We start from the raw sequence: 256,512 nt of genomic DNA on the forward strand, positions 1-256,512 counted from the left end.
ACCAAAAGACATAGACTGGCTGAATGGATACAAAAACAAAGACCCGTACATATGCTGTCTACAAGAGACACACTTCAGACCTAGGGACACATACAGACTGAAAGTGAGGGGATGGAAAAAGATATTCCATGCAAATGGAAATCAAAAGAAAGCTAGAGTAGCAATTCTCATATCAAATAAATTAGACTTTAAAATAAAAACTATTACAAGAGACAAAGAAGGACACTACATAATGATCAAGGGATCAACCTAAGAAGAAGATATAACAATTGTAAATATTTATGCACCCAACAGAGGAGCACCTCAATACATAAGGCAAATGCTAACAGTCATAAAAGGGGAAATCGACAGTAACACAATAATAGTAAGGGACAAATCGACAGTAACACAATAATAGTAGGGGACTTCAACACCCCACATTCACCAATGGACAGATCATCCAAAATGAAAATAAATAAGGAAACACAAGCTTTAAATGACACATTAAAGAAGATGGACTTAATTGATATTTATAGGACATTCCATCCAAAACCACAGAATACACTTTCAAGTTCTCATGGAACATTCTCCAGGAGAGACCATATATTGGGTCACAAATCAAGCCTTGGCAAATTTAAGGAAACTGAAATCATATCAAGTATCTTTTCCAACCACAATGCTATCAGACTAGACATCAATTACAGGAAAAAAAACTGTAAAAAAATACAAACACATGGAGGCTAAACAATATGCTACTAAATAACCAAGAGATCATTGAAGAAATCAAAGAGGAAATAAAAAAATACCTAGAAACAAATGACAATGAAAACACAATGACCCAAAACCTATGGGATGCAGCAAAAGCAGTTCTAAGAAGGAATTTTATAGCAATCCAATCCTACCTCAAGAAACAAGAAAAATCTCAAATAAACAACCTAACCTTACACCTAAAGCAATTAGAGAAAGAAGAACAAAAATGACCCAAAGTTAGCAGAAGGAAGTAAATCATAAAGATCAGATCAGAAATAAATGAAAAAGAAATGAAGGAAGTAACAGCAAAGATCAATAAAACTAAAAGCTGGGATCTTTGGGAAGATAAACAAAATTGATAAACCATTAGCCAGACTCATCAAGATAAAAAGGGAGAAGACTCAAATCAATAGAATTAGAAATGAAAAAGGAGAAGTAACAACTGACACTGTAGAAATACAAAGGACCATGAGAGATTACTACAAGCAACTATATGCTGATAAAATGGACAACCTGGAAGAAATGGACAAATTCTTAGAAAAGCAAAACCTCCGAGACTGAACCAGGAAGAAATAGGAAATATAAACAAACCAATCACAAGCACTGAAATTGAGACTGTGATTAAAAATCTTCCAACAGGCTTCCCTGGTGGCGCAGTGTTTAAGAGTCCACCTGCCGATGCAGAGGATGCGGGTTCGTGCCCCGGTCCGGGAGGATCCCACATGCTGCGGAGCGGCTGGGCCCGTGAGGCATGGCCGCTGAGCCTGCGCGTCCAGAGCCTGTGCTCCGCAACGGGAAAGGCCACAACAGTGAGAGGCCCGCGTACGGCAGAAAAAAAAAAAAAGAGGTACTCAGCATTTAGGGCTTCCCTGGTGGCACAGTGGTTGAGAGTCTGCCTGCCAATACAGGGGACACGGGTTCGTTCCCCGGTCCAGGAAGATCCCACATGCTGCGGAGTGGCTGGGCCCGTGAGCCATGGCCACTAAGCCTACGCGTCTGGAGGCTGTGCTCTGCAACGGGAGACGCCACAACAGTGAGAGGCCCACGTACCACGGAAAAAAAAAAAATCTTCCAACAAACAACAGCCCAGGACCGGATGGCTTCACAGGCGAATTTTATCAAACATTTAGAGAAGAGCTAACACCTATCCTTCTCAAACTCTTCCAAAATATAGCAGAGAGAGGAACACTCCCAAACTCATTCTACGAAGCCACCATCACCCTGATACCAAAAGCAGACAAAAATGTCACAAAAAAAGAAAACTACAGGCCAATATCTCCGATGAACATAGATGCAAAAAACCTCAACAAAATACTAGCAAACAGAATCCATCAGCACGTTAAAAGGATCATACACCATGATCAATTGGGGTTTATCCCAGGGATGCAAAGATTCTTCAATATACGCAAATCAATGTGATACACCATATTAACAAACTGAAGGATAAAAACCATATGATCATCTCAATAGATTCAGAAAAAGCTTTTGACAAAATTCAAGACCTATTTATGATAAAAACTCTCCAGAAAGTAGGCATAGAGGGAACTTACCTCAACATAATAAAGGCCATATATGACAAACCCACAGCCAACATCATTCTCAATGATGAAAAACTGAAACCATTTCCTCTAAGATCAGCAACAAGACAAGGTTGCCCAGTCTCACCATTATTATTCAACATAGTTTTGGAAGTTTTAGCCACAGCTATCAGAGAAGAAAAAGAAATAAAAGGAATCCAAATCAGAAAAGAAGTAAAACTGTCACTGTTTGCAGATGACATGATACTATACATAGAGAATCCTAAAGATGCTACCAGAAAACTACTAGAGCTAATCAATTAATTTGGTAGAGTAGCAGGATACAAAATTAATGCACAGAAATCTCTGGCATTCCTATACACTAATGATGAAAAATCTGAAAGAGAAATTAAGGAAACACTCCCATTTACCACTGAAACAATAAGAATAAAATACATAGGAATAAACTTATCTAAGGAGACAAAAGACCTGTATGCAGAAAACTATAAGACACTGATGAAAGAAATTAAAGATGATACAAACAGATGGAGAGATATACCATGTTCTTGGATTGGAAGAATCAACACTGTGAAAATGACTATACTACCCAAAGCAATATACAGATTCAATGCAATCCTTATCAAACTACCAATGGCATCTTTCACAGAACTAGAACAAAAAATTTCACAATTTGTATGGAAACACAAAAGACCCCGAATAGCCAAAGGAATCCTGAGAAAGAAAAATGGAGCTGGAGGAATCAGGCTCCCTGACCTCAGACTATACTACAAAGCTACAGTAATCAAGACAGTATGGTACTGGCATAAAAACAGAAATATAGATCAATGGAACAGGATAGAAAGCCCAGAGATAAATCCATGCACATATGGTCACCTTATCTTTGGTAAAGGTGGCAGGAGTATACAATGGAGGAAAGACAGCCTCTTCAATAAGTGGTGCTGGGAAAACTGGACAGCTACATGTAAAAGAATGAAATTAGAACACTCCTTAACACCATACACAAAAATAAACTCAAAATGGATTAAAGACCTAAATATAAGGCCAGACACTATAAAACTCTTAGAGGAAAACATAGGCAGAACACTCTATGACATAAATCACAGCAAGATCCTTTTTGACCCACCTTCTAGAGAAATGGAAATAAAAACAAAAATAAACAAATGGGACCTAATGAAACTTAAAAGCTTTGGCACAGCAAAGGAAACTATACACAAGACGAAAAGACAACCCTCAGAATGAGAGAAAATACTTGCAAATGAAGCAATTGACAAAGGATTAATCTCCAAAATATACAAGCAGCTCATGCAGCTCAATATCAGAAAAACAAACAACCCAATACAAAAATGGGCAGAAGTCCTAAATAGACATTTCTCCAAAGAAGACATACAGATTGGCAACAAACACATGAAAGAATGCTCAACATCACTAATCTTTAGAGAAATGCAAATCAAAACTACAATGAGGTACCACCTCACACCAGTCAGAATGGCCATCATCAGAAAATCTACAAACCATAAGTGCTAGAGAGGGTGTGGAGAAAAGGGAACCCTCTTGCACTGTTGGTGGAAATGTAAATTGATACAGCCACTATGGAGAACAGTATGGAGGTTCCCTAAAAAACTAAAAATAGAACTACCATAGGACCCAGCAATCCCACTACTGGGCATATACACTGAGAAAACCATAATTCAAAAAGAGTCATGTACCACAATGTTCATTGCAGCACTATTTACAATAGTCAAGACATGGAAGCAACCTAAGTGTCCATCGACAAATGAATGGATAAAGAAGATGTGGCATATATATACAATGGAATATTACTCAGCCATAAAAAGAAATGAAATTGAGTTATTTGTAGTGAGGTGGAGGGACCTAGAGTCTGTCATACAGAGTGAAGTAAGTCAGAAAGAGAAAAAAAATACCGTATGCTAACACATATATATGGAATCTAAAAAAGAAAAAAGAATGGTTTTGAAGAACCTAGGGGCAGGAAAGGAATAAAGATGCAGACATAGAGAATGGACTTGAGGACACGGGTAGGGGGAAGGGTAAGCTGGGACAAAGTGAGAAAGTGGCATCGACATATATGCACTACTAAATGTAAAATAGATAGCTAGTGGGAAGCAGCCGCACAGCACAGGAGATCAGCTCGGTGCTTTGTGTCCACCTACAGGGTTGGGATAGGGAGGGTGGGAGGGAGATGCAAGAGGGAGGAGAAATGGGGATATACGTATATGCATAGCTGATTCACTGTGTTATACAGCAGAAACTAACACACCGTTGTAAAGCAATTATACTCCAATAAAGATGTTAAAAAAAGAAAACTACAGACCAATATCCCTGATGAATACAGATGCACAAATCCTCAATAAAGTACTAACAAATTGAATTCAACAGCACGTTAAAAGGATCAAGTGGGGGAATTCCCTGGCCGTCCAGTGGTTAGGACCCTGTGGTTTCACTGCTGAGGATGTGGGTTCAATCCCTGGTTAGGGAACTAAGTACGATCCCACAAGCCAAGAGGCATGACCAAAAAGAAAAAAAAAAAAAAGTCAAGTGGGATGCACCCCTGGGATGAAAAGATGGTTTGTCATATGCAAATCAATAAATGTGATACTCCATATAAAATGAATGAAAGACAATGTGATCATCTCAATAGATGCAAAAATTTTCTGAAAAAATTCAATATATTGGGCTTCCCTGGTGGTGCAGTGGTTGAGAGTCCGCCTGCCGATGCAGGGGACACAGGTTCGTGCCCTGGTCCAGGAAGATCCCACATGCCGCGGAGCGGCTGGGCCCGTGAGCCATGGCAGCTGAGCCTGCGCGTCCGGAGCCTGTGCTCCGCAACGGGAGAGGCCACAGCAGTGAGAGGCGCATACCGCAAAAAAAAAAAAACTAACATACAGACCAATGGAACAGAATTAAGAACCCAGAAGTATACCACACTTACATGGTCAGCTAATTTTTGACAAGGAATGACGAATACTCAATGGGGAAAGGATAGTATCTTCAATAAATGGTGCTGGGAAAACTGGATATTCACGCGCAAAAAAATGAAATTAGACGCCTTTCTTACACTTTTCACATATATTAACTCAAAGTAGACCAAGAGATTAAATGTAAGCAATGAAACCATTAAACTCTGAGAAGAAAACATAGGGTAAAAACTCCTTGACATAGATCTTGGCAATGATTTTTTGGATATCACACCAAAAGCACAAACAAGAGCAAAAATCAACAAGTGGGACTACATCAAACTAAAAAGCTTCTGCACAGCAAGAAAAACAATGAACAAAATGAAACGGCAGCCTACAGCATGGGAGAAAATGTTTGGAAACCATACATCTGATAAGGAGTGAATATCCAAAATAGGTAAGTGGCTCATACAACTCATTAAAATAAAAAAATTAAAAATGGGCAGATACCTTGAATAGACATTTTTCCACAGAAGATATACAAATGGCCAACATGTACATGAAAACATGCTTAACATCACTAATCATCAGGGAAATGCAAATTAAAGCCATAATGAGATATCACCTCATATCTGTTACAATAGCTATTATAAAAAAAAAACAGGAAACAAATACTGGTGAGGATATGAAGAAAAGGGAACTTTGGGGCACTACTGGTTGGAATGTAAACTGGTGCAGCCACTATGGAAAACAGTATGGAGGTTCCTCAAAAAATTAAAAACAGAACTACCATATGACCCAGCAATTCCATTCCTGGGTATTTATCAAAAATAAAAAAACCCTACCAATTCAAAAAGATATATGCACCCCTATGTTCACTGCAGCATTATTTACAATAGCCAAGATATGGAAGCAACCTATAAGCCCATTGATAGATGGACAAAAAGATGTGGTTTTATATATATATATATATATATATATATATGCAAAGGAATATTACTAAGCCATAAAAAGAATGAAATCTTGCCATTTGTGACAATATGGATGGATTTAGAGGGTACTATGCTAAGTGAAACAAGTCAGACAGAGAAAGATAAATACCTATGATTTCATTTATAAGTGGAATCTAAAAAGCAAAACAAATGAACAAACACAGCAAAACAGAAACAGAGTCATAGATACAGAGAACAAACAGGTGGTTGCCAGAAGGGAGTGGGGCAGGGGCATGTGGGAAATAGGTTAGTGAGATTAAGAGGTACAAACTTCTAGTTACAAAATGAATGAGTCACGGGTATGAAATGTTTAGTGTGGGGAATATAGTCAATAATAATATAATATCTTTGTATAATGACAGATGGTAACTAGACTTATGGTGGTGGTGATCATTTTGTAATGTACAGAAATGTTGAATCACTATGTTGTGCGCCAGGAAATAAAAGTGTTGTAGGTCAATTATACTTCAAAAGCAAACAAAACTCATAGAAAAAGAGGTCAGGTTTGTAGTTACCAGAGGCAGGGGTGGAGTGAGGGGAACTGGATGAAGGTAGTCAAAAGCACAAACTTCCAGTTATAAGACAAAAAAGTACTAGGGATGTAATGTACAACATGTTAAATATAATTAATACTGCTTTATGTTATACATAAAAGTTGCCCAGAGAGTAAATCCTAATAGTTCTCATCACAAGGAAAAAAAATTTTCCGTTTTCTTTTATTTTTGTATATATATGAGATGTAGAAGTTCACTAAACTTATTGTGGTAATCATTTCATGATGTACATAGGTCAAATCATTATGCTGTACACCTTAACCTTATACAGTGCTCTATGTCCACTGTATCTCAATAAAACTGGAAGGAAAAAAATGTTTAAGGAAAAAATGACCTGGCTTCCAGGTTCCTGCAGAATGCCAGCGACCTAAATTTGAATCTCTCCACCCATCCTAAAAATAAACAAATGAACAAAAAGGAAAGCTAGGGAATTCCCTGGCGGTCCAGTGGTTAGAACTCGGTGCTTTCACTGCCAGGGGCCGGGTTCAATCCCTGGTTGGGGAACTAAGGTATCCAGTAAGCCATTTGGTGCAGCAAAAAAAACCCAAACAAACAATAAAACCACCTATGACTGCAACATAATTTGGAGGCAGAGAATATTATAAACTTCATTTTATATATAAACTGGTAACTATACAACCCAAATCAGCAGATCCAGTTACAAAGCCATGCTACTGAAGAGAGGCCAAGATGGTAAAGAAGATCAGAGAGCAGCAGAATCCTACCAATGGTGGAAGACAGATAAAGTCACCACCAGAAAAAGAGTCCCAGCTTGAGTGGAGAAACGCTGACAATAGGTCTCAGACCTGGTGGATGAGAGGAACTGAGGACTCTAAAAGAAATTCTTGAAAATGAGACCGGAAATGGAAATCTTTGAAAGGCATCTTGTCCAGAGGAAAGAGATGATTTGAAGGGCAGGTATCCCTTGAGGGCTTGATGGTGAAGAGAAAGAAGGAAACAAGGAGTGAAAATGAAGACTACCAGGGAAATGAAAGAGAGTCACAAAATCAGAAGACACATCAACCTGGGCTCCACTCGCAAAAAAGTGCCTTCTATTTGGAAAAAATGCACTACATTCTACCAACAGAAGAGGGCACTCTCAAACTAAGAAACCTGATAAAACACCCAACTGCCTGCCTCATTTGCAATTGCTGAAACTGGATAGTAGACATTTCAAAATGAACAGAAAATAGTAGGTATAATATTATATAAAGACAACAAGAAAAGAGAATAATTTTTTTTTCAAAACTAACCATGAGACAAGAAAACTCCAACCTGATTTAAATAACCTTAAACAGTCATTTGGTGCTACGAAAAAATACTGTGAATCAGAAAAATAACTCAGAACAAAAATGGACAAAAACAAAAAGATATAAGACAAGGCTTAGTCAAAATCAAAAGAAGCTGATCAAAAAGAAAAATCATCTCAGGAAAAAAAAAGACTAAATTATAAGATGTCCAAGGGGAAGAGATTTTACTTAAAATATAATAACTGGTTTTGACAGAAGGAATTAAAACAGCCAAGAAAATAAAAATAAAATTAAGAAATCAGTAAGAAGGATCAGAGAGAAAGTGCTAGATAGAGAGGCAATTAGAAGATCCAGTATATATTACAGTCCCTGTAGAAGAAAAACAAAATAATGAAACCGATGTTAATATTCAAGAAAACTTCCTGGAAATAAAACTTCAATCTACACATCGAAAGGGTCTCCCAAGGACCAAAGAAAATTGATATGGAATGGTCAACTGTGAGGTATCTTAGAAAATCAATTAGATTTGAAAGAAAAAAATCCTCTGGGCCTCAGGCAAAACGACCAAATCATTTAGGAAGGAAAAGAAAAGAAGTGAGAACCAAGATTTTATATCCAGCCAATCTGTCCTTTAAGTACCAAGGCTATAAAAAATCAGTATTAAATATGCAAGAACTCAGAATACTGTACTCAGGAGCCTCGTTTGAGGAATCTACTATAGAATGAGTTTCATCCAACTAATACTCATCATGATGGTGAGTATTAAATATACTAATGAGTTGTAGATCTGCAAGTAAAATAAAGGTGGTGACAAGGGTGGGAAAAGAGTGTATGCAAATTGTTTTCTAAAAACAATATGACTCAAACTGGAAGGGAGGAAAGGGAAAAATGGAATAAAATAATTGATATTTATATAAGTAATAGGAGGGAGTCAAGATAGAGCTGACAAACGAAATAATACAGCCCACCTATGGAAAAGTTATTTGAGGACTTAGAAAAAATACAAGTATAACTGATAATTATTGGAACAAAAACACAAACATTACTTAACGTCAGAAGTAATTTTAAAAGTAAGTGGGTTTTTCATTTTCTTTTTTTTTTTTTGGCGGGGGTGGGGGGTAAGTTGTTTTTTAGCACTTCCTTACTTCCTGGAACTACTAGGTGAATCCAAGATGCTCTAGGCTCATCTCTGTATTTCCTGCCCCAGTCCTAGCACCAGCCATTTCTCCAACGAACCCTGGTTCCTAGTCGAATGGGAGCTGAACACCTGCTGGAAACCTGGTCGCTTTGGTGCTCTCGTCAGAGGAGGAGTCTCAAAATGCTTTCTCGAAGCGGGATCACTGGGAAAATGAAGAAAGCTGGTATAGCAAAAGGGATTAATGGGAAAATGAAGAGGCTGGGACAGGGGCAAAAGGGCTGGTGAGCGCCCGCGGGTCTCGAACCACTCTCGGAAGGGTGGTTGAATCACAACGCACTCGAAGGAACCGCTGAGCTATAGCCAGCCCGACTTCGGACTCTGGATTATATCCCCTTGGCTGTTGAGAAACAGGTGCGTCACAACAAACCAACCAAAGCACATACGATCCAGGCTGATTTAGCGTGCTCCCCCACCCCCAGTCCAGACACTCTGAGAGTGCCCATCTGCCGACACACAACAGTGAGAAGGACCCAGGTCTCCCCTACCTCTTAGTGAGCTCTTCCGCAGTTGCTTCCGGGCTTATTCCCTCCTACCACGCGGCAGTCACCAGGTCCACCAGTCTCTGGACTTCTGGTCCAGCCTCTACGCTCTCCCGACAACCACACAGGGCCGCTCACTCTGTGGTCTAAACAACTTTCATATTGCCTTGAGTCAGGAGAGTGGAATCTTTACAAGCTGCTAATTGTTACTTCAGGCCTTATCTTGGAACTTTGCGGCTAAACCCCACAGCTCCTCTCCCAGGTGTTATACAGTTCCCAGGTGTCATATAGTGTCATTCCTTCTGTTACTATTTTTAAAAAATTATTCTAAACTGCACAAAAACACCCTATTCCTTTCATGTACACTGTAAACAGCCACAATTCCTACTTTTCTCCAGTTAACCATGACTATGATTTCAGTGTGTACTCCTCCAGTTTTTTCCCTCAATCTACGTATTTAACTGTACACACAACAGAGTTTTGACTGGCAGGGTGAAGGGTGGGCTTATTGGGGATTGGGTTGTTGGGTATTGTTCTGTTACACTTAACAGAATGTCTTGGAGATCTTGTCAGTACATACACTAGGTCTAATTCATATATATTGTAATGGCTGCATTATACTCAAGTATAAATGTACCGGTTTTATTTTAAATGTTTCACTGTTATAAACATAGCTGCAATAAACATCCTTGTATGCATATGTACACATAAGCAAGTCTGTTTTTAGGATACTTATATGAGTAGAATTGCTGAATTAAAGACTTCACATTTAAATTTCTGGAGGTTATGGGAGAGATGTGAGAGGCCCTGGGACGCCTGAAGTCACAAAATCTGAAGCCATACAGATCTTTTGTTCCCTAAATACTTTAACTGGCAATTCCACCAGAATGTAAATTCCATGACACTTGGGACCTTGTTGCCTTGTCCCAGAAGATACTACCAGGGCCTAGAACATGTTCAGCATCTCAGCACTCACCAAACGAACTCATGTAGGCCGGTCACAGGCATATGACTCAACCAGAATGCAAAATTTCCTTGGATTTTTAGAAAGACCGCAAACATCAATAAAGCTTCTCTTCCAGAGTTTGGAGTTCTCTAGGATTGCTCTGGGGTCCTAAATTTCCATCCCATCTCCTTCCTCCCCCCGCTTTTTTTAATTCACCAGCTTGAACCCCTCCAAATATCCATGACCTAGACAGACCCCTTGGAAACTCAAACCACTTGCCAGTCCCAAGAGAATTTAGAGAAAATGGACTTCAGAATTGCTTTTTAGTAGAGATGACCACAAGTCAGATTCCACCGGTACCAGAGGGAAATCGCTTGAAGCCAAGTTGAATTAGCTACCTGAAGAATGAACACTGAACCACGGAAGGAACTCAGCTCATTGTTACATTCTCTAGCCTGCCTTGACAGGTGGAACAAAAGGACCCAGTTGACTAGGGTAGATTCTTACCCAAGGACCTGTAGAACACATAATCCTGCCAAGGAAAGCACCAACTAATATGTCCGCAACTGGCCAACGAATATTGTATGAGAAATTTTGAGCCAGTCGATAAAGACACATTCAGTGTTTCCATTTGCAAGATTCAGCATCAGAAATAAAATTAGGCAGGGAATTCCTGGTGGTCCAGTGGTTAGGACTCCGCTTTCACTGCTGAGGGCTCAGGTTTGATCCCTAGTCAGGGAACTAAGATCCCACAAGCCGCGCAGCACGCTGCCCCTCACCCCCGCCCCCAAAAAAAGAAAAGTCAGCAAAAGAGATGCCTAACAGCAAGGGAATTTTGCACAAAAGTCCAAAGGAAAGAGTATGGTGCTTTGGGGGACCCACAAGTGGTTCAGATGCTACATAAAGGTGTCCAAAGGGCTAGATAAGGCAGAAAATGTCAACAAGCCATATGGTAGCAGCCTTGTTAGCCCAAGCAGAGCCCACTTTTCAAGGAACAGAAGCAACTAAAGTTGTTACACAATTCACCTGTTTGAAGCTTGTGTAACTACCATTTGTTTTTTTACTTTAAGGAACTGACTTTTTTTTTCCATCTGCATCCCTAGGGCCTGGCACAGTACCTGATGTAGGGAACATCAAAGTTGTTTTTGCTTTAGTTAGCCAGTCTGTACCATCTAATTCTCAAGTTAGACCCAACTTGAGGCAAGGCAGCTTCTCAATAGTTCTCAGTGGGGCTAGCGGGGAGGAATTATGCCCCGCCCCCCTCCAGGAACACAGACATCTTTCATTGTCATAACTTGGGGAGAAGGTGCTATTGGCAACTAGTGAGTAGAGGCTAGAGATTCTCTAGACACCCTACAATGCACAAGGGAGCCTCCACAACAAAGAATTACCCAGCCCAAAATGTCAACAGTGCAAACACCGAGTAACCCTGTGCCTAGCCTAACTGCAGAGAGTTAGGAAAACACTAAGTTTTCAACCCTGAGCTCTGCTGTTCCAGAAACAGAAGATCAAAGGAGGCTAAAATTACAGGAAAAGTTATATTCAAACTCCTCCAGACACAGATCACATCAGAGTAAAGTATAATTCGTGTTGAAGGCACCTAGAAAAAAAGTGACAGGGCTCAAATGAAGAGAGAAGAATAAGTATGGGGAAGAAAAAACAATACACAGGGAAGAATATGGGATGTTCCCACCAAATGTGAAATAGGCCCAGTCAATGCTATTTATTATACATGTTGAACAGCCTCTGAGACCCAAGGGCTCCCATATGAGGTTTTCTCCTTTTTCTTTTTTGCATCAAACAGGTTCTTCCAAGAGCCTGCTTACAAGGAAGACAAAAACAGAGTAATCCTCAATAAAATGAAACAAATAGGAAAAGCTGAACAGTTTACATATGAAGAACAAAGGTTAAAAAACTCACCAGACAAAAACCACACCAAACACTCATCCCATTTAATTTCCTGTTACATGCTCTGAGGAAGCTGGGAACACCAGGCCCCAAGGCAGCAATGCTCCTGAGGCTCTAGCTTAGGCTCCCTCTATGTGACAGTTTCATGCACACGCACCCGCACATACCAATGACCCAGGCAGAAGTACACATGCATGCACAGGTGGCCGGAGAACCACGGGGCGGGACTGGGGGAGAATGGCAAAAGGAGGGGCCAGGCAAGGATATGCTATCAACTGGAAACTGGGGACCCAGAGAACCCTTCTGCTGTAGGCTAAGCAAGAGTAAAAATTAAAACAAAGGCAGAACACAGGGTAAATGTAGGATGCTCAGATGAGATGGACAGATGAAGAGGGAAAGATGCAAGGGGAGTTTCCGGAAAGCAGCCTCAGAAGAGGTGGTTTTTCTTTATTGGGAACTCAGATGATCAGACGTCCTCTGTCTCCAGTGAAATACTGAGGCTGAAGGAACATGCCACAGCACATTCCTTTGCATCCTGTGCTCTCTCCCAAGGTAGAGGGAAACCACAAACACCCACCCTCTAGCCCTCCCCACTGCCACTCTTAAGGACTTTCCCCAGTACCTCCCAAAAGATGACGCCCACACACACAAAGTTAGGCCTGGCAAAAAGCCAAGCATAGAAAGCCTCAGTAACTCTTCTTGGTGGAACCAAAGCCAGAGAAGCCCATCACAGCTGCCATCTCATCATCCTCCTCAAATGTCAAGTCCTCCTCAGCCCTCCTTTTCTTCTCCTTCTGTTTCTCTTTCTTGTAGGCTTTGGCCTTTTCCTCCTAGAAGGGAAATCACTCAGAATCAGTTCAGACTCGTGAGCCAAATGTTGAAAGAGATAGGTGAGCTTCCTTTCTATCTTTAGAATAAAATAATTAAAGACAAGTAAAATTTCAAGAGCAGAGGAAAAGCCACAGTAAAGATCATAAGGGACAAGAAAGAGAAGTTTTAGCCTGTGGAAAGCATTTCTCAATCCTACATCCCAGTTCATCTCTAGTTCTTAACAAGGTGATGGGAGTAAAGCCACATAATAGGAAGTAACATTCTGGGGCATAGAGTACAAGCCAGGAACTGGTCTAAGTGCTTTATGTGTATTATATACTAAGATCTTGAATATGAGGAAACAGAGGCACAAAGAGGTTATATAACTTATCCAAGATTCACAGCCAGTATGTGAAGGAAACAGAACTCTGACCCAGTCAGCCTGGTTCCACGGGCCTGCTGGGGACTAGGTGCATTTAATTAATCACTCCTGTAGTTTAAAAAAAAAAAAAAAAAAAAAGTATGGCCCAGAGAGTCCAGGAAAAAAGGATAGGTTTAGAGCCATTTCCTTCAGATTATGAGAGTCCCAAACAAGGGCAATAAATGTCCCCCTTAATGTACAGAAATTCAGGAGATACAACTCTCCTCTGGGGATGGAAGTGGAATGAGGAAGAGAGCCTACCTCTTCTCTGAGTTCCTTCATCCTTTCCTCAAAATCATAATCCTTCTGCTTCTCTTCCATCTTCTTCTTGTTGACTTCAAAACGTTTCTTCACCTGATCCAAAGTGGAACGTTCCACACGCATAGACATGCCCAGGTTTCGCTGATCTGGGTAGGGTCAACAGTGAAGAAGGTAAGGTTGTTAAGACATCCTAAGTCCCTCAAAAAGTCTTTTCCTGACATTAAAAAAAAAACAAAAAACAGACTCATAAAACACACAGTAAAAATAATTAGGGCTAAAAAAAATTTCCCTGGCAGCAGCCCCAGATAACAAGATATACGCAGCTTTCAATTACCCTTACTGAGCAGATGCACACCAGTAGGGACAGCTGGGCCCTGGAGAAGACCATGGTCTGGGCTTGTTGACAGCTTAGAACAGATACTCACCTCATGGACCCCAGAAACATTAAATAATGAAGTAAAGAAAGACCTATGCTGAAGCAACTAGAGAATTCCCCAGACACTGAAAAAGAGGCCCAATAGTAACTACCCTTTCCCGCACCCCACCTCCAAAACTCAAATCCAGCCCCAATCACAAACTACCTCCAAGTCTTACGTTTCTTTCCATTAATGTGATCCAGGAAGTTGATGGAGTCTTTCACCACACAGTCACAGACATTGCAATAGTATCTAGAAAACAGAAAGAAATAGCACTATGGTCACATCTGGTTGTAAGGATTTTATCGTTTTCAACCAAAAAACTCATTATTTTTAGGTAAAATTTCTTTTTAGAAGCAGCATTCTCATTTCCACAAAGCCTTGGCTCTTGGAAGAGTGTGGCTGCCAACTTCCAAGATGGCCCCCACAATGATCCCACACTCCTGGTATTCCTACCCTATATAGGCCCTTCCCAATTTGCACAAGCGTTAGTCTGTGTGATCAATAGAATGTATCAAAGGTGATTCTATGTCACTTCCAAGATTAGGTTATAAAAAAACATGGATTCTGTCTTAGTCTGTTCACGAGGATCACGTGCCCTGGGGAAGTCACTTGCTTTGTTGTGAGCAGCACTATGGAGCGGCCCATGGAGCATAGAACTGAGGCCTCCAAACCACAGCCACGTGACAGAGCTTGGAAGCAGATCCTCCAGCCCCACTTATACCTCAGATGAATGCAGACGCAGCAGACACCTTGATGACAGCTTTGTGAGAGACACTGAGCCAGAACCACCTAGGTAAACCTTTCCCAGGTTACTTCCCCACAGATACTGTGAGCTATCCATTGTTTTATGCTGCTAAATACTGGGTTAATGTATTAATTTAAATAGCAATAGATAACTAACACAAAGAGGAAGGACAACAGTGGATTTACTCAGAGAAGCAGCTCAGAAAAGTGTCACTCATTGTTATCTGTGTTATGCTCCTGCTGGAAAACCTAACTGGACAGAGAGGTAGTGGTGAGCAAAAAGATGAAGAGTTCTTGTGGACCCTTCTTCCTAAAGCTTATAGCCTTGGTCTAGGAGGAAGGTGCACAACCAGGAAATCCATAACAGTTACAACCTTTGCAGCCAGTCTGGAACCTCAACCCCCTTTATTCACCATCAACAGCTCCTGGGATCCATTCTAGCTTCACCTAATTTCTCCCCTAGAAATCTCCTCAGCAGTCCTTTTGTTCATTTCTTCCTCTGGCAGGAAAACAAATAATCCCTTTTAAGATATTAAGAAGTAGTTACAGTGCTAATATGAAGACGCCTACAGAGTGACCCCTCTTAGAGACACTATTATGTTAACTTGAGACCTTGGAGGACAATGGATGGAATTACAGGAAACAAGGTTGTTATTCTAAGGCCAGGTACCCTGCTCAACACTTCCTAAAACCAACGCAGTTTATTAGACTTACTCCTGGCTGCAGAGAAAGATGAAAAGCCACTCACCCTCCCATCTCAGACTGTGGGGTGGTCTTGGTAATGACGATTGTCTTCCCAAGTTTGGATTCCAGGTCCACCTTGTAGTCCCTATGCCGGAGAAGCTCTCGTTTGACTGGCTGCACTGGTTTTCCTGAAATATAATGGGGAAGGAAGTCCCTTCATTATTAGAGTTCCTTAACCAGAAAGGAAAAGAAACGCGTGAAATCCAAAATCCTGAGGTTTACTTTCATGTCTTTTTGAAACCTGAAGCAAGGGACACAACAGTCACTTCTAGCAGCAGCTAAGGAGAAGCTCAACACAGAAAAAATGACAAGCAATCCCTAACTCTCTACATCTTTCCTCCACTTCAAATCCAACGAGTCTAAAAGCAATGTGTTTTTTGTTGTTGTTTTTGCGACATGCGGGCCTGTCACTGTTGTGGCCTCTCCCGTTGCGGAGCACAAGGTCCGGACGCGCAGGCTCAGCGGCCATGGCTCACGGGCCCAGTCGCTCCGCGGCATGTGGGATCCTCCCAGACCGGGGCACGAACCCGTGTCCCCTGCATTGGCAGGCGGACTCTCAACCACTGCGCCACCAGGGAAGCCCCTAAAAGCAATATTTTTTATTCATTAATTAACTGAATTGAAGGGAGAAGCTCTGAATTTTCACAAAAAGCAACCTTTTAAAAGAAGAGTAAGACCACTCAATAGTGCTTTCAAACAGATATCCCAAGCATAAAACAGAAAGGAATCTTCTGAGAGCTGGGAAAACTTTTAAAGGGGACCAACATTTAGGAAATATCTGTTATATGTCAAGTACTATTGTACAAGTTACATAAAAACCAAAAGTTAGATTATGCAACGTGGTGTAGAAGTAAAGCAGAAGAAAAATGTACAGTTTGAAAACAGATGAGAAAATAAGACGTTTCTTTTTATACAGTGTAATCTCTAGGAGAGAAGCACCAACTCCCTGACATAGTATAACGCACAGAGAACAGCACTAAGCGCTAGGTTAAACAATACCATGTTCCCTGCTGCTCTTCAAAAGCAATAATACAAAGCAGCAAAATACTCCTTCTCCTGTCACTAGTAAGGATCCCACTCTCTTCTCTGTACTTGAGGAAAGCACGAAATGAGCCAAACAAAGGTAAGGCAAGGAAGCAGAATCACAGAGCTGGAAAGCACCTCAAAAGCACTTCAGTCCATCTCCTCGCTCTCATACCTGAAGAAACTGAGGACCAGGGAGGCAATGCTCTGCCAAAGGTTACACAAGAAATGAGGACAGCGCATTTCAACTCCCAACCCACTCTCCAACCATTGCATCGCCTCTATAATACACTTAGCACTTGATGGAGAAGGCACCCACCATCCTTCTTTTCTCTCTCTTCCGTGAGCCTCTTCTCGGCGAGCTTCTCATATTCATCTTTGTCCCACTTTCGGCGAAAGTCCAAGTTTTTTGTCTGGGGGGAGGAAAAAGCGCTTGAGATTCGTCGCTAATCGTGTCCGACTCCTGGAAAAACGGAAGCGCGTCCTCGCTGCCAAGGCGGCCCCGGGACCTGGGGAAAGCGAAGCCTCTCCGGACAGCACCAGGAGGCTGAGGTTGCCTCAGGACCCCAACCAGAGCCCTCCCCGATTCCGCTGACCCTGTGCCAGGGCCTTACGAAGAAGCTCTTGAACTGGGGCCATTAGATTGCGAGGAGGTGTCGGGAAGTCAATCGGGTGCAGAATACTCGGCGCCGAGAAGCCACCCCCGACCCCCCACCCCAAGCCTCCTCACACACAACACCTACCCCACTGCCCGACGCCATCTTCACTTCGAAGTGAATGGGAAGCCGGAAAATGCCGTAAAAAGCGGCCTTGAGCCGTAAAGCAAGCTTGCCTCCAATAAGCTTAGACTCTCGTGTTCTAAACGAGCTAAGCACTGGAGGGCTTCTAAAACAGGATTGTCGGCCCCGCCCCCCGCGCCAAAGAAATAGCGCATGCGCAAGGAAAGTTTGAAGCAACACGGAAGTAAGGGCGCCTGGAAACGTTTTTGCCGTGGCTTTCAAAACAAGCGTAGATTCAACTTGTCTTTTTAACCAAAGAGGAAAATGAGATTCGGATCAGTGCTCTCTGATCTAATCTAATCAACCTGCGTGCACTGCCAAGAATTTCCAAACCTTCTTTAAGGCTGAAGCGCCGTTATAGGGGCTCTAGATGCACTAAAAATATGGCCCCAAGAGCGCTGAGCTGTTTGTAAAGGCTGCAGCCTTTCCAACGCACATATGCAAAGCGCTTTTTGCGGCTTGTCTCTTTATCTTGAAGCAATGCTATCAAACTTTGGTTAACTCATTTTTCCTTCAGCTGAGAAACAGTCATTCAATCTACAGTGCACAGTTTAATCAACATGATGGGACTTGGGAAGGTGTCGGTCATCAACAACACTCTAGGGTGAAGAACTCTAGCAGATATCTCACTATACATTGATTTAGTGACGTGACTGTATCTCCAAGTTGGGGGGAAGGGGAACTGTGGCTGCTCCCTTCACTGAATACAGAAACATCACCCCAGGGAGGTTACTCCTAGCTCACAGAATCCTCCAGTGTACACTCAAGCGTTTTCCATGGCCTATGCAAACCAATCCCTTGGTAACAAATTATCCAAACTACTACATTTAATATTTTATTTAATATATTATACAACCACTTCTAGAACAGGCACCTCCATGGCAGGACATGGAAGTCAGAGCAGTGATTCTGGCACAGGTAATGGTCTCCAAAATCTCAAAAGATCAGATCTCAATCTTGTCAGGTCACTTATTAAGTTCAACATTCAAGATTATTAAACAGACAGCCTCACCCTGCTATTATTAACAATGGATGGGCTAGAGAGATGCCACATCAATATGGGCGCTGCTATGCCCTTGGGATAGCATCTCTGTCCTCAAACAAAACAGAAGACAGTCATTGCCCAACTCTTTGCTGTCTCCCAAAAACTACCTGGACAGGCCAAGGGCAGGTTATGGACAAACTTCCCAGAAACTGGCTCAGAAGCCAGAGCAGAAGGCTAAGTATTTGACTTTTGATCTCAATGGTCAGAATCCTCTCAACCTGAGGTGACTTTCCCAGAGATTTGCTCATAGCAACCATCTCAGCACCTGTTGGCAGCACTCAGTGGCATTTCAAACCTGCCATCTGCCTCGGATGTTAGAGCATGTCTCTGTCACGTACCAGCCATCTGCGCCCATGCAGAATAGCTGCTCACACTAGCCCAGGAGTCCTCAGGGCCTTCTACAGTTCTGCACCCAGGAAGGATGAAGGATGCAGAGGCACTTGTCACCCATCCTGGCCAGCAGTTATGAAGTCCCTCAGGAAGTCAGTCCTAGATGAAACCTTTTCTACAAAGAGCAGCAGATGGCATTCAGGCAAGGATCAAGACTCAGACAGTCGCTTCTGAATTTCAGCCACAAGATTTTCCCGTGTAATGGCCACCTGAAACATAACAGAACTCTCATGTGACAAACTAGAGAGTGATACTAGTTCCTTAGCCACTACTTTTCTGGATTCATTTAACTGTGCAACTGCTCCCACTACTTATGCAACCAGTAGGGAGGAGTATGTGCTTCAACCTGACCTGGAGAATGTATGCCCTCAAGACTAAAGGGATTCAAACACCTGATCTATGTCTATTTTGTTGATGAGTCTTGAAATACCCATAGAGATTTCATTTGTCCTTTTGCCCACCCAACCAATCATCGGCTATAACGGTTGCCTAGGGTGGGTGCTCATTCATCTCTATCACGATTAACCCTGGAGATATTTTCTCAGCCAAAAGATATATATTTCTTAAAGGATCTAAGAAAAGTAGAAACACTTGGTCCCTCCTATTTCTGCCTGCCCCCACTCACCTCCTCCCTGCTGGCCACTGAACGGAGCTTGATGACCCCTTCCTTCAGTTCTTGCTCACCAATAATGACCACCAGTGGGATGCCCGTGTTCTCACAGTAGTGCAGTTGAGTTAGTAGTTTAGGGTTGTTCTTATACATCAGCTCTGCCTGAAAAGGGTGAAGAAAGAATAGGGGACTTAGGGACTTCTCTGGTGGCACAGTGGTTAAGAATCCGCCTGCCAATGCAGGGGACATGGGTTCGAGCCCTGGTCCAGAAAGATCCCACATGCCGCGGAGCAACTAAGCTCATGCGCCACAACTACTGATCCTGCACTCTAGAGCACGTGAGCCACAACTACTGAGCCCATGTACCACAACTACTTACTGAAGCCCGCACGCCTAGAGCCTGTGCTCCGCAACAAGAGAAGCCACCACAATGAGAAGCCCACGCACCACAAAGTAGCCCCCACTCGCCGCAACTAGAGAAAGCCTGCGCGCAGCAACGAAGACCCAATGCAGCCAAAAAATAATTAATTAATTTTCAAAAAAAGAATAGGGGACTTAGAAGTGACCATACCGAAGCAACCTAAGTGTCCATCAACGGATGAATGGATAAAGAAGATGTGACATATATACAATGGAATATTAGCCATAAAAAGAAACGAAATTGAGTTATTTGTGGTGAGGTGGATGGACCTAGAGATTGTCATACAGAGTGAAGTAAGTCAGAAAGAGAAAAATAAATACCGTATGCTAACACATATATATGGAATCTAAAAAAGAAAAAAGAATGGTTTTGAAGAACCTAGGGGCAGGAAAGGAATAAAGATGCAGACATAGAGAATGGACTTGAGGACACGGGTAGGGGGAAGGGTAAGCTGGGACAAAGTGAGAGAGTGGCATGGACTTACATATACTACCAAAAGTAAAATAGATAGCTAGTGGGAAGCAGCCACATAGCACAGGGAGATCAGCTCGGTGCTTTGCGTCCACCTAGAGGGGTGGGATAGGGAGGGTGGGAAGGAGACGCAAGAGGGAGGACATATGGGGATATATGTATATGTATAGCTGGTTCATTTTGTTATAAAGCAGAAACTAACACACCATTGTAAAGCAATTATACTCCAATAAAGATGTTAAAAAAAAAAAAAGAAGTGACCATACCACTCAAACCCCAGGAGCAGGCATATCCAAATAAGTAAGTAGCTCACCCTCATACCCTATGAAGACACACTAGTGAAGACTAGAAAGATCTTGAGTTCCACCTTAGGCATAAGGTAGAAGTGGGCCTGGTGCATGAATTCCACATATAGCTAGATGTTTTGGATATTAGCTCCATTATACCTTGATCCCAGCATCCCAAAGCTCTGCAATTAGCTTCAGCCGTTCTTGGAGAAAGTTCTTCTGTGGTGTGGCCACAAACACTTGGGTCTCTGTGGTCCGTATCTTCTCACCAAAAGTCTAGTAAAAGAGAGAGAGAAGGTAAAACTAATAAAAACTTCCTTTGCACCAATAATTCAAAACAAAACAATCATCAGAAAAACAGTCCAACTGCACTTCCAGAAACATGAGAGTTTTTAAGGTCTGCAGCCCTACTCTAACCCTACCGAGGACCTACCTTCATCCTCCGCTCCACAATGGAGAAGATCCGCTCCACCCCAATGCTGAGCCCCACACATGGCACGTTGTGGCCTTTGGGGTCAAACATGCCCACCAGCCCATCATAGCGCCCACCAGCAGCCACACTGCCCACATTCAGTGGCTCCTCCTCAGCATGAGCTGGGGTCTGTAGCAGCACTGCTTCATAGATCACTCCTGTATAGTAGTCCAGGCCCCGAGCCAGGCTCAGGTCAAAGGAGATCTGTGGGAACAAGGTTATAGTCAGTCTTAGACAAGACTCAGGACCCTGAGAGCCCTAGACACAGCAGGAGGTGCACTGCCTACCCAGCTTACCTTTTCAGCAATTCCAAATAAAGTCAGATATTCAAATAGCAGCTTCAGGTCTCCCAAGCCCTCTAGGGCCTGCTTGTTCTGGGATAGTCTGGGATCCTGGAACATTTGTTTCACCAAGGACACCCCTCCTGGGGAGACATGTGGGGAGAAATAATGTCTGTGTTATACACCCAGATGTGTTTCATCCAAATTTATCCCTAATATGCTCCAGCTAGTCCTCCTCATTTTCTTTAAAAAAAAGATCCTGATCACATATGACCAGATTCTCCTCTTCTGCCTCCATCTTTGACACCTAAAGACATAACTGGTTACAGTAAGTAAAAAGGTTATTAAATTAAAACCAGGCTCTGGAACTTAGCACATTTATGAAAAGGAGCTGTTTCAGACGTAGAAGTTATACACTTATCACCCTCACTCTGGTTCTATCATGTACCTCTGAAAACACTGATTCTTACCATGACATTGGACGTAATCCCAAATTCGATCAGCTACTTCAGCAGCCAGGCCTTTCTTTGCCACCATCTCATGTCTCACATCTTTCCAAGACATCTGCACAAACACCCAAACATTAGCCTAGCCCCAAGATCCTTCTTTCTCTTAATGGAAAAGGACATCTCATTTCATTCATTATGTATGTCACGAGTAGCTAACACTCTACTCAGCAAAGTCAGAGGCAGCTTAGGAAATCCAGCCATAATCTCCACTGCACAGCAAAACTCAGGTCTCATTTCAGAATGTCTCCTTACCTTCCTCCCAGAAATAGCTCACTTCCAGCCACCATCTCCTTATTTTCCTCTAAAGGTATATATAGATTTGAAGGCAGGGCAGAAACTCTGATAGGATCTACTGAAGCATGTCTTCTTTGTTACCTTGTCTAGTTTGTCTACCGAGGAGCAGATGGCATGGAACTTGCTTTCAGGAACACCACAGACGGCAAATATCCCATCCAAAATCCGCCGGTCATTGACCTGTGAACTCAATGGAAGTGACCCAAGTGGTTTATGAATGACCTCTCCCTCAAAACAATGGCAGTCCCTACTTGCCTGACTCATAAAAGGGATAGTAAGGAAATTCCACAGGGTGACTATATAGATATAGATATAAAATGCAACACCTGTACTAAGAAAGTCCTAGAGCTACAGGCTTAATGGCTGGGGTCACCTATGTTTTCAAACAGCATTAGGCCAAATCCAGACTTCTCCCCTCAGTCCTCAGCTCTGGCCTCACCTTAATGAGAAAATCCCCCAGCTGCAACCCACTAAGGATTTCACACATGATCTTCAAACACTCTGCATCAGGGATCATAGGGTCAAACTGACCAGCAATGTCAAAGTCCTACAGCAAAGAAAAAGATGGGCGAAAAAAAATTAGTGAGCAGCCAGTTCCTAGGTTGTGGTCCCCAGAACTATCAAACCACGCTGCCTCCATCAGGTCACTTACACACTGGCAGAACTCCCTGTAGCGGCCTTGGGCTATGGTTGGGCTCTCCCGACGCCACACCTTTCCAATATGATAGCGTTTCATCTTCTTCACTTTATTCATGGCCAGATAACGAGCAAAAGGGACCTCACATAAATAGGTTAAGGAGGAAGAATACTACATCCAGAGCTTAGCCCCAGTGGAAAGACATTAGGGAGGACTGGGCCTCTATCAACTGGATCTCATCCACTAGGATTAGAACAAGGACTTTCTCTGCCTCCTTTCCCACTATCACCAAGGCACAGCAATCAATAAACACTGAATAGTGTCAAACGAAGGAATCCCTGCAAGTCTGGTAGAAAGCAGGGGAAGCAGAGATAGAAATGATCCAAGAACTTCAAGTCTGGGCCATTCCCTCCCATTCAGATCAAGTCTCAACTGTCTCAGAAGAGTCAAGCTTCAGAACCTGGATTTGCCTACAACTTCTATATCAATGTTTCTTCAAGTGTTCAAGGACCACTTGCATCTTAATTATCCAGGTATCTATTTAAAATGCAGATTTCTGAACACCACTCCAGCTACAGAATTAAGAAAATCTGGGGCTAGAGGTCAAGAATCAGTATTTTTGCAAGCTTCCTCAAGGGAGTCTGACACACTATAAACTTAAATGACAGAGCTCCAGGCCAGGCTCTGCTGGCAGAATTGCCTTCTGGAAGAAACTTGAAGTAAAGGCTGCTGCCAATGAACCTATAGGGTCCCAGAGTCACTCCTGTCCCGTTATCAGAGAATGACCTCTGGGTTTGGAAAGAGGTAAGTCAGGCTGCCGTACTTAGAAGGATACAGTAAGGTCATAGCGCAAGGACAATAGCTCTCCACCCTGATCCTTCAGATCATAGATGAGCCCAGAGTCCTCTCCATACTTCTCAGTAAGCATTTCCTGCAGGGGTCAAACAGAAAGTGCCACGGTTAAAAGGAGGACTCCAGAACATAGGCTAGAAGCCCTTTGGGAAAGAAATGGGGTTCCTGCATTTTTTTTCTCCTCTTACCTTTAGCTCAAATGCCGGGGTATCCAACCCCTTTGCTCCATGACGTTTAAAGCAGCTAACAACCATATCAAGAATTTTCTCCCTCACGACCATCTGCTCAGGACTAAGATCTCTGGTGCCCTAGAAACCAAAAGGAGCCAGAGTGAAAACAAAGACAAAGACAAGTCCATTTAAGACAAAGAGTTAAACTATATCTATAATCTAAGGTCTGGAGTTGAAATCTCTTTGAGTTCAGACGACTATGAGCCCCACCCAGTATCTCAAGAATAGTGAAGAATTAGTGAAATAGTGAAAAATTAAAAATAGGGAATACCCCGGGGGTCCTGTGGTTAGGACTCTGCGCTTTTACTGCCAAGGGCTTGGGTTCAACCCCTGGTCGGGGAACTAAGATCCCGCAAGCCATGCGGCACAGCCAAAACAAACAAACAAACAAAAACAAAAACATTAAAAGTGGTCAGGAAGAGAAGCACAGGGCAGAACTCCAAGGCACTCTAACAGACAGGGTGGGGAAAAGGGCATTACCTTTGGGGTCTTGATAATAAAATTTGATTTCTCTTGATGTGGTTTCAGTTGGGTTGCTAATGCTGCCTCCGCAACCTGGCAGAAGAAATGTGAGATATGGCTCCTCTCAATACTGGCCAAACGTGTGGTATCTCTGGCCCTGTGTACCACCAACCTGAAAATATTTTTGGCCCTGAGCAACAGGAAGTCTGAACACTATCTAATCTATCCCAATCTCAGCCCACTTCCAAAAACCCAGTTGTATCTGCAACATATATGTAATACATATGGGATCAGATGTTTACCATACAAGCTTCCTCACTATAATTGGAGTTTTTAAAAGTATGAAAAACTTTAACCAGCAAAAAACAAGGAAGGCACAAAGCAACCCAAGACTACCACCACTAACCATATAGGAGTAGGGATTAGTAGGATCTCCAGTTCTCAGTTCCTACTCAAAGAGCAAAAACTAAGAATTGTTAATAAGGTAGTAATGGTCATTAGGTTTGGAGATAGGGAAAAAGTAACTGGGGGCTTCCCTGGTGGCGCAGTGGTTGAGAGTCCGCCTGCCGATGCAGGGGACGTGGGTTCGTGCCCCGGTCTGGGAAGATCCCACATGCCGTGGAGCGGCTGGGCCCGTGAGCCATGGCCGTTGAGCCTGCGCGTCCGGAGCCTGTGCTCCGCAACGGGAGAGGCCACAACAGTGAGAGGCCTGCGTACTGCAAAAAAAAAAAAAAAAAAAAAAACCCAAAAAAAAAAAAAAAAAAAAAGTAACTGGAAGACAGAAGAGAAACAGCCCAAGGACACAGAACATGCCTGTGGAATGAAAAGGAATGGATTTCCTGATTGGAAAAAAAAAAAAAAGCCGGCTGGTAGGATGCTGTGACTGCAAATAACAAAAGATCTGAGCTCTGTTGTTCATGATAGCACAAAGCATCTACTAGGAACACAAAAGTGTCATTCCCAAGGTAAAACCGAATCTGTGATTTTGATTATCCCCAGCAGGCTGTATGCCCTTCCAGAAATATAGAGCGTGTAGTAGTTCATACTTTGGCAGATTCTGTGCTCCAAAGGACAGCAGTTGAAGCCCACAACCCCTCCTAAGAATCCATAATCTCTGAAAACTAAAAATTTTGAGGTAAATTCTAATGTGAACTCACTCTACTTATGGCCGTTAGTCATCTCACTTAGTGGGAATATTCATATATTTTGCTTAAAAAAATTTAAATGTGTTTGATCCCAAAAGGTTCAGATAAGGGACTGTGGACCTATATTAAAATGCTCCCTTACTATGTAGCCATAGATAAGTCATTTAACCTTAGAGCCTCCGTTTCTTCAACTGTAAAACGGAAATAATAACCCCAACATCTCAAGATTGCTATGATGATTAAATGACAAAGCATCCTAAAAGGCCTTAGCTCTGTGTCGGTACATGGTGGGCACTCAATAAAAAACCGACTGTTAATACTGCGGGAGTACAGGCCGCGAGTCTATGCTTTCAGACCTGGAGATCCTGCCCCGACAGACCAGAGCTATCTCAGTCTGGCTCACCTGGCTATGAGAATGGACTGCCCTGATGCATACAGCACCGGGCGGTCGCCGGAGCTGGCCAAACAGCACAGCCCAGGCCCTCCCATGTAGGAGTCCAAGCTGGGGCATCGTGCAGCAGGAGGCAGGATTTCCGGAACACGAGGCAAAGGACCTAGGAAAGAGGCAGATAGGACCCCAGGAAGGGTATAGGGCGCTGTAGAGGCGAAGCCGGAGCACCATAGAAGAGGTGAGCGTTTCTACACCTCCTGAATTCCGGAGGGTTGCTCCAGCCCTCTCAGGCTCCCGCCCAGTTCCCGCACTTCCGGTAGGAGCCGGAAGTGATTATTGTACTGAGTGGTGGCTTTCTAGGCGTGCGGGCCCTCGACTCGATAGCCGGAAGTCATCCAAGCTGAAGCTGTGGCCCACACAACCTATCTAGACAGTAGTCAGCTCCAGTTGGTAACAAGTATGGCTGATCGTGCGACGCTGGAGGATCTGGTGCGACTTCAGGGAGAGCGCGTGCGGGCCCTTAAGCAGCAGAAGGCCAGCGCTGAGCAGGTACGACCCAGGACGCAGGAGAGGGGACAAAGGAAGGCCTGGGAGAACAGAGCGGGGAGTGGTCTGCACAGAGGATGGGGATGTGGAAGAAAGGACTGGACTTGTAGGTAGGAGGACGGGCTGGGTGGGGAGGTAGCTGCGGTAGGACCCGAGAGAAGCAAAGCTAGGCTTGGGAGAGAGATATGCCCCACATCCTGCTGAGGGAGGGATACTGAATGAATGACGGAAGAGGGAGGGGGTGGCAGATGTGGTAGCCCAGCGCCTACTTTCCCTCCACAGATCGAGGAGGAGGTGGCAAAACTACTGAAACTGAAGGCACAACTGGGCCCTGATGAAGGGAAACAGAAGTTTGTGCTCAAAACCCCCAAGGTAAATATTCCTTTAGGGAGCCTCTGAGAGGGTCCCTAATTCCACTCACAAGGACGCATATATGCCTGCTTCTCTGAATCAGGTCATTGAGGAGGATCTGAAATCCTGCAGAGGAAACAACAGTTGGTTGTAGGCACCAGGCTGGATTGGACTCTGAGTCATTCTGGGATGGCAAAGTGATGGCAGAAGCTAGGCCAGCTGGGTGCTTAGGGGAGTCTACCTGCTACTGCTACTCCTTCTTTCATTCAGTAAATATTTACTGAGTGCTTACTGTGTGCCTAGCACTGTACAAAGCAGTGAGTGTACCATGGTGAACAATATAGCCTGCCCTCAGGGAGCTTACATTCTACTGAAGGAAACAGACTTAGGAGAAATAATCCCACACATGGATATGTAACTACAAATTGTGTTAAGTGATGTAAAGAAGTAAAAAGGATGCTCTGAGAAAAATAAGGGAGAACTGGGAAGTCTGAAGAAGTGATAGACTAGCTGACCTAATAGATGAGTGGAAGACAGCCGGGTGAAGAGTGTGAGGAAGATAAGTCCAGGTAGGGTATGGAAATCCTGAAGTGAGAAAGAACCTTGGTAGTTTCCAGGAACTATAAAAAGACCTTTATGACTAGAACCAAATAGAGAAGGAGAGTACAATGGAATGAAGTTGGAGATTCCTAGCTCAACCACCATGATTTCAGTTCAGATGCCCCTTTCTGTAAGTTCTATAAACTGAACTATTTACCTATCATCTGGGTTCCCTTGGCACTTCATAAGTATCTCTGTTATTGCATTTATTGCTGACTTTTCATTATTCACATGGTTTATTTAACCTGAGAGTCTGGGACTAAATAGGTATTCAATGAATGTATGTGAAATTTAATTCCAAAGTAGAGGGGAGATGATCTGTCTTCCTTATGTTGAGATGTCGCCGTTTAAGAGTAATTCTTTGGGCTCCTAAAATCATTGAGCTATTCCTTTCTACATATAACTCATTTCAAAGGTTAAAGAGGGGCTTCCCTGGTGGCTCAGTGGTTGAGAGTCCGCCTGCCAATGCAGGGGACATGGGTTCATGCCCTGGTCCGGGAAGATCCCACATGCCGCGGAGTGGCTGGGCCCGTGAGCCATGGCCGCTGAGCCTGCGTGTCCGGAGCCTGTGCTCCACAACGGGAGAGGCCACAACAGTGAGAGGCCCGCGTACTGCAAAAAAAAAAAAAAAAAGTTAAAGAGATGGTGTAAAACCCCAAGGCAGTGACCATCAATAGTTATTCAAACTATTGGGTGAAAAGATTAATGGGGATTTATGATAGATCAGGCTGACCTCAGCTAAACCCAATGATCAATCTTAGCTTCACTAAAAGTAGGACAACCAGACATTATATTCCTCTTGATGTGATGCAATAAGAAGTACACAGCACCACCTATGAAGTATTCTTGCCAAGAAGAATTGCACCTGAATCTAATCAGTCTTCAGACTTAACTACCAGTTTACCTAACTACCAGTTTACTGGAAATATGGGAAATGGAGGAACATGTTAAATGACCACATTGAATATACAGTTAACCAAATCTAGAATGAGAAAAATTCTTTCAGAAAAATGACTCAGTTTCCTCAACAAATAAAGGACATTTTTTTTTTAAAAAAAAAAGGAAAGGAAACTGTTGCAGATTAAATAGACATGAGACATATCAACCAAGTACTTGGGCACTAGGTAAAGGGCTGCTGTTAAGTTGTATTGGTTGTAAGGAAGGTATTGTAGTGTTTTGTTTTTTAATCCTTGTATGTTAGACAATTATACTGAAATATTTATGGATGAAAGTATATGATATCTGGGATTACCTTAAAATACTGCAGGAAAAAAAAATATTGGGGCTTAGATAAAATAAGAATAGCAGATGTTGATAGTTGTTGAAGGTAGGTAATAAACACAGGGTGGGGTGGTCCAGTGTTCTATTCTCTATAATGTGTGTTGGAAAATTTCCATAATTTAATGTTAAAAGAAAATGAGATACAGCAGAAACTAACACAACACTGTAAAGCAATTATACTCCAATAAAGATGTTTTTAAAAAAACAAGAAAATGAGAATATACTGGAGAGTTAATATCCACTTAGTTTGTTGAAATACATTTCTTGATATGTGATTCATAATTAACAGAAAACTCAGTATTATGGGGAAAGGACTTTTTCAAGGGACCTTCCTGGTCAAAATTATTTTCATAGTGTTATTTGCCTTTCACTTCGTTTGCGATGAAGGTGCAAAAGCACTGGTGTGTAGAACTGCTCGTGTCTTAGCACAAATTAAGATGTTGGCACTGAGCTGTACTAATAACCATTATGTTCTTTACTTTCGTGAACTCACAGTAAAAAAAAAAGATTCAGTTTCACTTAAGAATGTCCTTGATAAAACAGTAAAAATTATTAATTTTATTGAATATCGACCCTTGAGTACACTGTTTTTTAATACTCTGTATGATGAAATGGAAAGCACAGATAAAGCACTTCTGCTGCATTCCAAAGTAGGAAAAATGCTGTGCCATGTGTGAACTGTAGGCTGAACTAGCTACTTTTTTCATGGAAAACCTTTTTTATTTGAAAGAAAAACTGAAAGATAAACTATTGTGTTAAAGATTTGGATATTTGGCAGACATTTTCACAAAACTGAACAAAGTGAGCCTTGTCACCTCAAGGAAAACATTCAACAGTATTTGTTGCCAGCGATAAAATTCAAGTGTTCAAGTCAATGTTAGAACTTGTATTTTCCACCATGAGCTTGACAGGTTCTCAATACTTGAAGACTTTCCTGATGAGATCTATGGTGACATGAACAAATACGGTTTTTTGATATTGTATACTGAGGCATATCAACATTTGGAAGATCTGTGTAACTGTTATCAAAGAACAAATATTTTCTAAATGACCAATGCATGATGTTATAAAATTGTGCCTGCGTAGAATATCCAAAGTACAAGATAGAGTAACAGATATTTTTTAAATTGTACTAAAATATACATAACATAAAATTTGCCATTTCAACCATTTTTAGGTGTACAGTTCAGTGGCATTAAGTACATTCATATTGCTGTGCAACCATAACCACTATTCATCCCCCATAACTTTTTCATCATACCAAACTGAAATTCTTTACCCATTAAACAGCAACACCCCATTCTACCCTCCCTTCAGCCCCTGGTAACCATCGTTCTACTTTCTGTCTCTGTGAATTCTGGGTACCTTATAATAGATTTTAATGTAACAATGTGAAAAGTTCATTGATGTACTTTCAGATTCCACATTGCAAACCAATCCTTAAGAAGCTCTCCCTCTGGATTTTGGTGTAGTTTAAGAAGAATATCTACAATTAGCTGAAAAGTTTATTTAAAATATTCCTCCTGGGCTTCCCTGGTGGCGCAGTGGTTGGGAGTCCGCCTGCCGATGCAGGGGACACGGGTTCGTGCCCCGGTCCGGGAAGATCCCACATGCCGCGGAGCGGCTGGGCCCGTGAGCCATGGCCGCTGAGCCTGCGCGTCCGGAGCCTGTGCTCCGCCACGGGAGAGGCCGCAACAGTGAGAGGCCCACGTACCACAAAAAAAAAAAAAAAAAAAAAAATATTCCTCCTTTTACAATTACACATCTCTGTAAGGCTAGATTTTCTTTATATATTCAACCAGAACAACATATCACAAAAAGCATATATGAAAATTCAGCTGTCTTCTATTAACCCAGGCATTAAAGATTTGCAAAAATGTAAATCAGTGCCACTCTTCTCACCAGATGTTTTTGTTTTGGAAAGTAGTTACATTTTTCCTAAAATGTTATTTATGTTAACATGTAATGGATTTTCTTTTTGTTAAGTGAATTAATATTTTTAAATGTTTGCAGTTTTAATTTATAATACGATAAATATTGATAGGTATAATCCACTTTGGGGTCCTTAGTAAATAGTAAGAGTGTAAAGGGGTCCTGAGACCAAAGAGGTCGTACTTGTGAGTAGCATATAAAAGCCCATACTAGAAGCTCTGACCTGGAAGAACAGAGTTCTAGTACCGACTGCCAGGAACCAGCTGAATGGCCTTAAGTAATGACTTAACTTCTCAACACATTCAAATTCCTTAACTTAGCCCTTGTCATAGGGCTATCAGAAAAAAATTAAAGAAAAAAATAGTGGAGACTTCCCTGGTGGCGCAGTGGTTAAGAATCCGCCTGCCAAAGCAGGGGACACGGGTTTGAGCCCTGGTCTAGGAAGATCCTACATGCTGCGGAGCAACTAAGCCTGCATGCCACAACTACTGAGTCTATGCTCTAGAGCCCGCGAGCCACAACTACTGAGCCCGCGTGCTACAACTACTGAAGCCCACGCACCTAGAGCCCGTGCTGTACAACAAGAGAAGCCACCACAATGAGAAGCCGGCGCACCGCAACGAAGAGTAGCCCCTGCTCGCCACAACTAGAGAAAGCCCGCGTGCAGCAAAGAAGACCCAATGCAGCCAAAAACAAATAAATTTTTTTTAAAAAAAAGAGGGCTTCCCTGGTGGCGCAGTGGTTGAGAGTCCGCCTGCCGATGCAGGGGACACGGGTTCGTGCCCCGGTCCGGGAAGATCCCACATGCTGCGGAGTGGCTGGGCCCGTGAGCCATGGCCGCTGAACCTGCACATCTGGAGCCTGTGCTCCGCAACGGGAGAGGCCACGACAGTGACAGGCCCGCGTACCGCAAAAAAAAAAAAAAAAAAAAGAAAGAAAAAATAGTATTTATTAGGATTTCCTTTTAAGGTATGTTGGGAGAGAACGTTACTTGTAAAATTTGGAATTCAATTCATTAAGCCAGTTTGAGTTGGTTATATGCCTGTCATCAGGTAGATGTTTTCTATTAGGCAGGGGAATGTTCTGTTTCCCAGAAAATGAGTTTAGGAAAATTTCTCAGAGAACAGAGTTCCAAGAATTCTAGAAGATAGAACCAAGCTAAAACGGGGTTGGAATTTAGAAGGGTGAGAGCAATGGGTGTGGTAATTAATAGGGAATTGTTTGTACTTGTTTTACAACTCAGTGACCTGTAGGAAAACCTAAGTTTGGGGCAGGGTTTTCATTCGCCATCATTGAAGTCATGCTTTTATATTTCTAGACCTTACTGTTCTTTGTTTTTAAACCCCATCCCTGGTTCTCTGGCTGATTTTGACTCCAAGGGCACAAGAGACTACAGTCCCCGGCAGATGGCAGTTCGGGAGAAGGTGTTTGATGTAATCATCAGCTGTTTCAAGCGCCACGGTGCAGAAGTAATTGATACACCTGTGTTTGAACTAAAGGTGAGGGGTGGATGAGGAGAAATTGCCTGGTGGAATAATGGGTATACAAACAACAAAGAGGATGGCAAGAGAGTGAGGCCCAAAGGTCTCTCTCTTGTTGCAGACAAAGATTGGCATTTTCTCCATGAGAAGGGGGACAGGACTGTCATAGAGAAAGAGGCCCTGCTTTTTATTTACCTTGGTTGTGGCCGGCAGCATCCAAAAGAGAGCCCTTCTCAGGGGTGGAAGTTGTTATGGCTCCTGGCTACATTGAATTCCATGGCACCTGTACTTGAGATGTTTCCTAGATATATGTAAATCGAACATATAAAGGATAAATATGCAACCAGTCTCCTATTGATGGACCCTGAGGTTGTTTCTAGTTCTTTGCTATTAAAAAACAGTTCTTTGCATCCCTCCCTGCTTAAAACTCAGTAACTCCCAATGCATTTATAATAAAATCCAAACTCTTTACTCAGGCTTACAAGGCCCTACATGATGTGGCAACTGCCTACATTTCCCACCTCATCTCATGCGCTTCTTCCCCTTGCCCGCTGTGCTACCATGGTCTTTTTCTATTCCTGGAACATACTAAATATGTTTCTATCTTCGAGCCTTTGTTCTTGCTCTTCCCTCTTGCTGAACTTCCTTTTTCTCTAGCTCTCTGCATGACTTTAATTCCAGAGTAAATTAGACATAACAGATTTTGATTTCAGATTTCAACTAAAATGCCATTCCTCAAATACTCCTCTCCAACTGCCTTGTCTAAAGCAGCCCTTGTCTATCACATTGACCTATTTTATTTCCGTTAAAGAAGCTATCACTATCAAAAGTTATGTTAATTTGTTCCCTTGCATTAATGTACTGCCTGTCTCTTTTCATTACTATAGAAGATCCATGAGGGCATGGACTGCCTTTGTTCACTGATGTATACACAGGGCTTAGAAATGTCTGGTACTAGTGGGCATTTATCTGCAGGGTAAATTCACAGAAGTAGAATTTCTGGGTCAAATGGTTGTACTCATTCCTATTTCTACCAACTATATTAGTTTGCTAGTGTTCCCATATCAAAATACCATAGACTGGGTGTCTTAAAGAACAGAAATTTATTGTCTGGAGGCTAGAAGTCCAAGATACGCTGTCAGCAGGGTTGGTTTCTTCTGAGGGTCATGAGGGAAGGATCTGCTTATGGCCTCTCTCACTGGCTTTTAGATGGTGTCTTTTCCCTATGTCTTCACATCATCTTCCCTCCTCTGTGTCCAAATTTCCTCTTTTTATAAGGACATGAGTTATATTGGATTAAGACTCATCCTAATGACCTCGTTTTACCTTAATTACTTCTTTAAAGACCCTGTCTCCGAATAGAGTCACAATCTGAGGTTACGGGGGCCAGGTGGGTGCAGGGAATAGGGCTTCAATATATGAATTTCGAGGGGACACAATTCAGGCCATAATACCAACCACTGTATTCTCTGGCCATAACACCAACCATTGTATGAGTATTTCTATTTTCTACACACTGGGAATTTTCAGGTTTTTTGAATTTTGCCAGTCTGGTAGTGAAATATGTTATCTTGTTGAAGACATCACAGGGCAAGGACTCTCAGTTTTGGCTTTTGACAGTGTTCAAATCTCAGGCCGTCATAAAAACATTTACCTTTGTTGATCTAATGACCCACTCCTAGGCATTTATACTCCAAAAAAATATTCAAAACAAAAAACTGTGTACCCAAATATATTTATTGAAATGCTATGGAATTTTTTTTCAATAGGAATAACCTAAACATCTATCAGTGTAACACTAGGAAGGAAGGAAATAGCTTCTTCTCACTAGAATATTATGCAGCTTTTTTTTTTTTTTGGCCATGCCACACAGCTTGCAGGATCATAGTTCCCCAACCGGGGATTGAACCCAGGCCCTCGGCAGTGAGTGCACAGTCCTAACCACTAGACCGCCAGGGAACTCCCAATGCAGCTTTTAAAAATAATACTTCAGCTCTGTCACAAAATGGAAATGTGATAAGCAGAAAACCAAATTGGTATCTCCTTGATTATAACTACATCAAATAAGGAAACATTGGGAGAGAGAACAGAGGAAATGTAGATAAGTTGAAATCAGTCATAGTTAGAATGGTGGGTTTTTGTTTTTAAAAATTCCTTTCAATTGTTATATTTATCATTATGGTCACATTTCTTTATGTTTTCTCCAGGAAACACTGACTGGAAAGTATGGGGAAGACTCTAAGCTTATCTATGACCTGAAGGACCAAGGTGGGGAGCTGCTGTCTCTTCGCTATGACCTCACTGTATCTTTTTAAACTTTGGATGTATTGGCCCTTACTGGGCTGGGGCTTTTTCTAGCCTCAGGTTTGGGGGCAGCTAGACATAGGTGGGATCAAATATAATGCATCTTGCAGTCAGGGAAGTTATTTCTCTAAACCAGGAGCTGGGCTTTGGCTAAACAGAGCATAGCTAGCCTTTGAAGGCTTCTGAATCCTGAGTGAGACCTCAGCTTTATGTCAGGGTCCAGTTCTGACTCTGCCAACAATCCCCTGGATTCAGAATATGTCTCCCTTGCCCTGGCTGGTGGACAGAGTTCTCCCTAATTGACCAACAGCACGTTTCCTTTATCTCCAAGCTATGTCAGAGAATTATCTGCTTAGAGATCCCTACTTGGGGCCCTTTTTCTGCTCCCTGGCCAATCTGCCCACCCCCATGCTGTGCTCAGCATGGCCCAAAAACAAAAGAGCCTTAATATTTTATGAGACTTCAGCTGCCCTGTATGGTAACAAAGTTGATTCTTGCTGATGTTCAGAAATGCTGTTAATCTTACAGATGGTGGTTTTACCCACACAGGGTGCGGTTAGACCCCAGCTTCTGTTGGTGATGATAATCAACTTCCAGACTCTGAAAGGTGGGGCTTTCCCCTTAACTCTTTGTCATCAGGTTCCTTTTGCTCGGTATTTGGCAATGAATAAACTGACCAACATTAAACGCTACCACATAGCAAAAGTGTATCGGCGGGATAACCCAGCCATGACCCGAGGCCGATATCGGGAATTCTACCAGTGTGTGAGTATGGGGGCAGGATGGGTAAGGAGGCCCTCCCTTGAGCCAGTAGAATCTATTGAGTACTTACGGTGTCCTGAAAAATCTAGATGCCCCAGATAATGCTAACCCTAAGATTTCTTTAGTATTTTCATATACAGGACAGGGATTATGCTCCTCATTTTATCTGAGGAAACTTGAGGCTCAGCAAGATGAAGAGATCATAGGGATAAGAAAGGCAAAGTTAGGACTAGAACTCTTGGTCCAGGGCTTTTTATATTAAACCACAGTGATAGGATCAGAGCAAAGGATGAGGAAACTGGATTTGAGGTACTGTCGCACAGACTGGTGGCACAGCTTCTGAATGAATAAAGGACTAAGGCCGTATAATTGCTCCCACAACAGTGGAAGGAAATAAGGAAAAATAGATGAGTGAGATAATGAAGGAATAGCCCTGTGGATGGGAAGAAAACCAGGACTGGTAAGAGACCCAGGAATACTGGGGTTTTGCTCTGGGCTGACAGTCAGACGGAGAATGAAGAATGTGGTCTGCGCATGAGTGCAAAGAGGCCTCCTTCATAGAAAGCAGAGCTCCCAGGAGTCCTCCCTCAAGGTTAAACCCCTGAGGACCTCTAGCTAGCCCTCTCCCTACAGGATTTTGACATTGCTGGGCAATTTGACCCCATGATTCCTGATGCAGAGTGCCTGAAGATAATGTGTGAGATCCTGAGTTCACTCCAGATAGGCGACTTCCTGGTCAAGGTCAGAGCTGAATGGGGCTGGGAGGGCAAAGCTGGGCCTGGCCTCTCACAGGAGAAGGTCCTTGTGCAGAGGAACCAGTAGCCTAAGTGTCCAAGGCTATCGAGGGTCATGTAGGGAGATCCTCTTCTCACTATGCCTTGGGTCGCTGCAGGTGAATGATCGGCGCATCCTAGATGGGACGTTTGCCGTCTGTGGTGTTCCTGACAGCAAGTTCCGCACCATCTGCTCCTCAGTGGACAAGCTGGACAAGGTAATGACCCAAACACCTGACTCTTCTTTTCCCAGATCCCACCCTGCCCTGAGAAATGGAAAAGATTAGGAGAGAGAGGGCCCTGCTTCTATGCCCACAGAGGAAGATTAGCCCCAGGATATAGGTTGACGGGCAGCTTCTGCTTAAGACCACACCCTGAGAAGGGCTCACACTTGCTCTGCACTGGGGAAGCTGCCCAGGGTTCCCTGACTGGTATCTGTCTGCTCAGGTGTCCTGGGAGGAAGTAAAGAGTGAGATGGTGGGAGAGAAGGGCCTGGCACCTGAGGTGGCTGACCGCATTGGGGACTACGTCCAGCAGCATGGTGAGAAACAAACCCTGCCTCCCCGGCAGCCATCCCACTGCCCTCAAGCGAAAGCCAAACTCCTCCGTGTGTGTGCGCGTGCGCACGCGCACTGGAGACAGAGGGAAAGGGAATGCATGTGTGTGTATGCACACATGCATACATGTGTAATCCAGAGGAAAAGGTAAAGCCCTTATCTTTTTCTTCTTGTCAGTCTGGCTCACAAATCTGTCTCCCCAGGTGGGGTATCCCTGGTGGAACAGCTGCTCCAGGATCCTAAATTGTCCCAAAACAAGCAGGCCTTGGAGGGCCTGGGAGACCTGAAGCTGCTCTTTGAGTATCTGACCTTGTTTGGCATTGCTGACAAGGTGAGTCAGGTTGGGATGGGAGCCTTATTAGCTGAGCTCCGGGGCTGGAGGCCTTTGATCCTCATCTGCTGCTGACCATGTTCTTATCCCTCCAGATCTCCTTCGACCTGAGCCTAGCTCGAGGGCTGGACTACTACACCGGGGTGATCTTTGAGGCGGTGCTGCTACAGCCCCCAGCCCAGGCAGGGGAAGAGCCCCTGGGTGTGGGCAGTGTGGCAGCTGGAGGGCGCTATGATGGGCTGGTGGGCATGTTTGATCCCAAAGGGCGCAAGGTGCCATGCGTGGGGCTCAGCATTGGGGTAGAGCGGATCTTCTCCATTGTGGAGCAGAGGCTGGAGGTATGTCTTGGGGCTGGGTGGAAGACATTCTGGGCAGATGGTGGCACCTGAGCTATCTTCTTTGATCTCTAAGGGGGCAATTAGTACTGCATTGGGCAAGTTGCATCTTTGCAAAGAAATGGAGAGAAGACTGTTGCTGTCCTTCAGACTCCCACCCCATTATAGGCCAGCTTGATGGATCTTTGATCATTCTTTCTTCACAAAATCCTTTGCTCCCTACTTCCTTCAGAGCTGTCAGGAATCTAGGCCAGTATATCCAAAGACCTAGATCTTCCTCATAATACAGAACACTTAATACTTTACTACTCTGTGCTAGGCACTGTGCTTAGTGCTTTTCACGCATTGTCTAATAAAACTCTTAAACAGCCCTCTGAGGGTAGCTACTTTCATTATTTACATTTCTCAGGCAAGGGAACTGAAGATTATAGATAAAATAATTTGCCCGAGGTTTAAGTGGCAGAGTCAGAATTCGGATGCAGGCAGTCCAACTCCAAAGTCTTGCTCCCAACCACTCTGCGATATTGTCTCTAAGTGGGAAGCGTGTATCTGAGGCTGTGGGATCCCTCAGACGGTTATCCTGACTCTCTAGCACCTAGAGTAATATGAAGGAAGCCCTTCTTGGCCTCAAGCCCACCTTTGTTGCTACTGCTCTTAAGTGGCTGGTTGCCTTTCATCCCTCGGGTAATGCTCTGGCAGTAACCTTCCCACTGCTCCCACCCTTTTCTCTAGAGTGGAACCCACTGGTGTTTTCCAATTGAGGTCACAGTTCCAGTAGGCATCTTATGTTTTAAGAACAATGGGAATAGTTTTCCAGAAAAAGAGACAGCAGCAGCATTCTTTCTCCCCTCCATCCACACCCCCACCCAAGTCGTGCCCTATGGCTGACGCATAAGAGACACAGTCTCCTTGTGGGAACTAGGACTGCCAGGGGTGATTGGATTGCCTGGGTGAGCTCAGAATATCACTTATGATGCATAAGGTTCTAGATGGAGATAAGCTTGAAGTTACTGTACATAAGCTACCTTTGCCCTCCATTATTAATTCTGGCAAGTCATATGTACAAGCCAGTCAGTTCATTTCTTATTCTTCTAAGAGCTACTTTTTGCCCAATTGCTAGATGAGAAGACTAGCCTGCCCTGGTGGAGTTGGGCCTGGTCTCAGACTCCTGACAAGAGCCTGCTCTGTTTGCTCTTTGAAGGTGTTGTAAAGGGTAGCCCAGTTCTTTCTTAACTGCTTCTTCCCTAGGCCGTGAAGGAGAAGGTACGGACCACAGAAACACAGGTGCTTGTGGCATCTGCACAGAAGAAGCTGCTGGAGGAGAGACTGAAGCTCATCTCAGAGTTATGGGATGCTGGGATCAAGGTAGAGGAGGCAAGCCCCAGGGTGGCAGCAAATTTGGGAGTGCTGGACACAAACGAAATAAAAGCTTATCCATAGTGGCCCTGCCATTACTGTGGCTTCTTGGGGTGAAGGTCAGAGAAAGGTGCCAACTTGGGCCCCAAGGAGATTGTCCCAGAGGACTGCAGAAGACAGCCTTCATCTCCTTCCCTGGTCCCCTGCAGGCAGAGCTGCTCTACAAGAAGAACCCCAAGTTACTGAACCAGCTGCAGTACTGTGAGGAGGCAGGCATCCCACTGGTGGCCATCATTGGTGAGCAAGAGCTCAAGGACGGGGTCATCAAGCTCCGCTCGGTGGCCAGCAGGGAAGAGGTAAGTAGGTGGACAGGAAGGCTGAGGGATGGGGAATGTATGCCATTTCGGCAGACCAAGGCCGAAAGTTACTGTACATAAGCTAGACCAAGGCCAAGGCGCATTCAAGACCTAAGCAAAAGCCTGGCATTCATATTAACGCCCAGTCCTAAAGGACTTAAGGGGGTAATATGTTACTATGGTCATGGTAGGGTAAAATCTCCATCCCCACACATACCCTGTGTCTCTCCACCTCCCCCAAGAAGCGCTGTCTCCCCTGAGGTGTTTGATTGGGTTCCTGCGCCCAGCTGAGCCAGGCCTGATGACTAGAGGAAGGCATGGGTGCTCAGAGAGCAGTGGAACACAAGATGCTCATACCACCTTGTTCCTCCATCCTGGCCAGGTGGACGTCCGAAGAGAAGACCTCGTGGAGGAAATCAGAAGGAAAACAAGCCAGCCCCTTTGCATCTGCTGAGTTGAACTATCAGAGGAAAGTGGGACTGGCACTATTTAAGGCTAAGACAAAACTCTGCATATGTACTTCAGCAGCTTTGCACGTTTCCTTCCCAACAGGAAGACCTGAAGAGTGGTCATAACAGAGACTTTTTTATTTTTATTTTATTTTTTTTTTGCGGCACGCGGGCCTCTCACTATTGTGGCCTCTCCCGTTGCGGTGGAGCACAGGCTCCGGACGCGCAGGCTCAACGGCCATGGCTCACGGGCCCAGCCCCTCCGCGGCATGTGGGATCTTCCCGGACCAGGGCACAAACCCGTGTCCCCTGCATCGGCAGGCGGACTCTCAACCACTGCGCCACCAGGGAAGCCCACTTTTTTATTTTTATTATGATTATTTTATTGGTAATCACTGGCAAAAATGGCCACCCAAAAATGGGTGGGCCACGGGGAACGGGCCCAAGATGGTTTCCTCGGCAGGGCCCTACAACCAGGTGGAGGGAACGCTTCCCACAACCAGCCGCCGCGGAAGGTCCAATAAAATGCCTCAACCACTGGAGCCTGCCTGTGTCACTACTGCCTAGCCCTGCCTTCCCTGTTAGAGCCTGGGCCTCCCACTGCGACCACTTCCGCGGTGGAAAATGGGGAGAGACACTTACAGTAGCTCCCACGGGCTATTCCGCACGGGAAGGGCGCCCCTGACGTTCTCGCCTCCAGCCTCCATCCTGCAGGTTTGCGAGCCGTGTTTTAGGAGGTGGGGCTGCCCGCAGACCCACCCACTCGGGTCTCTAGCTTTCACCTGAGGGTCTGAGGTTCCCGCGGCGCACGTGCGGCGGATACCCCACCCCCTTGGTGGGCGGGGTCGTGCTCAGAGCCAATGAGAGCTTTGGGGGTGGAGGAGTAGGGAAGCTTCCAGAGGGGCAGATTGGGAGGAGGTTATAAAGGGGGTACGAGCGAGCTAGTGGGAGAGCAATGCAGTCCAAGCGGGAGTGTGAGGTATGTGTTTGCCTATCAGGGGGTCGGTGAGCCCTGGACATTAACAGGCGAGGTGGGGGTGGACGCGGCGATAAGGCATTCCAACCTGCCCTTTTCCCCCTCAGCTGTGGTGTGAGAGGGTGAATCCAGAGAACAAGGCGGCGCTGGAGGCGTGGGTCAGGGAGACGGGCATCCGCCTGGTGCAGGTGAACGGGCAGAGGAAGTATGGCGGGCCACCCCCAGGTACGGTAGTCCCAGCCCTACGCCTACGGGAGGGCTAAGGCAGCCTCGACGGCCACGAGCCGCCGCGTTCGGGGGAGGGAGGGGCCTACGCCGAGGCTCCACGGTCAGAAACTTAAAACTACCCCGTTACCCGCCCCCCCAGCTGATGAAACTCATTGTCTGTGGCTTCCCGCCCACCCGCCCCCTCGAGGAAGGGAGCGAGTCTTTAGGTGCCAGCCCCGTTGGTAGCTCAGTCACCCAGTTACGCCAACGACCCGGGGCGTACGGGTGTTGTAACCATTTCACAGACGTTTGCACACATACTCCCTCCTGCGCTCGGTTCCTGGACCTCGACGCCGGAACCGTCCGGGTGGTTGACGGTGCCCCTCCCCACCCCCTTCCCCCAGGATGGGTGGGCAGCCCGCCGCCGGCCGGGTCAGAAGTGTTTATCGGGCGGCTGCCCCAGGATGTGTACGAGCACCAGCTGATCCCACTGTTCCAGCGCGTGGGCCGCCTCTACGAGTTCCGCCTGATGATGACCTTCAGCGGCCTGAACCGCGGCTTCGCTTACGCCCGCTACAGCTCGCGACGCGGCGCCCAGGCCGCCATCGCCACGCTGCACAACCACCCGCTGCGGCCGTCCTGCCCGCTGCTCGTGTGCCGCAGCACCGAGAAGTGCGAGCTGAGTGTGGACGGCTTGCCGCCGGGCCTGAGCCGCCAAGCGCTGCTGCTCGCGCTGCAGCCGCTGGGGCCCGGCCTGCAGGAGGCGCTGCTGCTGCCCAGCCCCGGGCCGGCGCCCGCGCAGATCGCACTGCTCAAGTTCAGCTCGCACCGCGCTGCGGCCATGGCCAAAAAGGCCCTGGTGGAAGGTAGGGGTGGAGACTGCGGGGGGCCGCTGGTTGGGGCTAAACGCGTTCTACCCGGCACTTTATTTCAACACGTCAGCGTAGATCAGCATAGCGGGTTAAAGTCGCGAGACCTTAGGGTCAAACACACTTGAGTTTGAGACAGACTATCTGACCTCACGTTTTTAAATTTCCACCGGTGCTACCAGCTACCACTCACCTAAACTTCACACTTCACATGCACTATCTCCTGACTTAATCCTCCACATTGCAGTGAAACATAGAACATTGTCCCTCTTTAGATAGGAGACTGTTTTAAGAAAAATTTACTTGCCCAAGGCAATCCAACTGAGCCTACCTTTTATCCACTGTAGAACCTGCTTCCTGAAGCTGAGAATTAAGCAGCATTTAGCACATTCTGTAGTTTTTGGCAAGTATTCATGGTAAAGGTTAGCTATTCTGATGGTTATGAGGTAGACAAAGCCTGCAATCAGCCAGTACTCCAAGGAAACTTAGAAGGTAGCAGTTATTGCACTCCCTTTGTAAGTAAACACAAAGAAGCCTAGAGAAGTTACTTAACTTGCCTGGTGTCACACCAGGAAATGGGGAGGCTACAAATTAAACAGGCTTGTGTGACTCCAGAGGACTCCGGTGCTTGGGCCCAGGGCTTAGACCCCGCCCTGTCTCTGCCTTTTTCCTGCAGGGCAGTCACGCCTCTGTGGAGAACAGGTGGCCGTGGAGTGGCTTAAGCCAGACCTGAAGCAGCGACTCCGCCAGCAGCTCAAGTGTCCGTCTCTACAGTGCCTACAGCCAGAGGGCAGCCAAGTAGCCCTGGCCAGGGACAAGGGGCTGGAGTCCCAGGGGGCTCGGGCTGCCCTGCAGCTGCTATGCCAACGGATGAAGTTGGGCAGCCCACTGTTCCTCACCAAGTGTTTGGGCACAAGTTCTGGCTGGCACCGATTCTGGTACCAGGTGGTGATCCCTGGGCATCCAGTGCCCTTCAGTGGCCTCATTTGGGTTGTGCTGGCCCCCAGTGGGCAGGATGGGCATGAGGTGGCCAAGGATGCTGTGTCTGCAAGGCTGCTGGAGGCACTGAGTCTGGGGCCAGCCTCCAGCGGTCTGCTGCGGCTGAGGCAGGAGGTACCATGGTTCAGCAGTGACCTAATCCTCTCCCCAGGCAGCCTGAATGAGTAGGCAGAGCCTGTGTCAGTCCCTGGCCCAGCAGGCCTGGGCAGCTGCTATCTGATCCCAAGAAGGGGAGGAGCATGGGCCCTGCCCTAGGCCTGACACAGCCTCCCAGCTGAGGCAGGGCCCACAGCACCTCGGGGCAGCTCAAGTTTGGCTAAGTTGTGGTGAGGGAGCTTCCCTTCTCCCTCCCAGCCTGGGGTTTAACCTGACCCCAGGGTTGTTCTCTGACACACAGTCGCACACACACCCCTCTCTCCTCCCACAGCTTAGCATGAATCTTTGCTTCTTATTTTCTTGATTTGTCTTTGTTGATGTTTTTATTTGGGGGCTGGCTGAGCCAAAGGGTCAGAAATCTGCCTTTGCCCCAACCACTTGGCATTCTGGTTTTGGTGTATGCGTAGTTTTGAGTTTTTCTATGCTGGTTGTATTTATATTAAACCCCTGGTTGGTTTACACCTGTGTCTGTGCTGTCTTGCGCCAGCTGTGGGCTTGTCTTACAGCGGTGGAGTGAGCAGCTGCTACAGGGCAAGTACTTCCCCACATCAGTGTGCCGATCCTGAGCATCTTCTTGTGCACAACAGGATATTTTAAATTCCCAGCCTCTCTAGGGATCCAGCCCAGAAAGCAAGACTCTTGTCCGCTGAGAACCCATCCTGAGATTCAGCTCATTCCCTCAGTCACTGTCATCCTCAGTCTCCTCCTCCTCCTGAGCTGTGGCGTTCTCTCCCTCCTCCCTCAGTCCTGCAAAGAAGTCATCCGTGCTCCAGGCCTTGCTGCTCAGCGCCCGTAGTGGCCCTCCCTTTTTCTTGCGCCGGCGGTAGTCATCCACCACCAAAGCCCGCAGCTGGGCCATGTCCCAAAACTTGAGGCGCTGGTCATGGCCACTGCTGGCCAGGAAGCGGCCACAGTGGGAGAGGGCTAGCTTCTCCACAGGTTCCCCGGCGTGTTGGCCCACACTGCCCACCACTCGGTTTGGCAGGATGTTGACAGCCCTGGAGAGAAAGAAAAGTGTTGGTATGGGCCAGTTAGGTCTGCCCTTCCTATGACTGGAGGGCCATCCGGCTTCTCTCACCTGATGACTCCATCAGTGGAGCCGGTACACAGCAGACTCTCAGTGACTGGAACCATGCAGTCAATGGACTCAGCTCTCAGGGCAAAGCGGTCACTTGTGGCCCCAAAGCCATCCCAGTTGAAGAGGTAGATGGTACCTTCACTGGAGCCACAGGCCACCTTCTTCCCACACTGCAGGGAAACAGGGCAAACCATGTTTGTGGAGCCACATCAAACCAAGTCCCTATCGCACACCCCCATCCCGCCCCACCCAGCTGTACTTTCATAAGTGTGACAGAGGTCAGGTCTCCAGACTGAGGCTCGGAGAGCAACTCGAACCGGCGTCGTCTGATGTTGAAGACACCAAGGCAGCCATCTCCGCTGTAGAGAGAGCAAAGCAGCAGGCTTGGCTGGAGGTACCCACCAAGGGAAACATTTAACACAGGGAAGGGAGGGGATGCAGCTTTGAGGCTGTACCTGGCTGTCAGCAGCAGCTTCTTGGCTGGGTCCAGAGCCATGTCAGCAATGTACTCCTCATGCTGCCGCATATCCATTAAGGGGCCCTCCTTCCGCTGGTCCCAGAGGCGGATGCCACCTGTGTCATCCCCAGTTGCCAGAACATTCTCATCCACCAGCAGCAGGCTGTTGATGGGGGCACTAGAGACACAGATACAGAACTTCGAGCACCTTTGTCCCAGTAGGGATGTACCAATCAATCCTTACCCTTTGGCTCAACACACAGTTGGCTTCCCCTTACCTGTGAGCCTTGGAAATGCGTCTTTGCAGTCGTCCCAGCTCCACATCTAGAAAATGGATGGCTTTGTCCTTGGACACAGTAACAAGTTCTGTGGGGAGGGAGGGGGAAATGCCCAGGTCATGGTGCTGTTCATTGCTCCCTTCCCACCACGACACTGCTGGCTGCCTTTCCTAATACTCACTCTGCCCATCTTCAGAGAAGACAACGGCTCGGCAGGACTTGAGGTGGTGACCTGAGGACCAGTGCTCCTTGGTTTCTCCCTCTTGGCAGGAGTAGGAAAAGCTGGGGAGAATGGAAGAAGAGTGAATGACTCCAGACCTCACCTGGGAGTATAGAGACCAACTAGCCAAACTTCCACCTACCTAGGAGTTCCTGCTTGTACACCTCCAAGCCCAAGGAGCTTACCATCCCATTTTCTTTTTTTTTAAATGAATAGGTATTTATATTACTATTTTCTTTAATATTTATTTATTTATTTTGTCTGTGCTGGGTCTTAGTTGCGGCACGCAGGATCTTCGTTGCGGCATGCATGCGGAATCTGGTTCCCCGACTAGGGACTGAACCTGGCCCCCTGCATTGGGAGCGTGGAGTCTTACCCACTGGACCACGAGGGAAGTCCTCCATTTTCCCATCTTCAGTGAGCTTCAAATGTGAGGTCTTTTTTTCATTCAATGTACATTTTTGTGACCTCACCCCACCCCTCTTCATCATCTTTGAAAGCCATAACCTGGGGAAAGATTAGGTCTGAATCACTCTGGAGGTCCAAAAATAGTTGATGACAGAACAGCCCAGAAGCTGGAAATGTAAAGATGAGTAAGACAGGGATATTACACTCCAGGTCTACAGGAGCTAAAGAAAGCCACAATTAATTACGGCACATTGGGCTTCCCTGGTGGCGCAGTGGTTAAGGATCTGCCTGCCAATGCAGGGGACACGGGTTCGAGCCCTGGTCTGGGAAGATCCCACATGCTGCAGAACAACTAAGCCCGTGCACCACAGCTACTAAGCCTGCGAGCCACAACTACTGAAGCCCACGCGCCTAGAGCCCATGCTCCCAACAAGAAAAGCCACCGCAATGAGAAGCCTGCACACCATAACGAAGAGTAGCCCCTGCTCGCCGCAACCAGAGAAAAGCCCGTGTGCAGCAACGATGACCCAACGCAGCCAAAAAAAAAAAAAATTACGGCACATTGTGAACACGTGTGGCGGAAGGATGACAAGGGAGGTAGAGCAGAGAGGCACCAGCCTGTAAGCTCAGCTTTGAGGCAAGTACCTGTCAGAGATTATCCCTAGTGTCTGCCTCAGCAGATCTTCAAAAAGGGCTGAATGAATAAGTGCTTACTTGCTAGTTGAGTTCCAGGCAGGCAGAACTGGGTCTACTTATTGTTTGTTCTGTCCCAGTGCCTAGCATGAAAAAGCTGCTTAATAAACACAGATTGAATGAATACTTTGCAAGGGAAGAGAGCCCTGGAAAGCTAACTAAGGTGATGACATGTGAGTTGGATCATGAAGAATAAGTAGTTCACCTGGCAGAGAACAAAGGGCAGATACTGGAGGCAGATGCTGATGTCTCTCCCACGAGGAATGAGGAGAGTTCAAGTGGGAAGAGAGAGGTATAGCTGAATCTAGTAAGATGGGCTGGACTAGGCTTGAGACAACCATGTAGGCCAGGCAGAAGTCTGAATTGAATCCTTTGGGAAAAAGGAACCTCTCTGGAATGGTCATGGGAGAAGTTTGAGGCCTCCAGAAGGCAGTGGCTGAAGGTAGAGAAGAGGAGACAAACAGAAGCCAGGGGTGTGTGTGAAGAAAAGTCCAGGGTGACTCCCAAGTGTCTGGCACTGTAAACATGGATAAAAGTAGTAAACCTCTCTGCAAGGTATGTATTATGGTTCCCATTTTCTTTTATCCTTCCTTCCCGCCTTGCCTTCCCTGCCTGTCTACCTGCCTTTCTCTCTCTCTCTCCCTCCCTCCCTCTCTTTTTTTTTAAATATAAATTTATTTATTTTATTTATCTTTGGCTGCGTTGGGTCTTTGTTGCTGTGCGCGGCTTTCTCTAGCTGCGGCAAGCAGGGGCTATTCTTCGGTGCGGTGCGCGGGCTTCTCATTGCAGTGGCTTCTATTGTTGGGGAGCACGGGCTCTAGGCATGTGGGCTTCAGTAGTTGTGGCTCGCGGGCTCTAGAGCGCAGGCTCAGTAGTTGTGGTGCATGGGCTTAGTTGCTCCATGGCATGTGGGATCTTCCTGGGCCAGGGCTCGAACCCATGTCCCCTGCATTGGTAGGCAGACTCTTAACCACTGTGCCACCAGGGAAGCCCCCCTCTCCCTCTCCCTCTCTTTCTCTTTTTCTCTCTCTCTCCCTTTCTCCCTCCCTCCCTCCCTTCCTTCTTTCCTCCCTCCTTCTTTCCCTCCATCCCTCCCTCCTTCCTCAGAGCCACAGGGCTTGCGGGATCTTAGTTCCTGGGGCCCTGACAGTGAAAGCGGGGCCCTGGCAGTGAAAGCGTGGAGTCCTAACCATGGGACCACCAGAGAATTCTCTACTGTTCCCATTTTCAAAGATGAAAATCAGAAATTAACTTGCCCAAGGCCATTGCAGCTAATGAGGGGTTTGGGGTTTAAATTCATTAAGTAAATCTGATAGCACAACTCTCCTGGTTAAGGCCTTCAATGGCTTTTCACTGCTTCTAGCCTACATCTTTTATTCAAAATCAAACGTGTATTGAGCACTAACCCTGGGCTAGAAGCAGGAGATAAAATGGAGAACTAAAGAGACTACAGATTACACTCCAGAACATTGTTTTTCAGACTCTAGTCATGACCCATTACTGAGCTGCAATCAGCATTTTCTGTGTGTGCCCGCAATAACAACAGAATAAAATAAACCAGAAAATATTAAGAGTGCATCACACATAATATAAAAGCTATTTTTACTGTGGGGCGAGGTCAAAAAAGTTTAAAAAACATTTTTTTAGTGGAGGAGACAGTGTTCAAATAATTATGCAAACGGATGTATGATTACACACCATTATGTAGTTTATGAGGAAAAGGTATCTGGTGCCAGGGCAGCATTTAACACGTAATCTAATTTAGTCTGAGGCATGTTTGAAGAGTGAAGAGATGCTGGGGACTCTGGGACAATAGGTGCAAGTGAGGGAAATTCCAGGAAGAAGGAATAACATGTGCAAAGGAGCTGAGGCTTCAAGGTACATTAAAAAGGTAACGATGAATAAGCACAGAAAACAGAAAATAAAGTGAGCAAGGGCCAGATGGTCAAAGCCCTGAAAGCCGGATTAAGGGATCTCAATTTAATTCTAAAAGCAAAGGTAAACTATTGAAGGGTTTTAATCAAGGAAGTGAGGTGGTTGGATCTGTGTTTTTGAAAGATCAATTAAAATGGGCAAGAAGCGAAAGCAGGGGGCCCAGTTGGTTCTGTTTCAGGATCAATACAGTATTTCGGTGGGAAATAACAGTGTCCTGAACGCCTGCCTGTCCGGGCTCCGTCACGACTTTCCAGCCACTTTGTCTCTCAGTTCTTTCAATAGATTTGTGTGGTAACTTGCTTAAAGGCGAATGTTATTAAACGAATTGGACAAGACTGAGCCTTGTAAACTTAGTCTCCCTGTAACCTTCTCTCCTCATCCCAGCTCCATCGCTGCAGAGCTTCCAGACCGAGCAGCCCCACACCCACCACGCCGCCATCTCTGCCCCGCACTTACACGAACACGTCCCCGTCCACGTCCCCAGCCGCCAGGAGATCGCGGGCCGGATGGAACGCCAGTCCACTGGCCGGAGCGTCCAGCACGATATCTTCCGGAGTGTCCCGGATCCGGGCTGGGGCTTCCGTGGAGTCGGGGTCCTCCTCGTCTCTCCCATCCTCTGCGGGCCTCTCCTCACATGTGCGGTCCATGAACCAGAGGATCCGAGCCGCGCAGTAATTGGTAGGTAAACCCAAGAACCAGTCACTCGGCGGGAGGAGTGGCCCAGGGCACCGCTTCCGGGGTAGGGGGCCAGGCAGGAAGTGGCGTCAAGGCGTTCTCCGTAACCCGGAAAAGGCGGGGCCTGACTCAGCTGGTGGGAGGCACCGACCCGAGGAGCCCGGCCTCCTAATCCAGCGACTTCCCAGTGTTGCAGCGGAGGAGGTTCCTGTGTCAGATAGACGGCGCATCCATCAGTCCCCCCCCTTGGTCACTTCACGTAAAGTCGAGAACTGCGTTTAAGTTCTTTCCCCTTTTCCTGAGCGGTGCTGACAGTTTGGTAGTGTCTCCCGCAATCAGTAAAGGATGACTGCCTGCCTGCCTGCCTTCGGGAGAGAAGAGCGGGACGCCAGTCGTTCATGGTTTGGTGAAAGACCAAGACAAGCGACAGCCAGTTTGGTCAGTAAGCGACAAAAGCCCACGCCGCGAGAATTTGACCTGCGGGGGTCGTAGACAGCAGGCAGTACGCGCACACACTTATTAAGCTGCAGCCCTCCATGCTGAACATCCTCGTGGCCAAAGCAACAGCGCCCCACCCGTTCCTACCGTTTGGCTACAGACCCTCAGCGGGACTGGGCCAGCAGTGCTCAGAGCTGGCAAGGAGTTGCTGAAAAGGAAAAATGGGCACAACAGTTGACGTTCTGGACATCCCGGTTACCAAAGGTTCCGCAAAGATGAGAGCACTGTGTATGGTGGGGCAGATAAGGAGGAGCATGTGCTCCTGTCTGGATCTTGGTTACTTCCACAAGGCTTGGTGGTTCTTGCAGAAACTTATTTTAAACTGGCAGTCAACCCCCAGAAGGTCTCGATCTTAATGACCCTCTAGGTACCTTCATCTGAGCCAGGTGGGTCTCTGTGACCTTTTTCCTAATTGTGACTGCTGCCTACAGCCATGACATCAGGGTGTCACTTACTGAAATTAGCCATTCTAGGTGCTATTGCAGACAGTGCCCAATTTCAGCCTCCTAGGCGCCGTTCATAAAGCTGGCTTCCTCAAAAAGCTCTTGCCCTGTCAAGGTGAAGGTAACCAAAGGCAATGGCTAAAGTAGCCATCTAGCTCTTCTTGGATCTTGTAAGCCCACAGGTCTTAGCTCAGGGCAGGCAGTGGCAGCTATGGATCCAGCCAGAAAGAACTGGTGACCTTTCCTGATGAGTACCAGACCAAAGTGCTGGCAATGAGCCAAGAGGAAGAAAAGGGTGGGGATGGAGTGATTTAGAGGCCAGCGATCCCACCCTGGGCCTTGGCAAACTTTCAGTGTGTTGAAGGGCACTAAACTCTTCTGGTCTAGGACAGGGATTCTCCAAGGCACTTCCCCTTCAACCAGGTAAGCAGTGATTTGTGCTTGGAATTACTAAAGATCCCAGAAGGGCATAAATTTGTGAAGGGTTTTTGTTCCCAGCAGTGTTTCTCATCAGGTGCCTTTACCTAGAGCCCAGTCCTGCACAACCTTGGGATCAGACTGGCAGCCCACTGGGCTGACCCTAATTCCCAGGGAACCTCTGCCCTAAGACTAGGTCCTCGGATGGGCCCAGATGAGTCTAATATTTAAGACCAATCATCCTTAAGTTTCTCTATCCACCTCTTGCCTGACAGTGAGGGTCATTCTTCCCTCCTCCATTGGGCACCCTGGCTAGTATATGTCCTGCTTAGGAATCTAGAGCCACAGCTCAGGAAAGGACTGAGCTGACTTTCTCCATGTGATTTTTATACAATCACATGTATATGGAATTAGTAGCCCTCTTGGTGCATCTGGGCCCTCAACATAGAGAAGATAAGAGAGCAGGTTAACCAATTTTAATGGAACCAAAAGATTATACAATGAAATTTTATATACATTCACAAAAAAAAAAACATCGTGCAACTTTTTTTGGAATTGTAGAAAGTGAGCAGTGGAGAGCACATCCTTGTGGAGATTATTCTTGGGGTTGGAACCAGAGATTAGTATTTTGGTCTTTTCACTTCAACCCTGCAATAGAAAGAGAAATGAGCATAAGATCAATACACTAAGCAGTTCTCACCAGTCTCACAGAGGAAGAATGCTGCTGCTCACCCATCGGCTTCCATCTTCTTCCTCTTCTCAATGATCTGCAAAAAGAAGTTATAGTTGATGGTTATGCTGCCAGTCTAAGCTCACCTGAGACCCAAGGCTGACCTCTCTCCTACTTCCATGGCTCTCTGACCCACTGCCTGTTCCTGAATCTGTGGGCCAGTATCTCCTCCCAGCTGAAGCTCTCCCACCCAGAACCAGTCCCACTTACCGCACTAATCTTTTTCCATTGGCGATCAAGCTCTGCTTTGTCATTGGTTTCCTTAAAGCGCCTGGTTTTACGCCCTTCAGACATCTTGATGCCATACTGAAATGCAGCCCTGAGGGAAAAAAAGGGCAGTTGAGGGAAGAAGGCATCCGAGGTTGAATAGCAGTAGCTAGGTGTTCCCAGGAGACCCGGTGAGCAGAGAACCGATTTCAGAATGTTTCAGCCAGACTACACCCTCTAATCTGCTGTGGGCTAGTCCACCCCCACCACCATCCCTCTCCTCACTCTTAGCTGTATTTAGTACCAAGACTCACTTGGGCAAAGCCTCCTTGTTGTTCATATACTCGCTGTATTCCTCCTGGGTATCAAAGTCCCAGCGGCCTAAAGGGCCTTTCTTGTTACCCTGTTGCAGGACAGAATGGGGGGCAGGAAAGGAAAAGATGTCAGTGGAAATGAGATTTTAGCCCTTGATTAAAGCCAGGCTCTCCCATAATCCCAGGTTTTATCATTCATAAATCCTACCCTAATAAACAATAATAAATGTTAACTGTGTACTTACTATGTGCCAGGCATCATTCTGAACACTAAACATGTATCTTACTTAATTCTCTCAAAAACTCTATTAAGAGAGAACTATAGTTCTCTCCATTTTTCTAATGAGGAAACTGAGGAAAAAGCAGTAAAATAAGTTGGCTTGGTCACAAAACCAATACCTGGCAGAGCCAGGGTTAAGCAAGGCTCCAAGATAGAATTAAACCATGCTATTAAGCACTGAAGTACAGAGAAAACAAGGAAAAGTATATGACACTTCTTCACCCTTAATGGTGTTAGTGTTTGTTGGTGTTTTTGTTCGTTTGTTTTTGTTTTAAGGCTTAGAGGAAAATGTCAATCCTGGCTAGAATAAAACTCAGTTTGTTTGTTTGTTTTCCAGTTATTTTCTAAAAACTGAAATTCCTTCTTCCCTTTCTACATGTGCACTAAAGGCCTGCTTACTCCCTAGGATGGAAATCAAAGCCTGGCACTTTACAGAAAATAAAAAGTAATATATTTATGGCCCTATCTCATTTTTTGACTTTGTACAGATGCTTTAAAACAGTCAAGCTGCCCAGGACCCCAGAATGCTGCTGTTCCTATTGCTGCAGCTGAAGGAAGATGAGGCCCAGGAAATGAAACAGATCATTTGGGAGGAGGGAAGGGGATATGCGCTAAAGAGTAACTGTCCCCACCCATCCTTCCAGCTCCACACCTGGTCCATTTTGCTATAATCCACCTCCTCGTCACTGTCCACAGCCATGTCATCCATCCTAAAGAGAAGCAACAGTTAAAGAGATGGTGCAGACCCAGACTCCTATGGTTCATGCAGAAACCTACCACTAAGAGGCTATATGCCTAGGAACAACCACCCCTCCTAGGCCTCCCACTCAGAGCCTAACAATACTTTACCCAGTAAGAAGTACCCCTGGGTCCCAACAAATCAAATTTACACCTCACTCCCCCCCTCCCACCTTGTTCTGCAATCATCTCAGCCTCCTTCTTTGTAACAGAGTCTCACGTACGTGGCTGGGTAGCATTCAGCATAGCTATTGGACATGCCAAAGAAATCTCCCAGCTGCTTCTTGTCTTCTGGCTTCTTCAGCATATGTTATGTTAAAGAAAATAATTCTCCCAATAGCAGAAAAACTTCAAGCAGGAAGGGCCAAGGGCTAGAAGCCCCAACATGAAAATTCTAAGGAGAGGGCTGTGAACATGAATGAGTCCTCTGAGAAAGGGGAAAGTCATGACTTCATCCTTGTCAAAATTCAGCACAAAAGGGAAAGAGCAAGATGGGGGCGGGGAGGTTGTGGGGAAGCAGGGAGGCAGGTGGAGTTGGAATGAACACGCTGAAATAAAGGATATGATTCAGTGCCTTCCCAGCCAGCAGATCCAGCAAACTTTTCATTGATCGACTTGATCAGCTCCTTGGCGGATCCGGGTCCTGGGCGAAAGAGAACTCTGTTCAGACTTTGAAATAAGGAGCTTACAACCTCTTCCCCACAACACACTTCCCACCTGTGCCTTTCATAACAACATTTTTTAAGCAACAGAACCCTTTAGCTAACAAAGTTTTAATCAAATTCCAATTCAAAATGAGCTACTCTGCTTGAGATGCACTAGTGTGCCCAGAATACTGTCCACTCAACCTGCCCCATGTCTTCAGAACCCCACAGCTGGGAGAATTATATCAAACAGAGCAAATATGCCCTGCCCTTGCCCAGGAAGACAGACAGAACTCCTGACTCATCTTCTGTCTATTCCATAAAGCAAGACACGGATCTTCCGAGAACCCAGAACTAGGAAGTCCCCCAGTCCCCGCCTTGGCAACTCTGAGTTCTGGGTCAGACTCTCAGCCCAGAGGAAAGCAGCACTGCCAGAGCCAATGCAAGATGCCATGGCTAAAACTCACCTTTGTCAACATCCATGGGCTGGAAAGAAAACAGAAACTGAAGTGAGTGTCACCAGGAGGGATGCCCACTCATCTCTCCCTCAAGTTTGAATCAATTCCCTACCCTACCCCCTGCCCCCATTTCCAGGATGGTTCCTACCCTGGATTAACTGACCCAGTTGCTGCTGTGAAACCGTGAGCCACCTACATAACAGAGGGGTTCTGTACCTGGTTGGGCAGCCACAGAGATGGGCAGCTCCGCCACCTAGTGCCCGGGACTACATCTCACCTCATCGTCCACTTTTGGCTTCTCAAAGTAGCTGTGCCTCTTCTTCTCTTCTTCTCTCTCTCGGTCCCGCTCCCGCTCTCGATCGCGTTCTCGCTCTCTGTCACGGTCTCTGTCTCTCTCCCGATCACGCTCCCGTTCCCGGTATCTCTCCCGCTCCTTGTCTCGAGGTGTCTTGGTTGTGGAGGGCACATAATCCCCAATGTCTTCAAATATACTAGGAAAACAGAGATCCCCAGCTGACAAGGTCACACAAACTTCCATTTCCCCTGGCCATTTCTCCAGATTCTCACACCAAGGCCTCCCCCAAATGCCAAAGACAGGAAACCCAGAGGCCCTTCCTCCCTCAGATCAGGGGTCAAGGGCTACGATACATACTTCATGTCAGCCTCAGGGGGTTTCTTCTCTTCCATTTTCCCTGTAACATAAAGAGAGGAGTGAGGAAGACACTCCTGAGTTATTTCCCACTCAGCCTCACCATGCTTTTCAGTTCTCAATGCCCTTTTAAACAACTTCTGTTTAAAAGATGGGACAACAAAAGCTACCCCATACTCCCCCTCCTCAAGCCTCAAAACTGACCACTGCTTCCTGGGTGGGTCAAGCAGACAGAACCTGGATGTAACCATCCCTTGCTAATGCTCCACTGCTCCCATTTTTCTCTGGTCCCCAGGAGCCTCCCAGTGTTCTGGAAGCTCCAGGAGACCTTGGTTCCATCTCAGATGCCCCTCCAGGGGTAAGGTTTCTCTCCCTAACTCTCCAGATTACCTTTATCTTTCTTTTTGAGCTTCTTGTTGCGGGTACCCTGCCTCAGGTAGGAAAGGATCTGGGTGAGCTTGCTGATGACAATGTCATTTGTGGTCAGTGTGGTCTGGGCCTGAAAACCCCCAAGGAGCAAGAATGTTATCCCACTGAACAGGACTCTCTTCATTTACTCATTCATTTACTTAACAAATTAACAAATTAAAGGATAAGTGAGAATTAAGTAGGTGAAGACAGGGAAAGGAGATGTTGTAAAAGGATATTCCAGACAGATGAAACAGCATACAACGGCCTGGGTCATAAGTAAATCTAGTACATTCAAGAAAGCCAGGATGACTGGAGAATAAACTGGGAAGCATGGTAGAAAGAGGCTGGAGAGGCCAGGAGTTACAGAGCCTCACAAGCCATGATACAGACTTTGGCCTTGGGATTCCCTGGTGGCGCAGTGGTTAATAATCTGCCTGCACGGGTTTGAGCCCTGGTCAGGGAAGATCCCACATGCCAGGGAGCAACAAAGCCCGTGCACCGCAACTACTGAGCTTGCGCTCTGGAGCCCGCAAGCCACAACTACTGAAGCCCGCGCGCCTACAGCCCGTGCTCCCCAACAATAGAAGCCACTGCAACGCGAAGCCCGGGCACCACAATGAAGAGGGGCCCCCGCTCACCGCAACTAGAGAAAGCCTGCACACAGCAACAAAGACCCAATGCAGCCAAATATAAATTAATTAATTAAAAAAAAAAAAGATTTTGGTCTTTATCCTAACACTAAAAAACCATCAAGGGGCTTCCCTGGCAGTCCAGTGGTTAAGAATCCACCTTCCAATGCAGGGAACACGGGTTCTATCCCTGGTTGGAGAAGTAAGATCCCACATGCTATGGAAAAACTAAGCCCCTGCGCCACAACTACTGAGCACGTGAACCACAACTATAGAGCCCGTGTACTGCAACAAAGATCCTGCAAAACTAAGACCCGATGCAGCCAAAAATAAAATAAATAAATAAATATTTTTTAAAAATAAAGAAACCATCAAATCTTCTAAACCGGGGGCAGGGCACATATGGGAAATCTCTGTACCTTCCTCTCAATTTTGCTGTGAACTTTTTTTAAAAATTAATTAATTAATTAATTAATTTCTGGCTACACTGGGTCTTTGTTGCTGTGCGCGGGCTTTCTCTAGTTGCAGCGAGCGGGGGCTACTCTTCATTGCGGTGCGCGGGCTTCTCATTGCAGTGGCTTCTCTTATTGCGGAGCATGGGCTCTAGGCACGCAGGCTTCAGTAGTTGTGGCTCGTGGGGTCGAGAGTGCAGGCTCAGTAGTTGTGGCACACGGGCTTAGCTGCTCCGCGGTATGTGGGATCTTCCTGGACCAGGGCTCGAACCCGTGTCCCCTGCATTGGCAGGCAGATTCTTAACCACTGCACCACCAGGGAAGCTCTGCTGTGAACTTTAAACTGCTCTAAAAAATTATCTTAAAAAAAAAAAAATGACAGTAGTGAAGGCAGAAAAAAAAAAACCTTCTAAACCATGATGAGAAAAAGTCATGCTGTTAAATGATCACTCTGGCCATGTGTAAAAATGATAATGGAAAAGGGGACGGAAAGATGTGGGGAGTGGTAACGGCTAAAGAGTACAGGGTTTCTTTTTGGAATGATGAAAATGTTTTAAAATTGATTCTGATGCCGGTTGTACAATTCTATGAAAATACTAAAAGCCACTGAATTGTACACTTTAAAGGGGTGAACTGTTTGGTATGTGACTTACATCTCAACAATACTAAAAATAAATAGAATATTGGAAGGGAACCACAGTGGAAGTGGGGAAACCAACTAGGAGCCCCTTTTAATAGTTCCAACAAGAGATGATGACTTTTTTTTTTGGCCATGCTGCACAGGATGTGGGATCTTATTTCCCCAACCAGGAATCGAACCCATGCTCCCTGCATTGGAAGTACAGAGTCTTAACCACTGGATCACTAGGGAAGTCCCAAGAGATGATGGCTTAGACTGGAATGTTATTGTGTTGTTGGTGGAGATAGAAAAAAGTGAATGGATTCAACTGAGATTTAGGAGGTTAAAAGGTGGGCAGGACTTGGTTAAATGTGGTAGATGAGGCTCAGGGCAGAAGTGAAGCTGATTCCCAGGTTTGAGGCTCACATAGCAGGCTCTCGGGACTTGGGTCACTCACCTCCATGGTGGGGCAATCAGCTTTGCTGCGGATGAGAGTAGTGGGGATGTCAGTGTCAGCATACTCATCATCCAGGTCTACCACATAGGCCATGCGGCCTGGAAGAAACAGCTCATTCCGCTCATATGCTTTGCTCTTGAAGAGCATGCGGTAAACATTTCGGCCTACAAAAAAGAGAAAGAGCAGCAAGTAGCCAGTGAGAAACTTCTACAATAACAGCTACTGTTTACTAAGTGGTTACTGTGTGCCAGCCACCATGCCAAGTGTTATGCTTGCTTTGCTTCATTCAGTCTTCACAACAGCCCTGTGAGGTGGTCATTATTATCTCCTTTTAGCTGATAAGAATACTAAGGCTGAGAAGTAAGGGTTTTACTACCACTTAAGTCATATGACTATTGCAAGTCCTATAGCTACTAAGCGACAGAACAAAGAATGGGACCCCGGCCATTTAACTCCAAAGCCTGAGCTCTTATCCACTCTTCCTACATTGCCTTCTCAAGGGCACTATGTGCCTAGCATTGTATTAGGCCCTGTGAGGAAGAAGGATGAAGTTTAAGGTAATACTGATGAAGATGGGAAAAAATAGCTCTACTATATGCTCAGTGTGATAGGCATGTTGCCATGTATTATTTCTCTTCGTCCCAGTAATCCCATGAGGTGAACGTTAACCCCATTTTTGCAAGTGGACAAACAGAAACTGAGAAGTTAAGTTGGTTGCACCCAAAATCACATGCTTAGTGTGATTTCATTACAGGATTCAAATGCAGGTTTCTGAATTCTGAGTTTTTAATCATCAACCATGCTACCTCCCATATGGATAAGCCCAAATCTGAAAGAGCTTCCAACCTAACTGAGGGGACATTAGTAATATATATGAAATAACTAAGTCTACATCTGAGTTCTATTAGAGTATTTTGTGCGAAGTAGCTGGTTTGGGGACAAAAAAGAGATAAAAGTAGATTGAGGGAAAGGGGAAGCATATTCCATCCAGAGCACTAAATTCCTTACAATTCCCCTGGAATGCAGAGCCACTAGTGTAGAAATTCTGTACTCACCCAAACGTGTTTTAAATTCTATTTTATTTTCAGGATCCTCATCTTTCCTGAAAAGACAAAAAGAACATTTTTGCTAAATGTGTTCCTACTTTTGGCCCCTCCTTTCTAAACTCTCAAGCTCTCCCTGATGTTTATTTACTTGGTTTCCTTCTGGGGCTTTTCCATCAGTTCTTCCTCCTCTTTCTCTTTGCTGGCAATTTCAGCTCGTACCTAACAGGAAAGCAAGTAAGGTTTAGACATTTATTCACTTTACATATCCTTACTGAACACCATTATACCACACTGTGCCAGGAACTAAGAACTCAATACTGAACAAAACAATATAGTCCTTGCCTAATGGAGCTTATAAAAAGAGAGACAGACAAATTAAACGATTAAACAACAAAGTGTGAAAACTGCTGTAAGTAAAACAGAAGAGCTATGCAAGGGTGCAGGTAGTGGGAGGTGAGGAGTGGGGAGACTTAACAATACACAGGTGATCAGGGAAGGTTTGTTTACCCAAGAAGATAAAACTGAGGCTGAGACTTGAAGGATGAATAGCAATTAGTCCTACAGAGGGGACACCGTTAGTTCTTCTACATGGTCTGAACTAACAGCAGTCTCCCTCCTCACCCCAAAAGGTGAGCATTCAGCATGCTAGTATTACTCTCCATCTACCAACAAAGCTCACCTTCTGAAGCAGAGCAAAATCCAAGCCTTTCACCAAATGGGTGTGTTCCATGTCACCACCCAAAAATTTGGACTCCTGGATCAACTGTCTTCTCTTCTCTGCAGCTGATTTGTCCCTGTAGAATGAAAGAGGCCACATAAGAACCATCCTTTGTGGGTGGCAGGTGCCTCTTGAAATGGCTTGGCATGGGGAAATGGCTTTCCAGAGCAAGGAAAATGTGAGGAAGAATTCATACTGCCATTGTATGACTTTGCAATGCTGAGGGAACCATGCCCTGGCCCACTCGGTACTCACGCCTCAGCAGTGGGGCCCACAGCCCTGTAGTTAGCTGTGGTGCTGATCAGCTCAGTTTCCTCATAATCTTTGTTCACTCCATCCCGCCGTTCCTTGGCACGGTCCCGGTACTTCTCTGCTAGTTCTCTTTCTCTCTCAATTTCTTGTTGGCGAAGTTTGGCATAATAACTGTGACCAGGGAAAGGCAAATGTGTAAGGCTCAGCAGAACTGTTCCTGCCTGTTTCCCTATACCTTCACCCAACTCTCTATGCTGAAAGCTCATATATATCCTCATAGAACTGCTGGCCACCTCTTGATATTCCTCAAAAGCAGAACTACAGCATCTCCCAGCTCACAGATACACTGTTCTAATGCCACCATAGTATACTCCATCTGTCACTTCAGAATCCTTTGATGTCACCTAACTCTACATCACCGAGTCTCTACAAGTATGAGACTTTACCATACGGCAACCAGGAAGTCTGAGTTTTTATCACGTTCCAAATATCACCTGAAATTTATCATTCCTTGCCAGTCCTCCTCAAGAAAAGAGAAAAAAGCAAAGTACCAGGTCTAGGAAGCTTAGTATCATATAAATAATAGCAATGACAATGATAACTGACGGCAGCCAAAATTAACTGGGTGGTTACTATATGCCAGGCACTGGTACTAAGTGTTTACATGGACTATCACAGTTGATCCTCGTGACAACCTGATAACAGTTATTATCACTATCTTGATTCCACCCATGAAAATACTGAGGATTAGAGAGGTTAAACAAAATGCCCATGGCATCCAGCTAGAAACTGGTAAAGATGAGATTAAAACACAAGCTGACTCCAAAGCCCTAAACAGCCATTCTAAATATCATTCCTCTCCACTATGAAAGCAGAGACTCTCAAGACAAGAAAGGAAAACCTCAGTCTCTTGCCTCATAACTAGCCCCTACTCCTTTTCCCCGAACAGTATCCATCATAAAACCCAACACTCTTCCATCCTTCCTTTACCTTTTCTTTTTTCTCCTTCGTGCAGCTGGATCTTCATCCTCATTGTACTCCCTTGGCATCCTAGAAAAGAAAGAAATTCACTGATTGCGAAATATTGCCACAGCCCCAGAAACCCCAAGAAGTGGCTTTGAGGACTGAAGAAAGGCTTAGAATACTGACCACAGCAATAGCTGAACAGTTTCAATCAGGCAGAGATCCATGTCAATATTTGTAGGTGAGTGGTTCTCAAGCTTTAGAAAGCATCACAACCACCTGAAGGACTATTAAAATTATATATTCCCAAATATCTGCCCTAGAATTTGAGTCCGTGGGGCTAGAATGGACCCAGAAATCTACTTATTTAAGCACCAGCAGCAACTCTAGTACAAATGGTCCATGGAACATACTCTGAGAAAAAATGAGATCCCCATGGGACTTCCCTGGTAGGCCAGTGGCTAAGACTCCATGCTCCCAATGCAGGGGGCCCAGGTTCAATCCCTGGTCAAGGAACTAGATCCCACATGCCGCAACTAAGAGTTCACACGCCACAACTAAAAATTCTGCATGCAGCAACTAAAAGATCCCGTGTGCCACAACTAAGACTCGGCACAGCCAAATAAATAAGTAAATATTTTTTAAAAAATGAGATCCATACAGCATCCCAGTCTTTCCTGGAGCTTCAATCTCAAAAGGCAGGGAATCAGAACCATGGACCTCAAAAGAGAACTAGCTTTCCAGTTCCTAAGATAACTAGCTTTCCATAGGAAGGAGATGGGAAACAGATTGGATCACCCCAGAACTTACTCATGGTGACGTGACTTAGAGGGTGGTGCAGAAGCAGGTGCAGCCCTTGGGGTCATGAGAAGTTTCCTGAAGTCTTCATTGGTGAGTTTTGATCTAGAGGGCGAAAATTTTAAAAATTAGTACCCAATAAGAATTGGAAAAGGAATATGTAAAAAATATGGTTCACTTTACTAGAAATCAGAGAAAAACAAATTAAAACAAAGAACATGCCACTTTTAATGCATCAGACTGTTAACGATTAAAAAGTTTGATAAATTGGACTTCTCTGGTGGCACAGTGGTTAAGAATCCACCTGCCAAAAAAAAAAGGTTTTCCCTGGTGGCGCAGTGGTTGAGAGTCCGCCTGCCAATGCAGGGGACACGGGTTCGTGCCCCGGTCCGGGAAGATCCCACATGCCACGGAGCAACTAAGCCTGTGTGCCACAACTACTGAGCCTATGCTCTACAGCCCGCGAGCCACAACTACTGAAGCCCGCGTACCTAGAGCCCGTCCTCCGCAACAAGAGAAGCCACCGCAATGAGAATCCTGCACACTGCAACAAAGAGTAGCCACTGCTCGCGGCTACTAAAAAAAAAAGTTTTATAAATCAAGAATGAGTGAGAGGATGGGACTTCCCTGGTGGCACAGTGCTTAAGAATCCGCCTGCCAACGCAGGGGACACTGGTTCGAGCCCTGGTCCGGGAAGATCCCACGTGCCACTGAGCAACTAAGGCCGTGCGCCACAACTACTGAGCCTGCGCTCTAGAGCCTGCAAGCCACAACTACTGACCCCGCGTGCCTAGAGCCCGTGCTCCGCAACAAGAGAAGCCACCACAATGAGAAGCCCGCGCACTGCAACGAAGAGGAGCCCCCGCTTGCTGCAACTAGAGAAAGCCCTTGGGCAGCAACAAAGACCCAATGCAGCCAAAAATAAATAAATTACTAAAAAAAAACCCAACACAGGTGGCAAAGTTGATATATAGACAATATATCACCGATTAATTTTAATATTTTAATCCACAAAGCAATGATGTATTTTACTCAGATATGTATGTGGGTACACAATGTACACAAATGCATTTAAAAAGAGTAAGACAAAAAGATAAGTGTAAAAAAGGTAATGGTGGTTACCTCTAAGAAAGGGGATGGAATTGGGGATGTTATCAAAGACAACATTACCCTTATTCTGATGTTTTAATTTCCTACAAAAATTAATTCCTATATAACGTGTAATTAAACATCGATTTTAAAAACCAGCACTCTCCCTGCCATAATTTCCCCTCTAATACTCTTAAGCAGTTGGCCTGATCCAGTTAAAAGTTCACAAAGATAAAGAGCAAGCGGTATGATTTTTTGGTCATCCTTGCTGACAAGACATTCAGAATTCTTTCACCACCACCACCACCACTTTACTCATTACCCAGCTCATTCCCATGGTTCTACATCAAAACACTCACTGGTGGAAGGAGTGAGGATCATCCACATCATGGCCATCTGGGGCCAAAGGGTTGGAGAACGGCTCGCCTAAGAAAAGGAATTGATGTTAATTTAATCAATCTCTTTAGAGTCAGGTCTTGTGCAAAGGTTGGGGATCTACAGACGTCTTTTCCTGTAGTTGAGTTGCTCACAATCTAGTGAGGAAGAAAGGCAAGAACATCGACACTGACAATACAGGGTAACAAGTGCTGAAGTAGGAAAATTCAAGGAGCTATGGGAGCTCAGAGGAGGGGGCCCCTAAACCAGCGCTGGAGGATCAGCAAAAACTTCTTGAAGAGGACACCTAAGATACTACACGAAAGATAAATTTACGGAACCAAAAATTAAGTGACGGGGTCTGGGGGTGGTTCACAGATAAATCTCATCTGTCGTGGGCTGGGGCAAGGACAAGATTGAGGGACAGTCTGGAGCTGCCCGGCCTCGCTCGGGGCCCAACTGCTTCGCCAGGCTACAAGCGCCACATCCCGGGCCGCCTCCACCCTCGCGCACACAGCCGGCTTAAATTCTGAGGCCAAAATAACGCGCCAAGTGTCCCGAGTCCCGCGGGGAAGAAAGGGCAGATGACCCGAGCCTTACTATCTCGCTCCGGCATTTCGTCCGCGGTATTTCAACCCAGCAACGACCGAGGACCCTACAACAACACGGCAACGACAGGCGACTGCCCACAATGCACCTCAAGAGTCCACCCACAGTGCCTTTCGTGCCCCAGCTTTTCCATCGCAACAGAGGGCGGAGAAATCCGAGTAAGAGTTGACCTACAATGCTTTTATGGCATTGGCTAAACTTGGCCCCGCCCCTTACGCCAGCCAACCTATCCCGGGGCTGGAGCGTCCGCGGCTGGTCTGATAGGATCACTTGGCCGGAAGGTCTAGGGCGGATGATTTGGTATTAGCCGAGATGGCGGCTGCTGCAGCGAGTAGGGGGATCCGTGCCAAATCGGGCCTCCGTGAGATTCGTATCCACTTATGCCAGCGCTCGCCCGGAAGCCTGGGAGTCAGGTGAGGCGCGGCCCGGTGAGGCGGCGGGCTTCGGGACGCCGGGGTCACGACCTCGACCTCCCGGGTGTTTGAGGAGGCCCGCGCCCACACCGCACGCACGGTGCTCTTTTCGGCCTTGCAGGGACTTCATCGAGAAACGCTATGTGGAGCTGAAGAAGGCGAACCCCGACCTGCCCATCCTAATCCGCGAGTGCTCCGATGTGCAGCCCAAGCTTTGGGCCCGCTACGGTGAGCAGAGGACGCCGGGGACCTGAGACCCCGGTGGAGGAACAAGGGTTCGAGAAAAGAAAGGGCCGCCCAAGGTCACACAGAAACCTGTTCAGGAACTGAATTCGGACTTGCTGTTGACCTCGTTGCAGATAAGGAAATATACATTCGCAGGGTTACAGGATGCTTTGTGTCCCAATAACATCTATGTGGAGGCGGGCCCCGTCCTGCATAGGGATCAGGAGCTGTCGTCTTTGTAATTCAGAACAGGCTTCAGATAGGGGAGAAGGGATGCTGGTCCAGTCCATCAGTGTAGGTCCTTCCAAATTGTGTGGTCAGTGCCGGTCCAGACAGAGTGTGAGAATCTCAATAGTAAAAATCTAAAATGACTGTGTCGAGCACTTACTGCTAGGCCCTGTGCTGAGTGCTTTCCTGCCTAAATCTCATTTAACCTTAATTAATATGAGGGGTGGATTCTTTGGTTATTCAGCTAGTATGTATAACAGGGTTGAGCTTCTACCTCTGTTCCCCCTTCCTAGACTGCACTTCTGCCAGACTTCCATGGCTGGCTCTTTGTTATAATTCAGATTCCTCAAAAAGGCATTCCCTGGCCAATTATGTAACATTGCCCCTTTACCCTATACAATTTTACCACATACTTTTTAATATATTACCTATGTGTCATTTTACCACAATTTGAAAATTACTGTCATGTTGTCTGACACATAGGGACACACAATAAGTATTTATACTTACTGAATAATAGTATTTTTAATCACGGCTTTTAACTAAACCTCACCCTAGCAATGTCTGGAGGACGGCAGGGAGTCACACCCAAGGCAGATCCATTATAACAGTGGACAACTGCAGTATGCCATGCACTAAACATTGTTTGGAGGAGGAACAAAGGTTTTCCTCCCAAAAGCCAGTAGACTAGAGAAGGAGGTGGACACAAATAATTTTAGTTTAGATGAACAATGGGAGCCACTGAATGGGTACCATTAAAAGGCAGGCTCATGTAATACACTGCTCACAATGGTTAATAATAAATGCCTACCATGCCCCTTAAAACGTTCCTGAAACACTTTCCTTCCCATTATGACCGCCCAGAATCAGCCGAAATTCTACTACCCTTCCTATCCTACCAAGACTGTAAGTTGAAGACAGAGACCTTTTATTATACTTTGGTAGCCCGTACAGTGCAGAGCGGATACTTAATCACCTCCCTCTCTCTTCAGCATTTGGCCAAGAGAAGAATGTCTCTTTGAACAACTTCAGTGCTGATCAGGTAACCAGAGCCCTGGAGAATGTGCTACGTGGCAAAGCCTGAAGCCTCCACTGAGGATTAAGAGCAAGAGCCCCAGAGCCTGAGCTCTGCTGGACTGAGTACAATGTGGAGAAATGTGTTCTGTTCTTTATAAAGCTTGTGCTGAAAATGCTGTCTCAGGATGTTCTGTTTCTCATTCCACCGACTACCCCTTATTGTGCAATCAAATGAGGCAAAGCAGCTGAATATAAAAATAAAACTTATTTTATTCCATCCCATGAAAAGCCACCAGCTGCTGAAGAAAAAAAAAAAGAAAGAACAAGAAAAAAGGAGATTCTATGGACCCAGCTTAAGTAGGCCACCTGGGTTCCCTCTGGTCCTCCCGCCTGGACATTGCTGGGTAAAACAGGAGGAGCTGGGATCCAGAGATCTTGACTTAGGCTTAGGTGTGGGAGCAGAGGGCATGATGTCATTATGGTTCTAAACCTCCCAAAGGGGCTCTGTGGGCCAGGAAGCTGGGGAGTGGGGGAGATGGGGAGTGGAGTACATGACTTTGAGAAGTCAAGTCACCCATGAAGAGCTGTCTGCTGGAGAGCATGCACACGATCCTGGAGCTGTGCTACCTCCTCATGCCTTTGTAGGGCCTGCAGCCCTGACTGCTGCAAGAAGGCCTGGGCAGCCTGAGAGCAGGGAAGAAAAGGATTCAACACTGGGTCCCTCAGTGCTAACACGCAATTACCACAGCCTTATGGGTTAGCCCACCTCTTCTTGGAAGAATGCATTCCCAACAAGAGTATGGAAGTTCGGACCTGGAGCCCACATAGGCTAGCCAGGCCCAGAGCAATGACTAAAGTTACTGGAAGGAAAGGGGCCATGTTGAGACCAGAGGCTTCAGAACAGAAGGATTGGGGACTAAGGCCAGAAACCCACCCCTGGCTGATAGAGGAACAGCAGTTGCAGCAGCTCCAAACTCTGGCCTACTACTTCAGTGTCAGAGAAGGCCAACGTGTCCAGCAAGGAGGAGAGCAGGGGCCCTGGCCATAGACGCTGACAGTAAGCAGGACCTTTCTCTGCAACGTTGCACAGAACCGTGAGCACCTGCAGACAGATATATGTACACAGTCCCCACAAACGATGAAAACCAAAGATTTTAACGATAGCTTCTGTGGAATGCTGACCACATGCCCAGGCACTGTGCCAAGCAGTTTTATATGCATATTCTGTAATCCCCTCAGCCACCCTCAGGTAGGATTACTATTCCCAATTATAAATGAGGAAACTGAAGCCTAAGGTGGTTAGTTGATTTGCCCAAGGTTAGTTACTAGTAAATTACAGTTCAGGGACTCACACCTAGACTGTCTGGTCTATGACTGATGGTCTGGCCCTGAAGCCATCCATACCACACCACCTGCCAGCTCTCAGCTAAGGGTACTTCTGAGGGCTCAGGGCTGCTCCCACCGTTTACACTTTGGTCACCAGACCTTGGACTCAAGTGACCCCAATACCTACCAACACGCTCACCACATTAGATACAGACAACAGGTGCAAGAGGGGCTCAATCAGATCCAGGGAGAGCAAGGAGGTGCAGAAACTGGGACTGTTTGCTGGAAGGGAAAATGTCAGGGTGAAGTTCCTCCAACTGGGGCATGAAACCAACCCACTCCCAATCCTACCCTTGTCAGCCCAGGCCATGAGGAATTATTCCCAGTATCTAAAGGCCCAGGCCTAGGCAGATTATGGTGCTTACCAGTGAGGTTGTTAAGGAGCCAGAGGCCCTCAGGAAGCAGGCTGGGCTGTTTCTGGAGGAGGAACTGCAGGAGGATAAATAAGGCTGCCACAACACGCTCATCTCGGAGCTGCAGTTGCCCTCCCACAGCCTCTGCTGCTGCCTCTGTTAGCAAGTTGCTTAGACACCGAAGCACAGGGCATGCCAGCTGCAAAGACGAGTTAGGGTTCAGGTTTAAGGAGGAAGGGGCAATCTGCACACTGGAGCAGGAGCTGAGTAAAAAGAAAGGTCACCCAGAGGTTGACCTGTCCTCTTCACCTACCAGCTCCAGTCCTGCATCCTCAGTTCTCTGGACAGCCCCAGCCAAGTCCAACAGCAGCAGCCCCAGGGTGGACAGAGCACCCTGGGTGATGAGCAGGGCATTGTTGACCTGGCTGGGCAATAGGAAGCAAGTAGTCACTACTCAGTCAATCCTACCTTTAAGGTGGCAAATGGCCTAGGTCTGTGGGTTTCCTGAGCTCCAAGAAGAGAGGACCATAAAACAAGGAAAACTCACCACAACAATTCCAGAAACCAAAGTTCAAAAACCTGAGTGTCATGGAAGGAAGCCCCAGGGGAGGTTTGTGGCACTTCCCCAATTCGCCTATTACCTGCAGATGATGTAGTGAAGGCACCAGGCAAACTCCACAGCTACTCCGAGGTTCAGCTTTGGGCCAGGTTGCAACAGTTGCAGCATATGTTGTGGGAGAGTGGAGCCCAGGACAGAGCTGTCAGTAGAAGCAGAGCTGTGAGTAGGAACCACAGAAGGCAAGATGCCAGTCACTCTTCCCAAACCCTGAGAGCAGGTGGGAAAGCATCCAAACCCAAAGCTCTTCCCAGTCAGGCACATGGGGTTGAAATGTGCAACAGCTTTGGAAACAAGATTCGATCAGGCATCAGGGGCTACACTACCAAGTAGGTCACACCTGCCTACACATCTGGAGACTCAATTTTACTTACGGGATGATCTTCTCTGGAGCTTCCTTAGCCTGCAGAAGCTGGGACAAGGCATATCCAAGAGCTTCCAGCACAGTCAGATGGGGAGACTAGAAGCAGACAGAGTAGGGATCTGACTCTGGAACCTAGGCCATAAGATTTCCTGAGACTTTCAACCCCTTAGCACAGGGCAGAGGCTGGAGCTGCCTACCCAAAGCAGGTGGGGCATGTGGAGAGACATGAGGGGAGGGGTGCCCAGAGAGGAAGCAAGGAGGTGGATACTTACCTGGATGCAGGCAGCCAAGGCCGGAACAATGCCCTGTGGCAGGAGCTGCCTTCTCACAGCCTCACTCTCCACAATCAGGTTACCCAGTGTATACAGACAGAGCTCCTGAGAGCAGGACAACAAAAGCACTGGGCTTGGCCTGTCTCAGGCCAGGGTGGGGTAGGGGTGGGAGTGGGGAAGCTGGAGCATACCTGTCCTTGAGGATCGGGGCACAGGGGAATGGGAGATGATGGGTGTGTGTATGGCTGGGGGCATCAGGAGAAACAGGTTTTCCTCTTTTGCCTACCTGCCAGCTCAAACTGGACCCAAAAGCACAATTTTTAAATCCAAACCAAGAACAAGGTAGGAAGGGGCAGGGCTTACTATAAAGTCTGAGCTGTGACCGGAGAGGTAGGTGAGAAGGTAGGAAGTGGCTGGCAGGCAGGCCTCAACTACTGCAGACTGCTCAGAGTGAGAGAGCTCATGAAGGCACCGAGCCGCCTCAAGCTGCAGCAGGGCCTGGTTGCTGGTCAGGAGCCCGACTAGGGTCCGAATGCTGCCCTCCAGCCTACATGAGTGAGCACCAGAGCCCTGCTCAGCCAGTGGCCCATCCCCCCCACACTCCTGTCCACCCCTCAGAGACCCAGCCACACACTCACACCACCCGCACTGACCTGATGAAGGTCTGTTGCGTCTCAGGGCGCTGCAAGCCTCGCCGAAGGCTGACCAGAGCCCCCTCTCTCTCCTTTTCCTCTGTCCCCCGCTGGGCTAACTGCAGGAACTGCTGGATCTGGAGCCCAGGGCAGGGAGAAGAGAGATGGCAACATATAGTTGCCAGAAAGCAAGGCATGAGTTCTGCTCTGCCCACTTCAGCTGTGAGCCCTTCAATATGGCACTATTCCTAGAACTCATCATTCACAGTAATATGGCCAATAAGTGTCAACCTTGCAGTAGAGTGGACAGAAGAGGGAATCAGAACTGGGTTTAATACAAGCCCTGCCACTTACGCTACAGGGGACTAAACCCCAGTTTCTCACCTGAGAAAAGAGCATAACATCTACTCTGCCTTTTTACTGTGTTATTTCAAGGATAACATTTAAACCTCTCAGCCTGACACAACCTATCCCTCTAGCGACTCTCCCCATGCAACCGACACTGCAACAACACTGCGCATCACATGACGTGTTTTTTAATGCTTCCAAGCTTTCGCATAATCTATTCTTTCTGCCTGGAATACCCTCCCCAGGTCCTCCACTTCCTTTAGATTTCTGCTCTCACTGCCTCTGGGAAGTTAGCTCTTTCTGGCTCCCTTTGGAAGACTCAGGGGTTTCTATTGTGCCTCATGTTTCCTTCATGACAGGTAGGAGCACATCTGTTTCCTTCAATGGGTTGTGAACACGTCAAAGAAAGGGACTCTCTCTTCATCTTTCTGTACCTCAGTACCCAGCATAGGTGCCTTGGTATAAAGTAAGCACACAATGAATAAATGGTATAACCTAGGTGTAAGTACTTTGTAAACTATATATGTAAACATAATATAAACAGGGGATACCCAATGCTTGCTGAATGAATAAATGAGCTGAAAGAAATTCTTTCGTTCACTTATTCCATAAATACTGAGCATCTACTATATGCCAGATACTGTATAGGCATCTGAGTTTTCAATGATGACAAATAAGATAAGGTCCAGTTTCCTTTTAGTCTAGTTGGAGAAACGGTAACAAGCAAACAATTAGTATGATTAATACTCTGCAGACCCACTTTAGATGCAGCAAATGCAAAGGCCTTGAGACAGGAAAGAGCCTGGTATATTGTTCCAAGAACTGAAAAGAGGACAATTTGTCTGAAATGAGTGAACTGATAAGGTTGGAAGTAGCAGAGGTTAGACCATGCTGGACTGTGTAGATCACAGGAAGGATTTTGGTCTCTGTGTTTTTAAAAGACGCATCTGACTGATGTATAGAGAATTAACTTGAGGAGGCAAAATTTCTGCAGATGACCTGTTAGGAGGCTGCTGTTAAGTATTCAGAGAAGAGGGTGGTGGCGATCGTGATGGCAACGCCATTTAAAAGACTCCACAGCTCTTTAGGAGGTTAAAAAAAAAGTGGGGGGTGGAGCTAGGACTTGATGATGTATTGATGTGGGGATGAAGGATAGAGTTGTCGAGGATGATTCCCTGGTTTCCGGCTTGGCCCACTAGACGGAAGGAGGTATTGAAGGGACCAAGTTCAGGTTTGGGGGCGGACCTCGAGTACAAGAGAAGGTATTTGCCGCTACCTGGTGTGGATCTCACCAAGCACCCTGCCCCCTCACCTCGGCTTCCCCGAAGATCATGGCCACACATCCCTCCTCGGCTTCCTCCAAGGCTTCGTCTCTCAGCAGCCTCTTGCTGACCAGCTGCTGCTCTCTCCGTGCCTTCCGCAGTGCTGGGAGCAAAGGAGCCGCTTGATCATGGGAGGGGCACCCAGGACCCAGAACCCATCTCCAACCCTGGAAGCCTCCTCACCCCTACTCCGACCGCCATACCCTCATCCTCCCGTGTTCCCTCGCCCGCCCGCACCTGCCTCCCGCTCCCGCCGGCGGCACCGTAGCTCCTCCACCCCGCAGCATAACGGCTTAAGGCGGCCCCGCTGTCGGCTCCACATGCTGGAACTGGAGTAAACCTGCACCAGAGAGAACGCAACAGAGCCCAGGAGTCTAGAAGATGGTACGGACTGCGCAGCCGCAGCGTAGAGCGGAAGGGGAGGCCCAGTGGGCGGGGCATGACGTGAAGTGAAGGAGGGGCGGGACGGGGCGGGGCGGAGCGAAGGTTTAGAGGAGGAGTGGGATCTCTAGACGAACGAATTCCAGATAGCTGCCCCTTCCCTTGGCCTCCGGCTTCTCGGCTTCCGATCTAGTAAAGGAAGTAACCCAACCTCGACCCGGACAGCCCCAGGCCCCTAGCGTCACCTTCCACTCAGCAGACACAACCTACCCACCCCTAACAGATTCTAAACGAACATTCAAAACTACCCCGAGTTCTAGGAGGATGTCGAACGCCATTTCACTAATAACACGGCTCTCAGTGATGAAAGCTGGCTAACCCCTGGAAGTGCATTAACTTATTGAATGTTCGCCATGACAATTATCCTCATTTATCAGGTGAGAGAAAGGAAACAAATTCAATTATGTGTCACTGTTCTGGGTAAAAGTGAACCGCAAGGGCGTCCGTGGTGGCGCAGTGGTTAAGAATTTGGCTGCCAATGCAGGGGACACGGGTTCGAGCACTGGGCCAGGAAGATCCCACATGCCAGGGAGCAACAAAGCCCGTGCGCCACAACTACTGAGCCTGCGCTCTTGAGGCAGAGAGGCACAACTACTGAGCCCACGTGCCACAGCTGCTGAAGCCTGCGCACCTAGAGCTCGTACTCCGCAACAAGAGAAGCCACTGCAATCAGAAGCCCGCGCACCGCAACAAAGAGTAGCCCCTGCTCGCTGCAACTAGAAAAAGCCCGTGCACAGCAACGAAGACCCAACGCAGCCAAAAATAAATAAATTTATTAAATAAATAAAAATTTAAAAAATACTTTAAAAAAGTGAATGGCATTATTTTCAGGATAAAGTAGTTCTTTCATCAAATTTTGAGCGCCACTAATCTAGTAGGTATTGGGGAAACTGGTGAATTAAAAACTGTGCTCCCGGGGCTTCCCTGGTGGCTCAGTGATTGAGAGTCCGCCTGCCGATGCAGGGAACACGGGTTCGTGCCCCGGTCCAGGAAGATCCCACCTGCCGCGCAGCGGCTGGGCCCGTGAGCCATGGCCGCTGGGCCTGCGCGTCCGGAGCCTGTGCTCCACAACGGGAGAGGCCACAACAGTGAGAGGCCCGCGAACCGCAAAAAAAACCCCACAAAACCAACAACAACTGTGCTCCAGGGAATTCCCTGGCGTCTAGTGCTTAGGACTCGGTACTTTCACTGCCATGGCTCCAGGTTCAATACGTGGTCGGAGAACTAGATCCCGCAAGCCAAACAAACAAAAACTGTGTTCCATACCCTCAAAATCTGAATTGTGGCCAACTAAGCCCTACATGGTCTAATCCCTGTATACCTCTCCAGCCTTACCTTACTCATCCCTCCTAGGATCTTTGTTCCCTAAATAAGCCCTGCACTTTTTCTCTTCTGGGCTTTTGCACAGGCTGTTCCACTGCCTAGAGCCCTGTCTCTGCCACCCCACCCTCACTACAACCAGCACTCTTCCCTTAATTAACACTGTCCTCGAGATCTCCAGTGTCCCCTACTCAGAACTACTGGACCACTGCCCCCGTTATGAGAACATATAGCACCGTACGCTTCTCCTTCATAACTCTTTTCACAGCTGACATTAAGTTACAGTGTAAGTGTTTAACGTTGTCTCCTCCCAAACCGCCTTCACAGCTCCAAGAGAGTAGAGTCCTGGTAGCACTTAAGGACTTTTATTGAGGGAATTCCCTGGTGGTCCAGGGGTTAGGACTCCACGCTTTTAGTGCCAAGGGCCTGCGTTCAATCCCTCGTGGGGGAATAAAGATCCTTCAAGCTGTGAGGCCAGGAAAAAAAAAAAAAGTTAAAAAGAATTCTCACTGAGGCCTCTAATCTTTAGAAAGCTACTACTTAGGGCTTCCCTGGTGGCGCAGTGATTGACAGTCCGCCTGCTAATGCAGGGGACATGGGTTCGTGCCCCAGTCCGGGAAGATCCCACATGCCGCGGAGCAGCTGGGCCCGTGACCATGGCCGCTGAGCCTGCTCTTCCGGAGCCTGTGCTCCGCAACGGGAGAGGCCACAACAGTGAGAGGCCCGCGTACCGCAAAAAAAAAAAAAAAAAAAAAAAGAAAGCTACTACTTAGACAAATGTGCAAGTAAGAACAAATCCAGGAATGGGAACTGTTCTTCAAACCCATTTCCTTCCCTTTAATTTAATTCCACCTCTTGGAGTCAATTGATGAAGTCTTTGATTTCTTCCACAAAACTTCTAGTTAAATATCTGCAGACCATCATCCTGTTCTCCATATCTTCTCTTCAGGTCCAGCATCCATCCAGCCTCTGGACAGCCACTTATTGAGCACCATTTATTCATTTAACTTTATTATTATTATTTTTTTATTTTGGCCGTGCAGCTTGAGGAATCTTAGTTCCCCCACCAGGGATCGAACCCGTGCCCCTTGCAGTGGAAGTGCAGAGCCCTAACCACTGGACCACCAAGGAATTCCCTGAGCACCATTTATTAATGCACCATGCTCTGGCTGGGGATAGGATCTGGGTCTTGTCCCCTTCCTCATGGGGCATGCTGGCTTCTAACACCTACATCTTTCTCCTGGTTGGGAAGATAAGGCAAGTTCCCAGGAAAAATCTGTGCTCTGCCCAGTGTCTGCTCAAATAGTTACAGCTGCCCAAGCTGTTTTTTATTTGGGGTTTTTGTTTGTTTGTTTGTTTTTGTTTTTTGCACTTATCTGCCTGGCGATTCTGTTAATCCTGTAAGAAACAGCCCCATGTTCTCTCTACTACAAAGCTAGCTGTTCCTTTCTCTAGAGCTCCCCCAAGTCCTTGTCTCCTCTGTAAGAGTCCTCTTTCACTATGGACTGTAGTTCTGCATCTGCATTTGCCTCCCGCACCTACTAGAGTACTTGAGGAACCATGTGATGGTCACATCAGCATCCCAGGGCTTGGCATTTAGCACTGGCACTTGGTTTAGACAAACGATAGATATTTTTTGAATCAAGATGTTAGTTGGGGACCTTTGCAGAAACATTATTGCCCCTCTTAGCTTGGACCCCTCATGCAGAGTGTCTCCCCTAAGGTGATGGAATTTTTTAACCATTTTTAAAAAATTGAAGTATAGTTAACTTACAATGTTGTGTAATATATATATTGGGTTGGCCAAAAGGTTCGTTCGTTTTTTTCCGTAAGATGACTCTAGTAGCACTTAGTTGTCTTTAACTTCATTCAAAATGATTTTGTTAGATTGTATGTGACAGCTGTCATATCAGCATGCATTTTAAAAAAGAGTTATCGAAATTGGTGAATTTTTGTGTAGCCATTTTAATATTGAAGATGGAAGGAAAAAAGCAACATTTTTGGCATATTATGCTTTATTATTTTAGGAAAGGTAAAAACGCAACCGAAACGCAAAACAAGATTTGAGCAGTGTATGGAGAAGGTGCTGTGACTGATCGAACACGTCAAAAGTGGTGTGCGAAGTTTCATGCTGGAGATTTCTCACTGGACAATGCTCCACAGTCGGGTAAACCAGTTGAAGTTGATAGCGATCAAATCGAGACATTAATTAAAAACAATCAACTTTATACCACGCGGGAGATAGCCGACATACTCAAAATACCCAACTCAAGTGTTGAAAATCATTTGCACCAGCTTGGTTACGTTAATCACTTTGATGTTTGGGTTCCACATAAGTTAAGCGGAGGGAAAAGAAACTTCTTGACCACATTTCCGCATGCAATTCTCTACTTAAACGTAATGAAAACGTTCCGTTTTTAAAACAAATTGTGATGGGCGATGAAAAGTGGATACTGTTAGGTGAGCCGACATGGGTTGTGAAAGAATTCACAGAAATATTAACAACGGAAGAAAAGAAAGTTTTTATTCCTCCACTTTCCAAGGGAGGAAAGGGGCCAGACACATAGGGTGGCATTGGCCCCAAAGGGTGGGGTTTGAATCTTTTATTAGGCTTCAAAGGGCAAGGTGCAGCAAAAGGAGGTGGGTTCATGTATATTCTGGTCCACAGCAGTACCGGGGCTGGCTGTGTGTCTATAGGATGTGGTTTTTCAGAGAATAGACTTGCAGTCTTCAGTAATTTTCCAGGTCTCGGGTGTCTGAAAGAGACTTAATAGGTGCCCTTGACAGGTATTACTCCATTTTGAATCATGTTAGGTGGGTTTACAGATACTGTACAATAACGTGGAATGGAAGAGATCGTGGGTCAAGCGAAATGAACACCACCAACCACACCAAAGGACAGTCTTCATCCAAAGAAGGTGATGTTGTGTATATGGTGGGATTGGAAGGGAGTCCTCTATTATGAGCTCCTTCCGGGAAACCAAACGATTAATTCCAACAAGTACTGCTCCCAATTAGACCAACTGAAAGCAGCACTCGACAAAAAGCATCCGGAACTAGTCAACAGAAAACGCATAATCTTCCATGAGGATAACGCAAGACCGCATATTTCTTTGATGACCAGACAAAAACTGTTACAGTTTGGCTGGGAAGTTCTGATTCATCCTCCATATTCACCACACATTCACCTTCGGATTTCCATTTATTTCGGTCTTTACAAAATTCTCTCAATGGAAAAAATTTCAGTTCCCTGGAGGAATGTAAAAGGCACCTGGAACAGTTCTTTGCTCAAAAGATAAAAAGTTTTGGGAAGACAGAATTATGAAGTTGCCTTAAAAACGGCAGAAGGTAATGGAACAAAAGGGTGAATATGTTGTTCAATAAAGTTCTTGGTGAAAATGAAAAAATGTGTCTTTTATTTTTACTTAAAAACCGAAGGCACTTTTTGGCCAACCTGGTAGATATATATATTCTTTTTCAGATTCTTTTCCATTATAGGTTATTATAAGATACTGAATATAGTTCGTGTGCTATACAGTAGGTTCTTGTTGTTAGGGTGATGGAATTTCCTGAGGAGCCAGGCTTCAGTGGCCTGAGTCTTCTGAATGCAGAGACTCTGATGAAGAAAATAACAATGAAGGGCTATTGTTACAACCTTAGCCGTAGAGCTGGGATTCCAAGCCTTTTTGTCTGACTGCAGAGTCAGTGTATTTCACACTGAACTATACTCGTATCTTGGTCCTCAGGGATGTCCCAGTGACATGGTCTGGCCTTTAGGCATGGCTTAGGGTATTAGAACATGCCCAACAGGACACACAGGGAGCAGTGTGGTCCAATGGGGCTTCCTTGTTTGGATTGTGGACAGATGTAGCTACTTCTGGAAAAAGGGAAGTGAGAATTCAAATGTTTTTCATGTAGCTCTTTGCCCAGAAATCCAGAAGTTCAGACTTGTGAGGGCTGTTTTTTTTTTTTGTGAGGGCTGTTTTAAAAGCATAGCCCTTCTAAAATTGAGGGCAGTCATCAATTAGATCCCTTGAACTGTAACTTGCTTAATAAATAATATCGTGTAACCTGCCTTCACCTATCAAGCTTGCCTTAATTGTTCCTGCAAATTACATACCCTCATGTAGCTTACACAATATGTCACAAGACTCCTTTAACTGCCCCTCTGTGGATAACACCTCTGACATATGGGTTGCTATAGTAACGGTTCCTTAAGTTGATTTTCAGGAACTTAGAGTCAGCTCTTGCCAGGTTGTGTTCCAGCTGATTAAGACTGCTTGGAACCACTGACCCTCCAACTGGGCCTGTGCGAGTGTTGGATGGATGGCCTTTTGACATCAGAAGGCCAAAACTTCACCCTCAGATCATGCTAATGCCACCACTTTCTGAACATGCATCCCATGAAGAAGGATGTAACTCAGATACACCTGAGCAGAATACTGATTACCTCACCTTTTTCCTGTCCCCAATCACCTTCCCCTGTACCTCCAACCACCCTATACCCTTCACCCATAAATATCCCAAGCCCCTTGCCTTCAGGGAGGTGAATCTGAGACTTGTTCTCCCTGCTCCTCACTTAGATGCCTTGTGAATAAACTCTTTCTCTGCTACAAACCAAAGCATCTCGTCTCAGTGTTTGGCTTACTGCCTGTTGGGCAAACAAACCTGGTTTGGTAACAATTCCCACCCTCTGGGACACTTGCTTTTTTTTCTTGACAAAGCAGTTGAGTTACTAATTAATCCTCTTTCAACATAGGTCCAGCTTTTCATTCCTAGGGCATAGGAATTGTCCTGGGGAAAGGGCAGGAGATAGCTAGGTACAAGTGGGAAAATTATATTTAGGAATATCTCATTTCTCAAATTTCAGGGTGGGGAAGTGGAAACTAAGAGAGCGAGGGACTTGGCCAATGTGTCTCTGTTAAACACATAGACTTCTCTACTTTTAAGAAAGCTATCACTTTAAAAAATTGTGAGGGGACTTCCCTGGCGGTCCAGCGGTTAAGACTCTGCTCTTCCAATGCAGGGGGCACGGGTTTGATCCCTGGTCGGGGAACTAAGATGCCACATGTCATGCGGCCAAAAAAAAAAAAAGCTATTATTTCTTAATAAACAAATTTAAAGAACAAGTCAGCAAAAAAAAGGAGGGCGGGGGAGCTATTCCTCAGACCAACTTCCTTCTCTTGAACCTAATTCTAGCCCTTGGAGTCAATAGATGAAGTTTGTAATCTCTTCCACAAAATATCCAGTTAAATACCTTAGGATATTCAGGGAGTTGGACTTGGATGACAGGAGGTTAACAGTAATTACCAAGACTAGGGAAAATTAAGGAACTACCGGGGTTGAGTCACTGGGCTATAGGCAGGGGACGTGAGAGTCCTGGCCTGAGGCAGTGAGGACCTTCCTTTCCCCATCCCAGACAAGGCTGGGGGCGCCTGAGTCATCAGGGCACTGCCTGAGGCAGAGTGCCCTAGACACCTTGCAAGATACTTCCTGTTATGGCTCCTCTCCTGGCAAAATCATTCACTGCAAAATTTCCTAGGACAGCGGATGGGGTGGTTGGGAGGAAGAAATGTGGGGAGTGGCAGGGTTCAAAGAGGAGGGAACGGAGTGACATCCCAGGGTTACATAAACTTTCAGAGGCTGCCAGAGGGTAAGGACAGATAAGTTTGTGGAGCCTGGAAGCCGACGAGAGCCGCTGTAAAGGAAAGAAGCCAGGCGGGGAGCCAGAGGTTCTGAGGACCTATCGACCATGGTGAGTGTATGCTCTTGGGGCCGAAGGAGGGCTACTCGGGGAACCTTAGGGACCGGCAGGATCCGCCCTGACCTCCGCTGTCTTCGCAGGTGTGCGTGCCCTGTCTGCTGCTGCTCCTGCTGCCAGTGCTACGTGTGTCTGCGGCCACACCAGAGCCCTGCGAGCTGGACGAAGATGATTTCCGCTGCGTCTGCAACTTCACGGATCCGAAGCCTGACTGGTCTAGCGCCATGCAGTGTATGGTTGCTGTCGAGGTGGAGATCCGTGGCGGCGGCCACAACCTGGAACAGTTTCTAAAGAGCGCCGACGTCGACTCGAAGCAGTACGCTGACACGATCAGGGCTCTGCGCTGGCGGCGGCTCACGTTGGGCGCTGCCCAGGTTCCTGCTCTGCTTCTGGTCGCCCTTCTGCGTGCTCTCGGTTACTCCCGGCTCAAGGAACTGACGTTTGAGGACCTGGAGGTAACCGGCCCGATGCCGCCGCCGCCTCTGGAAGCCACTGGACCTGCGCTCTCCACCCTCAGTCTCCGTAACGTGTCGTGGGCAACAGGAGGTGCCTGGCTCGGCGAACTGCAGCAGTGGCTCAAGCCTGGTCTCAGGGTACTGAACATCGCGCAAGCACACTCGCTTGCCTTTGCCTGCGCACAGCTCCCCACCTTCCAGGCCCTCACCAGCCTAGACCTGTCTGACAATCCTGGACTCGGCGAGCGCGGGCTGATTGCGGCTCTCTGTCCGCACAAGTTCCCGGCCCTCCAAGGTCTAGCGCTACGCAACGCGGGGATGGAGACGCTCAGCAGCGTGTGCGCTGCGCTGGCGGCGGCGAGTGTGCAACCCCACCGACTAGACCTCAGCCACAACTCGCTGCGCGCCACCGCCCCGGGCGCTACCTCGTGTGCCTGGCCCAGCGCACTGAGCTCTCTCAACTTGTCGTTCGCGGGGCTGGAGCAAGTGCCTAAAGGACTGCCGCCCAAGCTCAGCGTGCTTGATCTCAGCTGCAACAGGTTAAGCAGGGCGCCGCGGCCAGACGAGCTGCCCGAGGTAAATAACCTGACACTGGACGGGAATCCCTTTCTGGACCCTGGAGCCCTCGAGTACCAAGAAGATCTGAAGAGCTCCGGTGTGGTCCCAGTCTGTGCACGTTCCGCCTTGACCATGGGGGTGTCAGGAGCCCTGGCACTGCTTCAGGGAGCCGGGGACTTTGCCTAAGGCCCAGTGGAGAAGGGGGAGAGGAATTAATTGGCTCAGATTGTCCTGGCTCTGGGAGAGCCTCGTCAGGACATCTCAACCAACCAACCCTCTGCCCCATCTTCATTAAAATCTTAAACAGCGGGTCCATGACATTCACTCAACAGACATTTACTGGGCACACTGCTGGATAGCGAATCCATTATATTTAAACTTTCTTCATCCTAACTCCCTAGAAACCATACCTGCCCTTACTTAGAAAAGAACTACAGGGGCAAAAGGGCAGGGAAAAGTCGCCTGTCTAGGGCTGTGTGGCAGAACCAAGGGTTTCTGCCCAATGTGGGCCTTCTGAACAGATTACTGGCACCTGTTAAAGGATGTTTGAATGGTAAACATGCCTAGGAGGATACAGAATGTTTCCTCTCTGGTGCATTTTCCAAGAGTCAGCTTCTCCCTTTCCAAGGTAATAAAACCCAGAGCCATTTGCTTATTTTCACTCTCTTTTTTTCCTCCAACCCCCAGTGAGGAGAGACAGCTATGCCACTTGTTCTACATAAGCTCTGAGTTTTATAATTTCAGGGTTCCTCTCCTGTAGCGTACAGCCCCTCTGCACACACAGGTACACTGGCTTTCGCTGTGTCATGTAATGGGGAGTTTGGGGTTGGGGAACTGATACAAGATGCTGTCATTTAACAGCCTGGCTCTGAACCAGAGATCTTGTGACTATGTTAGTATATGTGTGTATATTCGTTCTTTGATTTGCAAACAGGATAACACCTTAGACCCTTCACAGCTTCTCAGACCCCTGCACAGGGCAATTAATAGTATACGTCCTCTGAACCACATTATCTCAGTGACCCAGGACATCAGCCAAGCAGCCAAGAGGTACTGTTCCTTCTAAGGGTCCCTTCTTCATTACATCAAGGAGGCAGCCACACCCAGCAGAGATCTAGGTATCTGCCTCCAGGGGGACCTCAAGAGGAGTGGGAGGAGGCATGTAAACATAGCCCTCCAGCCTGCCTCCCTCCAGTGTCCAGAACCACACAGATAGGAATGGAGAATGCAAATTAACATTGATGGGAGAGTTACACAGGTTATCAGACCATGGGCTCAAAGAGTCATAGGGGCAGCTAAATAAACTGCCAATCTATGTGGCTGAACCACACTGACTCCATTTTGTCACCTCCATCTTAGGCCCACAGTCTTGCCCCTCCCCTTTCTGCACAACTGAGCTTTAGTCTACTCACAAGGAGTGCACCCAAGCCAGATTACTTTCCTAACAACTTTTACTCTTGCCTTCATGTGATATGAAAACTGGAAGAATGCCTTTTTTGACACAGATGGTTAATGGTCATGAGACGCCCCCAGGAGGAAAAAGCCCCGGTTCCCTTGGATGCAGATGTGCATCTTACTTGGTAGTCAAATTCTGTTTTTCGCTTTGGCCCCTTTAAATCCAAGGTATCCCCTTCGCAGAGCGCCGCTGTGAATGCCTCTGGATCCTAGCTGTATGTAAGTTCACAATACGCATTATGTAATATGGCTGTATGTCAGTACGCACAATAAACTTCAAAATTGCACTTTATGGAGTTGCCTGCTTTGTTTTTTGGTCTCAAGGTTCTTTCTCAGTTCGGTAGATATTATTCAATATCTCTGCCTCCCAACACTTTTGCATGTGGATAGACAGTTTTCCCAATACCATTTTTTGAAAAGACATTAAATGGTCTTGGCATCCTTGTCGAAAATCATTTGACCATATATGTGAGGTTTTATTTCTGGGCTGTCTATTCAATTCTATTGGTCCATATATCTGGGTTTTTTTTGTTTTGTTTTGTTTTGTTTTTTTTTGCGGTACGCGGGCCTCTCTCACTGCTGTGGCCTCTTCCGTTGCGGAGCACAGGCTCCGGACGCGCAGGCTCAGCGGCCATGGCTCACGGGCCCAGCCGCTCCGCGACACGTGGGATGTTCCCGGACCGGGGCACGAACCCGCGTCCTCTGCATCAGCAGGCGGACTCTCAACCACTGCGCCACCAGGGAAGCCCCATATATCTGTTTTTATGCCAGTACCACACTGTTGTGGTTACCGTAGGTTTGTAATAGGTTATGAAATCACGAAGTGTGAGATCTCCAATTTTATTCTTTTTTTCAAGATTGTTTTGGCTCTTTGGGGTCCCTTGAGATTCCATATGAATCTTAGGATGGATTTTTCTATTTCTGCAAAAAATGCCATTAGATTTTGACAGGGATTTAATTAAATCTGTAGCTTGCCTTGGGGAGTGTTGATATCCTAATAATATTGTCTTCCGATCCATGAATATGGGATGATTTTCCATTTACTTGTGTCTTCTTTAATTCTTTCAGCAATTTTTGTAGTTTTCATTGTAAGTCTTTCATCTCTTCAGTTAATTTCTAAGTACTTTATTTTATTTTTTGATGCTATTGTAAATGGAATTGTTTTTCTTAATTTCCTTTCCAGACTGTTCATTGTTAGTGTATAGAAACTGCTGAACTGAAACAAATAGACTGCCAGATAGTTCTCCTGCAAAGACAGGTTTCTTTGGAATCAGCAGAGAATTGCAATTCAGGGGTCTGCAACCACGGCGAGCTATCAATACATGCAAGTTTCTGTATGGCAAAGGTAGGAGAACACTTTTATACAGAGGAAAAGGAAGGTGGGAGGGCTCCTTGCCAGTAAAAAAGGAGTCTTTCTTCTTCCTGTTGGGCTCTGCTAAGGTCTCAGGGCATGAAGCAGTCCCTTCTGGTCTCCAACTCTATTTAATTGAGGTTTCTGTTTATATTTTTACAAAACTCACTGGATTTTGTTTGTTGGTTTTGTATGCTTCAACTTTGCTGAATTTGTTTATCAGTTCTAACAGGTTTTTTTGTGTGGAATCTTCAGGATTTTCTACATATAAGATCATGTCATCTGTGAACAAAGACAATTTTACTTCTTCCTTTCCAGTTTGGATGTCTTTTGTTTCTTTTTCCTGCCTAACTTCTTTGGCTAGGATCTCCAGTACTATGTTAAATAGAAGTGACAAATGTGGGCATCCCTGTCTTGTTCCTGATCTTAGAAAGTTTTGTCTTTCGCCATGGAGTATGATTGATGTTATGTTCATAAGATAATCTTCATTAAGATGAGGGAAACAGCATGATTGTATGCAGATAGGAATAAGATATATATTTTTTCTCTTTATTCTGGTAAAAAAATATATATATATAGTAAAGTTTGCCATTTTAACCATTCTTAAGTGTAAGGTACAGTGGTATTAATTACATTCACAGTATTGTGCAACCATCACCACAATTTCCAGAATTTTTTTGTCACCCAAGAGAAACTCTGTACCCGTTAAACAAATACTCTCCATTTCCCTTCCCCTAGAGCCTGGGAACATCTAATCTACTTTCTGTCTCTATGAATTTGCCTATTCTAGATATTTAATATAAGTGGGATCATACAGTATTCGTGTCTGGTTTATTTAACTTAGTATAATGTTTTCAAGGTTCATCTATGTTGTAGCATGTGTCAGTACTTCATTGCTTTTTATGGCTGTATGATACGCCATTGTATTATAAACTACATTTTGTTTATTAATTCATCTATCGATGGACAGATTTGGCTATTGTGAATGATGCTACTATGAACATTTTAGTACACAAATCTGTTTACGTACCCCTTTTCAGTTCTTTTGCATATATACCTAGGAGAAGTATTGCTGGATCATATGGTAATTATATGTTTAATGTTTTGAAGAACCTCCAAACTCTTTTCCACAGCGGCTGCACCATATTACATTCCCATCAGCAATGGATGAGGGTTTGGACTTCCCTGGTGGTGCAGTGGTTAAGAATCTGCCTGCCAGTGCAGTGGACACGGGTTCGAGCCCTGGTCTGGGAAGATCCCACATGCCGCGGAGCAACTAAGCCTGTGCGCCACAACTGCTAACCCTGCCCTCTACAGCCCGCAAGCCACAACTACTGAGCCCCCGTGCCACAATTACTGAAGCTCACGTGCCTAGAGCCCGTGCTCCGCAACAAGAGAAGCCACTGCAATGAGAAGCCCATGCTCCACAATTAAGAGTAGCCCCGGTTCGCCACAACTAGAGAAAGCCAGAGCGCAGCAATGAAGACCCAACACAGCCAAAAATACATTAATTAATTTTAAAAAATGTATGAGCGTTCTTATTTATCCACTTTCTCACCAACGGTTTTCTTTTTAATTACGTTACCTCTTTTTATTTTACAATACATTTCAAAAATGCCATTAAAGTTGCCTTAACTGCTCTATAAGACCTGGAATCAAAGAACACTGAGAATTAGAACACACAAACATCAAGCTGTAATACCTACTTGTGCTGAACGATTACTACCAAAAGGATGTCATTTTTTTAAATAAGCAGATGTGTGTCAATGCAAAATACAATACAAACTTGTTAAAACAGAACAGTAAACTTTGTTTCAATGGCTATAGAAAGGAGGTGGTTTTGTTTTTTTCAATGCATCTGGTCTGGCAGCATTATGCATTTAAAGCAATACGTGCCCTGGGGCTTCCCTGGTGGCTCAGTGGTTAAGAATCCGCCTGCCAATGCAAGGGACATGGGTTTGAGCCCTGGCCCGGGAAGATCCCACATGCCACGGAACAACTAAGCCCGGGCACCACAACTACAGAACCTGAGGTCTAGAGCCCATAAGCCACAACTACTGAGCCCACGTGCCACAACTACTGAAGCCTGTGTACCTAGAGCCCATTCTCTGCAACAAGAGAAGCCACTACAATGAGAAGCCTGCCCACCACAAGGAAGAGTAGCCCCCGCTCGCCGCAACTAGAGAAAGCCTGTGCACAGCAACGATGACCCAACATAGCCAAAAATAAAAACAAACAAATAAATAAATGTATATTAAAAAAAGCAATACTTGCCCTGAAAGTTTATATTTTCAGTTGTGTGTATCAACTGAATCAGAGCCCATTTTTTTCTTTTTATTAGAGCCATACTAGTGAGTAAGAAGTGGTACCTCATTATGTTTTTGATTTGCATTTCTTTAATGACCAAGGATTTTGAGCATCTTTTCACATGCTTGTTGGCCATTTGTATAGCTTCTTTGGAGAACTATCTATTCAAATTTTTTTTCCTAGTTATTAATTGTTGTTTGTCTTTTTGCATTTCACTAATGTATAATGACGTTGAGCATCTTTTTATGCACTGTGTATATGTTCTTTGGAGAAATGGCTATTCAAGTCTTTCCCTCATTTTTTACTTGAGTTGTTTGTCTTTTTGTTGCTGAGTTGTAGGAGCTCTCTATATATCCTGGATAGTAGATCATCATCAGGTATATAATTTGCAAATATTATCTCCCATTTTGTAGGCTGTCTTTTCATATTTTTGATAATGTCTTTTGATGCACAAAAGTTTTTAACTTTGATGAAATTCAGTTTATCATGTTTTCTTCTGTTGTGCTTGCTTTTGGTGTCATATCTAAGAACTCATTGCCAGATTAAAGGCCATGAGGATTAATTTCTGTATTTTCTTCTATGAGTTTTATAGTTTTAGCTCTTAAGTTTGGGAAATTGATCGATTTGAGTTAATTTTTGTATATGGTCTGAGGTAAGGGTCCAACTCCATTCATCAGTATCTGGATGTCCAGGTGTCCCAGTGCCATTAGTTAAAAAGATTAATCTTTCCTCATTGAATGTTCTTGATGTCCTTGTCAAATCAGCTGTCCATAGAAACATGAGTTTATTTCTGGACCCTTACTGCTCTGCTCTCTCACAGATCTCTATGTTTGTTCTTATGCCAGTACCACAGTGTCTTGGTTACTATAGCTTCACAATAAGTTTTGAAATCAGGAAGTGTGAGTCCTCCAACTTTGTTCTTCTTTTATAAGATTGTTCTGACTATTCAGCATCTGTTGAAATCCGTATGAACTTTAGAAGGAGGAACAGAAGCTGAGAGTGAAGGAACGAATAAATAGGTTATGCAATGAAGGAAATCCAATATTACACAAATGCTTCAAAAGAGGCTCAGAGAAAAAGATGGTATGTCCCTTAGTTCAGTTATACCAGATGTCTCAGGGTGAAACCAGCTAATCCTGAGACCACTTTTGCTTTGGAACCTGATGAGATATAGGAGAAGACTGCAAACCTGGGTGGCCTTGCCGTGGGAGACGTTTTGATCGTAAATTATAATGATGGACTGAACTAATTACTCTTATTTTTCATGTAACAGCTACACAACGAGATATAACACTGGCATTGTTGGTAAGACTACAGTATTAATATTGATAGTCAAATGTATGGGAAAATACAAGCCTCCTATGCCTACCCCACACTGATTCCTCCAGATGTTAGGCATATTCATCTTGTTACTATTGCTCTACCTGTTATATAGACGTACACCAAATGTAGATGATCAGACAGGTATGGTTCTTTTGGCTATAAGGGATCCTTGGTGAAAAACCAGAGAGTGGCTTGTGATATAACAAAGAACTTATCTGGTCTTTGTCTTCGGTACTGGCACAAAGCTTCAAAAACCTTTGGAATTTCCGGAGCAATAGGAGTCTCTCTGTTATGCTAATGAGGTGACTTCTGGCAGGGCTCCTAGATCGCTCTAGGATGGAAGAGGTTACTCACTAGAAATAAACAACCATGCAGGGACTTCCCTGGTGGTCCGGTCGTTACGACTCTGTGCTTCCACTGCAGAGGGCACAGTTTTGATCCCTGGCCATGGAACTAAGATCTTGCATGCCACGCAGCACGGTCAAAAAAAGAAAAACCATGCAGATTGAAGGGCTGGAGTTGAATTCAATCACATAGCCTATGATTTAATTAATCATGCCTACATAATGAAATCTCATCGAAAAATGCTGGACAATGAGGCTCAGGGAGCTTCCTGGTTGGTGAACACACTGATGTACTGGGAAGGCATACCCTCACTCCACAGGAACAGGAGCTCCTGCCACTCAGGACCCTTCCAGACCTTGCCCTACATAACTCTTCTGTTGGAAGCCATCCTGGAGTCCCTGTGCCGTGACAAAGTCATGATGCAATCAAAGGCAGGACTGCAAAGCAGCACTGTGCCAGGACGGCGGACTACATCTCTATTGATTTGTTTGGTTGTGTTAAGCTTATATATGGAAACAGTACTAGGGGGATTTGCGCCCAGGGTTAGGAAAATGAGAAAAACTACTACCCCCTGCTACTAGTATTACCACAAAATGGAAAGTACCTATTCCGGCCCCAGGAAACTGGGAACACAATACACAATCTGGAAATATAGGGATGTTCCTATGGAAAACACCCCCAATTGAACAACTGTGGCCCTACGAAGGGGTTGTTGATGATTTTGGTTTTATCTGGGTCCAATATAAAGAAAGGTTAATACTCTGGCAACAATTGCCGGATGATAAACAGGAGCGTAGGAGGTATTGTGAGTGCTACTAGCGGAGTCAGCAACACAGGAACTGTAGGATATATTGTAAATATTTTCAAGGCACTATTCAAAACACTTGCCCATGCAGAAAGAACACGAAGACTGCACTTCTGTGATAAAGACTTACATAATAGCTTGGCTTAACTACTAGAAAATAACCTGCAACTAATGAGAACTTGGGGAAATATCTTGATAGCACATCTAGAAACTACAGACAATTCTAAGGTAATCTTTTGAGGAAATCTTGTGGTCAAGGGTTTGAGGCCTAAGGCTAGACTATATTATGATAATTATGTTTTGATTATGTAAACCAAAAATATATAAGCTTGCTGAATAACAATAAAGTATGCTACTATCTGCCTGACTCCAGAGACAGTGTCAGTCTTGTTCTTTCTCCGTCGCTGACGCTGTTCCTCACTCAGGTACTCCTGGACTCGTTGGAGCTGGACTCCAGCACTCTTCATCTGATTGTTCACTTGCATGCTTTATAATTAAAAAAAGGTAATCATAAATAGAGCACTTTCCCGAGTTCTGTGAGTCATTCTAGTGAATTATTGAACCTGAGGGTTGGTTGTGGGAACCCAGGAATCTGTAGCCAAGTCAGGCAGTACTACAAGTAACCTGGGGATCCCACTTGTGGCTGGAACCTGAAATAAGGGGTCTTATTGAGAACCTTGCATTTTAACTTGTGGGATCTGGCGCTAACTCCAAGTAGTTAGTGTCACCTACAAATTGGCGCTTGCCATCTACCTCTACAAGGATCAAATTATGAGCTGCTGCAACTGCTGACCTTCAACACCCCCTGAAAGGAGTTCAGGGTGGAGATGAGGAATGAGGCGCTCTGTGCTCTAGGAAAAACTGGCAAAACAGGTCTTCAGATACATATTTTCAGGAGACAATTTTATGAGTCCAACTGTTGCATCTCCTTGTACCTAGAAAAGCACTAAAATCATCCCTCATGGTGACACCTGCTCCTGATGACTAGCAGTAACCTTCACGAGACTAGCAGAAACCTCCTGCAAAGAAATATGTGCTTCATTGCACGTACTCCCCCTGCACCAAAATCACATATATACTGAACTTCCCCCGCTACCTCTTTGGAGCAGCTTCTCAGAGCAATCTGAAATGCTGTCTACTGGACTATAGTCCTAATTTTACCCCAAATAAAACTTAACTCACAATTCACAGGTTGTGCTTTCTTTTTCAGTCGACATTAGTATCAGAATTGGATTGAAATGTAGGACACCCAGTCAGTGTTAGAGAATTGGTGTCAGATACAGTTAACTATTAGTTAACTTTTTTGGGTTCTGTAAGTCATTCCAGCAAATTATGGAAGCTGCAGGAGTAGCGGGTATACCTGGGAGTGTAGATAGCTAGTCAAAGTGAGGACCCCTGAGCTTGACACTAGCGTCTGAATTTAGGGCAGTCTTATTGCAACTGTGCTCTTACCTGTGAAGTCTGGCCAAACTCTGGGTAGTTGGTGACAGAAGTAATTTCATCCTACATGGAACATTATTCAGCCACAGAAACGAAAGAAGTACTGATACATGCTACATCATGGATGAACCTTGGAAAACAAGAAAAAAGCCAGTCACAGAAAGAACACATATTATGTGAGTCCACTTATATGAAATGTCCAGAACAGGCAAATCTATAGAGGCAGAGAGTAGATGAGTGGTTGTTTAAGGGTCAGGATAGGGTGGGGGTTAGGGAGGTTATAGTAAAGGAAAGCAAGTTTCTTTATAAAGTGATGGAAACGTTCTAAAATTAACCGTAGTAAGAGTTACACATATCTGCAAACGTACTAAAAACGTACTAATTGAATAATACACTTTAAGTGGGTGAATTGTATGGTATATGAATTATATCTCAACAAAGCTGTCATTTTTTAAAAAGGTAGTTATCTTTTATAAATACATACTGAAATAGCTATATGTGAAATATAAGGTGTGTGGGATTTGCTTCAAAAGAATCCACTGGGGGCTTCCCTGGTGGCGCAGTCGTTGAGACTCCGCCTGCCGATGCAGGGGACGCGGGTTCATGCCCCGGTCCGGGAAGATCCCACATGCCACAGAGCGGCTGGGCCCGTGAGCCATGGCCGCTGAGCTTGCACGTCCGGAGCCTGTGCTCCGCAACGGGAGAGGCCACAACAGTGAGAGGCCCGCGTACCGCAAAAAAAAAAAAAAAAAAAAGAATCCACTGGGGTGGAAGGGGGAACAGAAGGAATAAGACCAGCCATAAGTTGATAACTGCTGAAGCTGAGTGCCTGGAAGCTCATTAAACTCTTCTCTCCACAGTTATATATGTCTGAAATTTTTCATAAGAGGAAAAAAAAAAAATTCCATGCAACAGTCTGGCTCACTCAGAAAAGAGAGGTCTGTCACCTCCTATGGTAAGTTATTGTTTAGAGGCCCCACCCAGAGCCCTCAGATCAGGGAGATGAATTATTGAGGGGAATCTGAGAGGCACAGAAGCCATGGAGTGCGGAGAGGCGATGAGCACAGGGGCTACTTTGGGCCGGGGCAGCTCAGCCCCTTCAGTCCTCACTGACAACCCACAGACCAGGCTGGCCGTGGTGGTGGAAGTAGAGCGAAGGAGAAGATGTGGTAAGAAGCCTCCACACATTCATCTCAGAGGTAACACAGCCTGGGAGAGCCTCTTGGGAGAGGGGGAGGGCGAGGCCATCTCACATTAGGAAACTCAGGCAAAGGTTGAGGGCAGGACTTAGGAGTCCTGAGAGTTCAGTTTCCCCCATGAGAGTTGATATGAAGCCCACCTGTCTCAGGCCCCGAGGAGACCTGTTGCCCCACGCTCCTCCTGGAGGGGCCCAAGAGCATCCGCCTGTGTCAGCGTGGGATTCTGGAGAGTCAGGTAGAGATGGGATGGGCTGGGATGGGGTGTGGGTAAGTCCAGGGAAGATGGGAGTGACACTGTTGACTCCAGTTCTGCTCATAGGAACAATGCATCACCTTTGACAGAGTCCTGGCTTCTGATGCTCCTCAGGTAGGGGGGTCTGGTAGGGCGATGAGAGGAGGGTCAGAGCACTCAGGACCCTTGATCCTGGAGTGCTGAGTGCTTCCCAAGCTCTCTGGTCAGGGCAGGCTGGGCAGGCACCTGAGTCGGAGATGTGCCTGTGTCTCCCTGCAGGAGGCGGAGCAGGAGTTGCTAGCAAGAGTCCAGTGCATGCTGGGCTCGGTGGGCCGAGGGTACAGTGTGGCCCTGCTGCTTCGGGGTCGAGAAACAGAGGTACCCCGGCTTGTGCCTCAGGTGAGTCCCAGAGGATGCACCAGTCATAGTTGTTATGAGACTCAAGTGTTGGCTCCTCAAGGAGACCTTCGAGAACTTTCCCCTCCCCACCCTAGCTGGACTAGGTGCCCCTCCTTGGGGTTCCTATAGCACCCCGTGGTCCATACAGGATGTTTTTCCAGCATCAATCACGAAGCTATTGAGAGGTTAGGGAAGGTGGGAGGCTGGGGTCCATGAGGTGAGGGTCAAGGAGGGGTGGTGTGCAAAGATCAAATACTCAGGGAAGTCTACTTTTCACTGTTCTTAGTAATACTAATAATGATAATAAACATTTTGTTTTTAGGCTTCAGCAAAGTGCCCCCAAACTAAAATAGTTGCCTCAAAACCTTGTCATGAGCCCCTACCCTAGCAAACAGGAGGTCCCACTGAAAATGTCTGCTCACTTGTCTGGCTCGCTGTGAACCACAAGGCCAGGGGCTATTTTCGTCCTGGCCACCAAGTCCAGAGCACCTAGCACAGGGCCAGGCATAAAAATAATTTCCTTGCCCTCAGGAAGTGTTGAAAAACAGGTTAATCCTTTCTCAATCCTCACTCACCCTTCTCCTCTTTAGCTGCTGCAGATGCTGTTTGAAGAAGCTCTGCCCCTCAGGGGCTCTGATGCCGTGCTTAGTACACTTAGCCTGGTGCAGGTGAGGCCCTGAGGGGAGGGGAGACCTGGGGAGCCAAGGCCATGTTGATGCTGCAAAAGAGCCCAAGGCTCAGGGACTGCCTGAAGAGTTTGGATCTTTTGCCCGTCCAAACACCTACAGCTAGTCTCTCATTGGTTCCCCCTCTTCCCGTTCATCCTCCACACCACTGTCGGCTTGCCTTGCTGGGGTCTCCTTTTTCCTGCCTGAGATGGCTGAATTTTGGTGCCCTGCTTGGTTCACAGGGCCCCAGCGGGAGGATCACATGAGCCAAAGGCTGGGGAAAGGTTCGGTTTGTAACAGATGTTGTGCTTGTGTGATCGCAGCTCAGCACCAGTGGGAGGAGTTGGGACCTGCTTGCTCCAGGGTCAGAGAACCTGTCAGTGCTGGATGTGTCCCCTCTGGGCTTGTGAGTGTCCAGAGCCCAACGGGGTCTGAGGGAGCTTGTCTTAAGTCAGGGCTGACACCCCAAACCAAGCCGTTGGAGGCTTCTCCCCACTGCCACTCCAGGGAAGGGAAGTTATGAACTTGGGGTCATGCTTACAGGTTTTGCATTTGCCCCCAGGACTCCCTCTCACCGTCTTCCCTTCATCCCGTATCTCCATAACCTCTCGCTCTTCTCACCACCCCATCCACTTACACCTCTTCAACTCAGTCATTACCATCCCGGGTGATCTGAGCATCTCACCGAGCTGAACTTCAGTTTCTCCATCTATAAAATGGGAGCAATCCCAACTATCCTGTTTCCCTCACTGGGCAGATGATAGGAGAAAAAATAAGATCATGAAGATGAGAGGTTTTTAGGGGATATATTGAGCTTGGAGTCTTGGGGATGACTCTTATAGGCTCTTGGGCCCCCATGGGCTCCCCATGCAGAGATTCTGGGGGGCTGGACAGAACCCTTGTGCTTAGGAGCTGAGATCAGCCTTCCCTTCCTCCAGGGTGGTAGAAAATGCCAGTGAAGTGGAGGTGTCTGACTCAAGAGCTGCCTCAGAGCTGTACTTGCAGGCTGCAGGTGGTGAAGACAGGTGAGGACAGGCGGGTGCCTTCACCCACCCCCATCCCCTAGCCATTTGGCCTGATCCTTTGATCTCCTCCACAGTGCCTGCTCTCTGCTCACTGTCACCATGTCCTGCCCACGGCCTGACCCTCCTGAGGGACCTGGGACCCAGGGCATGTGGCGAGGAGCCTTGCGGATCCTGCAGCTTCCAGGAACCCTGTAAGTTTGATGGAGCCTTTTAACAGCTTTGGGGAAGGCTTGGGTAGGTGGCTGAAATATGGATGTAGAGGCCCAGGGCAGCATCAGAGTCTCCTCCTTTCCTCATCTCTGACATGCTGAAGGATTTGCTCCCTTTAGTATTTCTTGTAAGGCAGGTCTACTAGCAATGAACTCCCTCAATTTTTGTTTATCTGGGCATATCTTACTTTCTCTTACATTTCTGAACGATAGTCTTGCCAGATACAGAAATCTTAGTTGACAGGTTTGGTTTTTTGTTTTTTTTTCTTTCAACACTTTAACTGTGTTATCTCACTGCCTTCTGGCCTCCATAGTTTCTGATGAAAAATTGGTTTTTAATCTTACTGAAGATCCCTTGTGCATAATAAGCTGCTTCTCTCTTGTTTTCAAGATTCTTTCTTTGACTTTGGATTTTGACAGTTTGATTATAATCTGTCCTGGTGTAGATCTCTTTGAGTATACCCTCCTTGGAATTTGTTGAGCTTCTTGGATGTGTAGATTCATGTCTTTCATAAGTTTGGGGGACTTTTTGAGCATTATTTCTTCAAATATTCTTTCTGTCATTTTCTCTTTCTCTTCTCCCTCTGGGACTCCCATTATGCATATGTTTGTACACTTGATGGCAGCCCACAGGTCTCTTAGGCTCATTTTCCTTCATTCTTTTTTCTTTCTGCTCCTCAGACTGGATAATTTTATTTGACCTATATTCAGGTTTGTTGAGATTCTTGTGCCTGCTCAAATCTACCCTCTAGTGAATTTTTAATTTCAGTTATTGTACTTTTCAGCTCCCATATTTCTACTTGGTTCCTTTTTATAATTTCTATTGTTCTATTGATAGTCACTGAGACATCATTTTCTTTTTTTTTTTTTTTTCTTTATCTTTATTCCCCTTCTCCCACCACAAAATTTTTAGGAAAATTCCCAAGATAGCAGTGAAGCTAGAAGTTGGGTGGGAAAGAGGGAACTGGGAGTTGACAGAGGAGCCAGCCTTGGTGAGACATCATTTTCTTGATTTAGTTTTCTGAAAATATCTAAGACAGTTGATTTAAAGTCTTTGTCTACTGAATCCAGTGTCTGGTTTCCTCAGGGACAGTTTTTATTAATTTCTTTTTCTTTTTTCCTGTGAGTGAGCTATACTTTCTTTTTTTTTTAATTAAAAAAAATTTATTTATTTATCTGGCTGTGCCAGGTCTTAGTTGAGGCATGTGGGATCTAGTTCCCTGACCAGGGATCGAACCAAGGCCCCCTGCATTGAGAGTACAGAGTCTTAGCCATTGGACCACCAGGGAAGTCCTGAGCCATACTTTCTTATTTGCATGCCTAATAATTTTTTGTTGGAAACTGGCCAATTTGAGTACTTTTTGTAAAGACTATATTCTTTATTGTGTTGGTCTCTTAAGTCTCCATTCTTTTTCCTTAGTGCTCTGACACTCTGGATATGATAATCTGATAACTCTGAAAGCTGGATTCTCCCTCCTCTCCAGGGTTTGCCTTGTTGCTTGTTGTGAGCATTAGCCATCCATTTGCTTACTTTTCCAAACAATTTTTGCAAAGACTGTATTCCTTGCAGTCACTGAAGTCTTCATTCTATTATCTCAGTGATTAGCCAATGACCTGACATAGAATTCCCTAACCTCCGAGAATGCGCGCCCCCCCAGAAAAAAAAAAAAAAAAAAAGAAAGGAAAAGGAGAAAAAGGAGGAGGAGGACAGGTAGGGGAAAGGGAATGAGGAGAGAGGAAGGAGAAGAAGGAGGAGGCAGGGAGGAGGAAAAGGGAAAAAAAGGGAGAAAGGAAGAAAAAAATTCTCCAGGTTTCTACAGACTGGCTCTGTGTTGGGTCACTCCTTAAATGCTTAGCAAGACCATTTACAGCTCTGCCTTAGCCTCACCTGATGCTTGCACTGAGCCCTAATTCAGCCAGAGGTGAAAGCCTTTGGTCTTCTCAGGTCTCTTCTGACCACACATACTGCCCAGGACATATGTGTGGCTTTCTAGGTACCCTAGTACACATGGGACCTTTTCAAAATCCTTATTCCTCCAAAATTTCACTCCCCACCTTTTCTCCCAGTCTTTCCATGTGTCTATTGTTTGCCCCAACTGTTATTTTTGCTTGTTCTTTCATCTCTCAATGCTTTGGGGGACTGTCCTCTGGCATAGCTCCTCTGCTCCAAGAGAATTCCAAGATAAGTGAGACAAAGGGAGGCAGCTTTCGTCAGTCCTTTGTGGGAAACCCCAGACAATCAAAACAGACAAACACAGTTCCCTGGGAACAAGATCTACTCTGCTCCTTTCAGAACCAGGTACCCCCACCAGAAATGTGGGCTGTGCTGGGGAGAAGGTTGGGGCTAGGGTAAGTTAAAAACACCACAAAGATCTCTTACCATATTTAAGCTGCCTTTCTCCTGGTTAAACATTCACTTGATTGCTGTCAAACTTTGACTATCTCCCAGAGTTCCAGTAAGGTTGATTCTGACCATTTTTTTTTGCCAGATGTTTCTGGGAAGGGACAGACTCCCAGAGTTTCCTACTCTGCCATTTTTGTTGATGTCACCTTGCTTTGCCATTTTACAATTGGGCTGTATTTTTATTATTGAGGTGTAGGAGCTCTTTATATATTCTGGATACAAGTCCCTTGTCAGATATAAAATTAAATTGTTTTTACTATGAGAATGTATTATTTGTGTAATTTTTAAAAGTAATCAAATATAAAATAAAATAAAGATCTATACAAGGTTGCAAATCTGTCTGGTGGTACACAAAAGTGACTGGAAACAGTCAATCTTTCCATCAGAGTGTGATTTGGGCCAGTTTCTTTCTGCATCTACCGGTGGACATCTCTTTTCTTCCTCCATCCCTCCCTCTGGCAGAGACTGTCCCTTGCTGCAGGTGTTGGCTGGTAAGGTTGTTGGTGAGGAGGTGGAGGGCTCTCTGCCCTGGATTGTCTCATGTCTCCTGGAAGGAAACAACTACAGTGGCCTTCTTCTTCGCCTGGACCCTCAAGGTGGCCTGGGGGAGGACGTGGGTTTCTTTGGGAAGCTCTAGGATCTGGCCTTAGGCCTGGCCCCCGTCTCACCCAACCAGCGGCAGCCCCAACCCTAGCGAGCCGAGAGAGAGCCTGAGCCTCTGGGAAGCCAGGATTCAGAAAGGTCCCAGAATTGCCAGGCTCTCACCGTCTGGAAAGGTAAGGCCAATAGTAAAAGCAACCCCTCACCCTTTCAGAGGCCTTCAACAGTTTACCAAGCATTTTTACACTGACTAAAACCTTTGATTCTTACCACAATGCCATGAGGCAGATCGAATCTACGGGCGAGGGAAGGCAGGCAGGTTTAATTTATAGACGAGGAAAGGGAGGATCAGAGAAGGGAAGGTACTTTCCTATTTTCACACACTCATTAAAGATCAGGCCTCTGTGAAACGATATGTCAGAAATTTGGGGGAGGTCAAGTGGAGGGTATAGATCAAACAAGAATGACCATGAGTTGATATTTGTTGAAGCTGATAAGGTGATAAGTAGATGAAATTCCTAGACTTTGTATATGTTTGAAGTTTTCCACTAATAAAAGAGTAAAAAAAAAAAGTCTGTGGGGCTTCCCTGGTGGCACAGTGGTTAAGAATCCGCCTGCCAATGCAGGAGACATGGGTTCAAGCCCTGGTCCGGGAAGATCCCACATGCTGCGGAGCAAGTAAGCCCGTGTGCCACAACTACTGAGCCTGCGCTCTAGAGCCCGTGAGCCACAGCTACTGAAGCCCGCACGCCCAGAGCCTGTGCTCCGCAACAAGAGAAACCACCGCAATGAGAAGCCCGCACACCACAACAAAGAGTAGCCCCTGCTCGCCGCAACTAGAGAAAGACCACATGCAGCAACAAAGACCCAACGTAGCCAAAAAAAAAAAAAAAAGAAAAGTAAAAGTCTGGCCCTCTGTCTTCAGAATCAACAAACACATTCATTTGGCCAACATATTCCCAGACCACAGCCTACATCAGGCCCTGTGGAATGAGGAAGATAAGTTGGGGCATTTCACACTCTCAAGGACAAAGCAGGGAGGGAAGGACGTGTGTTTACGTATAGGCCAGTTTGGGATCGTGACTAAGGACACAGGCTTTAGTGTCAGACAGACCTGGGCTTGAGTTTCAGTTCTGCCACTCACCAGGAAGTTGCTTGACCTCTCTGAGTTTCAGTTGCCTCATCTGGAAAATGTGGAGGGAGACAGGGTAAATTAGGGTTGCTGCCTCACTGGAGTATTGTGTAGCTAAAAAGAGACAATCCATGAAAAGCCTTAGCACGGTACCGTCAAACACATGGAAAATGCCGGATAGGTGTTAGCTATTTTTTTTTTAAATTAATTTTTGGCTGAGTTGGGTCTTTGTTGCTGCGCGCGGGCTTTCTGTAGTTGCGGCGAGCGGGGCCCACCCAGAATCCCCTCTCCACAGGTGGTAAAAGCCTGGAGCCAGCGCTCAGGATGCTCGAAACAGTCAAAACTGAGGCTATGGGGCTCCCAGAACCACAGGTACGTCTTCCCATCCAAACTCTTGGGAGGCCTATTGATGTCTGCCTCCTTTTTCTCTGTTTACAGAGCACTGTGAGGGGGCTCTTCCTTCCTTCATTAATGTATTGATTCCCAAACATTTATTGACCACTATGTGCCTTTTTATAATCCTCTGGAAAGAAACAATTAACACCATGATCAGTGCTCTGAAGAGCTTATCCAAAGGGCTCTATGTGGGCATCTAAGTTAGTCTTGGCGAGAGAGGGAAGGAAGACTTCATGGAGGAAGTTGAAACCTGAAGGAGATGGCTAGCAAAGATGAATGAAGAACATTCCAGGCAGAAAAAATAACAGAAGTGTCAGAGGTAAGCGAGTCCTTGATCTCTTTGGGAGACTGCAAGCAGCTCAATTTGCTGGAGGATAGAGTTTGAGGAAGAAAGTCCAGAGAGAAGGATTGGAGACTGAAGTAGGGGCCTGGTCATGCAGGTCTTTGTAAATCAATTGAGATGTTTGGAGTTTGTCTGGAAGGTCAAGGGGAAGCCACAATTTATTTTAAACACGGAAGACAACATTGCTCCCAGCATTGCTTCAGCAAACTGAAGCTCCGAGAAGTGATGTGAGTATCCCAGGGTCACTAGGATAATCAAAGGCAGCAGAGGTGCAGAGACATCCAAGTCCTTAGACTCAGTACGGCACTCTTCCATCCCCTTAGGATGCATGTCCTCCCTTATGCAGAAGGGGCGCTGTCTTCCATGATTTGTCACAGGGTGGCTGGAAGGTCGCCCCTGTCCAGCTTCTCCTGGTGCTTTCATTTTCTTAATTACTTATAACTTGCTTTTACAGCCCTGGGCCTTGGGAATTAGGCCTGTAAACTCCAAGTTATTGAACAGGGCTGGCCACTGCTAAGTGCTTTGGGTGCCTTATCTCATTTCATGCTCTCTACAACTTTTATCAGCTCCATTTTATGGATGAGAAAATGGAGACTCAGAAGACTATCCACCTGCCTGAGGTCAAACTGCTAAGAAAATGAGGGGCTGGGACCCTGATCTGACTTCAAAACCAACACTGTCCTGGGAAAAAAGGTAATAGAATTCTCATTCGTAATATATTCTCAGCAGGTCACAGGTTCAACAGCAAGCCCCAGCCCAGGCCTCCAGGAAGAGCCTCAAGGTGAGGCTGGTGCTTGGGGTGGAGCTGGAGGTCTTCTCCACCTTTGGTGTGCTTAACTGCATTTTCCTCCAGTGGCAGGAAGAACAGCATCTATAGGACCTGATCTCCACCAAATGCACCCTCTCAGGGACTCTGAGGAACAGGTAACACCTCATGTACCCCAGAACAACTGGAAGCTGTTGGGGAGTAGAGTCGCAGAGTCCTGATAATATGTGTCCTGCTTACCTTGCCCTAACATCAGGGAGAAATATGGAGCTTTTGGCAAATAAAGGGCCTGAAGGGTTACTGTATCCCTCAGGAAGGGGCATGGGAAGGGGCTGTTTTCCTACTGGGTTCGTTTAGGGGCATGGGGTCCCTAGGGCCTCCATGGCACCTACTGGCAGAATCAATACCTCTCCTCTTCCCTCACCGCCTCTGAGTCTCTGTCCAGGCCACAGGCTCTTTCAGGCCAGCTAGTCTCCTGGATGTAATTCTAGGAGCTGCCCTGGTAATGGCGGTCTGTTGGAAAAGTTGGGCCCTGTGTCCCAAGGCTGTGTATACACATGGGCTTCTGGCTGAGCCTAGAATGATGCCACCTAGGCCCAGCAGGCCCCGGATGTGGCCCTGCAGTTCTTCCTGGCTCAGGCCCAGAGGCAGAGACTGCGAGAACAGCACCAAATTTGGATCCAAGAGGAACTGAAGCATTTGCAACAGGAGGAAGAAGTGGTGGCAGGGGTCCACATCAAAGGCCTGGTGGCTGAAGAGGTGAGGAAGGTCAAGTAGGGGACTTGAGGCTCCTACTTTTTTTTTTTTTTTTTTTTTGGCTGAGTCAGGTCTTAGTTGTGGCACGGGGGATCTCCGTTGAGGCATGTGGGATCTTTCGTTGTGGCACTTGGGCTTCTCTCTAGTTGTGGTGTGTGAGTTTTTCTCTTCTCTATTTGTGGCGTGGGGGCTCCAGGGCACGTGGGCTCTGTAGTTTGCGGCACGCAGCTCTCTCGTTGAGGCACATGAGCTCAGTAGTTGTGGCACGTGGGCTTAATTGTGCCACAGCATGTAGGATCTTAGTTCCTAGACCAGGGATCAAACCTGCATCCCCTGCATTGCAAGGCGGATTCTTTACCACTGGACCAGCAGGGAAGTCCCTTGAGGCTCCTTTTAACCTGGCCAGGTACTGTGCTGGGATCTAGCATCAATCACAGCAGACTGGACCACAACCTCTCTCATGGCCCTCACAGCTTTGTGGGGGATAGACGATGCAATTCTCAGTGCTAAGTGCTGTAAATGAGGGAGCTAGTGACTGTGGGAACAAACAGGTGTACCTGGCCCAGGCTGGAGTGGAGCAGAGAAGATGACATCTAACCTGAGACTTTAAGGACAAACAAATTAGCCAGAGAAATTCACTAGACTCAGATCCACAGGGCAGTTTGTGCTCATCACATGGAGGCACTAAGTAAACAGATCTTGTTTAAACAAGAAACAAAACTTGTGTGCACGGAGGTCGGATCAGGGGAAGGTGGGAGACATGCTCTTAGGAGAGAATCCTGTATGAGCAAAAGTCCAGATGGAAGCAATGGCAAAGTAGGTTCTGGGTGTTGCAAACTGTCCATCTGGCTGAAGCCTGGCAGGTACATGGTCAGAGTCAAGGCTAAAGAGACCGTGTGCCACGCCTCTGGATTTGGACTTTACCCCAAGGATGACGGCGAACTACTGAAATGCATGTGTCATCTCAGTTCTGTCCCTCACTAGCCATGTGAATTTGGTCAAGTTAGGTCACTTCTCTGACCCACTGTTTCCAAATCTGTAAAATAGCAATTACCTCAAAGGTTATCATTAGATAAAACGAAATAATAATATAAAGTAGAGCAGAGCCTGGCACACAGGTTGCGCTCAACAAACGGTACGTATTATCACTGAAGGTTTCCGAGGAGAGGCAGAGATGGCACCGGGAGTGGACAGGGCTGAGACTCCAGCTGGAGGCCCTTCAGGCAGAACGGGACACTGCGGAGCAGGACCTGACAGCCCTCTATGACCTGCACGTGCAGGCTGCCCGGGCTTGGACGTGCCAAGTGCTGCAGGTCAGTGAGGACAGAGGGCAGGCCTTGAATTGGTTCCAAGGCTGGCTGACTGATGGGGATCTCTGAATCTGCGCACAGGTATTCCGAGCCTGGCGGGGGCTGTGGGAGGAACAGGCCATGGCCACAGAGCATCACTATCGCAGCCTGCTGGCTGGCATCCTGCAAGACACCATCAACCTGGCCACGCAGAACCAGGAGCTCCAAGCCCAGAGCCAGCGACTTCAGCAGACTAGGCTGGGCGCAGGCATGCTGGATCCCCGCCCTGAGGAGAAATGTGGGGATCAGGAATCCTTCAGGGGCAGTCTCCTCTCTCCTCATTCGTAAAGGTCCTAGAAGGGAGAGGAGTTGGGACACAACAGCCAAGCTAACCTTCATTATGGATAGTTAATAACACCACTAACTAGGTCTTGTGCCAGTACCTGCTGAGCACACTAACATCCCTTATTTGATTTAGTCATTTCCAGTCCCCTTTATAGTAGTAGGTATCATCTGACACCCCCCCCTCCCCGCAATTTCAGAGATAAGCCAACTAAAGCTAAGAGAGGTTAAGTAATTGTTCAAGGACAGTCAGCCAATAGGTGACAGAGCCAGAATTAAAACTCAAGCCTGGTTGGCTATAGTTCTACACTGCCAGAAATAGTAGTTCACAAGTTGCAGTGTGCATCAGAATCACCTAGGAAGCTTACTGAAAAGAAAAAAAAAAAAAAAAAGAATAAAGAAAAAAAATTCCCAAACCTCACTCCCTAAGATTCTGCTTCAGCAGGACTGGGATTTCTCTTTTTTTTTTCCCCACAAGCTTACCAGGTATTCTACCACGGGAGCAGGGCCTGAGATTCCTCTGGTTATGAGAAGAGACGACAGGCAGGAATATCAGTGAGGGATCCAGAGGAGACGAGAAACGAGACCACCTTGAGTCCTAAGAGCTCTCTAGCCTACAGTCTACAGTTTGCCTTGCTGGGCCCAACACTTTCTATTCCCAAGACTCCTTCCAAATTCTCCAGGGCCCAAGTTTTATGCTTCAGAGAAACTTCCAAAGCTCCGTGACAGAAAATAGTCTCGGCTCCATGGAATTCTCAAAGGAAACAATGCTGTTAGCAACAGCTGGGAGAAAACAGCCTCTTCTCTTAGTCAATAAGTCACCCCAGGATTAAGATACTCAGGGCACCAGAGGAATGAAATTATGTTTGAGAGGAGCTATGTAACACAGAAGACACAGGACAATTATGGCCAACTGTAGAAACCACCTATACCCCAGAGCACTTTATTAAGACCTTATTGCTTATACAGACACTGATTGAGCTATACAAGTTTCCCTGTGCCTGGTCCCAGGTCACTCTGTGTAGTTTCCCTAGGCTGTTGGGAGCTGGGACACTGCTAGGAAAGGGCAGGACTCAGAGTGGGAAAGATGGTACCTCCTAGAAGCTATAGAGGGGGCAGTGGGCTATGAGAGAGCCCTTAGAGTGAGCAGAGAGGTCAGGAGTGTAGGCTTAAGCCAGGGCCCAGGGACAACATCCCTGAGATGAGTCAAGCCCCAGTCCTCTCTGAGGTTTCCAGAACAAAGGCGGGATAAGGAGAGAGTGGGGGCATTATTTCCAGGTGCTGCTGCAGCTAGGGGAGCATGGCAGAGGCCTGGGTGATGGATGTAGAATCTGCAGCAACTGGGCTTTCCTACATGACAGTGGGGGGTGAGCATGTTATGGGGGAGTCATGCACCATGGCTGGGCTGGAGCAGCAAGCACCAGGCCTGGGGGCAGTGGGTCTGCTGGGGTGACCACAGTAGGCAAGGAAAGCCAACTGCTGTCCACACCCCACTTTAAGAAACTGCATTCACGCAGGTTGAGGCAGGGCACCTCCTCCCATCAGGCACGGTATCACTTCTCAGGCCCATGAACTGATGCTCCCCTAATTCCTTAGTCAGGAAGAACTTCTGGGGGTGTAAGAGTTTCCTTAACCAAACCCAGGCTTCAACCCTCCATCCACCTACCTCCAGAGACTGACATGGCTGCTCGCACTTCCCCAGCTTTTCTCGCAAGGCACTTGTTACAGGGCTGCTGAGGGGAGGGGTCAGCACTGGGAGGTGGCTCCGATGGTGGTGCCCAATCTACAGATCAGGAATCAGGGTGGAGGTGGTGAGGGGCTAGCGACTGCCATAGTACAGGCGCACAGCCAGGCCAATGAGCAGCGTGGCCAGGAAGAAGGCAGCTGTGAGCTGAAGCTGCAGCAGGGCTGCTGAGAGCACAGCGTTGACCACTAGCGAGCAGGACACAACGAAGAGGCGTGTGATGCTGCTGCCGTGCTTCATGACAGCTGACATGAGCAGCCCATTTAGTGCCTGGCTCAGCACTACAAGTGCTGCCCATCCTGAGAAACCCTCCAGGAGGCCTGGGCCGGGGCCGCCACCTGCATGCAGACCTAGGTTCAGGAGCACACCGAAAGTGTAGAGGAAGAGGTTCTGAAGTGCCAGGGGCAGCCGCTGTCGCTTCATGAGCAGCTCTGTGTACACGGAAGACAAGCCTGAGATGAGGCAGTACAGGATGAGAAGCAGCAGTCCCAGTGGACTGATATGCAGGGGCATGGGGCCTACAGCAGCTGCGGAAGGGGGCCCAGGAAGGGTGTTCCCAGGGTCCTGCAGGCCACCAGCTGCATAGCAGGCTCCTGCTGCCATGAGCAGCAGCAGTGCTAAGCCCTGGCGTGCAGAGAGGCGGTGTCGGAGGCAGAGGCAGTAGAACAGGGCTGTGCTTCCAATCTTGAGATTGCTCAGCACCTGGTAGGTGCTGGGGTCCATGTAACGTTGAAGGTAGATCACCAGGTTGTTGCTGGCGCCGTAGAGCAGGGCTGATAGTGCAAACGGAGCGGCCTGGCGCCAGGGTGGGGTCTGCTGGGGCCATGCTTGCCAGCCCACCAGGAGGGAAAAGGCGCACAGCAGCAGCTTGGTCAGTTCAGTCAGCAATACAGCCGAAGACGGTCGGAAGGGCACACGGCCATCCACGTGGCACAGTGCCAGCAATGGTGCATGGGCTCCGTACATGGCAGTGGACAGGAGTAGCATCAGGGTCCAGCGGGCCTGCCTGGGATGGCCCAGGCCTGGCACGCCCCCGTCCTCTACACTCATGCCCAAACTAGACCCTGGGTGGCCTGTGTAGCTAGCAAGGGGGCGTCAGTGGGGATTGTGACACGTTCGGGGAAAATTAAGTTATGGAGCTGGCTCCGAGGGGAGAGGCGCCTTGGTACATCGCCAGAGAGAATACTGAGAATCAAGAGTCAGCTGCAAACTCCACAGTAAGGGCTAGAAGAGGAAGGGGCTGGTAGTTCAAGAAGCCACTGTCTTGGGGCCAATGCCATGGGGTTATGGAGGCGAGGAGTCCAGGGTGCTGGCTGATGAGCCACTGTCCAGCCTCTGCAGGAAGGCGGCAGGAAAGCTGGAGACAGCAAATGGGTGAAAGCCGGGGAGGCCAGATATGGCATCTGTGGTTGAAAGGCCTCCACCTGCAGGCCCCAGCTGCTCATCCTGCCTCCCCCATGGGATCCAGAGCTAGTCGGGCCCCTTGCGCAGTGATTGAAGATAGTCCCTCAATGTCTTCTCCACATTGGGCACAGCATACGCCTGAGCTGCATATATGCCAGTGCAGGTGCCCACGGCAAAGCCTAATACTGCTGACGCCCTCAGTTTGGCCACCACATAGCCAGCCAGGAAGCCCTTGAGGAATGGAGAGGACAAGAGCGAGCCATCCTGTGGAGGAAAATGCAGGAGAAAATTCAGCCAGGCTCTCCCCTTCTCTGCCCAGGAGCTACTCAAGCTGGGCTTAGCATGTTCCACTACCTGCTCCTCCTTACTCTGGAAAACCATAGTATGCTCACCAAAGATTTTTTCAAGGTCCTGGGCAGAAAAAGAACCTAGGAGTCATGATCACACAATGTCAGAACCCTGAGGTTAGAAGGCTCTAACCACAGAATCCCACTGAGAGAGATGTCCCTGAGGAATCTGACCCCTGCTTGCTTCTCCAGTCTCATATCCTAGCATGCTCCCCCACTACTGCAGCCAAACTGAACTGTTTTCACCTCGCATGTTCATCATGCTACCTCCGACCACAAGGGCTTTGCCTCTGCTGTTCCATCTGCCGGGAATGTTCCCTCCTCCCCCCTTCACCCAGTTAACCCCTACTTAAGATCCCAGTTCAAAGGCCATTTTCTCAGGGAAACTTTCCTTGGTGACACAGAGAATAGGCCCTCAATAACTAACCATTTGCTGAATAAATCTCTACCACCCACTCAAAAGCATATTGGCCAATGAAGCCTAAGCGGGAGGCAGGGGGCAGGTGCACCTTTACCTGGTCTACACCACTGTTGACTTCGTCTTCCACACGTTGCTGCAGGCGCTCCAGCTGGTTCTTGAGAAATGCCAGGTCCTTAAGCTTGGGCAGAGAATCCTAGGACAAAAGAGAGGTTGGCTCCAGAAGGCTGACCCAGCCCCATCCCCTGCTCAAGTCTATCAGAGGCTGGGGGCAGGAGGCAGTGAGCCTAAGAAACCCCTTCCTGAGATGATAGTGGTAAAGGAAGAAAGGCATTGAAAAGTAAAGAATTCACACGGGGGCCTGGGAGGGGGTGACCGATGGGACCTGCATCGGTAACTTACAGCAACTCTCACAGGAATTTTATACAGTAAGCGGTGTATAGAGAAGACAAGAGGGGCAGCTAGGGGACCTAGGTTTATCCGGCAAGCGCTAGTGAGTAGGAAGCTACCTGAAAGTCTATCTTGTCGTCTGTGTCCCGAGGCCTAACACAGGGACTCCAAGTACTTAGTAAATGTGTGGTTGGTGCTGAACTTCCAGACTAACGGTGAGGCAGTTCCTTGGACAATTTGGGGGCAAACCTGATTTCTGCCTAGTCTTCTCCCTCTTCCTCCCCAAACCCATCCCAAACTGAATGTGTGACTGGATGAGCTGGGGTTTGGTGCGCGGGGAGGGAACGTGGCTGTTTGCAAGGGTGTGGGTAAATGAATTCAGGATTTTGGTCGCACATAACGACGAAATTAGTGTGCCCAAGGAATGTGTTCGAATGCGGGTGTGTCTGTGTTGTTGGAAACCTCCTGTCTCTGGAAGGGAAATTTCGGTGGCTAGAGAACACAGAAGAGCGAGGACTGTCTGCAAGTAACTAAGGATCATCATGGTCCGGGGTTGGGGGTTGGGGTGACGCCTGGGGGATTCCCGGTTCCGCTTGCCTTGCGCAATGCTCCGCCACTCCACTTCCCATTATTGAGGCAGTCGACAGGAGTAAAAGTCCGCTCCCAGGAGAAGCAAGGGGCACCCCCCACCCAGGAGCCCCCCCATCTGTCGCCTCTCCCCAGGACTAAAAAGGTGTGAAGCCCACCCCGGACAGCAGACAACGTTACTCTTCGCTCACCTTGTCATCCGCCATCTTCCCTGCCGAGTTTGTTGCGCAGGCGCAGCACCGCCTCCCTCCTGGCAAATGCTACTGCCATCTTTACTGAGGGCGCAGGCACTTCCGGGGCATTTCTGGAACGGGTGGAGACGCTTTCCTGAAGGTCTTCTTTTCGCAGATACTCCCACACGTGACCTCTCCCTTTGAGACCCAGGCTGCGTGTGCGCGCGTGTAGACTACCTAAACGCCATGATCTCACTTGTGCGCGTGTGCGCTCCGCGCAAGTTCGCCTGGCGGATCTTCCGCCGCTTGATGAGCTCACAATTGAGCTATGATGTCAGCGTGCGCGCCGCGGACCTTGCTCCTCCTCCAGACCTTCGCACGCCAACGCGCAGCAACTGGGTGATCAGGACGGCTGTTTTCACGCGCCACCTTTCGACAGGAGGCGCTGCTCAGGCGGGTCCTTTCCCGCCCCAGGACCCGGCCCCTGCCCCGCCCCGTATTTGTGCGGCGCCAGCTGGCCAGGCCGATTCCAGCGCAGAGGCTGGACTTGTAGGCGCAGCAGCTCCGGAGGCGAGCTGGGGACGCGACCAGGGCTATGCTGGGCAAGGATTACATGCTGGCCATCATTCTGGTCAACTGCGATGGTGTGCACAGAGGGTCCCGATGGGAGGATCGGGAGCTGAGGGGGGACGAGGGAGCGCGAAAGGCTACCTCAGCCTCAAAGACAGGGAGGGGCGTACGTCTCGGAGTGAGGACCAGGGAACAAATGAACCCCGATTTTTGCACTGCAGTATCCAAGGTTGGAAGCCTGGACCCTCAGGCTGAACCTTCAGCGCTAAGTTGTGCCTTTTGGGTTGGAGGAAGGGTTATGACAAAGTGTTATTCTGAGCGCACATATATGCCTTCCTTCTCCAATCTCACGTTCCTGTAGATGACTTGTGGGGGGACCAGAGTCTGGAGGGGGAGCCAGGTTTGCCCCCTGGCTGGAGGAAGATCCGCGATGCTGCAGGTACTTATTATTGGCATGTACCCAGCGGTAGCACCCAGTGGCAGCGCCCAACCTGGGAGTCAGGAGATGCAGAGGACCCAGGCACGGTAGGTGGCGTGTGAAGAGGGGGCCTGAGCTCATGTGTGGATCTAAGCCTACTGCCACACTGACCTAGCCCCCTCTCTACAGAAGACGGAGGGAATTTGGGGACTTCGGCCCCCCAAGGGGAGATCCTTCTCCAGCCTGGAGAGCTCACTGGACCGGAGGTAACAGGGATAGGCCAGGCAAAAATGAAAGGCTTGGGGTTCCATGGCACTCAAAGATGCAGCTGGACCCACAGTCCGCTTTCCAGCACAGGTTCTGGACTGTGTCCCATGTTTAGGGTTTTGTTATGTGTTCTTGGTTCTGTCCCATATTGTTGACTCTCCCAGTGTTTTGAGTTTTGTTCCTTGTTCCGAGCTGTTTTTTGTTACATGTTGTTTTATGTATTCTGGGTCCTGACCTCTCATGTTCTAGGCCTTGGTCACTACCCTAGGTTCTGTCCACGGAGGTTCCTATCCTGTGTTCTAGGGTCTTCTTGTCCTGATTTGGGGCGCTGGTCCAGATTTTGGACCCTGTTCCATGTTTGTTTTATTCTGTGTCCTGTGTGTTGAATTTTCCCTCAAATTCTAAGCCATGCTTTATGTTACATTTATGTAATATGTCCTGGGCCTTGTCTCACTCTGACTTTATATTTGGGACACTATATTCTGGGTCTTATCCCACATCTTGTGCCCATCGAGTAGTCTGGTCCTCACCATTGTCCCTTCTGTAGGAATTGTGGTCCTCTTACGAGCTCTGCTCTATTCCAGTAATTCTCTGTCCTGGTATGGTGAAGAATCCTACATCCAGAGAATGGAGCCAGGGGCTAAGGTAGTGATTTGGGCCTGAGGGCCAGTCCAGGGCATTGGGGAGGGTCCCAAGGGAAAGGTCAGGGGTGAGACTGGGCTGAGCAGAGGTAATCAAGGCTGAAGGGAGGTCTCAGAGGGTTTATATATGTGGAGCCTGTGGCACCTTCCACCCTACTTCACCTCTACTTACTCAGGGTCCTCGTGTCCTTTTCCTCAACCCGTCAGTGCTTCGCAGTCCGCTCTCTGGGCTGGGTAGAAGTACCTGAAGAGGACCTGGTACCAGGGAAGAGCAGTATTGCAGTCAATAACTGCATCCAGCAGCTGGCCCAGACTCGTAGCCAGAGCCAGCCCCCGGATGGTACCTGGGGCGAGGTAAGCTGGCTGGCCCTTTAAGGGTTTCAGCCCAGCATCCAGCAGAGGTGGTTGTCCCTGAATTGCCTGTTCCTCATGGCAACCACCTTCATCTGAGCTCCGAGCTGACCTCTTCTTGGCAGGGCCAGAACATGCTGATGATCCTGAAGAAGGATGTGATGAGCCTGGTGAATCCCCTGGACCACAGTCTGATCCACCGCCAGCCTCTGGTGCACATTCGTGTATGGGGTGTGGGCAGCTCCAAGGGCCGGTGAGGACCCCTACATCCCTCGAAGTGAGAGTTGCTCCTCCCTCCCCCCGGTAGGCTGTGATCCCCGCTGATGCTGACCCCCTGTACTTGAACCCCTGGACACAGGTCCTCTGACATGTACCCAAGCTCTGCCTCCCCTGCCTGGTCCAGCCCTGGTTGGGGAGGGTGGGCCCAGCTCAGCAGGGATGGATGGGGGAGAGCCTGAGAGGCTGGGCTGATTCTCTCCTGTGCTCCCACATGCTTCTGGAACAGTGACAGGTGAGTGACAGCCAGGTGCCTAGAGCCCCAGCCCTGATCTCCTTGTTCCATCCCTGCCATAACCCTGACTTTCCAGCCTCCTGCAGGCACTACAGGCCCCTGTCCCTACCTAGCCTCTACCCCAGCTCCATCCCTGGCCCTGCCCTAGCCCCATCTCTGACCCTGCCAGGGACTTCGCTTTTGTGGCGGGTGACAAAGACAGCTGTATGCTCAAGTGCCATGTGTTTCGCTGTGACGTCCCTGCCAAGGCCATTGCCAGTGCCCTACACGGGCTCTGTGCCCAGGTAAGGGCCAGAGTGGGGCAGGGAATGTGGGTATGGAGCTGGGTCTGAAGCTGCTAAGGTGGTTGGGTTAGGGTGGTATTGGCTCCCTTACCTCACTTCCCCCTCCCTACACCTCATGCTGGCTGCATTATGTTTCAGATCTTGTCAGAGCGAGTAGGGGTCAGTGGTGATTCCCCTTGCTGCTCACTAGACCCCATCTCCCCTGAAGACCTGCCTCGACAAGGTATGGGGAGAGAAGGGCTGCACTGCACCAACAGGCTACTTTGGTGAAAGATGGGAAGGGGGTTCTGGTTATTTAGTACTTCTCTGGAGATAGAGAACTTCTGAGGTATCCTTGTCCCAGGGATCCCAAACTCTAAATTGGAGGAACATCCATGGCCTTTTTCCTGCTAGTTCCAGTTCCCTTAGAAGCGTGGAGAAAGGGGTCACTGAGAGAGTACCCAGGCCAACTTGGTGTATATATTTCAGTGGAGCTACTGGATGCGGTGAGCCAGGCTGCTCAGAAGTACGAGGCACTGTACATGGGGACCCTGCCAGTCACCAAAGCCATGGGTGAGGACTGAGTGGGCTGGAGGGGGTGGGCTCCATAAGAGAAGAGGAAGGTGGGAAAGGAAGGAGCTATCACATTTCTAAGAGTGCTCCCATGGCCCTCTATAGCCTGGGATGTACCACCCTTCTCAACTCAGGAGTCTAAACCTGGCTGCAGCTATTCTGTTCCCATCTCTCTGAATCCTAAGTCAGTGAGAGGGGCCTAGACACTCCCTGCAGATCCTTCTTTACGCCTGGGAGACACCATGGTGGGCTTGTCCCCCCCCAGGCATGGACGTGATGAACGCAGCCATTGGTACCCTCACCACCCATGGGGACCGGGACGCCTGGGTCCCTGCCATGCTCAGCATATCTGACTCTCTCATGACTGCACATCCCATTCAGGTACCAGCCAGAAGAAGGTGAAGTTGGGGGTGTGGAGGGGTGGGTGGGGATGCCAAGGGGTTATTGCTTGCTACTGGAAGTGCTCAGTGGGTCCAGCTAGTACCTGGCCCCCTAGTGACTAGGCCTGATTTGGGCAGGCAGAGGCTGGTGCAGAGGAGGAGCCACTGTGGCAGTGCCCTGTGCGCCTCGTGACCTTTATTGGTGTTGGTCGTGACCCACACACCTTTGGCCTCATTGCCGACCTGGGCCGTCAGAGCTTCCAGTGTGCGGCCTTCTGGTGCCAGCCCCATGCAGGGGGACTCTCCGAAGCTGTGCAGGCTGCTTGCATGGTGAGTTAGGGGTGGGAATGGGTGGGTGGGATTGCCCTGCAGCTGCTCTGTACGGGTGACTGGGGTTCAGGATCGGCAGCCTCTCCAGAGATCACAAACCAGCCATGCCAGGGCTGACTGTGGTTCAGCAGTATTTCATTTGACCCTCATGCTGTTTTTAATAGGCTTTAATTAGTTGCCAATATTTAAAGGCCAGGACATTTCACATAATAATTGCCATTTGTGTTTTTTGTAAAATATCAGAAGCTCTGGCACTTGGGTCCACACGTATACATTTCAGCATTTAGCTGGAATTGTGTAAGGGCTGTGCCTTGAAGGGTGAGCATTGTCTTTCCTGTTTTCTCTCATTTAAATTGTTTTTTGGTTATCTGTGGGCATTTGAGTATGGGACACTTGCACTCAGTTCAGTTCACTTATTCACTCAAATACGAGTGCTTGCCGGAACTCAACCATACTGGACCCTGGGAATTCAGTGGTTTAGAGGGCATAGCCTTTGCCCTCACAGAACACTTAGGTTAGAGCAGAGACAGGCCAGAAAGAAGTTGTACACCACAGGATGATGGAGGATATGGCCCCTTTGGAGGTTCAAGAAGCCTACCTGAAAGAGGTGATAGAAAACTGAGAGTTGAAGGTCCAAGGAGGGAAGTTATCCAGGTGAAGGGGAATGGGACAGGACATGTGCCAAGTACAGGGAACCCCAGCTGTGAAGGTGAGAGGGATGTCAGTGGATTAGAGTATGTGTAAGAATCTAGTGTATCTGGAGTGCAGGGGGAGATGGAGTGAGAGATAGGGGCAGAAAGAATGGCAGAATCCAGGTCATGGACTTACAGGGTAGGGTGATGAATTTGTTTTATCTTGAGGCACTTTGAGCCATTGAAAGGTTTTGAGCAGGACAGTGAATCAAGTTTGTGAATTTTGAAGATCACTAAAGCTATGGTATGGGTAGAAGATTTGGAAGACACAAGAGAAGTGAGAAGACCATTTAGAACCCTGTTGAGTTCAAATGAGAGAGGAGCAGAGCAGTTGCATTGGGACTGGGTTGTAGAACATCCCTTTGACTAGGGAGTCCACTTTGCCAGGGTCCAGTCCACTGCAATGAGAGATGGAGGAGAGTTAGCATAGTGGTAGGTATGGATAAGAGCACAGGCCGTGCAATCAGAACTAGTTTTGAATTCCAATTCTATCAATTTCTGATTATGTGACCTTGGGCAAGTCATGTATTCTCTCTGAATCTCACTTCCTCATTTGCAAAATGGTGATTATAACACCCGATAAATAACTAGATCGATTAGATTATATATATAAAGAATTTAACACAGTGTCAAGCTCTCCTTAAATGCTCAGTGAATGTGAAGTTTTAGGCTTTTGTTATTGAGCTACCTGTGAATGCTGTAGGGGCTCCAAATGTGGCAGACTACCAGCTTCATTTCCTACTGAAGCCTTGGCCGCCGGGTCCCTGTCCTGCAGAAGCTTTCAGGGGGTCCGGGGCAGAAAGGAAGTGGATCCTCACATTCCCCTTCTCCCTAGGTTCAGTACCAGAAGTGTCTTGTGGCCTCTGCGGCTCGAGGCAAGGCCTGGGGTGCCCAGGCCCGTGCCCGCCTGCGGCTCAAGTGGACCAGCTCTGTGGACTCCCCTGGAGGTCCCCTGCCCCTCCCCCTGCTCAAAGGAGGGGTTGGGGGTGCAGGGGCAGCCCCTCGAAAGCGGGGCATCTTCTCTTTTCTTGATGCCTTCCGGCTGAAACCCTCTCTGCTCCACATGCCCTAAATTAATCGGGGAGGACTGGGGAAGGAGGTTCTGGGTCCATGCCCGACTCTGTACCCCTTCATTCCCCAGGGACCTGCAGCCTCTCGCCCCCTGGAGCCTTCTCTGCTTTCCCCACTGACCCTTGCCCACCCTCTATTTATTGCCCAATTTATTGTTTATATGGATGATTGAGAGGCCCTGTACCACAGCCTAGGCCCCGTGCTCTCCTCTCCCTGGGTCCCTGTGTTCCTTGCCCCTGTCCAGCCCTGGACAGTTGGCTCTACCTCAGCAACACTTTATAGCAAAATCGGTACAAATAAAAATCCCTCAGTGACCTCACCGGATGTGAGTATATTGGGCCTGGGACTGGGTTGGGAGTTAACAACCTGTATGAGATGAGTGTCTGCATCTGTGCTTGGTGTCGGTGGCTGCAGGTAGTCACATAAGGGCATGGGAGTGTTGGAAAAATGACTTCATTTAAGAAATATATTTTTATGAATATATAGGCACTAGGCACTAAGGTCGGCACTGGAGGTATAATAAAATAGGAGTTCCACCTTCTGAGACTGTCAAACAAGAGTCAAATAAACAGCACTGAAGATAATATATAGTACAACTAGGAAATCTCAGAAGGTTGTGGGAGCTCAGGTGAGACACCTGAAGTACCTGGTCTGAGGTACTTTAAGTGTGCTAGGCTTCCTAATAAATACATTCCAGCCGAGAGAGTGTAAACGTTCAGGGAAGTGGACAGAGGTTCTGGAAGTCCACCTGGCTAGATCACAGTGGGGGCATGTGTGGGGCATGAGCTTCTGGTGGTTTAAACTTGCTCCTGAGAGCAACTGTGAGATTTGGAGAGAGGGAACCCACTTGGGCTCCTAGAGCGCCACCTCCTGGAAAACAGCCCCACTTGGTACCATGTAGTTAGGACCCCGTGCGTTATTAGCTGGAATAGATTTAGAGCTCCTTAGGGAGTTGGAGCAGGGCCTCGACGGCGATTCCCAGCGTTTCTGAACTGTCCAACCTGGAGGGCTCCAGGCAACCGGCCCTGCCGGGGGCGTGCCCCAGCAGGCTCGGGTGCGGCCGCCCCGGAAGTGACGTGATGCCCCGCTGGCCGTGCGGAAGTGGAGATGGCGGGGCTGTACGTGAAACCGGGTGAGCGCGGCGGGTGGGCTGGGGCGCTGGGTCTACCGCCGGTCCAGGCTGGGGGCGGTTACCGCGCGGGGTGCGGACCCTCTGTCGCCCCCAGGCTCGCTTCACACGTCCTCTCACCTTCGCAGGCAACAAGGAGCGCGGCTGGAACGATCCGCCGCAATTCTCATACGGGCTGCAGACCCAGGCTGGCGGACCCAAGCGCACGCCGCTCACCAAGAGGGTCGCCGCTCCCCAGGATGGATCCCCCAGAGGTGCGTGGGGGCCCTGTGCGCCGTGACCCGCCGAGAATGGGCGGTGCCAGGAATAAGCTTGTACCATGGGCCTTTTTTGCTCTCTGAGGACTTCCTGAGGAGAGAGGTTGGAGCCCCAGAAAGGGGCCCAGTTCTGGCCCTTTTTCGAGCCTCTTACCTGTTGCCCAGGTAAATAATTGGTACGTTGGTCTCAAAAGAATCTCTCTGGGCTTTCGCCCTAGGTGATCTCATCCAGACCTACGGTTTTTAATATAGTTTTTAATTCCCAAATTATTTTCAAATCCTATTTCCAACCTGGATCTTTTCTCAGAACCCCATCGTGGTATACCCATTTGTCTGTTCTTCCTCGTCACTTGACTGTATGATAAGCATCTCAGACTTAACGTGTTATTCATTTAATCAGTATCATCTACTGAGCATCTACTGTGTTTGAAGGCAAACTAAACAGCAGTGAACAAGACAAAAAGTTTTGTTTTCTTGGAGTCCACACTATCGCTTTGGAGATAGATGAAATGGTGGTAAGGGCTTTGCAGAGAAATAAAACAGGGTGATGTGAGAGTGACTGGGTAACTAAGGTATCCGAGGGGCTGACACTTAAGCTGAAATCTGAATGATTAAAAGCTAGCCACACAAAGATCAGGTGCAAGAGTATTCAGGGCATTGGAAACAGCTACTGCAGGAGCCCTGAGATAAGTTTGGCAAATTCAGAGACTGAAGGAATATCTGATGACTAGAGCACAGTGGGCTAGGGATAGAGATTAAGATCTGAGAAGTAGGCAGGGGGCCAGATCATAGTGGGTTTTTGTAAACCAGGATAAGGAGTTTGTATTTTAATCTACGTAAAGCGGAAGCCATTGAAAAATTTAAAGTAGAGGAGGGCATCCTTTCCCCCTGAGCATTTCCCGTGCCAATAGGTGGATCTGTGGCCCTGAAAAGGGAGCTCAGATTCAGCTCTTTTCACTCCTCTCTTATCCACACCCGTAACGTTGCAGAGTTATAATATAAATCAGTTTCTTAACCTTAGCACTAATGGCATTTTGGGCCAGATAATTCTTTTTTGTGAGAGACTGTCCCATACATTGTAAGATGTCTGCAGCATCCCTGGCCTCTACTCACTAGATGTCAGTAGCACCCACCCAGTTGTGATAGCCAAAAGTGTCTCCAGACACTTGTCCTGGGGGCAAAATCTCCCCAGGTTGAGAAACACTGACTTATATCTTTAAAAAGATTACTGTGTCTACTGTGTGGAAAATAGATTTTAGGGAAGAAGTGGAAAGACAAATTCAGAGGCTATTTTGCTAACGTAGATAAGATGTAATGATGATTTGGACAAGGGTGGGAGTACTAGAGGTGGTAGGAATTGGATGGATATAGCATATGTTATGGAGAAAGTCAGGAATGAGTAGGTATAGTAGGTGAGGTGAAGGAAGAAGCAATGTAACACACATTTTTTCACTTGAGGAACTGGATGGTGTTGTTCATTGATATGGGATAACTGGGTTTTGGTGGGTGAGGAAAAAAGCAAGCTTTCTGTCTTGGCCATGTTAAATTTGGGCTGCTACTCTGGGGAGAGGTCTAGGCCAGAATTACAGAAATGTGTCACTGTCACATGGATGGTATTTGATGTCATGGGCTTGAATAAAGAGTGTGTGTGGATAGAGGCCTAAAGAGGATCCAAGACAGAGCCCTAAGGTGCTCTAGCATTTCAAGGTTGAACAGGGAAGGAATTAGCAAATGAGACTGAGAAAGAGTAAAAGAAGTAAGAAGAAAAGTAAAATTTACTCTGGGAGAGATTAAAATCTTGATTCAACCCTGATGAATGCTGCTGAGAGGTTAAATAAAATGAAGAAAAGGCACTACTTGATTTGACAAACATAGCAATCACTACTGACCCTAACAAAAGCAGTCAGGAGTGATGAGAGCAGAAACCCAGCAGGAATGGGCTGAGGAGAGAATGTGAAAAGTAGAGAGAAACTGTAGTCAGCTCACTGAAGAAATTCTCCTGTAAAGCAGAGATGAGAAGTAGGCCAGTGCCTGAGGATGCAGCGTGAGGTAAGGGATGGTTCTGTATGCTGATGGGATGTTTTAGTAGAGAGGGAGAACTGATGGCACAGGAGAAAAGGGATAACTGCAGGAGGGAAGCCTAGAGAAGGCAAGAGAGGAGGTGATGCAGAGTATAGCTGGAGAGATGGCCTCTGATAGGAACAGGAACCTTTCATCTATTAGAGGAGGAAGGAAAGCAGCCACAGATAAAAGTGGGTTAGTAGAACTGGTGGTGAGAAGATGAGAGTGTTCCTGTTCAATGACCTTTATTTTCTCAGTGAAATATGAGGTAGGGTCAGAAGTACAGAGACAGCAGGGAAAGGAAAATAAGAAGGTAGAAAAGTTTAGAGGAGATAAAATGTGAAAATAGTTGTTCTGAAGAGTGGAAAAATGAGGCAAAGTATATGATTTCCAGGCAATGTTGGATGCCTTTTAAAATCCGTAGCTATGAATTTAAAGGGAGTGAGTTTAACGCACCTCAAAAATCTGAGTAGCTGAGCTGGAAGGGTATGAGGGGTGGTCATTGTTGCTGAGAACAAGGCAGAGGGGGATGGGAGGCTGAGGTAGGGTAGAAAAAATGGTTATTGGAGGTGAGAAGGTCAAATTGACACACCAAATTAGATGAATTTTCATCCATGCGGATGTTGATACCTAAAAGTAATTTTTGAATTTTCTCCTCCAGTTTTCTCATTTTCCATAGTGATTCCACCATCCCATCATTAAAGTCAGAAACCAAGAGTCATCCTTGGCTTCTCTCTCCTTTACCCCCTGTTCCATCAAGATCTGTTCTACCTCCTCCTAAATATATCTCAGACCACTCCATTTCCCCTCATCTACTCTTTCACTCTAGTCCATGCCAGCATTCTCTTTCCTGGACTATTGTTAACCTGCCCTCCTCTACCTATTCTCATCAACTTTTCACAGACCATACAGAGTGAACATCATAGAAAACAAGTTTAGTGATATCAGTCCCTGCTTTTATAAACCTGCAGTGGCTTCCTGTTACCACTAATGGAGTAATGGCTCAAGATTAAACTCCTCCAAAGCCCTGCAGGGTCTGGACCCCTGCTTACCTCTCCAGTGAAAGCTCATACTACTTTCTTCAGTGTTAATCATTTCCAGCCACATAGGCCTTGTTTCTGTTCCTTGAACAAGTCAGGACTTTTTCCACCTCTTGGCTCCTTCCCTTACCTCTGCCCTAGTACATAGTTCCTTCAACTCTTTATGGCTGCATCTATCTCATCCAGGTTCTTAACTTTGTGAGCACTTTTTGCTACACACTAATGTAGCAGCTGTACCTATATTCTTACTTAATCATCATTGCAACCCTGTGAAATAAGTACTATTCCTATAATATCCCCATTTTACAGAAGAGGAACCCAAGCTCAGAGGTTAAAGGTAATTTGCCATATGTCACATAGTGTGTGAGCTGGGATAAACTTAGATATCACCTTATAAGGCCTTCCTTGAACACTGAAGTTAGGTAGGTCCCTCTACTATTCCTCTTTATCACATCATCCATTTTATTTCTTTGTACCTATTTAAGCCATGTTTGCTTGATCTTGCTTTACCTTTTCAGTCCCCACCTCAGAGACATCTCCTGGGGCCCCCCCAATGGGGCCTCCACCTCTGTCAAGTAAGGCTTCCAGACCCCCATTTGTGGGGAGTTGTCCTCCCTCCAGCATGGAGCCCACAAACTTCCCAGTCGTTGAGTCTGAGATTCTGCTGGAAGATGTACTGAGACCTTTGGAACGGGCATTGGAGGATTGCCGTGGCCACACAAAGGTAAGTGAAAGCTCCCATCAACAGCCAGATGCAGGTATGACTCTCAAAGGTAGACGCTCTGACCCTATAAGCAATGGCTCTTAATCCTTTCTGAGTTATGAACCCCTTCAGAATTTGCTAAGGACTTCCTAGAAAAATGAACACAGGATTTAGGAGGGTTCACAAGCCTCAGAAGAGGCTTATAGGAACAAGAATTGAATTCAACTCCCATTAGTGACAATAATAACCTGATCTACATACCTCTAGGCCATTGAGAATAGACCCTGCTGATATTATGCTTAGGGAGGGGAAAAAAACCCCAACAACAACAACCCCTTTTTTTATTGATAATGTTTCCTAAGTTCTCTGGAGGCAAGGGATCTGAGGAGTCTTAAAGGAAAGTAGCAGAGGGGCTTCCCTGATGACACAGTGGTTAAGAATCCGCCTGCCAATGCAGGGGACATGGGTTCAAGCCCTGGTCCGGGAAGATCCCACATGCTGCAGAGCAACTAAGCCTGTGCACCACAACTACTGAGCCTGCGCTCTAGAGCCCGTGCTCTGCAACAAGAGAAGCCACCACAATGAGAAGCCCATGCACAGCAACGAAGACCCAATGCAGCCAAAAATAAATAAATAAGTTTATAAAAAAAAAAGTAGCAGAGTGATCTTCACCTCTTTGGTCCTTAGTTTCCTTATTTGTAAAGCAGCACTATAGAATTAATTTCTGAGCATATGAGAAACTCCAGAAATTTAAAAATTCTAGCCATAATGCATTTTTCTTGAGAGGAGATCCATAGATTTCATCAGATTCTTAGTGGGGCCTCTAATCTTTGCGTAAAGAACCATAACTCTAAGATTAGAGTGTAAAGTTCCTGGGCCAGACAAAGCAGGTGCTTCCTATGTGGTGCTCCTTTCCCTGCCCCTGTTGGGCTGGCAGCACTGACTTGGAGGGGGCTTCTGTCTCTCAGAAGCAGGTATGTGATGACATCAGCCGACGCCTGGCTCTGCTGCAGGAACAGTGGGCTGGAGGGAAGCTGTCAATGCCTGTAAAGAAGAGGATGGCTCTGCTGGTGCAAGGTGTGGCTGGGTCCCTTGGTATAGCCCAAGTCCCTCATCCTGCCATGGTTGTCCAAGTTGGACTAGGTGCTGAGATTTTGACTGGTTGGGAGGGGAGGAGTTGCAGCTATGTTTTTTGCTCCAGGTTTCTTGCTCAGCCCCTCTCTCTCCTCAGAGCTTTCAAGCCACCAGTGGGATGCAGCAGATGACATCCACCGCTCACTCATGGTTGACCATGTGACTGAGGTCAGTCAGTGGATGGTGGGAGTTAAAAGATTAATTGCGGAAAAGAGGAGTCTGTCTTCAGAGGAGGAGGCCAATGAAGAGAAATCTGTAGCCACAGCTGAGCAGAACCAGACCATGCCAGGCATCCAACATGATCCTTAATCCTATGGGTTCCCCAGCCTCACCTCGCACCATCTCTTATGCCTTGGCATGGGAGGCCTTCCCTAACTTGGCTCCCTTTTACCACTTGGGAGACTGTCTGCCCCGTTGGGGTGTTTGGCCTGACCCATCTCTGGGGGAAGAGGTCCCTCCTGGACCACAGGGAGGCCACTTGTTACCCATATCATATGCATTTCAATAAAACATCTCAATGTGGTGGGACCTGGGTAGGAGAGATGAACCCTTCCTATGCCAGACTGGTTCCCTCTGGTGTTCTTAACTGCCTTGCTCGCTGTGCACACCTCTGTTCTTCCTCTGTTCATCATGAATGGCCTTGCTAGGCGTGAGCAGATTACTGCCTGCCACTTTCACCCAAATTAGACAGAAACATACATCCCTTGCTGGGCTGAGTAACTCTGTGTTTGGATGATGTGTTTCAGTATGGGAACAGAGGCTCAAATAGCATGGGAAGATTTTTTTCCCTCAAAAAAAGGAGACTGACCTATTTGCACTGCATCACCCTTGAGGTGTGCAAGTGCTACAGAGATTAGAACCTAGCTGTATAAATTGAAGGTGAAAAAGACCAGATTGCTGACATATGGGATCATGATTTTTTTTTTTCAGGGGATGGGGAGAGTAGGATTATGACTCTTTATCTGACTCACCAAATAAGCTTCTGCCTCTGTTTGGGTCCTAAGGTCTTCTAATGCTTTGAGGACAACAGAACCAGGTGGAAGGGGCCAGGAGGCTCATATCATGCTGTGAAAAGGGAGAGTACAGGTTTCCAGTGTTGGAATATGGTTGGTACTTACAGGTGGGAGGCAGAAAAGGTATGGGGAGAGACAAAAGAAGGCTATAGGCTGGGGCAGTGCCTCTTTTCTCCTGCTTTGGAAAAGCTAAGGAGGGACTGGTAGAGAGGCCTGATTCCAGGAAGCTGCTTCCTGGAAAGGCTGGAACAGCCCTTGGCAGGGGTCAGGCTATTGCTGTTTATGGTTTGACAGCTCCTATGGCCTGCCCCCAAAGCCTGCCTCAGGCTCTAAGTGCTGCTGGAAGTGGGCCCAGTGGGAGCTGGGAAGGAACCTGGGACCTCTGATCCTAACCAGGTTTGCTGGGACCCTTAGCTTTATGGCTGAGATGGGAAGATCAGCATTGAGGAGAACACTGGAGCCAAGGCATTTCTTTGAATGTTTACTAAGCAGTCAGACAGTGACATTCTCCATCCCCCAGCCCCAGCCTCAGCCTGAGCCAAGGGCCAGGGGTTGGGAGGAGTGCCTACAGACCAAAGAGTAGTAGAACTAAGGGCTTGGCAAGTTGCCCATTCCTATCCCCGGTCTAGCTGCCTCAGAGCTAAGGGAGGCCCAGAACCACCATGTCACCCCCTTCTGGATTAGATGAGGCCAGCTGGCCTTTGGATACCCCAGAAAAAGGAGGTAGCAGCAGCAGCGTGAGGGATTCCTCTTACTCCACACACAGGGTCACCTTCACTGGATTAGATGTCCATTTCAAACTGTGCGTCATCTGGAGAGAGAAAAGGCAGGAGGACTGGTTGCTGGGCTGGGGTCTGCAGGTTCAGCGTCAGTGAAGGAGCCCCTCTCAGAATCGAACCCCCGCTCTACTTAACTGGGGCATTTGGGCTCAAAGCCATTTTTTAATTTTAGGGTCTGCTTTCCTTACCAGGTATCTCTTCCTCTGTCTCCTTCTGCTTCTTCCGCTCCTCGAGCCTGGAGGGTGGGGCTGTTGGAGGAGTTGTGACCCCTGGAATCTGAGGGAGGCAGCGGGGGGGCGTCTGGGCAATGGGTGAGTTCTTGCACTCCAGCAGGAACTTTCGGTCGTAGATGATCCTGGTGCCTGTCAAGGGGTAGGGGCTAGGTAAGAGGCAGGAGCTTGGGTACAGAGCTGTGTGGGACCCCAGACACAGGCCTTTTAGGGACCAAGGGGTCACATCTTCCCATTTTTTAAAGGGCTACTGCTCTGCAGCCCGGCCAGGATCTCAGCTGACTAGCTTTCACAGCACTTAAAAGTCTCCTGGGCCTACCCAAGATGTGTCTAAGCACCATAGAGCAAGTGGGGCATCCCAGCTGGTTTAGGCAGGGGCTTTTAGTTTAGGAGAGCTTCAGGTCTTGGCTGTAGGAGGAGCACCAAACTTGGAGCTCAAGTACTTCAGGAGGCTCCTGTCCTGCTCTGCTGGCTCTGGAACTTCATTGCTTTGGTTCACAAGGGAGGGCCTAGCCCTCCAGCCTCAGTTGGATGAGGAAGCCAAGAGCAGATAAGAAGGCTGGTGTTGCCACCTGGGCTCTGATATCCTGCAGGGAGGAGCGGTGTTCCTCCAGTGAAATACAGGGACACACTGTTCTTATCCTGACCCCTCCCAAGTCCTGTCAGGCTCAGCTCAGCCTAGAGGAACTTGGCCCCGATCATGTCCTCCAAAGGCCCTACCCTGTTCTCACCCCTCCCCTTTGCCTCCGTGGCAGGAACCCCTGAGCAGGCATGATCCCAGGCTGCTACACCAGTCAGCCAGTAGTCAAGCCAGCCAGCGCAGAGACCCGAAGCTCCTGTCCCCAACTGCCAGAGTCCTGCATTTGCAGCTTTGCAAGACCCGGTTGCTTCCTGCTGAAGCCACACACAGTTGGGGCCTCGGCTCCTGCTCCCAGGCGGCAAAGTCAGGAGGGCCGGGTGAGCAAGGAGCCCAGAACCCAGGCCATAGTGATGATTTCAGCCCAGTCACTCGGAAACTAGGCACAAGGCCGTGTTGCATCACTTTGAGAATTTAGGGAACTGGGCTTCGGCTCCAAGCACTCACCCCCGTCAAAGCTACAACCTGCAGAGGGGCCTGCAGGCAAGTCCAGGCTCGCACCTCCCCACCCACGTCCCGCGACACGCACACGTTTGCCTGGCCGCTGACCTCCGGGGGTAGTGGTGTATAGTGTGCCCCCCAGCATGGTGCTGTAGCAGTCAAGGCAGCCAGTCCCTGCCCCCAGGAATCGGGCAGCTGGTGGGTGTGGACATAGCGCGGGCGGGACAAGCAGGAAGGCAAGCGGCTGGTGCTAGTGTTGAGGACACGGGGCGCAGCCGAGTCTGAGTCGGACTCAGTTGACCACGTGCGGCCGCAGCAACACCAGGACAACGTCAAGCCGGGGGCGGGCCGGCCGTCAATCAACCGGATGATCCCGCCCTACTCTCGCAGGAGGAAGCACCAGACTCAGCGAAAGTTGGAAGGAGTTCCAGGAGCTGCACCGGCCTCCAGTTCCTCCTGGCCCAAAATTGGCCAGCCTTCCTATGCCTATAAGCGAGGCAGCTACTCAGTTATTTACTATTTACTGTTTATAGCGGGCACTGGGAACAGGTGAGGTATGGCAGACGTTATTGCCATATATTAATTCATCCATTCCTCTCAACAGTTTTGGACAGTAAAGCACTGTTATTAGCCACATTTTACAGGTGAGGATACCAAAGTCCAGAAAGGTTAAGTCATGGTTCAAAGTCACGGATTTTGTAGGAGGGGGAGCTGGGATTCATACCTGAGTGTGTCTGATTCGAGCATGTGCCCCTAGGCACAGCTGTGTAATGCCTCCCATTAACCAATTTCAGTACAGGGTGAAAAGTGCCTTGACCGGCCTGGTGCACAGCCATCAGGGTAGGTCAGGGAGGGAGAGTGGGCTCTCTGGAAGAAGTGATACCTGGACTGATTAAAGGATGAATAAAGGTTGGAAGATAGGAGAGTCCAGTCCTTTGATCTCTCTGTCACAGCTAACCTCAGGAAACTAAGGAAGGACTGGGGGCTGGTAAGGAGGGCTTGGTCTTTAGCCTTCTGGAAAGTAAGATCAGAGAGTCTGGCCTTTAAAGAGAAGATTTTTTGATGTAGGCACAGTGATATGAAAGGAGGCAGGAGAGAGGTGGTGGGAGAGTAAGTACTAAGTCTAGTCCTGTATACACAAAAAATCTCGAGTTGACCCAGTTGTCTGCTGTTTGGCTTCCTAAGAATCACTATACCCTCAGCAATGCCACCCCACCACCAATTAATTGTAGACCACCTGACTTCATGCATTTATCAGTATTACTTCAGCACTGGCTTCATCAGATTTCCCCTCAGCTCTGATTTCTTGACTCATTTAAAAAAAGACTACAAGTCATTGCTTCTCAGACTTTAATGTGCACATAAAGCACCTGGAGATTTTGTTAAAATGAGGATTCGGATACAGTAGTGGGACTTGAAATTCTGGGTTTTTAATAAAATCCCAGGTGATGCAGACCCTTAGGTCTGCATGTCCTCAGAATCACACTTCAGGTAGCAAGGATATGTATACTTTATTGTTCCAAAAAGGTTTTTGAGCCTCTTACAAAGTGGTGTGTGCCTAAATAAAGTGTCTTAACAATGAAGTGCTGGAGGGTAAGGCTTGGGATCAGATTGTGGAGGAACCATCTATGACAACTCAGCTTTTAAGCAAGGTAAGTAGTCTAGTGAGGGGAATGGGAGATGGGGTGGAGGACAGTGAGACTGGAGGTGAAGACTCCAGCCTAGTGAAATAGGGTAGGCAAAAAGGCAGTTGCTGCGAGGATGGAGAGGAGTGGAGGGGATACAGATACACAGAGGAGGAAGGGTAAGTGACTGATTTAAGGGTGGGGTGGGAGAGGAGATAAGCCAGGATAATTCCCAATCTTCTGACTTGAGAGTCTTGGTAGCTAGTAGTACCACCTAATATAATAGGGAAAACAAGGGGAGGAGCATATCTTATATTGGGGAATATATAATGTGTGTGGAATGTTCAGATGGAGAAGCACAGTAAGAAGCCAGATATACAGGTCTGAAGCTACAGAGGGAGAACTCTGGGCAAGTGATTCAGATTTGCGTGGAGTAAAATCCAAGAATGTGGGATGAGATTACCTGGGGAGAAGATACACCAAAAGAAGAGACCTGAGCATATCAACATTTATTTAAGGGGTAGTGGAGGAAGAGGATTTCACCGAAGGAGACTGAGAAAGACCAGTGAGAGTAGAACTAGAAGTGTCAAAGGTTTTCAAGAAGGATCAGTGTGGAAGTGATCCTTCTATTAATCTTTATTATAAAACAACAGCAGCAGTTACAGACTTATAGCAGTCTTACTACTGTAAGAGTACTACTAGAAGCTTACTTTTTTTGAGACACTGTGTGCTATAAGGGCTGGGGAACTAGAGAATAGGCAGTTGGTTTTAGAGAGAAAACCAGATTCATCATCCATTCAACCAGGATGAAGGACGAAGAGTTTAAATCAGAGGTTTTTCAACACTGATTGCCCATTAGAGTATAGAAGCTTCCAAAAAAGAAAAAAAAACTTATGCTCAGGTCCCAACCCCAGAGATCTGATTAAACCTGTAGGGGAATACCAGGTCTCTGCCACCAGGCAAATTACTTTGAACTCACATCAGTACCATTAAGATAAAACAGGAAGAGGTGAAAAGTAGTCACAAAATAGGTTTGCAATCTGAGCATTAGATTCACAATCTTGTTTTCCAAATTAGGTCTTCAAGCCCAAGCTCCTGCCCTTTTTTGGAGGTGGTCTTAACACACTCAAGTTTCTCTCACCCATTTCCTACAGGAGAGAGTGAAGGTAAAGTAACCTGTCAAATAACACTGACACATGGTGACAAATCTTTGAGGAATAGAAAATGCAGCATTATCAGAGTCCCTCACCCCAGGACAGGGTCCACTGGGAAGACGTCACAACCATCCACAATTCTTAGTAGACGAGCTCTAGGGCTATTTAGAGAACAAGATGTTCAGAAGCTGTTTTCCTACAGTTTGTTTGCCTCTTCCTGGGTTTACAATGTGGTACAAAGGTCTTAAACAGTTGGACAGAACCATGTATACTACTTGTACTCCTCTATTCGGCTTGAAACTCTAATATGACCAGCCTTTCCCCTTCTAAAAGCTACCTCAAACTAAGGATGGTACCCTCCTGTACTAACTTTGACATTGGAAAGAGGACTTGGCCAGAATCTGTAAGATGGAAACTACAGTTCCAAGTCCTGAGATTTCTTACCTCTGGTTAGGAGAGGCCACCATTGGCTGTCCAACTCTCTTCTTCGGTCTCGTTAGTTGAGGTGATGAGATTTCCCCTTTGAGAGCAGGGACTGAAGGAAGCAGACTGGCCTATAAAAGGGCAAGTCAGCACACTGTAGCCACAATAGGTTTAAAGGGTCTTAAAAACATCAAGAATTTTATTGGTGGTGGTATTTCATTACATTGAACACTACTTGAAATAAGTGGGTCCAGAAACCTTGATGATACAGTTTTGTTCCTTGAATGAGCTGTTATTCTCATAGGGCTTGATCTATGCCTCAGCAGGATGTTTCTTTTCTTTTCCTTTTTTTTTTTTCAGCAGGATGTTTCTTAATGACTTGAGGGCTCACTATGGGTATGCAAGGTTTTCTTCTGCCTCCACTAAATTCCCAAAATCAATAATGGCTCTCACAACAGCAGATTTTTGATTCCATGTAAGAACAAATGGTAGGGGCCCTCAAGTCTCAGCAATGTACTGGCTTCTAGTAGTCCCATACCATACATTCTCATTCACAAGACAAGAGAATCTGTTAGAACTAGGAGACCCTTTTGAGTTCATTTACATTGTTTCATTTACAGATGATGAATGTGAAGCCCAGAGATGAGAAATGATTTGCCTATGGTCATATAGCTTAAAGTGGCAGAAATGAAAACAGAATTTAGGTTTCTGACTCTTGTTCCACTCTACCCGTTCTGCCTCCCCACAAATCCCTTGTATATTCTGAAAGTAATTAAGTTCTTACCTGAGCTAGGTTTAATCCAAGGTTCAGGTTGGTAAAATAGCAGTAAAGTAATGCCAGGAAGAGGCAAGACAGAGGAAGAGATTAGCAGGCAAAATGGAGTGGGGAGTAGGTTACTGGGATTCAAATAGAAAGAAAAGAAGGCAGTGGTGGTAAGAGGGCAGGAAGTAGAGTATCCTAAATAACTGCTACAAACTGCACAGCTCCTGTTTTTTCCTAATCCTTCTAGGGGTTTCTCATAATTGCGTCCTCTTCTTATGGGTTCTAGTTCCTGATCTGAGATAAAATTTCTCATTCTGTTGTCCTCAAGGTGTAGAAGATATTGGAAGAGCTCTTCCAATAATTCAAGTGTACTTTAAATAGTTAAGATAGAACAAAACTCACTTTTTGTCCCACTGAATAATTTACTTAATATTATCTCTCTCTAGTATATGTTTCATCAAGAGTAGTTTCATTCATTTCACTAATATTAGGTGATTTTTTTGGTTATTAGTGGTAAGTGGAAACAGCAAGATATGTAGGTGATCCCAGGGGTCCTTTCGTCCCCTCTTGAGACTACTTGATGTGGTTATTAAGCATTACAAAGGCAGCAGCTTCAATACCAGTGATAATTTCCAAATCCATTCAAAACAGAAAATAAGAAATGAGCTTACAGAAGCACTCTCATATGTAAAATGATATGGAAGACAAACCAACCAGGTATGTCTAACACAGAACAAACATGGTATGTCTCATCTAGTGGCAGCTCTAGGAGCAAGGGAGAGAAGATTAAGAACTTCTGTTGGTAGGAGAATAGAAAAGTGCTTCTGGTATGGTTCTGCCCCTAGTTATTATCTTTCTGTGCATCCTTCTTTGCCTTAATGTGGGTTTTGGCTCCTCTATCACCTCAAACATTTTCTTGTTTTCTTTTTTAGCTCGCTTTTATCTAAGACCAGGTAATTCAACCATATTAAAACGTGAACAGTCAAGTTGATGACTGTTCTTTTCATTGGGCTAGTTTTTTCTTCTCTACTGCATCAGATTCTTGGCATAGCCTATAGTTTGGCCAAAGCACTCCATTCCAGTGTTCATGAGTTTAGCCTGTTGACCATATTGGCTCTTCATGGAACTAAGCCCAGAATTAGTCACATATTTATAGACATTATTCAGCTGATTCAACAATACAACAAAATTAAAGGAGTCACCCCCACCCCCTCCTATGTCCCAACCCAAATAAAACTTAAACACCTATAACCAATATAATCTTTAGATTAAAAAGTCAGGAAGCACAAAAGGAATCTGAAGGATGATTTGGGTGTCCCTAAGTTTTTTCAGTGTCATCTGACTGAAATCCTGTTGTTCTTATTGACATACTCATGATCCACAAAGAGCTAAATCTTTTAATGGCCTATCTGCTAAAGTCAGATAAGACACATTGCAGGGGCTTGAAACATTCTCACTTTTAAAATGATACAGAAGAGAACAAAAGAACAAGGAATGTTTAACACAGAATAAGTATACAACTAGTCTTAAAAGTGCTTTTTCAAGGCAGGCTAAGAATGGACTCTAAAGTGTAAAATGTGAGAAGCCTATCACAAATATGGTATTAACAACCTGGTTCAGTATGATTGTGGATTGGGTAGTACCTGCATGACCACTGAAAGGATCACACCCCACTTCTAAACACTGTTCATCTTTTTATTGAATATTCTGGTAAATATTTCACATTAATACAGGCCACATTAAGTAGAGCCACTATATGACAAGAAATTTACTCAACCTTTTCATTTTAAGTATGTAAACAATTGTACATGTATTTACCACCCTAAAAGGTTGAAACATGTAATCATCTAATTCTCTTCTGCATACAAATCGCATTCAGTATGTTTAGCCCAAAGCACTAATTTCAAAATGGCTAAACTAACCAGAGAACATAATCAGATGGATAGGAAATCACTTTGTTCATATACAATGGGCAATCAAATTTCCATTGCTAAAGCCTCAGAGAATATTTCTTAGGCACATTAAAAAAAATCCCCAGGGTTCTTCCAAGGTCAAAAGTTTCTCAAACAAGGCTAAAGAGTAAGACCTTCTAACTTAGTTGACATATTTGAGATGCATGTTTCCAATATGAGGTGCCCACGTGCCAGGCCAAATCTGAAAAGGGGGAGGAAAAATTGGAATTTCTAATTAGGAATCTTTAGACATTTACAAAATGAATATATAAATGCAATGGTAATTCACTGTTTCTGCCTAGGAAGAATACACATACATGAGATAAAATGTTAAGTAGCATCATCTTGATATTGAAAAACTTAATTCAGTTCAAGGTAGTCAGATGTCATGATTTTTGATATTCAGAACTTGCACTACCCAAAGAATTAAAAGAATGACATCATAAATCTGAAAAATAAAAGAGCATTAAGTCCATTTTACCTGCTGGGCATCAGTGCATTCAGTTGAATTTTGAATAACTTTTATCATAGGGTTCCAAGCAGGATCTGGGTTGTGAAGTCCATTAAACAGAGGGCCTCCTGGAACATCAGCAAGCTGAGGATGGGAGGGTATTATGGTGCCTCCATACATGGAAATTGGTAGACCCTAAAACAGCAGAAAGGTGTAATCATGAAGTGATTGTAAATGATGATTCCACAATACCAGCATAGATCTTATTTCCCTTCATTCAAAGAACTCCAGAGTATCCTGTAAGTATAGCAACACTGTACAGTCTTGGGAAACCAAAAGTGGTTATTTGTGTCAGCAACATTTTTCAATGAGAACAGAAAAACAAAACAACTAAATCCAATATCAAATCATCAGGAAATTCCCAATACTTGATGGACACATATAATACCCTCAACTTTCCATATTTAGGATTTACTAATAAGCTTCTGCCAAGAAAAGGGGAATTCTACATGATTGCTTGCAGCCACAATCTGGCTTTATGGCAGCCTGGAAGCTCTCAGAGGAGACAAGAGGGCAATGGGGAGCGCACAGCCAGCTTTTTAGAGAGGAAGAGGCTTCTCTCTAAGCTATGGCAGCCAAATGCAAAGCAGCAAAACCCAAATCTCTCAGGTTTTGGAGGGAAGACGGGGGCTTCTTCAGGATAGTTTGAGGACAAACTAATGTAAACAACATAATCCACTTTTGAAACTGGATAAAAGATCTGGCAAAGTCATAGAAACAAACTAGTTATACCAAAAGGGAGAATTATTTCAGTACAAATTCCTCCTTAACATGTGACTACATTAGCTGGCAATGTGTTAAACAAGTTACAATGATGTTTGTCAGCTCACTTTAGAAAAATCCACAAAACTGCTTACCATAGGCTGATGAAAAATGTTAGAGGGGGCTACCATTCCAGAATCATCTCTCTCCATTGGTTGATGCTGAGAGAATGTGCTTGGGTCTGATAATTGTTGATGCATTGGATGGTTCCCTATCACAGACTGTGACCAACCTGATAAGCCTTCTAGAAAGAAGAAATGAGATCAAGGTTAGATATTTATTTGGAATAAAATAAAACATTACCACTGGATTTTTTCATACTAAATTTAATCAAAAGCATTCCTTTGAGAAGCTCAGGACACATTCATGAAAATCTTTGCAAACCAAAATACAAGTTCCTGGAAAACTGGGTGGAGTACTCTGAATACCCCAAACACTCTACCTGTCCTGCAAAAGATTAAGTGCTCTCTGAAAGAAATCAAATGATTGTCCTATTCTATAATGAAAAGCTTAAGAAGGAAAGGAAGTAGGCTTTGAATCTTTTACTTCTAATCAAGTCTGTATTTATTATTTTATCTATATTACTATCATACATATTACATCTATTATTATGTATACTCCAAACTAACATTCCAGACTTTGAGACTGGACTGAACTCCTCAAAGGTTTAAACAACCTTACTGGTTAAGTGCAGGAACTAAGTTTAAATGGCAAAATCCCACAACTTACTCAAGATATCCCTCCAGACAGAGGACGCTGTAACTGTACCTGACACGGCATTGACGCCAAATGACCAGATTCCACTGTGTCCAACAGGAGCAACAAAACTGGTCCCCACAGGGGCTTGTGCAACAGACCCTCCTTGCCGAATCCGGGCTAGTCTCTCTGTTCCAATGGGGGGAGGTATCTTTCGATCCTGACTGGCACTGCCTCCTTTCGGTTGGCCCAATGTTGGTGGGGCAGAAGTGGCTGAAAGAGGTGAAGATGATCCCGAAGAAACAGATGGAATAGGAGAGTCACCTGGTGGCAAAATATTTCTCTATTGTTTTATTACATATAAAAACTAATTATAAGAATATGAGAAACCTTGTTGGAAAGATCTGTTCCACAACATAGGTTCTGGAAAAAAATTTTCATTTTACAAGATGATTCAAATGAAAATATACAGGGACTTCCCTGGTGGAGCAGTGGTTAAGACTCCATGCTCCCAATGCAGGGGGCCCAGGTTCGATTCCTGCTCAGGGAACTAGATCCCACATGCATGCCATACCTAAGAGTTTGCATGCCACAACTAAGGAGCCCACCTCCTGCAACTAAGACCTGGTACAACCAAATATATAAGTAAATTAAAAAAAAAAGAAAATATACAAGTTCTATAAATATTATCCTATACTACTTCTGCCTGTAGTAAGTATAAACAAATAGTCTAAAAATATAGTAAGTACAGACTAGTCTAAAGAATTTTTTCAAATTGAACTGAACAAGGCTAGAAAGGAAGAAGGTTGTATTTATTCTTATTGTAGTTCTGCTGGCTTGTGTGATCTTAGTTTCCCCACCAGGGTTTGAACGCGGGCCCTCGGCAGTGAAAGCGCAGAGTCCTAACCACTGGACCACCAGGGAATTCCCCTTACTGTAGTTCTAAAAAATCTTCTCAAAACATATACTGTCACATTTTAAATTAACTTAAATGTGGCTATGTTTGCACGGTAACTATCATACTATCTGGAAAATAGCTGCTGGTCCTCTGTAATTATTAGCTGTTTTCTTTTTTCTCTTTCTACAGCCCCTTATTTTTCCCCATAAGGAAGGAAGGTTAAATGTTAGTGAAGCATTGTAGGATTCAATTCACAACTTTGTTTCTTAATGGGACTCTCAGGTAATATGGGTAGTTTTCCTTGTCAAAGGGCCAATACTCACTGACTTTCTCATGATGCTCATTTAAAAAAAATCAAATCCTGTTCAAATCCTTTTAGAACTTCATCTGTTCTAAATATTGAAATAAGTCAGAACAGAGGAATATTTTCACTTATAAATGGCAATCATACAGTTTCCTCAAATGTAAAAATAAATGAGGAATCATACCAAACTGACCAGATACTTAAATTCAACTTCTTTTCAGACCTAAGAAATTATTTCACAATACTGTCCCCAAAGGGTCTTATAAAACTACTTGTAGTGCCTCTTCTTTTTTTTTTTTTTTTGCTGTACACGAGCCTCTCACTGTTGTGGCCTCTCCCATTGCGGAGCACAGGCTCTGGACGCGCAGGCTCAGCAGCCATGGCTCACGGGCCAGCCGCTCCGCGGCATGTGGGATCTTCCCGGACCGGGGCACGAACTCGTGTCCCCTGCATCAGCAGGCGGACTCTCAACCACTGCGCCACCAGGGAAGCCCAGTGCCTCTTTTCTTGATCCAAGTCTCAGTGTAATCTCAATTCTGGCTTGGAAGAATAGCCTGACCCTTCTCAAGTTTTCTATCCTATAAATGACTAATAATTTTTGACATGACTGCAATACAAACCTTGGGTGTTCGGATACAATTTAGATTACTAAAGTTACAATATAGCGTTCCCTGAAACAAATGGTTTAATAACTTATTCAAGACTGTTTGGGAAGAGTTCCTCCAGGATTCCTACATGAGTTTGAGGCGCTTGTCCAAGGGTGGGGAGAAAAATGTTGTCTGTTGAAACTGGGAGTCCCAACGGGAGCTGGCCCTTGCAGGAAAACCCGAGTTCCTGGTATGCCGGAAAAACTTGTCAGAGGAGCAGAAGAGGAAGATTGGGAGCTGCCTGATGGGTCAATGGATGGTAACCCTGAAATAAAAACAGGTCCAAGACATCAAATTAGCCAAGGCTTTAAAAATGAATGTCCAAAGCTTACCTAATTCCTCTTTAAAAAAGAAGAAAGAATGCAGTTTATTTTGTGGATCACAGCAATAAGAATCCATTTATATCATACTGTATGTCCCCAAACTATTTTTTTCTTACAGTCCAGAAGAATATCACCAAGCAGGACTAAATATAGAAATGTGAGCCCAATGTTTAGGAACGGCAGTCACCTGGAGTATGTTCTAGATAAATCTCAAAGCTTTCATTGGAGGGGACATGAAATAAGAGCATGTTGTGTTACCCATCACTTAGAAATATAGCTGTTCATCTATATAACTATAGTCATTTCCTGTGCAAGATGAGTAACAAAACCTACCAATGTTTGCTTCCTAACATGGAAGGAAAGCATACTATTCAACTAAAGATAATTTCAGTATTCCATCTGATTAAAAAAAAAAATCAACAGCTGCAAACTACATCAAAGTTTCTATCTAGTTTGCATGAGTCTGAATTTAGCAGTATTCTCAAATTCCATTGCTTTCTCTGGAGAACATTTTAGGGAAAGAGGTCAAGGATCTGGAAAAGGATTATAGGTACTCATTTCAGAAAAAAGTAGTTAATATCAACATAAAAAATTCAAAACTTTTCAAGCAGGTCTTATTCATCTATAAAGTATATAATTCAAAGGCTTTTAGTATATTCACAGGGTTGTACAACCATCACCACAATCAATTTTAGAACATTTCTGTCTACCCTAAAAGAATCTCTGTATGCAGTATCTGTCACTCTCCATCCTCCTTTACCCCATATCTGAACCTCTAAGCAACCACTAATATATTTTCTGTCTCTCTAGATTTGCCTATTCTGGAAATTTTATATAAAAAGAATTATATAATATGTGGTCTTTTGTGACTGGCTTCTTTCACTCAGCAAAATGTTTTCAGTTTACCCATGTTGTAGCACAAATGAGTACTTTATTTCTTTCATTGTATCTCATAATATAGAATATACATTATACTAAGAATAATATCTTATACAGATATACCACATTTTGTTTTTCCATTCATCAGCTGATGGACATTGGACTGTTTCCACATTTTGGCTCTTAGGAATTGTGTTGCTATGAACATTTATGTACCAGTCTTTGTGTAGACACATGTTTTCTCTTGGATATACCTAGGAACAGAATTACTGGATCATATGGTAACTCTTTTTAACTTTTTGAGGAACTGTTGAACTGTTTTTCCAAATGATGTACCATTTTAAGTTTCTACCAGCAGTGTTTGAAGCTTCCAGTTTCTCCACATGCTTTCCCGTCTTTTTAAGTATCACTATTTCTTACCTGCAAACCAGGAAAACTAAACTATATCCATGAAAGAAGAGCATCAACAAAAGAAACCACCCAGGCAGTTAAGAAATGAAGCCAAGCTTAATCAATTCTGGACCCCGGAAGGAAGGTCAAGGATTAATGCTTGCTTTTTTAAAAAATTATTTTTTAACTAGTAATAAATAATTTTGATGTTATAGATCTGAATAATTCAGGTTCCCAAACCTGTTTGCTACCAAACTAGATGGATGATTTCCTTGACTTTCTTTTCTCCAGCCATTCATAATCTGCACATCTTCTGGGATATAGAATGTGGAGTGCAAAGAGCTCAAACACTGGAATATGAGAGATCTGAAGTCCCACTCTAGCTAAGGCACTCTAAATTCACGTATTAGTTAGTGCCAATCAAGTCAAGGATTAATTAAAAAATTAATTTTTACCACAGTCTGAGCACTGGCAATGAGCTCTTCTTTCATTCTGGGGCCTCTGAAAACCTTTTTATTAGTCTGCCAAAATGAAAAGTTAAAATAGATACCTATTTATAGAAAAGAAGAAAAAAAATCCAAGAGAATATTTTGGACCACAGACTGTCTTATGCAAGCTTTATTTCTATTCAAAAGATGATGTAACAGCTATGTTTTCCTGAAAAGATAAGTAAATGGAAACATATCTGATAGAAAAGCTAAGGCTATGCCATATCCATAAACTCACAAATTTTAAACAACCTAGATCAGTTTATAATCAGCAAAAAGGAAAGATGGGCTATGGAACAGTTTTTCAACTGGAAGAAAAATGCTAAGTGGCACTAGTTCTTATTACCCCCATTCTAGGTCAGCCACAATTTCTAATTTGTTTTTCAGAATAGAGCAAAGAGATTGGACTAAAATTTGGCCCTTAGACTCTGGAAAATAGATTCTGGTTTTCCAAATATCTCCAAGCCACCACTAGCCTCTTATCTTTCTAAATCTTTCTTATACTGCCTCAGCAGCTAATTTCTAATTTCAAAGAACAAACAGCTGATTCAAAATGTTTTTTTTTTTTTGGTTAAATATGAGCCTATACATGACTGGATCTCTTCAAATAGCTCCATCTAATATAAATAATATAGAGTTATGACATCATTTAATATTCATTCTGAGCACCCAAGACTGAAAACAAAGAATGTAGATTATGGACTGTAACCTGAACACCTTCGTAACCCAAACTTTTTAATCTCAGAAATGCAGGCAATCACTATGATTTAAAAAATGTCTGTAAATTTGGAATGCTTGAAGCATCCTATGAGTCCTTTTTTATTAATATCATCTTATACCAATTCTCAGAAAATGGACTGACACAAGGTATAACTTCCTTGAAATAAGGTGCAGAGAGATCATAAAAGACAATATAAAGCAGCTCATATGTGAGTGACTTACCTACATTTTGGCCACTCAATCAGCAGTCATTAAGGGGTCTTTACTATTTATGACACACCTTCATTTCTTTAAAAGATCATGCAATATTATGTACAAAATAAATGCTTTATTACTTTGGAAGGTTAGATTATGTTGTTAAAGCCCCAAACTGTGAGGTAATGATAGTTATAATAACTTACCAACTGGACTAGTAGAAACTCGCTGGGAAGGTGATCTGAAGCCAGGTGCCTTGGAGTTGTCAGGGTGCACGTTTTCCAAGTGTCCAAGTACAGAGTTACCCAGGAACGCTGACTGAACAGTGAAAGAGGCATCTGCAGTAACTCGTGAGGACAGTGGACCATCTCCCCAACCCTGGTTAGCTGGCACCTGACTGCTGTCAAAAAGACTACTGAAGTGATTGAAAAGTGTGGCTGGGCCAAACGTAGGTGGCAAAGATTTATTTGCTGGGTTAATGTGCATCTGAGAACCATTCATAATGTTCATGGCTGAAGAAAGCTGCACTGCAGCTGGTGGGCCTTGAGGTGGTGTTAAAGGAACTGGATTTGTCACAAAAATAGACTGGGGATCCTGGTGTATAGTTGCATTTGGTACCACCGAGTAAAAAGAACTTCTGGGTTGCATTCGATGAGAAACTCGAGGTGCTGGTACAGCTAACTGAGGTAAATTACTGGTATCCTGATTATCAGCAGCAACCAATCTAGGTGATGCCAAAGTCAATGGAGCAGGTTCTGAATTAGATGCAAAAGGCATTGACATAGGACTTAAATCAGACACACTGGATGGCTGTGTTTCCTCCTGTGTGTTATTGGAGGGAGGAGTGGGACTACCAGATGGGTGAGTTTCTGGAGCTCCTGGGGTGTTGCTGGCAGAGCTACTGCAGCTGTTGGCAGTTGAAGAGGGGGTACACATGTTTGCCATGGACTGGTCCTGTGTGGACACTTTCTCTTTGGGGGCTGGCATGGCAGAGAAAGACTCCGTCTTTTGTGAAGAAAGCTGTGCTTGAGGAGTACTTGCAGGCAGAAATGTGGTGGGAACTTGCCCACTAGTGATAGGTGCAGAGGAGACAGAAGGCAGGGAACTACAAGTGCTTGTCACAGAGGAAATCACTGCTGCTGGAGGACTTGTCTTAGGCACACAGGCAAACAACTGCTTTCTGACTGATGAAGGAGTCCGGGTATTAGTCACACACAGTTGCTGACTGGCAGCAACTACAGAAGAGACAGTGATAGGACAACTGGCAGTAGCTAGTCCAGCAGACTCTGAGGGTAAAACAGTCCCGTTCTGGTTAGGTAGACGGCCTGTATTATTATGCTTTGGAGAGCTATTTGTGTTGCCAGGATTCACAGGTCTCACTGGGAATGGTCCCCAAGTGTTAGGAGAAGGTGAAAATGTTCCTCCAAACTGGGCCATGGGTAAACGAGGATGCCGAATCTGTTGCATAGTTTGAGCAGCCAGCAGGGCAAAATGAGGGTGAGGATAAGCTAAGGGTAGAGAAACTGGGAAAGAAGAACGTACATTTGCTGGAACGTTCTTATTAAGTTTATTAGTGGGCTGGAACGTAGATAATGTTGTTGCCTGTGAAGTTACAAGACTTGGAGCACCCAAGGGAAATGCATTTTTACTGGAAGCTGCTGTGGTGCCTACTCCAGATGAGAAGTTTGCATGGATGGCTTTGGTGCTGGCAGGTGTTCTGATATGGTTTTTAGGAATCAAGTCTTCCAGTTCCTTAGCAGGATCTTGAATAAGTGCATTGATAAGTTGAACTGCATATCTTGTTGATTCTGTACCACCCCTGGGGAGAAAACAAACAAAAAACAGAACAAGATCAAAAATATACAAAACTAGGTAATCTTTATCATGAAACAGAATTCTTGATTGTACCATACCTAACAAAAATGTACTTCTAATAAAATTTAATTTCCTCATAGAACTAACGATATGTATATCTCACAATTACCTTATTGTGATCATTCTCTCGCCATTCTTATCTTTTTGTTTATCCACATCAATATGGGCACCAGTAACGTCTTGTATTGCAGTGATGTTGCATCCTCCTCTTCCCATTATCCTGGAAACCACTGAGGCTGGAACAGACAATTTCTTTGACCTACAAAATGAAGACCACACATAAGCTTATGAAATCAAAAGGTCTATTAAAAAAGATGTCTCGGGCTTTCCTGGTGGCGCAGTGGTTGGGAATCCGCCTGCCAATGCAGGGGATATGGGTTCAATCCCTGGCCTGGGAGGATCCCACATGCCACGGAGCAACTAAGCCTGCGTGCCACAACTACTGAAGCCCACGCGCCTAGAGCCCGTGCTCGGCAGCACAAGAAGCCACCGCAGTGAGAAGCCCATGCACCACAGGGAGGAGTGGCCCCTGCTTGCCGCAACTAGAGAGAGCCCGCGCACAGCAACAAAGACCCAACGCAGCCAAAAATAAATTAATTAATTAAAAAAAAAAAAGATGTCTCAGTAAGTATGTTCATGAACATTTGTAGAATAGTATTTCTCAAACCTTAAAGAGGAAATTACTAGAAGTTTTTATTTTAGAAACTGACCTCTTATTATATTGAATTTAATTTAGTGAAGGTAAAAAACACACTGCCATTTAAAAAAATTATATTTAAGTCACTCATGATCTCAGCATTCAAATCTGCATAAACTATCACATGTTAACTAAACTGCAATGATCATATATTGATACTTTCAAAATTAAAATAATGCATACCACATTGTTAAACTCCATACTGAAAATGAATAAAGGCAGCTTATCAGTGTCAACAACTTTACTTAGCAATAAAAAATAAAGCCTCAGATTTGTACATAAAAAGCAATCCACAAGTGGAGCCTGGGACTTCCACTTGTGTGAGAAAACACCAGAGGCTGATTTTGGGATCTGACAAGATGGCCTGGGTGTCCTGCAGGATTATCACAGAAACCCAGTGTTTGCTGGCAGAACCAAATGAGAGCAACACCCATTATTTTCATGTGGTCACTGCTGACTGTCAGGATTCCCTCCTAGGGAGGGACCCTCAAACTTTGAACTATACCTTCCAGAAGAATACCCAATTGTAGACTCTAAAATACATTTCATGATCAAAATTTAATATCCTAATGTAGACAAACTGGGAAGAAAATATGTAGCTATTTTGAAAGCTAGAGCATAGACTAGGCCATGAATAATACTTAAATCAATCTGATCATCAAGTGTGCATCACTTCTGTTCTGCCAAGACTTCTTCCTTTTTTGTTTGCTTTTAATGGACACAAAGTCTTAGAAAAATTACAGAATAAAAACTCAGACATCTTAGTCCTTTGGTGATTAAGTGCACATTAGCAAACCTATGTCTTATTCTGATTCCCTGTTGTAAAGCATGAGCAGAGGCTAGAAATACCTTCTGGATTGTGTGAAACATTTAAAAGCAATGGCTCCTGTCTGCTTTTATTCATTTCCCCCATCATGGTTTACGTATAAAGCAGTGTGAATGAAGGGAGTTGTCAAAGTTAGCTGCAGGGGTGTTGGTACTTGTATTTATTTATTTTTTTTGAGGGAGAAGGTAGTTTTAATTTTATGGGCTCCCCCCCACTCTTTATGGTGATCTAACTGCATTGGTTAAAAGCAAATATAGATTCTCTAGCGAAGTCTAACTTTATTTAAATGCTGTAGATGGACAAACTTGTCTGAATCAAAATGAGACCATTAAACAAACATCATAGCCTTCACAAATAGCATTATGACTTTGCTGTCAATTGAATCTTCCCCTTAAGAAGCCTGTGACCTTTTTGTATGGTTTGTCTGTAAACTGTATGTCTTATGTTTTAATAAAATATTTTTTGTTATTCTAAAGCCAACATTTCTTGTATCATATAAAATATGCATACAAAATTTACATACTGTTTCTAATTTTGCTTTAGCCTACTCTGGATGTAGTATGGCATTGCAATTGAATATAATAACCACATTCAAATTATTCATTAATTAACTGGATAACCATCTCACAAGAGGAGAAAAGTTAAAAAGACGAGACTAATACTACTTACCTTCGAACAACTTCTTTCCACCCTTCCTCTCTTTTTTGCCCCCTTTTAGGGCTAGTCAGATTCAGCTTTATGTTTGAAGAGCTTAATGGCAACGACACTGACTTGTACGTTGTTGATAAGGAATTAGGATTCACTTCACCTTCAAGTCTGAGAAGAGAAATATCAAGGCCAATAAATGATAAATTTTAAGATAGAAACTCAAGAGATTTGCTGAAGTATCTGAATTAAAATTTGGCACACCAGGGCTTCCCTGGTGGCGCAGTGGTTAAGAATCCACCTGCCAATGCAGGGACATGGGTTCGAGCCCTGGGCCGGGAAGATCCCACATGCCGTGGAGCAACTAAGCCTGCTCACCACAACTACTGAGCCTGCGCTCTAGAGCCCGCGAGCCACAACTACTGAGCCCACGTGTCTAGAGCCCGTGCCCTGCAACAGGAGAAGCCACTGCAATGAGAAGCCCGCGCACCGCAACGAAGAGTAGCCCCCGCTCGCCACAGCTAGAGAAAGCCCGCGTGCAGCAACCAAAACCCAATGCAGCCAAAATTAAATAAATAAATTTATATAAAAAAACCCAAAAACCTTGTTAAAAAAAAATTTGGCATATCAAATTATTAACAATTCAGAAAAATAGAAATAGGGCAAAGAGTCCATTATTTATTTTAGTATTAAAATGGATTCAGAAGCCAAAAGAACTATATATAATCAATAAAAATGACATAGTTAAAATCAAGGAACGCTAATATTTTCAGCTTCAAAGTTGAATGTTAAAAGTTCTAACAATCTCACTGCATAACTAGCACATGATAAGGAGGACACTGGTGAATTTCAGTTTTAAATGCTGAAGACAGGTAATGTGGTAGACTTCAATTGTTCAACACAACTTATGTTACTTCAAGTTCTTGTGCCAGGCATGAAAAAGGAAAGGTAGGTGCAGAGTTAACAAGTCAGAAAATTTTACCGTGTCTGAGTTTTGGAAGCAGCAGTACTTGTCTTTTCTTCTTGGGAATGGAGTAGCAGTGAGGGGTATCTCCTATCACTAGAGGAATTCACATCCATAGTGAAATTTAACTCTTGGCTTTTACCACCACTACTACTCTCACTGTTGCAATCTGTGCTGTCCAAGTTATCTGAATCACTATTCCCACCTGCACCGCCACCTCTGGGTTCTCCATTTATTTTATTCTTATCTGCCTTTTGCTGTGCTAAGGATATATGTTGTTCTGGTAATATTAAATGTGCAGTGGGAGGGGTCTCTTTTGTTTTGTTCTTCTTATTTTTCCGATTGGTGCTGGGAGTTGTCACAACATTGGCCCTTTTTTTCCCAAACACATTTGTGAATGTTGCAGATGTTGCAGAGATTCCGATTGTGGTGGTGGTGGTCGCACTAGGAGGTTCTATGGGAACTTCTTGCTCCACTGAAATTATGAAAAAGGATAAAAATCACACTGAGAGCCACAGATCTCAAAACAAATTGTGACAGAATATACCTAATAATTCATAATAATTCAGACCCTTAGGTCATATTTTCCTTTTACCAGTATTCACTAGTAAATAAAGAAATCTTTACTGTTGTGAGAATATACTATATCATATTTTGATGTCTAACTTGGTATAAAACATTAACATTCTTAAGATCTGAAATGCTAGTCCCATAAACTAAACAAAAATCACAATATAGTTTGAATTTAAGAAATTTTTCAAATAGCATTTTAGAATTAGAAGTCAAATAGAGCAAAATTATTTGCCTACTACAACCACTGCCAGACTGTACAATAAACAACTCTGAGAGTAATGGACCTCAACCCTATAGAGCTTCAAGACTGAACCTTAGTTAAAAATTTATTGAGGAAATGAACCTCTTCCCAGTTTCCAACTGGGGAAGGAGAGGGTAGAGAAGAACCTGAAGAAAAGCTGGCAAACCTCTTACTGTATCACTTTTAGGACATACATAATGTTTTTACAGGGAAACTTAAGTTACAACTGAATGTCTTCAAATTATGTGCTTGCCTTCCCCCTTCAGTTTCTCTGTGTCACTTTACAATGTAAAATATTTAGAAGTATTTACTATGGAAGTCAACTGTCTATTTCAGCTTAAAGTAACTGAATATTTAACTAGAATTAGCTTTGAGAGTTTTGAGAGCAAAGAGCACTCAAAATGAAGTTGATAAACACAGAAGAATTTTATCACTAATTCAGATGGTTCATTTCTCACCATCTTCATCATTCTCCTCTTCATCTTCATCCTCTGGTAGTTCTGAATTCTCCTTAGGTTTGTTTTCCTCATCTTCTTCCTGCTTCCTTTTCTGCTCCTCTTTTTTCTTTTTTCTCTTTTCTTTTCTTTTCTCTCTTTTAGCTGCAAGAGCCTGCTTTCTGCTCTCCTCTCTTGACTGCAAATAAAGTAGGTATCTCATTTTATCAATAAGGCAGTAATTTAAAATAAATAATGGAATGATATTTTTGTTTATGATACATGGGGTTTCCCATAGATGTCAGTCTTAACACACATTTATAATAGCAACAAAAGAAGAAATAGATAAGCTGGACATAATCAAAATTAAAAGTTTTTGTGCTTCAAAGGGATCATCAATAAAGTGAAAAGACAACCCATAAAATGGTGAAAAATTTTTGCTTATCTGGTAAGGGCTTGTATCAAGAATTTATAAAGAACTCGTTAACTCAATAATGAAAAGACAAATAACTCAATTAAAAAATGGGCAAAGGATCTGAACAGACGTTTCTCCAAACATATACAAATGGCCAATAAACACATGAAGAGAGATGCTCAATATCACAAGCCATCAGGGAAAAGCAAATCAAATCAAAATGATACCCACTTCACTGTCACTAGGATGCCTATAATCAACAAAAAGACAGATAAAACAAATCATGGTGAGGATATGAAGAAATCGAAGCCTTCATATACTGCTGATAGGATCATAAAATGGTGCCGCTACCTTGGAAAACAATCTAGAAGTTTCTCAAATGGTTAAACACAGAACTGCCATATGATCTAGCAATTCCATTCCTAGATATATACCCAATGAAAACATATTCATACAAAAACTTGTACACCATGCTTGCTTCAGCACCATATATACTAAAAAAATTGAAATAACACAGAGAAGATTAGCAGGGCTCCTGCATAAGGATGAAACACAAATTCATGAAGCATTCCAAGTTAAAACAAACAAAAAACTTGTATACCTATGAAATAGAAACAACCTAAATGTCCATCAACTAATAAATGGGTAAACAAAATGTGGTATATCTATATAATGGGATATTATGCAGCAGTAAAAAAATAAATAAATGAAGTACTGATACATGCTACAACATGGATGAACCTTGAAAACACTATGAATTGCAAGAAGCCAGTCACAGAGGACCAAATACTGTCTGATTCCATTTATATGAAATGTCCAGAATAAGCAAAACCATAGATTTATGTGGCATTTGTTTGACTGAAATGCAGCTATTGCTGGAAAGGGTGTGGAGAAAAGGGAACCCTCTCGCACTGCTGGTGGAAATGTAAATTGATATAGCCACTATGGAGAACAGTATGGAGGTTCCTTAAAAAACTAAAAATAGAACTACCATAAGACCCAGCAATCTCACTACGGGGCATATACCCTGAGAAAACCATAATTCAAAAAGGGTCATGTACCACAATGTTCATTGTGGCTCTATTTACAATAGCCAGGACATGGAATCAACCTAAATGCCCATTGACAGATGAATGGATAAAGAAGATGTGGCACATATATACAATGGAATATTACTCAGTCATAAAAAGAAATGAAATTGAGTTACTTGTAGTGAGGTGGATGGACCTAGAGACTGTAATACAGAGTGAAGGAAGTCAGAAAGAGAAAAACAAATACCGTATGCTAACACATATATATGGAATCTAAAAAAAAAAAAGGTTCTGAAGAACCTAGGGGCAGGACAGGAATAAAGACTTAGACACAGAGAATGGACATGAGGATGGGGGAGGGGGAAGGGTAAACTGGGACAAGTGAGAGAGTGGCATGGACATATATACACTACCAAATGTAAAACAGATAGCTAGTGGGAAGCAGCCACATAGCACAGGGAGATCAGCTCGATGCTTTGTGTCCACCTAGATGGGTGGGATAGGGAGGGTGGGAGGGAGAAGCAAGAGGGAGGAGATATGGGGATATATGTATATATCACTTTGTTATACAGCAGAAACTAACACACCACTATAAAGCAATTATACTCCAATAAAGATGTTAAAAAAATAAAATAAAATGCAGCTATTATGCTTTTATAAGGTATTAACAAATTTCACTATGAAAATATCCACAGGAGGCCATTATAGAAATTACTTTCGCCTTACTTTATAGTTTTGCTTTGCTTAGTACTAGAAAATGTATTTTTTTCAGACAGGGGAACATGGTAATGGTCACCTCACATCATAATGAAAACTCAAAACAAACAGAAAACACATCAAATTACTCATATTTGTGTGGAAATTATCTAAAAAAGGTTCACCATAAGAATCTGTCAATGAAGTCCAGTTGTCCTGGTAATTAAGTAAAGCATTTTCCTCAAAACTATAATTTACCATTCTGAGTCATAAGTTACTCTTTGACATTTTTACTTATCTAATCAGGCATCAGCAAACTATGGCCTGAATGTTAAGACTTTTACATTTTAAATGGTTGAAAAAATAAAAAGAAGAATATTTTGTGACATGAAAATATTATGAAATTAAAATTTTGATGTCCATAAAGAAAGTTCTATTGGAACACATTCATTTAGGCATTGTCTATGGGTGCTTTCGTGCTATAACAGCAGAGTCAAGGAGTTATGACAGAGATCGTATGGGCCTACAAAGCCTAAAATATTTACTCTTCAGCATTTCATAGAAAAAGTCTGTTGGGAATTCCCTGGTGGTCCAGTGGTTAGGACTCTGCGCTCTCACTGCCAAGGGCCTGGGTTCAGTCCCTGGTCGGGGAACTAAGATCCCACAACCACGAGGCGAAACCAAAAAAATTTAAAAATTAAAATTAAAAAAATAAAGAATAAAAAAATAAAAAGTTGGGTTTCCCTGGCGGTACAGTGGTTGAGAGTCCGCCTGCCAATGCAGGGGACGCGGGTTCGTGCCCTGGTCCGGGAAGATCCCACATGCCGCGGAGCGGCTAGGACCGTGAGCCATGGCCACTGAGCCTGCGCGTCCAGAGCCTGTGCTCCACAACGGGAGAGGCCACAGCAGTGAGAGGCCCGCGTACCGCAAAAAAAATAAAAAAGTCTGTCAACCCCCTATGTAAATGAGAAAGGGGCTGAGCATTAAGAGAAAAAATAATTGTTAACTGAATATGCAGTTTCATCACTCGGTTGGCATAAGAGCAAAACGGCTGTTTAAGGAATTGCTGACCATATCCCTGGGTAGTTACACAAAAATAAAAATTATAGAACACAGGAGGGACCTTAGTAGTCATCAAACTTCAAACTTCATTTTAAAATGAATATTAGTTTCCCCCTTCTGATTTTAACTGTAATCAAGTTTATCATGGAGGTATTAAATTTATTTAATTTCCTAATGATAAAACTTTAAGGTTTATACCCTTCCCCCTGTTATAAGCAATTTAACAGTGAATGTCCTTTTGTATGTTCACATCTTTGAGCATTTATCAAAGTATTTACCTTAGGCTAAATTTCTAGAAGAGGAGTGACTGGAGTAGGTATGCACCCTTTTTAATTTAATGCATTTGTCAAATCATCTCCATTAATACTTATACTAATTTATACCATACATCAAAAATCATACTAGAAGGCTAATTTCTGCATACCCTAGCCATCAATATCTATTACCAAACCTTTAAATTTTAAGTTTTCCTAATCTGGTAAAAGAAATTTAAATCACTCTTTCACTGTGCATTTCTTTGTTTATTCATGAAGTTGAGCATTCTCCATGTATTTATTGAACATTTATATTTCTTCTGTGAATTGCCCATTTGTGTGATCATTTTTCATTCTGGGCAAGTTATCTTTTTCTCATTGTTTTTTTTTTTTTTTTGATGTGACCATTTTTAAAGTCTTTATTGAATTTGTACAATATCGTTTCTGTTTTATATTTTGGTTTTTTGGCCCCGAGGCATGTGGGATTAGAGGCAAAGTCTTAACCTCTAGACCACCAGGGAAATCCCTTTCTCGTTGATTTGTAAGCAATTTTTTCTTCTGTTTTTAACTTACAAGTTTTGATTTTCTTTAAAATTAAAAATTGATGTCAAAATTTTAGCATCTCTCAAAATGATCTTTTTCCTTCCTTTTATCATCAACAAAATATCTTAATATTAAGCTATCTCCTGCATTTCTATAATAACTCTACTTGATTATGCTATTTATTCTTTTAATATAATTTCTGGGTTCATAACAACACCCTCCTTTTCCAGATAAGCACACTAAGCCTCAGAAAAGCGACCTTTTTTTTTTTTAACTTTTTCAATTATACTACCACACATCCTAGGAAACTTAGATACTTACTCTTTAATTAAAGATCTAATAAACCACTTATAGCCCATATCTTATAATAAATGAAAGATTTCCAATGTTTAAAAAAATTTCTTCCCAGACTAATATTAAAACCACTTAGGCAGTAATGTTATTTGGAAAATTGTGATCTGCTCAGAAACTAATTCCTCACTTATATGGTTAAAAGTATTTTTTATGTATAGGTCAGAATCAAAAAATTGATGGTAGTTTGATAATCTATTAATCATTTTTTAAAAAGAGATTTTGTTAAGATTATGGTCATATCAGTGGCAAATTTATTCTACTAGATTTTCAACCATTTCTAATAAAGAAAATTATTTTTCCCACTCACCTTTTCCAGATCAAGTTCCTTTAGAAGAATACTTGCATTCTTATTTGCTTCTGCAGCCTGCTGGTCTTTAGCCTTCACAATTGTCTCAACACACTGGTGACATTTTTTCAACAGTTCCTATAGTGGAAAATGGAATTATATAAATATAGGAACACATAAACAGGCCAATAAAACTTGAGCTGATAAGTATACCAAAGTTCAGGGCTTAAAGCCTCAAATTACTGAATATTCACTAAACCAAATTAAGCTATCCTTTGAGTCTAGTCTTTGACTGAAAAATCAAAATAAGGTACCATTTTCTAAAAAGTTTGTGTTCTTAGAAAATTTTCTAATCAGGCTAATAGTCTAGTAATAAACTTTAGCTGCAGTCACTGTAATTATGGTCCATAATAGGAAGGAAATCTCAAAATAATTTATAAAAAATATACTCATTCTTCATTTGCAAATGGGGAAACTAAAGCATAGAAAAATCAGATGATCAGTCTCATAGAGGATGAAAAGAACGGGCTGCTAACATATACTCTGGCATATAATTCAACAAAGAACAAAAATGTGCTTCAACAGCATATTAAACCTACCTTATCTGTGATTGTTGCTATGTATCTCATGCATTCTATATCAGAAGGGAACTGATTGACCTCTTTCACCAAATACTGAACAACTTTTACATGACCCTGTAAGAAGTATAACAAAAAATACACAAAAGAATACTTTGAAAATTGGCCCATATGCTTAAAAACTTAAGGGTAAAAGGTACAGTAACACTTGAGAGTTTACTAAACTTAAAATTGAAATTATGAAAATAGAAACAGTGTTGAGTTTATAAACAGAAAGCGGTAAGCACAACATGCTGGGAAATATATGGTGGACCAAACGACATTTCTCCTGAATTTAATCTGCCCACATCCCATTGAAAATAGACAAACTTTAAAAAATATATATCTCCTAGAATAAATCGATTAGTAAAATAAAAATTGGTGATGTGAAATGAATCTCAATATAAAAGGGAAATTAGTCCGAAAACAAAGAGGATGTTCTAGATTTCAAAGCATTATTTTGGCTCTATCTTACGAAACTAAACGAGGTAGGTTGTCATATTTATCTTGAGTTCTATGACTTGAATCTAGGTAAAACACTTTCTAAATGCCATTATCAGGGGCTGGATGATCTGTAATCAATTATAAGTACATCTATTTTAACATAACCAAACTTGCATTGTTTCCCCTCCTACTAAAGCTCGTTTAATCTTCAAGAATTAGTCTGATGGGGGGACTTCCCTGGCAGTCCAGTGGTTAAGACTCCACACTTCCACTGCAAGGGGCACGGTTCGATCCCTGGTTGGGGAATTAAGATCCCGTACGCCGCACGGTGTGGCAAAAAAAAAAAAAATTAGTCTGATGGTGACAAAAATCAGAAAAGTGGCTTCTTCTGGGGCAGGGAATTAACTGAGGATGGGCATGATGAAACTTTCTAGGATTATGGAAGTATTTTATATCTTTATGGAGTGTGGGTTACATAGGTATATGCATTTATCAAAATTCATGTACCTTAGATTTGTGTTTTTACTATATATAAATTATACCTCAATTAAAAGGAAAGAAAAAAATTGAAAAAAAGTAAATATTTAAGATTTTTTTTAAGACTCATAACTTACACTGCTCTCATTCAATAGCTATTTACTGACCATCTAGTATGTGTCAGGCACTGAGCTGAACAACTGGGCACAAACACTGGTGAAAAAGACAGTCATGAATCTTAGCTTTCACAGATCTTGTAGTCTAACTGGGGAGATGGGCATTAAAAAAGTAATGCATGTTTGAATGTATAATTACAAAATGAGATAAGGAAAATAACAGTGAACTATAAAAGAGAACAAGAGAACCTTTTCAGATTGGGAGTTAGAAAAGGACTTTCTGAGAAGTGATATTTAAGGATGAGTAGATATTAAAGGATGAAGAGAAGTGAGCCAGGTGAAGAGCAAGGGAAAGAACATTTCAGGAAAAGAAAACCAGTGAGCAAAGGCCCTCAGGAATTTAAAAATTTAGTGCATTCTAGGCCAGTGGCTGAAGTGTAGTGACCAAAGGGGAAGGGGAATAGAAATGATTGGTCTGAGGCTGGCATGAGCCATTCATGCAGGGCTTTGTGAGCCACATTAAGTAGTTTACATGTTATCACAATTGCAATGGGAAAGCTTTGTAAAATAGAGCAGATAAGTAAGCCTTAATATATACAGGAGGTATAATAAATTTTTATGAGAGTCCACTTGTTTTTGTTCTTTAGGTAGAGAAAACATTCATCTACATATAATATCTGTCCTTAAATCTCACGTTTTATGTACAAAAACGTAACAAAACTAGTCAAGACACCAAGTGATTTAACAACCAAGTTGCTTATAGGGAACTACCATATAGCTCTTAGATTTGGCCACAAAGAAAGTGGAAAGACAGCAAAGGTTTGTATATAGAAACAGAGTCGATTCCTCAAGACCAATTTATCTTTCTCACGATTTCAACTTAAAATTTAGTAGTTTTAAACAAATTCTATCCTTTTTCCCCCACATCAAGTTACCTTGCGAAATGCTGACATAAGAGGTGTGATTTTCCGGTTATCTGCTGCATCCACATCAGCACCTGCTTGCACTAGCAATTGCACCACATCAAAATGACCACCATTGGATGCCAACCAAAGTGGTGTGTTTCCCTTCTTGTTACGAACATCAATATGGGCTCCCCTATAAAAATCAAATAATGTTAATATAGTTTGTTTCCTATGAGAAGAGGCTGACTTTTTCTATTTTTCTCTAATTTGTCTTTCATCTTTTATAAAATAGCAAACAAATAATCTGTTCTTTAAAATGTCAATAAAGTAAAACAATTTTATTAACTGTAAAGGCTCTGACAAGTGAAAGGGATCATAGAAATTCTATAAATAAATATAAAATTTACCCACCTATTAATCAGGAGCTCACAAAATTTGTAGTGACCTTTGTCCGCTGCTATTGTTAAAGCAGTATCTCTTGAGGAAGGCACAGGGGGGGCATTGACATCTGCTCCTTTATCTAGGAGAACTCTTCCAACCTCTGCATATCCTCCAGAAGCAGCTTCCATCAAAGGGGTAAGACCAGTCTGTTTAAACCAAAAAATTATGTGAGTAAATTATATTAATTTCTTTAAGGGACTGAAACAATTGACTTATAAGTGTATTCTATTTCTGATTTTCTCTCACAAGAGAGCTAAAGCAACATTCACTCTTAAGCTTTACTAAACAGCAAGTGAAAATTGTTAGGTTCAGTTAGACATGCTAGAATGATTTCTCTTACTAAAAAATAAAAAAAAATATGCTAAAAAAATACACAATTTCATGCTAAAAAATAAATAATTTCATAACTTCTCTACTGTTATAAATTTACATGAGACAATACCTGCTCTGCACAACAAACAGAAATATTAAAACGAATAAAAAGAAAATTAAATATGGCACAATGTTCAATGGGAAAACTTTGTTTAGAATATACTCTATCTTGTTTAGAATATAGTCTATCTGAAAAGGCAGTTTGCTAAATAACCCAGGATAAACTCCTTAAATGCTACTCAAACTTGGGTAAAATAGATTAAAATATCATTTTATAAATTTTATGCATGTGTCTTTGCTCATTAGTCTCCAACATTTCACCAGAAGACTTTTCCTACTGGTATCATTACCAAAATAATATGGCTTTCTTTAGGACTTCTAATAGATAAATGGGTCACACTGAATACTTGTAATACAAAAAGTAATCTGTCGTGGTCAGATTAGATTTTAGTTGTCTTAATTGTATAATCTATGCAGCAATTTATTTTTAATAGTCATGCTTTTATTTATTTATTTATGGCTGCACTGGGTCTTTTTTTTTTTTAAACAAATTTATTTATTTATTTTTGGCTGTGTTGGGTCTTCGTTGCTGCACACGGGCTTTCTCTAGTTGCGGCCAGCGGGGGCTACTGTGGTGTGCAGGCTTCTCATCGCGGTGGCTTCTCTTGTTGCGGAGCACGGACTCTAGGCGCGTGGGCTTCAGTAGTTGTGGCACACAGTCTCGGTAGTTGTGGCTTGTGAGCTCTAGAGCACAGGCTCAGTAGTGTGGTGCACATGTGGGATCTTCCCAGACCAGGGCTTGAACCCGTGTTCCCTGCATTGGCAGGTGGATTCTTAACCACTGTGTCACCAGGGAAGTCCCTGCATTGGGTCTTTGTTGCTGTGCAGGCTTTCTCTAGTTGTGGCGAGTGGGGGCTACTCTTTGTTGCGGTGTACAGGCTTCTTATTGTGGTGGCTTCTCTTGTTGCGGAGAACAGGCTCTAGGCACGTGGGCTTCAGTAGTTGTGGCGCACAGCCTCGGTAGTTGTGGTGCGTGGGCTCAGTAGTTGTGGTGCACAGGCTTAGTTGCTCTGCGGCATGTGGGATCTTCCTGGACCAGGGATCCAACCCATGTCCCCTGCATTGGCAGGTGGATTCTTAACCACTGCGCCACCAGGGAAGTCCCTGCAGCAATTTTTTTGATTGGGGTTTTTACCAATGGTAAGCACATGCCTCATTAAAGGAGTTCTTCAAGCCACTCAAGGCTGAAGTTGGAAAAAAGTACTGATTCTATTTTTCTTCACTGCCTTTAATAAAAGTCATGAATGGTGATAGTGTGCCACTGACCAATGGCCAGTGACACACTGTATAGCACTATTCTCCAGTCCTGCATTGGGGCATCAGTTTTAACTTATGACAATTTAAAATAGTACATTCAATGTAAGTTGCTCTTTCTATTAAAAATATATCTGAAGTAGAGGACAAGTTATAAAATGCTTACCTTTGCCCTATGTTCAACATTGGCTTTTCGGTCCAGAAGCAAACTCACTACTTCTGCTCGTCCTTGGAAACAGGCCAAGGTGAGAGCTGTGTTCCGATTGGTCTCTATTTGGGCATTAATGTCTGAACCCATATCAAGCAGCAGTTTCACTGCAGGAACATGTCCATTCATTGCAGCCAACATCAGGGGAGAAATACCTAGTTTACTCCCAGTCCTAAGGGGGGGAAAATGTGCTTAGAAAATTAAAATAATATGTTGCCTATTGTTTTCTTAAAAAGCATAGAGAACATAAAAAATGAAAAAGCTTCAGTAAGAAGAAAGGTTTCTAACTCCAATGAATAGATTTTATTTGTTTAGACTAATAATTAGAAGTAGGAAAATCTCACAATTTAAAACATAATCCCTATGCAGAGGCCATAAATTTCCAACTATATATAACAGTGTTTTCTGAAAAGAAACCTCTTTAAAAACAGCAACGTTAGCTGAAATAAGCTTTGATTACTTATAAGCACATTATAGGCATAACTGTTGGCCTTGCAACTTTAGTACTATCTTAATTAAAAATGGTATCTGTCCAAATATTTAGGGGAAAACACTTAATTCCAAGGTAATAGTTTACTAATCATGAGTAATAAAATAAACAGGTGATAGATACCTTGAATTAATTTCTGCCCCGGCATTAAGCAGAATCTTAATGATATTCACATATCCTCCAGATGCAGCTAGACTCAGTGGTGTATAATCAGACACATTCCTATGTTCTTTATTTGCACCCCGAGCCAGCAGCAAGTCTACTACCTACAAAGTAAAATATGAACAGAGAAATCTAGTTTACACCAAGGGTCTATCTTATAATGAAGGAAGCACAAAGAAATGGGACTTATAACTTCCTTGTCTAAATACCTAACATTTTAATTAAACCCTAAATATTCAAATATCAGCACTACAGAAATGAATTCAATTTCATATCAAGGAATTCAGAGCTATGAAATTCCAATCATACTGAAATAACAAGTTGTTACTGTTTCTATTCCTCAATTATTGAGTGATAAATTTGCATTTCATGTGTTAGGACTATGCTCTATTGAATCCCAATATACGTAAGGATGATGAGAATTTTTATTTTGCCTGAAAGGCAAGAAACAGATTCTTTAAAAGGGCATTTACTATTCTCATTAAATTTAATATATAGAACATGTCAAAACACATGCAAATTTTATTCATGTAGCTAAATTACTAAGCATATGCATATTTAAAATACAAGTGTTTACAAAATGAACATTAACATACTTCCTGACGTCCACCAGAACATGCCAATGAAAGCGGAGTATCCTTAGTTCGTTCAGATTGTGCTTCTATGTCTCCACCTTTATCCAAAAGGATTTCAACAACTCCAACATGTCCTGCTGTTGCTGCCAGGATCAGTGGTGTGAAACCTAAATCAGAAAATAAAAATCTTGGTCAAATTTGTGTTTTTTAACATATTAAGGCACTGTTTTTAATTCTCTATTATTTTAGTAGGAAAAGGTCTTTAGGGCAGATACTTATAATCATTTAACATAAAACTGTTTTAAACCCTAATTTGTTAGTGACAAAACCCCATAAACACCTGATAAAAAGAAAATGCTAAGTCAAACGAAACTATTAAAGTTTATACTCATAATAAACTTTGATACCTCTGCATGCTCTACTTTTAGATTAAGGAAAAAGCTAAACACAGCTTGCTTCCTTGATGATCTACAGTCTAATTTTTGAAGAATAATTTGGCTCTGTAGATTAACAAATCCAGATATTCTTAATCGAAATATGCAAACCCATTCTTTCACTGAATAGTCTAGGAACCACTTATTGATAGTAAAAAATGAATTGTTTTCTGATATAATTACTCTCCAACTTTATTTCTCACTAACATTTCTTACCTTTTTTGTCTCTGTGTTCAATTTTAGCATCTCGCGCTATGAGTACAGATACAAGTTCTTCATGACCACCTGCACAAGCTAGCGTTAATGCTGTGTCATGGTTGCTCTCAGTCTAGGAAAAGGAAAAAAACCTTAAGAGTCCATGGGCCACAACTAAGAGAGCCCACATGCCACAACTACTGAGCCTGGGCACTCTGGAGCCCACGCACCACAACTAGAGAAGCCCACGCGCCACAATGAAAGATCCCGCATGCCACAGCGAAGACCCCGTATGCTGCAACTAAGACCCGACACAGCCAAAAAAATAAATTACCTAAATAAATAAATAAAGCAGTCTACTCACATGTGCATCGATGTCAACTGAAGGATACACAGGAGGCACAGACTGGGAAGCCACATTGCTTGGAGACTGCGAACAGGGCTCAGGTGTAAGACATTCTGCCGTCTGAGAGGAACTGTTTGAACCAGTGGGCACTCTGCTACTCACAGCTGAAAAACAATATTCATATTGCTGAATTCTACTTAAAAGAGTAATGTCATTTGTGTACAGAAAAACACAGAAAACAGAAAATTCTATAGCAGTAATATAATGTAGTAATTAAATCACAAGCTTGAGTCAGATGGACATATGTTTGAATCCCAGTTCTACCAATGACTTTCTGATCTTGGGCAAGTAACTTAACGTCTCTGAACCTCAATTTCCTTATGTGTAAAATGGGATGATAATTACAGTACCTCCATTGTAAGGTTGTTGGGAAAACCCCTTGAGATAATGAAGTAAAATATTGAGCATCGTACCTGATATTTAGTGCATATACAACAAATGGTAGCCTTTTATATTGTCAATAGGGAGAAAATAGTTTCCAATAAAAAAAAAAGGAATCTTATATCTTAGTTTGTAAAAGGCAATTAGATAAAAACATCCTGAGGACAATGCATTAAAAAAAAAAAAGAAGGAAAAAAGAAGCAGAAGAAGCAGAAAAAAAGGGAAGAACAAGTTAGAATATTTCTCACATAAATAGCAGAGAGTATGTGTTTTTAAAATTCAATATTTACTCTGAAAATTTGCTAAAATGAATCAATGTCTGAAAATCAAACTATTTTAAAAATGAACATTGGAACTTTTATTTGGGACCTCAAAATCTGATGTCTGAAACTGAATTAAATGAAATTATATCTTTCTCTCTCTGCATATTTCTTTTCTTTCATGAGATGGAGTTTGCCCCATGAAGAGGGAAATAGGACCTATCTCAGAGGGATGCTGTGAATTATCCATGAGAAATGTGCAAAAAGTATTTAACACAGTGTTTGGTAAGTGCCTAATATATGTAATTATCAGGTATTTTATAGGATTTTCAGTACTATTAATCACTGCATTGAAAAATAAAAACGTTACAATTCACTGAAGAAAGAAAAAACTCAGAAAAAACATATAATCATTAATAATACAGAAAAAGACAACAAAGTTTCAATGATGGCAATAACTTCCTCTTACCCACACTAAAAGTCAATCAAAAACACACAGGTCTTAAAGAAAAATGTAAGCATTTCAAGATTGGAGAATGCTTTCTCTCTAGAATTTTGATATGACTGGATCCCAATCAAGGATACTGATCACAAGTATGAAAGATAAGTGTAGTATGCTAATAGTACTACACTATTATTATAGTACTATACTATATTTAATAGTATGCTTTAAATAATAGCAAATTTTAAGATGTTCAGATATGTTTCTACATGAGCTGTCCCTCCCCGCTCGTAACAAATATATATAAAATCACATCTTGATAATATGAATTTCTACAGCTTCTGTCACCACATAAATATACATAATTTAACTATATGGTTACAAAATAAAAATGATTATTATAAATATTTCTTTTGCCTGTAAGAACACGCACAATGAAAACAAAGCTTTAAAAATTTTTGTCATTGAATGAATTAAAAGCAGATAGTATTTTGTTATGCCTCCTCAAAACAGCTGATATGTTTGGAAACAGTTCCAGAAACAAGACACTAAACATTGATATATGGCACCTTTGTAATAGTAAGATTTTAACAGTAGTCATATAATTATCAACATATATCTTACTAAAGAATTACTTTTCTATCATTAAATTTGTTTATTCATGTTATCTTTTTGTTATTATGAACAACAGATATTCAAAAAATTTTAAATAGTTGACTAGAGTGCTATGCCAGAATATGATGTTATAAAAGACTTTTTTACAGAGTTGGTTTTTAAAAAATACTTTTGTACATTTAACAGCTCTGTTACCAAATATGTATTGTTACACTGATTGTACATTTTTGTACAACAGTATCCTCAAGACATTTTTTCCTCCCTGTAATAATGACAATCAGAAACATTCCACAGAAGTGACTCTAATAGGATTAATTACATATGAAAAGTTCTAAAGAAAAAACTAGAAAGTAGCAAAGATTTTAAAAGTACATGTGGAATAAAGGTTTTATGAAGATAAAATTATACCAGGACTGTGAAATTTTTTTCATAAATCCTAAAATGTTTTCTATTTCTGAACAAAATGTCTCTGAAAATGACCAAAACAGATCACTATCACAAAAGTCACTACATAATTCAAATTAAATTTATGCACTATCCTAAAATGGGGTGATAGAAGAACTAAATAAGTGCAATATTTTACTTAATTCTTTATGAAATTTAAGATAGTTTTGTAGGCAATATGGAAGACAGTAATAAACTTTATTACATAAACATCTCAGATACTAGGTATATGTAAACTATGTTGCAAGGCCTTAAGAAATTAAATCACTGTAATCTGTTTTAGATAATAGTAACTTTATTAAATAGTTCCATATAAATAACAATCTATAAATAAAATATTAACATCTATTAGAAGAAATTATTACTTAAAGATATTTTACTGTAAATTCCCTCAAAGATAATTTCCTAATTACTTTTTTATTCTTAAGCCTAAAATGACTACCACAGGATTACTTAAAGCAAGATACTATGGGGCTTCCCTGGTGGCGCAGTGGTTGAGAGTCTGCCTGCCGATGCAGGGGATACGGGTTCGTGCCCCGGTCTGGAAAGATCCCACATACCGCGGAGCGGCTAGGCCCGTGAGCCATGGCCGCTAAGCCTGCGCGTCCAGAGCCTGTGCCCCACAATGGGAGAGGCCACAACAGTGAGAGGCCCCCGTACCGCAAAAAAAAAAAAAAAAAAAAAAGATACTATGGAATTGGAATTTGTTTGAAGAGAGCCTATTAAGATGTCAACAACAGTAACAATGTTCTCAAGTCACAAAACTATATTAAACCTTACATGCACATCAAATCTTAATATAAAAATAATAAGGGAAATTGTTATTTAGTAGAATTTAGAAGTCTAAGGAAATAATATCTTTAATATAAACTCAACTTCAAGTTGAATCAGATGCATGCATATTACTTCTAAGGTTCTTAAACTGGCTGAACTGAGTTTGAATCTTAACACTTACTAGCAACTTAATTTCCATTAGCCTCAGTTTTCAACAGAAAAACAGAGATGGGATATGGACTTATTTTATAGTATTACTATAAAGAGCCCATGAGATAATGTATATAAGAGCATTTAGCACTGAGCTTGGTGCATGGTAAGCGCTCAATAAATGTAAATAAAGTGATACTAGTTGATTTTTTAACCAAGCTTCTTTATATATTAAGCCTGAAAATTTTACTAGATGTTTCTAGAACTGCTCAATGGTCAAAGCTATTTTGAATTTCTTTAAATTGCTTTTTATTTTCAGACCTTAATTCTAGACATCTGAACTGAGAATCATTTGCTATTATGATAACTTCTAAAAGCCTGACACTTAATTTCAGAAGAAATGAACCTGAACAACCATGCTTCCAATCAAGAGTATACATATATTCTGGCTGAGACTATATCAAGTATGATACGTTTAAGACTATATAGTTATGGCTGTCAGTCAGCTAGTCAAGTTATGACATTCATAAATTATGTATCTAACCAACTCATTATCATGACAAATATTTTGAGAGTAGAACAGCAATAAAGAAAAATACTCTTGGGCTTCCCTGGTGGCGCAGTGGTTGAGAGTCCACCTGCTGATGCAGGGGACACAGGTTCGTGCCCCGGTCCGGGAAGATCCCACATGCCACGGAGCGGCTGAGCCCGTGAGCCATGGCCACTGAGCCTGCGTGTCCGGAGCCTGTGCTCCACAACGGGAGAGGCCACAACAGTGAGAGGCTCGCGTACCGCAAAAAAATAAAAGAAAAGAAAAGAAGAAAGAAAAATACTCTTATATTTAAAGAGTGAAACTTATTGCTATTATATATGAATATTATCTAAAGTAAAATTGTAAGATGTACAGTATCCTCTCTTCCTCTCTTTTATTAACTATGAGGCATGATAACTAGATTTAATTTAGGTAAAATTAATTATATCTTTGGTCTGATCTATAATTCTACTGGTATATTAACATATCATAAAATCAAAGCATTAGGTATTTACCTAATTCATTCTTATTTATTTCATCTTCAATTAAGAAATTAAGAGAAACTTAGACTTAATAAAGTTTTAAATTTTGAGGTAAGTCATCATTTTGAACAAAGAAAATCTAATTATTGCTATATATTTTAAAATGTAAGCTTCAGCAAAATGAAAAAAATTTTAAATGAAGATAATTTTCAGGGAATTCCCTGGAGGTTCAGTGGTTAGGACTAGGCACTGTCACTGCTGGGCACCTGAGTTTGATCCCTGGTCGGGGAACTAGATCCCACAAGCCAAGCAGCCAAAAAAAAAAGAGAGAAAAAAATGTGTAATTTTTAATGTATTGACGGATTTATACTTTAAAGTATATTAATAAAAGAATATTGTACAATATGGTGGGGCAACTGTCACTAGACATTAATGTCTAAGAGAAATTAAATTTTATTCATATTAATGTTAAATATAATTAAAAGATGTTTTCTAAACCAATTTTTTGAAGTTTCATGTGAACTTTGTAAAAGGTCATTTTAATTTAACAAAGACTTCAGTGAAATAACCAGAATTTGACCTCCTCTACAAGAAACAGCAGTAAATACTACCATAAAGTTAACACCTACAAGTTCCCTTTAGAGCTGTTTCTCCTTTAAAAAAAAAAAAAAAAAGGACAGGTCCTAAGTTCCAACAAACTAAACTGATCAATAATGTGGGTTTCATAACTGCAAACTGAGTACTTAATTAGGAACATTATAATGATATTTATAGAATCCTAAGTCTTAAAAATGTTACTCTCAGGTCACCAGTTTCATCCTTATTATTTATAATCATACTTCACACTCCAATATCTGCTTTTACCAGATTAGAAATCAGAACCATAAATGAACTATAAGAGTTTATTCAAAATTTATAACAACTTGCAATGCTAATGACACAAAGTCAATTTGAGTTAAGTGGCTATGGGTTGAAGATATAAAAAACAAAAGTAAAGAATAAAGAATCTAACTCCTTAAAACATTTCCCAGCATTTTTATTTCCTTTATGAAAACTAAGACATTCCTCCTCTGCACAGCAATACCTATTACATATCAGAGGAGCCTCAAAGGCACTATTATAATTCTATAACCACTCGAAGTCATACACATGCCCAATAAAATTCCTGAATTAAGTAATCTTACTCCACATTTTAAAAGATTCAGTAAAGATTAGGAAGACTAAAGGCTCACAAAAGAAGAAAGAAAACTGGGATAGCATAACTGGGATGGGAGGAGGGGAGGAGAATACGACAAGAAGAAACAGACAACAGTAAAGAAAAAAAATGTTGCAATCAAGAGACAGAGGACTGGCCTGCCTTTGAATATCACTCCAGCTACATCTTAGTTCTTGGTCTTCATCCACTGTCAACAGCCATTCTGGCTGCATTTCTGAACTGGGCTCTCATGGAGGTGATACATTCACCAGCCATCTTTAGGAAGGTAAATGATTAATTGCACTGTTTTCCCACTGCTGCAAGGACAATGAAACGGAAAGTAAACTTGTGCACCTCATTTCATATCTAGTTGTAATTTTCCACACAACAATAAACAGAAACATATACTGTAAGTTTATAAGGCTGGTTTCTTTTTTGCTTTGCTGTGTGTGTGTGTGTGTGTGTGTGTGTGTGTGGTTTCTGTGTGCTTTCATCAAGACAGTTAATACAAAAATCCCAATCGTTATCAAGTTGACAATGATCTTCTAACCACAAATATTTTAAAAACATGGAATGCTATAGTTTTTTTCTGAACATTCCTTTTAATTAGAAATATTTAAATTAATCTAATAAAATTATAAATAAAGAAAAAGCAATGCGATTTAGAATTCTGATTTCCAAATATGAAAATCACCAGCAGGAAAATTAAATGTCTAACCTTATATGATTATCTCTAAAGCCTACAAAGAAATTCTATTTTGAGATCTCCTACCCAAGATACAACACAGGGTGATTTTGATACCAAAGGGCTAAAATAAAGGATCATGGCAACTTTATTTCTTTGCTTTTGCAAATAACAAAAAAGAAGAGGGAAAACACACTTTTGTGTGTTAGTGTTGTTGAGTTTAGTTAAATTCACTTCCAAAACACCTCAAGAAATGAGTAATTTTATAAAGATAGTTCTAAAATGGAAAAGTACCAAGTTGGTGTTTTGGGAAAGTCATGTAAAGAAGTTGAGCACAAAGATTAAAGAGAAATTATTACAGGTATATTTCTTAACCCACCTGCTATCAGGTCATCAAGAGTGTCGGTAAGCGTCTGGGCTGGAGTTGCAACCATTAGTCCATCTGGTTCTTGCACTAACAGCCCCTGATCGTGTCCAGTAATAGCAATCTGAGGCTGTCCTATAATCTGATGATTACCTGATACTTTCTGAAGTTCAAGAGAATTTGTCCCATTAGAACCTAATTCACTGGAAAAGTTACACTGTGGAGATGATAAAGGCTGGACTGGGACAAAATCAATTTGTTCTGCCGATGGTGGAGACTGTTGCTCATCATCAACATCATTATCTTTAAATAAGATTGTGTCAACCTGAGGTAACTCTGAAAAGTGATCCTCTGGGAGACTACCATCTCCTTCCCCTTCTGGGAAGACTCCTCTATGAGAGCACTGCTGGTGTGGAGATACTGTGTCTTTCTGACCTTTGGTTTCCAAGTATTCTTTGGTAAATTGCTGCTGTGTTTTCATCTGCAACTGCCTTTCCACTTTCTGCAGTTCTTTCAGTATTTTCTTCTTCTTCTGGACTTGCTCTTCTCTGTTCTTTTTAAGTTCTTCTATCTTATCTTTGTTCAGAGGTTCACCTTGAATTAACTCCAATGATTTAAGCTGTGCTTTTTCAATAGCACTAATTCTTTGTCCCAGTTCATTCAGTTTTCCTTCAGTCTCCTCTACTATGCACTCCAAAGGCTGGTATGGGTGAAAAGGTGGCAGTACGTCCTGATCTGCTACCTGCAGGGAACTGGACTTCTGCTTGGATGTACCTAAGCACATGAAAAATGTTTGAAAATGTGCCATGCTAAAAAAAAAAAAAAAAAAAAAAAAAAAAAAAAAAAAAAAAAGCCCAGCCCTCCCTCCGCCCCCCACCACATACTTCCCTCCCAAAACCCATATAACTAATGCTATAGAATGAATGTTCAGATTCATACCAGTTGTAGGTAGATTAAAGACCAGACTCATCTATTTTACATAGCACAAACAAGGATGTTGCCAATTCAAAAAATGTGACTTTTTCAATTAAAAAAATCTAATATTTATAGGATTGGATGATTTTGGAAAACACAGGATTAGGGAGAAAAGGAAATCAAAGAGGAAAGAACCTCAAAATTCTGCTTATTTAATTGGACTTTTTAAAGAACATCAAATCTAAAGCAGTATCAAAATAATGTTGAGGGTATCATTAATATTGGCTTGACTGCCCAATTGTTCTTTTTACAATATTAGTACAGGTTACTGCAAGAAACTGTAACTTGTAGATCAAAGTAGGGAAAAGTGTCTTTCAAACTGCCAAAATGTTTCTTTATTATATTAAAATATAATTTGAAATCAATTTTTAAGATATAACCTTCGAAAATTTTTCATTAATTAAGTCTTAAACACTTCTGTACCTGAACACTGTATTAAACTTTCACAAAGGACAATTATTCTGAGTTTAAATAAACTCTTCACATAAAAGTCTATGAGAGAAACAATGAATAATACCTAGGAGAAAATCAGACTTCCCATATAGGATTACTCATATTGACAGTGTATGTTAAAAATGAAGTAACTGTATATTAATTTAAGGTTTTCGATCACACTTAAATTAATTTACTCCCCTCATGGCAAAATAATTATCAATATTAACAATCTTAACATCTGGGCATAAAGTGGAGGAAACATATAATAACTACTTAGAGGCAAATTCAAGGCTTAATCTTGTTTAGGAAGAACTGAGACTATTCAGCAATAAAAAGGAACTACTGATATAGCCTACAACGTGGATGAACCTTGAAAACATTATGCTAAGTGAAAGAACCCAGACACAAAAGACCACATATCGTACAATTCCATTTATAACAGATCTACAGAGAAAAGGCAAATCTATAGAGACAGAAAGGAAAATACTGGTTGCCTGGATTATAGTGGTAAGAATGAGGATTGATCACAAACAGGCATGAGAGATTTTTTTGGAGTGATGGATCCAAAACTTGATGGAGGTGATGGTTATGCAATTATGTAAATTTTCTAAAAGTCATTGTATTGTACATTTAAAATGAGTGAACTTTTATGGTGTGTAAACTAAACAACAACAAAGCTGTTTAAAAACAACTGGGGGGCTTCCCTGGTGGCGCAGTGGTTGAGAGTCCACCTGCCGATGCAGGGGACGTGGGTTCGTGCCCTGGTCCGGGAGGATCCTACATGCCGCGGAGCGGCTGGGACCGTGAGCCATGGCCGCTGAGCCTGTGCGTCCGGAGCCTGTGCTCCAGAACGGGAGAGGCCACAGCAGTGAGAAGCCCGCGTACAGCAACAAAAAAAAAAAAAAAAAAAAAAAACCTGGGTAAAAAACAGTTGTCTATTCTTAAGGACTGTAGTCAATATATATGAATAACATATGTAACTTCAGATTTAAAAATAAGCTCATCCAATGCATTCAAAATGATTCTTAGGTTCAAAGGAAAAAAATAATCCATTAGATGTTTAAATGCTCAGAACTGCAAGAGGGTGACAAAACTACTGGACAAAAAAATAAGAGATTTCACTGCTTCTTTTGCTAGAATAGGAGAACTCAAAACTGCAGGTAGCTCAAATATTTGCAACATGTTATTATCAAAAAAAGTCTAACAGGTTTTCCCTGAGATACTGTCTTTAACAAGGTCAGACAACCACAGTTCCAAAATCACTGCAATTAAAGACTTAGTTATTATTATTATTTTTAATACTAACGAATGTTTTGTTTTATTTATTTTTTAACATCTTTATTGGAGTATAATTGCTTTACAATGGTGTGTCAGTTTCTGCTTTACAACAAAGTGAATCAGCCATACATATACATATGTTCCCATATCTCTTCCCTCTTGCGTCTCCCTCTCTCCCACCCTCCCTATCCCACCCCTCTAGGTGGTCACAAACCACCGAGCTGATCTCCCTGTGCTATGCAGCTGCCTCCCACTAGCTATCTATTTTACGTTTGGTAGTGTATATATGTCCATGCCACTCTCTCACTTTGTCACAGCTTACCCTTCCCCCGCCCCATATCCTCAAGTCCATTCTCTAGTAGGTCTGTGTCTTTATTCCCGTCTTACCCCTAGGTTCTTCATGACCTTTTTTTTTTTTTCTCCTTAGATTCCATATATATGTGTTAGCATACGGTATTTGTTTTTCTCTTTCTGACTTACTTCACTCTGTTTGACAGACTCTAGGTCCATCCACCTCACTACAAATATCTCAATTTCACTTCTTTTTATGGCTGAGTAATATTCCATTGTATATATGTGCCGCATCTTTATCCATTCATCCGATGATGGACACTTAGGTTGCTTCCATGTCCTGGCTATTGTAAATAGAGCTGCAATGATTAGTTATTTTTTAAAGGCAAAATTCAGCAAAATGTATTGTCCATATTCAATTTTATACTTCTATCTGAGCAAAGTAGTGGGAACAGACTTTATCCTTTCAGAGCAAAAGCCATTAGTTTGTGAGATAATTTTATAACTATTTCCACAAGATCATATAGGAAATAATAGTTTGCTTTACTTGTTCAAAGTACCTAATGACAATCATTGGTAGGAAAAGGGAGTTTAACTGCCACAAATAGCAATGTATAAATCTGCGAGCCCAGCAAGGAAATTTTCAGTTGTGTAACAAATTCAATGACATCAGCAGAGTAAATTCAGAAGTTCTGCAAAGAAGTTCTGAATGCTCCTCCAACATTATTTTAAAACACCCTTGTATAGTTTTTGTATTTTGTAATTTGTGTTTTGTAATTTGTATTTAAGATTAAGAAAATTAGGTAAGAGTTCAACACTAATCAGACTGGTAATTAATTATGACAACATTGGACATTCACAGATTTAAAATCTTATCATAGTAAGATAATCCAAAATAAGGCTAGAATTTTGAGGATAGTAACAGAGAGAAATGGCTGTATCTTGTTAAGAAATAAAATACAAAAAGCTTAGAGCACAAGATTACAAAGAGTAACTTATTTAACTGAACATAGAGACAAAAAGCCCAAAATATATGTAGCAGGAAGAACAGAGGATGGTGAAAGTAATGCACAAAAAGCAGTTCTTCCCCAAATAGACAATGACTGAGTATCTGTAACCATGGAGTTAGTGGGATTGCCTAGATACACATCAAAGCACTAATACAAGCTACAACATCAGGACTAAGCCATGTTGGTAAAAAACAAATGTCACCTAATTATTCCTAGAAGCTGAAGAAACAACTTCATTTTGGGGAAAAGTAGAGAATGTTAACAAGTGTCCTTTTAGCAACAAAATTTTCAGTCTCTAGGAAGGTAGTAGTATAAGACACCAGAATATAAAACAGTTCCATCTTCCTCAGACATCGCCCACTGTCAGATAGAAATATATAAATCTATTCATTGTCTACTCATTGGTAGCACTGAGTGATATCATAAATTAATATTTAGGAACACAGGTAAAGTTACTATCTTATCTCTTTGGTTTGGTTACTACCCTACTTCCTCAATTTTCACTTTTCCTCCAATAATTAAAAAAGTTTGCAACAGGAAACCACGATATAGAGACAGCTTAGAACATGGCCTTTATTTTTTTATGGGCACTGAGGAAATGAGATGGACATAAGCAGTTATATGTTAAAAGACATTATTAAATTTGGACATATATAAATCCACATAAGCATGATTACTAATGGAAATCTACTAAACTAGAGAATATTAGTAGTAAAATTTCCAGAGAAACACTCAACCTCATTCACTGTACATATAATTTTTCTATACAATTTTAATGATTTGATATTAAAATGAGAACTTTTCATGTTACCTACTCCAATAAACAACTCTGGGATATAAAGCATCATGTTAACCTAATGCTTTACATTTATAGTTCTGTTTTCAATCTGTTCCTCAGCAGTCTAAAACAGTACTTCCTTTTTTTTTTTTTGCAGTACGCGGGCCTCTCACTGTTGTGGCCTCTCCCGTTGCGGAGCACAGGCTCCGGATGTGCAGGCTCAGCGGCCATGGCTCACTGGCCTAGCCACTCCGCGGCATGTGGGATCTTCCTGGACCGGGGCACGAACTCGTGTCCCCTGCATCGGCAGGCGGACTCTCAACCACTGTGCCACCAGGGAAGCCCTAAAATAGTACTTCTTGATTAAGTTCTTAAACATCCTCTTTAATCACAATGTCGCTCTTCTTAAAAATTCTTGGGCTTCCCTGGTGGCGCAGTGGTTGAGAATCTGCCTGCCAATGCAGGGGACATGGGTTTGAGCCCTGGTCTGGGAAGATCCCACATGCCATGGAGCAACTAAGCCCGTGCGCCCCAACTACTGAGCCTGCGTGTCTGGAGCCTGGGCTCCGCAACAAGAGGACGCGACAGTGAGAGGCCCGCGCACCACGATGAAGAGTGGCCCCTGCTTGCCGCAACTAGAGAAAGCCATCACACAGAAACAAAGACCCAACACAGTCAAAAATAAATTAATTAATTAATAAATTAAAAAATAAAAAGAACTGCACCAACATTAAAAAAAAATTCTTAATAATTTTCTTTTGCCTTCAGAATAATCTATATTCTTAGCCTGGCATTTATTAATTTATTCAACAAATATTTAACGTCTAGTACAAGCAAGGCATAGTGGACCATACAAAGACGAGCAACCTAAACCCTGCCCTCGAGGAGCTTACAGTCTAAAAGGGGAGATAAAAATGTACAAATCCAAATAAAAGGATAAAGCCAAGCATTGGCAGATATGGAAATGGGATGGGGGCGTATAATATAGTAACCCTTACACATTGCTGCTGGGAGCGTAAACTGCTGTAGCATTCTAACGAGTATATTCACAGTACTTTGTCAGATAAACATTACACATTCCTATGACAGGTAATTCTGCTCCTGAGTTTATCCCAGAGAAATTCTCATACAGATCCATAAGGGGACTGTACCAGAATTTTCACCACAGCATTGTCTGTGGTGGTGGGGAATGAGAGACAATCTGGGTACCCATCACTGAGAGAAAGGACAAGTAAAAAATAGAGGATATACAGGATGAAACACTATGTATGCTGCAGGTAGAAACAATCTAGAGGTAGACATATGGATAGATCTTAAAAACAGTGCTGGTGAAAAAAGTAAAACACAAAACAGGATCTATAGCATAATACCATTTATGTAAATTTAAAAATATATAAAGTAGTAAACATTTTATAAGAACTTGTAAGAGCAAAAGAATCTGCAAATCAAACACATTAGAATGACTGCCTAAGGGCAAGTATGGGCATGGAAAAAGGGATAAAAAGGAACAAAGTAAAACAAGAGCAGAGCCATGATGACAAAGTCCAGGAATTAAGTATGATTAACTCAACCTTCCACACTTGAAGTCCAAAGGGGAGGTGAAGAAGGTGCAGGAGTGACCAGAGCCAGAAGGAAGATCCAATAAAGTGCTACAGGAGTTCAGAGAAATGACTCCTCAAGAGGGCCTTGAGGTGCACACAAAAGATGTGTATTGTTTATCTTGACATCATTTTAATGCTTTGCAACGGATTAGTTAGTTCTAAGCTATACAACTACAAAGAATAATCAGAATCCTATTTTAGGATCTCTGTAGAATCAGTTACTACAGATGAATGAGATGCAACAAGTGGCTTCAATCAACAAATTTATTTACAATATTAAATTTGGAAAGACAAAGGTTTGATATTACTTATGTATCCTTTCCCATGTGAATATTCATAACTATAGATGATAAAGCTGAACAATGCTAGAAAACTGAGCATATCACTCTTACCTAGTTTCACATTTTGTTTATAAAGGTGATTCTGAGGCCTCTGTCAGATGCCAGCTAGGATCTCAAATCCTTGAAAACTAACAATGGATAAGTGAGATTAGTTGCCTAAATCAGGAGAATATGAGTCAAGATGGAAGAAGCCTGGATGAATGGTGCACATGAAAGAAAAGAATGTTATAGTAGGATATATAAGAAACACCTGGGTAAGATTTATGGGCATGAATATATTTTAAAAGGATGCAGATATGAATAAAGACTTCAGATAGGAGTAAAATGTTATAAACTTGAAAAGATGATTGCTAGAATAGAAAGAGAGTCCTAGAGAGTAAGAATCCTTCCTCCATCCCTAGCCACATATGCAATGCAGGTATAATCTATGGACTTAGAAAAAAAAAAGCAAAACGGTCAAACAGCAATTTCATCACTCAGAGAAACTTCTCTAGCTACATAAATGAGAAATTTTAAGAAAAAGCCACTTTAAGGAGAAAATAATATATATTTAATAATTTAAGATAGATCTTTCTATCTACCCAGGTGATTCAATGTGTACTTTTACATCATCAATTGATTTTTCCTAATTTACAGTGATATAATATTCTATTACGCACACGATTTATATCAATACTAACATGAAATCTTAACGCAATGCATTATCACAGCTTGCTCCCACATAAATAAATGTTGGGTTGGCAACACCACTTGGCATCTGGCAACAGCAAGTGCCAAGTGTCTAGATATAAGTGTTAATTTTTTCCTTCCCTAATAATTTAGTAAAATGAAAGATTCCTTAAAAGGTTAGTTCATTCTGACACTATTCAGTAAGTAATAAAACATCAGGGACTTCCCTGGTGGTGCAGTGGTTAGGAGTCCACCTGCCAGTGCAGGGGACACAGGTTCAAGCCCTGTTCCAGGAGGATCCCACATGCTGCAGAGCAACTGGGCCCGTGCGCCACAACTACTGAGCCTGCGTGCCACAACTACTGAAGCCCATGGGCCTAGAGCCCGTGCTCTGCAATGGGAGAGGCTGCCACAATGAGAGGCCCGCGCACCACAGCAAGGAGTGGCCCCCACTCGCTGCAACTAGAGAAAGACTGCACGCAGCAACAAAGACCCAACGCAGCCAAAAATAAACAAATAAATTTATAAAAAAACAAAAAACATCAAAGTGAAGAAAATAAGTAGCTACTCAGTATAAGAAGGTATTTCAGTAAGCAAAAATATGATTACTCACTTGAGTATCAACTTAAAAAGTCACTACCCAAACGTTTCAGTTGACTTACATATTAAATCTAAATTTAAAATGTTTTACTTCCTTTCTGCACATACTCTGTGTCCTTCCTAGCTTATTTCTTGGTTATTTTGTGGCTCTGTGTTAATAAGTATTTTTTAAATGATTTCTTATTTAGTACTGAATTTCCCTAGCCAAAGTTACTACAGTCCTCTATAGGATATAGCCAAACAAAGAGCAACAAAAACAGAGGCATTTAGGTTTAAATATTTTACTAAAGGCTGTTAGCCAGTTAGGATACTCAGATTCCTTAACAAGTACATGCTTAATTTGTTTTTTATTTAAGACTAAAAAGAGCAGTCTTCATTTTCTGAAGTTTGAATAGCTAGGTGTCCAATGGAAAACTGCTAGAATTAGCTTAAGTCAGAGAGACTACAGGTATTTTATCTCTGAAATTAATAGTTCAGAAATGAAGTAATCCTTGGTGAAGGCCCACAATACTCTAAAACTACTAAAATTGACATTAATTTGAAAGAAGCTTCTGTTTGCTGCTGTATAGTCACTCCTTACCAACTTCACTTAAAGCTGTGTTAAAGATACAAATACATACTTATACACTTCACTGTGATTTCAAAAATCTAGAACTTCGTTGTCATATAATGAATGAAATACGCTTATACATTTGTTTTACAAATAATAGTTTTTAATACTTTACATATTACCTATTTTCTTTATTTCAGAGAACTCAGGTAGGACAACCACATACATTATTACCAAGTGAAGGTACTTTATATCTACAAATGAAAATACAGCAGAAAAATAACAGAGCTCATAAACTTGAGTCCTTTAAATAAGGACACCTTGATATTCACTTGGATATTATTCATATACTTTTTTATAGTTATTTGTCCGTGTTCACATATTGACAGATGTTAAGCCATATATTCAGCATTACATGAAAGAAACTAAATATAATTCTTAAACTTCTCACTCACCAAACTGAATCAATGCTACTAAGACTTGACAGCAAACATATTTTCATTCCTCATATTACTGTTTAGCTAAAGAATTGTGAAATGAAAAATGAATGCCTGATAAATTTTTGCTACTTTAATATAATTTGCTACTTTATTTAATATAATGAAGAACTTCGTATATGCTTAAGTATTTTTGCCTACGCCAGATGAAAACGACACCTAGAAGTATGTTAGCATTTTAAGAAATCATTTTTCCTAGTAGTTGTGTCTTTTCTATTTTAAATAATACGTAAGATGATTAGCATTTGTCAGAATTACCTACCTCAATTCTGGATACACAGTAACTGTGTACCATTAAAGTACCTTTATGAATTCATACTTCAGGTGATAAAATACCCATTTTAAGGAAAATAATTCAAGAACTAACCTTTTTGTACTCCTAAAACAGCAGGAGAGTTCTCCTGTAAAGTTCTGTCAGGTTCCTGTGGAGGTACAACCATGGCGAGTGTATGCATTGGTACACGTGGAACCTAAAAAGTCAACTCAGAAAAAAAGAATCTCAGACCAAAGAATAAAATAAAGGTCCATAAATGAAACAGAGATCCTGTTATAGATTTTCTTCATATACCACCAAATTAACTTTTTTTGTTTCTTTAAAAGAAAAACAAAGAAGAAGAAGGTGGAGGGGAAGAAGAAGAAGGGGAGGAGGAAGAAGAAGAAGAAGAAGGAGGAGGAAAAGGAGAAGAAAAGGAGAAGCAGCAGCAGCAGCATTATTCACCAAGCAGTAATTTCTGAGAATACTGATTGGGCAAATTCAGGCATTCTACAAACAGTCAATGATAAGCTAAATGGAATTAATATCACTCTCTTGTTACGGAGAAATGCTTGCTGGTTTCAGTTATAGCTAGGAGTACAAGTCACATATTCAACTGGCCAATTTACCCTTGTTCAAATTCTATATGGGTCAAAAGAAAAAAATCCAACACATTTCCTGAATTGGTGTATTTCAGTAGTTCTCAGAATAACTTTGTAGAAAACAATTTCAGATTTCACTGAACTTTGTATACTTAGTATACTCTCTATATTCTCTCTGTAGTTTTAGGTAGGTTTAAAAATTACTTTAATGAATTTTTGGTGCATATATCCTGGTTTACCCACACCTTCCTGGATGACAAAAGTAACGATCTCTAGGATAATTAATATTGTCTTGGGAGGTATTAAGGGAAAATCATTCTCTTGGTTCAAGATCATGCTTAATGTATTCATAAAAAACCAAACAACCTTAAAGACCTAGTTGTAATAAAAGGACAACTTGGAATACTTATACTTATATTTGGTATTAAGTGTTTCCTTTTTTCTTTGCGGTACACGGGCCTCTCACTGTTGTGGCCTCTCCCGTTGCGGAGCACAGGCTCCGGACGTGCAGGCTCAGCGGCCATGGCTCACGGGCCCAGCCGCTCCCTGGCATGTGGGATCTTCCCGGACAGGGGCACAAACCCGTGTCCCCTGCGTCGGCACGCGGACTCTCAACCACTGTGCCACCAGGGAAGCCCTGTGTTTCTTTTTAAACACTATTTTCAGTAAATAAGACAATGAAAAAAATTTCCATGTACTTTTGAAGAAAATCTTAAAGAATTTAGGACCAGGTTTATTCAAATTTAAAAGAGAAATAAGCTGGACTTCCCTGGTGGCACAGTAGTTAAAAATCCGCCTGCCAATGCAGGGGACACAGGTTCGAGCACTGGTCCGGGAAGATCCCACATGCCACAGAGCAACTAAGCCCGTGCGCCACAGCTACTGAGCCTGTGCTCTAGAGCCCGCGAGCCACAACTACTGAAGCCCGCGTGCCTAGAGCCTGTGCTCCGCAACGAGAGAAGCCACTGCAATGAGAAGCCCGCACACGGCAACGAAGAGTAGCCCCCACTCGCGGCAACTAGAGAAAGCCCGGGTGCAGCAACAGAGACCCAACACAGCCGTAAATAAATAAATAAATTTATAAAAAAAAAAAAGAGAGAGAGAGAAATAAGCCCATTTTACTAAAGGCTAATTTTAAACGAAAACTCCCAATTTGAAGAATATTTATATTTACAAATAAGCTCTGTTTTACATTACCTGAGATTGATCTTGACAAGGTGGGGTAAGCTGAGACACATCTGTGGTAGGAACTGACAGAACATTGTTTGGATAATCCAATAGATAAGAAACAACATTAGTATGGCCACCTTTTGCAGCTTCAATGAGCATTGTTGAGCCATCCTGAGAAAAATTGACACCATAATTAATTATTTATTAATTTCTTTTTATAATATGATTACTAAACACATTTAGTTTCTTAGCAGCTCATATAAAATCAAAACTCATTTAAACAGTGATGAATATTAATAATAAATATTAAGCACTAAAATATTTGAAATATATTTTAATAATGACGTATATATTATTTACTTATTTTGAAGTAGAATACCTTGAGACGATGAGTAGGGTCAGCCCCATGAGCCAAGAGTAGCTCCACAACTGCCAGGTGACCTCCTGCACATGCCAACGACACTACTGTATGATCGTTATTGGCTGTAGCCCTATTTACATTGGCACCTTCAAAGAAAAATAAACAGCAATCTTAGCAAAGCCAGTTCAGACAATATGATTTTAAAAACTTTTTTGAAGTACAACATAGATACAAAAAAGTGCACAAATCATAAGTGTATAGTTTGAAAATTTTTCACAAAGTGAACACACTTGTGTGACCAGCACCCAGATCAAGAGACAGAACATTATCCACATACCAGAAGCCCCACTTTGTGCACCTTTTCAGTCACTACCCCACCCTCCAATGGTAACTACTATCCTGACTTCCAAACTGGTTTTAGTTTTTGAACTTTATATGAATGAAATCATACAGTGTACTCTTTTGTGCCTGGCTTCTTTCGCTCAATATAATATTTTTGAGATTCATCCACATTGCTGTGCATAGTTGTAGTTCATTCATTCAATATCACTTCTAAAATGAAAAATCTAGATTAATAAATATATACAGGTTAATGTGAGCACCAAATAATACCACTGTATGTAAAGATAATGACATTTTTGATCTACTTCTAAAATGTGGCAGTATAGCCAGGTCTCAAAGCAGAGAAAACAGATTTTTTTAAACAATATTTACGAGAAATATAATTCTTCCTATTGTATATTTTAAGGGTCAGAGAGACCTGGATATGAAGAGAAGACAAAAGATTATCCAAATACGTTATCAGAAAGGCTTTTAGTAAGTTGTTCAATAGCTTTGTACAATATGACCAAAAAGAAGTCTAAATGCAAAATCTTTTCTTAGCCTCTTTTTTTGGTAAATTAATTTTGATTCATGGAAAAAAAGACCTCTCATTTTTAGTTCAACTACCTTTTACAATCCCAAAAGGACTCAACTAGATGGTTAAGACTATAGCAACGGGGACTTCCCTGGTGGTGCAATGGATAAGACTCCATGCTCCCAATGCAGGGGGCCTGGGTTTGACCCCTGGTCAGGGAACTAGATCCCACACGCATGATGCAACTAAGAGTTCGCATGTCACAACTAAGGAGCTGGTGAGCTGCAACTAAGGAGCTCGCCTGCCGCAACTAAGATGTAGTGAAACCAAAAAAAAAAAAACAAAAGGACTATAGCAACGTTCATTCTTCCTTCTTCCTTAATTCGACTTATTTTATGAAGGGAAAAATAAACCTAGGGGAAACTACTATTTATTTAATTTTCAAAAAGACCCAGCTGAACCTAATCCTAACTTGTATTAAAGTACCTTTGGGAAAGACGAGGCACACCAATAAACATCCTTACATTACCAACATAAGATTATTTTTAAAGTTGTTAATAATAAATTTAGTTGGGATTGTTTAGCACTTACTACAGCCTAGAAAGGCTATAATCAATGTGTTCTTATTCTTGACAAGCCTGATTATATGCTTAGCAGGGTAGTTGATGGTATGATTAGGAAAGGAGCATGAGAGAACTCTAAAGGTTATCCATCTGTTTATTACTTCTGCATGGTTGAAATAAATAGCTTTTACAGACTAAGTTATGACATTATGTAAGATATGCCTTACTTGGTAGCAAAATGTGATGTGAAGAAAATAGGCCTAATTTTATCCAATTAAAGAAGAAAGCAAGTATATTTAAAATGATAAAATATTACACTGCATCCTTAATGGTACAAAATGTCAGAATTCTATTGGAATATACAATAGATATAAAATGTTTATTTGAATAATGTGACAACACTTGAGTGGACCTTCCTTACAGTTTAACATCCTAACCTAAGATTTTTTTTATCAGATGCCAGAGTACCTCGAACACTAGACAGAGTTAGGCTGAACCAAAAGAAATTGCTGCTATTACCATCTTTGACATATACAATGACAATTTTATATGGTTCAACATAAACTGTTCAGCAGCATTTCACTTTTCTATAGTAAACAGTCTTGAACTACCTCTTATCCATCATTTGAACTTCTTTGCCTAAATATATTCTAATAATAGAATCTCTAGAGGAATATAAAAATAATAAATAACACCCTTGTGTACTTGGTTGATTTAACTGTACCATAAACAACAGTAGCAGACTTTCTCTCCTCCACCCTTCCCCATTTCCGGCAGAACTGCCTTAAGTGCTGAACGATACTGCATCTACTAAATATAGCTGGACACTTTACCTTTGACATTTCCAACTTTGGGGAGTAACCATATACTCTTTGGTTGATGAAAACTTCAAACTCAAAACTAATAAACAGGACTTCCCTGGTGGTCCAGTGGTTAAGAATCCGCCTTCCAATGCAGGGGACGCGGGTTTGATCCCTGCTCAGGGAGTTGGGATCCCCCATGCCACGGGGCAACTAGGCCCCTGTGCCACAACTACTGAGCTCGCGAGCCTCAACTAGAGCCCACGCGCCGCAAACTACAAAGCCCACGTGCCCTGGAGCCTTCGCGCCACAACTAGAGAGAGAGAAAAAAAAACCCACACGCGGCAACGAAAGATCCCGTGTGTCGCAACTAAGACCCAACGCAGCCAAAAAAAAAAAAAAAAACTAATAAAGATCCCAGCAAAGCACCTTATGAACTCTGCTTCCTAATAAAATACAGCAACAAAAGACTGGAATATAATACTTATACTATAGGTAAAGTAGCTTTAACAGAAATTGCAACAGTTTAGGAACTTTTTTCAGAAGTTGTACTTTCTTGGAAATGCAGACTTGTACTTTCTTTACCTTTGCTAATAAGAAACTGCACGGTGCACAAATGGCCAGCTCTCGCAGCTTTCATCAAAGGGGTTCTTCCACCTTCAGATTCATGTTCCTAGTAAAGAAACATAAAATAATCCATCAGTGCCAATTCATTAACCATCTATTTTTAACACTTAGTATCAACGACATAAGAAATAATGAAGATTTAATACTTACTCAATGCAGTCACTTATGTTACCTACCTCAATTCCTCCAAAATACAGAATTTCAGTCCACATTAGATGGTGTAACTTTCTAAGAGCACGTTCAGTTTTACATACCAAACAATAAACATTAAGGATAAGACTTATGTTTAGTTTGATCCCCAAAGAGAAGTAACTGCATTTTTCTAATACTAAGGTTAAAAAGATATTTCCCTAACTATTCATCTGAACTATGAAAAAGGAACCTTAATTTTGTGAGGTGATTTTGAGGATCTCATCATATCAGAAGCCAATAAGAGATCTATCAAAGGAGAGAAACCAATCTCTGAAGAAAAACACTATGGTATTTCAGGAGTAAAGGGAAAAGGAAAAAGAAAAACATACAAATGAGCTGATTATTTTTTAGAGTAGAAATTAAATGCTTGAATAGTCAAAGACAAAAGAAGCAGTCTTACAATAGTAGGAAGATTGTTATTCTTCCTAGCAAGTTTGTCCGCGAGAGGAATGAATGAGAAAACAGCTTCTCAAGCATCCTAATATCAAATGCCACTTAAAAAAGCTTGCTTGTATGGTAAGTAGTACTGCCTGTTGGGAGTACAGTGAACTCTTACTACATTCATCTAAGTATTAAAATGTAGCTGACACATAGCTTTTACAAAAAGTTCTCTCAACTATCCCCTCTTTCACTATGTATGCAAACATTAATTTCTGTTGTTCTTGTCCTCTTTTGTTACTAAGAAAAACTTGATAAAGAACGGTGATTTCTTCTTACATGACTATATCTCACTACAACTTTGGCAAACTAACAATAAGAATAGATTGTCATCCCAATGGAAACTTTAAACGGGACTGCAGTGACAGGAATTCCACTCTAAAAGAAGTTTTTTTCTTTTATCTTGATAGTGTAGAATTCTCAACCTCCTAGTTTATGTTTTGATTTTTGTTATGCATATTGATTAGACAACAATCTTTATTAACTCTAAGGTATGGAGGATGAATAACTATAGATAATGCCAACAAAATTTGGCTTTAGAATGAATTTTGAACTTATATTCAAATGTAGGTAAATCTAATATTCTGGCAATTTACTTCAAACAAAACAGAATACACATCATGAAGAGCTTACTCAGAAAGACCTAGAAAGTTGTGTCAACACACTACATGCTGGAGTTGTTGTATCAGCTACTCACTGGAAAGAAACTGCTCCTTTAGCAACTGCTATTTCCCCTCCTGTCTCAGGACCTTTGTGCTTAAGCTGCTCTCTCTTCCCTGTAACACTTCTTTGTTAGCTCCTTTTCATCCTTGACTGTCTCAAGTTAAGTGTTATTTGCTCAAGGAAGACTTTCCTGAACCTTCTTGACTAGATCACTTTTCCTACTATTGACTTACAGTTCTACGAACTGCTCTTTCATAAGTTCCAATCACATATTAGTTTGTGTTAACTATTTGGGTAACATGTCCACCATTCAAGTATAAGCTTCATGAGAAAAGCAATCATGTCCATTTTTGCTTATCATTATATACCTAATGTCTAAAACAATGAAGTACTTGAACACTGTTTACCAAGAAAGAACCTAAGCACATCTGACCTCTCAAATCTTCCCTTTCATAGAAATGAAGTTTGAAGTTTAAATTTTCTACTAGGTAAATATGAGAAAGATAAGTTAATTTTAAGACTGGTAGCTAAACTCAGAGTAAGACATTCATTACCTTCATTTGATAATACATTATTACTAGATCATGGGTGGGCAATACTAATGTCACTTTTCTGTGTTTTTTCTTTCTTATCTCTTAAGCCTGGCAGTGACACCCATCAATGCAACTAGTAGTGGCAAAGACAAAAGATTCTGAAAGCCCTGTTTAGAATAAACTTTTAAAGTAACTTTTAAAGTACTTGTTAGTTCTGTATATTTAAAATATTCCCATAGCTGTTAAAAATAAGAAATCAGAAGGTATAATCTCAAGATGCTCACTCCAAGTGAAATTTCAAAATTCAACATACTAATAAAATTTTGGAAATAAAAGGTGTTAAAAGCTGCCTATTTTATTTTCCTCCCTATAAATTCATTCCTTTGGTTCTGAACAATATGTTTGAGGAAACAGTTGATATGATACTACAACTTTATAATGTATTATAATATTTCTTGTCCTAAAATTAATAATGTATATCCCACAACACATACCATTTGTCCCAAAGTATCTGACCACTGAATCCTTTTAGGATAGGAATCAAATTTGTCTATACAGTTGACCCTTGAATAACATCGGTTTAAACTGCGTAGGTCCATTTATATGTTGATACCTAAGTTCTACACTACACGATCACAGGGGTGCAGAACCCCGCACAACACGGGTAGATGTGGTTATATGCGGATTTTCCACTGCACAGGTGGACGTCCCAACCCCCACGTTGTTCAAGGATCAACTGGCTACTTACTTATGAATGTTGGATTTATTATTTCAGCCAATATTTGTTCAATATCAATAAAATTATAGGATACGAATTATGATTATTTCCTTCATAAACACAGAAAATTATTTTTTAAGGCTACAAACTTAGGTATTGTGCAATTTAACCTTTTTTCTTTCTTCTTTTTGGAGAACAGCTAGAATAATATAGGGATTATCTATTCCTTGAACATTTGGTAAAACTCACCTATAAATCCATCTGGGATCCTCTTACCTTCATTAGATGGATGGTTTTGAACTACTGACTCAGTTGGTGAAATGGTTGTTAATTATTGAGGTATATGATTCTAGAATCTTTTTTTTTTTGGGCCACGCAGCGAGGCTTGTGTGATCTTAGTTCCTCGACCAGGGATTGAACCTGAGCCCTCGGCAATGAAAGCACAGAGTCCTAACCACTGGACCGCCAGGGAATCCCCTTGAATCATTTTTGATAATTTATATTTAAAAATCAGTATTCATTTCATCTAAGTATTCAAACTGATTGTTCATATTGCCTTATAAATTTTAAAGTTCTCTACTATATCATATAGTTATAACTCCCTTTAAGTTTCTATCATATACCTTTTGCCCTTTTGAAAAAAGCTGGGCTTATTTTATCTGTTTCAGAATTTTTTAAAAATCAGCTTTTATTTTGCTGTTTATCCTTATTTTTTCTTTTTTTAACTCTATTTTTTGTTGTTTACTATTCTATTAACTTTTTAAAAACTTTATGTCCTTCCTTCTTTGTGCTGTTGTTCTTTTACTAGCTTCATTTACTTTCATTATACACACACACACACACACACACACACACGCACACACACACACAATTTTCCTTCTAAGGACCACTTTAGCTGTATCCTCTCACCCAAGTTTTGATGTGTAGTTTTGGTGATAACATCTATTTTGCAATTTTTACTGGGATTGCCTTTTTAACTCATGAATTATGTAAAAGTATTTTTCCTCATTTTCTAGTTATATGGGATTTTTAAAATAAGATCTTATTGTTAATTTGTAATTTTAAAAAGACAAAGATCAGAGAATGTAGTTCATATGATTAAGAAGTTTGTTTTAAAGACTTTTTTGTGGCCTAAAACATGCACCAGATTTACACATATTCAATGCACTGGAAAATAGCATATTCCATATTTATTGGAAACAAAATGATAGCTCTCTATTTATAGAAGCAAATTTGATTTTTCTATTCTTAACAATCGCTTTATGTATTTGATCTATCAGTTTCATAGAGAAGTGTGGGAAAAAATCCTATCACTACAAATGTAGAGCTGACTAATTTTCTTGTAATTCTGTAATTTTCTATTTTAATTGGAGGGTAGATGTTAGTTACTGATTAGTAATTGATTGTTATACTAGCTGGAAGAGCATTTATTTATCTCTAAAAATGATTTTGGTTTAAAATTCCATTTTCCCTGATATTAATATTGCCTTACATAACTTTTTCCGTTACTTTGTCAACCTTTCCCTGTCATTTTGCTTTAGATCTTTCTCCTGAAAACAGAATTTGCTAGATTTTGATTTTGAATCTAATTCAAGTCTGTGCCCTTTTAACAATTAAGTTCAGTAGGTTTATATTTGTTCTGATTAATAATATATTTTTGTAAAAAAGAATCTTTAAAGTTATTTAGTACCTGATTCTTCACTCCTAAACAATGCAAGGATTCTAGAATGGCTTTTGAACTTTCTAACATATCCTGCTGAATTTCATACTACTGCTGTCTAGATTTTTAGTACTATTTTGGTTTTAAGCATAAAAATTTAGGTTTTATACTCACAAATTCGTATTTATAGTTTACCAATTTCTGTGCTTACCGTAGCTTCCTGCATCCCACGCCTTCCTCCAGGGTTCTTTTTCTCCTTATTGATGTACATAACTTTTAGTAGTTCTTTTGGCAAGGGTCTGAGGTGGTAAACTTTTATTCTTTGTAGATCTGAAAATATGCTTATTTTTCCTTCTTTGGAATGTTAGTTGAGTATAGAATTCTATATTGTGTTATTTTCTTCTGGTTTTTTTTTGTGGGGGGGCTGTGTTGGGTCTTCGTTGCTGCGTACAGGCTTTTTCTCTAGTTGCGGCGAGCGGGGCTACTCTGCGTTGCGGTGTGCAGGCTTCTCATTGTGGTGGCTTCGATTGTTGCGGAGCACGGGTTCTAGGTGAACGGGCTTCAGTAGTTGTGGCACGCAGGCTCTAGAGCGCAGGCTCAGTAGTTGTGGCACATGGACTTAGTTGCTCCGCAACATGTTGGATCTTCCCGGACCAGGGCTCAAACCCGTGTCCCCTGTGTTGGTAGGTGGATCCTTAACCACTGTGCCTCCAGGGGAGTCCCTCTTATGGTATTTTGAGAATATTACTCTCCATTGTTTTCTGTGATTATTTTTGTTGATGAGAATCTACCATCAAAAATTTAATTGTTGTCCCTTTGAGAATAATTCATTTTTCCTCCAATAGCTTTTAGGATTTTTCTTTATCCTTAAAATTCTGCAGTTTCATTTGTTCTGCTTAGCAATTATTTTTCAATCAAGGATTCATGTCAGGCTTCAGTTCTAGAAAATTCTCCATCATTATCTCTTCAAGCATTGCCTCTGCCTTCTATTTCTAGCCTCTCTTTCAGGAACTTCATATATATATATATATATATATATATATATATATATAGTCAAATATATATATATATATAGTCAAATATATATATATATATATATATAGTCAAATATATATATGGCCTCTCAATTTCTCTTTCATATTTTCCATCTCTTTACCTTTGTGCTATATTATCTATTTTATCATTTGATTCATTAATTATTTTTTCTTTCTTTTTTTTTGCGGTACGCGGGCCTCTCACTGCTGTGGCCTCTCCCATTGCAGAGCACAGGCTCCGGACGCACAGGCTCAGCAGCCATGGCTCACGGGCCCCGCCACTCCACGGCATGTGGGATCTTCCCGGACCGGGGCACGAACCCGTGTCCCCTGCATCGGCAGGCGGACTCTCAACCACTGCGCCACCAGGGAAGCCCTGATTCATTAATTCTTTATTCAACTGTCCAATATATTGTTTATCCTATATATTTAGGTTTTATTTCTACAATTTTTTCTCCTGAAAGTTTGTTTTATTTCGTATCTATCTGTTCTTAATTCATAATCATCAGCTTTTGTTTCATTGCCTCACATTGTTTTATGGCTATTGTTCATAGTTTAAAATAAGCATGCTTAAAATCTTTGATTCAAGTCTTTTATTTCAATTTCCTTGGGCCTGTACTCTCCTGTGCTGCTGCTTTTTGTTTGCTTGCATTTTGACTATCTCTCTTCATGTAGATTTGCTCCTGAGCTTTATAATTTTTTTATTTGATAAAGCTCATTTTGCATGGGAGTTGTTTTTTTTCTTTTATTTCCATCCACAAACTTATCCCTTCTCATTAGATGGTCTGAAAGTTACCTCAGTCTGGCCCATTTCAGAAGTAGCTCTTTCTTTGGCAACTTAAGCTTCTTATCCCATGAAGTTATTTCTGTTCTTCTCACTAAATCAAATAATGATGCCCTCCAAGTTCTTAGTTATAATGTTGTCTTTGCATCTTCTCTCTATGAAGAACAATTTGCTAATTTCTGACTGCGACTCTGGGCAGTTGCTTGGAGTTTTTTTTCCATGCTGCTTCATAGGCTGGGCAATAAGACTGTACCTATTGGCCAGTTCCATGTGAGATGCATTCAGTCCCTATTCCCTTAAAGATGATGAAATTCCAGCCCCCAGCGTCCATTCTTTTTTAGGTTTAATTCTCCTTGGGCCTACAGCTTCAGCTGTGGATCCAGGGTCCATTTCTAGTCCACAGAGTTCGTTGGTCTTGTTTCTGAGTATAGCTATATATTTTTAGTTTAGTTTGTTTTTCTCCCATATTTTATTTATTAGATCTATGTACTTGAATGATAGAGAGCAGAGAGGTTTCAAAATATACTAACAGTGACTTTACTTTCTTGACTGGAAGTCATTTGTCACTTATATTTAAACAACTTTGAGATAGAACTCATTCAACATACAATAACCTAGAAAGAAAGAACTTGGCCTTTAAAAAAAAAAGTGTATTAGGAGTTTTGTGTATTGCACAGATAGTTTTAAGAATCAATAAAAAATTGATAAAAGTTTTCCAGCTTTAAGTAGTAAAGTTTTAGAATATGTATATACGCTACTCCTTAATAAAAAGTTATTTAAAAAGTGGGAGGTCCTATTTAGTTTATTAAGGTAAACTAATCAACAGTTGAAACATATTTATAAGTGGATAATCAGAGCTCATGAGCCTGCTAAAATCTTGTCCATAAAAAATGCACTGCAAAGTTCTGGTTCCGATGCATAAGCATTATGAGAAAAAAGGTGCATTTTTTTTCTATTTGGCTTTAGATAACAAAATTTAATTTTAGATTTAGGCTTTTTTTCTTTAAAATAATTTGATTTCCTTTAAAACCACAGTCCTGGGCAACCAAGGTATATATCAAAGATTGTAACTATATCACAGAGCCGGTGTTTCTTGCAGTTGAAGGAGGACACTGTCTAGGGGGAAGGACCAGAATCAGAGGAGAGGAGAGGGAGACTGCTTTATACTATATATGTACTAAAGGATTCTTACACTCTCCCCTAGGGGATATGTTCTTCCAACCCACCACTGTATATTAATCATTAACTTAGTGATCTGTTACTGATCAGATTCATATCCCTCAGCAGAACTGAGATGGAAAAAGATTAAGAGGCACCGTTTTAGGGTTTGTGTTTAGCTCAGTTTCTAAAAACCACAAGTAACAAAGACAAAAACCAAGCTTACTCAGTTTGGATGAAGGAAGAATGATAATAAAGCAAAGACTGGAAAAGAACAGAACTCAGCAACGATGCAGAATAATCTACAGACTCTAGCAATGTCTCAAAGTGTGGAATATAGAGGACTTATGAGAATCTCCTGGGATATCATTTAAAATGCAGACTCCCCATTTCAGATCTGCTGAATCTGAACCTCTGAAAGTGAGGCTGCAAACCTCAATTTTAAAAAGTATCCCAAGTCTTGAGACTTACAGCTAGACAGACAGATTTAAAATCACATTTTCTTTAACAAGTCCAGGGAGAAAAAAATAACTTTATCTGAACTAACACTCAGCTTTACATTCTTGATAGGAGCCACAGCTATTACATAAACTGAGTAAAAGTTTACATTTTCACATAGTATTCTGTGAAAGAAATTTATTTACTTTCTTCAAAATAGAATGAATATATAACAACTTCTCATTCCAAAAGCCAATAAAAAAGATACTTAATAAGCATTATGGTTAAGAGTGGCTTGACACTGAAAAATTTATTTTAGATGGCCTAAATTAATTGTGAAGCAATCACAACTTATTCCTAATTTAAAAATTAAGCACTGCTCCTGAGTATAAACAAATCTCTCTGGATTACAATGGATATTAAATTTGCTTGACTTTTAAAAGCATCAGGCACAAATTCCACACATTTTTTTTCAAAAGAAATGTTTGTTTATCAACAAGTATTCACCTTCTTAAAAGACAATCTTAGAACGAGGTTACAAGAGAGGATTTTAAGAAGAAAATTTTAATTTTATAGAAATTAGGGCATGAGCAATATAGTAAATTTTTCACTAAAATGTTTTGTTGTTGTTGTTTCTTTAAGGATTATATAGAAAAAAATCCAATATATCACCCTAAATCTGAGTTTCAGATTTTTGTTGAACAAAGTTGAATACAAAGGGCTTTATGACTGAGACTTTCTCTCTGGGTTATCTTAACTCTCTCAATAAGGGAGAATGAATAAGAAAATCTATTTTAACCTAAGAGATTTTGTTTTTTTAGGAATACCACATAAAAAGAATACTAAGGAGGCAAACCACTAGTAATGTAAATCTCTTCTTATTGGAATTTCATAATCTTTTTCAATCAAAGAGGATTTCCTTTGTCACCCAACAGGGTCCTGGAACTTCTTGACTGGAATTCAGATATCTAGAGCTCTGGTTACCTACATCATCTATTCTTTATGTAGTAGCTTACAAGCATCAAAGGCCACCCTCACCTGATGCTTGGCCGGATCTATGCCCTCCAAAATAGTCTTCATGTCCTCCTGCTTGTCCTGTGAAAGGAAAAAGAAGAACTCACGGATCTTATTCCAAAAACGAAAATCACATTTGGCCATGAAGACCTTGTGACCAGTACTTCAGGTGCTGGGCTTTATTAACTCAGGATCTTCAACTAAAAAGATTCTCATCTGTAGAGACCATAATCTCATGAACAGAGTATGATTTTTAAGTATGATAATATGGTTCTCTACCAATATAACTTCAATATAAACCTTAACATACGCAGACCTAATTCTGCTAAAGTTTTTGAACTCATGTCTTTATCTCCAAATACAACTAAAACCACAGAAAATAGAGCAGTATCTTAATATCTAACCAAGGAAAATAATTAAATCAAAAGATTTGCGAATATCAGAAGCTGAGAGATAAAAGTAGGAAAAATACTGTAAGAAATTAAATAGTTCTGTAGTACCTCCTCCCCCCATTATAAATGCACTTAGTGCTCACACTTTTCAACTAAAACAGGAGACTTGAAAGAACTTGAGAGATGGAATATCTGTATTTTATCTAGATCTAGTCTCCAGACAGGGAGAAAGTACTCAAAGATGAGACAGGGAGATGGTTGAAGAAACAGTAATAAGAATTGCAATCACTGACCAGGATCAACTATATCTCCAAATAAAAGAAATGTGGCCTAGAGAAGGCTTCACCCTAAGTCACTCCTACCTCCTACCCTGGATGATATGCTTACCCTAAGGGGATGCATGCTCCTATGGTAGAGATTTGGTGAGAAAGTATTCTGAGTCAACTCTGTGATTTGAACAAGCTGACTGTTAAAGTTCACTTCTCCCTTCCTCAACCCCATATGATTTTCAACAAAGACAAGCTCCATTCAAATAAGAATAAATAAGCACAAAGTATCCAACACAGAACCTATTAAGAAGTTCCTACAAAAATGGAAACAAAATTTTAGGCAAATGTTCCCTTGTACTTTCAAAAATATTAAAGAGAATATGAACGCTTTAACTAGTGGAACAAAGTGATATAACAGCAAGAGGAAACTTAAAAGGGAGTTGGGGGTACTTCCCTGGTGGCACAGTGGTTAACAGTCTGCCTGCCAATGCAGGGGACATGGGTTCGAGCCCTGCTCCAGGAAGATCCCACATGCCATGAAGCAAGTATGCCCGTGCGCCACAACTACTGAGCCCGCGAGCCGCAACTACTGAAGCCCGTACACCTAGAGGCTGTGCTCTGCAACAAGAGAAGCCACCACAATAAGAAGCCTGTGCACTGCAATGAAGATCCAACGCAGCCAAAAATAAATAAATTAAAAAAAAAAAAGAAGTGAGTTGGGGGACTTCCCTGGCGGCGCAGTGGTTAGGAATCTGCCTGCCAATGCAGGGGACACACGTTCGAACCCTGGTCCAGGAAGATCCCACATGCCACGGAGGAACTAAGCCCGTGTGCCACAACTACTGAGCCCGCACTCTAGAGCCCATGAGCCACAACTACTGAGCCCACGTGCCACAACTACTAAAGTCCGCACACCTAGAGCCTGTGCTCCACAACAAGAGAAGCCACCGCAATGAGAAGCCCGCGCATTTCAACAAAGAGTAGCCCCCGCTCGCTGCAACTAGAGAGAAGCCCATGCGCAGCAATGAAGACCCAACGCAGCCAAAAATAAATAAATAAATAAATTTATCAGGGAAAAAAAGTGAGTTGGAAGAGCAGAAGATACTAAGTAATGATGAAACCATGAAAACCACATTAGAAGCAGCAACAAGTATACAGAAAAAATAGTGACCTGGTGGATGGACTTAAGAAAGAAACAATACAGAGGAAAAGGACAAAGAAATGAAAAGAATCAGACATAAAGATAATAAGGGAGATTCAATATGTGGATAATAAATGTTCTAGAAGAAAACAGAACAGAAAAAGAAGTATTCAAGGCTGTAACAGAAAAAAACTGGAGAAGGATGATGAGGAGAAAGAAAAGGAGAGGGGAGAGAGGATGAACTAAAATCTTTAAATAGAAAGCACTCACGGTTTTCCAGGAAAAACTGTTATAAAATAATAAACACCAAGACACATCCTGGCGAAATCATAGAGGTTTAAGTATAATGAAAGAATCTTATGATAATCCGGGCAGAAAGGAAATCACTTACATATAATGGGGAATATTCTAGCAGGCTTTGGCAATATTTAATACCAGAAGACAGTAGAATAGAGGGCTTAGCATTTTGAGGGGAAAAAACAAGTGATTCATTAATTTTATATTTGGCTACATTCATTTATAAATACAACATAAAGTAATATCAAAAATGCAGGCACCTGTGAACTCTTTTTTGGTTGAGGAAAGTAAATTCAAAACAAAATACCAGTATCAGCCAGCCAAAAGGTGAGTCAAGTTCAGGAAATCAGGAATTCAGAGTCTACATAATATGAAAGACTAGTAAGGTAAACACTGAATCCACCTAAATATACAGTTAAACAACTTTGAGAAATAATAGGGTCATAAAACAGAATGTAAATGTTATAAAATCATGACAATGTAATAATAAAATAACTCATGAAAATCCTATGGTGGAAGACACATTAATCTCCTCTTCAGAATAGAGTCAATAAACATTGTCTAAATATTTGATTTTTTAAAAATCAGTTTTTTAAAAGAAATTAACAAAATATTTCAAAATTTCCATTTGTAAATGATGTCTGAATAAATACTTTTCCAGGAAGTAACTTTATACCTGTGTTTTATATAGTTCAACAATTAGTGAGCAGCTCATAGGGCTACCTGGAACACAGGGATTTTTTTAGATAAAAGAAACATGGGGACTATGATCAGAGATTAGAAAATTAAACCATAAAAAATGGAAGGAAGGAAGAAGGAAAGGGAAGGGAGGGAGGAAGGGAGGGAGGGAGGGAGGGAGGGAGGAAGGAAGGAAGGAAGGAAGGAAGGAAGGAAGGAAGGAAGGGGAACTCTAACCCATGTTAATGAGAATATAAGAATCAGGAGACCTCAATTGTTAGTAGAAGTATAGACTAGTTCAGCATTTTTGTACAGTTTCGCAGCAGCTATCAAACTTTTAGATGTGGACCCTCTGAAAACTGGCAATTTCACTTCTAGGAATTTATCCCTATAGATATATTCACAAAAGTAGCAAAAATACATAAATCTGCATAACAATATTTAGTGCAGTACCATTTGTAATCTTTAAAAATTATAATAACCCAGATGTTTATGAATAAATAAATGGTTAATAAATTATATAGAACACTGGGTACCTGTGAAAAAGAATGAGAAATCTTAGGAATTGACAGAAAAATATTATATTAAAAAGAAAAAAGTTTCAGAACAGTATATGTGGTAACAAATCTATTCATATAAAAAAGACATATAGCCCACATACACAATATATATATGCTTGAGTGTACAGAAATGTTTAGAAAGACACACAACATATTGCTTAAATTAAAAAAAAAATCTTACAAAAGAGGATATAGAAAAGAAATAGAAATCCTCTATTTCCTAAGATTTAATATAGATAACAAACTGATCCTTCAAAATTTTTGTTTCTTTTAAGGTAAGTCCATATCAAATCTAATTTCCAGGATTAAGAACCAGAGGGTGCTAATGTATCCATGTCCAAATCACCCAGTTTCCACTAGCTCAACTATTCTAGGAAAACGCCCCCCAAAGTTCATTTGGCTAGAACACAGTCTAAGAAAAGCAACAAGGGCCAAAGAGCTTACTTCATGGTTAGGGAGGAAAATCAGTGATAGACCAGTACAACATATTCAAGGGGCGCAATTTACTCAGTGCAGAAGTGCTTCGATTTTCATTCCAACATTAAAAATAATAAACCTTTAAAAGTTATGATCAGGCTTCCCTGGTGGCGCAGTGATTGAGAGTCCGCCTGCTCATGCAGGGGACACGGGTTTGTGCCCCGGTCCGGGAAGATCCCACGTGCCGTGGAGCAGCTGGGCCCGTGAGCCATGGCCACTAAGCCTGCGTGTCCGGAGCCTGTGCTCCGCAACGGGAGAGGCCACAACAGTGAGAGGCCCGCGTACCGCAAAAAAAATAAAAATAAAAATAACTGATTTGCATAGGACCAACTATTACTCAATATGGCAAAGACCCAGAATTAGTAACACTGTGTGCCCACCACACTTCTTTAGGTTGGTTCTATTTATTTTCTTTGATCTACTGCATCTAAAGCAGATTTATTATGAGCTTAAAGAAAGAATCCATGTCCTATCTTGTCCTTGGAAAAACCTCTCCATCTTCCACCCCTATTTTCAAGGTGGCTAACATCTCAAAGTAAAACGGTATTTCTAAATTCCTTGTCTCTCACTGGGCAATACCTATGCATACTTGAAAGCCAAAGCTGAAAAAACAATCCTAAAGAAAGGAAATTTTGAAAAGTTTGAAGGCATATAAGATGAGAAGAAGAGGATGTAACAAAAGTTTATTCTGCTACTCAAAATAAAGTTTAACCAAAGGAAAAGAAGAATAAATTCATAATTGAACAACTCCAAAGATAACTGGAGAGATTTTATTCTTAAGAAAATAGTTTACTTACAATAAAAATCCATGTTAAGGAAACTTTTCCTACTTCTTTGACAGTATTTAAGTAGGATAAAATACTGATAGTGAAAAGATAGGGTGGGAGAGATAATGATTTAGCGTTATAATGCCAAATTATTCTTTACTGGGATGGCCTTACCACATTACTGTGTTTTCTAGGGATTAGTAACTTTTATCTATTAAAATATTTTATAGTAAGCTAAATTTGCTAATTATTAATTATAAATAATGCCCAAAATTAAGTAATTTAAGATATATTTAATATACCCAAAGATTTTAAGAGAGAGGATAATTTGTGTAACACATCATTATTATTCATTATGACTCACACCTTAAAATTTCATTTTCTTCAAGGATCCCATAGCACTTCATACATTCTTGGGCTAAGTACTCATCTAGTCCATCTGATACCTCCAAAAAGGTAGCTAGTTAACCTGTTCTTTAAAAATCATAAAATTAGATTTCTTAAGCCACGTCATTAAAGATCTTCTGATCCAAACCCCTCATAAAATAAAGGAAAGGGGGGAGATGAGAAAGAAACACAAAAGAAGGCTAGGGAATCTAAGTGATTTGCCCTAGGACACCCAGCATAGCTGAAGAAAGAATATTTACAGGACTTGGGTAAAATAGTCCAGAAAATAACACTAGATTTTATTTTACAGATGAGAATATTGAGGCAACTATTTACTTATAGATCAGTGATCTGCTGGCTGTGATCAAAATTCCAGTGTCTTGTCTAATGCTCAGTAGCATCTCTAATGTTGAGTTCTTTCTAAATAACTAAGTGTAGCCTTTGTCACTCATTAGCCCTCCATTCAGATACAGGATTACAGGATGCCTTCCACAGGTATTTCTTCCTTTTAGTAGATTTACTTTCAAATAGCAACGAAGGCCTGTAACATGCTAAAGTGGGTCATAAAAAATCTTTATGTGAACACAACTAAAATATATTTACCTTCTCTAATATCTATGTCAGTTGTTTATTATGGGAAATACTACTTGAGTTCCTCTTCTAGACATGAAAGGCCAAGGAGCTGTAGAGAAGGAAGGAATACTAATTTACGGGATTTATATATCACTCTCCCTTTCCAACCTTAGCTTTGTTGGCAAATACATGTGAAGGAAATTCCACAAATATTTCTTTTATCGCAACAAATGTATCAACGTTTTAGTGCTGAAATTAACATGCCATGATGAAAAGAGAAAGATTCCATCATCTTTACAAATGGTTTGAAAATCAGAAACACCACCAAATCAAAGCAACTCTGTACAAACTTCAAGTTATAAGTAAGTACTAGGGATGTATTATACAACATGATACATATAATTAATACTGCTGTATGTTATATATGAAAGTTGTTGAGAGCAAATCCTAATAGAGCTCATGACAAGGAATAAAATTTTTTCTATTTCTTTAATTTTGTATATGAGATGAAAGAGGTTCCTAAATTTATTGTGATTATCACAAGTTAAACTTATACAGTATTGTATGGCAACTATATCTTAATAAACCTGGAAGAAAAAAATAAAACAAAATAAAAAACAACAAAAACTCCTACTATATATATATATATATATATATATATATATATATATATATATATATATAAAACAGAAAAACAAAACAACACTGACATGTTAACCAACACTGTTGCCACCTAAACATCCTATCATTAGGGCGTTTGGAAACTCTGACCTGATGCAGTCATCTTTCATAGAGATGGATCATCTCTATAACAATAACATGGTTGGGCATGGAAGCCAGGAAAACACAGACAACAAAGTAAGCCAAAATTAAAAGCAAGCAAGAGAAAAAAAGAAAGAAGCAGAGTAGGGTTTTACAATCCAAGTTATACTGTTGAATAGTTAACTATGCAAATTCTCCACCTTGAACATAAAAGTAATAGTAAAGAGGGGGCTAGAGGACTGTGGTAAAGGAAATCAAGCCATCTACATGCTTTAGCTGAAGTAAGCTATCAAGATACAAATAAGAATGAAATATTAAAACTCTGCCTTTTGGTCTAAAGACCAGTAAATGGGGAGAACAGCCTAAAGTAATAATTATACAGGACACCAGGACAGTGACTCAAAGACAATGGAACTGAATCAACTTCAGTTTTCGTTTTTTTTAATATTGCAGATGTCAATTTTATTTTTATTTATTATTATTTTTGGCTGTGCCTCACAGCATATGGGATCTTAGTTCCTGGACCAGGGATTGAACCCATGCCCCCTGCAGCGGAAGTGTGGAGTTTTAACCACTGGACCACCAGGGGAGTCACTCAACTTCGATTTTTAAATGGTGTTTATTGGTTATTTCTGGTCAAGCAGTTCAATAACAAATTTGTAAGGATACATAGTATATTCCTTTTCAGAGAAATAAGATTAGTTTCCAAAGGCTGGTTTATTTTTTTCTTTTTTTTAAAATTTCTTTTAGATTTTAAGTATACTACAGAATGCTAATGTGTTTTAATACAAACTTTCTTACGATGGGTTTACATCATATTATACCTGTAATCACACCAAATACTAAATACTAATTTGGGCCCAATAAACAAAAGATGCTATGCAGAGAAAGAAAGTACATAAAGGAATAATCTTTATTTCAATATATAATGATTCCCATTACAGTGGTAACAAGAAGTACAACTATATGGAAGACATGGATTAGGTGACTTGTTCAAGGCTCTCTGCTTATTCAGTAGTTAAAATGATTTTGCATGTTAAATAGGGAGAATTTTCAAAAAGAACTCTGGAATTAATGGACAATTTTTTATTTCATTTAATTTTTGATTTCCAAAAGGAACATTTTAAGTGGCTTATTTAAGAAAACTAATCTAGTCCAAAGGTTTTTAATAATGGATTATTCAAATTTATGCAATTATTACAAAGGCAGACAAGTTACATATCAATCCATAACCTTCTAAATATGATAAATATTTAGGGTTTTTTTTACTGGAAATATCTAATATTTTTTCATTTTAAATATTTTTAAAACAAGAAAAAATAAAATTTCAAATAACTAAGTTTCAAATGAGAACATACACATATTTTGAGGATCTACCTGAAAATGCTCAAGTATACTAACAGTTCTGGTTGTGGATTTTAAAAAAAGCATTAAATAAGAAACTGTCTAGATTTCCTTTAAAACTAAGTTCTAAACTATACCTACTACACATGTAGAATGAAAAGTCTTAAAACCTCTCAGTTTCATCTCAGGAAACAATATAAGAAATCCAAATTGTTGCATTACATTTTTATAAAATTGTAATTAATATCCTAACTGATTCTACAGAATATTTTTAAAAATGAGAGACAACAACTTTTAAACTCTTTAAAAAATATGTAATAACAGCCTTAAACTGTGGCAAAAGTTAAGCTCTAAAAATCTAACAAAGCATGGTCCAGATTGTGTTTCAAAGGTTGACTTGTGCGTTCTTATTTAAAACCAAAGGTAAAAATAGTTCCCCCCCAAATGAAGGTTCTCAGCTAGCCCACGAAAACAAACAAACAAACAATTTAACTTAAAGAACTACCAAACCTAGACATCAAGAATACATCTATGGGATGCCAGAAATGGAATACATCTCCACTCCACGCAATGGGAGCGTAGTCTTCCAATTCCAAACCACTGGAGGAAATTACTACAGTCCTAAACAGATACTAGGAGGTGACAGAAAAGAATGAAGGACAAGAAAGGTGCTACTGTCTTTTTAGGTCCAGCTAGCAAGAATTATCAGTCATTTTCTTCCTCAGGACTCAGGGACTGATCTGCCTGCTTTACTTACTTCTTGTTTTTCACTAGGTCTTTTGTTTCCTGCCTATGGCTTATAGTAAAGCTGAAATTATTTATAGGTTTTAAATATCAAACTTACTATGCTTTTCCATACTTTCCACATTTTCTATAAAGAACAAGAACTGCTTTTTACAATCAGGAAAATAACTAATATTAAAATTGAAATATCTCTCCACAGATAGCAAAAGCATAAAATAGGAATACATTTTTAAAGTAAAAAATTAATATATGAAATAATTCAAAAGGAGAAAAATGTTATGCACATGAAATTATTAAATCTAGCAGTATTTACAACAGTGAAAAATAAAAAGCAAGTCAAAAGTTCAATAATAAGTGAATGATTATGGCTCATCAACTTGATGGAATATTATGCACAAGTTATAAATATACAGAATATGTAGCAAAATGGAAAAGATTATGACAGAACACACATTCTGGAAAATAGAAAACAACTGTACTATACTATGATTATAATTACATGTGTATATGAATGCAAAGACGGTTTGTAAAAGAGAAAAACAGTTACGTTAGAATAACAGTATTACCTTTGTACTTAAGGTAAATATTTATCTGAGCCATTTTTTAATCTTATATTTTGAATGTAAAACAGTATGGTAAATTCAAATCTTTCAATCTGCTTATTTAATGAACTTCTTCTAAGGAATTTTAATCACAATTTACCTAATTCCAGAAAACTATAAAAATAAAAAATAGAAAACAACTATTTTGTTTTCTATTTTTAAATGCCCTTTGTTTTAAAGGGCATTTAAAAATATTTCATAACAAATTTTTAACTCTGTCAAAAATCACTAAGGTTTTGCTATACTTTAAAGTGCATTTAACAGATAATTCCTCTTTTCCTATTTAATATTTTTAGAAGAACTAGCAAATTAGTCAAGAAAGTGACTTAGCTATGGAAAAATGGAAGGAAGAATTTTGATAAGAATTCAGAGGATAAGAGTATTAAACTTTGCTTATATTATCTAAGCTTTTATGCTCTACCCTGTTTATTCCAAGTGATGAAATGCTTCAATTCTTAATTTTTAGATGACCCAAAGCAACTCTAAAAAAAGGAATGAGATAAAGAAAGAAGGCAGAAGATTAAGATCTACTTAACATATCCATCATAATTTTCAAACGAAAAAAGTACACCTCTCAGAAATTCTAACTGGCAGATCCTAATTAATGAGAATGAATGCTAGTCTTATCACTACAATATTTATTAGAAGTAGAAATGATGATAAATAAATAGCATAATTACACTATACACTTATTATAGTCAATAATTATTTTCCAACAATGTTCTCAGGTATTTTGGGGGGAATGTCTGTTATTGGAATTGGTTTAAAAGACAATACTTGCACAGTTTTTTCTAAATAACTGAAATTAATAAAGTTGATTCTGTACAGCATTTATAATTATGCATGTCTCACACAGATTTTTAAGAAATACAAAAGGGAATTCTGGAAGAAACTCTAGAAAGCCGTTCAAAATAATCTCACAAAATAAAAATTAGTCAAAGCAAACATTTCAGCAAGAAGCATAAACCTTTAAGTGGGATATTATTTATAATTTCCCATAGTTGTAAGGATTATTACACATATGAACCTGCCATCTAATTTGAAACTTTGAAAAGCCAAAATAGAAGATATTAAAAGAAAAGAAAAAGAATGAAATGCTGTAATAATGTTGTTAGGAAGATGACAGTAGCTTTATTTTAAATGTCTAATTAGAAAAACAAAAGAAATCACTCAAAGTGATTTGACAGGTTATTCTATGTTGCAAACATATCACTGAATTTGTATGTCTAATAAAGGGCAGTTAAAAAGGTTCAGGAATGTCAAATGGGACTGGGGTGAGAGGAAGAAAGAAACAAATGTTTTTACCTAGGAAAAGAAACAGTATGCCCTTTTAAAAACTATTTTCAAATACATTTAATAAATGCAACAACTAGAACAAGTAGCCAAACTTTTAAAAGTTATTTTATACAAAGCATGCAAACTATTGATCTTCTTTACTAGTGCTTTCTAAATGTTAAAAATAAAGGAGTATTAACATTCACACAAAAATATTTGAAATTAAAAATATCTTACTAAATCAGCCCCTGCTTGAAGTAAAACATCTGCAACATCCGTATGTCCATTTTCACAAGCGTAGGTTAAGGCTGTGTCTCCTGTTGCTGTTGTAGCATGAACATTAGCACCTGGCAAACAAAAAAATTACACATTTACTTTGTGAATTTTGTAATTTGGTGAAACTCATAAACTCTAAATATGAAAATATCAGATTTTAAGAATCCTAATTTTCCTTTAAATGTTTTGGAAGAATGCTTTTAGCCACAAAGAAAGGAACTATACCAAATGATTAAAAAATACAATAATCTGGACTTCCCTGGTGGCACAGTGGTTAAGAATCCGCCTGCCAATGCAGGAGACACGGGTTTGAGCCCTGGTCTGGGAAGATCCCAAATGCCGCAGAGCAACTAAGCCCATGCACCACAACGACTGAGCCTGTGCTCTAGAGCCCGCAACCCACAACTACTGAGCCGCGTGCTGCAACTACTGAAGCCTGCGTGCCTAGAGCCTGTGCCCCGCAACAAGAGAAGCTACCGCAATGGGAAGCCCGCGCACTACAACAAAGAGTAGCCCCCACCCGACGCGACCGGAGAAAAACCCACACGCAGCAACAAAGACCCAACGCAGCCAAAATAAATAAATAAATAAATTTATTATTTTTTTAAAAAATCTGCCTATACATCCCCAGTAAGATATACCCTAAGAAATAAAAGGGCTGCTAAAGCCAAAAATATCAAACAGTTTTCAGAAATCATATTGACAGTAGTTTTGGTTTCTATTCTATGGATATTGTGGTAAAAATCAAATGAGTAATCCTTTGGTCAGTGAAATTCGGGGCATGGCTGAGAGAAAACACAGATAAAAGATTGCTGAAGTTAAGTAAAACCGTATGGTTCTGAATTGGAAGTACTGACATGAATTCATGTTGTATTATTATCTGTAAGAAAAATATTTCCTCACTCTAACCAACTAAAAAGGCCTAGAGACAATGAAAGACCAAGCCGAAATAGCATCTCTAGCTAAGATTGTGATCTCTAAGTACCATATCCTACTAAATGAAATTAGGGCTTCTTAAAGAAATAATTGGTTCCAAGACTGGGGGAGAATCTGTATAAGATGGGCCTGAAACACCTAGCAATATCAAAAAGCAAGGAAACAGACTATAATGAGGTCACACCAAAAGGATTTAGGAGCTAAACTTATTGACCAAAGATAGTGAAACTGTCCCATATTTCAGCAATTTTTACATCAAAAAGAATGAGGACTATGATAGAATAAAAGCCATCATGTATGTTTAAATCTAGAAGTTCAAAATGATGTTCAAATCAAAACAAAAAAAACCACTTCCTTGGTCACCAGTGAAGGATACTAGGGGTCCACCTCATTATTTGTGGTGAGCGGGGGAGAGAAAAGGGGGGGAAAATCAAACATTTATACTCCTGTTCCTATATGATCTATACCTAAGAGTAACCAAATAGGTGGTGAAGGGAAGTTTCTCTTTATAGACATATTTCTGCTAATAAACAAGGAAGGAATAATAGAATTTAGAATATTACCACTTTGTAACCCTTAACGAATTAATGGATCTAAGCAATGATCATCAATATCTAATAATCAAAAAGAGAGACAATCAGACAGTTACCACCTCCTGAAGAAAGTACAAATACTACCTATGAAGTAGTCTTAAAAACAAAACAGAACAAAACAAACGTACATCTTACCTGAATTTAATCAAGTCTCTAGATCTAAGTACTACTTATAGGAAATCCAAGGGACAGAAAAACAAGTTAAATGAAATCGTGGAGGTGCATTTAGCAAAATCCATACTCTGGGAAGCCTAAAGGATAAACATTTCATGTCTTCAACCAAAACTTGCAAGGGAAAAAAGAAAAGAAAGATGATGAAGAGCCCATAAATTAAAGGGACTTAAGAGATGTATTGATCAAGAGTTACTGTATGAATCTTATTCGAATCCTAATTCAAAAAAGTCATTAAACGCACACATACACATTTATAAGACTATCAGGAAAATATGAAAACTGCTTGGGTATTTAATGACACCAAGGAATTATTATTTTAAAAATTTAGGTAAGGAAATGGTACTGTGGTTACTTTTTTTTTTTTTTTTTTTTGCAGTATGCAGGTCTCTCACTGTTGTGGCCTCTCCTGTTGCGGAGCACAGGCTCTGGACGCACAGGCTCAGCGGCCATGGCCCACGGGCCCAGCCGCTCCGCGGCATGTGGGATCCTCTCGGATCGGGGCACAAACCCATGTCCCCTGCATCGGCAGGCGGACTCCCAACCACTGCGCCACCAAGGAAGCCCAAGGTTTTTTAATTTTTTTAAAAAACTGTATACACAATGTATTAAAAGACCTGTTGGATTCTTCTTTAGTGCTACACTATGAGAAGAAATGCATGTAAATAAATCACACTCTAATCTGGAAAAAAACTGTTTTAGGTAGTGATCACATAAAAAGTGATTCTCAGGCCCCCGAGACAGTTCCAGAAACTACCTACTTCAAATTAGCAAAAGTAGCTAAATATGAGAATCAGTGGTGATACAATAGAAAAAACAATGTCAGGAGTTCTAAGTTTGAATATTGGCCCTGTCACTTATTAGCTTGATTTGCTTAGGGAAGTTATGTAACATGACTGTACATCAGTTTCTATATCTATAAAATGTGTGTAATATTTCTTACTATACCAGTGGCCAGTGGTAATTAATAGAGTTAACACATGAGCTGAGCAGAATGTCTGCTGATTTCTTAGTTAACATTATTTATTCCTTCTTTTTTTTTTTGCGGTATACAGGCCTCTCCTGTTGCGGAGCACAGGCTCCGGACGCACAGGCTCCGGACGCGCAGGCCCAGCGGCCATGGCTCACGGGCCCAGCCGCTCCGCGGCATGTGGGATCCTCCCAGACAGGGGCACGAACCCGCGTCCCCTGCATCGGCAGGCGGACTCTCAACCACTGCACCACTGCGCCACCAGGGAAGCCCCTATTTATTCCTTCTTTTAAAAGCCTCTTAACGATATCTTGACTACTTAGAGGGATGTGGGGAGAATGAAGACTGATAAGCACCGGTAAAGAAAGACTCCTGAATGGGACACAGACAGTTACAGAAAATAATGAGGGAAAAATGACTGAATAATGCCCATACATTTACTAACTACAGCAAATAATAGTATTTGAGTCAAGGAAGAGGTCAGCCTGTATGGTTGGTTTGTGCATTGGTTCAAAATCTAAACAATCATCCAAACCATTAATGATCTGGATTAAGAAATTATTGCAATAATAATCCAAAGGAATAACTGATGCTGGGCTATAATCAAATTAATATTAACAATAAAGGATGAATAAAGTTTTGCTAAATATTTCATTTTCCTTTATGTATTTCTTTATATGTCAAGTTTTAAACAACTTATTAGATATGGATAAAAAAATTTATACTACTTCTAAAGGATAAATAAAGGTTTACATCTGTCTGGATCAATTTTTTCTGATATATCCTTAACTTGCTCTATATAAAACTACAAATATTCTATGTAAAAAAAACTTACTTCTTACCACTGGTTAACAATATATAAAGCACAAATTATTATTATTATTATTTTTTTTTTTGCGGTACGCGGGCCTCTCACTGTTGTGGTCTCTCCCGTTGCGGAGCACAGGCTCCGGACACGCAGGCTCAGCAGCCATGGATCACGGGCCCAGCCGCTCTGCGGCATGTGGGATCTTCCCGGACCGGGGCACGAACCCATGTCCCCTGCATCGGCAGGTGGACTCTCAACCACTGCGCCACCAAGGAAGCCCAAGCACAAATTATTTTAAAACTAAATACTTCTGGGACTTCCCTGGTGGTCCAGTGGTTAAGAATCCACCTTCCGTGGGGACGCGGGTTCGATCCCTGGTCGGGCAACTAAGCCCACGTACTCTAGAGCTCGCGTGCCATAGTGGAGAGCCCATGTGACACAACTACTGGGCCCACGTGCTCTGGAGCCCACGTGCCACAACTAGAGAGAAGCCTGCATGCCGCAACGAAGAGCCTGCACCACAACAAAGATCCCTCACGCTGAAATGAAGATCCCGCATGCCACAACTAAGACCCAATGCAGCCAAATAAATAAATATTTAAAAACAAATAAACAAACCCCAAAAAACTAAATACTTCTGCCAAAAACAAACATTCCCACTTGTTCGTTCATTCTTTCTTTCTTATTTTTTTTGAGAAGTCAGAAATGTCAAGAAATGAACAGGCTTAAGGGTATCAAATTATAACCTCTATGTCATCCCCACCTCCTCTTATTAATAGACACTAGGAGGGGGCTTCCCTGGTGGCGCAGTGGTTGAGAGTCCGCCTGCCGATGCAGGGGACACGGGTTCGTGCCCCGGTCCGGGAAGATCCCACATGCCGCGGAGCGGCTGGGCCCGTGGGCCATGGCCGCTGAGCCTGTGCTCCGCAACGACAGTGAGAGGCCCGCGTGCCGCAAAAAAAAAAAAAAAAAAAAAAAAAAAAATAGACACTAGGAGGAACTAACTTCTCCCCTCCAAAAGCCACAAACATTCAATAGAAAGATAAGGTCAACGGGAAGCCTTACAGTCACCAAGCAAACATTAATAACTCTAAGAAACCTTTTTTAAAAAAATGACATTTTTGGAGATTTAAAAGCCTAAGAAGAGAGTTAAATTATGGCGCTGTCTTTCAACTTTTGTAGAAAGTTGAAAAAGTTATGGTTAATTGTTAAAGTTATGAAAGCAATATAAAAGTCTTTTTCTAAAAGGCGTTTTTAAAGCCACATACCGGCAGCCAGTAAATATTTAACCAACTCCAGGTGTCCCTCCTGAGAAGCCTCCATCAGAGGTGTGGAGCAGCCAAGTTCTATGTCAGCCCCTGCCTTAATCAGGAAGTCTGCAACTTCAGAAAATCCTCCACAGCAAGCCAACGTCAGAGCAGTTTCTTGGGTTTCTTCTGTCTGAGCATTTATATTTGCTCCTGAGGAAAGCAAGAAAATAGATAAAACTAGTTACAAAAGACTTACAGTAAAGTGTTCTGATTTGTGATAATTACCTTTTCTCTGCTGCTGGGGTTCCTTCCAGGGTGTTGATAATTTATTTTATCATCAATGCAAAAAATATCTTAGTTGTAGTAAACTTCAGGGATACTGACACAAAAAAACCAAAGGAAATCGATTTTTTAATTAAAGAAGTAAAACTATTTTACCTTGTGCTAAGAGTAGTGCCACCATCTCTTCGTGTCCTTCCCGAGCAGCTTCCATCAAGGGAGTGTATCCTTCATCATTAACTTCCTCAAGATTTGCGCCCCTCTCAATAAGTAGAGCTGCCAATTCAACGTGTCCTCCACAGGCAGCTAGCGTTAATGGAGACTCAAATGAATCTGCAGGCATATTCACTTGAGCACCACTATCCAAAAGCAAACGTGCCACCTCTACATGTCCATCCTGCAGATTTTCAGAAGTAAAACAAGAAGAAAGGAATTTTTGTTTTGTTTTGATATTTTTTAAGCAAGAGAAGAAAAGCAAGAGATTGAGGAAAGACAAGAGGAAAAAAAAGGAGAGGCAGCTTAGAGGCATATATATTACCATGACCATCTGAACAATTTTTGAAATCTATCTTACCAAAAGTCCATTAAAACTATTTTACCTTACTTTTGAGCAAGCCCAAAATTTTCCACAAGAATCAGACTTGTGAGATACAGTTACAACTCCAAATAATTTTGAATTTCCACATTCTTTGAAGTTCAAAAAATTGTTAAATCCATAGTCAACAGTAACTCAAAATAAAATAATTACTGTTTATACTATAGCCAGAGTCAAACATAGCTATAGCCTCAAACTTAAGTGTCATGTTTAAGTGTAGAAACTGTGTTAGATCTATTTAAGAAAAGAAGACTTCGCATAAAGTAACACAACAAATTCTGTGAAGTCATTACCACTTGGGATTATGTCACCAAGGTAAATCCCTGTGGACTGATCCTATCCTGTATTTTTTCTCATCACTAACTTGTAATGAGGCAAAGAATTTTACAAAGATGTAAAAGTAAGTCGTATTCACTTGTAAATAATTTTACCATGAGCCCATCTGCATAGACAGTAAGGCAATTAATATTCTCATGGAGTGTATCCATTCTATTCCTCTATCATCATACATACATTTCTTCAGTTTCAAATTCTATGCTACAAAATTTTATGTAACTCCTTAACTCCTGTTGTGCATATAAAGACAAATGGTATTGTTCTTTATTTCAAAAATGACCCAAATATTGCTAATGAAAAGTAAAGACTGAGTACAAAAATAAGGTTTTATAAGGTTGGGCAATTCTTTTACTAAAGAATTAATTAAAGAAACCTTAATTAAATATTAGGTTTCAGGATCCATCTAGAGTTTCATTATACTTAACTAAATAACTAACTTAGCTGTAACCACTTTTGACATGATGTCAAAAACAAATGACTTCACATTAAAATTTTAGTTTTACTAATACTTCAAATATATGTAAAATAAAATATATTTTAACCAAATTCCTATATTGAGTTACTGGTGTTTGATATACAATTCTAATTGAAAAGAAAATAAGGGTTTATGAATGCCCACAGATCAGGGAACTACTATTGCGCCCAGCTTCTCTAGGCTCCCAAGAAATTGTTTTGCTTGAATTTAATTTCTGAAGAGTCTTTATATACTCTGCTAACATATCTTGAGTACATACCTTACAAAGGAATTGTACTAAGCACTTTTTTTATGTTAATGAACAATATTATTTCTAACAAAGGAAAAAAGAACAAAATAAGAAATTAAAAAAAGAATAATCCACTCTTAAAGGCCTAATATCATTATTAGAATTTTTTTAAGTTCTAAGACTTTAGTCTTAGCCTTTGAGCAGTAGCTGGGATTGGACTTACTCTCTATCATAAACAACTATAAAAATTGGGGAAAAAAGATAAAACAACTGGAGGCACTGGACAGCAACCAAGCTAGGGCTAGGGTTATGATAACTTAAAGAAGGGAGCATTTGAGATGCTCCCATTTTTTTTTAATAAAATATATATATATATATTTTTAGCATCTTTATTGGAGTATAATTGCTTTACAATGGTGCACCAGTTTCTGCTTTATAACAAAGTGAATCAGCTATACATATACATATGCCCTCATATCTCCTCCCTCTTGCTTCTCCCTCCCACCCTCCCTATCCCACCCCTCTACGTGGTCACAAAGCACTGAGCTGATCTCCCTGTACTATGCGGCTGCTTCCCACTAGCTATCTATTTTACATTTGGTAGTATATATAAGTCCATGCCACTCTCTCACTTCGTCCCAGCTTACCCTTCCTCCCCCCCGTGTCCTCAAGTCCATTCTCTACGTCTGCATCTTTATTCCTGTCCTGCCCCTAAGTTCTTCAGAACAATTTTTTTTTAGAGTCCATATATATGTGTTAGCATATGGTATTTGTTTTTCTCTTTCTGACGTACTTCACTCTGTATGACAGACTCTAGGTCCATCCACGTCACTACAAATAACTCAATTTTGTTTCTTTTTATGGCTGAGCAATATTCAATTGTATGTATGTGCCACATCTTCTTTATCCATTCACCTGTCGATGGACACTTAGGTTGATTCCATGTCCTAGCTATTGTAAACAAAGCTGCAACGAACACTGTGATACATGACTTTTTTTTTTTTTTTTTTTTTTTGCTGTACACGGGCCTCTCACTGTTGTGGCCTCTCCTGTTGCGGAGCACAGGCTCCGGACGCACAGGCTCAGTAGCCATGGCTCACGGGCCCAGCCGCTCCGTGGCATGAGGGATCTTTCCAGACCGGGGCACGAACCCGTGTCCCCTGCATCAGCAGGCGGACTCCCAACCACTGTGCCACCAGGGAAGCCCCATGACTCTTTTTGAATTATGGTTTTCTCAGGGTATACGCCCAGTAGTAGGATTGCTGGGTCATATGATAGTTCTATTTTTAGTTTTTTAAGGAACCTCCATACTGTTCTCCATAGTGGCTGTATCAATTTACATTCCCACCAACAGTGCAAGAGGGTTGCCTTTTCTCCACACCCTCTCCAGCATTTATTGTTTGCAGATTTTTTATGATGGCCATTCTGACTGGTGTGAGGTAATATCTCATTGTAGTTTTCATTTGCATTTCTCTAATGATTAGTGATGTTGAGCATCCTTTCATGTGTTTGTTGGCTATCTGTATATCTTCTTTGGAGAAATGTCTATCTAGGCCTTCTGCCCATTTTTGGATTGGGTTGTTTGTTTTTTTGATATTGAGCTGCATGAGCTGCTTGTAAATTTTGGAGATTAATCCTTTGTCAGTTGCTTCATTTGCAAATATTTTCTCCCATTCTGAGGGTTGTCTTTTGGTCTTGTTTATGGTTTCCTTTGCTATGCAAAAGCTTTTAAGTTTCATTAGGTCCCATTTGTTTATTTTTATTTCCATTTCTCTAGGAGGTGGGTCTAAAAGGATCTTGCTGTGATTTATATCATAGAGTGTTCTGCCTATGTTTTCCTCTAAGAGTTTGATAGTGTCTGGCCTTACATTTAGGTCTTTAATCCATTTTGGGTTTATTTTTGTGTATGGTGTTAGGAAGTGTTCTAATTTCATTCTTTTACATGTAGCTGTCCAGTTTTCCCAGCACCACTTATTGAAGAGGCTGTCTTTTCTCCACTGTATATTCTTGCCTCCTTTATCAAAGGTAAGGTGACCATATGTGTGTGGGCTTATCTCTGGGCTTTCTATCCTGTTCCATTGATCTATATTTCTGTTTTTGTGCCAGTACCATACTGTCTGGATTACTGTAGCTTTGTAGTATAGTCTGAAGTAAGGGAGCCTGATTCCTCCAGCTCCATTTTTCTTTCTCAGGATTGCTTTGGCTATTTGGGGTCTTTTGTGTTTCCATACAAATTGTGAAATTTTTTGCATTGCATTGAATTGAATGCATTGCATTGCATTGAATTGCATTTGCATTGCATTGAATTGAATTGCATTGCATTGCATTGAATCTATAGATTGCTTTGGGTAGTACAGTCATTTTTACAATGTTGATTCTTCCAATCCAAGAACATGGTATATCTCTCCATCTGTTTGTATCATCTTTAATTTCTTTCATCAGTGTCTCATAGTTTTCTGCATACAGGTCTTTTGTCTCCTTAGGTAGGTTTATTCCTAGGTATTTCATTCTTTTTGTTGCAATGGCAAATGGGAGTGTTTCCTTAATTTCTCTTTCAGATTTTTCATCATTAGTGTATAGGAATGCAAGAGATTTTTGTGCATTAATTTTGTATCCTGCTACTTTACCAAATTCATTGATTAGCTCTAGTAGTTTTCTGATAGAGTCTTTAGGATTCTCTATGTATAGTATCATGTCATCTGCCAACAGTGACAGCTTTACTTCTTTTCCGATTTGGATTCAACTATGTTGACTAATAGTGGTGAGAGTGGGCAACCTTGTCTTGTTCCTGATCTTAGTGAAAATGGTTTCAGTTTTTCACCATTGAGAATGATGTTGGCTGTGGGTTTGTCATATATGGCCTTTATTATGTTGAGGTAAGTTCCCTCTATGCCTACTTTCTGCAGGGTTTTTATCATAAATGGGTGTTGAATTTTGTCAAAAGTTTTTTCTGCATCTATTCAGATGATCATATGGTTTTTATCCTTCAATTTGTTAATATGGTGTGTCACATTGATTGATTTGCACATATTGAAGAATCCTTGCATTCCTGGGATAAACCTCACTTGATCATGGTGTATGATCCTTTTAACGTGCTGTTGGATTCTGTTTGCTAGTATTTTGTTGAGGATTTTTGCATCTATGTTCATCAGCGATATTGGCGTATAGTTTTCTTCCTTTGTGACATCTTTGTCTGGTTTTGGTATCAGGGTGATGGTGGTCTTGTAGAATGAGTTTGGGAGTGTTCCTCCCTCTGCTATATTTTGGAAGAGTTTGAGAAGGATAGGTGTTAGCTCTTCTCAAAATGTTTGATAGAATTTGCCTGTGAAGCCATCTGGTCCTGGGCTTTTGTTTGCTGGAAGATTTTTAATCACAGTCTCAATTTCAGTGCTTGTGATTGGTCTGTTTATATTTTCTATTTCTTCCTGGTTCAGTCTCAGTAGGCTGTACTCTTCTAAGAATGTGTCCATTTCTTCCAGGTTGTCCATTTTATTGGCATATAGTTGCTTGTAGTAATCTCTCATGATCCATTGTATTTCTTCAGTGCCAGTTGTTCCTTCTCCTTTTTCATTTCTAATTCTGTTGATTTGAGTCTTCTCCCTTTTTTTCTTCATGAGTCTGGCTAATGGTTTATCAATTTTGTTTATCTTCTCAAAGAACCAGGTTTTAGTTTTATTGATCTTTGCTATTGTTTCCTTCATTTCTGATCTATCTTTATGATTTCTTTCCTTCTGCTAACTTTGGGGTTTTTTTATTCTCTTTCTCTAACTGCTTTAGGTGTAAGTTTAGGTTGTTTATTTTAGATGTTTCTTGTTTCTTGAGGTAGGATTGCATTGCTATAAACTTCCCTCTTAGAACTGCTTTTGCTGCATCCTATAGGTTTTGGGTTGTCGTGTTTTCATTGTCATTTGTTTCTAGGTATTTTTTGATTTCCTCTTTGATTTCTTCAGTGATCTCTTGTTTATTTAGTAGTGTATTGTTTAGCTTCCATTCACTCTAACTTTTTCTCTTTGGGCATCTTCCAAACCATGGCCCAAGGAAATATATCCTAAACAAAAGAGTGAACATTTTTACGACCAAAGAGTAAGGACCTAGGAGTAAAAGTGATGCTGAATTAAGCCTCAATAGGATCAGGGTGATTCACTGGTAATTTAACTGCCTGCTAGAACAGAATTTAACAGTCTTAAAAGGAATACAGGATAATCCAGGGCCTTGAAAAGGGATCATCCACAGCATATGGATTACAAAAAAAATTACTAGACATATTAAGGGGCAAGAAAAAGTAACTGATCATCAAGATATAAAATAATAAAAGTTGACCCAGAAGTGAATCAAATATAGTAGTCAGAAGAAAAGAACTTCAAAATAACTACTAGATATATCAAAAAAAAATACAGGGAAAAAATTGAGAAAATGGATGAGGGAAAAAAAAAAAAGGGCATGTACCAAAACAACAAAGCTCCAAAATGTGGGGGAAAAGTGAAGCAACTAGAAGAAGAAATAGATAAATCCACAAGCATAGTTGGGAGATTTCAACACCCCCTCTCAACAACTGTTAGAACAGCTAAGACAGAAATTCAGAAAGGATGTAGAAGAACTCCACCATCTGTCAACAGGTCTTAATAAAACACTCCACTGACCAAAAGCAGAATATTCATTCTTTTCAAATGCCCATGGGAATATATATGCACATCCTGACTATAAAATAAACCTCAAGAATTTTTTTATGGTGTTTACTTTCTTTTTTTTCTATTGGAGTGTAACTGCTTTACAATGCTGTGTTAGTTTCTGCTGTACAATGAACTGAATCAGCTATATGTATACATATATCCCCTTCCTCTTAGACCTCCCTACCACCCCCACCACCCATCCCACCCATCTAGGTCATCACAGAGCACCGAGCTGAGCTTCCTGTGCTCTATAGCATGTTCCCGCTAGCTATCTATTTTACTCATGGTAATCAAACCTCAAGAATTAAAGAACTCAAATCATACAGTGTGTTCTCTGATCAGAATGTAATCAAAGTAGAAATCATTAACAGACAACAGGAAAATTTTCGAACATTCAAACGTTTAAAACTAAACAACACATTGAAAGAGAATAACATATACTCCAATAAAAATTAATTTTAAAATTCGGGGACTTCCCTGGTGGCGCGGTAGTTGGGAATCCGCCTGCCAATGCAGGGGACACAGGTTTGAGCCCTGGTCCAGGAGGATCCCACATGCCACAGAGCAACTAAGCCCATGAACCACAACTACTTAGCCTGCGCTCTACAGCCCGCGAGCCACAACTACTGAGGCCTGAACGCCTAGAGCCCTGCTCTGCAACAAGAGAAGCCACTGCAATGAGAAGCCCTGGCACCGCAACAAAGAGTAGTCCCAACTCACCCTGCAACTAGAGATAGCCCGTACACAGCAACAAAGACCCAACATAGCCAAAAAGAAATAAATGAATAAATAAATTTTAAAAAAAAAGAAAAGAAAGAGAATAACCATCCAATCAACCCACAGAATCATAAAAAATAATGCATGGCCCTTGTATTAAGCCACTATGTTTTGAGTGATTTGTTACGCAGTAATATACAATTGGAAGTAACACAGGCAAAAATGTGCTTTACTTAATCACATCTCAAAAAACATTTGTACTTCCACGTAATTTTCTTGTCATTAAACCTGTCTTAAAAACTCAGATTGCTCTGATTTCTTTGAATTTGATGTATGCTTCGTAGATATACATATATCTATGATATCTAAGTGCTTACAGATGTAGAAGAAAAATGGTTCCTGGACTGATCTATGACCAAATATGTCGGATACATTTTTGGAATCCAGCACTGTTTTATCAACAAAAGAATATATTTGCTAAGTAATATCCTTTGAAACATGTTTATTTTGAAAATTTGTGCTATCAACAGAAAATTTACATTAAATAGATTTTGCAACTGTTAGTAAAAAATTATTGGCATATGTAAAATATTTCATGTTTAGTGTCAGAATTTTTTCTATGATTTTTCTAACAAATATTCTTATTTTTAAAATTTGGTTTAAATAAGGGTCAGGGTAACGTTAGTGGCAAAAACACTCAGCTGAAAAAAGAAGACCTAGACTTAGAAAGGGCTACCACATACTGTTGCACAACCTACACAATTGATTGTGGTGTGCCCAGGACTCCAACATCTGCTATCTAACTATCTAACTCTGCATGTTTTGGGACAAGATTACCCAATTTCTTTGTTTCTCAGTTCTTTCAGTTATGAAATAAAGAGACTGACTTAAGGTTCTAACCTAAAGATTTTATGTTGAGAGCATTAAAGGTAATATTTCTCTTTGATACAAAATGCTTGCATGATATATCTAATTCTAGGTTATCCTGGAAAGAAGCAAATAAATGCATTCTAGGTTATCCATAGATTATACTAGTCGATTTACTTTATAAGGTTTTAATATGAAGCTACAAAAACTTTAGAAAGATGTCTGTTACCTCCAAAATTAGAGTTTTATCAGTAATAACTCTAAAGCCAAATACATTACTTTAGGGTTACATGTTACTGTCCTTTTCCAAAAACATACCCAATCATAATTGTGTTAAATCTAGAATCAGGTTAAGAAATCATACAAACCAGAAACCAATTAAAGAAACAAAAAAAAGAACAAACTAAACCAAAACTAGCAGAAGGAAGGAAATAATAAAGATTAGTGCAGAGATAAAATAAAGACTAAAAAACAAGAGAGAAAAATCAATGAAACCAATAACTCCTTCTTTAAAAAGATCAACAAAATCAACAAAGCTAGAAGAACTAAGAAAAAGAAGACTCAAATTACTAAAATCAGAAATGAAAGAGGGGATATTACTACTGATAATATAGAACTAGAAAGGATTATAAAAGAGAACTATGAACAACTGTATACCAACAAATTGAATAACCTTGATGAAATGGACAAATTCCTAGAAACACAAAACCTACCAAGGCTACATCACAAACAAGTAAAAAATGTAAACAGACATATATCTAGTAAGGAGACTGAATCAATAATAAAAAGTCTCCCAACAAAGAAAACCCCTGGACCTGATAGCTTCACTGGTGAATTCTACTAAACACTTAAGGAAGAATTAGCTCCAATCCTTCTCAAATTCTTCCCCCCCAAATTAAAGAGGAGGTAAGACTTAAACTCATATTAAAAGGATTATACACCATGACCAAGTGGGATTTACTCCTGGAGTTCAAGGATGGATCAACACACGAAAACTGATTGATGTAATATACCACATTAACAGAATAAGGGAAAAAAAACACATGATTGGGACTTCCCTGGTGGTCCAGTGGTTAAGAATCTGCCTCCCAATGCAGAGGATGTGGGTTTGATCCCTGGTCAGGGACCTAAGACCCCACATACTGCAAGGCAACTAAGCCCATGTACCGCAACTACTAAGCCCGCCCAACGAGACAGAAGACCACACACCACAGCGAAGAGCCCACTTGCGCAACTAAGACCCAATGCAGCCAAATTAATTAATTAATTTTTTAAAATTGTATAAGTTCCATTTAAAAAAAACTACTGAGCCCATGTGCCACAGCTACTGAAGCCCGTACGCCTAGAGCCCGTGCTCTGCAACAAGAGAAGCCTCCACAATGAGAAGCCCACGCACCACAATGAAGAGTAGTCCCCGCTCACCGCAACTAGAGAAAGCCTGTGCACAGCAACGATACCCAACACAGGCAACCCCCCGCAAAAAAAAGATGTCAGTACTACCCAAAGCAATCTACAGATTCAATGTAATCTCTATCAAAGCCCAATGGAGTTTTTTGCAGAAATAGAAAGGACCATCTTAAAATTCATATGCAATTTAAAGAAGCCCTGAATAGCCAAAACAATCTTGAAAAATAAAAATAAAGCTGGAGGACTCACACTTCCTGATGTCAGAACTTATACAAAGCTACAATAATCACAGCTTTGTCATCCTGGCTTAAAGACAAACATACAGACCAATGGAATAGAATAGAGCCCAAAAATAAACCTGGGTCAAATGATTGGTGAGATGATTTTTGGCAAGTGTCAAGACGATTCAAATGGGAAAAGTCAGTCTTTTCCACACTGATGCTGGCAAAACTGGATATCCACATGCAAAAGAATGAAATTTAACCCTTAACTAACATCATATACAAAAATTAACTCAAAATGGATCAAAGACCTAAATATAAGAGCTAAAACTATAAAACTCTTAGAAGAAAACACAGAACTAATGCTTCATGATATTGGATTTGGCAATGATTTCTTGGATATGACATCAAAGGCGCAGGCAACAACAACAACAAAAATAGATAAACTGAACTTAAATTAAAAACTTTTGAAAAAGAAAAACAAAAAAACAAACAACTTTGTGCACAAAAGGGCACTCTATCAACAGAGTAAAAGGGCAACCCACAGAATGGGAGAAAATATTTATCATGTATCTGATAAGGGATTAATATCCAGAATATATAAAGAACTCCTAAAACTCATCAACAAAAAACAGGCTAATTAAAAAATGGGCAAATGACTTGAATAGACATTTCTCCAGAATATATACAAATGGCCAATAAGCACATGAAAAGATGCTCAATATCACTAATCATTAGGGAAATGCAAATAAAACCTACAGTGAGGAAAATGAAAATCAAAACTATAAACATAAGGATGATAACTATCAGAAAAAAAAAAAAAAGAAAGAGACTTCCCTGGTGGCACAGTGGATAAGAATCTGCCTTAAAATGCAGGGGACATGGGTTCGAGCTCTGGTCCGGAAAGATCCCACACGCCGCGGAGCAACTAAGCCCATGCACTACAACTACTGAGCCTGCGCTCTAGAGCCCATGAGCCACAACTACTGAGTCCATGTGCCACAACTACTGAAGCCCATGTGCCTAGAGCCCGTGCTCTGCAACAAGAGAAGCCACCACAATGAGAAGCCTGCGCACCACAATGAAGAGTAGCCCCCGCTCAGCTCAACTAGAGAAAGCCCGCGCGCAGCAACAAAGACCCATCGCAGCCAAAAAAATAAAAATTAAGTTAAAAAAAACCCCAAAACACCCAGAAAATAACAAGTGTTGGTGAGGATGTGGAGAAAATGGAACCCTCGTACACTACTGGTGGGAACATAAAATGGTACACCTGCTGTGGAAAACAGTATGGTGGTGGTTCCTCAAAACATTAAAAACAGAATTACCATATGATCAAGGCATCTCGCTTTTGGGTATATATCCAAAAGAACTGAAAACAGGACTCAAACAGATATTTATACACCCGTGTTCACAGCAGCATTATTCACAACAGCTAAAGCATGGAGGCGATGCAAGTGTCCATCAGTGGATAAATGGATAAGCAAAATGTGGTACATACAATAAAATATTATGTAGCCTTAAAAAACAAAGGAAATTCTGACATATGCTACAACACGGATGAACCTGAGGACATCATGCTAACTGAAATAAGTCAGTCACAAAAAGACAAATATTGTATGATTCCACTTATACGAGGCACTTAATGTAGTCAAAATGATAGAGATAGAAAGTGGAATGGTGATCACAAGGAATAGGAAGAAGTGGGGAATGGAAAGTTGCTGTTTAATGGAAACAGAGTTTCAGTTTTATAAAGATGAAAAGAGTTCCGAAAATGGATGGTAGTGATGGTTGCACAGCATTATGCATATACTTAATAACTCTCAAAAATGGTTAACATGGTAAATTTTATGATATGTGTATTTTACCATAATGAAAGAATTGGGAAGAAAATAAAAGTACATCAGTGTGTTGAAAATGACATAGCCAAGCCTGCCTTTTGTATGATTTCTTACATTAACAGATTTACTATCAAAAGATAAACAAAACATCGTAAACTCCCCCTTCCCTCTCTGATAATGTACAAAATTTTCAAGATCTTTACCATCTCATAATAATGATTTTTCCAAAAGAATACAAATAATTCTCAAAGGCTGAAACACATATGACCCTTTCTTCCCATAAAATCTCATGTGAGTGCAATTTAAAATTACCATGCAAGCCTCCATTAAGGCAGTGTGCATCTCATCTGTTTTGTGCTCTTGATCTGCACCAGCATCAAGCAGAAAGCGAACCATATCCAAATGGCCTTTAAAAAAAAGAACACAAATTTTAAAACTATATTTCTCAAGAACTATCGATTTAATATATAAGTATTAAAATAGGGAATCTTTTTCTTTCAGGTGTCTATACAAAAATTTACAAGAGAACTTATTTTGTGTTCAATAAAGAAATCAATGACAATTTTACAAAGCCAATCCAAAATAATAAGCAGGCTCTCGTCAAGGTCTTATCTAGGTTTTAAAGACTGAATTAGTTCAAAGCACATTAATTCAAGTAAAGCAATAAAGTAATAATACTTATTCTTTGATTTACTCTGTATAAAATATAAATCAAAACACTGAAATCAAATAGAATGCCAGGTAAAGTATGTTTGGATCATATTTTTCAGAAAAAAAGCTTTAAAATAATAACCATAAACTCACTGTGGCAATGAGCAGGCAGAGAAAACTCCATTCAAAATAATTTCAACCCTCTTGATACATTTAGTATATAAAAAGCCCTATAATAGTCAATAAGAAAAAGACAAACACTCCAGTAGAAAAATGGATGAAGGACATGAAATGGTAATTCAAAAAAAGAAGTGAAAATGAATATTAAACTGATGAAAAAAATATTAAACCTTCCTATAAAAAAATTGCAAATTAAAATAAGACACCATTTTTTACTATCAAAATGGCAAATATTAAAAAGAATAATACCCAGTGTTGGTGAGGGTGTAGGGTGGGGTAAAGGGCACTCTCAAACACTGCTGGTGGGAGTGTAAATTGGTTCAACCTTTCTAGAAGGCAATTTGGCAATATGTATCAAAAGCCTTAAAAATGTCCATACCCTTTGACCCAGCAATTCCACTTCCAGGAATTTATCCTAAGGAAATAATCAGAGATTAGGCAAAGATGTCTGCACAAGGATGTTATCACAGTGTTTTTAATAATAGTGAAAAACTGGGAACAATGCAAGTGTCCAACAATAGGCAATTATGGTGCATCCATTTGATGTATTTGGCAGAGATTGCTAGTTTCCTACCCAATATACATTCTCTCATTTTTCCTTAATAACAGAACTCCCGATTTCATCTCAGTGGCAACATGCCTGACTAAAAGACTACATTTTCCAGCCTCCCTTGCTACTATGTGTAGCCAATGAGATGTAAAAGGGACTTATAAGGCAGAACTTCTAGGAAGATTCCTTAAAGGTAGCTTACTAAGTTGGAAGGCATTCCTCATTTTGCCCTTACCCTCTTCATCCTTCCTAGAATATGGATTGCTGGAGCCCTAGCTACCACCTTTGATTATAGTTCCACATCTGAGGATTCAATCAACTTTGGATTGTTTAGTACTATAGTACACACTTACTGAAAAAAGTCTGTATGTAAGTGAACCTGTGCAGTTCAAAACCATGTTGTAAGAGTCAAGTGTATATATATTTGTTTATAAACATACTTAAAAAACAAACTAGAAGTAAATATACTAAAATATTGTTTACATGCTTTTTAAATCTTTAGATGGTAGCATTACATGTCATTGTAAAACTTCTTTACACTATTCTGTGTTTTTCAGGTTTTCTATATCAAGTGTGATTACTATTATTTGAGTGTGTATTATTTTTAAAATAAAGGTTGGAAAAATCATATAAAACAAAAGTTATTAAAGAATGGAAACCCTCTAAGTCTGTGCTAAGAGTTTTGGTTGACCTTATAGCTAGTTGAATAAATTTGAATTAAAATAATAAAAAAACATATACTATGAAACTATACTTTAGGAAATACATGCTAAAATGGACTTTCTATATAATCTCTTAGAAGCTAGATAATTTTATAGCACAGGGAAAGTATAAGAAATATAAAATTAACTCAAATACTCAATATTCAAATATTTAAATATTCAAAGTTGCTATGAAAAAGACCCTATAAACATATATATATTTATAGAGTACCTTTGTAGCATGCAAGTGTAAGAGCACTTTCTTTGAATTCGTTAGAATGAGTGTTGATGCCTGCCCCATGATCTAGAAGAACTCTTGCAACTTCCACATGACCTGCACTGGCTGCTTCCATTAAGGGGGTATGTCCATTTTCATTATGATCTTCTATATTTGCGCCTTCATTAAGTAGTACTTTCACAATGTCAACAAATCCTCCAGCACAGGCATAAGTTAGTGCAGTGTTTCCTAAAAAAGAACAAAAAGAAATTAAAAATTATGATAAAACTGATATAATTACGATTATACTACTGCTCTAGTTCTATCTCTTCAATTACCTTACATAAACCACTAGAACTACTATCTCATTTTTTTGTTGTATTGGTTAGAAGCATCATCTTAATTTTTTCACTACTTAAAAGGCTTATTATAAACAAACCAATTTACCTCTCTCCATATTTCCTTAGCTTGTAAAATAAGATTAAGTGCCATCTTGAAAAATTATTTCCAACATATTTTCATATAAAATATTTTAATGTACCACTCAAAGTTATTGCTTTTTCTTTCAACACAATACAACTTAGAAACACTTAACATTTTCTTTCTATGTACATTCATTTCTTAATTTTCTTTTACCTCTCCTTTATCTTTACACATTTAGTCTACATTTATGAGACCCAGGGAGACAGATATAAATCCCTCTCAGCATAATTCCTTCAAAATAAAAATTTATTTAAAAGGTCATTATTCCCTGATTTGCCACTTATTCCTTTCCTGATTTTGTTTTGAGGACTCTTATTTATTAAAGGGAGTAGGGAGATGGTTTAACCATCCAACAGTGTGAGATTGAATAAGACTGTTTTAAAGGTTCAGCAAGAAAACTATCATTTCATACCCAATTTGTTCAGAATTCAACTGTTTAACAGTCTCAGACATGGAGGATATTAATATTACTATGACCTAGACAAGGTGGTCAGCAAAGTAACCTATAATCCTTTTTAAGAAGTCATGGTCGTTTAAAAAATAAATTAGGCTACATTTAATATATACTTAATGGTATGGAAGACTGATATGCTTTCATTATTGAAACTGTATTTTAAGCCATGTGCTTGCCTCACTAAATCCAAGGAATCTCATTACTAAATGTACAGCTGTAACTCAAGACATATGACCGAGGCTTATAAAGAACCTTACTAGAGTAGCTTTCATGCTGCAGCAGAATATCTTACTAGTAAATGCATTCTGTACACTTGACGGAAAAAACTCTATAGGGTTTTGACTCTCAGGTTAATCTATATAAGAGAGTTGTATTTAAATGAGATAAAGAATTGTGAAAGATACAGTTCATAAATTTGCCTCTTTGTACATTATATATATTGTGGCAAAAAAGAAATTGCCCTCAGCAAAAAAACTGTCAATCTTTTTTTTTTTTTGCAGTACGCGGGCCTCTCACCGCCGCGGCCGCTCCCGTTGCAGAGCACAGGCTCCGGACGCGCAGGCCCAGTGGCCATGGCCCACGGGCCCAGCCGCTCCTAGGCATATGGGATCCTCCCAGACCAGGGCATGAACCCGTGTCCCCTGCATCGGCAGGCGGACTCTCAACCACTACGCCACCAGGGAAGCCCAAAACTGTCAATCTTGACCAAACAGAATGTAAGAGTGTTTCAAAGACTTTTAAAGATATCAAATTAATCTATATTTTACTCACAGATTCTAAACAAGGGCTATGATTTTTCTGTATGTTTACAACCAGTTTTCCCTAGGAATCAAATTTTTATCTCTCAGGTTATAGTTATTTATATCAATTTGTTTTCCTAAAATTAACACATCATTTTCTACATACCTGTTGCGGACTGCGAGTTGACATCTGCATCATGAAGAAGTAATAATTTCACAATATCTAAATAACCTCCACTGGATGCTGCCATTAGGGGGGTTATATCTCCTTTATTCCCTCTGTCTTCAACATTAGCATGCATAGCAAGCAATACCTTTAAAACACATATGCACACAGAGAGAAACTGTCAATTCTTACTATTAACATTACTTCTAAAGAATATATTGAATCTGGGAAGATATTCTTTTAGAGTGGAGGCAAGGAAAAATAAAAAATAATCACCTTTTGGGAAAATATGCCAATGATGTTCACTGCTCAAAACACCTGGTTAGATGTTATATTTTACAATACCATTACATAGTAATCTTTAAGTAAAGTAGGTAATCACATTAACCATCCAATTATACAATTTAACTGCTCCTGTCAAAGAATTAGTGTTATGCTCAGGATTATTTAGCAAGAGAACAGCAAAACTATACTCACAAGACACAAACTAACTGGTAAACACATGGCTATTTCCCAAAATTGCTCTAACAGGAAAAAAAAAAAAACAAAACTAAAAGAATTGGGATAATCTAGATGAAATAAAAATAAATCAATATCTTTCATTATACTTGTATATTATTTCTAAAGGCAAGTTTAAAATATTATTATGATTTCTATGTTTTCCTTATTCATTAGGACTATTTTTGAGTAAGCGGCAGAAAAAAACGGACCATGCCAAGTTGCATGTACAGACAACAAAAATTAATTATGTATCAGTTTCTATTTTACCTACTGCCAAAAAGGAAAGACCTTGGCTTCTAATGATAATTTCTCTTATTAATGATAATAATAAACAAAACATCAAAACCCTTCCACAATTTTGATCACTAAAGATTATTTCTGCTTACTTGTGCTAATTCATAATACCCGGCTGAACAAGCCAAACACAGCAGGCTTTCTCCTTCTTCTGTATGTTCATTTACACTTCTGCCTTCATCTAGCAATTTACGAACAGCATTCACATCCCCATCTGAACAAGCTTCCGCCAGACTGCGACTGAAAACAAAACCAACAAAGAAAGACTCAAGGTCCTATGACAACGAGTTACGTTAAATATATACGGTTAGTCATATATAGAAAAATCTGATATGGTAAGAAGAAAATTATTTGAATATTTGTTTGCAATACTAATTTTTCATGTATGTGAACCAAGCCAGAAAGGCAATAAATAAATATGAAAACAGCCGTCATTTTTATCTTTCAAAATGTCCTAACATACTCTCATATTAAATTTTAAATAAACTTTATACAGCATTAGATGCACAATTTTTTAAACTAATGTAATGATTCCCAAAGACATTTGGGATATAATCCTATGTCTTAGAATTTTATTTGATAACAGTGAGGTGACTAGATGAAATAGAAGGTAAAAATCTAAGTAAAATTTTTACTGCAGAATGACTAACAAAATCAGTGAATCTCAAACTTTAATGTGCATACAAATAGCCAATGTTTCTTGTTCAAAGGTAGATTCTGATTCAATAGATCCAAGATGGGGTCTGAAATTCTGAATTTCTATGATGCTGACGCTGCTAGTCCATGGACCATATTTGAGTAACACGGACCTAGATTATTGCATAAACAACCCATTTCATTTATTATTACTCAGGCAGTCAGTTTAGAGTTTCCTACTATAACCTTTAGAATAAGTAACTTCCTCAGAAATGAAAACCAGATATTGAATTGAATACCCAGCAGAAGTCATTAAACACATACGTGTCTACTTGTCCTGCATTGTGGCTGTTTTCCGCTCTCATCCGTGTCAGTGCAGCAGCAGCTTCATCCAGTGCACAACTTACTGAAGATGTCAGTCTTCGGAGTACCTCAGGATCTGCAAAGGCTTTACCATCAGCAGTTGACAATTTGCCAATTCCTTCAGTGTGCATCAATCAGTTCAGGGAAAGAAAAAGCATAAATGTGTAAACTGTAATTACATTTCTAAACACTATTCTCTAAGCCAAAATGGCATAATCTCCATATGCAAAGCTGATAATTTCAATTTTGTCACTAATGTCAAAAGGCCATTGCATAACACCTATGTTTTAGTCTTTTCATCTTTACAGTGCACATAATACTAATTTATCCTCTACCTAACTCCAAATGTTAACTTAACATGATGCTTACTGTAATGAATGAATGAGATTTCTATCAAAGTACAATCACATCATAAGATCTCTAGTATAGGATCCTATCTATTTTCAGTACTAACGAAGGGGCTATTCTGTAATATTAAAACAAACAATCCAACAGTTTCTTCCTTTGATTGAATAGCCACCTAGAACCGTTTTCTGGGGCAAGAGTGTAAATTAAAATAAATTAATTCTCATATTTAGTATTTATTATGTGCTTATGATGTGCCAGACATTAGGGGGACAGAAAGGAATAAGACATAGTTCCTGTCCTTACAGAACTCACAATATAGTAAGTCTAAGTTGCCAATAAATCTTTTTCTCTAGATTCAGTGAGGAATCAGTTTCTACTGCAACAAAATTTTGTTGACAATATCACCACCTGTTACTGCTGAAAATGAGAAACAGTCAATAAAATTTTATAGAACAAAAAAAAGGGAAACTTGCCCAATAAGATAAAAAATATATTGTGATGCTATTCAATTACAACAGTATGATAGTATGATACTTGCAAAGAAAAAAGATAATTTTATCAAGCATATGTAATAGCGGCAAACAAAAAAAGAACTTAGATCACCTGTGAATTCAATATATGATAAAGGTGACATTTCAAATCAGTGGATATAGGAGGGCTTATTTCATAAATATTGTTCAGAAACTGGTTATTTGAAAATTAGGTAAGATCTCAAATTCACACCATTTACAAAAATAAATACCAGGTAGACTTAAATGAAATCTGAAAAGTACTATTATACTATGTAGTATTTTTCTATTGCTGATGTAGAGGAGGTTTTTCTAAGCATGAGACCAAATCACAAAAGCTATAAAGTAAAAAATTAGTAAATGTGATATTAAACATTTTTAATTCCAATAAAAATTTCTATATAATTAAAGACACCATAAATAAAGTTAAGGCAAAATAAAAACTGGAAAAATTAACACCCAATGAATTTATATCATTTATAAAGAGCTACCGCACAACTTATTGATAATATTGAATGAACACAAACTATGAAATTGACCAAAAGAAGACTGAGGAAAGCTGTTGATAGGAATGTATACTGGCATAAACTTGAGGGACCACTTTGATAAAAGCGATCAAAATTTTGAATGCAAAAATATCCTCTGACCCAGCAATATAACTTTCTAGGAATCTGTCCTATGAAGATACTTGCACAAGCAAGAAAAGTTATAGATATACATGGATATGAACTACAGCATTATTTGTGATATCAAAAAAATTGGAAATAACGTAAAAATCCTTCAATAAGCCATTGGTAAAATAAACTGTGGTGCATCCAAGCAACAGAGTATTATCTTACCCTTAAAGAAGGAGAAAGATCAACATATCCTGTTATGGAAGGATGGCCACAATAAATTAAGTGAAAAAAAGAAAATTATAATTTGTATAATATGATATAATTTCATTTAAAAAATCATGTATATTCAAACATATACATGTATTTATATAACTACAAGGGAAAGTCTGCAAGTATATGTAAACCTTTACAACGGGCAGGCTTTAAAATCTACTAAATACATTTCATATTGTTTTAGCTATTTTATATATTACATTTATAATTTAGAAAAGACTTGTTAAAAATTCTTCTTGAACTGCCCTTAATTCTTAAGTTTCTTTAAAAATCTCAAAGAATCTTAAAGAAAAAAATATTTTCAACTTCAATTTTTTTGGTTAAAATAGCATTAAGAATTCTATCTTCTTAAGAAGCCTAGTAACGTCTAACACGTTCTCATAATTGAAAACAATGCATAAGTCTTAAATGTTATAGGCTCAACACAATGTCCAAAAAGCAAATGAAAATACTAATGAACAAAAAAGTATTCATTAAGCCAACTGACTTGCACAGGGCTTCAAAGGAGTACATCATTTTTAAAAAACATCTGACAATTTCTTTGGATAAATATCATACCCAACAATGCCTGGAGTTTAAATTGTCAAAACACACAAAATTTAAAAATTCAGTAATTTCTCACACCTCCTGGAAGACATGATTTTCAAGGTTTATTTTCTCTCTCACAATATAGGTAAGAAAAGCAAGCAATTCTAAGGTATCTTGTATAAGGTATAAGTATATAAGTACTTATAGTTAACCATGAACCTACAGAAAAATGCTCAATGTAGCAGAAAAGAGCCATCCCTGAGTGAGACTCATGAGGTGGCCAGAAAAAAGAGAAATAGGTTTAAAATCCTTAATTAGGGGTCTTGGAGTAGTACCCACAGTATGAGTGAAATGTCAGCCTAAACTAGAGAGGAGATGTACTATCACCAGTAAACAAAGCTTGATTTAGGGAAGGAAAGTAACTTAGTCCAGAAAAGACATGGAGAAGAAAAATGCATTTTCTCCACATTTCTCTCTGCTCTAAGCTGGTTCTAAAGCACAGGAAAAAAATTAAAAACTAAAAAAATTATATATATATATATATATATATATATATATATATATATATATATATATATAGGGTGGCCATGGCACTCCTATTTCAGGAATCTTACATAGACTATTCCTAAATCAAAAGTAGGAGACTCACAATAAATCCAAAGAAGGGAGGGACACCAAAGCAATTACTAATGTGATTTTTTTTTTTTTTGGCCACACTGCACACTGCATGCAGGATCTTAGTTCCCCAACCAGGGATCAAACCTATGCCCCCTGCAATGGAAACTTTTTTTAAAGAAGGTTTAAATTAAACCGTCTGCTCTAAATTAAACCATCTTCTGCTAGATACTTAAATTGTTTTGTTCAATCTAATTTTAAGTTTCGGTCAGTTCCAAAAAGACACATTAGATGGACTAAAAGTCAATCCGCTATAAATTTTACCTATGCTTTTTCATAAGAGGAGAAAGTTAAAGGAATAAAAAGAATCATCAAAGTAAACACATTCCTAACATACTATATATATGTCTTGGGACTTCACTGGTGGCACAGTGGTTGAGAATCCACCTGCCAATGTAGGGGACATGGGTTCGATCCCTGGTTTGGGAAGATCCCACGTGCTGTGGAGCAACTAAGCCCATGCGCCACAACTACTGAGCCTGAGCTCTAGAGCCCGCGAGCAGCAACTACGGAACCCACGTGCCACAACTACTGAAGCCTGCGTGCCTAAAGCCCGTACTCTGCAACAAGAGAAGCCACCGTAATGAGAAGTCTGTGCGCCTCAACAAAGAGTAGCCCCCACTCGCCGCAACTAGAGAAATCCCACGCGCAGCAAGGAAGACCCAACACAGCTAAAAATAAATAAATTTTTAAAAAATGGTTAAATGTTACTGTATAGCAGGGAACTATACTCAATAACTTGTAGTAAACCATAATGGAAAAGAATATATATATGTGTAAAACTGAATCACTTTGCTGTACACCTGAAACTAACACAACATTGTAAATCAACTATGCTTCAATTAAAAAAAAAAGTTAGTGTTGAGCCTAGAAATCACTCACTGAGAACTTTCAACCAAGAATTTTTTAAACATAAAATGTGAACATTTTCTTTAGGAAATTAAAAAAAACAAATTTTACAGATTTCAAATTTTATATAACATATATAACTTGGGGATAATCTTTTATAACTTTGTATAGAGATGGAGTCTTGGGGGTTTTTTTTGTCTTTTTTTTTTTTTTTTTCCAGCCATGCCACGCGGATTGCAGGATCTTAGTTCCCCTACCAGGGATCGAACCCATGCCCTTGGCAGTGAAAGCGCAGAGTCCCAACCACTGAACCACGAGAGTATTCCCTGGAGTCTTTTAAAAAGATGAAAAAGAGAAAATAAAGTACCTGCTGCTTCCAGCAATGCTTCTAGTCGTGCCTGTGTCTCTGGATCCACAGTGCGTAAGTCTGCTCCTTCTGCAGTACTTGATAAGAATATCTCTGATGTTGTTTTCAGCACCGGGTTATCCAGATCTTCTTGGTCCAAAATAAATGATTCAACCTGTTTAGGAATTAAAGATGCAATATCCATGAAGCTGATCTTAATATTGTTAGAATAACAGCAATTTAAGGTAATATGACTTCTGATTTGGAATTCAAATATAACCAAATAAATTATTGTAGAAACAGGGGGTTATAGGGAGGGACTTTGAGGGAGCCTCCTGACTATCTGCTTATCTTCAGACACGACTACAGATATAACCCAGACACACCAGATTAAAGTTTCCTGGAGAGCAATGAATCTTCTGTGCCTACCACAGAGCCTGAAAAGCGGCATTTTTTAAATGAAACAAGTACATCAACATAGGCCCTAGGAAGATGTATGCAGGAGTAGATAGTAGAAAGCCTAGATAGCATAAATAGGTCATTAAAGTATCATTTCTCCTCTCTTCCAATTAATATATTCAATTCTGACAAACTAAAGAAGATTTAATCCACTATCAAATATCCTAATTGCTCTAGACAGGAAAACTCTATTAGGGTAGGAATCATAGTCATTTGTTCACTGCTCTATCCTCTGAGCCTATGAATACCTTGTACATAGTACTTATTCAATACATATTTGTTGAAATGAATCCTATAAGCAAAATCAACTTACGAAAATAAACATGCAACCCTCTAATTTCAAATCAAGTTAATTCTAAATTTTCTTACCAAATAAAATATGCACAACCTTTCTGGGAAGCAATTTGGAAATGTGTATCAAAATGCTTTAAAAAGCACATGCCGTACTTCCCTGGTGGTGCAGTGGTTAAGAATCCGCCTGCCAATGCAGAGGGCACGGGTTCGAGCCCTGCTCCAGGAAGATCCCACATGCCGCGGAGCAACTAAGTCTGTGCACCACAACTGCTGAGCCTGAGCTCTAGACCCCAAGAGCCACAACTACTGAACCTGAGTGCCACAACTACTGAAGCCCACATGCCTAGAGCCTGTGCTCCGCAACAAGAGAAGCCACTGCAATGAGAAGCCCACGCACTGCAATGAAGAGTAGCCCCCGCTCACTGCAACTAGAGAAAGCCCGCGTGCAGCAATGCAGCAACGAAGACCCAACGCAGTCATAAATAAATAAATTTATTTTTAAAAAGCACATGCCCTTTGACCCAGTAATTCCATTAAAAAAAAAAATCTATCCTTAAAAAATTATCTGAATGCCAGACAAAAATGTGCAAGAATGTTCATTGCAGCATTAATTAAAATTCCAGAAATGAAGTGAAAAAAACTACAATAGGGGATTTGGTAAGTACATTTTGTACATTCACAGAATGGACCACTATGCAGTCATTAAGAACAATGTGTTTGAAGCATATTTAATGGCATAAGAAAACAGTCATAAAATTAAGTGAAAACCACAAGATTTAAAACAGTATGATATTTATTTTGCTAAAAGTATGTATGTATATGTATGCAAACATGAACATCTGAGTACTCATGTATATATAATCATGAGTACATATTTATATACCTATACAGGTCTGTAGTATATAAATATGTCTGGGGCTTCCCTGGTGCTGCAGTGGTTAAGAATCCACCTGTCAATGCAGGAGACACGGGTTTGAGCCCTGGGCCAGGAAGATCCCACATGCCGCGGAACAACTAAGCCCATGCACCACAACTACAGAGCCTGCGCTCTAGAGCCCACGAGCCACAACTACTGAGCCCGTGTGCCACAAGAGAAGCCACCACAATGAGAAGCCTGCACACCACGACAAAGAACAGCCCCTACTTGCTGCAACCAGAGAAAAGCCCACGGGCAGCAACGAAGACCCAATGCAGCCAAAAATAAAGTAAATTTATATATATAAAAAGTGTCTAACCAGGGAGGTTAATATACTTGTAGACAGACAGAAAAACAGGATCAGAAAGGTTAAGTATTTCTGCCAGCTAATAAATGGCAAAGCCAGGTTTCAAACACAGGCCATATGGGCTTCCCTGGTGGTGCAGTGGTTGAGGGTCTGCCTGCCAATGCAGGGGACATGGGTTTGTGCCCCGGTCCGGGAAGATCCCACATGCCACGGAGCGGCTGGGCCCGTGAGCCATGGCCGCTGAGCCTGCACGTCCGGAGCCTGTGCTCCGCAACAGGAGAGGCCACAACAGTGAGGGGCCCGCGTACCGCAAAAAAACCCCAAAAAAACCAAAGGCCATATAACTCTTAAACACTAGGCAATAGATACTACCTAACAAATTAATAAACAAAGGACCACAGTATTTGGACTACATTATTTGGAATACTTGACTAGTTGGTCATCAATTTTCACAATGGACACCAAATAAAGATATCTTAATAAAGACAGTAAAGTTAAAATGATGTGGATATAACAATATTTTATTATCTAGTGATGTACTTTATTTTTATAAAATAAATCTTTAACTTCAGACCCAGTAACACTGAGCCATGTACTATGTTGTAATACAGATTCTTTAATATATAATTACAGACAAAGATGTCATTCTAGATCAATGCCAGCAGATAAATGTAGACTACCAGTTTTCAAATGATTTGAAAGGTAACTGCTTGTACAACAAAGAGCTTGTTGCAAGTGCAAGAAAATATTACATATTTGCAGATACATATACCTGCCAGTTGTAAGGATAAAAACCACAATTCCAAATTCTGAAATTTATTAAATATGGTATTTAGATGTTAATATGTCTATTTTATAAGCAGCACTGTTCTGATGTAGTATTACACATATTACAGAGATGAATACAGATTACATGTATTATGTAACTTTTAAAAAATCCAAGTTAAGGATTTCCAATTCTCTCCCATTCATTCTCCAATATTTATTGAAGTCCTGTTTTATACAAAGTACAATACCAAGAGAGTACAAAAATGTGGTAGAAGAAATGTCAAAGACACCAACAACTATCACAAAAGGCCTCCAAGAGAAATAAATGGTAAAACTATATGCATTAAAGAGAAATCACTTCCAGCCCCAGTAATCCAAGAAGACTTTGTACAAGAAGTAGCATTTGAGCTAGGCTTTGAAGGATGCATAGAATTTCAATAGGTGGTCAGACATGTGGGTGGAGAGTAAGGGAATGAAATAAAAAATGGGCTTGAAGATGCACTTAGAAAGTGACGAATGGTCCACTCTCAAAAAAGTAAGGTCCTTTGTACATTGCTAGTGGAAGTATAAATGATGAAGCCACTGTGGGACACTGTTTGGCAGTTCTTCAAAAATTAAACACAGAATTACCATATGACCCAGTAATTCCACTTCTATGTATATACCTAAGAATACTGAAAACATACATGTTCATACAAAAACTTGTACATAGAAGTTCATGGCTGCATTATGCATAGTAGACAAAAAGTGGAAAAAAACCCATATGTCTGTTAATTAGTAAATGGATAAACAAAATGTGGTATATCCATACAATGGAATATTATTCAGCCAAGTACTGACACACGCTATAACACTGACAACGTTGAAAATATCATGCTTAGCATGAAAGAATGCACAAAAAGTCACATATTGTACAATTCCATTTATATGAAATGTCCAGCACAGGCAAATCCCCAGAGACAGAAAGAAGATTAATGGTCTCCTGAAGAGTCAGGAAAGGAAGAATGGGAGTGACTGCTAACAGTATATATTATGAAATTATTACCACAGTAAGTTTAGTTAACATCTATCACCTCACATAGTTACAACTTTTTTTTCCTTGTGAGAATCACTTGAATTTTCAAATGTAGTTTTAGGCATTTTATATTTAAGTTCTGACACACAAGATCAAATTTTAAATATCTGTAACACTTGTGGGGAAAATCTTAAGTTCCCAGAATGAGTATATATACATATATACATAACTATACACATAAATGACTTGAATACATTTGTGTCAATCAGATGTGCCAAAGGCACTCAATTCTCATACTTTTTTGTCCTACTTTCCATAAACTTTTAAAAGCCTGTCTCAATGTGGATTCAATAAAAGGATAAAATATCCAGTTATGCCTATTACTTTGGGACTATTTGGGGGATTGCTTTTGGCAGTTCATAAATACCTTACCTGATAAACCTGCTGAAACACATATTGTTGCAATGCCGATTACAACAGCATTACCTCAAAAGGTACCTGGCCAGTCAAGATGGAAACCATTTATAGCTACATGGAAATAGTAAGACCAATACCATACATTTCATATAAAGGCTCAGTGATATAACACCAAAAAAATGTCTAAATAATAGATAAGTTCAAAGTAATATTATATCTAATGAAATTAGTTTTCATCATGCAAATGAATATATAAGCCTCATAGTTTCCTACAGACAGCTAAAGGATCACAGAAATTTCCTTATTGCTTAACAGTAGTTTCACAGCTGATCTCTATCCAGCAGCTACATTCAGCAGCAAACATAAAACATCAACCTATTGTGGTACTGTTTTTAACCAATGGCAAAAAAGTTTATTTCAAGTCTTAAACATGGCAGATTTTTTTCCTACTTCTGATCAGGTACAAAAATAAAACGCGGAGGAAAAAGAATGAGAGGAAATCTGGCCCACAAAAAACTACCTGTTTTTTCCCTTATAGGTTACCTCTTCTAAAACGCTAAAGTCAAACTCTTTATGTCTTCCTCCTCAAAAGTCTTTTTTCTCCCTCCCTTCTTCTAAAAAAAAATGAGTGTGGTTTTTAGCTTCAACTAGAATTTAAACAAAGGTAGAAGGGAGGAAAAGGGGAACAAGCATTTTGTCCCATATGACATTTCAAAATGAACCACTGGATGGCAATAGTTACTAGGGAGAATAACCACAGACTCAGCTATTACCACCTAAAAAAAAACAAAACACCTCAGTCACCCTGGCCAAAATCTAATTAGGAAAAAATCATTTATTAACCTAGCTATGATTTGGCCAAAACTCACTTCCACCAAGAAACAAACAAACAAACAACAACAGAAAAACCCACAATTTCGGGACTTCCCTGGTGGCACACAGTGGTTGAGAATCTGCCTGCCAATGCAGGGACATGGGTTCGAGCCCTGGTCCGGGAAGATCCCACATGCCACGGAGGAACTAAGCCCATGCACCACAACTACTGAGGCTGTGTTCTAAAGCCTGTGAGCCACAACTACTGAGCTCACATGCCACAACTACTGAAGCCTGTGCGCCTAGGGCCCACGCTCCGTAACGAGAAGCCAACGCAATGAGAAGCCCACGCACCCCAACGAAGAGTAGCTCCCTCTCTCCAGAGAAAGCCCGCGCACGGCAATGAAGACCCAACACAGCCAAAAATAAAAGAATAATCATCACTGGGCTTCTCTGGTGGCGCAGTGGTTGAGAGTCCACCTGCTGATACAGGGGACACGGATTCATGCCCCGGTCCAGGAGGATCCCACATGCCGCGGAGCGGCTGGGCCCGTGAGCCATGGCCGCTGAGCCTGCGCGTCCAGAGCCTGTGCTCCGCAACAGGAGAGGCCACAACAGTTAAGAGGCCCGCGTACCACACACACACAAAAAGAATCATCATCACTCCCATGAATTCCAACCAGAGCTATGAGAAAGTTCAAGAGGAAGGCTAAACCCTTTATTTTTCACTACCTCTTCTTATAAACCTTCAAAAATAAAGCTTCCTCAAGAAATTCAGATTTGATAATTAAAAAGGAAAAGCCAAATAAAACATTTAAACATCTAAAAAATATATATTTTTAAAATGTACTTGCTATTATTTTTCTTCTCTCTTAGTTAACATTTGGAGAGATAAACATGTCTTACCTTTTCCCACCCAAAGTCTTTAAATTAGAATCATACCAATTTTAGAATGCAGGTAGCTTACTACTGATTTCTACTTGGAGCAGCAAAAAGGATGGGTCAGCATTCCAAGAGATAATTACTGAAAGACATGGTAATTCCTTTTTTTTTTTTTTGCAAAAAACGTGGTACTCCAAAGTTTCAACAGTTGCATCCACCACAAACATGCTCCAAGATCCACTCAAAAGGAAAAAGTAATACAGATGCAATTTGAGACCAAATAATTATAAATTTAGGAATGAGTTTTGCTGATACTGTAAGGCCCAATATAATCAGCAACAACATCTGGAAGTAATGGAATGCAAAGGCTATATGCCTCATCGTAAAAAGTGTTCAAGTTTCTTTCTACGAGGAAAACTGTATGCCCAATTTCAGATCCACAATCCTCTTCTCAAAAAACATAACTGTTACCTTGGGATTTCTGAAGTTAATTAGTTTAAACAGCACAAGAGAGAACAATCAGGCTTTTCCTAATTCTCAGTTAAAGCTGGAGAAAATTAACTCCACTTTAGTCAACTACAAAAACTTCATTTCTACACCATAGTTTTAATACAGAATCTATTATTTTTTGAAGTTTCTAAACATGGGAGAAAAGAAAGGTTTTTTTTTAAATAGTTACCATTAAGTGCATTTTCCATATATTATTCCACTCCATCATCTTTACTACTCAGTGAAGCAGATTAACATCTTCATTTTAAATGAAACTCAGAAAAGTTAAGTGACTTACCCAAGATCACATAACCACACAGGTATCTGAAGCCATGTGTTTCAGATTCCAAAGCACACACCCTTTTCACCACACCAAACTGTATTAAGTGACTCTTCTAAACAGTGGAGTATGACTAAAACAAATGCGTACTAACCAATGAAGTAAACAGAGAATCTACAAGCATCATGATGTTGCAGTTTAACAATAAGAGCAATGTCAGGAAAAACCTTTAAATTAAATTAAATGTAATAGATTATCAAGCCCACAAACTCCTCTCTGCCAGAGTTCTTAGAGAGACAGACAAATCATGCTTTTATTTAGTAATTTCTGGCAGTACCACTACATTACTTCTAACCAACATACATACAACAAAATTTGTGCCACAATATATTTTAAAAAAGGGAAGACTCCTCGCATACTCATTAGGAAAGTCACAAGGAATGAAGAACCTGGCAATTAAGTCCAAGAAAATCTTAATGTTGAAATGTTATTCTGTATTTGCCCTATCATAATAAATGGGTAAGACTGAGGTTAGAAAGAAGTCCTGGCTTCTGCTCATTACCCTAAATAAAAAAATAAGCATCAAACACACCAAAGAAATACTTAATTTTAGTAAGTTAAAAAGAGACTCAAACACCTCCAATTCATACCAATAATGGGAGGAGAGCATAATGACTAACAGCAAGGTCTCTTAGAACACTAGCCCACTGTTCACAGTGCCATCTTAGCTAACTCTTTTTACCGTTGTTAGCCTCATTTTCCTCAGCTATAAGATAAGGCTAATAGTAGTAACTACATCACAGGGTTATAGATGATTAAGCAAGATACTATATCTAAAATTGTACCAACAGTGCTTAATACATGGTAATCACTCAACAAATATTAGTTATTATTACTATTAATATTACCATTACTACTATTATTAAGGTCAGTTTGTCTAAGGACCTTGTGTTCCTATACTCTTACTCTCTACTCCACAAAAATATAAAATCCATTATGTTGTCTTAGGCTAACAAGTAATCTGAGCATATTAAACACTATATATATATTCAACATTGGCTTATTAAACCCAACATTTAATAAGCACCTACTAAGTGCCAGACATTCTACTGTATATGGGAAACACAAAAATAAATAAGACATGATTCCTGTTCATTAAGACAGATAATCAAATAAATGCAATAAAGTACTACAGATGCTATTTAACAGGGAGTTATATACAGACAACGTGGGAACACAGAGGAAGGAAGAAATGGTCGATTCCAGTTGGGGTAGTAATGAAGGAAATCAGAGGTGATGATCCGGAACAAGAAGGTATCCAACAGGATGGAGGACGGGGCCATTAGTGACAGCTGCAGTGTAGAGTAGTAGTTATAAGCATGGATTTTACATTCCAAAAAACCTGATTCAAATCGTGGCTCCATCACTAGATGTACAACTTTGTGCATATTATACAATGTCTCTAAGCTTCAGTTTCCTCATCTGTAAATTGGGAATAATATCACTTCCTTCATATGGTAGTTGTAAAGTTTATTTAAGAACGTAAAGGTAAGCATTTAGTCCAGTGGACAATAAACACTCAGTATGCAGTAGTTATTATCATGATTCTAGAAGCCAAAGCAGTGAGAGCAAATTACTTGGGACGTTTAATAGCTTGATATGTTCAGAGAACTACAGCAATTTGGTATGGCTGGAATATAAAAAGCAAATAAAGTAGGTTACAGCAAGGATAGAAATAGACAGAAGCCAAATCCTAAATAACCTTGTATGCCATACCAAGGAATTTGATTTATTCTTTATCTAAGGAATGGGAAACCTTTTTGCCAAAGGAGTGACATGATTGAACTGGCATTAGAGAATTTACTGTGATAGCAGGGTAAACGAAGAATTAGAGGTATAATCACAGAGGTAGATAGAGCCAGGGATTACTACAATAAGTTCAGGTGAAAGATGATGACTTGATTTACAGCACAAGCAGTGAGAATACAGAGAAAGAGACAAACAAGATGCTAAGAAAGAACCTACAGGACTTAGTACCTGTTTGGATGTATGTGGTAAGATATAGCAGATGCAAGCTTCAAGGTTTCTGACTACACTGACTAGTTTTAGGGCAATGCAATTTACAAAGGTGGGGGTGGGGAAGGGATAGGCGTAGAGGGGGAAGTGATGAGTTCAGTTTTAGAATTGTGAGTCTGAGATGTTTATGGAACATACATACTGTAGGCAGTAGGAAGGGCTCTTAGCAGACTACTAAAATAAGTGAGAGAGGGTAGCCACATGGATATCTAAGAGAAGAATGCTCCTGTGAGAGCCAACTGCAAATGCCAAAGGCTCTGGAGCAGGACATGCTTGGAGAGTTTATAGAACATAATGAAGCAGTTGTGGTTTTGCTCAAATATCTTATGCTGATGAACTTTGTATCCTTTCATTTTAAATCACTGCCCCTTTAAACCTGTCACTTAAAGTCCATCAAACTCCTGAAGTAAGACATCCAAACATCAACCTTTACAGTGATCATCCAATTAACACAGGGCAATGATCCATATATTGAGTTTAGGATCTTGGACTGTCACAAGACTAGGAAAATATTAAATGAGGTGATGCAATTAAGGTACACATGCCTAGAACACTCAAATATAATTTGTTATTATGTAAAACTAGTTTAGAAGGGCAAATAGAATTTGAATAAATAATTTACCTTGTTTTCACATTCTCTGAAATGTTCATGTTCCTGAAAAGCCTGATATCTTTAAGGGCAGGGACCACATTTTTTCATCTTTGTAATCCCAAAGCCCAGCACAAAGCTTAACAAATAGTAGATTCTAGTTAAATTATTGTGGAATCTACCCTACGATACCAATCAGAATTCTTAAACAGAGTGCCAAGGACACTAATCTCTGAAAGATATAATTTTATTATGCAAGATATCAGTTCATGAAAAAGAGGCTCTACCCCAAACTAAACACTGATTTTCCTCTGTAGAGAATGAGAGCATGCTTTCAACAGATTAACAAGGAGATAGTACATAGTAGTAAGTACTTTTGATACTGTTATCACACTATTCAAAATTTTGTGGGGGGTGGTAATAGGTCAAATACATGCACCTGATTTAAGTATAGCCTTAAATAATGGTCTCTTCAAACTAAAAGAAAATAAATTTTTCTTTGTTAACTTGTCAGTAAGTCTCAAGCAAAACAGGTACTAAAATATAGTACAGATTCTCACTATTCAGAGTCAAAATAACTAGTAAATTAAAATAATTGGGACCATTTGAGCAATAACATCCAAGATTTGTTTTTGCAGTTTAATCACACAGGTGATAACACTGGCTTGGGTGTCAAGCTAATTGTGTGTTACTCAAATATTGAATTCTCAACTCTTAAGCAATTGTTAGAAGATACCAGATGCAAAAACTCTAATTGCTATGTTTTATATTTTATTCCACTTATCCATTTGTTTATTATCCTGGAAAAAGAAATTCTGTCCATAGTCTTCTTGCAAGCTCTATATAGTCCACATCAGATATATTTAGACTACAACTACCCAAACTAATCACCTCCTCCCTCTTCAGTTTTGTCTCCTCTCAAACATATATCCAGGCTTTGTCAGGGAGGGGATGCATAAACAACAAACACTACAACAACTTCCTCTTCTGGTAGCCTAGCAAACACAGGTTTAAATCATAAGAGTTCCCAACCATCCACCTTCAGTGTATACAAGAGGGGCAGAAATTTCAAGAAATGGAATATTATTAATGGAGGAGGGGTGGTTTTCGTGTGTGACCACAAATTCTGTAGCATATAAAATACCCTCTATTATACCTCTTCCGAAGACCAGATGACGGGCACAAACATATCCAGTAACCCAGAATAGCCAAAAGAATCTTAAAAAAAAAACAAAATTGGAAGACTTACACTTCCCAATTTCAAAACTTACTACAAAAAACTACAGTAATCAAGACAGTATGGAACTGGCATGAGAAGACATATAGAACAGTGGAATAAAATAGAAATAAACACTCCAGAAATAAACCATCACATTTAAAGTCAACTGATTTTTGAAAAGGGTGTCAAGACAATTTAATGGAGAAAGAAGTATCTTTTCAACAAATGGTGCTGGGACAATTGGATCTCCACATTCAAAAGAATGAGGTTAGATCTCTACCTCCCATCTTACATAAAATCTCAATATGGATCAAAGACCAAAATGTAAGAGCTAAAAGTATAAAACTCTTAGAAGAAAAGAAGAAAACAGGTGTAAATCTTCATAACCTTGGATTATGCAATGGTCTCTTAGACATGACACCAAATGCACAAGTAACAAAAGAAAAACTAGTTAAATATAAAAATTGGGCCCAACCAAAATTTAAAATTTAATGGCACAGGACTTCCCTGGTGGTGCAATGGTTAAGAATCTGCCTGCCAATGCAGGGTACATGGGTTCGAGCCCTGGTCCGGGAAGATCCCACATGCCACGGAGCAACTAAGCCTGTGCGCCACAACTACTGAGCCTCTGCTCTAGAGCCCGCAAGCCACAACTACTGAGCCCGTGTGCCACAACTACTGAAGCCTGCGCACCTAGAGCCCATGCTCCGCCACAAGAAAAGCCACTGCAATGAGAAGCCCACACACTGCAACGAAGAGTAGCCCCTGTTCACTGCAACTAGAGAAAGCCCGTGTGCAGCAATGAAGACCCAACATAGCCAAAAATAAATAAATAATTTATTTAAAAACTTAAAAAAATAAAATGTAATGGCACAATCAAGAAAGTGAAAAGATGGCCCACAGAAAGGGAGAAAATATTTCCAAATCATGTATCTGATAAGGGACTGGTATGTATCCAGAATACATGTTTTTTCCTAAAAACAAACAACAAACATTATTCAACAATAAAAAGACAACCCAACCAAGAAATGGGAGAAAGATCTGAATAAACATTTCTCCAAAGACATACAAATGGACAACAAGCATATGAAAAGATGCTCAACTTCATTAGTCATTGGAGAAATGCAAATCAGAGTCACAATGAGGTAAAACTCCAGGGGCTTTGCTGGTGGTGCAGTGGTTAAGAATACACCTGCCAGTGCAGGAGACACGGGTTCAAGCCCTGGTCTGGGAAGAGCGCACATGCTGCAGAGCACCTAAGCCCGCGAGCCACAACTGCTGAGCCCACATGCCACAACTATTGAAGCCCACATGCCTAGAGCCCATGTTCTGCAACAAGAGAAGCCACCACGATGAGAAGCCTGCGCACTGCAACGAAGAGTAGCCCCCCGCTCGCCGCAACTAGAGAAATCCCACACACAGCAACAAAGACCCAAGGCAGCCAAAAATAAATAAATAAGTAAATTTATTTAAAAAAAAAAAAAACCGAAAACTCCATACCCACTAGCATGGATATTAAAAAAAAAAAATGTTAGCAAGGATGTGGAAAAATTGGAACCTTCATACACTGCTGGGAATGTAAAATCATGCAGTTGCTACAGAAAACAGCCTGGTGGTTTCTCAGAAAATAAAACAGAGTTATAATATGATCAAGGTTCCACTCCAAGGTATACACTCAAGGGAACTGAAAAGATATCGTCATAAAAAACTTGTACACAAATGTTCATAGTATCATTATTTACAATAGTCAAAATGTGGAAGTAGGGGCTTCCCTGGTGGCGTAGTGGTTGAGAGTCCGCCTGCCGATGCAGGGGACATGAGTTCATGCCCTGGTCCGGGAGGATCCCACATGCCGCGGAGCGGCTGGTCCAGTGGGCCATGGCCGCTGAGCCTGTGCTCCGCAACAGGAGAGGCCCCAACAGCGAAAGGCCCGCGTACCGCAAAAAAAAAAAAAAAAAAAAAAAAAAAAAGTGGAAATAATCCAAATGTCATCAACCAATGAACAAAATGTGGTATATCCACAAAACATATTATTCCAATTTAGTACTGATACATGATACAACATGTAGAAATCTTGAAAACAATATACTAAGTGAAAGAAGTGAGGCACAAAAGATCACATATTGTATGATTCCATTTATATGAAATGCCCAGACTAGGCAAATCCAGTGAGACAGAAAGTGATTACCAAAGGCTGCAGGGACAGAATGGGAAATGCCTGCTAATGGGTACAAGGTTTTGTTTGGGGGTGATGAAAATTTTTTAAAATAGATAACGGTGAAGGTTGCACAACTTTGTGAATGTATTAAAAAAACACTGAATTGTACAATTTAAAGAGTGAATTCTATATTATGTGAATTCTATTTCAATTTTTTTAACTTTAGGAATTTGAATTTGAAAAATACTTTGGAAATTTAATAAATTTCCTATTTTGATAAATACACTGTGGTTATGTAAGAGAATGCCTTTCTTGTTAGGAAAGATACACTAAAGAATTTAAGGGTAAAAGAGACAGGATGTATTCAGTCTACTTTCAAATGATTCAGAAAATAAATTACTTGTTTGTCGAGAGAGAGAGGAATGGGACAAAATGAACAAAATTGGTCTGTCTAGATAAAGGATATATGGGAGGAGATCTTTGTACTATTCTTGCAGCTTTCCAGTAAGTTTGAAATTATATCAAAATAAAATGTAGTAAAAAAAAGAGAGAATATATCCAATATAATTGGACTACTGCCCCTTTGGGGGTTTGCTGTTTGATAATGACAGTCTGTGTCACATATGTTACTGAATTTATCAACTGTACAATTTTTAAAAGGCCAAAATAGAAATGTAGAGATTTAGCAGAATAAGTAAACACGAGGAGAAAATCAAATAGAAGCTGATAAGTGCTGGAAGTACTTTCAAAGTGTACCACTCAAGGTATCAACTGACATGGCCAAACCTTTATTTTCTGACTCAGATTTCATAAAATGTCTATGTGAAAACTTTTAAATTCTACATCATTAAAGAAAATACTGCAGGTTCATTTATCTAGATTTAATACCAGATTGAGACAATTTTTCCGAAATGGAACTCATCCCATCTCTAGTGATAAAAAACATAAAAAGTATTCTTCCTAGCATTTTATCAACATATGAAGCATCATGATCAATCACAAATTAGTCAATATGAGGACAAACAGGGAAAAAATAACGATTATATTACAGAAACATCTACTTAGGGACTTCCCTGGCATTCAGTGGTTAAGACTTCACCTTCCAATGAAGGGGATGCAGGTTCGATCCCTGGTCAGGGAGCTAAGATCCCACGTGCCTTGTGGCCAAAAAACCAAAACATAAAACAGAAGCAATATGGTAACAAATCCAATAAAGACTTAAAAAAAGAAAAAATAAACATCTACTTAGAGCACAGTATTCCATGTGAACTGGGTTCAATGGCTTCAGGGAGGACATCAGTGAGTGCTCAGTCTCCTCCTGTCATAGAAGCTTTCAAATGTTTTGTCAGTCTCAAGCTTTTTGATTTGCTAATATCTACTGTGGTGAAATAATTATATAAGATTTGTATTCAAACTTGTTCTCATAAAGCAATCTATAGATTCAATGCAATCCCTATCAAAATCCCACGGCATTTTTTACAGAAATACAAAGACCCATCCTAAAATTCACGTGGAATCTCAAGGAACCCTAGCTAGTCAAACAATCTTGAAAAAGAAGAACACAGTTGGAGGATTAATACTGCCTGACTTCAAAACTTACTACTAAAGCTACAGTAATAAAAACAGTGAGATACTAGCATAAAGTCAGACATATACACCAATGGAATAGAACAGAGAGCCCAGAAAAAACCTTCCCATATAAGATCAATTCAATTCAACCAAGATACCAAGACCACTCAATGGAGAAATTACAGTCTTTTCAACAAGTGGTGCTGGAAAAACTGGATATCCACAAGCTACAGATTGAAGTTAGACGCTGACCTTACACCAAAAACAAAAGTTAACTCAAAATGGCTCAAAGACCTAAATGTAAGAGCTAAAAGGATAAAATTCTTAGAAGAAAACATTGGGAAAAAATCTTCATGACATAGGATTTGGCAACAACTTTATGGATATGAAAACAAAAGCACAGACAATAAAAGAAAAAAACAGATAAACTGAACTTCATCTAAACTAAAACCTTTTAAGCACAAAAGGACAACAGACTAAAAAGGCAACCAATGGAATGTTAGAAAATGTGTGCAAATTATACATGTGATAGGGATTAACATCCAAAGAACTCCTACAATTAAACAATGAAAAAACAACCCAATTAAAATTGGGCAAAGGAGGAATTCCCTGGTGGTCCAGTGGTTAGGACTTGGCGCTTTCACTGCACGGGCCCAGGTTCAATCCCTGCCTGATCACGGAACTAAGATTCCACAAGCTGGGCAGTGTGGCCAAAAAAAAAAAGAGCCAAAGGATTTGAATAGACATCTCTCCAAAGACGATACACAAATGGCCAATAAGCACATGAAAAAGATGTTCAACATCAAACCCACACCCATTAGGATGGCTATTCTCAAAAATAGAAAGCAAGTATTGGCTAGAATATGGAGAAATCAGAATCCTTGTGCTTTGCCAGTGGGAATGTAAAATGGTACAGCTGCTATGGAAAACAGTATGGTGGTTCCTCAAAAAATTAAAAAGAGAATTAACAGATGTTCCAGCAATCCCACTTCTGGGTATATACCAGAAAAGAAGCAAAAGCAGGGACTTGAACAGGTATTTATACACCTATGTTCACAGCAACATATTCACAACAGCCAAAAGGCAGAGGAGCAATCCAAGTGTCCATCAACAGATGAATGAATAAACAAAATATGGTATACACATACAATAGAACAGTATTCAGCTAAGTGTCAGACATGCTGCAAACATGGATGAACCTTGAAGGCATTACGCTAGTAAAATAAGCCAGTCACAAAAAGTAGAAAAATTGTATGATTTCACTTATTTGAGATACCTAGAGTAGTCAAAATCATAGAGAAAGAAAGTAGAATTGTGGTTGCTAAGGGGCTGGAGAAGGGAGGACAGGGCATTACTGTCTAATGGGCACAAAGTTTCAGTTTTGGAAGATGAAAAAGTTCTGGAGATGGCTGGTGGTGATGGTTGCACAACAATGTGAATGTACTTAAAACCACTTTAAAATGGTTAAAATGGTAAATTCTGGACTTCCCCAGCGGTCCAGTGGTTAAGACTTCACACTTCCACTGCAGGGGGCGAGGGTTCAATCCTTTGTCGAGGAACTAAGATCCCACATGCCACACGGCATGGCCAAAACAAACAGGTAAATTTTATGTTATGTATATTTTAACACAATTTTTAAAAATGGTTAAAATGGTAAATTTTGTTATCCTTGTTTTACCACAATTTTAAAAAATTGTTCTCAACCTAACTGTCCTCATTACAAAGCATCAAAACTTGACAATTTAATAAACTGTTCTCCTGTTCAACTCTTTGGTTCTTGGGGCTAATCCCTGGGAGTGTACTTGCCTTTTTCTTTTCAAAATTGCAAACTAACGCAGTGAATCAAACCACTAGGATACGGTGGGATATCTACTTTAAAAAAACAAACAAACAAAAAAACTCTTTCTACTAATGAAAACAGCATCCATTAAAGGAAAAACTTTGTGAGAACAGAAGGCTGTATAGCGGAGGAAGAGCAGAATGTGTTCTTTGACAAACTGTTGCTAAATTTCAGCTTATCAAATAAAAAAAAGCTTTATATACAACTTTACTTTCCTCCTGGTTTAGGTAAAGTTGACCAGAAAAAAGGTAAACCAGTCAATCATCATAAGGCAAATGATCTTTATTCATAGGAAACATACACTATAAGTAACTACAAATAGAATAGCACACAGATTTTAATTTTTACAAATTAAAACCAATGTTTCCCATAGTGGCAAAGTTGGTTATATGCCTTTCTATACTGGTACTTCTAATACTTCTTAATTCGCTTAAAATGAATAATAATAAGACCTAAACTTTCCGAGTTTAAGTGCAATTACAAAATTACCTTAAAGTAGTGTTCCTCCAATACTCAATGGCACACCTTTGACTGCCTTTTTTTTTAAATAATTTTTTAAAATTTTATTTATTTTTATTTTTGGCTGCCTTGGGTGTTAGTTGCTGCGCGCGGGCTTTTCCCTAGTTGCCACGAGCGGGGGCTACTCTTCCTTGCGGTTCGTGGGCTTCTCATTGGGTGGCTTCTCTTGTTGCAGAGCACGGGCTCTAGGCGCGGGGGCTTCAGTAGTTGTTGCACTCGGGCTCCGTAGTTGTAGCTCGCGGGCTCCAGAGTGCAGGCTCAGTAGTTGTGGCGCATGGGCTTAGTTGCTCTGCAGTACGTGGGATCTTCCCGGAACAGGGATTGAACCTGTATCCCCTGCACTGGCAGGCGGATTCTTAACCACTGCGCCACCAGGAAGTCCCTGACTGCCTTCTTAATATACTGATTGATCTACATGGCAGTCACCAATTTCATAATATAAAAGTTTTCCAACAAGATCAACTACGGATTAAATGCTAGTTTGAGAAGGCATTTCCTAAGCAACTAATTAAGTTCATGCATCAGAAGAGAAACAGTCAGCAGGACAATGTAGCAGTTAAGATAACTATAATGGGAGTCACATAACCTATTTTCTAATATAAATTAGCTGTGTGATCCTGAGCAAGTCATTCAGATCAATGGTTCCCAGACTGTTGAGGCTTTACCCAGAGTCCTAACATGAACTTTCCAATTTGATATTTTGTCAAACACGATTATTTTAAAAATTAATTTCATAAGAGTAGGAAGGGCATTATCTCAAAGTAGAAACAAGTGAGAGGACTTCCCTGGTGGCGCAGTGGTTAAGAATCCACCTGCCAATGCAGGGGACAGGGGTTCGAGCCCTGGTCCGGGAAGATCCCACATGCCGCGGAGCAACTAACCCCGTGGACCACAACTACTAAGCCTGCGCTCTAGAGCCCGTAAGCCACAGCTACCGAGCCCGCGAGTCACAACTACTGAAGCTCATGTGCCTAGAACCTGTGCTCTGCAACAAGAGAAGCCACTGCAATGAGAAGACAACGCACCGCAACGAAGAGTTAACCCCGCTCACCGCAACTAGAGAAAGCCCGTGCGCAGCAACAAAGACTCAACGCAGACGAAAATAAATAAATAAATAAAAAATTTAAAGTGTAAAGGGCAGGATACTTGGGAGTAGGAGTAAGGTCAAGACTTTTTACTGTATTTGCCTTCATATTAGTCTTATGAACTGTACAAATGTAAATCACCTATGAAAATGTACTAAATAACCAAAAGAAAACCTCTACATACTTCGAGTTTCACAAAAAGGTTTTCCTCTACCCATACCTAATCAACTGTTTCGACCCACCATCCATATAACCATACTCACCAACGAATCATTTTACGTAAAGTCTTAAGGCTTTATAGAATGAAACTTGTGCAAGGTTGATGCTCATGCAATATGAAGAATTGTTACAGGGGCTTCCCTGGTGGCACAGTGGTTGAGAGTCTGCCTGCCACTGCAGGGGACACAGGTTTGAGCCCTGGTCCGGGAAGATCCCACATGCTGCGGAGCAACTAAGCCCAGGCACCACAACTACTGAGCCTGCATTCTAGAGCCCGTGAGCCACAACTACTGAGCCCATGTGCCACAACTACTGAAGCCTGCGTGCCTGGAGCCCAAGCTCTGCAACTGGAGAGGCCACCTCAATGAAAGGCCTGTGTACCGCAGCAAAGAGTGGCTCGTGTTCACCACAACCAGAGAGAGCCCACTTGCTGCAGTGAAGACCCAACACAGTCAAAAATAAAATAAATTAAATAAATTTTTAAAAATTGTTACAGTAATAACATGTAATTTTTCCTTCAATCGACATTTTTATGTCTCCAAAATTTGCTCACTAGAATGCAAAGGTATATTTCCTATTTTATCACTATTGATGATAATTTATGAAGTAAAGCCTTTCTACCTTGAACAAAGTCCCCATAAAGGATTTTTAGAAATTCATTTTCATGGACAATAAATGAATTTTTCAAAAACAATACAGCATTTTAAGTTTCCTAAAATTATAAATTTACCATGGAAAATTTACAACATTAAACCAGTCCGGGGCTTCCCTGGTGGTGCAGTGGTTAAGAATACGCCTGCCAGGGCTTCCCTGGTGGCGCAGTGGTTGAGAGTCCGCCTGTCGATGCAGGGGACGCAGGTTCGTGCCCGGGTCCGGGAAGATCCCACATGCCGCAGAGCGGCTAGGCCCGTGAGCCATGGCCGCTGAACCTGCGCGTCCGGAGCCTGTGCTCCGCAACGGGAGAGGCCACAACAGTGAGAGGTCCGCGTACAGCAAAAAAAAAAAAAAAAAAAAAAAAAACGCCTGCCAATGCAGGAGACACGGTTTCGAACTCTGGTCCGGGAAGATCCCACATGCCACGGAGCAACTAAGCCTGCCTGCCGCAACTACTGAAGCCTGCGTGCCTACAGCCCGTGCTCCGCAACAAGAGAAGTCACCGCAATGAGAAGCCCACACACCGCAACGAAGAGTAGCCTCCGCTCAACATAACTAGAGAAAGCCCCCGCAGAAACGAAGACCCAATGCAGCCAAAAATAAATAAATTAATTAAAATAAATTAAATTAAAAAAAAATAGAACACCTGTCCGTACCCTCTTTCTATTTCTCTCTTGTTCAGGTTATGAGCATAAGCCCTGAGATGCTATTAAAAGCAGTGACTCACCTTGTTTACCTGAACTTTGAATACAGAGTATTCATGACAAAATTGCCATCCCAGATAAGAGTGGGCCTCTAGACCAGTGATTCTCAACCAGGGGTGATTTTGCCCCACAAGACATTTGGCTTTGTCTAAGGACAGTTTTAGCTGTCACAACTGGGTGGGTTTTACTGGCATCTAGTGAGTAAATGCCAAGGATGCTGCTAAAGCACAGGAGAGCCCCTCACAACAAAGTATTATCTGGCCCCAAATGTCGATACGTTGCTGTTGAGAAACATTGCTCTACCTAGATAGTAGGTCATAAGTAACCCTAAAGGAAATCATCCATCTGCTATTAGAGAAAATCAGAATGGACCCTCTGTATGGTGTGTGCTTTTGACTCTTTAACATAATCTTCAGGAAAAAAAAAAAAAAACCCTACAAAGCTTTTGCTATAATTTGCTATAAAATGTTGTACACAATTTCCATGTGCTTTTAACTAATTGTAAATATAGCACCTGTCTCAAGATAGGATATCTATCTTTTAAGTGTGTATATGAACATGTATACATATACATATAGGCCTATATAGGCCTGGAAATTTTTCTAAAAGAAAAATTTCAATACTGGTTATCTCTGAAGAGTGGGATTTGAAGGGTCAGTAGGGGTGAGAAGAACTTTTACTTTTCATCTTATATCTACTATCTACACTGTTGAACTTTTTTACCATAGGACTATATTACTTTTATAATTTTAAAAGGAAGATGTCACACACATAGACATACAGTATATGCATACATTCTTAAGACAAAAGATTAAAGATCATAAACCTCACCAAAATCCTTTCTTTAGGAATTTTATTTTCCTTTTACCTTACTTAAAAAAAAAAAAGACTACAAATCTAAAGTTAACATTTAAAAAGAGATTTTTAAAGAATTTTCAACCTGACTTCTATTCTGAAAAATGAGTACATTTCAAAATAATCCAATGCAAGTTCTGACTCTTCTATTCAAGGCCCTGGACAGCTAAGGAACATGCTCAGCATGCCTGAAGAAATACAAAACAGGTATTCACCCCAATGTTTAAAACAACAAGAACCAAATATCCCAAATGGTGACATTCCCTAAGCTAGCACAATTCTAATATAAAAAATTTACAAAAAGATCCAAGCCCCTTCTTCAAACTAAAAGGTGTTTTGACTTAGCCAGCAAGGGAAAGTACCTTGTTTTTTCTCAGCTGTAGGCTCTGATAATGAATAGAGAAGAGGTCCTTAAAGTATCTACATTTCTGTATACCAAATGTACAGAATTTCAACTAACTCTAGAGCAAATGCACTGGGCCTCCACATTTCTTACTCATTTCTTACCTAGTCCTGCCCCATTCAGGGAACAAAACAAACTTCACTCTCAAACTACAAACCAACCCATCTCTCTGAATGTCTACATTCTAAATATTTGGTTCTAAAACATCTAGGTATGATGAAAATAAAGATGCTATTATTATTCACCAAATGCCAGTTGGGTGAGTGTTTTTTGAAGAATATCATGTATGGTCTTTTCACACTGGAAATTCAAAGTTAATAATATGGGAGAAGACACTCATCTTGTCAGAGAGAAAAGAAAATCCAAGAAATTTGTTTGGGAAAAAAAGGTCATTTCACTCACAAAGGTACAGACTATATCCTACCACACATAATATACAACAGACACTAGATATTCCAGGAATTTCTTCTCCATGTCATATGGATGCGCGAACAAGCCTCACATAAATGGTTATTTCAAAAGCTCATTTACCCAGATATAACACATGAGCCCATAGAGTTAGATTCATAACTTCGGAAGCTCACTAGCACTCTACCTCTGAAGAAATTTAAGAATACTACTGAAGTAAAAACAAATGTGTGACGTTTCATCTCATCAATGACAATTATGCAAAAATGGTCCAGAAAATCAAGGACATCATCCTTCTATCACATCCAGACCAAAGCAAACCTTTTCAGTCTCTCTTAGAAGTTTCAAAGAAAAATAGACTCTAATCTTTTAGAGCCTAAAGATATTCCCACTTTATTTCTTAGGTAAAAAGGTAAATGTGTTCTAGGTTCATCTCTCATCAATTTTCATTAAAAGTCTAAATGAAAGCCTTCCACAAGCCCAGGAGTGGAAGTGCTCCAGAGAGTCTCTCCCTAACTGCCTACTCAAATAAAATCCTGTCCCACCTTGGCTTAGAAGTTATTTCTCTTATAGTGAAATTCAAAGATACAGATATTCAAGGAACTATCTCCTTTACAACCCACACAGTTTTTTCCAAAGCAAAATATTGGGGTTAGAATACACTAAGGTTTTAAATCTAAAGGAATTCCTGTTCAGACCAAGAATGGCAAGACTGTGCACTAAATGTATTCTACAACCCACAAATGCAGTGTCTCCTTATTCCTCTCAAATACAAAAGCCAGGATAGTTGCACATCTATAGAAATCCCTGTACTTTAAGACCAACACTGGAGGTTAAAATGTCATAGGGGGTGAACCAGGCACCTTAGAACCAAAATAGAATACTCTGAGCACTTAGAACAATAGTCATCACAAGACAGTACTATAACCAAGCCAAAGTCAAGGGAAAAAAGTGCAGATATAAAATATCTCCTTTTGCTCTAGAGCCCAAAAGTTGATGCCTACCATTCTAGGTTGCCTAGACCTAAAAAGGCCCAGTATAGGAGTTAAAAGAAACTAAGGACCTGATAACAAATTTTCCTCACTGCAAAAGGTGTCCATACAGGGCCTCATCTTCTCCCAGCCTAAAAATCTCCAGAGTTCAGCTATCCAGCCGTTGCGAAGCTCAAAGATGCACTGGAACTTTCTTTTCCTGTCTAACTTCACACAAAGTTCCAGGCGCAAGACTCACGTGATTTTTCAGCGCAAAAGCAGAGAGCTCCTTAGTACTCACCTGTTTCAAACTATAGAGGGGAATTAAGACCCCTCCTTAAACACACAAGTAAGGCATAAGGCAAATAATGTCCAACCCTGCAACTCTGACGAGAGACACAGTACAGTGGCAATGCTCTTTAGGCAAGCCAGCTCTGTCTCTCTGTCTCTGTCTCACTCTCCCTCTCTCACCCTGACCCTCTGTCTCGCTCTCTCAGTACCAAGGGCAGGGACTCTGGCAAGACCCCGCCCCCCCCATCTCCAAAGCGGGGTGGGCGGGAGGTGCCCGAGGAGTCCCGGTTCCCGCGCGAAGCTCAGAGACCAAAGGATTCTCTATTGTGGGTCTATGGATGGTGACGGGAAGCGGTCCGGCTCGAGCCGCGGGCTGAAGAGTAAGCCGAGGGCGCACTAGGCCCGCACCGCTGCCACTGCCGCCATGGAGCCGATCGCTGTCAGAAAACGACTCCGCCTGAGCAGCGGGAGGGTGGCCCCTGCCCTGCGCCGGCCCAGAGAGAATTCGTGCCTCAAGCTGTGTGGGAGGCGGGGGTCCCCGAGCCGTACCTCGGACACCTCGTCCTCGTCGCTACCAGAGGCACCACCTCCACCCCCGGTCCTCAGGACGGCAGCCGCCAACTTGAAATCCAGCGCCGCGGCGTCCCCTCCGCCCGCACCGCTGCCGCCGCCACCGACTCCCGGAGCCGGCCCGGCCTCCCCAAAGAGTCTCACGGTGCGGATTCCCAGTCCGACCCCTCCCGGCGGAGGCGGCTCCGAGGCCCCGGCTGGGGCGGATCGCGGAGCCACTGAGTCCAGATCCTCCTCAAAGGAGGTGCCGCCGCCTCCGCCGTCGGTCAGCATGGTTCTCACGCGAAGCCAGAGACGCTGCCGAGTCACTCGCGGCCGCGGCCACCGCCGCCGCCAATCCCGGGAAACGAGAGGACCAGCAGGAGGAAGAAGCGTCTCCTTCCCCCCCGTCCCAGCAGCGCCACTAACTTCTCACTGCCTAACCTGCTGCCTCCCGCCCCCACACTCGCCACTGGCTACAGCTCCCCAGCGGCTGAAGCTCATTGGCCAAGGCGAGCCGTCGCTCAGACTCTTCGTCACGCGCCGCTCCCTGGCTCGCAGCCCCCAAGCTGCGTTGACCCGCGCAGGCCTAGGCGGTTGCGAACACCCGCCTACTATTCCCCACGTGCCGACTTCCGGTCTTTTTCTATGTCTATTGGCCAGTCTCGCTGACTATCGCGTCACGACCTTAAAGTGGATTAGTTGGCCTTGTGGTCAGTCATAGTGACCCCTGACAATGGAAAACTTCATTGGCGACAGAAAGTGTCGGTCACTTTGTCACAGGACGTCGCGTGGTACAATTGGCCGGTAAGTGTACCATTCATCCCGCCCCCATCTGAGGTGACGGGAAAGGGTTGGGGAATTTCCACTCTTGATTAAAATGACGGCCGAGGTGACGACCTGCGAGAATTGGTGAGATTTGGAGTGAATTCACCCAGCGCTTAGTGAGGCTCTTACGTCAGTGGTGCAAGAGGCGCGGAGGTAACGCAGTCCCCACCTGTCGCTCTCTGCCAGGCGCGGAGAGTTGCTGCACGCGGATTGGAGGGAAGAAGCTGTCAGTCTCAGGTAGGCTCCACCTTCCTGCCCGTCCCTGGTTGGAGGAGCGGCGCGTCAGTCACTAGAGAGGTCACCGCCTCTGGGACAGGGGAGGCTGTGTAACCTCTGCTTCTGGCTCTTTGGGCGGGAGTAGGGGGCTGGGAGAGACGATGGAGCGGGGTCGTTACGGCTGAGTACCTCCCGCCTTTCCGAGAGGAGCCTAGCCCCGCGAGCTGAGGGAACCAGAGAGCTGCTGAGGATGACCGCCCGGAGGCGATTCGGCCAGCCCGCGTGCCAGGACGTGGCGGGGCGCGGCAGTTCTACAACCTGCGGGCGGGGTCGCCCCTCGGGGCCGCGTTCTCTTGCCTGTGGAAGGCGGCGGGCCTGAGGGCTGGACAGCGCCATGCCTCAGTACCGGGAACTGTCCCACGAAGGAGGGTGGGAAGGCCGTGGACAGCGCGCGGAATCACACCGCGGGGCTGAATGCAGTGGTTAAGAGTGCGTGATCTGGAGCAATTTCGAGTTCTGGTGCCGCCACTTACTTACTGTGTGACCTCCGGGCGTTAGTTGTTTAGTCTCTGTGACTTTCAGTTCGTCCGTCTGTAAAATGGGGCTAATATTAATACCTCCCTCATTGAGTTGTTGTTATGAATAAATTGGTAATAACGTCAGGCGCTTAACAAAGTGCCAAACTTACAGCAAAGACTAACTTTTTTTAGTTACTTTTCCTTCAGGAGTCCTCCACCTGCCCCCTGGCTCCTGCCAGCCACACTAATTGTCTCTGTGATGCAAAACAAGGCTAGCTGAGGGGGTCTTCCCCCCTCAGAGGAGATCTCTGTACCTCTGTTAGCTCTATCTCTCTATCGCCTTTGTCAGTAAAGAGGGCTTTAAAAGAACTAATGCTCTAACTAATCCTGTGATCAAAGATCGCAAGAAAGGCATTTGGGGAAGTTTGTATGGCAAATGTTCTTTGACCCTGAGAATGGCCATACGAGTTTAGCCAAGAGAGATTGGCTAAAAGCAAAAGCTTTGGCATTGTCTACTCTCTTGCAACTTTAACAAAGGGCCTTGTATATCTTGATTGTGTAATTTTTAATATTTCACCTCCCTTGAACTGGAATCTGAAAATTCTACAAAAAATGATTTTTAAAATGACTTTAAAATCGATTCTGCCAAACATTTATTTAAAGAGCAATTCGAAGATTGTGAACATTTCTTTGGCTTGGTAAATGCCTATTTTGGCATTTCACATGTCAAAAAGAGACAGTTTTCTATGAGCAGAACATTTTAGGTAAATGTTCTTTCTAGATAATACATTGTAGAAAATGTGGGGAAAGTACCTTTTCTAGAAAACTATTTTGATGTAAATGCCATGTACACTGGCTTTAGTTAGAATTTGTGGAACTTAATTAGCTCATATCTTCAGTAGGCATGTGTGACTAGGTCACAACTCAAACTAATAGCGCCAACAAAAGAAACCCAGCACTGCCCAACCCACTTCAGAGCTGGATTATCCAGAATTGGTATGGCTACATCCTTAGGCAAAAACAGGTATTGACTGGTGCAACAAAGGAACTGCTTGTCATTTCTACCACTATCACAAAAACAATTTCTGATGCAGCTGCCTGAACAAACTCCTTAAATTCATTACATGAATCTCAAGGACGGAGAAAGGAAATCTGGATATATACATTTCCCCCAGTATATTTGAGAGAGAAAAATACACTCTCTACTCAGTCCCTAGCAACCAACCCTGAGTATAACTGTGAGTATAATGATCAAGCAGTGATCTTTGTTTCACCAGGACCTTTACCTAAGACACTTGTTTTCAGTAGTTTGACAGTCAGTATTGGAGTTAGGAACTCTCAATCTCCTAGATTTTGGTAACTGCTATATAGATTGTATATTAAATATTGTATATTAGTACATTGTATATTAATACAATATATTAATATTTATTATATTAATGTGTATATTGTATATTAAATTTAATATTTCCATATATACCACATTCATGTGGTTTTACAAATGTGAAAACTAATTGAAAACTAATTGAGAAATCATATCAGGTAATACATTTGATGAATATATAAAGTCATACTCAATGTATTCAGTGTAAAATATCAATAAGTACTAATGTGATTTAGTGGGTAACCTTGGTTTTGATATATATTAAGATGGTATTTACTACTGAAAGAAAAGTAATACACTGATTTTTCAAAGGCTGAATAAGTAGTGGAGCACAAAATCCCTCTTAAAAGTATATTTGTTGGAAATTAACATTAGAATAAAATGTTTTCCCACAGAAAACCAGTGGGAATATTTATTAGGGTCTAATTTAACATGTTTCAAAGCACTCTCTTCCTTTTGATCATCTTTTAGACAGGGAAGGAAAAAGGGAAACTGTATAGTCCAAGGATTTTTTTAACTTTGAGGTAATAAAAGTCTTTATTCCTCATAAGAAATATGAGATTGACAACTAAATTGTAGATACAGGGACTTTAGCTACATGTAGTTCTTTTACATGCAACCTGCATTTTCTCAAGACATTTAATTTCTGCATGTCAGTCCATCTCAGTTCAGCCCATGTATATAAGGAAAGAAGGATAAGTAAACCAACAAATTTGTTGCACTTGGTTGTTATGTCATTTAACCTTTATAATAACCCTATCAAGATTTCACCCAGGGCTTCCCTGGTGGCTCAGTGGTTGAGAGTCCGCCTGCCGTTGGAGGGGACGCAGGTTCGTGCCCCGGTCCGCGAAGATCCCACATGCCGCGGAGTGGCTGGGCCCGTGAGCCATGGCCCCTGAGCCTGCAAGTCCGGAGGCTGTGCTTTGCAACGGGAGAGACCACAACAGTAAGAGGCCCGCATACCAAAAAAAAAAAAGAAAAAAAAAAGAATTCACCCATTTTACAGATAAGGAAATTGAAACTCCAAAAAGGTTATATGACTTGCCCAAACATATAAGGCCAGTATGTTAAAAGGCTAGGATTTGAATTTATTTCTGCCTGATCCCAAAACCCATGCTCTTCCCACTGTATCACTTTGATTCCATGGTACCCTCAAAGGTAGAGGAATTTCATCAATCAGGTAAACTGATATAATACTTCAACAATTATATCTTTATAAACCTGCTAATTAGGACTCTAGGTAAATTATCCCTGACTGCTACCAAATTTGATCTCTCTCTCTTTTGTAACAGTTGGAAACATTTAATTTAAAACTTATCTCCTGGTTTCTCCAACTATATTGTTAGTTTCTTAGACCATATAATTTCACATTAAAAAATCTGAATAGTTAATATATTCACATGGTTCACATTTCAAAAAGAATTTTAAAAATACGATGAAAGTAGTCCTTTTACTTTGTCCACTAAACACCCAGATCCCCTCATAAGCAAACCATGTTATCAGGTTTCTAAGTCTCCTTCTAGGAATGTTTATACATATATAAGCAATTTCGTACCTGTCTACTTTTTTAACACAAATGGCAGCATACTGTACACACTTCCGTATCTTGCTTTTTTCACCTAGTATATTGTAGAGATATTCCATGTCAGTATGTAAAGAGCTCTGTAATTCTTATTTACTGCTTCATAGTATTCTGTTAACCAGGCATACTATAATTTATCTATCCAGTACTATAAACTGGATAGGAAACTATTGTTTCCTATAATAAACCTACTCTCTATCCTCCAGGAAGTTCTGGGCACAACTTAGTTCAATTGAAAAACCATGAAATTGCAACCAGGCTGAAGGCTACCACTTATTTGAGCTATACTTGAATATACCTGCAAGATGTAGGAAGTGGGCATGTTTTAAAAAACAAGGAGCTATGCCTGCAGCTGGATTACCCCACCACATAGCCTAAGAAAATTATACCAAATTATTCAGAAAATTTACTGAGCCTACCTGAAAATGGGAAAAGTGTATATATATATATGTGTATATATATATATATATATATATATATATATATATATATATATATAACTTCTAAAACTAACAAGTATATAAATACCTCTTGTAGTAGAATCACTCAGGTTCTCAGCAATGGAGAGAGGAGAGAACAATTAATACCCATATTCATTTTCTTCCTTGGGGTTCTATCAGGATTCCTTAATCCTTGAATTGTTTAACAGAGGACAGCATGTCAAGGAGAATATGCAATAGGGTTGAGAGGAAGTAGTAGGATTTGGTGGGAGGGTCTCTGAGTTGAGAATCAGAAATACCAAATCTACTTCAAGTGACTAGTATACTTCTGGGCGTGATGCTGTGCTCCTTGACCAAGAAAGTTTGTGTGTCCAGTTGACCTTTTGATGTACACTTTAAAGGTACATAACTTAAGAGACATTCCATACCACAAAACATAGTCATCACTTTAAATCAAATATCATACATGTATGGAAAAAGTATGGTAGGTTACATGTAAAACCAAGATGTTAATAGTAATTATCTTTGGGGTAATAGATTTGTATGGAGATTTATAAAATTCTTTTTTGAATATTTATTTTCTAGGCTTTTCTTTTTTACTTTTCCACAGTGAACATATACTTTTTGTGTAATAAAAGTTTTTTCAAATATTTCAAATTAGTTTTGCAATTTTTTCACATGTACATTCAACCAACATTTATTTAATTCCTGTTGTGTGCATGGCACTTTGCCAAGTCTTTAGAGAAAACATAAAAGAAGCAGAAGATAATGTCCTTCTTTTCAGTTACACTGATGCATATACTTATTGACTGATGATTAGGTAGATAAAATGCACGTGGGGATAATAGAGAACAGTCTTAAACAACAGAAAGACAAATTCAAGACACTATAATAAACTATTTTGCAGTATTGAGTAGGTAGAAAGTAATAGAGAAATCAAAATAGAGTAAGTTTATTTAGGAAAAAGCTTTTTTTTTACATCTTTATTGGAGTATAATTGCTTTACAATGGTGTGTTAGTTTCTGCTTTATAACAAAGTGAATCAGTTATACATATGTTCCCATATTTCTTCCCTCTTGCGTCTCCCTCCCTCCCACCCTCCCTATCCCACCCCTCCAGGCGGTCACAGAGCACCGAGCTGATCTCCCTGTACTATGCGGCTGCTTCCCACTAGCTATCTATTTTACATTTGGTAGTGTATATATGTCCATGCCTCTCTCTCGCTTTGTCACAGCTTACCCTTCCCCCTTCCCATATCCTCAAGTCCATTCTCTAGTAGGTCTGTTAGGAAAAAACTTTGATTATTATCATTTTGAACTAGGAACTAACTGAGGGAAATAGAAGAGGTAAAGCCTTCCAAATGGAAAGGAATGGTTAAAAGAATAACTTGGTCAGTGCAGAGAAATCAGAAAGAGGATTAAAGAGAAATTTGGTTAAAGAAATGTTGAATGCTGGACTGAGGGCTTTAAATTTCGGTTCGTAGTTACTGAAAAGCAAAGTTACCAAGATAAAAATTGTCAAAGGGAGATTACAACTTTTTGTTTTGTTTTGTTTGGGCTGCATTGTATGAGTTGGGATATGGAACAAGGAGGTACTGGAGTCTAGGAAACAAGCAGTCTTGCTGTTGTGCTTAGGCCAGGTGTGAGGTAATGAAAGCCTGAGTCAGGGGAGTGGCTATCAAAATGAGAGAATGGAACTGTCAGCAAGCATAAGAATCAGCATGACTTGATGCCTGATGAAATGTGGGGAACAGTAGAGTTAGGAACAAAAGTTACTCTAGAGAAATCAATACAAACTTTCTGAAGGGAAATGTGGTATTATGTATCAAGATCCTTTCTTTAAATTTTTATTTCCTCCTATTAGAATGGCTAAAATCCAGCAAACTGACAGTACCAATTGCTGGTGAGGATGCAAAACAACAGCAGCTCTCATTCATTGCTGATGAGAATGCAAAATGGTACAGCCATTCTGGAAAAGAGTTTGGAAGGTTCTTACTATGCTAAACATGGTCTTACCATACAATGCACAATTGCACTTCTAAATATTTACCCATTGATTTGAAAACTTATATCCACATAAAATCCTGCATGGGGAAGTTTATAGCAGCTTTCTTCATAATCATTGCTTCTGGAAGCAACCATGGTGTCCTTCAATAAATGAATGGGTAAACAAAGTGTGGTACAGCCATACAATGGAATACTATAAAAAGGAATGAGCTGTCAAACCATGCACAGACAAAGATGAATTTTAAATGCATATTGTGAAGTGAAAGAAGCCAGTTTGAAAAGGCCACATATTGTATGATTCTATTTATATGACATTCTGGAAAAGGCAAAACTATGGAGATAGTAAACAGATCAATGTGCCAGGGGTTGAGGTGGGGGAAGAGTTGAATAGGTGAAGCACAGAGGATTTTTTGGGGTGGTAAAGTTCTGTATGATATTGTATTCTGTATGATACTGTAATAGTACATACATGACACTATTCATTCGTCAAACCTATAGAACTTTACAGTACAAAGAGTGAAATTTAACGTATGAAAAAAATTTTTTTAAATCATTTAGTAGTCCAGAGGATCCCAGAATGGAATGCAGACTATGGCAAAAGAATCTAATTGTATCACAAATGTGCAAAACAGGACTTCCCTGGTGGCACATTGGTTAAGAATCTGCCTGCCAATGCAGGGGACACAGGTTCAAGCCCTGGTCCGAGATCCCACATGCCGTGGAGCAACTAAGCCCATGCACCACAACTACTGAGCCTGAGCTCTAGAGCCTGCAAGCCACACTACTGAGCCCAAGTGCCACAACTACTGAAGCCTGCGCGCCTAGAGCCCATGCTCCACAACAAGAGAAGCTACCACAATGAGAAGCCCACGCACCGCAACGAAGAGTAGCCCCCGCTTGCCGCAACTAGAGAAAGCCTGTGCGCAGCAATGAAGACCCAATGCAGCCAAAAATAAATAAGTTTATTTTTTTTAAAAAATGTGTGAAACAACCTCACTGAAGGAAGTGAAGGAAAAATATACTGACCTACGTAACTTTGGAAATGAGTGGTGGCTCTAAGACTAAAGACAAAAGGAACAGCACATAAGCGCTGTACTATGCTTGATCAAGTTGTTTCCCATGGAGATTATGCATTAACAGTTCTGAAACCACTATGTATGTGTACTGGAACTGAACAATTATGTAAATGGATGACAGATTGTGGGAGCCTAATTTCTCACTGTTAGAGTGGGAGACTACAGATGAGCAAGGGGAATAGGCTAGAATGATCTGTGTGGTGATGGGTTAGAGCTGGAAACATGAGTATGAACTCATATTTAGTTTACTATAGTTACAAGTGAATATATGTAGAAATATGTATAGGTATATATATTACACAAGTTAGTATACACATATTTTTTTTTGCTCTGTCCGCTAGAAATGACATTCCAGTAGCAACATGCACACCTTATACTCCTGGTTTTTAATATCGTTCTTCAATAAAAGGAACCATGGCTGCTTAGAGAAATGACTGATTCTAGGACTGGGGCAGTAAATATATTGTACAAGATGAGCCTGGATCATCTTATAGTGCCAGAAAGTAAGAAAGTACACACATACACAGAATAATGAGAGTATCTCAGAGAGATACAGGAGCTAACTGAAAGAGCTCCCAATGGCCAAAGCTGGGACAATTTGAGCAAATAATTAGTATTGGATTATAACCCGAAGTATAAAATAAATATCCACGAGTTCATATGTATATAAGTAAATGATTGAATAAATAAATGAATGGAGAGAATAGATAAGTCTTCCATGCACAAGAATTCCAAATTTATGTAGATACTTTGCCCTCAAGGAGGTGAAGCATAACTCCCTTTTCCTTAAGTGTAGGTTGTGCTTAGTGACATCCTTCCAAAGAGTACAGTATGGAAAAGGGAGGGGGAAGGGTAACTTTATAGTGGAGAAACCTGACAAACACTACCTCAGACAGGTGTCAAGATTAACAGCAACAGTGATAAATCATGTTAATAGTATGTATCCTTGATATGTGCAAGCAGTATGAGAACTGTCATAGTCAAGAGGAGCCTAAGGAGACATGATGACTAAATGTAATATGATATCCTGAATGGGATTCTGGAACAGGAAAAGGACATGAGGTAAACATGAAGGAAATCTGAATAAAGTATGGACCTTAGTTAATAATAATGTATCAATTAGCTAATAATAATGTATCAGTGTTGGCTCATTAATTGTGACAAATGTACCATACTAATGTTAAGATGTTAGTTACAGAGGAAACTGGGGATGGGCTATTTAGGAACTCTGTACTATCTTTGCAACTTTTCTTTAAATCTAAAACTATTCCAAAATTTAAAGTTTTTATTTTAATTAAGTTATTTTATTTTTATTCTTACATTTATTTATTTTATTTTTATTGTTCCAGTTTTATTGAGATATAATTGACATAATTATTGACACTAATTGTATTAGTTTAAGGTATACAACATAATGATTTGATACATGTATATATTGCAAAATGATTAACCACAGTAAATTTAGTTAACATATGTCACCTCAGTTAGTTTTTTTTATTGTGATGAGAACTTTTAAAATCTACTCTTATAAAAGTTCATTTTAAAAAATGTTTATTTCTTGGACTTCTAAGAATTTATCTTTAAGAGTTATTTAGACATGGCACAAAATATCATATAGTAAAAAAAAAAAAAATCAATACAACCTAAATATCTAACAAGAATTAATTGATGTTAACTCGATTTTGGTATACAATTTGATTCTATAGTTATTAAAAATGAAGTTCACATTATATTAAATAAAAGATAAAATTATAAAACAAAGCATATATAGTATTCCCAATACACTAGAATGGATAGAATATTCCCAAACATCAAAATGACATACACCAGACAGAGAGATTATCTGTGGATGGTGGGATAATGGGTGTTTTTATTTATTTTATTTATTTATGTTTTCAATTTTTCTATACATAGTATAGTACTCTGGTGATCAGGAAAATAAATTTAATATAGTTTGTAAGAAAAAATCACTTTATGTATAAAATCAGGGAACTGATCAAATGGGATATTTATTGGCAGTGTTAGAAAAATAAAGCAGGAACAATTATTTTTCAGATAAAGAAGATGATGATGACTTCACCCTATGTGTTTGGTTTCAAACAGCAATGGGGGGAACTTAGCCAATATAGAACATTACATGGAAAGTCCGCAAGAAACCCTCAAGAGAAACATACTGAACAGAAACAGATAAAGGGGGACTTCCCTGGTGGTCCAGTGGTTGGGACTCCACACTCCCAGTGCAGGAGGCCCGAGTTCAATCCCTGGTCGCCGAACTTAGATCCCACGTACCGCAACTACGCCTGTGTGCCCCAACTACTGAGCCCGCGTGCTCTAGAGCCCATGCGCTGCAAGGACGAACCAGCACAGCCAAAAATAAATACATAAGTAAATAAAATTTTAAAAAAGGAACAAATGTTTTTACTGTAACTGGAAACAAATTTTTAAAAGATGTCAAGTTGTAGCTTTGCTTTCCACAAAAAGAAACATCTCTATGCAGAAAGGTCATGTGGTTACCAATGAAGGTGAAGTCACTTTCCCCCCAGGTGAATCCTTGGTGAATATATTTTGGGTATTGCCTCCACTGAAAGATGCATACTGAAAATGAGTACTAGCAGCAATTCTATGAGCTTCCCGCCATCCCTCAGTACTAATTAAAAGGGAAGGTCAAGAATCACACTGAGGAATAAGTACCAGCAAGTATATAAGGGTTCAGCCCAGATGCACTGGTCACAGTTGTAGGAGCACTTTGACAAGAAGAGGGTTCGAAGAGCCTGCAATCAGTAGATCCCTTGGAGAAACACAGAACCCTATCATATGCATCGCAATGAAGCCCCCACCTATCCTATTCCACACTTGGGAAACCTGAGGCTAACCACTCCAAACATCCTCTTGTGCCCTACGACTTGGGCAGCCACACCCATCTTTTGTAGAAGCTCTTCTTGACTGGTACCACGGCATTCTGCCATAGACTTTAGAAGGTCCCACGGCTGGAATGGAATCTCATGGTTTGGAAACTGATGGGAGAACAGTTAAATAGTAAACCCCACAGCAAGAATCAGCTTATCTTTCAGGTCATGGTGGTCTGGCACGTAGTAAATCACTTTTGAATCAGAAGGGCTCTTAAGGAGTCCTTTAGTCTTTTAATAAACACTCCCGGGTCTTCCCTGGTGGCGCAGTGGTTAAGAATCCGCCTGCCAATGCAGTAAACACGGGTTCGAGCCGCGGTCTGGGAAGATCCCACATGCTGCGGAGCAACAAAGCCTGTGCGTCACAGCTACTGAGCCTGCACTCTAGAGCCCGTGAGCAACAACTACTGAGCCTGCGTGCTGCAACTACTGAAGCCCACGTGCCTAGAGCCTGTGCTTCACGACAAGAGAAGACACTGCAATGAGAAGCCCGCGCACCACAACGAAGAGTAGCCCCTGCTCGCCGCAACTAGAGAAAGACCGCGTGCAGCAACAAAGACCCAGTGCAGCCAAAACTAAATAAATTTATAGAAAACTAAACATTCCCTCCTTTTAATAAAGGAGGAACTGGAGGAATGGGCATTAGGGTCAATACCTTGCTGGAAAATCTCTGAGGTTCCTCTATGACCCTGTCTATCTAACCCTCCGATGTTTCCTGTAAGAATCAGAAGTACATCATTGTTTACCAAAGTCAGGAGCGAACAAGCCCAGGATTCCAGCTCGGGGAGGAATTTTGGCTTATACGTGAGAACTGAGTCATTCTGAAGGCTGATCTTGGAGACTCTAGTGGAGTGTTTGAACTCAATTCAGTTTACCACACCCCTTGCTCATCAAGGCAGGCTCATAAATCAGGAGACACAGCATGGCATTTACCTTCAGGTCAGGTAACAGTGCCACCTCCCAGATGTTCTGCCCCAAAGAAGTGGCATGGTGTCTACTATGGCCCCGAAAGTATATCCATAGATAGTCTAGTTGAGACATGAGTCTGGTACAAGTTCACAGAAGCTGTAAGGAAAATTGTGGTCAGGACTCTACCTTGAAACTTCTCACCTAGAGGGCCTTCTTAAATCCTGGCATTAGCACCACTGGTGACAAGGAAGAAAAAAACAGCCAGGGTTGGACTTTTCCAGCAGAGATCTAGTGGATGCAAAAGGTTTGTCAGTTGAAGACGATTCCTTCACCAGTACAAGAATTATGTAGGACAAATGTCTGAGAAATGGGCAAGCCTGTCAGTGGCCTCTGGGGTTTGGCTAAAGCCCTAGACTGTCCCAATGCCTCTGCCCATAAGCTGGCAGCTTTTTTATCTGAGACTGAGCTGTAATAGAGAGTCTTAAGAAAGCAGCAATATTGCTCTATCTACTAGAGATTTTAGAGGAATACTAGGATTCCTGGAGAGTGACCAAAGGATTCAGAAATATTAAAAAACCCAAGAGCAATGGTGAGACCACTATTCAGTCCCTGATCATCTCCTGCCCAGCAGTTACACTAAACAAGTCCCATGTTGCTCTCTCATATACCTTTAGCAGAAGTGAAAATTGATACAGTCTTTAGGGAAATCAGTTTGGAGGTGCCTTCAAATTTAAAAAAAATTTTTTTAAAGAATAAATTTATTCTATTTTATTTATTTATTTGTTTTTGGCTGCGTTGGGTCTTCGTTGCTTCACACAGGCTTTTTCTCTGGTTGCCGCGAGCAGGGGCTACTCTTCGTTGCGGTGCACGGGCTTCTCATTGTGATGGCTTCTCTTGTTGCAGAGCACGGGTTCTAGGAGCGCAGGCTTCAGTAGTTGTATGGTATGTGGGCTTAGTTGCTCCACAGCATGTGGGATCTTCCCGGACCAGGGCTTGAACCTGTGTCCCCTGCATTGGCAGGCGGATTCTTAACCACTGTGCCACCAGGGAAGCCCAGCCTTCAAATTTTTAAATGTGCATACCCTTTGATTAGCAAATCCACTTCCAATTCTGGGGGAATAGTGCCCAGAGACACTCACACATGAGCTCAAAAATATTTGTACAAGGAAATTCATTGAAACCTTGCTTGTCGGTCAATAAGAAAGTGGCTAAGTTGCAGTACAGCTATAAAACGACCTGGTATACACTTGTTAAAAAGAATGAATGAAAACTCCAAGTAAAATGTTCATGGTAAACTGCTGAGCAAAAAAATATATGAAATTATTTATGTTTTTGAGTAAAAATATATATTTTTTTTTTTTTGTGGTACGTGGGCCCCTCACTGTCGTGGCCTCTACCGCTGCGGAGCACAGGCTCTGGACACGCAGGCTTCATGGCCATGGCTCACAGACCCAGCCGCTCTGCGGCATGTGGGATCTTCCCACACCGGGGCACGAACCCACGTCCCCTGCATCAGCAGGCGGACTCTCAACCACTGCACCACCAGGGAAGCCCAGTAAAAATATTTTATTTGTACACTTATTGTTTGAATTTGTTTACAATGAGCATATAACACTTTTGCAATAATAGATTTCCAAAAGCACCCGCCATTATTACCTTTAAACTAATAAGTTGGTAGATGATTTTTTTAAATTTTAAAATAGCTCTATTGTTGTAATGTTACTTGTCCAATAAATTAAAATTGGAAGGAAAAAGCAAATTCATTAAAATTTAGAATGTACTTTTTTTTTTGCAGTACGCGGGCCTCTCACTGCTGTGGCATCTCTTGTTGTGGAGCACAGGCTCCGGACTCACAGGCTCAGCAGCCATGGCTCACGGGCCCAGCCGCTCCATGGCATGTGGGATCTTCCCAGACCAGGGCACGAACCCGCATCCCCTGCATCGGCAGGCGGACTCTCAACCACTGTGCCACCAGCGAAGCCCTAGAATGTACTTTTTAAGGTCAGATATAGAGAATTATATTTAACTCAGAGAAATGTGAACTTAGGGGAGAACTATTTTACATATATTTTAATATACACGCACATACACACACATATATTGCCACAGTTCTCATAGTATGTTTTATAGACTCCTGGAGGCCCCAAGGCCTTTTCAGGGCTGTGGAATTAAAACTGTTTTCATTATAATTCTAAGATACAACTCTTCACTGTGTTGACTTTTTGATAGTATGAAAGCAATGGTGGGTAGAGATTTCCCTGGTGGTCCAGTGCGTAAAACTCCATGCTCCCAATGCAGGGGGACCAGGTTTCATCCCTGGTCAGGGAACTAGATCCCACATGCTGCAACTAAGACCCGGGGCAGCAAAATAAATATTAAAAAAAAAAAGCAATGGTGGGTAAAAATTGCTGGTGCCTCAGCACGATTCAAGGCAATGGTATCAAACTGTACTAGTAGTTAATGTAGTCTTCTCCACTCAGCACGCAAAGGGGAAAAAAAGCCAAATTTAATACGAATATCCTTAATGGAGCAGGTAAAATTAATTTTATTAAAACTCAACCCTTGGGACTTCCATGGTGGTCCAGTGGTTAACACACCACGTTCTAAATGCAGGGGGCCCAGGTTCGATCTCTGGTCAGAGAACTAGATCCCATGTGCATGCCACAACTAAGAGCCCGCATGCTGCAGCTGAAGGATCCTGTGTGCCACAACTTAAGGATCCTGCATGCCTCAACGAAGATCCTGCACACAGCAACGAAGATCCGTGTGCCACAACTAAGACCCAGTGCAGCCAAATAAATAAATAAATATTAAAAACAGAAAACAAAACTCAACACTTGAGTACATATATTTTAAATATTCTATGTGAGGAAATGGGAAGTATACATAAAGCACTTCTGCTATACATTGCTTGCCTCAAGTACATGATTGTCTCAAGGAAAAACACTTAGGCAGCAAAGCTGAACTTTCCAGTTGCAAAGCTGAACTAACCACTTTTTCATGGAATACCATTTTTACGTGAAAAGTGTGACTGACAGATAAGTTTTGGCAATTCAGACTTGTGTATTTGGCAGACATTTTCTGGAGCCTGCCATCTGAAGGGAAACAGCTGACAGTATTTGTTTCCAGTTATAAAATTCAGGCTTTGGGGCAAAAATGAGGATTTTGCAAAATTGTACCCACTACCATTGGTTTACAGTTTCCCAAAACTTAAAAGACTTTACTGAAGAGATAGTGATAATACTTTTTAAAATATTTATTTATTTATTTGGCTGTGTCGGGTCTTAGTTACCGCATGTGGGACCTTCGTTGCCGCGTGCAGGATCTTTTAGTTGCAGCATGCGAACTCTTAGTTGCGGCATGCAGGATCTAGTTCCCTGACCGGGGATAGAACTCGGGCCCCCTGCATTGGGAGTGTGGAGTCTTAACCACTGGACCACCAGGGAAGTCCTGAGATAGTGATAATATTAACAAATGTGGTTTTCGATATTATATAATTAAATGTGTCAGTATTTGCAAGACCTACATAACTCAGTGGACCAATATTTCCCAAATGACCAATGGCTGATGTTACAAACCCATATACGAGTAAAACAACCATCCAAAGATAGACCAATGAATTTTAATGTAACAGAATATGAAAAGTTTATAGTTATGTTTTCAACCTTTACAAAATTAACAGTTGTTTAATTTTGGTGTGGTATTAAAGGGAGTAACCACAATTATCTGGAAAAGCCATTAAAATATTTTTCCCTTTTCCAACTACATATCTGTGTGAGTCCAGATTTGCTTCATGTTATTCAACCAAAATACTATATTGCAATTGACTGAATGTGGAAGCAGATAGGAGAATCCATCCATCTTTTATTAAGCCAGACATTAAAAATTCCACCCTTGGGGCTTCCCTGGTGGCGCAGTGGTTGAGAGTCCACCTGCCGATGCAGGGGACACGGGTTCATGCCCCGGTTCGGGAAGATCCCACATGCCACGGAGTGGCTGGGCCAGTGAGCCATGGCCGCTGAGCCTGCGCATCCAGAGGCTGTGCTCCGCAACGGGAGAGGCCACAACAGTGAGAGGCCCGCGTACCGCAAAAAAAAAAAAAAAAACTTCCACTCTTCTCATTAAATTATTTTTGTTTTGAAAGATCATGGACTTGCCTGGTGGCACAGTGGTTAAGAATCCTCCTGCCAATGCAGGGGACATGGGTTCGAGCCCTGGTTTGGGAAGATCCCACATGCTGCGGAGCAACTAAGCCCATGTGCCACAACTACTGAGACTGCGCTCTAGAGCTTGTGAGCCACAATTACTGAGCCCACAAGCCACAACCACTGAGTCTGTGAGCCACAACTACTGAAGCAAGCATGCCTAGAGCCCATGCTCCGCAACAAGAGAAGCCACTGCAATGAGAAGCCCACGCACCACAACAAAGAATAGACCCCGCTCGCCGCAGCAACGAACACTCAACACAGCCAAAAATTAATTAATTAATTAATTAATTTTAAAAAATATGTAACTCGTGTTCACAGTTATGCAATGAAATTACGGATTTTTAAAAATTCCTCAGTTTAAATTTCTGTTACAGTAAAAATTGGTAGACAAAATATCAATAGACAAAGCCTACATATATAAACAAGAGCTCTTTGGGTCTGTAATAAGTTTTCAGAGTGTAAAGGGGTTCTGAGATCAAAAAGTTTCAGAGCTGCTGCAGTACTATAGTATAGCGGTTCCAGCAGTGGCAGAAGAATGGAGGAGATGACCTATGGAGACTCTGCTGGGTTTTCAGTCTTTTCCCACTCAGCCACTGCTCATCTTTAGCCCAGCAGTCAAAGCATGGGAACAAGAGCTCTGAACTGTGCTCTGGGTATCTCTGATGTGAGTTTATGAAAGGGAAAAGGCACTTCTTTCCCTTCTTCTCCCTGTCTAAGTCTCCAGATAAGACTTATGGGTTGTGCTGGGTAAAGAGAGAGACTAGGAAAGGGAAGATGAGAGTGAGGCACCTGCACAGCTTTTAAGGCGTTTAGAAACTCCGAAGTTAGCTGGTAAAGACAAACTTTCAGGGGCCACGTCTGGTCCACTTGGGCTCAACAGCATGAACAGGAAGGAGCCAGGGACATCCCCTAAAGCAGTAATACTCGGATTCCCTTCCTCCTGCTCTGTCCCATTTCTTAAAATAGCCTAAACCCTTCAATGGCCTTTAAGAACCAACAGTACCACCTGGTTAATTAGAATAGATCAACATGAAATCAAGTTTAAAGAGAAAAAAATGTAAACCAACATAATAACAACTGCTACTTTCCCATATACCTCCTGTTCCACCTCCACATTCACCTAAGCTTCTACTTTCCTCCTACCATCCACCCCTCCCCTGGCCTGAGCCCTTCTTTCCTTAGGCTATTGCTGATTCATTAGGGATATAGTCACTAGGATAGGGAATTTAGGCATAAGACATTTCACCATGATTTGATACTCCTTTGTGCCATTTACTGGCTGTGTGAA

General features: G+C 41.7%; 15 protein-coding genes across 31 annotated transcripts; 7 read left to right on the plus strand and 8 right to left on the minus strand.

Annotated features, from left to right (window-relative positions):
* Positions 1-12,120: 12,120 nt before the first annotated feature.
* Positions 12,121-17,754, minus strand: ZMAT2 (zinc finger matrin-type 2). Its single transcript, XM_082837273.1, has 6 exons — positions 17,675-17,754; positions 17,251-17,344; positions 15,913-16,036; positions 14,596-14,669; positions 14,002-14,147; positions 12,121-13,339 (listed from the first exon to the last, which is right to left on the minus strand). Exons 1-6 carry the CDS (start codon positions 17,690-17,692, stop codon positions 13,196-13,198), a joined length of 600 nt encoding a protein of 199 aa, XP_082693399.1. The 5' UTR covers positions 17,693-17,754; the 3' UTR covers positions 12,121-13,195.
* Positions 17,255-26,451, minus strand: HARS2 (histidyl-tRNA synthetase 2, mitochondrial). 3 transcript variants are annotated; one of them, XR_014326131.1, is made up of 14 exons: positions 26,220-26,451; positions 24,690-24,764; positions 24,168-24,287; positions 23,963-24,058; positions 23,143-23,268; positions 22,930-23,037; positions 22,572-22,670; positions 22,158-22,251; positions 21,703-21,830; positions 21,368-21,610; positions 21,094-21,210; positions 19,771-19,917; positions 19,094-19,354; positions 17,255-17,344 (listed from the first exon to the last, which is right to left on the minus strand). XR_014326131.1 is itself a non-coding variant. In XM_082837271.1 (13 exons), the coding sequence occupies exons 1-13, from the start codon at positions 26,436-26,438 to the stop codon at positions 19,295-19,297; spliced, it is 1,632 nt and encodes a 543-aa protein (XP_082693397.1). In that variant the 5' UTR covers positions 26,439-26,451; the 3' UTR covers positions 18,572-19,294. The 3 variants fall into 3 exon arrangements, 2 of the variants coding, with proteins under 2 accessions (XP_082693397.1, XP_082693398.1); XM_082837271.1 differs by lacking the exon at positions 17,255-17,344 and having other exon boundaries at positions 18,572-19,354; XM_082837272.1 differs by lacking the exons at positions 17,255-17,344; positions 24,690-24,764 and having other exon boundaries at positions 18,572-19,354.
* A 174-nt stretch (positions 26,452-26,625) lies between these two features.
* HARS1 (histidyl-tRNA synthetase 1) lies at positions 26,626-40,157 on the plus strand. Of its 2 annotated transcripts, none has more exons than XM_082836967.1 (13): positions 26,626-26,756; positions 27,036-27,125; positions 32,297-32,416; positions 34,606-34,701; positions 35,342-35,467; positions 36,098-36,205; positions 36,357-36,455; positions 36,685-36,778; positions 36,998-37,125; positions 37,221-37,463; positions 38,709-38,825; positions 39,026-39,176; positions 39,555-40,157. In XM_082836967.1, exons 1-13 carry the CDS (start codon positions 26,667-26,669, stop codon positions 39,629-39,631), a joined length of 1,539 nt encoding a protein of 512 aa, XP_082693093.1. In that variant the 5' UTR covers positions 26,626-26,666; the 3' UTR covers positions 39,632-40,157. The 2 variants fall into 2 exon arrangements, with proteins under 2 accessions (XP_082693093.1, XP_082693092.1); XM_082836966.1 differs by having other exon boundaries at positions 39,026-39,172.
* A 396-nt stretch (positions 40,158-40,553) lies between these two features.
* Positions 40,554-42,842, plus strand: DND1 (DND microRNA-mediated repression inhibitor 1). Its single transcript, XM_082837493.1, has 4 exons — positions 40,554-40,600; positions 40,705-40,822; positions 41,209-41,670; positions 42,350-42,842. Exons 1-4 carry the CDS (start codon positions 40,577-40,579, stop codon positions 42,838-42,840), a joined length of 1,095 nt encoding a protein of 364 aa, XP_082693619.1. The 5' UTR covers positions 40,554-40,576; the 3' UTR covers positions 42,841-42,842.
* A 665-nt stretch (positions 42,843-43,507) lies between these two features.
* Positions 43,508-48,637, minus strand: WDR55 (WD repeat domain 55; the record flags this gene model as incomplete). Its single annotated transcript, XM_082837492.1, has 7 exons — positions 48,354-48,637; positions 44,823-44,923; positions 44,642-44,729; positions 44,362-44,541; positions 44,166-44,265; positions 43,907-44,076; positions 43,508-43,826 (listed from the first exon to the last, which is right to left on the minus strand). The coding sequence occupies exons 1-7, from the start codon at positions 48,542-48,544 to the stop codon at positions 43,508-43,510; spliced, it is 1,149 nt and encodes a 382-aa protein (XP_082693618.1). The 5' UTR covers positions 48,545-48,637.
* Positions 48,638-50,391: 1,754 nt separating this feature from the next.
* On the minus strand, positions 50,392-62,478 carry IK (IK cytokine). Its single transcript, XM_082835343.1, has 20 exons — positions 62,360-62,478; positions 61,744-61,810; positions 60,308-60,400; positions 59,525-59,584; positions 58,538-58,705; positions 58,244-58,358; positions 57,713-57,783; positions 57,574-57,620; positions 56,519-56,682; positions 54,341-54,449; positions 53,954-53,993; positions 53,579-53,792; positions 53,311-53,329; positions 52,764-52,842; positions 52,424-52,504; positions 52,114-52,171; positions 51,182-51,270; positions 50,871-50,979; positions 50,663-50,697; positions 50,392-50,578 (listed from the first exon to the last, which is right to left on the minus strand). Exons 1-20 carry the CDS (start codon positions 62,373-62,375, stop codon positions 50,551-50,553), a joined length of 1,662 nt encoding a protein of 553 aa, XP_082691469.1. The 5' UTR covers positions 62,376-62,478; the 3' UTR covers positions 50,392-50,550.
* Positions 62,479-62,650: 172 nt separating this feature from the next.
* On the plus strand, positions 62,651-64,427 carry NDUFA2 (NADH:ubiquinone oxidoreductase subunit A2). Its single transcript, XM_082835404.1, has 3 exons — positions 62,651-62,781; positions 62,903-63,009; positions 64,227-64,427. The coding sequence occupies exons 1-3, from the start codon at positions 62,681-62,683 to the stop codon at positions 64,316-64,318; spliced, it is 300 nt and encodes a 99-aa protein (XP_082691530.1). The 5' UTR covers positions 62,651-62,680; the 3' UTR covers positions 64,319-64,427.
* A 76-nt stretch (positions 64,428-64,503) lies between these two features.
* TMCO6 (transmembrane and coiled-coil domains 6) lies at positions 64,504-69,916 on the minus strand. Of its 4 annotated transcripts, none has more exons than XM_082835591.1 (12): positions 69,782-69,916; positions 69,535-69,647; positions 67,896-68,011; positions 67,606-67,789; positions 67,243-67,347; positions 66,981-67,066; positions 66,632-66,748; positions 66,304-66,415; positions 66,003-66,066; positions 65,765-65,859; positions 65,186-65,353; positions 64,504-64,935 (listed from the first exon to the last, which is right to left on the minus strand). In XM_082835591.1, exons 1-12 carry the CDS (start codon positions 69,864-69,866, stop codon positions 64,822-64,824), a joined length of 1,359 nt encoding a protein of 452 aa, XP_082691717.1. In that variant the 5' UTR covers positions 69,867-69,916; the 3' UTR covers positions 64,504-64,821. The 4 variants fall into 4 exon arrangements, 3 of the variants coding, with proteins under 3 accessions (XP_082691717.1, XP_082691716.1, XP_082691718.1); XM_082835590.1 differs by having other exon boundaries at positions 66,003-66,189; XR_014326079.1 differs by having other exon boundaries at positions 64,825-64,935; positions 65,186-65,325; positions 66,003-66,189.
* A 6,971-nt stretch (positions 69,917-76,887) lies between these two features.
* CD14 (CD14 molecule) lies at positions 76,888-79,840 on the plus strand. Its single transcript, XM_082835480.1, has 2 exons — positions 76,888-77,060; positions 77,150-79,840. Exons 1-2 carry the CDS (start codon positions 77,058-77,060, stop codon positions 78,263-78,265), a joined length of 1,119 nt encoding a protein of 372 aa, XP_082691606.1. The 5' UTR covers positions 76,888-77,057; the 3' UTR covers positions 78,266-79,840.
* A 7,209-nt stretch (positions 79,841-87,049) lies between these two features.
* On the minus strand, positions 87,050-101,668 carry SLC35A4 (solute carrier family 35 member A4). Its single transcript, XM_082835222.1, has 2 exons — positions 100,532-101,668; positions 87,050-87,235 (listed from the first exon to the last, which is right to left on the minus strand). Exon 1 carries the CDS (start codon positions 101,657-101,659, stop codon positions 100,685-100,687), a length of 975 nt encoding a protein of 324 aa, XP_082691348.1. The 5' UTR covers positions 101,660-101,668; the 3' UTR covers positions 87,050-87,235; positions 100,532-100,684.
* On the plus strand, positions 88,852-99,507 carry LOC309958913 (uncharacterized protein; the record flags this gene model as incomplete). The annotated part of the gene is made up of 8 exons (XM_082835040.1): positions 88,852-88,935; positions 89,526-89,603; positions 89,927-90,009; positions 90,542-90,628; positions 93,704-93,854; positions 97,073-97,237; positions 98,389-98,547; positions 98,626-99,507. 8 exons carry the CDS (start codon positions 88,852-88,854, stop codon positions 98,869-98,871), a joined length of 1,053 nt encoding a protein of 350 aa, XP_082691166.1. The 3' UTR covers positions 98,872-99,507.
* Positions 101,669-101,678: 10 nt separating the features above from the next.
* Positions 101,679-104,250, minus strand: LOC309959091 (SLC35A4 upstream microprotein). The gene is made up of 3 exons (XM_082835223.1): positions 103,948-104,250; positions 102,876-102,974; positions 101,679-102,277 (listed from the first exon to the last, which is right to left on the minus strand). Exons 1-3 carry the CDS (start codon positions 103,960-103,962, stop codon positions 102,080-102,082), a joined length of 312 nt encoding a protein of 103 aa, XP_082691349.1. The 5' UTR covers positions 103,963-104,250; the 3' UTR covers positions 101,679-102,079.
* Positions 104,251-104,330: 80 nt separating this feature from the next.
* Positions 104,331-110,259, plus strand: APBB3 (amyloid beta precursor protein binding family B member 3). Of its 2 annotated transcripts, none has more exons than XM_082835220.1 (12): positions 104,331-104,573; positions 104,861-105,024; positions 105,107-105,183; positions 105,769-105,829; positions 106,033-106,179; positions 106,302-106,429; positions 106,836-106,971; positions 107,110-107,194; positions 107,440-107,523; positions 107,789-107,904; positions 108,042-108,233; positions 109,761-110,259. In XM_082835220.1, the coding sequence occupies exons 1-12, from the start codon at positions 104,525-104,527 to the stop codon at positions 109,995-109,997; spliced, it is 1,476 nt and encodes a 491-aa protein (XP_082691346.1). In that variant the 5' UTR covers positions 104,331-104,524; the 3' UTR covers positions 109,998-110,259. The 2 variants fall into 2 exon arrangements, with proteins under 2 accessions (XP_082691346.1, XP_082691347.1); XM_082835221.1 differs by having other exon boundaries at positions 106,857-106,971.
* An 823-nt stretch (positions 110,260-111,082) lies between these two features.
* SRA1 (steroid receptor RNA activator 1) lies at positions 111,083-116,881 on the plus strand. The gene is made up of 5 exons (XM_082834873.1): positions 111,083-111,128; positions 111,254-111,379; positions 115,002-115,207; positions 116,155-116,263; positions 116,418-116,881. The coding sequence occupies exons 1-5, from the start codon at positions 111,104-111,106 to the stop codon at positions 116,627-116,629; spliced, it is 678 nt and encodes a 225-aa protein (XP_082690999.1). The 5' UTR covers positions 111,083-111,103; the 3' UTR covers positions 116,630-116,881.
* A 913-nt stretch (positions 116,882-117,794) lies between these two features.
* On the minus strand, positions 117,795-239,561 carry LOC309960194 (ankyrin repeat and KH domain-containing protein 1). Of its 10 annotated transcripts, XM_082836848.1 has the most exons (37): positions 239,152-239,561; positions 216,424-216,577; positions 212,219-212,375; positions 211,351-211,498; positions 210,464-210,611; positions 208,636-208,869; positions 206,634-206,728; positions 195,126-195,363; positions 194,706-194,897; positions 189,921-190,030; positions 179,440-179,496; positions 170,742-170,829; positions 167,956-168,083; positions 167,604-167,747; positions 165,919-166,021; positions 156,542-157,300; positions 150,161-150,306; positions 149,818-149,929; positions 149,189-149,334; positions 148,554-148,696; positions 147,899-148,112; positions 146,017-146,192; positions 145,636-145,798; positions 143,646-143,741; positions 143,068-143,184; positions 138,430-138,604; positions 137,176-137,632; positions 136,218-136,364; positions 134,135-134,284; positions 132,357-133,969; positions 129,244-129,420; positions 127,379-127,630; positions 126,706-126,854; positions 125,819-125,983; positions 122,644-122,753; positions 118,301-118,474; positions 117,795-118,144 (listed from the first exon to the last, which is right to left on the minus strand). In XM_082836848.1, coding segments are annotated over exons 1-37 (7,932 nt in total). In that variant the 5' UTR covers positions 239,446-239,561; the 3' UTR covers positions 117,795-118,143. The 10 variants fall into 10 exon arrangements, with proteins under 10 accessions (XP_082692974.1, XP_082692975.1, XP_082692972.1 ...); XM_082836849.1 differs by having other exon boundaries at positions 118,118-118,474; positions 127,379-127,579; XM_082836846.1 differs by having other exon boundaries at positions 118,118-118,474.
* Positions 239,562-256,512: the final 16,951 nt, after the last annotated feature.

The sequence above is a fragment of the Leucopleurus acutus genome (assembly GCF_964270905.1).
Source record: "Leucopleurus acutus genome assembly, chromosome: 3".
Taxonomy (NCBI): domain Eukaryota; kingdom Metazoa; phylum Chordata; class Mammalia; order Artiodactyla; family Delphinidae; genus Leucopleurus; species Leucopleurus acutus.

What these genes read in the sequence shown, in the direction of transcription:
- ZMAT2 (XM_082837273.1), bottom strand. An exon ending in AGAGAGAGAAAAGAAGGATG is followed by an intron (nt 16,037 to 17,250) that starts GTGGGTGCCTTC and finishes ATTATATTTCAG; the next exon opens with GAAAACCAGTGCAGCCAGTC. An exon ending in CCACAGTCTGAGATGGGAGG is followed by an intron (nt 14,670 to 15,912) that starts GTGAGTGGCTTT and finishes TCTGTTTTCTAG; the next exon opens with ATACTATTGCAATGTCTGTG.
- HARS2 (XM_082837271.1), bottom strand. Translation starts at nt 26,438, where the DNA reads ATGGTGCTCCGGCTTCGCCTCTACAGCGCCCTATACCCTTCCTGGGGT. An exon ending in TGGGGGATTTTCTCATTAAG is followed by an intron (nt 22,671 to 22,929) that starts GTGAGGCCAGAG and finishes TTGAGTTCACAG; the next exon opens with GTCAATGACCGGCGGATTTT. An exon ending in CGGTAGACAAACTAGACAAG is followed by an intron (nt 22,252 to 22,571) that starts GTAACAAAGAAG and finishes GTGTTTGTGCAG; the next exon opens with ATGTCTTGGAAAGATGTGAG.
- HARS1 (XM_082836967.1), top strand. Translation starts at nt 26,667, where the DNA reads ATGGCTGATCGTGCGACGCTGGAGGATCTGGTGCGACTTCAGGGAGAG. An exon ending in CACCTGTGTTTGAACTAAAG is followed by an intron (nt 32,417 to 34,605) that starts GTGAGGGGTGGA and finishes TGTTTTCTCCAG; the next exon opens with GAAACACTGACTGGAAAGTA. An exon ending in TAGGCGACTTCCTGGTCAAG is followed by an intron (nt 36,206 to 36,356) that starts GTCAGAGCTGAA and finishes GGGTCGCTGCAG; the next exon opens with GTGAATGATCGGCGCATCCT.
- DND1 (XM_082837493.1), top strand. Translation starts at nt 40,577, where the DNA reads ATGCAGTCCAAGCGGGAGTGTGAG. An exon ending in AGTCCAAGCGGGAGTGTGAG is followed by an intron (nt 40,601 to 40,704) that starts GTATGTGTTTGC and finishes TTTCCCCCTCAG; the next exon opens with CTGTGGTGTGAGAGGGTGAA. An exon ending in CAAAAAGGCCCTGGTGGAAG is followed by an intron (nt 41,671 to 42,349) that starts GTAGGGGTGGAG and finishes TTTTTCCTGCAG; the next exon opens with GGCAGTCACGCCTCTGTGGA.
- IK (XM_082835343.1), bottom strand. An exon ending in GGCTGGGAAGGCACTGAATC is followed by an intron (nt 52,505 to 52,763) that starts ATATCCTTTATT and finishes AACATAACATAT; the next exon opens with GCTGAAGAAGCCAGAAGACA. An exon ending in AATGGAAAAAGATTAGTGCG is followed by an intron (nt 50,698 to 50,870) that starts GTAAGTGGGACT and finishes TTCTTTTTGCAG; the next exon opens with ATCATTGAGAAGAGGAAGAA.
- NDUFA2 (XM_082835404.1), top strand. Translation starts at nt 62,681, where the DNA reads ATGGCGGCTGCTGCAGCGAGTAGGGGGATCCGTGCCAAATCGGGCCTC. An exon ending in CCCGGAAGCCTGGGAGTCAG is followed by an intron (nt 62,782 to 62,902) that starts GTGAGGCGCGGC and finishes TCGGCCTTGCAG; the next exon opens with GGACTTCATCGAGAAACGCT. An exon ending in CAAGCTTTGGGCCCGCTACG is followed by an intron (nt 63,010 to 64,226) that starts GTGAGCAGAGGA and finishes CTCTCTCTTCAG; the next exon opens with CATTTGGCCAAGAGAAGAAT.
- TMCO6 (XM_082835590.1), bottom strand. Translation starts at nt 69,866, where the DNA reads ATGTGGAGCCGACAGCGGGGCCGCCTTAAGCCGTTATGCTGCGGGGTG. An exon ending in CTAATGTGGTGAGCGTGTTG is followed by an intron (nt 65,354 to 65,764) that starts GTAGGTATTGGG and finishes ATCTGTCTGCAG; the next exon opens with GTGCTCACGGTTCTGTGCAA. An exon ending in TGTTCCTCTATCAGCCAGGG is followed by an intron (nt 64,936 to 65,185) that starts GTGGGTTTCTGG and finishes CCCTGCTCTCAG; the next exon opens with GCTGCCCAGGCCTTCTTGCA.
- SLC35A4 (XM_082835222.1), bottom strand. Translation starts at nt 101,659, where the DNA reads ATGAGTGTAGAGGACGGGGGCGTGCCAGGCCTGGGCCATCCCAGGCAG.
- LOC309959091 (XM_082835223.1), bottom strand. An exon ending in TCAACAGTGGTGTAGACCAG is followed by an intron (nt 102,278 to 102,875) that starts GTAAAGGTGCAC and finishes TTTCCTCCACAG; the next exon opens with GATGGCTCGCTCTTGTCCTC.
- APBB3 (XM_082835220.1), top strand. Translation starts at nt 104,525, where the DNA reads ATGCTGGGCAAGGATTACATGCTGGCCATCATTCTGGTCAACTGCGAT. An exon ending in GCCAGTCACCAAAGCCATGG is followed by an intron (nt 107,524 to 107,788) that starts GTGAGGACTGAG and finishes GTCCCCCCCCAG; the next exon opens with GCATGGACGTGATGAACGCA. An exon ending in TGACTGCACATCCCATTCAG is followed by an intron (nt 107,905 to 108,041) that starts GTACCAGCCAGA and finishes TGATTTGGGCAG; the next exon opens with GCAGAGGCTGGTGCAGAGGA.
- SRA1 (XM_082834873.1), top strand. Translation starts at nt 111,104, where the DNA reads ATGGCGGGGCTGTACGTGAAACCGG. An exon ending in GGGGCTGTACGTGAAACCGG is followed by an intron (nt 111,129 to 111,253) that starts GTGAGCGCGGCG and finishes TCACCTTCGCAG; the next exon opens with GCAACAAGGAGCGCGGCTGG. An exon ending in ATTGCCGTGGCCACACAAAG is followed by an intron (nt 115,208 to 116,154) that starts GTAAGTGAAAGC and finishes TCTGTCTCTCAG; the next exon opens with AAGCAGGTATGTGATGACAT.
- LOC309960194 (XM_082836846.1), bottom strand. Translation starts at nt 239,445, where the DNA reads ATGCTGACCGACGGCGGAGGCGGCGGCACCTCCTTTGAGGAGGATCTG. An exon ending in TTCAAGCAGGGGCTGATTTA is followed by an intron (nt 179,497 to 189,920) that starts GTAAGATATTTT and finishes TTCCTTTCACAG; the next exon opens with GACAAGCAGGAGGACATGAA. An exon ending in TGAACACAGAGACAAAAAAG is followed by an intron (nt 149,335 to 149,817) that starts GTAAGAAATGTT and finishes TTTCTGATTTAG; the next exon opens with GTTTCACACCACTGATCCTG.